Source organism: Crocodylus siamensis, chromosome 5, assembly GCF_052110815.1.
Source record: "Crocodylus siamensis isolate JL-2025a chromosome 5, ASM5211081v1, whole genome shotgun sequence".
In the NCBI taxonomy this organism is placed as follows: domain Eukaryota; kingdom Metazoa; phylum Chordata; order Crocodylia; family Crocodylidae; genus Crocodylus; species Crocodylus siamensis.
This window is the reverse complement of record NC_143399.1, coordinates 65,913,285-66,201,642: the sequence shown is the minus strand read 5'-3', so window position 1 is coordinate 66,201,642 and position 288,358 is coordinate 65,913,285. Positions and strand designations below refer to the sequence as shown.

General features: G+C 41.3%; 1 protein-coding gene across 2 annotated transcripts; it reads right to left on the bottom strand.

Moving 5' to 3' along the window:
• Positions 1 to 106,441: 106,441 nt before the first annotated feature.
• Positions 106,442 to 233,296, bottom strand: NR5A2 (nuclear receptor subfamily 5 group A member 2). Of its 2 annotated transcripts, none has more exons than XM_090049100.1 (8): positions 233,090 to 233,296; positions 221,722 to 221,853; positions 219,674 to 219,792; positions 218,233 to 218,374; positions 214,820 to 215,466; positions 164,400 to 164,519; positions 147,169 to 147,316; positions 106,442 to 109,632 (listed from the first exon to the last, which is right to left on the bottom strand). In XM_090049100.1, the coding sequence occupies exons 1-8, from the start codon at positions 233,151 to 233,153 to the stop codon at positions 109,385 to 109,387; spliced, it is 1,620 nt and encodes a 539-aa protein (XP_089905226.1). In that variant the 5' UTR covers positions 233,154 to 233,296; the 3' UTR covers positions 106,442 to 109,384. The 2 variants fall into 2 exon arrangements, with proteins under 2 accessions (XP_089905226.1, XP_089905227.1); XM_090049101.1 differs by lacking the exon at positions 233,090 to 233,296 and adding an exon at positions 221,934 to 222,064.
• Between the last annotated feature and the right edge of the window lie 55,062 nt (positions 233,297 to 288,358).

Here is a 288,358-nt window from a genome sequence, read left to right as displayed (position 1 = left end):
GAGTAAGAGAGAATGATAAAACTTGGGTGCATCGTACGGAGTGAGATAGTTGCATTGTTTCTCCACTGTCTTGTCCACCTCCCTTGATTGTACAGAGGCCCCTCTTATAGGAGCTGTGCTGCTATCTGGAGGAAGGGAGCTGGAACAGTGCATTGTAAAGCCAGGGTCACTTTTTGGCTGTTTGTAATCTGCTGGTTCACTTCCCAATATATCTTTGATTATGCTGTGTATCCCAAGTCACCTTCCACCTGGCTCTAATATAGGGATTCTCAACCAGGCTGCCCACATGATCCTTTTAATGGTGCTGTAGTATGCTGCACAATATTAGCAGTGTTAGGGATACAAATGCCTACACCTAATTTACAAGATAAACCTAGAGATTTCAAATAGGAATCTATAGTGACAACAATATTCTGACCTCTTGTACTCCTTTTCTTTTTTTGAGTTCTTTGCATCAGAAGAATTGGTCTGTTTTTCTGTAGTCAAAAAATGAGTAAAAGCTAAGAGCTGGTATTTTCCAAGGGGTGCCTTGAGCATAAAAAGCTTGAGAGCAATTGGGTTAATAAGAGAGCTCTTTATTTTGGCCTCATTTATCATTTGGCAACGGTTACAAAGCAGGTCACAAAGTGCTCATTATTATGCTAAGATGCTATTTCACTGTTGTCTCCTTTCGCTAATTCTCTGCTTGACTAGATGTATGCTTGCAACAAGATTGTAAGGTCTTTGGGGCAAAGCCTGTTTTATTAAGAAATACTTATATAATGCCTAGCAGAGTAGGGCTCAAGACTCATAATGGAACTAATAGGCATTATTGTAATAATACTTAACGATAATATTAATCACCTCATCACGTGACAGGTGAGATTTCATTAACTTTACTAGTGACAAGGATTGGGCCTAGAATTCTATGTGGTGAAGCTCAAGGAGGTTTCAGAGCCCCGTGTCTCTTTCCAAAGGGCTTTTCTGTCTAGTTGGTTCTCTACCAAAAAAGGGAGAATTTACACATGATGGAGTACAAGTGTATAAGATTTTAGGCACCCACATCCCACTGAAAGTTATTGGGGCTTTTATTCCTAAGGCTCTTGGACTTGTTTTGAAATTTTTCTCCACTGTGAATATTTCCTTCACTAGTTTTGTATCAGATTTCCAGATTGCAAATAAGGGAAAGGTCTTGAGATTTTCCAGAAGAGCTAGCAGTATCTGAGACTCACAAGTGGAGGATACAGTGGAAATCAAGCTGTGTGAAACCTAAGCTTGAGCAAAATTGTTAGGAGGGAATAAATAGAATGGGAGCACCAGGAGGAAGAAAAGTAAAGGAAGATTATAATATAGGATATTGAGTCTTTCAATTCCATTGTACTAGGTCCCTGTTTGAAAAAAGTATGTGATATGAGTCCAGTTTTCAATTAGTCCAGATCACAGAAGCCAGGACAGTTGTCATAGGCATTGCCTAGCCTTAACAGAAAAAGACTGAATGGACTTGAAAGTTGGGGCACTGGTATTTGTAGCCCAGGGCAGATGTGAATAAGAGAAATCATAGCTTACTAGTAATTCAAAAGACTTTATAGCCATGCCTTAAAATCTGTCCTCTTAAATTATGTACTTAACTGGTTCAGGCAGCATTAACAAGTAGCACAAAACATTATTGATTTATTGAAATATTATTTATAATAATTTTATATTCGCTAGTGTCTGAAGGCTCCAGTCAAGGTTGTTGTGCTTGTGCTAGCAAGATATGACTACATTTCCAATGTTTGTTATTTCAGTAGGGAAAAATGTTTGTCTCTTGTCTGTACTATTTATATACATGAACAAAAGGTGGCAGCACTGTCTCCACCATCACTGTCCTATCTGTTTATATTCACTTTTCCACATGGATAAAAAAAAAAAGTTACTTTGGATAAAATATAAGTAACAATGAATTTTATTCCATATAGCGTGGAACATAGTTGTGTTTTTAATTAGCTAAACATAGTTGGATTAATTATGCAAATAAGGCATGGATCATAGCAGAGATTTTGACTCTGTTGCACACACAATCCAGGTGCAAAACTCCATTAACTGGCTGGATGACTGAATGTTTGGTAGTATAAATTTGAGTCTTTTTCCACCAGATCTATGAATTTCAGCTCATCAAAAAAGTTTAAGTCGGGTATTAACCCAGAATTATGTTCTGACAGAGAAGTAGCATTGTTCCTCTTACCCAGAGACCCAGGGAAGACTCAACAGAATTATTTGTTGGCTGTCTGCCATTCTTTGGAGGTTTTGATTAATAACTGAAATAAAAAAGATCTAACAGTGGTGGCTTGTCTTTAGTTATTTTGATAATTATTTTTTATAAGTAAGACGCGTTTGAGAAACATTTTGAACAGGTCAGATTGCTTTTTATTGAAGTGGCCTTTTAAATAGTTCTTACTATTATTTTTATCATCACAGTGAAATAAACCAGAATATACCCTGATACTTGTGTAGTAGCAGGGTTTCCATGGGATATATATGTGTGTGCATTTTTTCCAGCTTCATTGCATTTGTTTGAAGGCTGAAGATCTTTTCCTGTTTAACACTCTCCTTTCTCTTCTGTACTGTGGGAACTGCAGTAAGAAACATTGACATGATTCCACTCAAAGGCCACATCCTCACACTTCTCAATTTTACTTAGGCAATGGATAACATAATAAACCCGTAACAAAAATCTGTTTTGCTCCAGACTTTGCACTAGAATTCAGCTGCAAGTGTTATTGTAGAGAGAAATTTGTTAGCAAGCTGGACAGCTTCTCTAAACAGCTTCTCTGGCTTTCTAATAAAAACAAATGTTAAACGGTTTTAACAGCTCTTTTGTTTCCTGAAAGTCCATGATAAAGGGACAGTATACTTGGCATTGGGAATTTTAGAGCATTCACGTACAACTTGAAGCATTCTCTCCTACCAGGACTGAATGAACTGTACCTTTTTAGTCCCCTCTTCTACCAGGACTGAATGAACTGTACCTTTTTAGTCCCTAGTGACATGGAGAGGGAGATCATGATGATGGATGAACTTGAGTATCCCAAATGGCATGCAGAACACTACTGCAGGGCTGCTACCTTGTTCACTTATAAAGTACTATAGGTTTGTTATTAATTCAGGTTACATCACTGTCATATACTATATAGTGTTTCTCTCACAGATCTGACGTAATACCATGGGATGTTTCAAGAAGTTGCTCTCTTATATCTCCTCCCACCTCGTAAGAAAGGTGGTGCTTAGAGGTGATGACAAAAGGCATCTCTGACCAGTACTGGATATGTTTGCACAGCTCTGTGTATGCTTCTGTAAATGCACAAAGCAGCAATTGTGTGTCAGCTCTAAACCAAAGTTTACAATATTTTTTGAAGACTCTGTTAGTTCCTGTCAATGTTATCCTAGAAATGGCAACTGCAGTACAGCATGCAGAGAAGTTAGTTTATAGATCTGGTGGTGCTTGCCAAGATGACTGTATCCCAGAAGTGGTGATATCCTGGAGGAGAGGAATCAAAGGGGGGGAAGGGGAGGGTTTTTGAATGATTAAAGAGCTTCGATATTGCATTGCTTCATCATTGCCAGGATTATAAGACTTACAGTGAGGTTGTGGAACTGCTTGCTGTTGAATGCCACCAGTAAACAGTCAGGAAAGCATATATTTATTAAAATACAAATATACATAGAAAACTTGATCTAGAGGAATACATCTCTACCCAGACTTGCCAAACTCAGAGAGATTTCCTCAGAATGAATTTTAAAGCTTTTAAAAAACTTTTCTTAGGAATAATTCTGCAATGTGCTTTCATTACACATTTCTCAGTTATTTTTTAAGGCGTTTCCTAAAATTGTTACAGGTTTGATTGTATTTTTGTATTATTTCAGTAAGAGGGATACTGAATAAGGTACTAGAATTCTGTGTGTGTACAATAGCTCATGACCAGGCCAATATAAGGTCTCAGTCATCATAGAATTTGAGCATGTAACAGTCATGAATGGGTAATATCTTCATGGCAACTTTGAAGCTGAGAAGCATTCTCCCTGTTTTGTATAAAGAGAATCAAGATGTAGGGCAGGTAGGTTACTGACTTCCAGGTTGACATGCAGTGCTTGTAGTTGAATCTGGAATTAAACCTGGGTTTCCTGAGGCTAGGAACTGACATTGCATTTTGTTCTTGGACAAGCTGTGCTCACATTTACTGGGATTGGCATGTGCCCATATCATCCTTTAATCAGGGTTTAGTGAGTAACTGAAAGCAGTGGTGTTTTTCTGCTATAACTGTTCAGACACACTTTGTGATGTCCCAGGATAATCTGTTAGTATTTTTTTATCCCGTGTACCTTTTTAGAATTTATCCTGGGACAATGTATGTTGATATCTGAATGATTGCACTTTGTCCAGGGATAAAATTAATTTATCCCAGGACAAATTAACATATGTTTGTAGTCTGATTTTGTCCAGTGTTCAGTAGCCCAATGCTCCTATCTCCTTATGGTTCAGAGAAAAGGCCACCAATGTGCGTCCTCAGTATTTGTATGTAAAATTTGGGACACTTGTAACTTCAGTAAGGGTCCATGTAGAAAAGTATTTGTATGCAGCTAACCCAATTTGTGGATCCAAATGAACAGTTGCTATGTGTGGGTACATTTTAAAGTCTTTAAGGAATTTGACTTTAATCTCTTGAATATGACAAGTCGGCTGATGCGCAACATAGAATTGGTTTTGGGACCCAGTAGCTATGACACTACTTGCTCAGTTGATGAAAATGCCTGTGTTGCAGGTAGGTATTATAGGGCTTTGGACTTTATTTGCTTAGTGGTTTACCCCCTGGTGACATCAGAGAGAGATCTTAAGACGAGCATTACCCGCATGACTGGTTGGTTGTTCCCTCTTGCTTGCAATGTCTTGATGGTCTTCTTGGGAGACCGTTTCTGCAGGTATCTTGTGGGATCTCACTCATTTGGATTCTTTGTGGGGCTTCAACCTCCCCTTTACCCCACCCTTACTGCATCCAGGACCAGAACTGGTGTCTTTGTCTTGGAGCTCACTTTGCTGGAGTGATATGTTCTCACCCAAGCTGTCTGGTTACTGGTATGTGCTGCTTCCCAGTTGTAGGTTTGTCCTCTGCCATTCTTTGGCATGGACTAATGTCCATGTGACTGACTTTGTCATGGATTCATGCTAGGCGGTTCTTTCAATAATAACTTATGAATTAACTTAAAATGCAGCTGACCAGCTTCTGCTGATATATACTTGTGGCTATCAGTTCTTGCCACACTTCTGAATGGGAGTTCTCCTTAGCACTTCGCTGTGCCCTTCTGTCCCAATTGGGTACTCTCCAGGTACCTGCCCAACTAGCTGCTGCTCCTGGTCTTGATGCTGCCTGTGAGAGAGTTTTTCCTAATATCCACCCTAACCTTCCCTTGCTGCATCTTGAGACCATTGTTCCTTGTTCTGTCACCTGCCACCATTGAGAACAGTTTAGCTCTGTCCTTTTTGGAACCACCCTTCAAGTAGTTAAGGCTGCTCTCAAATCTCCCTCAGTCTTTTCTTCTGTAGACTAAATAAGGCCAGGTTCCTCAGGTAATCGCGTCAGTCAGATATGACTTGCCCTTGGTTGAATCCATGTTGACTCTTCCTGATCACTTTCTTCTCCTTCAAGTGCTTAGAAATAGATTTGTTGAGGACCTGCTTCCTGATTTTTCTGTCTGACTGAGGTGAGGTTGACTTGTCTGTAGTTCTCTGGATCTATAGCAGATACCCACCATGACATCACCCTCTTTGCTCTAACTTTAACCCAGAGACTTTCTACAGACCTATCTCCAGTTTTATACTGGAGCTCTGAGCAATCACAGAGCTTTTTTACATTTGGTGCAACTCTACCTCTTCTCTCTTGCCTGTCCTTCCTGAACAGTTTGTACCCATCCATGACAGTCAGTTTTGCAGCTAATCATTGCCAGAGCAGGCTACATCTGAAACTGTTTATTTTCTCATACTTACCCATATGCTTTTGGTATGGTGCAATGTAGTCGCACATGGCACTTTGTCTTCCTTTGGGCAATGGTGTGATGGCCTGTGGTTTTACTGTAATACTTCTGAGTTAGATGTATTCATTTTATTATACAGTATTGTTGAATGTCTTGGTTTCCCTAACTGGCTTATGTGGGGGAAAGAAGGAATTAATTGTGTGCTAAGTCTCTCTCTAGGAGCTGAGGCAGAAGGGAAGGCATGGATAACCTTTTAGGGGTTGGTCAGGGACCAAAAGCATGGCTTGGCATCCAAAGAGCTCACCTGATGTAGGACCTACACCTAAGTTGGCTTCAAGAGTTATTCAAAGAGACTATACAAGGGTGGGGATCCCAAGCAAGTGCTCCCCTGGGAAATCCTTGAAAGATTACTATGATGCTTGGACATGGTTTTATATAGAACCACCATTCTAAAGTTTGGAGATTTTTACAGTATTTTACTAGTCTGTTTTCAACTGTTTTGCTATTCAAGTTTAATTGAAACTTTCATAGTTTTTTTGAAAGAATTGTTTCCATAGATGAGCAGTCTTCTGTGTGGATTCATGCATGTATAACCTAATTATCCTAGCATTGTTTGTGCAGCAGGGAGAGAGAGAGCACAATGACATTTCTTTCATGGACACTCTTAAGGGCCTTTATTTTGAAGAGCTTTTTCCCACTGGCATACTGGTGCTACAGTGAGGTGGTGTGCCATTTTCTGGTTCTTGTTTGTGCATATTTAAAAATAATGTTTTTAAGCTTCATATTTCTGTTATAACTGTATTAATAGGTTTATTCTTCTAAGACCCGGAGATGGATGTTGTTCAAGGTCAATATATGGGCAAGTACAGGGCTTAGTAAGAGAGATGTTCTGGTCCAACCAGCTTTTTCCTGTACCTGTTGCTATATGGCAATTGTTTGCATGTCAGGGGAGGGGTCTGGGATATGACTAATGATTAAGGGAGCATCCACTATTGGTAGAAATTCCTTATAAGCTTGTTATTTCTTGTCTGTCTCCTGTGTTTGTTGTCATGGTAATTGCCTATGGCCATGTTTTAGGTTGAAAAATGGAGTTTTTGAGAGTAGTGGCTAATAGTGTCAGTGGCTTATGAGTGCATCTGAATTAGAATCCAACAGGGAATACATACGCACGTTGTTTGTACTTTTAAATATCAGATATAATTATCAGCCAAATTCTGCAGTCCTCAATCAAGCAAATCCTTTGATTTACCTTAGTGAAAGCTGTTTGGTTAAGGAATGTGGTATCTGGCCCCCCTCCTCCCACCTTCCAAGGAGACATTGTATTGCTTCTGGACCATAAGTGACATGCTTCCTGAGGCTGGGGTGGGGGGGCACAGCAACCGCCTGCAGGTGGAGATGCAGGCATTGGCGGTGAGGGCGGGCTGAGTGGGGACTGTTGCAGGTGGGCATGCCGGTGTCAGCAGCAGGAGGGGAAGTCTCCCCAGTGGCACTTCTGCGGGGTGGGGGGGGAGCACCAGCACTCTGCCTGCCCCCCTGCCCGTTGCCTAAGCCGAGAGCGCTCTCAGTGCTCTCAGGGGGTGCACGTGCACCCACTATGCATCGCCTATGTCCTGGACTTTGCTGCTGTAGCAGGTAGTAGAAAAAGAACCCTTCACAACCTGGGCCAGCTAATCAGGGCTGCCTTGTGCACTATGGCCATCTTTCACCAGGGACACTAAGGGAGCCTTCAGAGCACACTTAGATGTGTGCACAGGGCCCCCTTAGCTGCTGCACAGTGTCAGCACTGCAAGCTGTCCATCCGTCAGGGCCTCAGCATTCGAATATTTGTACATGCGACTCTGGGTAAGTGTGGTTTTTTTTCCTGTTTTTTGTTTTTGGGTTTGTTTGTTTGTTTGTTTTTACTAGGAGAACAGATGTGGGAGAATTCTCCCAGAATATTTAAATGTGTGCGTATGTAGTCTATGCAGGAACAGATATTAAGAATTTCTTTTGAGAACTTTCCCAAACTTGGCTCCTAGGTAGGTAAGTCAGAGCACCATGGTATCAAACATTTCTTCCTCCTTTTTCCCAGATTTTTTTTAATTGAGTGTTGTTTTTGCAGCTTGGGGGAAGAGAAGTGAGCTGAACTGAGGTTTTTTTTTTCATTTTACAGGGAAAGACAAAACCAAAGCTTTCTTCTGGGGAAGGAAGGAAGGAAGGGAAGGTCTTACAAGTAAAGTGCTCCTTAGGGCCACAGGCTGCCTGAATGTTCAGTACCTGGTTTTGCCACAGAATTTCTATGCGACCTTGGGCGAGTCACTAAATCTCAGTAGTGTAACTATGGAGGTATGACTGGGGCACTAGCAGACTTAGAGAGGTGTGTTCAAAAGTAACAGCTGCCATACTGCTGGCTTGGTCATCAGTGTTGCTGGCAGTTTGGCTGCAGTTGCTGCCTGATGCACTGTTGCCATCTGGGACACGGAACTGCTTAGTTATGCTTCTGCCAAATCTCGTGGTGCCTCTGGTTCCTGTCCCTAAAATAATAGTTTCCTATTTCCAATGTGGTGGTTTAAGAGTGAATCCAAAAACTACTTGGGAAGAGCTTCTACACTATAGTGATAGGAACCATATGAGTTCCTAGGTAGATTAGATGTTCAGTTTTGACCACTTATAGCTTAGTTACGTTTTATTAAAACAAGTGGAAGTAGTTTTTTTTTCTTAATGTTTGGTATGTTCTGCCTCTTTTCCTCTCAAACCAGAGCTCAAGTATAGTTAGACCAGCTAAATGCCCTTGTTGGTGTCAGGTCTACGTGTACTAGAATTGCTGGCTGTATGTGGAAAATAAAATGGATGTAGTATTTTGGGATGGAGCTTGGAAGGCCAATTGCACAGATGCAACTCGTGTGGTTCCAGTCCACATCAGAATAGCACCATTAAAAGAAACCAATGGAGAGGGAGATGGTGTGAAGCTCTGTGCTAAGTGGATTCACATTGGTACTGATAATGCTCATGCAACATTAGAAAAAATCATTTTTTTTCCAAAATGAAAAAATCAGTCATGGGCTGATTTCCACTTGCCCCCAGGTTCTGAGGCCTCCAGGATTCATGAGTCACACTTTTTGAGCTTTCCTCCATAACTATGACTTTTATTGGGACTAAAAACTGACTTCTTTTTTCCCCTACAGTTGCATATCAGCAGGAGTTGCTGCTTTAAGTAAAACATCAGGTACATTGATACTTAAAATAATGTGCTGAGAACTGGCAGCACTGGAAGGGTACAGCTGGCTGTGCTTTAAAATGCTAGTACATGCACTGACTGTAAGCAAAAGTTTAAATGTACAAAAAGAACAGATAGTTGAATTGTTACAGGTTTTAATTTCTGTGTAGCAGGAGTGTCAAACTCATATGGTGCTGAGGGACAGATGAATTGCATGGAGCTGGTCCGTGGCCTGGACTGGGTCTGCAGGCTGGCCCCACTGCGAGGTCCAGTGTGTGGGACCAGCCTAGCGCAGGCAATGAATGCAGTGCATGTCCTGGAGTGGCCTTGTGCCCTGTGTCTCACATTCAGTACGTGTGAAACTACAAGATCTCCCCCCCGCCCCCCCCCCCCCACAGCACTGTGGGCTGGTTGATAGGGTTCCATGGGTCAGATCTGGCTCATTGGCTGTATCTTTGATACCCCTTATGTACTGTTCAGACAAACAAAATATAATCCTTTTGTCTGTTTCTGCAGAGGACACTGAAATACCATACAACAGTTTAAAACTATTCTTTTCCTTCAGCATGTTTTGCCTAAGTCAGTTAAACAGACTCAAGCTGCTTGCAAACAGAGAATCAATGGCCATCAGCTACACTAGGAGATGACTTTTGGCTCTACAAAAGCATTGTGAAGTGACTGGTAGAGGGAAAGGATGAACGCTGGAAGGTGGCTTAGCATTTTATTCAAATTTAGGCAGTAGTGGCTGGCTGAGGACATGTCTCATTACAATACAAATGTGTTATACCTAGGAAGGCAGGCAGGCTTGAATTACCTAGTATCATTTTTTGTATAATTTAATTTGTTAAAAATTATGGTTGTATGGGGAGCTGTAGGATAGGAGCTGATACTTTTCACGTATGGAATGATGCAAGAAAGGGGACATGGTCTAGTTCAAAATACTGTTTTTATTAGGAAGTTCCTTATCAGTGTCTGAATGATATTTTCTCTAACATATCTAAACCATGCATGGGATTCTAGATGAAATACAAAATGACCTATTAGATTTTATAGTTAAATGCTACAGAAAATAGATTTTACAGTATTTCCATAAGGATTTAATAAATGTATGTTAACTTTTAAATATTTCATGTGATTTGGATTTTTTGCTGGAATGGTTTTTGCCCTTCTCAAAAACGTTTTTACTTTTTTTGTAAGCATTTATTAAGCAGATTTATAGATAAAAATGTGCATTGCAAGAGGAAAGTAAAGCCTTCATACTGAAAGTTTTTTGTTAGCGTCTGAGAAATGACACTTGCTGATAATGTAGAAGGACAGGCCATCCACTTCCTTCTTCCCTCTAGTACCAGGTCAAATGACAGTGACTTGCAAAATGTTTTTCTTCTGATGAGTACATTCACCTACTGTGCTTGAGGCTAGGACTGGTTCTGAATTGAGGCCAGTGGATAAGCCTATGATTTCAACAGCAAATTGGTCCATAGAAATAAATTGTATAGAGACTCTCTGATAGAATATAAATACGCCAGGATAGTTTTTCTAGACTTCGTCAGTACAACCTTTCTGGAGGCTGACATTGGCTCCAGAGATAAGAAGCTTCAAACCCTCTGGGTCAGGCTTTGGGCGGGGGGCAGGGAAGGTGAGAGAGACCTAACTGTGGGTGTTTAGTACAGGCCACTGAACCAAGGGGAGGAGCTTGATCTGGAGTTCTGTCAAGAACTGATGGAGGCAAGGGATTTGATTGTCATGGGTGACTTCAATTACCTGGACATAGATTGGGAGAAACACTTGGCTACGTCTGATTGGTCATGTAGCTTCTTAACTGTAATTGAGGAGCTCTTTCTGACCCAGGAAGTGCAAGGGCCAACCAGAGGTACTGCTCTCCTAGACTTGGTCTTGGCCAAAGGAGATGATCTGGTGTGTGGCTTGAACATTGAGGGTAGCCTGGGCGATAGTGACCATGAACTCATCAGGTTCACTGTCTGCCGCAAGGTTGACAAATCAACTAGCAGGATTGAAGTCCTGGACTTCAAAAATGCTGACTTCAACAGGGTCAGGGCATTAGTAGGGGAGCAGATGTGGGACTTGGGATGGAAGGCAAATGGGGTACATGAAGAATGGTCATTTCTCAAGGACAGGATCCTTGAAGCACAAAAGAAAACCATTCCCATGAAGATCAAAGATAGCAGAAGGGCTGGGAAGCCCTCCTGGCTCAATAGGGACATTGCGGTCTTCTTGAAAAAGAAAAAAGAGGTGTACACAGTGGAGGCTAGGGACAGCCCTCATGGAGGATTATACAACATTGGTCCACACTTGTAGGGAAATGATTAGGAAACTTAAGGCGGCGACTGAGTTAAGTTAGCCAGGGGAGTCAAGGACAATATTAAGTCCTTATTTAGGTATGTAGGGCGCAGAAGGAAAACAAATGGAAGCATGGGGCCCCTGCTTAACACCTCAGCTGGTGATGGACACTCAGGAAAAAAGTGAACTCCTGAATGCCCACTTTGCTTTGGTATTTCACCAGACCAAGGGGAAAGACAAGCGAGATAAAGATCACAGGGGGCATGGTGGGAATAACAGCCTTCCCACTTTGAATGCTGAGCTGGTACAAAATCAAATAGAATAGCTAGACATTTATAAATCAGCAGGACTGGATGGACTTCACCTGAGAGTGCTGATGGCACTGGCTGAGGTCATTGCGGAACCCCTGGCAAAACTCTATCAGAAATAGTGGCACACAGGGGAAATCCCTGAGGATTGGAAGAGGGCCAACATTGTGCCCATCTTCAAGAAGGGGAAGAGGGAGGACCTGGGCAACTATAGGCCAAATAGGCCAATCAGCCTAACCTCCATCCCAGGAAAAACCCTGAAAAAACTCATTAAAGAATCTATGTGTGATGTGCTTATTGAGGGTAAGTTTCTGAGTGATGGCCAGCATGGCTTCATTGCAGGTAGGTCTTGTCTTACCAATCTCATCTCCTTCTATGAACAGGTCTCTCGCCAGCTGGACGTAGGTGAGAAGGTCAGCATTATTTACCTAGACTTCCAAAAGGCTTTGGATCTAGTATCCCATGATATCCTTTTGCAAAAATTGGAAGATTGTGGGCTTAGCTGCTTAGCAGGTTAGTGGGTAGAAGACTGGCTGCATGGTAGGACCCAGAGTTCTCATGAACAGATCTGTGTCATCCTGGCAAGAAGTGGACAGTGGTGTCCTCAGGGGTCCATGCTTGTACCAGTGCTTTTCACATCTTTATCAATGATTTGGATGTGGGGGTGAAAAGCTCACTGGCCAAGTTTGTGGACTACACCAAGTTATGGGGGAGTGTGGTCATGCTAGAAGATAGGTTGCAGATACAGGTGGACCCGGACAGCTGGAGAGTTGGGCGGACTGGAACCAGATGAAGTTCAACACTCAGAAGTGTAAGGTGCTCTATCTGCGGGCAAACAATCCCCAACATATCTGCAGGCTCGGTGATAACAATTTGACTATCACCATGGCCAAAAGGGACCTGGGGTAGTGATCGACCTTTGCTTGAACATGAGCTGGCAGTGCAATGTTGTGGCCAGCAGGGCAAACAACATGCTGGCATGCAAAACTAAGGAAGTGATACTCCCACTGTATTCCACACTGGTGAGACTGCAGCTGGAGTACTGCATCCAGTTCTGGGTGCTGCACTTCAAGAAGGACACAGAAAAAGTTGAGAGGGTCCAGAGAAGAGCCACCCGTATGATCACAGACTTGCAAGACAAGCCATATAAGGAGAGGCTGAGGGACTTGGGCCTCTTCAGCCTACAGAAGAGAAGTCTGAGAGGGGACTTGGCCGTGGCTTACGGCTATATCAGGGGAGTATGTCAAGAACTCGGTGAAGAGTGGTTCACCAGGGCACCCCTGGGGAAGACCAGGAGCAATGGATACAAACTCCCAGAAGGCTGCTTCAGTCTCAATTCCAGGAAAAACTCCTTTACAGCAGGGTGTCCAGACTGTGGACTACACTCCCTCCAGTGGTGGTGCAGTCATCTACCCTGGCTGGGGTCCCTTGACCCCAGTTGTCTTTTTCTGCCTAGTGCAGGGGGACTGGACCTGATAATCTGTAAGGTCACTTCCAGCCCCTTACAATCTATGAATAGCACATCTTGTAAAATGATGTCACTTGCCTTGGGACAACAGAAATATTTAGGAATCTTCCCCTGCTCCCTAGATAGAGAAAATTCACTTTTTTTTTTTATTTTGTATTTGAAGGTTTCTTTTTTTTTTATTCAGTGACTCAAACCCTACTGTTTACTTTGGTACCAGATAATCTAAAACCCAAAGAGTTTGTTCAACAAAATACAGTGCAACTAAGTTTGATAGAAAGACCCACTGGGCACGTCCCCATGACTGCACATGCGCAGGGGTGCATGTTTCCTGAGGGACATATAGCAGTGGCATATATTTTTGCTGCTGCTATTTGTCCCTGCACGCATGGTCTGGCACATGTGCCGGGGTGCATGTTTCCCGAGGGACATATAGCAGTGGCACGTATTTTTGCTGCTGCTATTTGTCCCTGCACATTTCTGCACGCATGGTCTGGCACATGGCAAAGGGACCTGAGTGGAGTAAAGGAGGCTGGGACTAGCACCTGTGCTGGCCCCAGCAGCTTTACCTGGGGTTCTGGGGGCCTCCTGGGGCAGCAGCAGTGTGGAGCTGGCTACTCGGTGCCTGGCCAGCAGCCAGAGCAGGGCTCTGGCTAGCTAGGCTTCAGTTTCTGGTGATGCATGCGTGCACTGTGCCAGTTAATTTAGTGGCTTTTTTTCCCCTTTTTTTGACACCGGGATCGCCTGGTGTCAAAAAACCTCTCTGCACTGCAATTAAGCAGTGTGGTACATGGATGCACATGTGCCATGTGTAGTTTGCAGCACCTCAAATGGCTTTGAGGTGCCACAAACCGCATATGCGTGCTCGTGGGGATTTGCCCACTGTGACAACTGGTACATTTCAAAGCAGGTTTATGATAAATAATGGAATAATGGCTTCTCAAAGTGGGAGTTACAAATACTAGGTTCAGCGCAGAGATTTGTGACCACCTTTCCTTTTTTCTAGCTAGAACTGGGGTGAAGAGAACTCTCAAAACTATGGGCAAGTGGGGTTCCTGAAACTTTTTTCCCCCTCTCTTTAATGTTAAAAATGTGAGAAACTCTCCTAAATAAATGCCAGAGTTCTCAATAATTGAAAGACTATTCTGTAGACTAGCCAACTGTTTAACACTTGAAAGCTTATTGTTATGAGACATCCTTTCTAATGACTGGAGCAATAGGATGTGACAGACATACTCTACTGCACTAACTACACATTAGTGGGTTAGCTGAAACAATGAACTTTTTTTTCCTTATTCCATCACCTTTTGTCTTTCCCCTGCTTTTCCTTTTAATTTTTAAGGCTGCACATCTATGCTACACGGGCAGGTAAAATATAAAACCCTTCACCAAATTACGAGAGTAGGTATAATAATCTTAAACATAACAAAAATACAAACTAATGTTGATTTGTAAACGCTCCCATCTATTGCTCCTACTGATGTTTAAGCATTAGCATCATTCCATGGCCTAACTCACTCCTTTTTAAACTATTCCTTTCTAAAAAAATAAAAAAGGGTCAACAGTCCCTGCATCTGCTGGATAAGAGATGCATGGTTCCAGAAGCAGAGGGCATCACTGAATAAACCCTGCAGTCATGTATATGAAGGGAGCCTTAGAGCAGGTATAAAGCACCTTTACTTGGCCTTCATGAAATCCTTGAGGAGAGAGGCAATCTGACAGGAAATGAAGTTGGCACAGATCATAGAGCATCCCCTCTTTCTATTCCCTCGGGCAAGGCATTTTCTAGGACTCCTGTCCCTAGACAATATCAGTCTATTGGGTTACTGGGGAAAAAGAAAAGGGGTGTGGATTGCCTAACCTCTTTGCCCTGTTCTAATCAGCCATTCTGCTTGTGGTCTCTTGGTCATCCTTAAGGTCAGTTGGTACAGGCCTCCTGTCTTGGAAATAAGAGTACTGCATGCATCTTTGCTCCTAAAATTTAATCAGGGACTTCTGACTTATAGTGCAACAACTTTAATGGGTCAGTGATAATGTGTGGAGACTAAATGTAGTGTCTGCTGCATTGAAGAAAATGCTATAGAATCCTTGACAGTGCTACTTGAACTGGGAATTGTAATCAAGGGCCTATAGTAGCAAGTTTCTGGATCTTGTCTTGCCTGGGAAATAGACTGAGTCTCCAGGCCCAAAGGGAACAAAATCTAGAGGAAGGGGTTCCAGATGGCTGAACACGGTTAATTTGGCTCACTTTGTTGTAATTACAGCGAGCAAATGATTGAGCTCTACTTTAATAAAAGTCTTTAGTGGCATCTTTGTGGCTATTAGAAGAAAGGCATTAAAGAAAGTATAAGGTACAGCAAGACAAAACGATCAGCATTTAGCCTGGGCGATAGTGGCGAAAGTATAAGGTACAGCAAGACAAAACGAGCAGCATTTAGCTACTCGCAGCATCCAGGAGTAATCACTTATTTTGCTATGTCTATCACTTTTACACTTATCAAGAGCTTGCAGTTTAAGTAAACTGTATTTGGTTCAAATAAATATAGTTATTTGCTGGTGGGGTGGTATTTTAAAGAATGAGGTAGAAGCGATGCACGGAAATTATTTGGAATTCAAGTGATCATTGTAGCAGGCTGATAGATTCTTTACTTTTATATGCATCACAGCTCTTATGGGCCTTGATTTTTACAACCTTACTCACATGGAATAGTATGCACGTGGATGAATAGTGCCATTGTATTTATTTACTCAAGCAATTACTATTCAGTGTTAGTAAGAGTTGCAAAATTAATCCTTAATTTTACAATAGCTAGGATATACATTAATGATCTTTGTTTTGCTTCATGCCAATAAAATGTCTGTAGAGAAATGAGTAGGCAAATTCTAATATACTCATTCTTGGCATTTTCTTTATGCTTCCATGGTACAAGAGAAAGATAGCATTTCCAGGGCATACATGCTTATCTAAGTTGTTTGATAAAAATGTATGTATTTTCTCCTTGTATGAGAGTAAAACTTCAATCTGTGTAAAGTTTGCTATATATAAAGGTTGAGAGATTAAAGATTAAAAAGAGCAATGGAAGAATCGAGCACAGATTTTCTCCATAGAAAGCAACATAGTACTAGAGTTAGCATTCAATAATATTCAAGCAATGGAAAAGCTCAGATTGCTTGCACAATCTTAACTATGTTTCCTTGAACATGTTCATTGTGAAATAGTCTTAGTTGCATAATATTTTTTAAATAATATTACAGTATACCATTTAAATCTTATCTTCCATGGTGTTTGTCACAGCTCTCAGCTGTTTCAACAGTGGATCTGACAAGCTTTATTTTCAACTCCCTTCTCTTTCTACATCTTTTAGAAGAACGACATTATAGTGAAAATCGTACGTTTCTGACAGTACTTTTCCCTTTTTTCTTTAGGGCTCAAAACATTGTGTAAAGTATATTCATTCAATACCACTGAAGTGCAATCATCTCTGGTAACCTGGATGAATACACAGTTTAGTGTGCCTACACAAAAATGAAGTTGCTTTTTGTTGTTATTTGAACCTTTGATCTCAGGAGATCTCTGCATTTCAAACCTGATATTTGCAGCATGAAAGGCACGTCTACAGTGCTATCCAGAGGTGTGAATGCAACTCATGTTCGCATATTCTAGCCAGCTGTAGTGATGACAGCCCGAGCTTCAGCAGCCAAGGGGCTTTGGGCTTATGCAGCGTACACTAAAGCTTCTACTTCTGTGGCTACATTGCTATTGGTATGGGCGTGAGGTAGATTAAAGCGATTTTTGGTATGCCTTGGATATCACAACTCTGGGTTGTGGCATAGACCTGCTTTAAGCCATTCCTGGGCTGTAGAGCATATGTAAAGAGAACAAATAGGTTTGAACTTTGAAACAATCTGTATGTGGAGAGCACTCTTCATAAAAGCTACCGGGAGGGAACAGAGCCTAGGAACAGAGGTTGCATTTGTTCCTGGATAAGTTGTGTGTTTTTTCCCAGAACAAAAGTGTCCTTGAATTAGCATATACAGAAATTGTCCTTCTACTCAGGGTTTAGTGAGTGGCTGAATGCAGTGTTACTTTTCTGCCATTGATTAAATGATGCAATCCCAGGATAATTGTACAGACCTACTTTGCAGTATTTGGAATAAACTGTCTACAGTCTGGATACTTACAGTGCCACTGTCCCTCTTTGTATTGCAGTCTATTAAAGTATTCACCAATTTGCCATGGACATAATTAATTTAAATTTATGATACGAATACAGTCTCTGCTGTCAGCTCAAGGCATCAAGAATTATAGCTGATATTTTACATCATTGTCAGCATTATCCCACCCATCCCCAGGGTGGGTAGTCAGGTTCTGGAGGGAGTATTGTTGCCCTCTACTTCTGAGGGGTGGGTAGTTGTGTCTGTAAGAATAAATACCAGTTGCTGGGTGGTGGTGGCAGCGGGGAAGCCTCAATTTTGGGTGCAGACAGAAGCAGGGGCGATGCGCAGGGGGTACACGCAGGTGCACGTGCACCCCCTGAGCATGGCGGTGCATCCCCTACCAAAAGGCTCTGCTGACACTGTCAGTGGTGCCTGTGGGCGGTTGCTGCTTGCCACCCCCTGGCAGCATCTGGCAGCTGCTGATGCTGCTGGTGGCATCTGCAGGTGGTTGCCCACCCCTGGTTGGTGCTCACAACCTCCTCCTCCCCCCCTACCACTGACAGCGCTGGCAGTGTCTGCTGGAGCTCCCCTACTTGCTGTGGCTGTGCTGCTGCCGCTGCAGTGCCCCCCCAGCTGTTGGGGGCACATGCCATTCATGGATAGAAGTGCAGCTCCCAGTTGTAGCTCAGAATGATTTCTGCAAAGTGTTCTGAGTTATAACATTACCCCAGACCAAACAAGTTCACTGTTGGTTCAAGAGGGGAGGGGAATGTAGCTGCCAACTGGGAGCCTGCAGCCAGTTTCCCAGAGCAGTGGCCAGGGCTCTCTGCCAGTGCTCTGTGGTTTCAGAACGGGATGGGGAAAGACAGCAGAGGCAGCTTGTTCTTGGGGCTCCCCACACCTGCTTTGCATATGTGCACTCCCAAAACATGTCCCACTGTTTCATCTTCCCTGCGCCTCTCCCTTGGGCACCTTGATGAGGTTGTCAAGTCCTGTATGTGTTGCACAAAATTTTTTACAACCGTCCACACTAGGTCAGCATGTTCCCCTTTAAGTTGTTTACCTGCCACTGCTCCCCACACCTTCTCCACTTGTCCTTCTGTGAAGTTTCCCATGGGCGCCATCCTGTTTCTCTCTCTTACTGCTTTAATCAATTTGTTTATAATCCTTCAGGACCTCCACTCCTGCCTTCCCTATTTTGTATCTCTTCGTGAATCCTTCCAGTCTTATGTAATGAATCGGCAGTTGCCATGCCCATGAGGTCTGATATACTCCGTTTCCTCAAAATTACAACCATGTCAAAACAGGTGATACATGCTACTTTCCCTTCTTCCTCCATTACTGCCTTGCATATCTTGCTTACATAGTTTGCAAAGATGAACAATCTCAAGTCTGGTAGCCCCTATTCCCCTATCTCTCTTGCTTTTTACAGTTTGTACAGTTCAGACCTTTCTCTTCATGCCCAAAACTTCATAGGTAGGTCATCTGCTCCTTTTAATTTCCCTCTTTTAAAGGTTTTTAAACACTCTACTTCCTTTAGGTTCATCTTTTCTTCCATTGCCTTTGCTTCCTCCTACTCTGCTTCCTCTCCTGGTTCCCACACTGAGCCCTGCACATGCCCAGGAGAGGCAGCATGTTACTTCTTCAACCCGCCTCTGCAGTGTTTGCAAAGATTGGGTGCTTTAGTGGGGCTTTTCTGGCACTTTCATCTAATAGCTGCTTGCATCGGCTTCAGCTGAAAGTGTCAAAAAGCCTTGCTTAAACACCCAATCTTTACAGAAGCTGCAGAGCCAGTTTGAAGCAATGCACTGCTGCTTCCAGTAAAGTGTGTGTGTTTTTGGTTTTTGTTCTGTTTTTTAAACATCTGCAAGCAGGAAACGGCTGTGGTGCATGGGTACTGAACACCTGCTAATTTTTTCAGTGGGTGCTTGAGCCCCGGAGCACCCGTGCAGTTGGCACCTATGCTCCAGCCACATACACTGATAGCTTTCTAAGCAGTGCATTTCTTCCCTCCTCCTCTGGCGCATATACACTGAAAATTTCTAATTCGTTTCCCCCTGACTGATAGTATTATTTATTGCAGTCTGCCACTGATAACTTGTACTTGCTTTCAGCTCTGGGTTCTTGAGTAATATTGCTACCCTTGCTGCTTTGTTCTGATTTGTCCTTGACCATCAAGATGGTGCCCATCTCCGCCTTTTCTCAAAGTGTTTATAATCACTGTCCCCTGGTATACCACATTCTTGTAGGCAGATTATGTCTGACCTTACTTGGTTCAATCTAGTCCCATCTTTTCCTTGTTAAGATACTCCTGACATTAAACAAAACTACTGTCAGTGCTATTTATGCCTATTTTAAAATGATTATGCCTGTCCCTTTAAGGTTTGTCCACACTTGCTTTGAGCTGAGTGCACCTGTCCCTTTAAGGTCCATCTGTGCTACTGCTCAGGGTGGTCAATGACTCCCCCTTCCTCGCTCACATCCCTGTAGCCTTTGCAAGCTGCTGGATTGGTTTTGCATTTAGGAAGGCTTGCGTATTCCTGCCTCCCTATCCCCTCCCTGTTTTCTGCTTTCTGGTCTCCACTATGGGCTGATGCCCAGAGGTGCTAGTGGCAAGGAACTGCTTTCTGACTCACCCCCCTCATTTTCAGGTTTCTTCTTCCTGGTCTTCAGCCCCTGCATTTTCTTTCTTTCCCTGGTTGTCTCTCTGGTTCTTTCTCTTGCTCCATCTCCACTTCTGTTGTCGTCTTTCTTCCCCACACCCACCTCTATGTCCCAACTGTTTCCCTTCCATTCCATCTTGTATCTCCTTCTATGCTGCCTCAGTCGCAGAAATGTTACCCCCTCCTTCTCTGTTCTACCCTCCTGTGGGGATTCTTCCACCATTTCTACCTCACTGTCCAATCCCTCCTTTCCTCTGCTCTCTTCCTCCAGGTTTTGCTGTTCCTCAGGGGGTCTGACTATACTTGCAAAGGCTTTGGGACATCTATGATACAAGTGTCCCTCTCCCTTACAAATAGTGCATTTCATAGATTTCATAGACATCAGGGCTGGAAGGAACCTTGGCAGATCGAGTCCAGCCCCCCACCCAAAGGGCAGGAAGTCAGCTGGGGTCATAGGATCCCAGCAAGATAGGCATCCAACTTGCTCTTGAAGGTGTTCAGTGCAAGTGCTTGAACCACCTCTGATGGCAGGCTGTTCCTGATCTTGGGGCCTCGGACAGTAAAGAAATTCTTCCTTATGTCCAGCCTGAAACGGTTTCGCAGGAGTTTGTGACCGTTCGACCTCATCATCCCTTGGGGCGCTCTGGTGAACAGACGTTCCCCCAGATCCTGGTGGTCACCCCGATAAACTTATAGGTGGCCACCAGATCACCCCTGAGCCTGTGCCTTTCCAGGCTAAAGAGCCCATGGCTCTCAGCCTGTCGTTATAAGGTCTGTTTTCCTGCCCTCTGATCATGCGCGTGACTCTTAGGGACTCCTGGCACTCTTCCCTTCATATCTGTAGCGCAGTGTGCGGGGAGGTGCCCCACCTTTCTGTATCAACTGCACTGTTTTGGTTGCCCATGGTATATTATAAAACTGCGGTGTGTCCTGATCTGGATCACTGATGGGAGGTAGAGCACTTACCTGATCTCCACTCATCTGCTTGTAGTACTACTTGTGCCCTCCAAGACCTTGTCCAGATACTATACTTGTCCCTTACTTTCTCTACTTTTGGATGTACTTTTATGTCCATCTTTCTGTCTTCTGCCTCTAGTAAATCCACGTACATTCAAACTGTAATCACTCTTTCTCTTGACTTTTACCTTGCTATGAACTTTCTCTCTCTTAATTCCTCCCCCACATGTTTCTCTGCATATTTTTTCCAGAAGTTCTCTTACCTTTCCATCTCAGTCCCCAAGTCTTTCAATATGAGAAAACAATCAGGCTGGTGAGATGCTTTGCCTGCACCTTCAAAATCTCAGAGTACCTTTTCCAGGAAATTATATCTTCTCTTTGTTGATCCCATCTGCCTCCCGTTGCTGGTTAAAGTTCCCTTTATTCACAGCCTGTATTCCTCTCTAGCTTCTCTCATTGCCTCTTCTGTGTTTTTCCACTGTGCCACTCCCAGGGAGCTGGCCTGCTATCGTGCTCCCTCTGTCCTCTGCTTCGCACTCAACTTATCTTCTCCTGCTGCTCCTGCTCTGTCTCCTGATTTTCTCTGCTCCTGTTTTCCTTCTGGCATCGTCACTCTCACTGTTGCTGCCTCTGCTGTTGCTCCCGCTGTCACCTTCTATCTTCTCCACCTTTGTCCACTCTCCATCTATCTCCAGATCTTCATTTTTGCTCTTCGGCTCTTTTTTCCCCACCTCTTGATAACTTGCCACCACTTCCATTGTTTTGAATTTCAGGTCTCCCTCCTCCACTCCTTACATCCTGATGCTTTGTTGATCCCTTTATCTGCCTTTAAGGCATAGATCAGGTTTTCAATGATGATGGAAACCTACCACAAGGCTATATTAGTTCAGTCCATCTGAATAAGATACAGTGCCCAGTGTACTTAGTCCCCCCCCAGTGCCTACTCTTTTTCAAGTCATGCTGAACCACTACATCAAATACATTTTGACTTCCTTTTCACTCCTACAGCTAAGCAGTACCTTTCTTTTCCATGTACAATGATTCCTGTGTCTTCACCAACCTTAAATGTCTGATAAACATCACCAAACTTGTGTGTAGGTGAGAGGCTTTGTCACCTCTTCTCTTGGCCTGTTGCATGTGATTAATGTGACCCTCTCCTCCATAAGGTTGAACCCAGACCAAGTTGCCCTGCACCTCATCTGCATATAAATTTTTGGAGGGTCCCAGGGTTGGTGACAAAAAACTCCTGGTTCCAGTCTTGAGTGGGGGCTAATTAGCATACAGATCCTTTGTGGAGAATATCTGGAGTATGCACACAAAGTGAGCAGTGCTGGGCTGTGGGGTCACCATGGCTTGACTCTTCTGGGGTTGAACCCAATGAACAATATAAGTCAACCCAACTTGAGGAGGCAATTGGCCAATTTTGTGGGCATGTTGTGGAGCCGACTGCTGTTTTTGAGGGCTTATAGTGGCTGAGGAGAGCTGGTAGCCCTGCCTTTGACTCTGGATTAACATGCACAGTTTAAGGTGTGCATAAGTAGGTGCAAAAGTGGTGCTCAAAAATGTGTTATAGAGCATCTGGGCTGAAACTTTCAACACTCAAGATCAGGGCCAGAGCTGGACCCACATCAGTTTTCTGCTTCCATCTGCTTGCCGTTTGCAGCTTCTGCCCTCTCCTCTCTCCTTACCCCCCTTATTGTTGCATGCAGCTCGCTTCTACGTTGTGCTCAGGGAGGGCACAGAGCCTGAGAATAGTTTGACAGTAAGGGGTGGGAGGAAGGCTGCAGAAGGAAGAAGTGGGCAGGGGTGAGTAGAGAGCAAGAGGGTTTCTGACCACCCCCCCAGCCTCTTTTTTGTTTGCTCTAGCAGTCAGAGGGAAGTAAATTCAAGATGATCTTCTGATAATTAGACTCTACACCTGGAAAATTTGTAACACATTTATAAACTTCCTATATATGGGACCTAATTATTGGGGGAAGTCTTATATTTCAGGGTCATTTTCATTTTATCTTCAAGTAAATATGGTACTTGTTTTTCTGTCTCCAAACCTATGGCCAGTTTTTATGGTGTACTTCTTTCATCTTATGTAATAAATCTTTTTGTTGTTTGTCTCCTTACTGCCTGCCTGTGGAAAGAGTGATTTCTAGGCAAGTTAAATTCTGGGCTGCCATGTCCATGGAAAGGGGGGACCCATAATTTTTCCCAACCCCAAAAATGAGGGCCACCTCTGCTGTGTCCACAAGGGAAGTGGAACTGAAATTTTTGGGCCAGGGAGTTAGCCCAGGGCAACCTTGCCTTGTTCCTTCAGTAAAGTAACAGCATAGTGGGGAGAAAATTAGGGCTTTGGGAGTCCTGTACAGGCATTTTGTGTAAAATGGGTTTAAGGAACCTTCATGGATTAGTTTCTAATTTATATAGAAACTGGAGAGTTGCGATGTATAGTGGGTGCACATGCACCCCCTGAGAGTACTGGCACACCCCCCTCCCGCAAGCACCTTCCGGGGAGTGGGAGCACCCGCAGTCACTTTTGCAAGTGGCTGCAGCCCCCCTGACTAAGGTGGCACCAGTCGCCCATGAAACTGGGTGCATCCATGTGCACCATTAGGGGCCAGCAATTTATTGCTCCCGGGAAGATCCAAGGCACGTAGTTTACATGTGCGCTCAGAGCACAGCACATTAAGCTGAGTCACAGCAGCCCTGCTGGCAGGGGCCCTGGGAGGGTGGTCAGCCTGTCAGCCCAGGGGTTCTCTGACTAGACTCAGTGTGCAGTGGAGGGGCTGGCCAGGACGTGAGGGTGCTTCAGTGCAGGGCTAGCTGCAGATAAATCCAGCAGTGAAGCACTCTTGTGCCCTAGCCATCCGGCTGAACATCTACACATGTGCTGCTGCACAAGAAACAGCTTCATGGCAGGGTAAGACAAAAAAAAAACTGCACAGCTGGACAAAACAAATAAACTCTGCAGCAGCGGAGCTCTGGGCGCACATGTAAATACAAGTCCTACCCTGCTGCGGAGTTTATTAGTTTTATGCACTTTAATAGGGGCGCATGTATAGATGCTGATCTATTTACTCAGTAGCTGATTAGTCAACTGCTCAGTAGATGTCTCCTGTAGATGTGTGCACTGACTATCTTTGTCCATTTGCCACACATCCTGTTAGTGACCTCTCAGGCTTAGCATAGGCCCTCCCTCAATTCTGTCTGGAATGGACCACTCAGAGGTATATGAGGGTGGTTAAATTTTGATCTCAGCTGTGTTCCTTCTTCTAAGTCTGTGCAAGAGCTGTGATATGACCATTTGTTCACTGGGAACTGGATTGAACTACTAACTCATTTTCACAGAGGGCACCAAAAATCAATCAGGTGGTAATGGCAGTCAGTCACTACTGATGTGGGCTGTGGAGGGGCTGGCCAGGATATAAGCCAATGTTCTAGAGGAGAAAGATATTGTAACCTATTACCAATTCCCCTGAACCATCAAGTCCCCAACTTTTCACTCATTTTTCTGCTCCTACAGCTCTCATAAGTTAATCTTTCTTCTTCTATGTCTAATGTGATCATCTTTCTTCTCCTACATATCTGCTTTTGACTTTCATGACAGTAGAGCTGACAAACATTCTCACCATGTTTCTTTCTGTTGCGATAATGTATTAGTCAACCCCCAGTGAACACTGCACTACTTATTTTTAAAAAATGGGGGTAAGGGCATCCTTACATTAACCTTTGCACCACAGAATGGATTAATAGATGTTTTTAAAACTGAGACTTCTATGAATAGGAAGGCTGCTGGGTAGGCAGGCTTTGGCAGCCTGTGTACTTTACCTGCTGTATAGAGACTGAAATAGTATTCACCTGATACAGGGTTTCCAGAAGTGTTCCTAGGTCTGGCTTGTGGAACTACTATACTAAGCTGTAGTAACCTGGAAACTTGTACTTTGTGTGTTCTACTTCCCTGACTTTATTTTTATTTTGTAAATCTATGGATTTTATGATCAATTTGGATGCTGGATTATGGAGCCTGCAGTCAGATTTGCCATTTTGGTGTGGATTGCAATAGTCCTCCAAATGTTTTGAAACGTGGCATAGTCTTTCCTTTGTAGGTGGGGATGAATCATTGCAGAGCAGTAGTGCTCAGCCTTCTTGCCCTGGTGGGCTGGATAAGTAGCATGGGAGTTGGTCTGTGAGCCGGATCCTGCACAGGGTTGGTCCACAGGTGTGATCTGGCATGCTGGCCTGGCTGCAGTCTGGCTCTGTGTTGGCCCAATTCCACATGCCAAATCTGGCTGTCACTGACCCCATATACTGGTGGAAGAGCTTGTATCATCTGGCCCATGTGTTTAGGTATTTGGCACCGGAGGAGTGGTGGCAGCATTAATTGCCATGGCTTCCAGAGCTGTGGCAATTAACATTGTTACCACTCCTCTGCTGGTAAATTTCCAGACCCATGGGATGCTCCATGCATGGGAGGTAGAGCACCAATTTTAGAGAACTGGGCTGTGCATTTATATGTGCAGTGTGCATTGTATGCAAATAAGCCACATGATGACAATTAGGGCTTGGGTCTGGAACTGGACTTGGGTGAATACTGGCATGGGATGCATGGAAATCTTGTTTGAATAAAACTTAGGAATTATTCTCTCTCTCTCTCTCTCTCTCAAAATGGGGAGATGTCATTTTATTGGTGTTTTGGATATAGTTCCAGAAGCAAGTATTTACAAGTAAAATTGATTGCAGAAAGTATTATAAATGACTCACAAATATATATATTAACTCTGGAAATGGATTTGCACAACCTTCTTAAATGCCTGATGGCTATAGGAATTACCCAGTTGTCCAGAAGAAAGAAAACATGATGAAGCTGACAAATTTATGGTAATAAGTTATTAATAACATTTACTCCAAATAGTAGCTGCAGTGGACAGCCTGGAAATAACCTGAAATGCTGAAATATGTTTTCATCACAAATCAAAATTTGCATCTGCTTTGAGAATAAAAAATTAATGCAATAAAAACTTTGTTACGGTTTGGCTAGCCTATAAGGTTTCTTTGCACTTTATTATGTGGTAGTCTGATAAACTGATTTTTATGACAGAGATACATATATGTTTACATCCTGTGTTGTTTTGACAACCCCAAAATTAGACTGACGAGAACCTACTGTTTCAGTTTAACAAAAATTGTTTTAAATAAACCAGGAGGTGTGGTTTCTCCTGTAATCCGGTGTGTATAAACATCTGACCTGCCAACAGAACAGGACAAATTTATTTTAATTTGATGTGAAATGGACTTGTGCCAGGAATCTTATTTGTAGCCCAAGAATAATTAAAAGTTCCTATTTCAATCTCATATTTTGCTTTGTGCACCTCATCTCTATAAGAAACTTGAAATCACATACTTTTTGTCTTCAAAAGCATGGAAAATTTAGTAATTATAATTAAAACAAATATACTTAATCTTCTGTTTCTACATAAGTAGCTTGTTGGGGAGTTCCTTTTAAATTACATCTGAAATATTAAAATTATTGTAAATTAGTTGGTACAGAGCAAGTATTTTTACTGTTTCCCTTATGTATTTTATTACATGTTGCATCTTTTCAGTAATAGTTTGCACTTGGTGTTAGAGTTTTAAATATTGCCCTAGAGAATTAACATTTCATTTCAGTAAACAATCCCCAGAAATAGATTTTTACTGCAAGAAGTTTGTTTTTAATAACACATGCTGGCTTTTTGGAATCAGATTCCTAAAGGAACTGTAAAATGCATGTCTTTCCAGCATCTGACTTCCCTTCTTTGTCAACTTTTTAACAGATGTGTTGAGTTTTCTGTAATTACAGGTCAGTTTCTGTAAATAAAATACGATTTTTATTTTCATTGAGCATGGAACTGTACATTGCTATTTACAGTTTTAACTCTTTGTCTTGGCACCTGTGGTCATGGACACATGTAAATACAATTATAATTGTAAGTTGTTTAAGTTGTTGAAGCTCTGCGTAAAGGTTACTGTGTGTAACATTACAGTACTGTGCCATCTGTTATCTCTAATGGGTGTGGTTAGTACTTTGGTTATGAATCTGTCTTTTGTAGTTTAAGGAAAAAGCCTTCATTTTATGTAGCTGTCTGGCTTAAAGTACTAGTTGCGTCAATATCTTGCACATCTTACTGGATTATTGACATGTAGCTGAGATGTAAGTCATGGTGCTTAATTCACATATGGAAGGCCTGCTGCTATGGAAGTGACAGTATAAAAAGGGTGTGAACACCATATGTAGAGTAATACAGGATTGCAGGCTATATATTACATTGTAGACTTGGCATGTTGAAGGCTGGAGTTTTAGGGGCAAGAACTAAAGTCCATTCAAGTCAAAGGAAAGAGATTAATTTAGCTCAATGGACTTTGAATCAAGCCACGGATGTTGAGCTATTAGAAGGTTGTGCAACATTGCTGGGGTCCTCTGGATGATTCATAAGCAAGTTATTTAAAATTTTTTAAACAGCAGCTTCTGTCATCGAACCTACATGATGCAGTTTCTGCATACAGTTTTGTCCCCAAAGTAATTTGTTTATGCCACAGAAATTATAGAGAAATAGGGCTGGAAAGGACTTCCATTGGTCATCTAGTCCAACCTCCTGCCTGAGGCAGAAACATCCCTTTCCAAACCATTCTAATCTCAGTTCTTTGTAAAATTATAGACAACCCTGACACACTACAATAACATTTAGGTTATTTAAAGAATAAAGTCCCTGAGTGTTACAACTGGTTGAAACCTGGGAATATTTAAAAAAATTGTCTCTTTATTGGCCAACTCTACTGGTATTGCCTGCATGGCAGAAATACATGGGGCCAATGTGAGAGACCGTCAGATGGAAACCTCCATCCCTTCCAAGATCACATGACCACCTTTCCCTTCTATTCATAATCATGTAATATTGCTGTGGCAAATAAAGTAACTGCTTATATGGAAAAAGAATGTTTGGAATGCATTTAATACACTTCCATCTGTCTCCTGATATGAACTATCAGCTGGGAACTGAAAGGCAATGTGCAGTCCAATCATTTAAGCACAAACTTGGTTTGCCCTCTTATCAGTCTCAACCTATGTATGATTTGGTAGGCCAACACACTCATGAACATTTTCTCCCCTTAATGTAACTTTGCATGGGATAATGCAGTAGAGATGCTATTGCTGTGTCAGTAGAAGAGGTATGATGGCATCTTACTAAGTGAAATTTCACTTATCTTTTTGTGTTCCTTGTCATTTCCCTTTACCTGTAATGAAAGAAATCTACACTCACTGTATACTTTGCCTTGGTATATATGTTGTGGGGAGAAAACTGTACCTCTTAAAGTAATACATTACTTTTGAAAAACATTTTTCTTTCCCTTCCCACAGAAACAGGTAGTTCCACAAAATAGTATAAGATTTTAAATATCTGTACAATGTGAGAGTTGCCCCAGTACTGCATTTACTTGATTATAAGACAGCCCTGATTATAAGATTACCCCCCAATAATTAGATTTTATTTATAGAACATAGATGAAGCTGTTATTTTTCCAGATGTAGAATCTAATTATTGGAGGTTTGCCTTGAATTTGTCCCCTACACCACAGCATTTGTGGCAGGTAGCCCCTTGCCCCCCCCCCAACTTCCCGTTTCCCCCGTCCTTACTGTCAGACACTGCTTTCCCTGAGCACGTGGAAGTGAGGAGCAAATTTGAAAAAACTGGCCTCGAAATAAATATACTTGTAGTAATTTCTATGGTAGTACCCATAGACTTAGTTCATCCAGAAATGATGCATTTTAACTTTTTTGAAACTGCTGAAAATTTTATCATGAGTACTCCATAAACACTTTCAAGTCGCACTTCAGCACCTACTTATGTGTAGTACACACCATGCATAATATTAGTCCAAAGCCAAAAGGCTCATGTTCTACTATATATTTCATTGGGCTGGGTCCTAGGAGAATCAACAGCATTTCAAGTCAAACTCAGAATGTGTATATATTCCAGATACCCACCCACCACAAAGGATCAAGTTAGCTAACTAGACCTCTACTCATGACTGGAACTGAGTGTGCTTGTCATGAGACCTGGAACCCTCCAGCAGTTGATATGGAGATGAGACATAGTGCAACCTGGTCCAGCTCTACCTTATGGAAGGTGGGGCCACACTAATCACATGTGGCACACTGAGAGATGGGGCAACAGAGGGATTCTGGTTAAATTGTTTGGGGACCAGTTAGTGATGTTAGTCAGGCATTTGAGGGTGGTGAAACAGGAATCATTAGAGATGGGAAAGAAAGGTGAAGCTCAGATGTGGGAGTGAAGAGGAAGTCAAAATGTATGTAATTAAGTGGCTTACCATGACTTGAAAGAATCAGTGCTGAGGGGGATTGCATTCAGTGGTCACTACCATATATCTTATTTAGATGGGTTGCACTAACTTATCGTTGTGGTATGTTCCCATTGGCATGCTTGGCACCAGGAGAGCATGTCAGAGCTTGCTCCAGCCTCTCTAAGTGCTGGCTTGGTATTGTAATATCACCAGGCTCAGTGCTTGAGGAATTGCAGCTCCCCCCCTACCCCCTTTTTAAGGGTCACACAAAAAACAAAGGTTCCCATCATCATGGAAAGCCTGATCAATGTCTTAAGGGCTGAGACAGGGACTGACAGAGCATCAGTGTGTAAGGAGTGGTGGAGGGAGAGCCGAAACTTGAAATAATAGCTGTGGTGGCAAGTAACATGAGATGGAAAAATAAATTAAGAGCAGAAAAGAAGGCTCGGAGATGGATGGAGAGTGGACAAAGGTGGAGAAGTAGGCATGAAAAAAGGTGACAGCAGGAGCAACAGCAGAGGCAGCAGTGATGGCAGTAGCAGTGGTGAAGGAGGAGATTCCAAGAGTGATAATGCCAGAGGGAAGACAGGAGCAGAGGACAGCAGGTGACAGAGTGGGGGCAGCAGGAGAAGGTACAGTGCGCGCAAGACAGAACAGTGAGAACATGACGGAATGCTGGTGCACCAGGAGTGGTGCAGCGGGAAGACAGAAAAAGCTATGGGGAATATCAGAGGAGTGGAGACTGTGGATAAAGGCAGAATTAGTGATGGGATTGGTACTGATACAATTTTTTGGAAACGGTACTGTTTGAGATACTGGAGGTAGAGCTGGAGCACTGACCAGCTTAAATGCATTTCCAAACAAAGTCTTGGCAAATCACTTCCTGGAATACAGAAGGGTCTGGACATTTTTGGAAAAAACTTGCAGAGGAATATGGGAGGGAGGAATTAAGAAGGATAAGGTTTATAGCAGGAGGGACGTCAAAGGAACAAGTGATTATAGTATGAATGTATACAGATTTACTAGAGGCCGAAGACGTAGAATGGTGGATCAAAGGCTATATTCAAGGAGTAATGTATATGGAGATAGTGTGGGACAAATATGGTATTTGGATGGGATCATAGAGAGCATTAGTAGTGTTACAAGCAAATGAGTGGAGACCAGGTGGGGTGCGGCACCTCCCATCATTAATCTAGGTGGGGGCACACTAAGAGTTTTTAATGTACCATGGGCAGCCAAAGCAGTGCAGCAAATGTGGCAAGGAGGGGCACATGGCTGCATACTGTCCCACATGGTGTGTTACAGATGTGAAGGGTAAGGGCATAGAGCAGCAAACTACCAGGAATTTATAAAATACACTGTATGTAAGAGGGAAGGACACTTCTAGGTTCCCCAAAGCTTTCAGAAATAAGGCTGACCCCCTCGCCCCCCAAAGAAACAGCAAGAATCAGAAGGGGGCAGTGGGGAAGATGTGGGAGCTGAGACAGAGAAATGGTGGAAGAGATTTCACAGGAGTGTGGGATAGAGAAAGAGGAAAGAGGGATATCTGTAACTGAGGTAGCTCAAGAAGATACAGGAGAAGAAGGGGAGAGAGGAGTGGCAGAGTGCCCAGCTATGGAGGTGTGGGAAAGAAGAATCCGAACAAGCAGAAGAAATGGAGAGGGAGCAAGTAAAAGATTCTGGAGGCAGAGAGAGAAAAGGAAGAAAACGCAGGGGAAGAAAAGTCAGGAAAAAGAAACCTGATCAAGAGGGAGGTGACTTGCAGTCAGAGCCAGAGAGCAGCTTCCTGTCATTGTCTGCCCTGGGCTCCAGCCCAGAGTGGAGAGCAGGGGATGGGAAGAAGTGGGGAGGTGAGAGCCTTTCTGAATGCAAAGGTGGTTAAGGCAGCTTGCAAAAGCAACAAGCATTATAGTGGAGGGAGGGGTGGAGTCAACCACAGCAAGCAACTGCAAAAAACCTTCCCACCAAATTGGCAGCAGATAGCAAAAGCACAGAGGGAAATATGTCTGTTCTTCTGGAACGCCAAATGATACTATTGTTTATGCATTGTAACCTGCCACTGATTATGTCTCCCACATGTTTTGCTCCTAGCTTTTGATTCTTGTTTTGTTTTCATTTTCCCCTGGCCACCAGGAGGGTCCCCAGCTCCACCTTTTCACAAAATGCTTATAATCCCTCCCCCCGGTATACCACATTCTTGAAGACATTACATCTGCCCTTATGTGTTTCAACATTGGTTTCATCCATTCTCATCTTTACACTGTTAATATATTCCTGACATTTAATAAATGCTACTATCTGTGCTACTATGCTTGTTTTGAAATGAGTGTGCTTGTCCCTTTTTAAGTTTTTTGGCAAATGCTACTGTTGGCCCTGAGCAAGACTAGCAACCTGTGCAGCTTCTCCGTACAGCCCCCAGCTGAAGCAGGGTAGGAGCAGCCTCACCAGGCCTATTGTTGTTGTTTTTCTTTAAGGAAATAGGGCCAAGATGTTCACAATTCAGGATTAGACAAAAGTCAACAAATATATTAGCCAAATATATCCTGAAATCCAAATCTTGTGATATGAGACTGATCAGTACAACAGGATAGTAACTTCAGTAGAAACTTTAGAGCACAGTGTGGCATTCAACGTTTGCGTTCATATACAGTCAAATTTTGCTTTGACTTATACTAGCTTAACTGAGATCGCAATACAATTCACTGTATATATAGAGTAACTGGTCATAGTGTTGCAAGTAGTTATGTGCATAATAGCAAAGAAAAAATACAGTTGAGTTCTGCTTTTTTATATTGATGTTTCTTTTTTTTCATCACTGAAACCAAGATACTTTACCAACCCACTTCAAACCTAGCAGCTGCTTATCCACATATTACAGTTAGAGGGCAATGTTGAGCATTCCCCCTACCTGGGTAGCTGCCTTTCCCAAAAAGTAAACACGGACACTCCACACCAGATAAATCTGCTGGTTCTGTCTACAGATGTTTCTGAAATTGTGTCTTTGTTAATCGCAGTATCAGGACTCAAACCAAAAATTCTTGTCTACCAGGCTGTTGTCATCCCTACCTTGTTGTACGCGTATGAAACTTGGACAACATATCAGAAACATCTGAAAGCTTTGGAACATTACCATCAGCAATGTCTTCAGAGAATCCTCCATGTCACTTGGAAGGATGACAGTCTCCTAGTAAGCCATCAGTGAGCCTTATTTATCTGCCTCTACACTGTGGCAAGTTTGCTTGAAATGACTGAAGCCTTGTTGTATATCACAGCATCCTTGAAGGTGATTCAGTGATCAAGTCCCCCAAGTATCACATTTCTTCAGGCTGGGCTTCAATATGTCCTTGAAACTCTTCTTTTGCTTACCACTAGAGTGTGGTGACCATTGGTAAGTTGGGAGTATAGGACCTGTTTTGTCAAGTAATGTTATAACATATGTTGTCCAGTGGAGCTAGTGCCATATAACCGTGGCTTCAATGCTGGAGATGGCTGCATAAGCATGTGGCATTCATGCTGGGTGGGGGAGCAGGTGCATGGTAGATCTTGGGTTGCTTTTAAATGTCAAAGGTGATCTACTTAAAAAGGTTGGAGACCACTGCTGTACAGCAACAGCTCTGGTTGGCAGCAAGGTTCAGGAGGCTCCCTGCAAGTGGTGATGGGGATTGTATCTGTGCCTCTGCTCAATATTTGCTGTAGCTTGTGGGGATACCTGACACTGTGCCTCTGTGGAAACAGTGGAGGCAATGGCGGCTGGCGTTGGAGACCTCCTATCAGCCTTGGCTGCCACAGGAAGCTATCAGGGAGCCCCATCAGCTGTGCTGCCTGCAACTCAGGAATGTTAAAGGACTTCTGGTGCTTCAACACCAGTAACTCATTAGAGCACCTGGAACTTTAAAGGGCTCCTGGGCAGCCTGAGACTGGCTCTGGGCAGCTTTTGGGCTCCCGAGAAGCTGGGCTCAGAAACTTGTAAGGTGGACTGCCTGTCTCACTGACAGGCTCCGCTGGGTGTTGGGAGAATTTGTACAGCAGCCCTTTGTTGCACCCCAGAGGGGTTTAATATGTGACCATCCATCGTACTTTATTTTTTGTAGCCCTACAAAAATAACATTTAGAGGCAGCCATTATGTGTTTTGTATGATGAAGTATTTTGTCAGTCTCTGTAATGATTTGATAGGGCTACTTACCAGATCAAAGGTGGCTTTCTATGTCAACATCTTTTTATATTATGGATCTTTTCAAGTGTAGATTAGGGGTGTCAAATTTATCAGAGATCATGGGTTGGATGAGTGGTGTGGGGCTGATGCATGGGCCAGGTTGGGCCCACAGACATACTACCACCCCCTGCAGGAGACATGATCCTGGAGCAACCAGAACAGATGCCTCATATGGTGCCGTCTGGATGGAGCATCAGCCAAGCTGCACACACTGGCTGTCTCAGCAACTCTAGGACTCTGTCACATGTGGCATACAGCTCTGGCCAGTCCAGGACTCATACCACATGCAGTGTGGGTCATGGATCGGCTGGGGCAGTCACTGTGTGCAGTGCAGCTGCCACTCTGGCCAGACTGCGCCATATGTGGCGCCAGTTCCGGCTGCTTCAGGATTCGTGCCGCATACAGTGAGAGTTCCAGACTGATTCGAGTGGCTGCCAGTTCAGTTATTCTGGAGGAGGCAGAAGGAGAGGAGGTCTGTGGGCCCAATCTAATCTGATCGGACCCAAGGGCATCACTGGGGGCCAGATGGTGGGACTCCATGAGTTGGCTTGGGGCAGTGGACCCATTTTTGACACCCCTGGTATAGATGGATTCTTGTACAGGAAGTCCTCGGACTTACGATGGAATTGGTTCCTGAAAACCGTGTCTTAAGTTGAAACATCATAACTTGGAACCTATTTTCCCATAGGAATAATGTTGTAAATGGGGATTGGTTCTTGAACCAAGGCCTGACACCCTGTTTTCACCAAAAATAACCCAGAATGTTGTACTCAATCAATTATAGATGACTAATATAGCTACATTAATTTATTTATATTGTAAATAGCAATCATGTTGATTTGGAAGGACTTCTTTGAGGTGACTTTGCTGGACTTTTTGAAGGGCTTTTGGTTGGACTTTTTGAAGGGTTCTTGGCTGCGGGTTTTTCTGGAGTCTCGTCTGCTTTCTTAAAGAAAGTATCCGAGGAAGTTTGGACAGATGTTCTCCAGGGAGATGGGAGACATAACGAACTTGTTCGCTGGCATGGTGTCACATCAGATCAAGCGTTGTAAAGTGTAAACTAACATCAGAAAGTCGAAACAGGGTGCCAATTTATAAATGTCATAAGTGCCATTTGTTGTAACTTGAAATGTCTTAAGTCGAGGACTGCCTGTAGCTCGTATTGTCTATAAGAGCGAAAAATTTAATTTCTAGTAAGTAAACCCTTAAAAAACCAAACCTTTCCATTTATCAGCATCTTTTATATTGTTTCAGATTAATCATTCCTTTCACATTTTTTAAAGAAGCAGATTTTGTGAAAAGAAATGTGATTGCAAATGCTTTGTTTGACTAGTTAGTATTGTTGAGCTAGAAATGCCTCAGTTCATCTACTTGGCTGCTGCTGGGGGCATGTACCATACGTTGGTTATGGCTGGAGTAGGGAAAATGCCCCATTTTAATTTCAGCTGTGATCATACAACTTCTGTTAGCCACAAAGGCCAATGAGAAATTTTATTTAAAGTATGGGATTTGAATTTTATGGCCTTTGTATTCCTCTTAAAAGGGAGCTTTAAAATGTCTCTTTTTTACAAAAGGTAGTTTGAATGTATTGGTCTTGTAATGTTAAGGGCAATTGGACACAGCTGTTATTGGTTAGGTTCATCTTCTCGAGGACACAGCACCACGTAACTATGTGGAGTAAAGAGAAATATAATTTGTAGCTGTTTGTAGTAGGTAAAATTAACTGATTAGGTCTGAAATTGTCATTTGGAGTTGTAATGTGTTTATAGTGTGGAATGTATGAAAGATGTTGTAGCTTATAAACAGAACCTGAAATGAGGAAGGAAACTCTGGAGATGGCAATAATAAAACTCAGCTGGAGGGGTGTCATGTAGAAGGCAGAAATTTGGGGCTGTAACAGACCTGTCTCAAAACTCAAATTACAGTTTTACTTTGCACCTTCTAGAGCCTCTGAAAGTTGGTCTTTTGAAAGAATAAAAAAGTGTCTAGTTCTGTTCCTTTCAATGGCCTGCCTCAGTATATTATGGCGAAGGACAAAGGACAACTTACGGGGACGAAAAAAAAAAGAATGAGCGGCTTCCAACAAACACTGGTATATTCTCTCCAGTCTGAACTTCCATAGACTTTTCCATGCTTGAATTTCTCTTTAAAACTTGTCTCTTAACTTTGCCTATTTCTCCAAGCACTTTCCTATCTCCCTCCTCTCCCTTTTGAGCCCAAACGTGCTATATACTTGACAGTCTTTAATCTGGACTTTCTTTCCTTCCCTTCTTTATCTTGTAGGGCTCTATATACTCATACTTTTCTTCCTAATTTTTCTGATTGCTCCTTCATGTTCACTTTTAGTGGCTTCTCTCCTATCTTGTCTACCAGCATTCCTCAAAATTCTTCCCATCACCCCCACTTTTCTGCATGGATGACCTCTTCTACTCAGTAAGTTTCAAATCATACTTTTGTGGTGATGACTCTGTTTCTCCTCTGAACTCTCCCTGTATTTTCACCTGCCTGCCCAGTTTCTTATCTTGGATATCTGTTTAGTAAAAAAATCAGTATCACTAGACTGGCTCTCTTGACCCCTTTCTTGTCTTTTTAAAACCATTCTGTTGTCAGATCTGGTTGACTTGTCCTCTGCATTTCCCAAAGCCACCTCTTGCTTGCCATCCCCAAGGATATAAAATGCAGATCTTATATACTAGCAAACTGCCCGTCGAGCATGATGTGGGGAAGGGGAGGCAGGCAGGGAGAGAGGCCCGTGTCACCCCCCACCCCCTGCCACCTTGGGTTGGGGTCTGGCTTTCCCCCCTTCCCCTCTGTTGCTTCAGGTCTGGGCCCACTCCCTCTTTTCCCCACCCACTGCTTTGGGCCTGGGCTCACTTCCCCCTCACCCCCCATCGTTTTGGGTGTGGACCTGTGCACCCTCCCACCTCCCAGGACCGGGGGGGAGGAGAGCTTGCATGCGGTGGCAATGAGGGGGGCCATGGCCAGCAGTGCACTGCCACCGGTAACCCCCTGCTCCCCTTACCATTCCCCTCCCTCCCCTCCCTCTTCCCTGCCATGTCCCCCTCCCTGCCAGTTGTTGTTGGGGGCCTGCTCCTCATTCCCGGCTGTCATGGTGGCACTCTGCTGTGTCGGGGGGCGAGGCCAGCACTGCACTGCCAACACTCAGTACTGCCACTGCCTCCAAGGAGCAGGGCCGGGGGGGAGAGGGGGCAAGGCCTCACCCCTGCTCCAGCCTCTCAGTCCCTGCTGTCATGGTGGCACTCTGCCATGTGTCTCTGTGCAGAGCACTCTGATTGGCTGCAAAGACCAATGCGAATAAAGTTACAGACAGAAAGACAGACTAAGGTTTTTATAATATTAGAACTGTTCAAGCGGATAGGTTAACAAGGCATACCTTGTTAACCTGTTGGCTTGAATAATACATCTTTTTCCTCTCTAGCCTTCTTACTTCTCTTTCCATCACTTAAGTGAAGAAATAATGCTGGTCATACAGTGCTCTCCTTTTCATCTCTGGCTCAGGACACATTGCTTCTACTTATTGCTTTCTTTTCTTTTTTTTTTACTTCCTTCATCAATTACATGACTTTCTTTTGTCATCTTGTCCAGTGTTATGCATGAGTGTGCTTTTGCCCACCATCCCCCTTTTAGTTCTTCTGTAACTTTTTTCTGTTTCTTTTTTCCCACTTCTTGATTCTTGTTCAGCCCAGCCTATATGCCTACCACATGGAGGCTTAGACAAAGGATCCAGATAGTATTCTTATGATATACATGCAATTTAGATCAACACAGGGTGTTATGGATAGATGATAGAATTCAGGAATAGGATGCAATTACACTCATTTAAATCCATTGATTATCGTTGGGAAATGACGAAATAAAAAATAAAAATGAATAATACTTTCATAGTTAAGAGTCTTGTAAACTCTAGCATGTATTTTAATATTATTCTAGAGGCATATATCCGTGTTTATATAAAATCTCAAATTTTATATATGAATAAATGGTTAATGCTGAGATTACTTAATAAGCTTGCTGGAGGTCTTCAGTGCTGGGGTTTATTCTCAATGATTTAAAATGCATTTCATGTTGATTTTCCAAGATTTAAAGGGATTTATACTCTTCGCCTTGAAATAAGACTCTTTAGTTCTTGAGCTCTGTACTTGGCATCTCTCTTTATCCATTATAATGTTGCCTATCCAGAAGGCATGCAAATGAAAGAGAAAAACCTACCTTGGGTCTGAATATTTCCGTGGCATGTTGGCAATATCTGGTTGCTAGTAAATTTAAAAAGAGGATTGTTTTATAGTTGTTGTTTTTTTTTTTGTTTAATATTAAAACCTTTTCCTTACTATCATGTGTTGCCTTTGACCTGTGGGGCCTGGGCTTCCCCGAGTATTTACCTTGATCCTCTAAGACACGAGGAAACTGTAAACTGCTTTGTTCACACTAGGATTTTGTCACTTGTTAGTTAACAAGTGACAACTAACAAAACACAGATGACAAAATACCTTTTCTTTTTCCCAATGCGGATACCTTTCATGTAGGGTAGGATCTTAATTTAATTTAAGGGAAAATCCAAAATATTGTAAGAGTTACAATAAATGATAAAGCTCTGAAATTGGGCCATATATGAGGGCCCCCATTTCAGATCAAATATTTTCCTGCATGTTATTTAGCAAGTAGCAAGAATGCATAGAAGACAATTAATAAAAAAGTAGAACAGATTTGCAGTTCCCAGTCATTCTTTACCTGATGGAATTTCTTCTTATGCTCTGATATTTTTCATGTATCCATTTTACAACTTGTCATTATCACACTGTTGAAATGTATTGTAAACTTGTGTGTGAAACCTTACTTAAAGGTATGAATTAATCTAGCATGATAGTGGTGAGAGGCAATGTATGGTGGGTAATACACAAATTCAGGCAAAAAAAAAGAAAATAAATGAAAAACACTTAAATATCACCCCCTTATTCAGATGAGGTCAAGATGAGTTTTTTTTCATAGTTGGAATGGGGGGAAATGCCCTGTCTTAGATTTGCATACAAAGTGTGTGTGTGTGTGTGTGTGTTTGTGTTTGTGGCAGGGGTGGGGGGAAGTTAGCTCTGACTCTATCCCTGAACCCTGGTTGGGGCCAGAGTCAGACTTACAGCAGCCTCCTGCCCCCCACTATGCTTGGCCTCTGAAACTTCTGTTTCCCTTGTCCCCTTCATCACTGTACTATCATGTGCAGCTCAGCTCTGGCTTGGGCTGGGTTCCCTTCTAGGCATGGAGCACGTGGAAACTGTTCCCTAAGCAGCAGTGCCAATGCTGCGGCATGGCCCATCAAGAGCTGAGCTTTCACATGCTGGGCTCCAGGGAACAGAGCCTGAACAGCATCTGACAGTGAGTGGCAGCAGGGAGACAAGTCAGGGACTGTCAGGAGCAGTGGGGTGAAGGGGCAGAGATTGTGGGGAGAGAGGGGAAGAGGCTGTGGGGAGCTGAGGGTGGAGAGGTGCCAAGGGTTGGGTGGGGAGGAGAAAGAAGTGAGCGAGGCAGAGGGCAAAGGGGCCACCTGATCCTTCCAGCCAGGCAGTCCTCCAGCCACTATTTTTCCTGTTGTAGCAGTAGGAGAGGGACATATTTAAGGCAACCCTCCAATAATTAGATTCCGTATCTGGAAAATTATAACATTTATACATTTTTCATATATAGTTTCTAATTTCTGGGGATTCATCTTAAATTCAGGGTCATCTTAGATTCAAATAAGGATGGTATTTGAAAGAATACACAGTCCTTTGTAGCTATAAGCATCTAGAGTCACATCCAGTAGAAAAGGGGTTCTCAAAAGTGTCCTCACTCTCACTGTAGAATGTTTCAGAAACCTAGAGAGATAACAGAGGAGCATCAGTTATCCAAGCACAGAGGAGATGTTTTAGAAAAAAGACTTACCTATGCTTCCTGGACATGTGTGAGTCTGAAAAATTGGACAACTAGATTTAATATCATATCCAAGAAGGTTTGGGAGTTCCACAGAACGTTTCAATGGAAGAGATGAGCCATGCTTTGTTTATGCTCCTCTGAGCTTATTGAGGTTGTTCCAGAATAGTGGAAATTGCCCCATAATGTTTGAGATTCAAAATTATTTGTGCGTTTTCTTTGTGCCACAGGAAATGTTGGCCATAAATCACTGAGGTCACTGACTGTTGGCTGATTGCAGGTGGAGTCCATCTTGGCAAACTGTCTTCAGCTGAACCAAATTAATTACATGTCTACATTACATACCTTTTCCAGCATAGCTGTGTCATTATATGTAGGAGGTTATACAGGGAAGCAGTACTTTTATTGGTAAATTTGGTTACACTTTTGGTGTTGTTTCACTATTCCATTACGAAGTACAGCTTTATCCATACTAAAGGCCTATGGCTAGATTGTATATCAATATTCCTATCCTGGTAGACTGCTGTAGCCTGAGATAAAGCCAGAACACATGACAAAAATCTACAAGCTTATATTGGGACCATCTCCAGCTGGTTAGACCCCAGACAAAACCAACCTTCAACAGCTTCCAGGGGAGAAAATCCATGATAGATCTAATTAATTGCTTATTGCAGATGCAATACATTATTGCATTGAATAACTGCAGCTGAGCCCAGACCAACTCTATCAACCAGGACTAAACTTGAACTACTTTTAGGATAATGTAAGAGTGTGAGCTACCACTGAGCAAGCGGAAGCAAATGAGAACTACCTAGAATTAATCCATCCCCATTAATGGTATTGCAGTCAAACTAGATAAATGAGCTCAGGTTAGTGGCCAGTGGTACTCTTTTACCTAGCTATTGGTGGAAGTTCGTTTTGGCTTGTGAAAAGAAGGTAAGGGAGGTTTTAGCTTGAACGAGAAGAGATTTAGTGACTGGCTAACCTGTGTCTCTCTTGATTATTCTCTGAATAAAAATCTTTTTTCTGTAAGCCTCTTTTGCCTTTCTTCTCCGCAAGAGACAGGAGAATGTCTAGTCATTCATCAGATGTAGTACATCAAACCTGTTAGAAACAAACTCCTTAAAAATATATAATTGTTAAAGCTGAAATTTGAAAAAAGAATGTTCAGGAGGGATTTTGGGTACCTAGTTCTTATTAAAAAAATAAATTAAAAAAATCCGGGTTTTGTTTGATTAAAAAAAAAAAAAAAAGTTTTAACCTAAAATTTGATGTCCAGAACATGTCCTGGGTTTTCTTTTCTGTTTATCTGTGTAATGGAGACCTAACAAAGGCGCACTCACCATCTTTCCTGTTATGTCTTTAGGGAAGTGAGGAACTTAGCCTCAAGATCATATAATTCAAAGTAAAGCCCTGGTGACTCCTGGTTCTCACCCACTCTTTGAAGTAGCCATCTGCCGAATCTGTGGATCAGTTTCTTTCTGCCCTCTAGATGAGTTGCCTCCTACTGATTGAAAGAGGGGCAACTGAGGGATCATTGTAATACAGTACCACATCTAGCTCCTGAAAGCATTCCATGGTGTTGACACAACAGGTGACTGATTACTATGGAAGTAAACAAAAAACAAATTAAAGCGAATTCAAACAGCCTAAATTTTGTGGATGCTTCAGATTTTGAGGCTTTGAGCCTGTAGTAGAATTGGGGACTGCTTCCAAAATTCATAGCTAAAGTCAGATTTGGATCTAAAGTTCATGAGTGTTTAGACTTGAGGAGTTGATTTGCTGCCAACCCCAGAAGCCAAATTAATGAATAGACATTACTCTTTTTCATCCTAACAATGGTGCGGTCACACGACCTACTGTTAGGCTGTAATTCTAGCTGGAGTTGGTGAGGGGATGGGTGTTTTCAGAGGTGGAGCCTCAGAGAGCAGCCATATCATCCGTCTGATTTGTCACTTAGGAATTACAGAGGTTTTTAGTCAACAGTAATGTTGTTGATTTAACATTTGCAGTACTCTGGAAATGTGCAGCCACTTCTGGGTGGGAGCCGTTGGCTTGCACTGGTGCAGCTTGCATGGCATATGACCTGTGCAGCATACAGCCCTTGACTACTTTAGAGTTGGACAGCCCTGTACTAGGAGACTAGTATTCATGCCACATAGTAAAAATCTCAGCAGCGCCTTTGGTTCATCCCTCACCAGTAGTTTCTGCAGGTCAAGGAATGGTTGAAGAATGTGAATAAAATTTATAGGGAACTGGTAGTCATCGAGTACCAGAATATTAGAATTAAGGGGCACCCACTTGAGAAGGTTCAAAACAAAAAAGAAGAGGTACTTTGTTTTGCACCATGTAGTTAACTTGTGGATCTTGTTGCCACACAAGGTTGCAGAGGCAGACAGTATAACCAGTTTCAAAAAAGGGTTAGATAAATTAATGCAGGACAGGTCCATTAATAGCTGTTAAATATAACAGCCAGAGATGCATCCTCTGACATCCCTAAACCAATGAGTGCGGATGCCAGAGATGGTATGGCAGGGGACAGATCATTCTAGATGTGCCCCTTTCATATATTCTCCTTCAAAGTGTCTACTCCTGCCACTCTAGACTATTGGGTTAGATGTACCATTGGTCTGATACATTACTGCATTTCTTATGCTCTAATGTAATGGATCTCAAGTGCTGCGAGAGCTGTGATGCAGGGTAGAGTCCTGCATCAGGTTGGGTACCTGTGGGTGACCTGCAAAGTGAGTCGGGCTTGCGTGGAAATGTGAACTACTTCACATTTTACAGTTCAAGTGAGGGTCTGAAAAAAAAATTGGGTTAGATTTGGGTCGGAATGTAAGCCTCACCACTGACTGCTGACAGATGTGAAAAAAACCCATCCATGCTTTACTGGAAGAATCAGTGTGAATGAAATCAAACAAAGGAAGAATGGCTGCAAAGCAGATCAAACAAAAGCTAGGTCAGGGTGTGTATCAGGTTGTGAAAAACAGAAAATGAACATGTAGCTGTATTCGTAATCTGCAAAACCTGTAAACATGTTTTTGTGCATGACAGCCACAAAACTGGTACGTTAGCTCTGTAAAAGCACACATGTAGCCCTTTCAGGTGGCAGCACGAAAGGAATTGACTAGTATTTTCAGTTTAAAAGTGAGTTAAAAATGCCCAGCAAAGAAGACTGCTATTTAATGACAAAATTGGCAGTGAAGTGTGTTTGTAAAGATGTAAGCTCTTTTGAATCTGTTTGTGGAGGAGGATTTTGTGATTTGGCACAAGGCCTGATTGACATTTGTGCTCATGTGGGGCGTATAGATGCAACCACTGCCTGCTCCAATTACTGTTTCTTGAAACGCAAGTATATATGTGGAAGAAATTTACCATACTATTTTCCCTGAACTGAAAGGGGGGACCATCATGCTGGATATATGGACCAATGATTATTGCAAAATTTTAACCTTTGTGTGACTGCATTACATCAATGATTAGTGGATGCTGAAGGGAAAAGTTTTGTGTACAGCTGAATGGGGTACTTCATTATGAAAAACTTCAGAGAACATTAAGCCAGCTATCATACAGGCACTACAGAAGTTTAATTTGGATGACCTCTTTTCAAAGCTTGTTTACACGACAGATCGTGGGGCTAACGTTGCAGCACTGAGAGCTGTTACGCATCTGAACTGCAGTGCACATCTGCTAATTACTGTGTTGTGCACATTCAGTAGAAATGCAAGCCATCGCCCAGGACGTTGACAGCCTTGTTGATGCTACAAAGACTTTAGTGACTTTCTTCAAACAGTCCAAGTTACAGAATTGGCTCCTGAAGACATTGAAAGCATCTGTTGAAACATGTTAGGACAGTTTTTTTTGTTATGTTGGAATCAGTCCATTCCCAATATGAAAAAATCCGCATGGTACTAGTGGAGAGGGGCAAAGAGCATTGCCTCAATGATTTGAGTTTAGATCATTTTGGAAGTTTAGTTTCATTTCTCCAACATTTCAGGGAAGCAACACTAGCCCTGGAAGCTTCCAAAATTCTGGCGTTGCATCTCACTGTTGTCTGGCTCAAGCGGGTAAAACACCACCTTTATCCTTTTTGAAATGACAACTTGACCTTCTTTTCACTGAAAAGTAAATGCCACCTCATTCTGCTGAAAAAAGTTAGAATGTAATTGCTATCAAGCATTCAGTGCATTAAATTCTCTTAATCTCTCTTAATTAAAAATTAACTGATTGCAGTAAAAATTTATAATGTTCAAATAATTCATTCACATGCTGCTTACAGACGTAAAAAAAAATCCCAAACGGCGCTTTACTTTGAACTTGGTGCACTCCCCTGCTGAGCCCAACACATGCCGAGAAGAGGCAGCACATCAGTTTGACCCAGCTTGCCCAATATCTATAGCTTGGGCACTTTAGCAGGGCTTTTTGGTGCTTTTATCTAATAGCTGATTCAATCTAATAGCTGCTTAGATAAAAGCACCAAAAAGCCCTGCTAAAGTGCCTGATCTATACAGATGCTGCAGAACTAGGTCGAAGAACTGCTACTTCTGGGAAAGCATCATTTTGGGGTTTTTTTCTTCCCACGTCTGTCAGCAGTGTTTAACTTGAACAGAGATCAGATCGGGTTTGCCTAAAACGGGTCAGGTCGGTCCGTGGGTAAGAACTTGTTGCTAATATGGGTTGAGGGTTTGGGTCAGGTTGTATAATATTGGGTATGGGCCAGAAGTAGGCCTTTAAAATCAGACCCGTGCAGGACTCTAATGCAGGGCTGTGGCACGTGCATGCTTCTGCATTAGGGAGTGCTGGCTTAGGCTGCAGCTTTTCCTGGTTCAGCTTCCCCTGGACGACTCCTGGAAATAAGTGCGCAGGACAGTTCCACCTGCCCCATGTGCCTCTGCTTCTGTAAGATGCTGTGCAGGGTCAGACTGGGAAGGGCTGGAGCATGCAGTCCTTCTCCTGTCTCCCCTAGAGTTATCAGGGAGCTTTAATACAGGAGGTGTGTGCACAGATACCACAACCCTTCCCACTCTGGCTGTGCAGCAGGTACACAGGGCAATTTTACCTAGAAGCAGAAGCACACAGTTGAGAAGCTGTAAAGTAAGCTGAACACAATGGTTCTCCACCAGGGGTGCTACTGCATTCAGGCAAGTTGTGGAGGAGTGCCCTGACTTGGAAAAGGTTGAGAACCATGGTTCTAATGATTAGACTGGGAAGAAGGCACTTTGTCTTGGGTAGTTCTGGATGGGAAAGCCCCACTGGCAATAGTGTAGGTAGAATCTAAAGTGTAGGGAGGATCAGAATTTTTTGTCATTATCTTGTCAACCCACTGGCAGGAGGAATTCAGAGTTCTGCTCATAACCTGCTTTGTGAATCAGTAGAGCAATATCAGGCACACAATCTGTCAAGCCTGAATCTTACTTGAACCATTAAATTAGTTCTAAAATCAGTTTGGACCATAATCCCTTTCTTTTAGAAGCCTTGCTATACATAGTGTCTGAAATTGACAGCTAATTGTCCCTTTCTTGTGAAAAGCCGTCTGACATGTTATACATTGCTACCTCTTGTGCTGTTTACTACAGAAACAGACTGGCCCATGTGGGCCTTTTAACCTGACCTTTGCAAAGAGCTTTAATGCATGGGACTCGCTCCCAGCTGCTGTGTATTGCAGCTGGGATACATGGCAGCATTGCATTTTTCATGCAAAGAAAACAGCGATTTGTTTCAAGAAAACCACAATATAGGAGAATAAAGGCAAAATCCACATGAGAAGGCACCCAGTCTGTGTATTTTCTGGTACGGGCCTCAGCAAATCTGAGAAAAAATGGCACATGATGCACAAGGAGAATGCTTGGGAAGTGGAAATTACATTGGAGAGAAAACAAAGCTATCACCAGATCAAAGCTATATATAGTGTATCATCAATCTCAGCTCATCTCTCCCCACACTTAAAAAGCAACCAAGTCTATCCTCACACAGTACTTTTAATATGTCTCTTTTTACCCCTATATTTACTATCTTTTTCACTCGTTTCTTTCCATTCCTGTTGAGTTGGATCTTCATTTGAATCTTAAGACTTGTATTTATTTAAAATATGTTTTTACTTGTTTAGTGTTTGTGGCAAAGGGAGAGCTTTAATAGTTGCCAAATTTAGGAATGTTCAGGGGTCTTTTTCAGATAAATGTACCTTAGTCAACATAGTTGACCCTGAAAATCTCACTTTTCTATCTTCTATTTTTTTTTTTTTTTTTTGCGGCTTCTCCTTTAAGAAATATCTTTAATAGATTTCATAGATATTAAAGGCTGGAAGGGACCTCATGAGATCATTAGGTCCAGCCCTTCCACCACAGGTGGGAAGTCAGCTGGGATCAAGTGACCCCAGCAGGAAATAAATCCACTTGTTTTTTGAAGGAGTCCAGAGTAGGTCTTGCGGGGAGGTGTAGTTATGCTGCCCAGTTACTACTTAGCATGTGTCTATGATTGCTGGTGAATAACTGGTTCACTGATGAGTCTTCCAGTAGGTCAAGGATCACGACTGTCAGTATAATAGTTAACAAATATACTGAAAGAATTTCAACACATCATTTTAATAAAGAAGAGATGCAATATATTATTCAGCTGAGCATCAATAACATGTATGACCTAAAGGTTGGATTTTTCTCACCTTTTTTATCTTTGCAGAAAAGTACTTTAATTGACTCTCATGTTAGATGTACAGGAATATTATGAATTGATTTAGGAACTACCTGCCCAGAATTATCCAGATGCTAATCCATTTCCCTATCCTAAATCCATCTGTGTTTATTTCTTTTATCAATTTTATCATGTTTACAAAACAAACAAGGGCCTGAAAACTGCTTTCCTATGTACTTTCCACTTGGTATTCATATTGATGTGTTGTTTTAAAATGGAAGTAGTGATTCCAAAGTATCAAGACATTTCTCCAATAGCTTGAAAGTGAAATAGATTTTGTGGCCTTGGTAGTTTATATCTATATTCAAAGCCAGGAGTGTTGTTAGTAGAGGCAGCAGTAGACACTATTGCACTCCTTAGAATCAGTGCACAGGCTGGTGTCCCTGTCACTGGCTAGCCCCTGCATCCACATTTTCTGATGGCTGAAGGTGTCAGTCCACAGACATCAAAGTTGGCTGGAAAAATCTCTCTGATGTTCCTACATTGTGGACAATATTGATTTATACTCAAACTTTTTAATGTCACAATTTGGGTATCTGCTGAAAAGAGATAAATGTTAAGATTGAAGTTAAGGCTGATAAATCAATGTTAATCAAACAAAATTACAAAAGAAACTATTCTGTTTGGTTTATGCTCTGGATTATCTGATGAACTGAGTCAAATGTCCAGCAAGTCTTTCTAATGATATTGTATCTCAAAATCCATGATTTTTTCAAGTACTTGAAACATCAAAGATGATTTTACTGGAGGTTAAGATACAGTAGAATAATGTTTTTAAATACTTATGTATAGCTCTTATTATATGACTGGGTCGCAGAGCACTCAGGTGCCCTGCTCCTTGTAAAGAGCAGTGAGTAAAGAAGCACAGGTGCAGGTTGCTAGGGCAACTGCAGGGAGTCAGCTGACCAGAAGGGGGCAGGGCCTAGCATATATCAACCCCAGGGCTGAGGCCAGCCAGTCAGTTCCCTGCTGGCAGCGAAAGCGGAAGGAGCTCTGCCTGAGTGAGGAAAAGGAAGGGGCCTGAATGACTGGACAAGGCGATACCAGTGAGAGATGGAGAAACCCTGGAGTGGCTCGAAGGTTGTTATAGCAGATGGCTTAGGTTTATGTTGTAGCCAAGGGGCTTAAGTTTTGTATTTACTGTTTACGACCGGTGGTTTGGGAGAGGCTATTAGGGGTTGGAGGAGGCCTCATAGGGGACCCATGGTAGCATGGGGACCCTGGTGCCAGAGGGGGTGCAGCATTTTGGGGGTGCAGAGTCAGAGGCCAGGTAAGGCCAAGGCCGCCTGAGTCTTGCAGGGGTTTGGGATACCGAGGAGGAGAGTTGGGGCCAGGCATGGCTACGGCCACCTGAGCGTGAGAAGCCCCAGAGCAAGGGGGCAGTGAAGTGACGAGTGCTTGTGGGGCATGGAGGGAGATGGGGGCCATGGCTAAGACTGAACAACGTCTGGTACATCTGTGAGGCTTGGGGAGTGATACAGGGGTGGTTGGAGCCACACATAGCCCATAAGGCCGGGGTGCACAGAAACCCCATTATGAGAACCAGACAGTGATTGCAGGAGAACCATAGCCAAGAGGACGAAAGGCAGCTTCCCTTTAATTTATATATAAGACCAAGACGTGGCTGGTGAGATTCAGGGGTGGTTTGAAGCGAACTTGGCACAGTAAGGGGGCGCTAGGGGAGATTACGGCCACCCTTAGGACCCTGCTTCATGACATACTGTAAACAGCATGTATAGCAACATTAGTCATAAATATCACATAGCGTTTTTCTCCCATGTCAACTGAGTTGTCCATGAAACATAGCAACTAGGTGAATAGATAATGAAAATGATACATAAAAACAAGGGATATGTTTTAAAAAACATTGGAAAATGTATTTCATTTGCTTAAAACTATTAAGTTAAATGAAAGGAGTCTCAAAATCTCTTTAAATTTGCAGAATAAATTATGTGCATGTGAGATAACAAATAGCTGATTTTTAAAATAAATTATTTTGCTATTCACCTCTGAACTTAGATTTAAGCTGTGTGTCCTATGGTGCATTGTGGCAAACTTGCGCTCTTTTTGAAAGACAATTCACTCTGATATTTACCCAGCTGTGTTGCCTGAAAGCTTGCTAAGAAGAATTTTTCCAACTATTTGGGTTGGTCTAATAAAAGATACCAGATTTACCCAAAGAACCTTGTCTGTCATTTGTTTCTAGAATTTTTCAGTCTGACTCTTTTGACTCTGAGTGTTACTCTGGCTCCAGTAAGTAATGCCGGTAGCACAGGTAGATGGATCTGACAGGGCTGAGAACTAACAGCGTGTCAGACGCTTTTCTCCAATGAAGGCTATAGATCAGAGCTAGGAATCTGCTGGAGCCGAAGAGGGTGACAGGGGAATAACATCCCTTTCTCTTCCATCGACAGGGGTAATAACTCCTGGCTCTCTAGGGACAGATTGTAAAAGCCAATAGCCAGAAGCTGTGAAGCAGGGAGGGTAGAAGAATTGAAAATTAAAGAGGGAGTGAAAATTTTGTGTAAGGCTTTAGTGAGATGTTGGAATAAACCATCAAATGTCATTTTTTTTAATTGCATTATTGTTGATATAAAGCATTTGTGAAATTTTAATTTTTATCACTTTATAAAGTGAAAATATTAGTAAAAGTTGGAGTTAAAATGATTAACAGATACTGTACATGCATTTATATGTGTCTGGTTTTCATATATTCTATACTGACTGTTGTTTGTTGAAATAATGTCAGAGAAAATGTTTCACTAATAGCTCTTTTTATCATTTTGGGGACCCTTCATCTTAAAAGTTCTCCAATATTGTTACAGTATGAACATTTTTTAGCATGTTTATGCTATACACTGCATAGATAAATCATGTAATAAATTAAAATTACTATATGACATGCATAGATCAATATTTCTGTATACAAAATTTCACATTTCCAAACTTATAACAAAGGCAACTTATTTATAGGGTGTCATTGCTTCAGAAGTAGTTAAATAGGCCTTACATTTTTGTATCCAAGGGGGCACTTTAACTTGTATTAAATTCCAATGCCTAATTTTATGATACTTGCATTTTACAGTTACATTTCATTCACGTTTTCAGGTAGCAGCTTCTGTTGAGAGTTGTTTACAACAAATCTGTAAGCAAGCAGAAGCAAAATAAAAAAAATCTAAAAATGGTGAGTTATATAAAGAAAGGCTTTTAAGAAATGTGTGTCCTTAAGCGCTATCTTTATATGAGATGTACTTGTTTAGTTTTTAAACTGTGACTGGTGTTTAGTTAAATCTTTTACAGACTCAGTTCACTGAAGGTGACAGAAGTACTCACTTGAGCTCAATGAAAAGTAGACATGACAGTAAATTTTTCAGTCGGAGACAGGAGATCTTGTTATAGGAGTCAGTATGGGGGTCAGGGCAGAGCCTGTTGATGATTGAGGAAAAGAGAAGTAAATTCATTCTGCTTCAGGCACTTTGTCAAGTGCCAGTAGCTTACCATTGAGAACTAGTCACCCGTTCTAGTCTTATGGCCCTAGAGGTCACTCATTTGATATAAATCATAGCACTGCATAGGCTCAGCAACCTATTGCCATTCTAGATGAAATAAAAAAGAGGAATGCTTCATTCTGAATTGAAATGACTGTGAATATCCCACCACATGTTGCTGTTTAATGCAATATGTGGTTAGATATTGATCTCCAAAATCAAGTCATTAAAATGTGCAGTTTTTGTTTATTGGAATGAAGCAATTAAATGGTTCAGTTATGCCAGACCTTACCTTTTCTGATGAAAACTATTGATTTCTTGCCACAGCTTTATAAGCGACAATGTTTTTGATTACTCTTGACAAACCTCCTTGGAGTGTTAATTAAAATTGTACCAGATGAGCAGGTGTGGGAGATCATTAGATCGCCCGGATCACACACTACACTTCATATTCTGCAGTCTTGCATAATGAATAGGGCACAAGAGGGGAAAAACAATATCTTCATCAGCAGAATTAGCATCTTCTCTTTTTTTTTTTTAAACTAGGTGACATTACATTTTACAGTACATATATTTATCAGCTATTCAATAACTTATACTACTGTGTTTAATTAAGTTTGCTTTTTCTGTCAAAATACTCTTTTTTGTTGTTGTTGCAAAAAACCAACCACTTTCATTTTTAAAGTAAAAATGTTTTGTAAGATTACATTATGACATAAATGTAAGGGAACTAAGGACTTAAGCTGTTTACAAGAGAATGCAGATAAACTCATGCAAACAGCATTCTTTAAAGATGCTTTTTGTATGTTTCCAAGATTAAGAAATATTTTAATATATTTTCCCCATATTTTTATTTTCCTTAACAACAATATAAATACAGTGCAAGAGAGATCAATTTTGTTGGTTTGAAAGACTAAATCATTTAATGAGATATATTAATTTACTATAGATATTTTTTCTTGTAGAATATTAATCAGTCAATAATATTAAAAATCTCCTATATTATACACTAAGGCTGTTGGACTGTACTGTTTCAGCACATGGCTTTGTGTAACCGAAAGTAATGATCTAAGGCAGGGTGCTGCTGATTTTGAAGTTCGCTGTGATAGGCAGTTCTGCATAGAACATGCATAGAAAACAAATTAATTCTGGGTAAGAAAGAGAATTAAAAAGAAATAAAGCTGTAATACAATTAAAAATGGAATACATGATTAAGACAATGTGGAAAAAATCTGTTCACAAAGTATCTGGGTTGTAAGTAAATAGAAACCTTCAGTATCCATTAATGTAATTTGTGAGCACTGGTCAACAGAAACTAAAGCAGGCACTGTGATGTGCTGCAGCTCAGCACAAGTCACAGTGGAACAGATAGGGACTCAACTGTTTAATTTTTTTTAAATATGCCCTTTTATATTGCAAATAGCACAAAAAAGAAGGTGAATGAGCATTTGAAATGTGTTGAATGTGTCATACCTGTCTGAGCAGAGAGCTATTAGTTTTGGTGTACCAATGAACTGCTGTTTTTCTTTGGCTTCAGTTTACCCATCTGGAAATTTAGTATAAGATTTTCAGAATTGGTGTGGGATTTATTAGTGTGTGTAGAGCTCTTTGAGAACATAGGATGAAAAATATTGCATAAATTGAAATGATTACTAGATTTACTTTATTCTATCCATCTTTCTGTTATGCCTCACAGAAACCATGAAGAAGGGATAGAGAAGGTTTGAAGTTTAATTGCTTTAACTGCAGGTTTAACATGTCTAACTTTTTTTACTCAACCTAAATACAGTAAAGGGGTAGAAGAGAATGTTTATAAATACATTGCTGTTCTTCCAATCCTGATGACTTCTCACATGAGTAACCCCATTGATTTCAATGGGTCTGCTCACTTGAGTAAGGTTAAGCCACATTTCATCTTTGGTTTGGTCTTGGCTCCAACTGCATCGTAACTCCAACGTATACTGGCAGAGACTCTTATGCAGTTTTAACAGTATGTTTGAGTGTGTGAGTACTTAGCATTTTTATTTGTGCTTTAGGGCTAGGGAGAGAAATTACCCACAAACCGGGATAAGTTATTGGAAACCAATCTAAACCTATAACAGAACAGAAATTCAGTGAACACAGATTGGTTTCAAAATGGTCGAACCCAGTCTAAGATAGACCAGTAGTGGCCTTGGGGGAGGGCAAATTGGGTGACTGCCTGGGGCCCTGCCCTTTATAAAAATTAAAATTAATTACAATGAAGATTTGTATTATCAATACTGTATTAAGATATTTTCATTGCAGTTTCATGGATAGGGCAAGTGAAATTGAAAATGTCCGACTTGCTTATAGATCATCAAAATTAAGCCTCTAAGGGGCCCCAAATGTTTCTCTTTCCCAGGGCCCCAACAAACCTAAGGCCATCACTGGATAGACCTGGATGAACACAGTATCAGATTAAATGAGTCTGATCAGTACCAGATTGAATCAGTTGGCCAGTGGGGCAAATAATAACTCTGGCATGCATTAACTGATGCATTTCCAGCAAACCCAGGGAGGTAATTCTTCCTCTCCTACTCGGCACTGGTGAGACTGCAGCTGGAGTACAGTGTCCAGTTCTGGGCACCACACTTTAACAAGGATGCGGACAAGCTTGAGAGAGTCCAAAGAAGAGCCACCGCCCGTATGATCAGAGTCTTACACGGCAAGCCATATGAAGAAAGGCTGAGTGATCTGGGACTCTTCAGCCTGAAGAAAAGAAGGCTGAGAGGGGACCTGGTAGCAGCTTATTGCTATACTAGGGGAGTACATTAACGGCTTGATGAACAACTGTTCACCAGACCAGAGCACCCAATGTGAAAACTAGGAGCAATGGCCACAAACTCCTGGAAGACCGATTGAGGCTCAACATTAGGAAAAACTTCTTCACAGTCAGGGTGTCCAGACTGTGGAATAAGCTCCCTCCAGATGTGGTGCAGTCACCTATCCTGGAAATCTTCAAGAGGAAACTAGACAGTCACCTTGTTGGGGTCACTTGACCCCCAGTTATCTTTCCTGCTTGGTGCAGGGGGCTGGGGATCTTCTGAGGTCCCTTCCAATCTTACAATCCAGAAGTCACTTTAAGTTAGACCAGTCTATTGAAATTCTGTCCCAGATCCCCTCCTGACACAAGTTACCTCTCAGTCCCCCAGTATCCCAGAATGCTATGAGGCCCCCCTGCTAGCCCCTCTCACAGAGCAGCCCTCAGGAACATGGCTTACACTCTGCTGTTCCGGCCCAGTGCTGTGTCTGCCCACGTGGAGAGAGCTACACACTTCAGGGGGTTTACCCTGCCTTGGTCTGGGGTCCCCTAAGCCCTGGTCTGCCCTGCAGTGGGAGCAGAGGGGGATTTCCCTCCACCCTCTCCCCTGTGTGGTCAGGCCACAGGTATGGGGGGGGAGCAGCACACACAGCCAGGTATCAACCCACATGGGGGGAACCCCATGCTTCAACACACATGGGGGGGAACCCTGGCGTTCCCTGAGCCCTGGTCTGCGTGGGGCAGTGGGTGGAGGGAAATCCTTCTCCTCCTCCTCTGGCAGGGCAGACCAGGGCTCAGGAGATCTTGGGCCAGGGTGGGGGAATCCCTGAAGCATAGGGCTTCCCTCATATGGGCATACACCCAGCTGTAGGTGCTGGCACCTGGATGGGGTTCCTCTTTCTCCCTGCGGGGGAACAGCAGGGGGTCTGGGGGTGTATGCTGGGCAGTCAGTCAGGGACGATCCCCAATTGGCTGGGCTTAACAATAGCCAGCAAGCTGGGAGGTGTGGTCTACTGCCTTCCACCTTCTGGCTTGGCCAGTACAGTCATCTGGCTGCCTTTCCCAACTGAAAAGTCAACGTGAGTTCAGTTTGTTATCAGTCCAGTCTATGGAGCTTAGAAAAACCTGCAAAGATTGAATTGATTCCATAGGCTGTGGAATGGGGTGGGCCCAGGCCATGGCCTGACCAACTTTTAGCACGTTGATTTATACAACCCACAAATGTGCAATTGTCATTCTGGTTAAAACTGTATTGCTATTTTTTTTAGCTGTATAACTAACTAAATTAACGTGCTAAAAGTTGGTTCAACCATGGCCCGGGTGGCCCACCCCATTCTGTGGCCTATGATTGATTCCACCTTAGGCTTTTTGACTGTCCAGACTTAGCCTATGAGCCTGCTTTCAGAATATGCTGAGCACCGTCAGCCTCCAATGATTCCATTGGGAACTGAGGTTAGTAGGATCTAGAGTCTATATTTTTGAAGTTCTGTACAAACTTGGTGTGTCTACATGAGCTGCTTTATTGTGCATTAGGAAAGTGTCACTGTTTACGCATGCCCACCATTTACTGTGCAGTAAATTAGTCTGCCTGTAAATACAGGTAGTAAACTAACTCCGCAGTAGATACTATACAGTAATACTTGTGTAGATGATGATCGGGATCAAAACTGCTCCTGGTTAACCTAGGCAGCAGTGTACCACAGAGGACAAGGAGCTTTCTGTCCCCAGTCCTGGTGCTGCTCAGCTCCCTGGCTCCCCCCAGGAGCCGATAAGTGCCAGGACTAGGGAGGTCCCTGCCCCCTGTCCCAGCTCCTGGCACAGATCTGGCAGTTCTAGAAGGTGAGCAGAGGCTTCCAGCCCCTACCTTTCCTCTGGAGCAGTTGTGTGCAGTGTGGGTTGCAGCAGGGCCAGATGTTAATGTATAGGCAAACTAGGCACATGCCTAGAGCCCTAAGTGAAGAAGGGGCCCAGTTTTGCTTATTTTACATCTTATAATTGTTGAATGAAAAAAATATACAGTATTAAGTAGGGACCCATAAGTTTGTTTGCCTAGGGACCACTAAAGGGTTAATCCAGCCCTGGGTGGGGTCTGGGAACCCAACCCCTGCCTGTCCCCTGGAACAGCAGAGCTGGCTACTCTGGGGAGCGGGAGAACTAGGAATCCTGCCCCTGCCTGTTCCCCAGAGCAGCTCCACGTGTAGTTGGCTGCTCTGGGGAGTGGGTGGGGGGGCTGCAGTAATGTCAGCTCTCATGAAAAAATCAGGAAGCTCCTGATTTCCAAGTCAAATGAATTCTAACTCATGATCTCCTGACAGAGATCAAATCTCAGTATTTTTTTTCTTTTGGAGCGTGTAGAGAACACCAAGCTGTGTGGAGGGAAGTGGGGTGGGGGAGAGGAAAGGGGGACCAGGTTGGTGCCCTCACGGTAAGGGAGGGAGTGGGGCAGGGGCTGGGGTGAGTGGGGCTCCGGGGCTGGGGCAAGGTATGCAATAGAGCTGTGTGTGTGTGTGTGTATCTGTCCCTCCCAAGCCACAGCCCCCCACACCTTCACAACCCTTCCCACACACGCTTCAAAAATAACCTCTCATGATTTACATTCCATGTCTCTTGATTTTTTTTTTTAAGAGTTTGTCTCATGATTTTTGGCTCAGTGGGGTTGGCCATACTGGGGCTGGGTCCTTCCAATCCCCCAGAGCAGCTCTGCACTGTGCAGAGCTGCTCTGGGGGACAGGCGGGGGCCAAGCAGGAGGCTTCCTGGCAGCTGCCCCACACCTGGAACAGCTCCCAGTGAGCTGCCTGTTGTGCAGCAAAGCCCTACCCAGCAGGGGGCTTGCTGGCATCTGTGTGTCCTGATTTGTGTGTCCTGCAAATCTACTCCCAGCAGGAGCACATGTAGCTGTGCTCCCAGTAAGGCTTACTGTGCAGTATTTTACCATGCGCTAAGACTACTGAGAATAAATAGCACGTGTAGATGCATCCACTGCCTCTAATTAAACCAACACACTTACTTCTCAGTGACTTCACGAGGACAGGAACAAGTCAAGAAATCCTCACTCCTTTAAGTTGGTTTGAAAGTTGGCTCACATTTAATTTGAGAGACATATTTTCTCGGGGAAAGAGGTAGTTTATTGATATGCTTCTATCTGTAGCCTTTGGGAACTTGAGATTTTTGTTTTTAGAGTCATTTCTTTCCACCTAGCCCTTTTTGCACTTGAGGTAAGAGGATCTAGGTTGCCCATTTAAATCCATGTGTGTAAAGACTCGGGTCTTGATTATTTGCTTAATAGCACGAAGTACACAAAATGAGCTTGTCCTCAGGATGGCTTTGTGTGGGCAAATGTTGAAATGACTGAAAGCCTCTATCATAGTTGGTACCAACTGGTGCCCTTTATAGTTGTCTCAGTAGAGAAGACAGCAACCAAAGGGGCATGAAAACTGACTTGTCTTTACTTGGCTATTTCAGGGTTGAGATGTAGGGGACAGAGACTGTGGGGGGTAAGCCTCCATCTTGGGCTGTAGTTGTCCGGTGGAATATCTTATCACTGGAATAGTTTATAAATGGGCCATTGTGCTTGTTAAAACCTTAAGTGGTCTAGGGATATAATTAAAGGAGGGGAAAAGGGATAGCACCCATTATAAGTATCTGGCTTTTTCCCCCATCTCACATAGTTCCTGGTTAGTTCTGATTTGAACTTGTATCGAAGGATGGAAACCACTACATGACTAAGACCCCACATTAACACCAGCCCTGTCACACAATTTTTAAAATAAAAATATCCCATTTATCCACTCTTTTATGTAGCAAAATCCAGAGTAACTTCATTAAGTTGTCCAGCTTTGATTTAACATGTAGTGGAGGTAATGGTAAAATAATTCCTAGCTGGTGTTGAACAAGGTTTTAAGCTGGTTAATAAGGCTGATAATTTTTATGCAACAATTTTTCATGTAGGTATTTGGATATTTAACAACTGATGCCTAAAAGATGTATTTAATTGGCTATCATTTGAAGTCTTGTCTAACAGTACAACTTTAGCTTTATGCAGTTCCTTTCATTCTAGGATCTCAAAGCATTTCAGAAAAACTAATTAAGCTTCAAATGATTTACAGTTCTGAAAGGTAGATTTGAATTCCTTAAGAGATGCATACCCTACCATCTAAAATGCAATGCAGATACAATGTAGTGCTTAATATATGCAGGGAGAAAAATCTCTGTATGTCTTTAAATGTTAATTTTGAATTTTTCTTTCAGAACAATAACATCATCATGTTTATTGGTAACTTTTTTTTCTTTTGTTACATTCTAAAGGCTTGTTTGTTAGGCACATTGCATGTTAAATGAGTGAAACCTGGAATCTCTGAGGACCGGTGGTTTTCTTTATTCTTTGCTCCATATTGAAAATCATTCCTGTCAGCTGATGCTCTCCAAGCTGCCTGGAAGAACTTTGGCATAGTTTTCCTAACCTTTCAAACAGTAAAAGCAAAACTCTCCTTTGATAAAAAAGCCGGAGGACTTTGGCACGGAGCCATTAAGGATGCAGGCGACTGTGCTGCGATCTGACAGCATATTCCACAAAACACTGAAAAGTTCCCTTAAGGGTCCCTGGAGTGGATCGCGGCACTTTGCTTGTATTTAACATATATCAACTGTCACCCGACGGCAGTCAGTGTTGAACTGAACACAATGGAACATCCAGATGGTCTAAACAAAGCGAACAAATGTTCACTGCTATTAAAAGCTGTTTACATCAACTTCCAGTATTTCATGTACTGAAGTTTATATTGTGTCACTACTGAGGTGCTTAGCTCTACCCTCAGCTCATATCAAGCATTTATAAATTCTTGCTGCTTTGTGTTTAAATAGTATTTTAAACACCTTAAACGTATCAAAAAATAGGATATTGGTCACTGTATGTTAATTGTGTGCTTTTAATATATTTGAATTGATTATCCCTTTTAAATTCCATTTTCTGTTCCTCCAGTGCAACTTTTACAATGCCTCCTATCCTATATATATGCTTCTGGTTTGCACAACACCATGCTTTCTTCTCTGACTAGGGTATATAATGGATAGCTCATTAATTGCCTATCTGCTTTTGCACACAGTGCCAGGCATTCTCATTGGCTGTTTGATGGGGATGTTTGTGCAGTGGATAGTTTTTGTTCCCGAACAGACTCCAAGATATCTACTGCTGTCTTATTAGTGATTAAGATGCATGAGTGACAAATGGACATTTTACATCTCCTTCCTCTGACCCTTGTTCCTGGTATCCACTTTGCAAATTTCCAAGTTTCTGTGTTCTGCTCGTTAAATACATTCATTAGGGAGAAACATGCCTAACTCATTCTATTGTTTTCAAGATGAAATTCTTGGGACGGAGTGGGGGCGGAGGAAGACTCTTTAAAAAGTATCTTACATTCTGCTAATTACATAATATGCCTTGATGCAGTGGGAAAAAATGAATGAAGTAGTGAATACTCACTACGTAGTCTGATTTTTTTTTTTTTTTTAATTATTATTTCTTTGAAACTTTGACATATATGAGCACAAAGATGGAAACAGATGAAAATATAATTTTGCAGAATTTCCTAATCAACTCTAATTTTTCTCTATTTTGCTGTAAAGGTGAAGCAAAATCTTTTAATAATATATACAAAAGTATGTTAAAAGTCTTGTGTTGTCAAGAGAATTAGACAGTCAATTCTTTGGTCAGGGACCATCTTTTTGCTATGCATTCAAATGGTATTGTAGTGCAATAATTTTTTGGTTCATAGCTGTAGTTCTTAGACACCATTAGGGTCTAATTTTTGAACATGTATTTTCTTTGTGATGTCAGTAAAATCATTGTATCACCCAATTCAGAATATGCCTTTTAGCTTCTTGATTTAGGTGTTAGTGAATGTCATCCTGGTTTCACAGGTAAGCAGAACCCTGTAATCACATTTCTCCTATGAAAAAAATCCTATATAATTTTATAGGGATTCAATCAATAGGGTTTTGCAGCATCTAAATAGAAGCTGTGGAAATGGTCTAAAATCCTATATAGAATTTAATCGTTCTAAACTGTTTTTACCACACATTAGAATTTTGTAGCAAGATTATACTTTTCAATTAAATTCATGATCCAAATTTGTAGAAGTTATCACTTCCTATTAAATTAACAAGATTTTAATTTTTTTTTTCTTGTTTACCTTGTTTTTAAACATAAGAATGAGTAGTCCAAGCTGTCTCTGGCTTGAATGTTCTGAGTTTAATAGTTGCTGTAGGAATATCTTTGTTTTATGATGAAATGCATGATTTTTGCAATTTTTCTTCTTTAGAGTAAGTTGTGACTTGCTATACAGTGTATTAAAACCATTTTAAAGTTAAAATATATTTTAACACCTATTTTCATTATTAATTGTGGTGGCCAGTGCTGGTGATGATTTGTATATCCCTTTTGGCAAGTGTTATTGATAGGTGTTGGTCTAGGTCCAAGCCCCTTCTCAAAGCAGGATCATGATTCATTACTATCCACACCACGCCATAGAAGTGCTTGTCTTCCTGTTCCTAAAACTACACAAGCAACCCTATTGCACAGCCACAAGGCGCATTGCCCAGGAACACAGAGTACCCTAACCAACTACAGGTAAAGCAGGGGGATGAGTGCCATCAATATCTTGCCACTGCAAAGTTTCTTAAAATATACTTGAGGGATCCTAGGAAGAGGTACATGTCCCCTCCAGAGGAAGGCGCCTGCCTCCTCCCCAAGCTGTACCGATCTGACTGTGGTGTAAAAGTCTTTTCTGATTCCCAGTGTGGCAATCTGGCTGACCCTGAGTAGAGGGACAAGGCCCTCTTACCAGGAATCTCTGGGGTTTAGTCTCAAAAGGAGCACTGACACCCCGGTCAATATCCCCATCTTTAGCTGCAGCCAACACCCGGTGCTTCTGAGAATGTTGGAACCCCCCTGACGCATGTAGCAACAGGAGGGGAAAATATTTCTTCCCAGCCCCATGTGGCAACCAACAAAGCCCAGAAGCATGGGAAGAACTAAACACCCTCTACACTGCTCTGCAACCTGGGTACAGCAAGCATAACTCCACACATCACATCCGCTAACTGGAGCCAGAACTACCACTTTACATATCTGCTTTGTACTCTGCTAAGTAGTTCCTATGGCTCCCAGGCATTTTCTGTGGATTAGGTAGGGGGTAATGCCCTGTGCATCTGTATTATGAAAAACCTCTCATTCACTTCCTTCTCCTGGGCAACTCTGCCAGTTCTCCACCCCTGAAAGCACTCTGGCACAGAGCACTTCACTGCACAGGGCTCCTCTTTTACAATGGTTCTGGGACATGGGAGCAGAATTTGCACCACATTCTGCAATGCTTATTTTCTTCCTTAGAATGGGCATAAGTGTCTTGGAAGCATCATTAATACATAGAAAAAGAAACAAGGCCAACTCCTGTTGTCTTTGAAACCAGTGGGGCAGGATTAGGCTTTTAAGTCTCTGTGTGGAAAGCCAACTTATATCCTACATGGTGTTGGAACTTTGCAATACAGGACTCATTATTTCTATGGCTAAGTACAGTCAAAAAGCCTAAGGTGGAATCAGTTCAGTTTTCACAGGTTTTTCTAAGCTGTGTAGATTGAACCAGTAACAAACTGACCTGACATTAAGCTTTCACTTGGGAAACGGTGGAGGGATGCTAGAGCACACCTCCCAGCCTGCCCTTGCATGTGGTGAGAGAGCCCACCTTCTGGTGCTGGTCCCCAGAACTGGGTATCTGACCGAGGGGGGAGTGCCACGCCTCTTCCCCAGGCTGGTCTGGGATATCCACAGCTCTGATCTGACTAAATATGGGGGAGGGAAGGGAAGGAAAGGGTAATTCCCTCTCTGCAAGGCCAGGCCAGTGCAAGTCGCTGACATGCAGGGGACAGAGGAAAAGGAGTCCCTCCTCCTGGAGTGGCCACTGAGCCTGTCATCTGCCCACATGGGGGGAACCCCATGCCAGGGATCCCCCTCTTGGCTGAGCTAGGCTGGCTCCATAGCAAGAAGGATCAAGCTCTGCTGCCTAGCACAAGCCCCCAGCGCTGCCCAACACCTCTTTGCAGCTGCTGCTAATGCTGGGCTCTGGCAGGATGTGCCGGGTGATCTAAGGGGCTTGTGCCAGGTGAAGGGGTTCCATCCTTTCCTCTATGGAGCGCTCCCATCCCCACTGCCCAGTTTATACATCACTTGTGTCCCTAGATTGTATGACAAAGTGATTTATGGATGACCATTCCACTCTGCTGATGTTATCACAGAGACTGTATGACAAGTATGCGTGGAAAAAAAAATAGTTTAAAAGTGTGGCATTATTATTTTAACATTTTCATTAACTTAATTGAGTGGGTTTTTTTTTTTTTTGCTTTTTTTTTTTTTTTAGGCTTTCAGAATAACAGAGGAAGAAATATTTCTGTTATATAAGGGGGCTTAGAGGTGTCAGGATATAGACCTGTTACAAAACCTTAGTTTTCGTGTTTGACAGAGGTCAAGCATCGTGCCCGCTTTAGATGAGCCTTTTGGAGCCAGATTGTCAATCCAAATGCAAGCTGCTCCATTTCCTGTTTATGCCTGTGCAGAATTACACATCCTGACTCGCTTGCCTTCAGCTGCAGGTTTTTCCGCCCTCCCTAGGAGATTTCTTCCTTAAAATGGCTCATTATTTATCATGTAAGCAAGCCATAGGAATTTTGTTAATTCCTGTTTTACTTTACACATGCAAAATGCTATCATTAGCTAAAGGAAGATAATGTTAAGGTAGTAACTGTTACTGATACTACTAATTAAGTGACCTTTGTAAAACAAAACCTGATCAGAGAGCCCATGAAATGAAGAGAATTGATGCCAAGTTTACTGCATCACAGAGGCCTGGCCTATTGTATATCTGACCTGAGGTTATCAGCAATTAAAACCTGGTCTACCAACTTAAAAATAAGCTTTAGGGAAGTATTTTGTTCATTACAGTTTAAGAATTTTTTCTACATAATCTATTGTAAAGGTCAATTGAAATTGTTCTCATTACAAAAGGAAAGTTTCAGTGCAAATGGTTATTGTGGTATATTTATTTAGAGGCAGAATGTATATATTGTAGGTGAGATGTCTTGATATTTTTCTGTTCTTTACCAATACCTTTTTTGGTCATTTTATATTTTAGTGCTTCAGTTTCAATAATTAGCAAACTGAAAAGTATCTTGCATTTGGGAACTTATCTAACTTTATTCCAGTCATGCAGTTGGTCCAATAAAAGATATCACCTCCCCCCAAAAAAATTCTTGAAAAATGAACAAACTGGAGAGAGTCCATTATGACTTCTCCCTTCCCTCTTTCCTCTACAAATGAGATCATAGTGAAAATTCAGAAACTTCCATTTCACCATTGTAAACCTTTCAATTTGTGTGAACTCTGTGACACCAGTCACTATGTGACTTTCCTTCAGAGCCAGTATTTTACTAAGTGAACAGGCTTCTCTTGTATGCAGAAAATAGCTTCTATTAATTTTACAGTTAACATCTTAAAGGTATGCTTATTTAATAAGGCTAAGTACAGTCAAAAATCCTGAGGCTGAATTGATTCAGTCTTTGCAGTTTAGTCTAAGCTGTTTAGACTGAATCGATCAGCAAGTGATCATACGTTCTCGTTTGATTCTGGAAAATGCAGCCATATGCCTACAGTGGCTTAGGCCAGAAGCTGGCGGGAGGTGAGGGGCGCTAGAGCATGACTCCCTGCTTTGCTGAAGCAGACAACTTGGGTCAAGGCTAGCCTGCTCACCCTGCAATGAGGGGCTTACACGGAGGTGCAAAGCATTCTGGGATGTTGGGGGGACTATGAGTTAACTTGAATATGGAGGGGATCTGGGACAGAAGTTCAATTAACTGATTTAAACTAAATCAGTTCAGTCTGATACTACATCCATCCAGGTTTACCTTAAACTGGTTTTGCCCATTTTGAAAGCAGTTCATGTACACTGCACTTCTGCTGTGTTACAGGTTTGAGTCAAATTATGATTACTTATACAGATTTATGTGGACCTTCTGTCCCTAGCCTAAGGGTGATTACTAGCTAAGGGTTGTTTCTGAGCAAAGTTGCATGATGTCTCTTAAAGGTGATGAGCTAAATAAAAACCTTTTTCATGAATTATATAATCAAGTTAATTTTTTTAGGACATGGTTCACTGATTTCTAAAAGACCACAAGATTAAAGCTGGAAGAATTTTATTAAACCAATGGTAGCTTGCATATACTATAACTGATAGATAATATGAGCTCAGTAACTATGTAATGAAAAGTCAGGGTGTCTTGTATCAGCATGATTTACAAAGTGGAACACATTCTGGGTTTTTTCCAGTGAAGTTGACAGAATTAAGAGATTAATCATGTTAAATCAGTGGTAGCAAGTTACACATCAGAAATGAATCAAAAGTAATGTTTATACCAGTGCAAGATCTGACTTAGATCAAAATATAAAACTGCAAAATTCAAATTAAGATTCTGTTTTGTCAATTATTTAACTTTTAGCAAGTGAATTAATCCATCATATTTAATGGAACTAATTATCTATGTATTTATGGCCTTTACTGCCGTTATAGCTAAACATCTGACAATCACTAATTGTTGTTATCCTCACAGCAACATCCACATGAAGTAGGGGAAGTACTTTTATCCTCATTTTACAGACTGGGAACTAGCAAACAAATGCAAATGTAGTGACTTGCCCAAAGTCACAAAACGGACTGTATCTGAGACAGAACCTGAGCCCCAATCCAGTGTCATATCCAGGAAACCATCCTTCCTACTGTGGCATCAGTGTTTGCAGTTTGACACGAATGTTCTGAATTTCTTGTCCTGATTCATACCTGTGAAATAAATCCCCCACCCCACAAGTCAGCTTTGGAAAACTCATTACAGAAAATATCATTCACAAGCACAGCTGAATGAATTCCTGCATACCCAAGGGATGATTATTTTTAATGATGTTGTAAGGCAAAGGGTTGAAAACTTGACTTCAATTTGCTTTAAAATGCAATCAAGTTTATTCACCCATTCGTTTCAAAGCCAAATGGGTGTTCATGGACCATGTGCTTAGTTTTTTCCATCCCAGTCCCTGTTTTTTGAGAATTTTATTTAATAACCACTGAGAGGAGTATTTGTCTCTTGAGCCAGAGGTGAGTATTATTTAGCTGTTGTTGTCTTCTATTTTTAATTTCATTTATTGTCTGCCCCTGAGACCATAGAAGTACCTGATTTAAAAAGCAGAAAGTAGCATTTTAAACTTATTCCCTCAATATTCCTTTTAAGAAGTAGAACCTCATTCAAACCCTGTACAGTGCTGAGTTAACTGTAGAACAGCTAACCAGCCATTGCCCTTGAGGATCATCATATAGTGAGCTGTATTGGCCCACATGTTTTGTCTATTAGGCCAAAAGTATATCCCATTTAGGGCTTTTCCCTATAGTAATCAAGGTTAAAGACAGAGCAAGACAGAATTCCCTTCAGAGGATGCATCAACAAAATGAACTAAGCAGTGGTTGAAGCTAACCCAAAGGGCAAGTTCCTTTCTACAATATAATTTGATCAGGAGTTGACTTTTGTCAGTGCAGCCACCCACAATGGATAGTTGTTGAAAAACATCATTAATTTTTTAAAAATTGAGTTTTTTTATTGTGGTATTTCAGTTTGCCAAAACATCTGTTTCTCCCCCATGTAAAGCTCCTACAGTTCAAATCCTTAGATGGTGTACATTGGGAGAGTTATACTGATTTACTTCATCTGAGGATCTAGCCCAGTTTGTGTACTTATTTTGAAATTCACTTGGAGTATTTAATAGCTTATTCCTGGCAGACAGGCCAGGAAGCAGAAAATAGAGCAACAGATTAGGTAGGGAGCAGGAAGCGGTGCAGCAGATTGGGCAGGGCACAGGTATTAGAGCAGCTCTCAAGGAGGGTGCAGGGCTGATTTGTAGCATGTCTGCCAAAAAGGTTGGTCCTTATTGTTCTAATATAAGGATTTTGTTTGCTAATCACACTCTTTCCAGGTGTTTCAATTAATATAACTAACAGTAATTTGTGCCTGATTCCTTATTTATTCATTTTTGGATGAAAGATTTGTGGCTAGCTGTTTTTAAGAGGTCCAGATATTTTCCTTTAAAAATATTATTGATTTTGCCTTGTTTATTATCATATCCACTCTTTCTACAACAAAGGCTTACTTTGCTATGCCTTGGTACAACCGACTGGAATGAGAACAAACTGCTAGATTTGGCAAGCTGGTGAGCATGGAGAGATTAGAGCTTGTTAGCTTCAAGGGGATCCTTGGAAATGCTCTTGCATTGGTGGTGAGTGTTACATTATGTGTGTAGCTTGGTGGCTATACAAAAAACTAGAACTCTTGGTTCCAAAATAATACCTTTCATTAGACCAACTGGAAAATGGCAAGAAAACTGTCCTTTTCTGCAAGCTTTCAGGATCAAAGTCCCTTTCGTCAGGCTCTGGGAAAAGTGTAGACGGTACAAGATGGTAAAAAGTCCGCATAGGCAGGAAATAAGCTTGGTGGCTATGTTTTATAATTTTACTTTCTTACAGTATATAGAACATGGGGAGAGAGAGACCATTCATGATTATTTTCCATAGTGTGCTTAAGGCTTTGTTTAAAAAAAACACAAAACATTCTTCATATTCAAGCTCTGATACAAAATACCCCTTATCAAGAGCAGGTTTTGATGAGACACTCCAGACCTTCCAGAGTTATGATCTGTCGTCTTAATGATTTGGGCTAGGTATAGACAGTGAAAAAGCCAGAGGCTGAATTGATTCAGTCTTTGCAGGTTAGTTTAAAATGCACAGATTAAATTGAAAAAAAAGTGAACAGACATTTACCTTTGATTCAGGCAATGCAGCCACATGCCTGCAGTGGCTCAGGCCTGAAGCTGGGGGTGCTAGAGCATGGGTCTCTGGCTGTGTATTCACTTCCTCTTCCTGCTGTCCCTACAGTGTCTGGGATTTGCAGTCCAGAATTATAGCAGCAGGACACTGCAGGGTTTGTCATCACTTTCTCTCCCTGTTTCCAGGTGCCTCTGGGATTTATAGTCCACAGTTGCAGCCAGCAGTAAGTTTGAGAAGGGGAAAGGGTGTTTAACCTCCCTACCTGCCCCAGCTCCCAGCTGGAGTTTGCCTGGGGGGACAGTGCCCCCACTGTAGACTGGGCTTTATCCCTAGACGGGCTTGCCTCCCCCACTCCCTTGTCAGCAAGTCCTCACTGCCATGGGTGACTGATGCCTTCTGAGTCAGGGGGTACTCTTGCCCCCCAGCAGCCAGTCAGAGAATGGGGGGGAGGCGTGGGGTGGGAGGTCCCACTGTGGCCAGCTGCACTGACCGGGGGGTGGGGGTAAGCTTCCTCCTATAGCATGCCCTGACCCAGAAGCAGCATTCCCTCTAAGCTGGCTCTAAGTGGGAACGCTGTGCGGAAGTGTCAGTGGTGCACCCAAGGAGGGCCAGGGACATGTCTGGAAGTGTCAGCAACACTTCCTGGTGCTCCCACTCCTGGGCTGGCACTCTTGTGGGGAGCACCAACACTCCTGCCTGCACCCTGCTGCCTAAGCAGGGAATGCTGGCTGTGAGGGATTGTACCAGTGCTCTCAGGGGGTGCATGTGCTCCCACATGCACCTCCTATGTGTCACCACTGCTCCAGCTTGTAAGCAGAAGGGCTCAGTCCAGCCCAGGCCAGGCCAGGGCTGGAAAACATGCTGGGATGCTGAGGGACTGTGATTTTTAACTTGAACCGGGAATGGGTTTGAAACAGAATTTTCATAAACCAGTTTGACTCAAATCAGTTCAGTCTGATACTACATTCAGCCAGGTTTATCTTAAACCAGTTTGGGCCTTTTTAAAACTGGTTTATGTGCACTGAACTTCTATTCTGTCACAAGTTTAAACCAGTTTCTGATCACTTAAACTTGTTTATGTATAACTTCTGTCCCTAGCCCTGAAGGCTAAATTTGTTGCCTTTCCTTTTACTTTGGCTTCATTCAACCAATACTCTTTTCCTTTCCATACTATGTAATAATGTACTTTGCGGTTACTGCAAAAAGTACCTTTTGTCTCCCCTGACCAGTTGGAAGCCATGGGGATGACAATACCATTCATCCATGGAAACTAAAAAAACAAACACATGAAAACACAAACCAAAAGGTAAGAAAAATAAATATAGAACAAACATGAACCAGTATCCCTCCATATATTTCTGCTGTATCCTTCAGTGATTGTTGAAAATGTAACAATTTACACTAGTGGAACCTCCCTGTTGAGGTGACTTCTACATAAGAGTGTATTGTTCTCGTTCATTTCAATGTCCGCTATTACACATTTCTGTTACATTAAGGCTATACTGCCAGTGCTCCTAGTACTTTTTATGTGTTTCCAAAATGGTATAATGCAGTTGTAGTAACTGCCTACAGAACGATGGATTACAGAAAACTGTGAAGAGATCAGCAGTCAAGGCTTGCCCTTGTGCCCCTGATAATTTTACAAAAAATGATATTTTGTTGTCATTTTTGTTTCTACGAAGTACTGGCGACTTGTATAAGCTGCCATGTCAAGTTGCCTGAGTTCATATGCAAGAGAATACAGATATGTTACTACCTGTCTTCTCTGCAAAGCCAACCAAGTTCCTCTTCCTTTCATTTCAAATCCCCTCCCTCAGTTGCCAAGCTTATTCTATGCTCATTTACTCCAGTCCTCCACCCCAACTGGATAGAAAATAGACATTAATGTAGTTCAGGCCAATGATGTGTATCTCTCTATTGTGTCAGCCACATGGTAACAGTTTTGACTTTAAAGGATTGTTGTAACCATTTGATACTTCGTATTACTCACATGCAGGCTATATTGTAGCTTATGTTATTAAAAATTCACTATTTCTTTTAAAAAGTATGATTCCACATTCTTGTGCCTCTCTCCAGGCAATGATAATGAAGTTTAGTAGAATTAACATAACCTACAAATTTATCCTTGAATTACCCTGTAGAAAATACACTTTGTTTTTTGCAAGGTTACCAATTATATAAAATCCTTGTCCTCATAAAGACATTGAATTCAAATTTTCTGTCTTGCTTTTTCCCAAACTTGAATTTCTTTATTCCATTTTATTAAATTCTTCGTTTAATTTCACAGGTATCATAGGCATGTAGTTACAATCAGAGACTTTTATCAGTTCTAACATCTTCACTTTACACTTTGGGATAAATAGACTTCTCCATTTACTACTGACATGTGTGTGAAGAACAGCCCATAACATGATTGAACTCCATTGATTTTTCATAAAAATTTAATAAGATGATACAGGTCAAAAGCTTTGCAAAATTTGCAATAAATTTTTGTGGTGATCTGAACAAGACTTGGGAAGGTTGACATAAGAGGAGAGTAACATACAAGTTATTATATTGAGGATAATGAGGACCTGTTAAACTTTTTGGTTAATTTTATATACTGTGTGCCTTCTGCTGCTAAAAACGATATGAAGTTCATACTATTGTTTTGCATGCCTTATTCTAATAGGGGATTTCTGCAGATATATAACAGTTATTTTCAGTTTATTTTTCTCTTACCTCTTTTTCTGGAGTTCTGGGTAATGACTTCAGTTTCTGAGTCCTTCTCAAGGTATTTAGAAATGAACTGTAAAGATGACCAAGACCTATATACTTATCCAAACCACCTCAGGTTCCATATGAACTACAACATTTAACTGTGTTATTGACAAGGGCAAGGGTATAAAACTGTGGGCCAGATGAGTAAGGAGCATCGAGCCAGTCCAGCTCACAAACCAGTCTCACATCCTGAATCCAGCCCAGAGGGCTGGTCTTGGGGAGCATTACATTCAGTGCACACCCTGGACTGGCCACATGTGCTGCTTGCAGCGCATGCATCCGCTCCAGCCCCCTATATCACATGCAGCATATGCCAGCCCTAGCCCCATGTGTGGCGTGCAGCATATGGGACTGGTTTGGTGTGCGCACTACGCACAGTACATGGGGTCAGTCTAAGGCATACACTGTGTGTGCTGCCTATGCTGGACCAGTCCTGTGCACTGGCTCTAGCATGCAGGGCTGGTCTATGGGCCTGATTTAGTTTAGCCCCAGCCCCAGCATTCCAGAATGGTTCAGTACAGGGGCTGTGTGCAGTGCATGCTCCAGACTAGGTTCACGCTATGTGCAGCTTGTGCCAGATGTGCTCTATCTGCGGGTTTGGGACCAGTGTGTGCTGCGTATGGTGTGCCAGCCAGACTCACAGATAGCACTGTTGGCCAGAGGGTAGGGCTCTGTGGGCCAGCTCTAACCAGCAGCCAAGAGGTTGTACTTAGTAGGCTGATGAAGTGCAGTTCTCTGAAAAGTAGTTTGTAAACTCCCTTTTTGGATCAGGCCTGAAAGATTGGAGATGGGTATTGTTGTCTTTGATAGATTTTCAGTGTGCATTCATTCTGGTGTGCAGTTGTTGTTTGGTGTCTCCTACGTATTTTCCATCAGGGCACCAAGTGGGAAACTACACCTCCAAGTGCCCTGATAGAGATATGTATTATATTGTGAAGATATCTCCATACTGGAGATATTGTTGTCAGGTTTTGCATGTCTTGTCATGGCATGGCCTGGATCCATTTGGTGTGTTTTGGTGATGAGGTTAGCGAGGTTCAGTGTTTGTTTGAATTTACAAACTGCTTTTCACAGACAAGCCTATGAACTGCACTTCATCAACCTCCGAGGTACAGAAACTCGTGGACTCAATATAGACAGTGGAATTCTGACACGCTACAACCTGCCGGACATCTGACTCCCCAGGTACCTCTCCAATTTTACCTGTGTTGCTACATTCCCCTTCCCCACCATGCCCCAGCCTCTCCCTCACCCCCTGACACCCTCCATTTCCATTTTTACTGACTGGCTTTCTTTCCTGCATTGCATGCCAGCCTCTGAGTTCTTTACTATTCCTTCCGTCCATGAACAGCACACACACCAACTGCTGGTGCTTCCTCAGCCTGATAAAGGGTTTTTCAGCCCAAAAGCTTGCTAAGATATATTTCTCCAACTATTCAGTTAGTCTACTAAAATATACCAGATTGACCCAAAGAACCTTGTCTGCCAGTGTCATGTCCTTAGACCAACACCCCTAGCACCTGTCCCCATTCAGCTGACTGGAAGGAGGCAGGGTGGGGGACATCTAAGCCCCAGGGCTGGGGCTGGCAGGGAGAGTTCTCTGGCAGCTGGTGGAGAAGAAGCTCCTGCAGGAAAGGAAAGAAAGGCTCTAGTTCTTGACAGTCTGGCTGCCTGAGATGCTAGTGCTACTGTGCTGCTTACTTACCTGTTGTTATTTAAAGTGATGGACTGGACTGAGGCTGTAGGGGGGGAGGAAACCTCATTGCGATACGATACTGTGTTGTGTAGAGGCCCCAGCACCAGTGAGGGTGAGCCTTAACACACACACAAAGTCACACATGTCACAAGTGTTGCTTATCAGCAGCTTGAGGTGCAGTTTCCCAGAAACCTATGCACCTATCTCAATGAAACTTGACAGGCTTTGTGGCCTCTGCAGGGGCTACCATCGCTGCTGTTTTCATTTGAGTAAGGCAAGAAAGAACAGTTATAGGCAGTTTCATGATTCCCCATTATAGCATATGGTCAAAACGCGTCGAAACAGTTCATTGAAAAGAAATACTGTCCCTTCAAAATGGCCAAATGGGAGTCAAAACAAAATGGTGCTGTTTCACACAGCCCTAGCAGACCTTCCTTATTTTTCTTTTTATAGATAGAATTGAGAGAGCGATTTTTTTCCCCCCCCCCACCCCCTTCTTTTGCTTAGTACTTGTAGCTTTTCAGGCTTTCCTCAGCAATCCTTGTTAAACCCCATAAACACGGAATAGCTGTTTCTGAATAGATGGAGTCACAGGCCAAGGAGTCAGGACATCTGGATTTAGCTCTTGACACTGTTTGACACATAGTGAGATACTGGGAAATCACTTAACCTCTCTCTTCCTTGACTAAACACTTTGTAAAAAAATCACTGTCTTGTCAGATCCATTATGACCATCCAGCTTGCTCCAAAACACCAAAAACATCCAAAAGCAATGTGAAGGGAGTTGGGGGGGAGGAAGGGGAAGGCCAGGGGGTTTCTGGCAGAGGGGATTGCCCCCCCTGCCTGGCAACACCCCATGAGTGGGGGCTTTTTTTTAAAGAGCTGGTAGCTGGGGTGTGCAGGGCAGCCACGAGGGGACTGGAACAGTGGTTGGGGGTTGGAGATGCTCAGGGTGGGGCTGGGGGAGCAGGCAGGGGATGAGACCTGGCAAGGGTCCCCCCATTGTCCCCTCCCTGCTCCTCCAGCCTCCCCTCCCCTAACCCCAACTTACCAACTCAGAGTCTGGGTCCAGCTCCCTGCTGCAGTGGGCGGGGACTGCCTGAATTATTGAAGCTGTCCGAATCTTTTCCGAATCCATTAGGGGAGTTTCGAATTGATTCAAACCTTTTAATTGGTTCCCTGATTTGATTCGGATTTGGAGATTTGGCCACCAAATTGGGCTGAATCTCCTCTGAATTGAATCAGTGCCCAAAGCTTTGCACAGCCCTACTAGCTTATGGCCAATTTCCCCTGCAGAAAGACCTGCAACTTCTGTGGATGGGTCTTTGGCTCAAGGATTGGACTCTTAAGTCACCTCTAGACCCATCACTGAGTTGCGGTAGAAATCATCTTCAAATCAAGGGATTGCTGACAACAATGAGAAAAGGGGTAAGCATAATGCTCCCACATATGTGAAGACTTCCACTGATTTGAATAGGCTTTGCCATATGCTCAGTCTGAGGTGACCCAGACCTTTCATTGATGTTGTATTGGGGTTGTGCTCCTCTGAGTCTGCAAATGTTGATATGGGTGAGTGGTTTTATGCAAACCCTAGTCCTTTTGAATCGATGTTTTCATACTATATGCAGAATTTTCTTTTAAAGTCACATTAACAACATTTATTGGAACTAGTGCCAACTTTTGGGCATAGTTATTACAACCTACTATTATTATTTTTCCTGTTATTATCATTACTACTGCTACTACTAAGCAAACCTTCATAGTGAACCAAGCACTGAAAATTGAGTACAGTGTCTCCTTCCTAGCCCAGCAGTGTGAGAAAAAGAGAATAAGCCTAAATCTGTTTAAGAGCAGAAGAAGCCTCTTAAAAATTCTTTATGGTGCTAATAAAGTTCCCTGGCTGATTCAGTGTTAGCTGCTGACATCAGAGACATCAGAATGCTCCTCAGTGCACTGAGGTGGTCCATAGAGGTCATGAGTAAGAGTTACTCATTTTCTAGAATGGGAAAGCATTTTCAAAGGTTCCTGTTTGTCATTATCTTCATATCTCTCCCTATGCATGTACATGATGATCCATGTGGTGCAGGCTGCTTCCATTGTTCCCAGTGAAATCCCCTGGTTCACTGTGTCACCTTGACTAAGTAACTCAGTTTCTGTGTGTTTTGTGTCCTCTGAAAGTAGGGATAGTGACATGTCTCCACTTTAGTCAAGAACTTTGGAATCTAGAGGTGAATGATATACAAGGACAGACTGAAAGAACTAGACAGGAGGCAGGGTAGATTAGAAGTGTTTAGTTGGGAGAAGAGAAGACTGAGGGGGGATTTGATAGAGTCTTCAAATGAGCCTTCAAAGAAGGGCCTATCCTCCACAGTGGACACAAACTAGGAGCAATGGCTTCAAACTTCAGGAGAGAAAATTTAGGTTGGAGATTAAAGAGGTATGAAAAGAATCAGAGCATGAATCTCCTCTGACAATATGAGGGTGGTCAAGTATTGAATGAAGCTATCTAGAGAAATTGTAGAATTTCTATTCCTGGAAATTTTCAAGAGTAGGTTATACAGACACTTGGGTGGTATAGCAAAAGGCTGATCCTGCCTTGGGCAGGGTGCTGGAAGACCTCGTGAGAACTTTTCCAAACCTACTTCCTTATGATCCTATGTCATACAAGCGCTGAGAACTGTCATTCCTTCAGTCTTGCTGCAGAGTAGCTGTTCTTTATGCAAATAAATCTGTTTTTAACTGGACCATTTCATATATTTTCAAAATGGGGCTTGCAGCTGGCTTGTTCTGCTACATTTTCAAATGGAGGGCCTGATTTATTGTCTCCTGGTTGGGTTATAGGAGATGTGCTTATGATTTCTTCTAGTAAAATGCATAATTTCCAAAATCATCTGTTTATCTACTTCCTGTGCTCTTCCTATGATTCCAAGGAATTCAGCGTCACAGGAAAATACAAGATGGTCTCTGGAAAGGCAATAGAAAAATAATTAAATGAAGAAGGGGGGAAAATAAGCCAGAACCTACATTTGCCAGCCTATTAGTAGCATGAACTATGTAGCTTTGTCAAGGTGTACAGTGGATATTGTTCTTAAGAATATGGTTGTTAATGTGTCATGATACAGGACAAACAGTTGGAGATGTCAGTGTAAGAAACCTTACAATGAGGATACAAGAATAACAGATTGGCATTCACAAAATGGTATGAATCTCTTTGGCTATTTACTTTTCATGTCTCTTTAAGCTAAAGCTCAGGACTCATTTAGATGTACTCCTGGAAAGCATAATCTTTCCTTTCCTTCCCTCCCCTTTCCTATAGAAATAAGAAGTAGGTCACTTCTGTAGCAACTTTTTAGGGGTTTGAGATACTGAAGAGCTTTGTGCATCCTGGCTGCTCTGCCTGGGCTGGGAAAATTTCTCTGGCAGTAGATCAAAGGGAAGCTGAACTATGCCCCTTCCTCCCATTCCCACTTCTGCATTTCCCCTTTTACATTTTTTGGCAATCACAAAAAGAGACAAGAGGCAGTTGCCAGCTCCCCACTCCCTTCTTTCCTAACTCTTCCAAGGGGCTAGCTGGCACAGAACACATGCTTGCTTCATGGTAAGAGGGACACTGGCATGTATAACCTTTTGGAGTTATAAAAAAATGTTTTGACTGATGAAACAACCAAGATGTTTCAGGTGTCTGGAAATAAGTTGCTGGGATGTTGTGACGTAAGAGAAACTGAGACAGTTCTGCTAGACCTAGAACATGTCATCTTATCCAGAAGCAGCCACAACTGTGCTAGTAGAAGCAGGTTTAACAAGAAAAGGTCAGACACTCCCAAATCACTGGACCTCTTGAAAGAAACCGGATCCTCCTACTTTGGGGCCTTCACAGCAAGGTGAAGGCAGCTTCATCCCTCCCACCTCTGAGTAACCTGGTGTCCTGTACCAGCTGACAGACCAGTTGGACTAATGATAGCCATTATGGTCTAGACTGCTATTTGAACCAACACTTGAAGCAGAAACCAGGAAAATACCGTCAGCCCCAGAGGCTTGTGAAATTTTGCGAGTAATAATTTTGTTTTGAGCCTCTGTATCTGCTTTCCTTCAGTATTCTTCTCTGCTGTCCCTTTGTTTCCATCTCTCCTCTTGTCTCTTCTCTCTCTCATTTTTCCCCTGGAGTGGTATCTCTCTTGCATCTTTTATTTCAGCTTCACTTATCCATCCATTTACAATAGACCAAAGAGTTATTTGTTAGTACTGACTTGTATACAAGTGGATATAAGCTGTAATCAAAAGTGTTCACCACTAGCAGAATTGGGCCATTCCTCTTAGCTTTTGTAGTCTTAGCTGCTCATTTTGTAGTACCAACTGCTAGAATTACAATCATGCATCAAAGAGTCTGTCTGAGATCACAGGGAATTTTAGGATACTGAAAATGAGTGGGTACCAGAGGAAGCGCTGGGTCTTTGCAGTAACCCGTGTGCTCCATGAAGTGACCTGTAAACAAAAGGAAGTTACAAGGGCAGCAGGAAGGAAAGCCAATGAGAGAGTGGAGCTAGTAGGGAAACAACTTTGCCTAGAAATACAGACAATATTTTTTTGAGTCATAAAAATGCTATGTGTAAAGTACGCAAGTGTGTGATCTTGGAAACCCTGCACTGATGCATGTCGGCAACTTTATCAAATGTTTTCAGTATTTTCAGCAATGGGATAAACTCACTTGACAGCCTAATCCTTAAATGGCCTGGTCCAATTCTCTTTTATTGACGCATTCTGGAATGTTGCTCCTGACTTCAGTTGTACACAAAGGGTACTGGCAAAATTCACTTTTTCTTTTCTTTTTTTAAAACTTCATAATATTAACAAATCCAACCCATAAAGTAACAGATTTAAATTAACATTGAAAAGCATATCCAGTTTCCCGAAATATATGCACACAGACGGACATAAATCTTCCATGAATAGTGCTGCCACAATCCAAAACAATATCCACAGAAGTTCTGTGTTCCCTTCCTCTCCTCCCCTCAGCCAGTATTTCTTCATCTCTATATGGTAATTCCCACCTCTGTTTCCCTATGACTGCAGAATACCAATAAATCTCATTATTTTCTTTTCATTTCTTTTAGTTTTTAAAGTTATTCTAAATTTATTCTGAAGTGTTCATTCATGGTATTTGCACGTCAATATTCAAAAAAGTTTCTCATATGTTTTCGTTAACAGATGTAAGCTTCTTTTTTAGCAAATTCCAAAAAATTCCACCAGATTTCCAAGTAAGCATCTTTTGCTTTTTCTCTTGTAGAACACTGACTTGATAGGGCAACTTTTCCATTACTAAAATGTCCCAGACTTCTTGAAACCAGTTAGTGATTCTAAGGGTGTCACTTCTCTTCCGGGCTTTTGCAACAGTAATTCTTGCAGCTAGCAGAAGTGTTCAATTTCTTATGACACCCATACGCTGCAGAGTTCTAAGGAAGGTTCAATAAGAACATGAAGGGGTTGTCTGATAGTTGACATCCTGTTATTTCTTTCAGTACATCGCCAACCTTCTTCCAAAGCAGTTTAATTCTGGGACATGTCCACCACAAGAATCCCTCCAACATTTGCCTGTTCCATAAATGGATTTAATTTTAAGGGAGTGAGATGCCATTGATACAGGAAATGAAGATAATTTTCTTTTATTACTGTGCAGATGGACATGTGAGAACCATTATTTCAGATGGAATCCCATTTTTCACTCATTTCTGATCCAGTGTTATTAACCCACTGTCAGGCTCTGGCCTTGAACCCAGGGCCTCGGCCTGCTCAGCATAGCCGCTCCTGGACTGCCGCTACCTTGGCTGAGTACCTAGGTGGATGCAGGTAATTGGAGCCTTCTTCCAAGACCTCACCACCCACCCACTCTTTGCCATGGAGTGGCTGGCCAGGGTCAGCTGTCCCTTCACCCCTTCCTATAAGAAACCCTGTCTTGGAGGAAGAAGTTTCTGGACAACTGGTTCAGTCTTGTACTCAGGCTGCTTTGCTCTTAGATTATGCCTCTCCTGGCTTTCTGATAGGTTGTCTGGCTACCTGACTTGGCTTGCCCACAGACCCTGAGTTTGGCACGAGCCTTTTGCTCCCTAACTGGGCTCCTGGTTTGAGCCCTCAGATACCTGGCCTGCCCTTCTGACTGTCGACTCTGCCCAACACTGATTTAGCTCCAGAGATTGATCTCTTGGCTTCTGGCTTCCTGGCTCCCCTATAGTCATGCTCTACATATTCCTTCTGCTCCCAGTTACTTCTCCAGATCCTGGGTAACTCCCAGACCTGGATACCCCATGACCTGGTGTGACACTCACCTTGTATGAACAGGTTTTTCTTCTATATGACTTTTGCTTTATATAACACAGACAATAGGCCTGTATATTTAATAGGTGTGACCAATATTTTCTCAAATTCTGTCATAACTCTACTAAGCAGAGTTACCTTTCTTTAAGAATGCATTGGAAAGTGTTTTAATTGCAGTTATTGGAAATGGGATTTTAATGTCATCTATAGTATGTTGTATTTCTTCACAAGATCTAAATATATATATTTTTGAATAATTGCCCTCGGTGTTATGATAGACAACAAAATGTACGTGAGCCACCAATGTGATGCTGCAAGTCCCTTCCAGCCCCTAACAACTATGAAACTATATGATGATAATGTTTCCAGTTATTAGAGCTTTCTAATAAATTATTAGGATGGAATTCAGTAGTATTACATATAGGTGGTAGGGTGATGGTTATGAGCTTAATTTCTTAGATGTGTTATCTCAAGTTTTCATTTCTGTCATCATAAAGGGGTGATCATATAGACTTTAGCCTGGAAGGCTTCTTTAGCCGTAGTAGTATGTTAAGATTCACTGCTGGATGGTATATTTGCTCTATATCTACCCAGCACTTACTGTGAATTGGTGTTTTCCAATACAACAGATGTCTAAGTTGGTTGGCTTGGTAATAATATTTAATGTTTGGAAGCATCAGTACCCCCACCCACTTTCACTAAGGTCTTTGCAGGATGGAACATTTAAATCTAGGTTCCTAATTTTCCCAAATAAATTTATTTATCATAATCTGCCATTCAGCTAAGATTTGTTGGCAATATAATAGAGTTTAGAACAGAAACTCAATTTGAGCTAAAATACTTGTTTTGACTGATGTGCTTTTATCTAACCATGACATTTCATATTTTGACCAATTTTCTAAGTCTACTTTGATTGTTTCAATCAAAGGAATATAATTAAAACTGTACAAGTCTTGCTATTTTTTTTAGTAATATTCATACTTAAGTATTTTAATAAAGGAGTTACCCATTTATATCTATAGCATTTTTTTTAATCTCTTTGTGTGTCTGGTTCTACACTAATGTTTGGAGTTCTGTTTTTTTTCCCCATAGTTAATTTTAAATCCTGAAACGTTGCCATATTTTATTTCTTTTTCAATGCCAGAAGAGGAAATGAATGAAGAACATGGGTTTGAGGGAAAGCATGTGAAGCTGAAAGCTTTGCATGTGTTAGTATTGTTTTATTTAATGGCCTCAGCACCTGTCCAGTTCTATTCTTGAAATGACACTAATTTATTGTTTTTTATCGGTAAATGAAAATAATGAATCATTTGTAATTGAATAATAAGAGGAAGGATTTACAGTGTGGTAACAGAAACAATTTTGGATTAAACTTTAAAACTTTCACCACTCATTTGAAGACTTGTCCAAAGTAAAAACCAAGTTGTTTTCATTAAGCTAGTTTCTATTGCCCTCTTTTTTTTCCCCCCACAAGGCTTCTTAACCTAGGGCATAGGTCCTAGGCTCAGGTGAAGCAAAAGCTTCTTCCCCTATTCACTCCTTGCACTTCAAGTCCTCTATACCCAAGGGCAGATCCAGAAGAAGGGTGGTGGTGTGGTCCTGCCCCTCTCTTGGACCATATTATAGGAGCAGCAGCTGGGGTCATTTTAAAAATCCCTGAATCGGGTAAGAATTTCTGCCCCCACTCCATGTTCAGTGGAATGACCCCTCTCCTCCTTTCCTCTCCTGTTTTCCCCCTTCCCTGCCTGCTGCCCTTGGCTGTCTTCAGTCACTCCAGCTCCAGCCCAGCTGCACTGGGAGCTGGGCTCAGCCCAGGACACCTGCAGTGCAAATGATAGCTGGCTTCCTTTTCCCTGCCCGGTCCTGCTGGGTGTCCCCTGCAAGGATGGGGGCAGCCTCAGAGAGGGAGAAGCCACCCATTGCTGCTGTCACTGCTGCCATTGTCTCTGACGGAGCAGCTCTGAAGCTCCTGCCATGCCTGGGGCAGTTGGGGACCATGGTGGGTGAGGGGGGAGAATTGAAGGGGATGTGCCACTGAGAATGGAGGCAAAGGGAGCGGGTCCCTCTGAGGGTGGAATTCTTACCTGCTGCAGGGACTTAAAGTTCCCAGGTATTGCTCCAGTGGTGTATGTGGTATGCCTGTCCTGGTGTGTGTGTGGGCTAATGACAAAGGGGGTGGGCGGAGGTGGGAACAGGTATGCAGTCTACCCCACAGTAGCTGTTCCCATAGTGCTCCCCTTCACCAAATCCTGGATCTGCCCCTGTCCACACCTTTTGTTTTTTTCTGTTACAAGTGCCCTTATGCCCCTTCCATGCTGCCCTCTCCTATGTTGTAGGTGGATTATAATGTCTGTGATGGTTCAAATACAAGAGGAGGGAAAAATATTTTTAATATGCTTGTTTGTCTCTGAAAACAGGCCAGCAAGCAGGCAAGCATCAGTAGCTTCCCATGCCTTGTTTGAGTAGGACACATCATAGACATAATTCATTGCTAGTCATATATACAAATATTTCTTTTTCTACTTTATAGCTTCCACTGTTCCTAATACTAATGAAGTGGGAGCAGGGAAGAATCATGAGTTTGAGATTTTCCTATCTACTTGGTTCTGGCTTCTGCTTCTGTGTAATGATTTTCTTATGAGATTTTTAGGAATATACTCACTGTTAAAACAGGGCTGCCCAACTTTTGGGCAGCTGGAGGCTGCATGCCCCACAGGTTGCAGATCCCCAGGCTGCATGCTACATAGGCCACATGCCATGGAGGCCATTCTCTTCTGAGGTCCCTCCCCTTGTGTAGCCCATCTGTGCAGCCTGAGCAGCTGACCTCTGCTCCCAGATACACATTGCTTCTTCCCTCATGGCTACATGCAGAGCATGGCCAGCACAGACCCCTCCCTAGCAATCCTGCCTCTGCTGTTCCTCCCTGCCCCTTTTGAACAGGGCAGGAAGCAGAAGCCAGAAGAGAGGGGGGAGCCCAGGGTTCCTGTCCCCTATAGCAGCCAGAGCAATAATAGAAGCAAGGGCCAAGCAGGAGGAGCCAATGACATGGCTCGGAGCACTCCCAGCCGGGTCATGAGGCGCTACAGGGATTTGGGAGCAGGGCTAAAGGGTCTGGGGGCACAGGTCGTGTTTTCTTCGATCCTCCCAGTCTCGGGCTGCGGGCTGAGGAGGGAGAGGAGAATCCAGGTAGTTAACAAAAGACTGCAGTGCTGGTGTCATCAGGAAGGCTTCCATGACTACAGTCTGCTCTTTGGGGGAAGAGGCAGCGAGCTGCTGGGACGGGACGGCCTCCATCTCTCTCCACTGGAGAGAAGGCCCTTCTTAGCCAGACTGGCTGACCTGCTTCACTGGGCTTTAAACTAAGCCCACTGGGGGACGGGGGGACAACCGCCACTGCTGGCCAGCTGAGCAACCCTTGCAAAGCTAGCAGGCAAAGGCTCTTAAGGGAGCCCACCCATGCCTCAGCCCTGGAACAACCAGTGGGCAAGGCAAGGGCCCCCAAGGGGACACTTGCCTGCCTGTACACAAATGCTAGGAGCTTGGGGAATAAACAGGAGGAACTTGTCCTCCTGCTTAGTGCAAAAAATTATGATATCATAAAGATAATGGAGACCTGGTGGGACTCCGCCCATGACTGGACCACGGGTATAAATGGCTATACCTTGTACAGGAGAGATCGAGTAGACAAAAGGGGCGGGGGTGTTGAGGAGAGCTACGTGTCCCTGCAAGTCTACATTGGCGACCAGGCTGGATGGCTGGAGACCCTGTGGGTTAAAATCCATGGGGAACATGGCACAGGGGACACAATGGTGGAAGTCTATTACATACCTCCCACCCAAAATCAAGAGCTTGACCAGGAGTTCGCCAGGGAATTGGCTGAGGTCGCATGCTCCAGGTCCATGGTTATCATGGGAGACTTCAACTACCCAGACATCTCATGGGAAGAGTGCTTGGCTAAATCCGAGCTGTTGCAAAGCTTCCTCTCCTGTGTGGATGACCTCTATCTGACATGAGGTCTACGGGCCAATGAGAGGTAAATAGCTGCTTGACCTGGTACTGGCAACCGGGGATGACCTAATGATCGAAGGGAAGCTGGGTGACAGTGACCACGAGCTGATCACCTTCACCATCTGCCATAAAGCTGGCAAATCAGTCAGCAATACAGAAGTCCTTGACTTCAGGAAGGCTGACTTTGACAAGCTCAGGAAGCTTATCAGTGAGGCTGTAAGGGACCATGGCCCCAAGAGGAGGGGAGCTCAGGAAGAGTGGTTGCTTCTCAAGGGAACGATCCTTGGTGCACAAGCTAATGCTATTCAATCTTGAAGGAAAGGCAGTAAAAGGGTACAGCAGCCACCTTGGCTCTCCAGGGCACGAGCAGACCTCCTGTGGCAAAAAAGAAAGGCCTACAAAGGGTGGAGGATGGGATCCACCTCCAAGGAGAAATATTCCACACTGGTCTGGTCCTGCAGGGAGCAAACCAGGAAAGCAAAGGCTGCGACGGAACTCCAACTACAAATATCAAAGACGATAAAAAGTCCTTTTTTAGACATCTGGGGAGCCAGAGGAAAAGCAAGGGCAACGTTGGACCCCTGCTAAACCAGATGGGACAACTGACAACCGACGCCCAGGAAAAAGCCAACCTATTAAATGGGTACTTTGCGTTGGTCTTTCATCAGTCCCATGGGACGCCCCTGCCCACTACGGGACAGGGGGGCCTGGGTGAGGGAGTTTCCCTGCCCTCCATCAATGCTGACCTCATGAAGGAACACCTTGAGAGGCTGGACACCATCAAGTCAGTTGGCCCTGACAATCTACACCCCAGAGTACTCAAGGACCTAGCTAGCATCATAGTCCAGCCTCTGGCATGGATCTTTGAAAACTCCTGGTGCTCTGGAGTAGTGCCTGAAGACTGGAAGAAGGCCAATGTGGTGCCTATCTTCAAGAAAGGGAGGAAAGTGGATCCGGGAAACTACATGCCCATCAGCCTGACCTCTATCCCAGGGAAGGTCTTGGAAAAGATTATCAAAGAAGCCATTCTCAACAGACTGGATGATGGCAACTTCCTGAGGGATAGCCAGCACAGGTTTGTTGTGGGTAGGTCTTGCTTGACCAATCTTATCTCCTTTTATGACCAGGTGACCTATCACTTGGACAAGGGAGAAGAGATTGATATCATATATCTTGACTTCAAAAAAGCCTTTGATCACCTCTTGGCGAAACTGGCCAACTGTGGCTTCGAATCCACCATGATCAGCTGGCTGCGGAATTGTTTCTGTGGTTGGACCCGGAGGGTGTTGGTTGACGGAAGTCAATAGTCATGGTGCCCTGTGACCAGTGGGGTCCCCCAAAGCTCTGTCCTTGGACCTATCTTGTTCAGCATCTTCCTTAATGAGGTGGACATCGGAGTCAGAAGCCAAGTTCACTGATGATACCAAACTCTGGGGTAAAGCATCCACCTCTGAGGACAGGACGGTGATCCAGGCTGACCTTGACAGGCTCAAGAAACAGGTGAATGAGAACCTGATGATGTTCAACACCAAAAAAGGCAAGGATCTTCACCTTGGGGGGAAAAACCTGCAGCATCCTTATAGGCTCGGCAGTGCTACGCTGGCTAGCACTATGGATGAAAGGGACTTGGGGGTCATGACTGATCACAAGGTGAACATGAGCCTTCAATGTGATGCTGTGACCAGTAAAGCAAACAAAACACTGGCTTGCATCCATAGATACTTCTCAAGCATATCCTGGGTCATCATTCTCCTGTTGTATTTGGCCTTGGTGAGGCTGCAGCTGGAGTACTGCGTCCAGTTTTGTGCTCCTCAATTCAAAAAGGATGTGGAGAAGCTTGAGAGAGTGCAGAGAAGAGCCACGCGCATGATCAGAGGTTAGGAAAACAGACATTATGATGACAGGTTGAGAACTATGGGACTCTTTAACCTGGAAAAGCACAGGCTCAGGGGTGATCTGATGGCCACCTATAAGTTTACCAGGGGTGCTCATCAGGATCTGGGGGGATGATTGTTCACCAGAGTGCCCCAAGGGATGACAAGGTTGAACAGTTATAAACTTCAGCAAGACCATTTCAGGCTGGACATAAGGAAGAATTTCTTCACTGTCCGAGTCCCCAAGGTCTGGAATAGCCTGCCACCAGAGGTGGTTCATGCACCTACACTGAACGCCTTCAAGAGAAATTTGGATGCTTATCTTGCTGGGATCCTATGACCCCAGCTGACTTCCTGCCCTTTGGGCTGAGGGCTGGACTCAATGATCTTCTCAGGTCCCTTCCAGCCCTTATGTCTATGAAATCTATTTATACAACCATTAACTGTGTTGCCACATGAACCCTGACAATCTGCATTACAGCCTATATCACTAAGGCTGTAAGGTGCTATAGTATTTAACTAGCCAAATCAAATATCTGAAAAGACCTCATATAGATGAAACAAAAGTGGTTAACTATAGAAGAAAAAGAAGTGACACACAAGGTATCACTTTGGCTTGAGAGTGTTCTTGTTGTAGTTGGCTCAATATAGGCGAGATCTGTAAATCTGTTACTACTAATGTAACATATATTTCACTGGTATGGGCTATATCCTATATTTGTGCCATGAGGATGAATTAGGTAACTAATGCTTTTCCATTACATTGCAAGCATAACAGAGGAACTAGTGGATTGTGTAGTGTTTGAACAGGAATTACAAATTTAGTGGTTCCACACACCTTCTACTATTTTTTTTAATGTGTTGTAAACAGGGGCACAAACAAACATTTTTAAACAGTCATATTTTTAGCACCAACTTTCCTTCCTATTCAGAAAAAAAATTAGAGGAAAGAATTTTTAGGGAACCATCCTTTTTTTATTGGTCCTTTTCTCATTTTTTCAAATTTGGTCTTACTGCTTTTATGCTTTGATGCATTTTCAGGTGAAGGATCTATGTCACTCATGGAGAGACTGGAGTGCTGATTACTTGCTCCATTCTTCCTCTATATCTCCTAGGGGCTAGGGTAGAGATGGCTGAACTGGAACACAATCCCAAATCGCAATCTTCCCCCTGGTTTTTTCCTGCTGCAACAATTCATTGTCTCAAACAACAGGCTAGACTGTAATATGATAACCTCTCCTGGAATTAGCATGAAATAAAATGAAGTATTTTACAACAAAATATGCTCTATAAACTTGTAAAAGTATCACTGACTGGAATAATAAAGTATGACATCAAAGCATAGAATTTATGCAAGATATCACAACTGGTTCTTTAGCAGCTGGTGTTTTCTTTGCTAATTTACTTGGTAAAGAAATTTCTTTTTCTGAGGGGTATATTTAGCAGAGAAATGTGAAGGGGATTCTTGGGAATGTCCACATTTATCAAGAGGCACTTGCAAGTTTTGGTCCCCAGAGAACACTTATTTTAATTCTCAAACTTAAAAAAAAAATCATATAATGTAAATAAGTTGAAAAAATACAAAACTTATCTTGGTCTTTCTAGCTGTTGCTATGTTTTTGAGTAATGCATTGTCTAAGCTATGGCAGTCCTATGATGTATTAAATTAATATATCATAAGAATGCCATAGCTTTGATGATGTATTAATGTAATACATCGTTAAGGTGCCATTGCTTTTATGATATATTACCAACTGGTTGGGTCAACACACAGAAATCCATGTGTAGGGTGCAGGAAAACTGCAACTGTTTCTATGTCCTGAAAAACAATAAAATGTATCCAAAATATTTTCTACATAAGAGCAGTTTAGTTGGGTTTGGAGCCATATGGGTTTTGCAGAAATGACTGAATTGATTGGGGATGTGAGACCTACATCTACATTCTGTTCTGGGTATAAAATTTGTTTGAAATGTATGTGAGAGAAAGAAGGAAACAACCTAATCCTACTCTCATTTAAGCCAGCGGCAAAATTGGGCAGACAGGTTTATAATATCTATGAACCAACCTGAGCTTCTTTTCAGAACTAATATGAATAAGTAAGGCCCTTTCTTTTGTTTCCTTTTTGTTTTGAAAGGCCACATTTTCAAGCCTACTGTATACTATGTGCACAATTCCCATTGACATCAGTGGAAGCTGTGTGTGTTTGGGAGTCTTGTTTTAAAGCATCTACAATTACTAGTTTCAGCTGGATACAAAAGTGAAAATTCTCTTCTGTAAGACTGGTTATTGCTGTATATATTGATCATGACTGAAATTGGCAAGTAGTGAAGTCTTGCAGAAAAGTCTGATCTTACAAAATTTCCAGACCAAATTGCATCCAAGGTACCTGAACTAAACTGCTGATGTTTTGAGGTTCTCCCCAAGTTTGAAGTTGTTTTTTTTTTTTTTTAAAGTATGTATTGGTTACCAAATTTGACCATAAAATGTATTAGATGATGAAATAAAATCTCACTCTAGTTAACAAAAAAAATTTATTTTTTGCCCAACACAATATTTGTTCTTATAACATTTGCTTTGTTTGGGATCCTTCTGTTTGTTGATAATTGTTGTTGATAAAAATATTTTATGACGTGTTGGATTTGTCAGCTCGTTATTACTTATTTTCTAACTTTTAAATTCTTATCCTTTGAAGGTAAGAACCCATGTTAGAAGTCACAGAATTGATTCCCCAAGTTCATTCATTACTAATATATGAGGCTCATTTGTTCCTCTAGTACATTAAAAAATGGGAAGACAGGCACAAGATACTGTTCCTTGTAAGGCCAATTGAACCAGGCTGTTAAGAAACCCTGGAGGGAATAAGAAATATCATATCATTTACTCTATTATTATCATCTTTGCACTGAAGGACTTATGTACCTAGTAGAAAGAAAATCCTTTGTCATATCCTATTTTGTGTTACCCTCCCCACTAGGTGGCATTAGTAATCCTTCCTTTTTTATGTTCTTGTGACAAGATATAAGCACTTTTACTGTGGCTTCGAATTTACAATCTCGGTGCTGTTAACCATGTACCTTAGCATCCATGCCACCCAGCCCCCATATTAATAATGTAAGTCATGAGTATGTATGTGTATTATGATATATTGCCCCTCTTTAATTTCTTCTTCTCCCCGCCCATCAACTAACTTGATAGAATTAAGACCTTCACAAATTTATAGATACCTATGTAATTCTGGGGCACAGTCATTCAGTGCTTTACAATAACTATAGAAATGGAGTCTGGGTTTTGGTTGTAGCCACGTTGGTTTAAGGACATAGGCAGGCGAGGTTCTTTGGGTAGATGTGATATCTTTTATTAAACCAACTGAGTAGTTGGAAAAAAAGGTTTTTGCAAGCTTTTGGGCACAATCACTCTTCTTCAGGCATAGGGAGTCTCTGGTGTTCTGCGACTCCAAGGAATGAGAGAAGCTAAAAGTGTGACGGGATGTTAGTAAGAATGTAAATAGGTGGAAATTAGAAAACGAAAGGTAGAGCAGGGAAGGGAAGGAGCAAAATGAGGGGGGAAAAAGCCAAAGGTGAGTAAGGGAGACTCTACAGTAATAGATTTTCAAGGTCTCAGTACTCTTACTACTTGGCAGCAGAATCCTGGTCTTTGAGCTAAAGGGGTAACAATAGACCACAGTATGAACGTGATCCGGCAATGCGATGCTGTAGCCAGTAGGGCAAATAATACTCTGGCATGCATTAACTGATGCATCTTCAAAAAAACCAAGGAGGTGATTCTTCTACTCTACTCAGCAGTGGGTACTGCAGCAGGAGTATTGCATCCAGTTCTGGGCCCCACACTTTAGTGAGGACGTGGACAAGCTTGAGAGAGTCCAAAGAAGAGCCACCTGTACGATCAGTCTTAAAAGGTAAGCCATATGAGGAAAGGCTAAGGGACTCTGGGACTCTTCAGCCTGAGGAAAAGGTGGCTGAGAGGGGACCTGGTAGCAGCTTACCACTACACTAGGGGAGTAAATCAAGGGCTTGGTGAGCAACTGTTCACCAGGGCACCCGTACGGAAAACCAGAAGTAATAGCCACAAACTCCTGGAAGACCAATTCAGGCTCAGCGTTAGGAAAAACTTCTTCACAGTCAGGGTGTCCGGACTGTGGAATAAGCTCCCTCCAGAGGCGGTGCAATTGCTTATCCTGGAAATCTTCAAGAGGAGACTTAGACAGTCACCTTGCTGGTGGCCACCTGACTCCCAGTTATCTTCCCTGCTTAGTGCAGGGGGCTGGACCCAATGATGTGCCGAAGTCCCTTCCGGCCTTCCAATCTATAAATCTATGTGCTGGAGTGTGCATATAAAATCAAACTTGTTATATGAGACAGCTGCATCAAAAGTGCCATTGCCCTGGAAGTATCTTGCATATGGCCTAGATTTTCATAAATTAGAGAAGGAATAGTAGTAAGTAACCTATCATATACTAATTTAATCCTTCAAACACAGAAATTACCAACTTCTTGTTGTAAGATCATGGATAATATAATCAAAATCACTTCCCGTACTAAGAAATTTTGTAATTAGAATTACTTTTGGAGGACATTTCATCAGAATGCAGTGTGGTATGTGCATAGGTTACATTTTTTCCAAGTGAAAAGAAATGAGCAGTATCTTACAGAATCTTGTTTCCATGGATGCTGTGGCTTGGAAAATCATAGCGGTATCCTTATCAGTGTTGGTTTTAACCATGGCCACTTGTAACACTTTTTCTTTTATAAAATTATGACCAAGCAAAGCTTATGGCTGGATCAGTGGCTGGTTCATTACAACTCTAGGTGGCTGCCTCCATCCTGGGGTGAGGGTAAGCTGAGGGTAGAGATTAGAGACCTGGAAAACTGACAAGACGGAGCTTTGTAGAATAAATGTCAAGGTGGGGTGAGGAGTTAGCTGACAGCATTAGACAATACCAAGAGAGACTTGGAGAAAGATGCAATAAGGGTAAAAAGCTTTTATGATGGGAGGAAAAGAGAACAGAGACTTGTAATCAGTAGAATGCACAGACACATGTCCACTCTCTAGGTTGGGAACTAAGGCAGGCCCTGCCACTACTTGGAGATCTATCCCTGGAAATATAGGTGATGTTATCTGAAGCACTGGTAATTTGTGCAGTAGCAGTAATAGGATCTAATACAGTAGAATTCCATTTTGTTGCACTCCCCTTCCTCTTGCCCCTCTGTCTCCTGCAGGGAGGACTGGTTGTAATGGTTGGCACAGCAGTGGTCAAGCAGCTGAAGGACTTCAGTGTGTAGAGGGAATTCCCTACTGGCTATATGCAGCAAAGCTATTTTGTTCCACTTGTGGTTTTATAGTGTCAAGTGACTAGAGCTGACTAGAGAATCTAGTCCTTGTTTATATTTTTTATTTTATTAAAAGTTTATGTATTCCATCTAACCTCACTTATCAAAATGTTATGGACTATGCAAAATAAATGTGAACCATCAAGCTGAAGACCTATCAAAGGATTTTTCATGGAAGAGCAGCTACGTTTTGTGGTTTTGTTATGGATTGTACAGGTTTTTGGATAACCGAGGTTTGAATACTTAAGTTCCAATTATAGTAAAATGAAGTTTTAAACTGCTTCTAAAAATTCTTGTAGCTATTTCTGTCCAAAGACCTCTGGATGCTACTCTTGTGTATTTGTAGAAGTTTTAATTTTACTGCTGTTTTCCCGTAGGAACCTAGGTTGGGGGTAGGGAATTTTAATAAATTTCCTTGCCTCATCCTGGTGAGATGTCTGATTATTGATGTCTGAGACACGCAGTGAATCCTGAGCATAAAGTAGCCATTGCTGCCCATTGACTGACACACTGAGACCAAAGTGCACATCTCCAAAGTTAAAAGTTGGGGTTGGTACAGCTGATGAGTTAAAGCTCTCTGCATCACAATGGAACTGCATTTATATTCTGGATTGGCACAGAAGGGGGACTTGCAACACACCGTCATCAGTGATGCATACTTCCTCTGCTGGAAGGTACCTTGTCCTTGAACTGAGGTCTACTATGGTTCAAATCCCAGATGAGTGCTATATGCATGGACAGATGCATGGTGAACTGAACCACCCGTGCACTGCACCATGACTTAGTCAAGGAACCTTGACACTCATGTTACAATTTTTACCACCTTCAGAAAGATATTTCTGAACACACATAAATGCACAAGTGTTAACTGTGGGGCTTAAGGATTGCCTAGATTTTCCTGAAAATCTTGCTTGCTGTTGCCCTGACCATGCAAAAGCTTCCATGCCAAGGCAGTCTGATTGATGTCTTGCACTATTTGGACCAAATCAGTTGACCACTATTATACAATACTCATGTTTGATTTCCTTTCCTTGCACATTTAGGAATGGAAAATTTAGCCATATTTCCTACTATCAAGAAATAAAACTAAGCCCTTTTCACGGAGCAATAATTAGATTTGGTGGAATTTTGAAATACAAGGAAAACTATTGCCTGTGTGGGGGATAGAGGTGAAAGCTGTTTTTGTTTTCTTAGGTCATGTTTTCCTTATTGATATGGAAGTATAAACAAAATAAAAATCCTCTCTGCCAATAGTCTTTTCTTATGTGATAGTTCATGAGAGCTTTGCTGGTTTTGACAGCAACTCACAGAGGGCGGCTGTGTAACAAGTGGTAGCTGTGATAGGTCACAGACTGTTTGACAGTTTGGCACATTTTGTGACAAGAAGCAGTTTTCAGACCTAACAGATGCTACTTCACCATTCTCTTTGATCACTACATGCCTGCTTAGGAGGTATTGCTGCTGTAAGTGTGTCATTTTCATTTCAGAGCTTGACTACTTCTGATATCAAGTGACTGCCGCTGGGACTGAGACTGCAAGTCTGCATTACAGGGGAACTTGGTGTCTCCTTGGGGTATAAACTAGACATAATAAAAATTTCCTTCTACCAACTGATCCTATTTCTTCTGAGAGATTTGTGTGGAAAAGAGATTTAAAAAGCCATTCAGATTTGGTGATGGGCTAGGATGAGAGTACTAGCTCCCACACTTTTCTAAATATAATACATGGTTTTTTCCCCCTCTAAACTGTCATGAATTGCATTATTTATAGAATTTACATATCATAAATAGCAAATAATATGTTTATGAAAAAATGACTTGTTCTTTTAAAGCACTGTCCCCTATCTTACAGTAGTAGATGTGTCTTTGAGTGGGAAGCCACTCATAGCTTCCCATTAGCAGCAATTATTTTAATGGCAGTTTAGTGAAGTAACACTGGACTACGGGTAAATGGGTTGTGAGAAAAGTCTTTTGCATTTTGTGACTGTTTTCCACCTTTTCAAATAATGAGAAATTTTGATGTAGGGGCATGTGTAGAAATTTAGGCAACAAACCATGAACAATCACAGTGAGTCTAGATAAATTGGCAATGCTGTCCAAAATGAACAGAAGCACAGGGGTTTGATGCTACTGCCCACTCTTACATGCCTACTCTATCTTTTGAAAGCCACATTATTTAATACTGTGCTAGCAGTTGGGGGCCTCAGTCATGCCAGGGCTCTGTTAAAGTAGGCATAAGTATTCACCGTTTCATTCACAATGAACAAATTTCTGTACAGTACTCTTGCCATTCTTTTTTCACTGTCCTGGCCCAAAGAGAATAATGTTCTGTACCTCAGCAGCCTGTGGTTATTGAAAATGTACACTACTGTATTTGAAATTAGGCATTGCTTCTCCATCATTAGTTTCTTTTTCTGCAAGGTTAGTCTGATCTTGCCCTAAGCTTCAGAGTCCACCATCCCCAAGAGTGCTGCTTTGTTCCTACTAAAAGATCACCTGCTGTTACAAAAATACTTCTGAGATTTAAGAGCTTTACTCCCTTTAATGCTTTACTTCACTGCCTTCCTTATCATCTGGATCAGAATTCCATCTCCTTTATACCAATGTGTTTGAAATGCCAAATGCCTTATATTTTAGACAGATTCTTACAAATTCCCTTCCTGAATCCTTCTGAGCTTAAGCTGTGCCTTGGAGCACTAGTGTATTTTTCTTGATTCCCCAAAAGCCCCCAGATAACCATTATTGAGAAAGTACAGAAGGAAGGAGTGGGTAGTTTCGACCTCTAGTTAAATTGAACTAGGAAGTCCAGTACTGCAGGTACGTGATTTTAGTACCTTTGTCTTTTCAGTGTAGGCTTCTTTCTATCAAAGGAAGAAATAATGTACCAACTGGATGATTTTTTTTCAAGCTTCTCTGTCTTCTCTCAGCTTCAAGCTGGATTTAGTTACAGTTTTGTTGAACATACTTGCTCTTCTGTTGTAAAACAATATATGCTTGGTTTCTGTGTATATTTTCACAGACTTTTAATGTTTCTAAACAGCCAACTAATCCTGCCTAAAAGTTTCTTGTATGGTGCGACTCCTTGCTGTTCCAAGCCTCTGGATTACATCACAGCCTCATTGTTAGCTGGTAACTGTTCCAAGTGTGCTTTAAGTGAAAGAAGAAAAGTTGCGGGCTTTTTCAAATACTGCAAATGCTGGTTTCATTTGGAAAGGAGAGTACTGTGGGAGATGAGGAAGTAGGACGAACAGTTCCTCCTGAACAGAAGAAAAAACATACCCTATTAGCTATTCTGTGTGCCTGTGCCTTTTGGGGTAGTTCATACAATAATGCAATACTTAACAAATAGTTGTGTTGCATGGTGACAGAAGCAGTGGTGTAATGGCTTGTTCATTGTCTATCTTGTACCAAGTCCTTTGCTCTTGATGTGTTCCCCTGTCTCGCGTCAGAAATATGATATACCAAGCATAAATAACAAGCCAAAATTGTATTGCTTAGGTTAAAGTTTACTCTCATGATGGGCTTTAGATTTGCTGTGTACATGGTATAAGGAATGGTTGCTTAGAAGGACAGTGGGAAATCTGGGAGTACAGATCCCTGGTCACTTACATTTGGGATATAGAATCTAATTTTGGGGAAAAATTAATATGCGACTAATATGGATTTGTCCAGCTTTATAGCCACCTCTCAGAGTTGTAGTGGGATAGTTTTTGAAAATAAATTACCACAATAGCAGAGGTTAGTCGTATAGTTTTATTTTAGTGAATTCAGTGATGACAACAGTGCTTATTGAGTTTCTTTGTTACTGGTCTAAATATTACAGTATCTTGTATGGTGGCACTATGTACTCAAGTGTTAGAAGTTATTATATGTATTACTTACTATCCCTCTTTAAAAAGAGAGGCTGATCTTGAAAATCAAAATAGCTCATTTTTTATCTATTAGCTTCACAAGGAGTTCCTTATGACTACATCCACCGACCCAATGAGCCAAGCACCTCCATCAAATGTTTCACTTAATGGAGTCTTTTATTACAGTTCAGCAACCCAGTAGACTACATATTTGCGTGGTGTGCAAACTGCCTCTAAGCTCAGTAGTAAAACTTTGTGCACATCGACTACTGCAAAATATTCTCTTGTGACTGAGCAGTCATTTCTTTTACTGCAGCTCAGAAGGTATTTGGTAGCAGCAGGACAAATCAGGAAAAACAGCTTATCTTTAATAGTAAGAGACCACTTTATAAGATATAAAGATTACAGCACAAAAAATAAAAATAAAAATCCTTATCTTTTTGTCTGAGGCCTGGAGTCTGATTCTCTACTTGCATTGTTGAAAATCAGGAGTAGCCAAATGGTGATAGAGCAATGTAAAACTGGCGTATAGGAAGGGATAATCTGACTTTGGGTTTTTGGTGCAAATTGTTGAAATTCTCCACCGCAGCATAAAAGCGTACATTTTTTCAGGTGGAAGCTGTCAGGAAAACATCTCTTCAATTGTCAGATCTAAAGGCTCCTTCTCCTACGTGCTAATCACAAGATTTATTTAAGGTTTGTCCAGAATTAAATTTAAAAAACAATTAGGGAATTCCCCTGATTGGAGATAGAAGAAAGGAATGAAGGCATATCAAATAAATAGTGATTTAATATTCAATATACTGTGCCTTCATGAAGGGACATGCACCCACAAAGTCATTATTCTTGTGACTGTAACCAGCAAATACATGATGAGATCAGATTGGTGAAAGCTAACTGGTGAACTTTTATATTCGAAGAGGTTAATACTTTAAACACTCGGTTTTGGCTGTAATTTTTAAAATCTCTTCCTAAAATATGTATCTCCACTTTCCAATGCAGTACTGTCATGAATTGATTATCTTGTGGAATAGTGGACCTAAGTGGGAGTGACCATGAAGTAAATAAGCCATGCTATGCAAATGAGTGGTATGCAAATCAGTTGTCTGTTTATGTAGGACAGTGAATTCCCCAATACTCTGCCAATGAAACCTTTTTAAGATTTTCTGTCTTACACAAATTTGAATGAATTATTGTAGTTTGATTTAGGCAATGAAGCAATCAGATCATTTGATAGATCTGTGTGTAAAATCATCAGTTTTTGGTTAATCTGGACAGCAGGTCTTGGTTTTTTAAAAGTTCATGCAGCAAAGGAGAAATGAAAGATGTTAATCAGCACTATATCACTGGTATTCTCACTGGCATATTCATTGGAAGGATTGCTTTGAGACCATGTCAGGCCCAGAACAACTTGTGTGCATTGTGTAGCTTTCATGTTGCAATAATATTTAAGTCAGACATGGGTAAAAAGCTGAAGCCAAATTCTCTTGTCTCTGTCTAGGGTCTGATTTTTGCTGCTGGGAGAGGACCCTATATAATTTTAATATTGTCTTAATAAAAGCCACGTGTCAGTATTTGAAAAATATCTGAAAACTGCTTAGGCCACAGTTTATGCTGTGGGTGGAAAGTATGAATAGCTTGTTTCAAAAGCTTATGGGCAAGAACAGTTACTCTGTTGGGAAAAGCAGCTAGTGCACAGTGGGTACTGCCTTAACATATGTAACACTTCTATTGCAGAAGGCAGTAATGCCTGAGAGGCACAACATGGTGCTAAGAGTACTGAAAGCTACTCATTGGGCATTCTGGAAAGCAAGGAAAGAGGTAGGGAAGATAAGGATACCTTTCTTTGTGGGATAAAAAGCCGATATCCAGTTGATGTCTTTTATATTCCAGACAAAATTATTTAAAAGAAACTAAATGTAAATTTTTGGTTGTTTTGGGGTCATTGTGCTTGGTTCTTTTCCTTTCTTTTTTTCTTTTCTTTCTTTTCTTTTTTTTTTTTTTGTTCAATAGAATTCAGAAGAGAATGAATGGATCCATAAATCACTGTCCAAACTCTGAATTTTGTTAGTGACAATGCTTAGTGCCCCAGACATTGGAGATAATGATGTTTATTCAGCACTGTTCTCAGAAACATTAGACCTCTAAAGAAGGCAGCTGTCCCTGCATGAGGCGAAAGCAGGTTGCTGGAGGTGCAGAGGCTAGTGCCAGGGAAAGGCGGTGGGGGGGCAGAGTTCTGCTCTTCCTTCTGTCTGTCCCCTCCGGGCACCGGTCTGTGCCTTGAGGGTTGAGCGCAGCCCCGTGGGCATTCCTCTGGGGCCTTGAACTGGAGCCACCATTCCCTGAAGCCCAGGAGCACAAGAGCCAGGCTGAAAAACTGCTGCCCTACATCTACCTGTCCATGGCAGACCATGCCACTCAGAACATGGTGGGTGGCCTGCTCAGGAGCTGTCATGGGGTGGGGACTGCCCTTTCAGCTCAGCTCCTTCCCCTGTTCTTCCCATGCTCCCACATCTCTTGGGAGGGGCCATGGGGAGTGCTGCCAGGATGCTGGAGCAGGCACAGGCATGTAGAGGAGCCAGCACTTACTGCCTCTTACAGGGGCTAGGTGCTGAGACACCTTTCTGTGGAGCTTGTGGCATTGCAGGATGCCACAAGACCTGGTTGAGAATCACTGCTTTGTGGGTCTATTGGAGAACTAAACTGCTAAATAGATGCATGGAGAAAGGACAAAGAGCCTCTGCATGGCTCAAGAATTTTCCATTAGGCTTTGTAACACAAGGGCAGTCCTAGCTTCCCAAAATGATCAATTTTCAAAGTAGAGTGGTTTGTAAAACTTAGTATTTATTTGTTTCAAAGATTTCATAGGCATTAGGGCTGGAAGGGACCTCAGAAGATCATTGGTTCCAGGGGCAGGATGTCAGCTAGGGTCAAAAGATCCTAGCAAGATAAGCATCAAAACGGTTCTTAAGAGTCCAGAATAGGTGCTTGCACCAGCTCTGGGTGGGAGTCTATTCCAGGCCTTGGGGACTCGGACAGTAAAGAAGTTTTTCCTGATGTCCAGCTTACAATGGTCTTGGAGGAGTTTGTGATAGTTGGACTTTACCATCCCTTGGCGCTCTGGTGAACAAGCATTCCCCCAGATCCTGATGCACACCCCTTATGCACTTAGGCTGCCACCAGGTCACCCCTGAGCCTGCACTTTTCCAGGTTGAGTCCCATGGCTCACAGCCTCTCATCATAAAGCCTGTTCTCCTGCCCTCTGATCATGTGCGTGGCTCTCCACTATTTAGCATTTGGTCTTCTGTAAACAAAATCATTGGGCATGCTGCTGATTGGCTGAGAGGCACACACTGGCAAAAATAAAAAGAGAACAGAAATAACACTGCTTGCTATGGGATGCTGCTGGGCATTTAGCAGGTCACAGAAAAACACAGATTTTTGTGTTTTTTAAATAGAAAATTTCTGCTTTTTTCCCTGCAGAAAGCTAGGATCCCTGGTTATAACCTACAGGTTCTTTCTTTAGTAGTTTCTGAAGCACTGCTTGGCTTCACATATTCTCTTTTTCCACCAAAACCATTGGTCTAAACTAAGGGTGCTCAACTGCCAGCTAGCAGAGGCCAGATACTGTTGTCTGGCCCATGGGTCCAAAAATTTGGCAGCAGGGGAACAATGCTACCACTCCCCTGCTACTTAGTTTCGAGACCCATGGGGAGACCGGTTGGTCTAATAGTATGGCCTTGCATGCTAGATTAGGCATGCAGGACTGCACAGGGCCCCAGGGCCTGATCTCCACATGGGGCCCAATCCTGGTGCACAGGGTTGGATGGGGGACCACAGGGCTCAATCCTGACACAAGACCTGTAGCAGGACCATGCCCTGGGGCAATCATGACACCCCCTGCTGGATATGTGGTTCCTACCTCCCTACTGTATCTCCTCAGAGGACCCTCCCTTTTCCTCACATGCTGTGCCTTGGCAGTACTATTCTGATGTTAAGAAAAGCTGCCCCAGGGTTCCAAAGTGAGCCCTGTTACTTTTCTGGCTGATATCTCTTGTACCTGACTGGCCCCAGTCTTGCCCCTTGGGTGCTATGTTATAGCCCTTTGGCCCTATCAGTGCCTTGGGGCACCAGTTATCTTAGCAGGTATATTTGTGGCCTCCTTCTGCCTCTATAGCCATGCCCATGCCTCATGGATGTCTGCAGATTTTCTCATACTGGTTTGTATGGGCTCCAGCCCTCTTGGGATTGGCTCACTGATTACTCTAGCTGCAGACTCCTACACCTGGGCCCACTTGCACTGGCCTGGCTTCTCAGTCCCAGCCTTGCCCTGTGCTTGTGCCCTCTGGGCCCCTGGACCTTGCCTTGTGTGCTCAGGGCCAGTCCTTGGGGTCCCTGACCCCAGGCTGGGCTGCCTTCACTGCCCCAGTCCTCAGACCTCTGGTTCCTGACCCAAGCTAGGCTGTATGATGCCGAGTGTCCTACTAGGGCTCCATACCTCCCCGACAGCCACAATCCAATCCTCCAGCATCAAGCTCAAAACAGTGATGTAAAAATCACGGTTCGTTTCTTTGGAGGCTCAATGAATATCAATGATCCTGAGGCACACATTGTTGGTGATACAAAAGGTATATATTTGCAAATAGGGTCAGAGAGAGAGACAAAAGATCAAACGCTCTGCCCGCAGGAACAATCATTAGCAGGCTTTTATCTCCTCTCTTCTGGCACGTGTACAGAAGCAGGAACTCTTACAACTCATTTCCGGTTCATACAAACATGCATGTGAATACGTCAGATCATACATCCCATGTGTATTATAATTAACTACTTAAGTATGCGGGGCGGATAGGCTTAATATGTATTAGCTTATTGCGCGTGCTCAAAAGGGACCCAAGGTTATGAAGGGTTTAAATTCAAGGCTAAGATGGCAATTACTCTTATCTAACCTAAAAAAATGTGGGAGCCATGAAAGGAAGTGTGATTTAGTGTAACAAAGAGATAGTAAATTTGCAGAACAAAGAGAGAGTGATACCTTAGTACAAAGAGCCCTTGGTAGTTTTCCCTTCAATTTCCAACCCCCCTTCCCTCTCCCATTAAGGAGACAAGGAGGGCTAGCAGCTGTGTTTTTCTAAATCTGCTATTGATAATGTATTTTTAATAATATTTCTAACAACAGAGTGTAAACACAAGCAAGCTGCTTCAAAACAAACTCTCCCATGCTCAGGCTTAATGTGGCCTACAGGCCAGGCCCCCCTTGGAGCCCTTTCATCCCAGCCCCCTGGGGTGGCTTGGGTGCCTGCCTGCAGAGCTGGCCTTGGGGAAAATGGTGCCCTGGGTGAACTTGTATTTTGGTTCCCCCCGCTCCCCACACACGCACAGAAGTCAGTGGCATTGCTGCAGGCAGGGGTATGGGGTGCAGTCTGACAGGGAGGCAGAGTGGCATGGTGTGCTAGGCAGGCAGGCAAGCACCACTGCTGCCTTACAGAAGCAAGTGCCACCCCACTTGCACATGCCTGGCCCAGCTCCTCCTAAGCAGCAGCTGGAAGCAGGGAGCAGGCTGGGCTAGGCGCTGCTCTTCCTGCCTGAAGCAGGGATTGGGTGGAGTGGGGCAGAGACAGAGCACTGCTGTGTGTGATGCCCCCCTGGTCACGGCACCCTGGGCAGCTGCCCATGTCACCCAACCATAAGGCTGGCACTGCCTGCCTGCCTGTCTTGTCTCCAGCGGCCCTTTTGTCCTGGGAGCTCTTCTCCCTGCATGTGGAGGAGCAGACTATTCACTCATGTGAAACCCTGGGTTTATGTGCCCTGAAGCCCACCACATCCTGCCATGGGGCTCCCCAGCCACATTCAGGGGTTTCCACTTGAGGCTGATGGCCTTGCCTTTCTCTGCTGTGGAAGCTGCAGGTGCTTGCTGCAGCAGCCAGCAGCTCTCCTCTTCAACTGACAGGGGCTTTGGCCCCTATTGCAGGACCCAATCCATCCTGCAGACTGGCCCTGTGCCAGGATAGATTTGCCCTGTGAGACAAAAGATTGAGCACCACAGGTCTAAATGCATCTGTGTAAGTGATTCTAGGACCAAATTCTGACCTGGGATTCATGTGTGTGCTTAATTGTTGAGGTCCTCTTTAAGAAAAGGTACGGTAGGATAGCACGTTAGAGATTTAACCGATTCAGAGAGGCTTGAGCTTTTGGAGGCCGAACCTATTTTGTCAGGTTTATGGACCAGTTAGTTAAAATACCACCCTACCTACCTTCTACCTGACTTCAAACTAACATGGCTAATCGCCACTTTTTTTGCTCCCTGAAAATTTTATTTGTACTGCAAGCAATTACCATATTTTCCACATATCACACAGCTCTAAATAAAACATGTATCTTGTTTTTGGAAGGTAGAATGTAGAAAATAAAAGCTTTTTTCTAGACTCATGGCTGATTGTGTGACTTTGACTAAGTCCTGGGAATACAGTGTGTCCCAGAAGCGTGGCATCTAGGAGGCAGTCTGGATGACGCAGCAGGAACTTCCTGGTATGGTAGGACATCAATGAGGCTAGGGTCCAGGCTTTTAAAAGAGCATCAGCATGAATGCTTTTCAGAACAGGTCCTAACATCAGCTGTTCACACTGAGATCCATTTCTTGAACTAATGGTGTGGATGCATGAACTGCTTTCTATGAAGTAAACTGATTTTCTAGTAAAAATGGAGTAGATGCTCAATGCACAGCCTTATATTAATATAAGTCATTCCATTTTGGGTAAAGTTCGCCCTTAGAGCGTGAGAAGTAACTTTATAGCAACATAAGTTACGCTGGTGTATGGGTCATGTGTCTGCTCCCAAAGTTTATTTCAATCCCATCAAAGTAAACTCCCATCTAGGGCACTTTTACACATGCTCCGGGGATGGGGAAGGGGTCCTTTAGAGCATCTCAGAGAGTTGCTTTAATTGAAGCATCTCATACATCAGCATCTCTGCGCTTCAAAATGGTGGTGGGAGCTCTTGAAGAAAAGCTCATATGACAAGCTTTAGTTAAAGTGCCCCCGCCACTATTTTGAAGTGCAGGAATGCTGATGCACAAGATGTGGGAGGCTGCTGGAACTTGATTAATTGAATCTGCTCTGACACACCATAATCAGTAATTATAACATGTTGCAGCAACCTCCCAGCAGGCCTGTAGACACCTCTAGTGGCCAGGGGCTATAATAGCACCACTGCCGGCAGTTCACTTGGGAGAACTGGTTGTATGTGCACTCCTTATTATAGGCAGCTTGTCTAACATCTCTTCCTGCTATAAAGATGGTCACATAAAAAATATCACACTCCTAAAAACAAAACAAAACAAAATAAAAAAACCTTTGCTTCTCCCTTATGACAGAGTAAAATCAGAGGTAAATTACAGCATAGTAGAGAGGTAGTTAGCTGTGTTAGATGGAAGGCAGGACACTGTGCCACCATACGGTGTCTTTACACATGCTCCAGGGCTGGGGGAAGGTGCTTTAATTAGAGTGGGTCTTGAGAGCTGCTCTAATTAAAGTCCAGTATTTCCTGTATTCAGTGTCCTGCACTTCAAAATTGCGGTGGTGGCACTTTAACGAAAGCTCATTAACTAAAGTGCCTCTGCTGCCATTTTGAAGTGTGGGGATGCTAAATGCATGCAACACCGATGCAATAGCATGCTCCAGCAGACCCGATTAATTGAGTCTGCTCCAACACGTGTCAGAACAGGCATCGGGCACATGTATAGGTACCTGTGTAGACTAATTAGAATGAGAGTTAGTCTATAAGGTGTACACTGGCCTGCTTTCTAATCCATAGTAATTTACTGTGCATCTTAAAGGTCTTGTATTTAATTCTTCAACCTGGTCTGCCCAGAAAAAGCTGTTGCTTTTTTTTCTTTAGACATGTTTTAGTCATTGTGCTGCTTACAAACATGCCAGCACATTATTTTGAATCCTTGACATTATTTTTAGACATGGATAATTTTCATGAAAACCTTACCTCCTTTTGGTGCATTTGATTTTGTGAGTTTTATATACAATAAAAAAAAAAAGGGAAATAGAAAGACACTGAGATTAGTTAGAGATCTGAAATGCGGGGAAGATTGAAGAGAGAGAAGCAGTTGAAATGGCAGGTAGAGACAGAAACAGAGTACGTTTCTGTCAGAATGACTTTATTCGGAGTAGGAGAGAGGGCTTGAGTGAATTGTTGAAACTGGAGTGAAATACACGGGCAGATTACAGACCTGTGATCTCATGCTGGCTAGGGGAAATGATACGAGGACACAGTGAAGGCATACCTCGAGAAACCAGATGCTGATCGAGTTGGCTGCCAGCAGACTTCAATGGTACTGCAACCTCAACCTCAACCTCAACCAAGTGGCACCTTATTTCAAGGCAAAGCATCTTATCAAAGATAAGAGATAAGAACAGAGGAGAAAAAGGAGAAGAATCTTCCCTGGAGAAAGACCTGCAAATTCTGCAAATGGGTCTGTGGCTCTAGGATTGGACTCTTAAGTCATCTTGGGGCCCATCAATGAGTTATGGCAGAGTTCATCCTCAAATTGAGGGATTATTGACAACGATGAGATGGGCAGAGATGACTAACAAAACCGGATGTTTGAAAGAAAGAAAGAAACAAATAGAAAACCCCAAAGCAAAAGTAAGCAGAATGAAATTACCCGCCCTCCCCACCCAAGCCAAGAATAGGGAAAATTGTTAGCTAACAACAGTTAAAAACCGGATGTAAATCTAATGCTGCAGACTTTTGTAGAACCTCATTGCTGCAGGGGGCCATCACCAGCTCTCCGTACCAGATGAGTTTCTCCCATTAGGCTATGATTCAGCAAAGCATTTAGCCCATGCATGACCTACCTATTAATATGAGGTGTAGTAAACCATAAATCTTTGGAGGGCCAAAGCCTCAAATGTTGTAAATTTACCCCAACAAAGGCCCCGACCCAGGTTGCCTGAAGCAAACAAGATAGTAACGGGCTAACTGGTGATTAAGTGAAAATGTACTTTTAGTGAAGGTTTCTGGCATAAACTTTTTTCCTAAAGAAAAAAACAGTCCTTTTACCATGTGCATCATCAATAGTCTTTAAGATAGTCACGGTGTATAGTTTTAAATAAAAAACATAATCTAATTTAATTATTGGCTTCAGTTTTCACAGCATGATCTTAGTGAATTGATTGAACGTATATAATAAATTACACTTTTTTTTTTGTATTTTTAAATTTATATAAGCCATGTAAAAGAAAACCACATGCATTAAAAGTAAATCACAAATAATATCACTTAATGTGGCAACTTGCTAAAATACACACACAATAATTTATTCAGGTCTTGTTAACACTTCGAAGCAATGGTAATAATCTAGCATATTTTATTTAGTTTTATTTCTTATAGATTAAAAGTGAATCAAAATTAAATATTTATGAGGCATAAACAGTGTTATTTTTTTCTGCATGTGTGCTGTCCTTTCACTGTACTGTATTTTATTTTAAATTCTTTCTGTCTTGCTTTGTTATTCCATTCCCTCTGTGTTACAGTGTATAGGCAGATTTCACAATATTATATGCATGTTTTTAATAGTCCTATAGGGTTTGTTTTTTTTTAGCTCATTACAGTAAAATAATTTGATGCTATGGAAAAGACAGTGCACCAGACTCATGTATCATGTGATGGACATAGACAAGAATCATGCTATTCAGCATCATGGTACTGGCAAATGATGATCAGTGGGTGTCTAGATGAGATGCTTTACTGAGCAGTAGTGTAGTTTACGGTGCAGTAAGCATGTGCATCTATATGTGTACGCATTTACTGGGCAGTAAACCTTGCTAATCATGAATAAATTTGCTACCTGCAAATGCAAGTAGCAAATTTACTTGCAATTACTAACTGTGCAGTAGTATTCATGTAGACTCCTGACCAGGAGCAAATCTGCTCCTGGCACCAGGGGGCAGGAGATTGCTCTTTGCCCCTAGGAACTGTCTGTTCCTGGGGTGGGCTCTGCCACTGGAGCCTGGCTGGGGACTATGTCCCCCTGCCCCGGCAGCAGGGAGCTCCAAGCCCCCTATTCCAAGATTGCGATCAGGGAGTAGAGGCTGGGAGATCCTTTCCTCCCAGTGCTAGATCTGCAGTTGCAGAGCTGGTGCTGGGAGATCCTCACCTCCCAGTGCCAGCTCCATGGTCACTGGCAGTGGGTTGGCAGTGGGATCTCCCTGCTGGTGGGGGCTGGGGAGCCTGTTCCCACCCAGCTCTGTGATGACAGAGCTGAGCAGGGAACAGGCTCCTCAGCCTCTGCCCCATGATCATAGAGCGGAGGCTGGGAACTGTCTTGGTCAGGGGCAGGTCCCAGTCTCGTGCCTTAATTGGGTGATCGAGGCACAGGGTTTGATAAGCACTGCAGAGGAGGAGCAGGTTCCAGCTCTCTGTCCCAATCTGCTACTGGGGCAGCTAGCAGTGAGCTAGCAGCTAGCTGCCCCTCTGGATCAGGGCAGGGAGCTGTGACCTGCTCCTCCCCTGCAGCTCTTTCCAAGTCCTCTGCCCCTGATTGGGGAGCTGGGGCTAGGAGCTCCTTGCTGGCTGGGCAGGGGGACATTGTCCCAGCCCCAGCCAGGGGACAGCTGTCTCCTGGCCTTGTGTTCCCTGCCAGCCCCTGGGCTCTGGTGATGGCAGGAGCCCATTACAGGGCTCCAGGCAGTGCAAACAGTTTGCTGCCATTAGCAGTAAATCTCCTGCTTCCTTGCACATGCAGACACCTGCCCAGGAGCATTTACTAGCAAATAGTTTACTCGTGAGTAAACTGCTCCTGGATCTAATGCATGTGTAGACACACCTAGTGTCTCTAAAGGAACAAATACACTATGTTTGGTTGTTTTTATTGTTATCTGTAACTCTTTAAACTAAGGAAGCAAGAACTGACAGATTTCTAAATCCTGAACTATTTTGGGTCCATGACACAAATATTTTAGCATCAAGTCTGAGTTCCTTTGCTCATGAGAACCAGTGTTACTTTTGCTGTGTTTATCAGCTGCTCCATTGTAGTCTTATTACAGTTCTTAATCTTAATTGAATTTCATATCATGTTTGGAAGACTATTTTTCTGTGGTGCTTGAAAGCAAGGAAGCTGACATCATGATGGAAAGTAAATCAGAGAGTGAATGGAAACCTCGAGCATTTCATTTTGCATACCTTAAAACAAAGGAAATTCTGTAACCACATTTTGCTTCTCATGGAGTCAAAGCCTAAAGGATTGATAGATCTGAGCCCAGTGACAGTGAAGTTCTACCCTAGAACACGTTTATATTAAAAGTGAGCATCTATCCTACCATGATCCACTAGCAAAAAACCTAGCCAAATTTAAACCAATATATTAAGTGCATTTTAAAGACACTTGAAGAAAACTACAAGGGGATTTTGTAAAGAAAGTAAATATGCAGTAGCTATTTACTTGCAGATTGACTTCAAAATTATCTGGAGTCTGCTGGAACTCTGGACTGAAAAACTTTGTAAGATTTTTGTACTGGGCTTAATTGCATTCTACCTGACAACTGTAAATGTGAATACCCCACGTTTTGCATTGCTGGCAACTAAGTCAAGGAAACAGGCATTTTACTAGTACAGCTGGTTCCTCCCTTCTGCTAAATCTCTTTCCTTCATGAAGATTGATGCTGAATGACTTCTATCAAGGTTGCTATATTTCTGAAGACTACACCAAAGGACAATCAGAGAACACCAATTAACTCTTCAGAGACCTGACCTTATTGCATTGTATGCAGAAAAGAAAGTGGGTGAACAAAAAATTTCCATTCTATTAATTTTAGAAACATTAAAGGCAAGATGGTCAATCTGGAAATGTTAAACAAATAGTAAGAGAAAAAATAGCATGTAACAATATTGTGTTCCATAGCAGAAAATTTCAGAGTACTTTACTAATGTATAGGAAGGGTGAGTATGGACCCTTGGCAGAACTACAGGGTCTGCCAATATATTCTACTGCCTCTTCTTAATTGAGTCTACTTAGAGTGTGGCCTGGGTGCAGAGGCTGGTGCTTGGATTTCCTGTAGGAAAATAATATTGATTGAATCATCCCTAGAGAGATGCTGATGTATTATGTCTCAATGCTAGCAACATATTAAATATAATTATTGTTACCTAATGGACCATACCTGTTATCAAAAGAGAGGCCATCCTTTCTGGAAAAAAGATGAAACACTCTGTCTTTAAAATAGCCATTCCAAAAACAGAAGGTGATAAGTTAGCAGTCAGGGTTTCTAATTATGCACGCATATGTCACAGATACAAGGGCTTCTAAACAAAGGATAGTAAAGTAAACTCTGGTTAATTCGCCGTTCCTAGGGGTTGCAAATAATGCTGAACTATCCAGTAGTAACCAATTAGCAGGTGTTGGCAATTGGCAGGGGAAGCTGATGAAGAACTGGAACAATTCCAATTAAACAATAGGGGCAAGTTATCCTATAGGCAAATTAAACCTCTTCGCTATTGCAATTGAAGCTTGAGAGAATTTATATACACATGTGAGGCCAGGATCTTTTTTTTTAATTTAAGCTAATTGAATATTTTTGGTGGAACTGATGCATGACATAAGAATGCCCACCTGTGGCATGCAGAACATATGCAGGTGTTTACATGTATGTGTTCAGTGAATCTCATTAAGCAATTTGTATCACATGTCCTGTAGTTTCTTCTGAGCCTATCTCATAATTTCAATTTAATCTCTCCGGTGCAGTGTTATTGTTTGCGATATTATTATCACCAATGTTATGGATTGATACCATCCCAGCAAATGTTCTGAAGCAAGTTACTGCATGATTGACATTAGCTGTGCAGGAAAGTTCTTGTTCTTTTTCTTTCAAGGCTTTGCTTCAGGATACTACACTCAAATACCTAATATAAAGGTTATGTTCTCAACTGCCTTTGTATGGTGGCAGTAGCAGAACATCCTGCACCTGAAATTAGGAATTGTTTTCCTGCATTAGAGTGTGAATTTCCTGCTCATAAAAGAAAGCAAAGGGGGAACAGATAAATAAGGGCAAGACCTGTGCAGCATTTGCTAAATTGGTCTGCTAGTTTACTTCACTCTGTGTCTTAACACTGTGCAAAATGGTGTAGATCTTTGACTGTTCTGGCGCAGGGACAGTTCCCCCTAATTCTCTTGTTCATAAGGAGCTAGCATACAATTGCCCCTTTGCTTTACCTTGTGCCAGCATTGACCCCTTCTGTATACGTATTTGTGCGAAGTCCCGTTGAAGCTGACAGCCTATTACTATCTTGTTTGCTTCAGGCAATCTGGGTCAGGGCCTTAGCTCGGGTAAATTAGCATAGCTATTGTTTACACCACTTGAAGTTTTGGCCCTCCAAAGTTTTATTGTTTACTGTACCTCCTTATATTAATGGGAATTTGATATATATTTAAATAAACTTCCTTGTACCCAACTTATACAGAGATGCCAGAGTGCTGGTTTGGCATAGAGGTGTCCTTGATTTTTCTGACATCCCCTTCTATGGGGTACCACTACAAATTTATTATAATACTGTGTTCTTTATATTAATAGTGTAATTTTGTTGTGCCGCACCATAATCACTGTTGTATTAACACTTCATGTTACCTGCTTTGATACTGGTCTTTACTAGCCACACATTTCCTATGAAAAATAGTCCACAATTATATAAACTTGCACAGAGCAAATGCTGTTGCGGGAGTAAAAATATTGCTGGAATTTCTGTGTCATGAGTCTAAAACGCAAGCATCCAGTTAAAAATTAAAGAAAACGGCTGTATAGTATTCCAGGAAATTGTCAAGACCACTAAATATTGTACAGTTTTGACCTATGTTACATTGAACTCACTCTTTCTATGTTTCCAATAAATACTTACATCAGATTGCTCCAGAACCAATGTCAAACTTCGTTAAAAACAAAATCCCCTTGTAGTTTAAGTATGTACCACAGATACTAAATATATCTCTAAAATGTACACTGCTGTTAGGAAGCTTTTCTTATATGATGCCGATGTGCCAAACTTGAAATAATCTGTGGGCCTTATCCCAAACTTTTCCCTTGTAATTACATGAAATAAAAATACATTCATAGTTCTCCAACATCTAAGCTAATTTTATTTTTGTGTATTACTAGTGTAATAAAACAGGTTCCTTCTATAGACCTGATCTTCTTGCACATTTGAAATTGTAACACTGCCTTCAGTTGGAGCAGGAATGCAGTGTTTAGGAGAACACTGAAGACAGATCAGGAGTTAGGGAAAAGTGAACTTGGTTTTAGAATACTAGGATACTAATGAAAAGCTGTATAGCCCTGCTTATTTTGGAGATAGCAAGCAGAGGAACAAGGGGCCAACCATAGAAAAATAATTTTTCTAGTAGCAGCAGCATCCATCTCTTTGGCAGTCATCTCTGGAAATTGCGTTGGAAGCTCTATATTTGCCTCTGGTCCCCAGTGTCATGTATTTACAATGCTGAGAGGTTATTCTGAACTTTTATCTTCCTGCACTGTTACCTGATTTGCTTTGGTCTTGTCATTTTCTCCCCAAGACCCTTGCCATTTACCCTTTTGCAGATAACTTTCAAAATTAAATTGCTATTAGAAAACTGTGTGCTGTTTAAGAGTAATCATAAAAATATTTCTCTATAAACTACTGTGCAACTGTATGATTAGAGAGTCCAGTCTGTCTAGCCATGTGTATTGCACTCAGTCTACTAAAGTAGCCAAACTTCCTCACCTTCCTAGCCACAAATCAGTTTTGACCTGACCAAGAGCTGTGGGATACAGAAGCATTCAAGATGTGTGCGCCCCAGAGTAAATAGTTTGTGCACTGTGAACAGCTTAAACAATTATCATTTGATGACAGCTTCAAATAAATAATAAATTGGAACTGTATAAAGTAAAAACATACAAAATAAGAAATACACAGAAAAATAAAAACACTTCCCCCCACTATTATTCTTTCTTCTGCCGTTATTTTAAGCCACTGGGAGCTATTGTTTGGCCACCCATGTTCTGTACTGTGCTCATTGTCCTACCTGGGATCCTAAAGGTAAGGTTGTACACATCTAAATTTACATTCCTGTCTGTACTAGATTTTCTTTGGTGATATCATTTTCTGTGTTTTCTACTGCTGCCTCCTTTAGTAATGTTTTCTGCTTCAGGATGTTTCTAATGCAGTGAAATTATCATAAAAACAAGTTTAAAATAATCAGGATGGGCATATCAATATTTATTGAAATACTGAAAAAAAAAATCCATTGGTGATGAGAAGCTCCTGGAAAGAACTGACATTGACAATATGTATTTCACTGATACAGTAAGAGAACTTCAACTTCAACAAGTAACTAACTGCACATTCTAAAAGTTGCATGGATTCAAATCCAAGGCAGCTGCAGAACATCTGTAATACAAATATTCAAACATTACAGATTGTCTGTTTACAAACACAGAACTATAATAAACCAGCCAAAACTAAAGCCTTTGTAATTTAGTCTGCATTTACTAATATGTCCTGTAATCAATAAGGCAGTCATCAGTAAACGTCTAGTTACAAAGTGGTTAACAATTAACCTTCAAGAGCATTTTGTTTGCAAATTTTGGGCAATCTGGAGGGATTCTTGGAACCACAGATTCTGGCTAATATACTCTATCTTGAAACTCTTTCTGTTAAATTATATGCAAAATTTTCCTTTTCTTTTACATCCTTGTATTAGTAATCTTGTCCTTTATATTGATTATAGTGCTTTGTATAGAGTTAGCAACACATTTTTATTTATATTTTTAAAATTTTTAATATTCAGTGAGGTTCACCATCATGTTTCAATAAAAACTGAATGTACAGAATGCAAAACTTGAAATGTAAAAAAAAAAAAATCACTATACCTATGTTGTACATATGTGACTACAGAACTTCACAACCACCTTCAAATGCCACTTGCATCTTTTTTATTTTTGCTGTTTTTTTTCAAGTGATGTGTCCTTTCCTATTGAGTGCATATGGTATTTGAATAAACTACTTTCAGATTACATTTGGTCAGTATGACAGAGTGAGCAGTGTTCTGTGATGTGAGACAGAAATCTAGGTTTGTACCCTACACATGGACAGACCAGTAGAACTGATTAATACAGATGATTAAAATGATCTGTTTTGTACTATTACATATGGAATAACTGATGTCTTTGGTATAAAATGTACAATGCTTGGAAAAGAATTGAAGATAAGAATGCACCTTTTAAAATTCACATGAAACAGAAGAAGCTACAACTCACATAATTTACAATAGATTTAAATAAACTACATTTAGGATTATGAAGATTTACAGACATTTAATCAAGTGAATGATTTTAATTTGTCAAGACCCTTGTATGTCCCTGAACTATGTTCCACTAACTTGAAGACATGCTACAGTAAACACATATATTTGGCTTCTTTATTCTGGCTATATTTTATATAAAGATGAAACTAAAGAACAATAAATTAGCATCATAATTGTCTACAGTGAAAACTATGATATACAATATAAATAAACTATTCAAAAGCCAGCAATCTTCATGAAAAAAATTAAGGGATTAAGAGTTTATACAGTTTCTACAAGTGATTGTGCAGCCAATAATCTCAAAAATTAAAGTTGAAATGAAATTCCCCTTTTGATTTTAGTGTCTCACGACATACAGTAATTAAATACTGGTAAAGTAATTACCAATCTGAAAGCAACATTAAGGAAATCACTGCTTTGCAATTTTATCACAGTTTTCCCCCACAGGACCTAAAGAATGTAAACACTATGCTTTTTTTAAATGTAAAGTATTAACACTTTATTTAAACATATGTTGATCCACACCTGCACAGTTACCTTTTAAGATAATGAGATAAGGCAAGACTTTCATAACTGTGGCACTACATGTTATAATACTGATATCTTCATTTGAATAGAGATGTACTTATTTGTCCTTCTCCAATATTTGTTCTGCAGCAGACTTTGGTCTACATAGACATGGCAGTATCACTCTTCTTTCCTCATGTAAAGGATTTTAATTACCTAACTTTTATTTTTTTTAAGTTGTGTTAACTTGAGGACCTGTGTCTCAAATTTACTTTCTTTATTTTACTGGTAATTATCAAGATAATTTCTTAATGAGCTTCTTGTTTTTGTCAGCTGATACATTGTTACGCTTCTTTTTTGCATAGCTAAATACACTTCCGTTGTTGGCTTACATTATTTAGAAATGTCATAATTAGAAGTCCCAGAAAAGATTGTTTTTAAAGAAGCTATCTTCAAACATGATGGCTAAAAGACTGATTATCTTCAACAAGCTTACTTGCTAGAAAACCTAAGAAATTCCTATGCCAGAACCATGTTTTAGCTACTGCACTAGAAACATGATTGAACTGGCTAATTTGCTTTGGAGCTGCTATTTTTGATGTTTTGTAGCCATCCCATATAATAGTAGCAGAAGAGGGATACTGCCTGATTTAACAACATGAACACATGACAAAACAAACCTCAGAACATATTAAGAATGTCAAGCTAACTTATTAACAGACTTCATATTAGCTATTTGCAGGCCTGAGACACACACATTCAAAACCAGGCTTTTATGATTTGGTGGAGCTACTATGGTGTGTGGCCTACTCCAGATCTTTATTACAGATTGTTGAATAGATGCCACTTCATTTATCACAGAAGAAGTAGGCATTGGGTCCTTGGAAGGATGAAAGATGTTCGAGATGCTGTCTTGCATCCTTTAGAATTCTTTTAGAAGTCCTGCTATACAATGAAGGAATTCAGTGCACTCAAATTCCCCACTATATTAGCTTAATAACACAGATCAGTTTGTTCCTAAATTTCTTCATATTGGTGATCAGGAAAGTTAAATATACAAGACTTGTTCTGTCCTTTTTCATGTTGACATTGGTGATAGTATCCACTTGTAAGCTCATTTCACTCTGGTACAAAGTCCTATACAGATTCCTTTGGGGATATGTAGCATTTGATTCACAGTTTGCAATACAAATACCCTGATACATCACTTATTTACTATTAAGTATTTGATTATTATACCATTTTGCAAAGTCTTAAAACCAAGTTTTTAATTAGCATTGCTTGGAGCAGTTCAGAGTATTTTTTTTTCTTGAAAGCAGAAGCTCTAATGGATATAATTTATGCTCTCTTTGCATGCAGCATTTCAATGAGGAGGTTATTACATGGCACATCCCCATTCAGGTGTTTGTAGTAGAGGTATTCTTCAGCCTGCATACTGATGGCACGGATTTCTGGTAGCCGCAGGAGAAGCTGCCCAAATTTGTCTGTTTGCTGTGGGTAGTTGCACATTGTATAGTCCAGCAGAGCAGCATTCACTTGTTCCTGAACCCCTTCCACCAGCTGGAAGTTCTCAAGATTTTTGACATCTAGATTAAAAAAAAGAAAAATTAAATGCATTTTAATTCTTATTTACCAATGCAGTGTTTCACTTAATGGACGCATTTTTCTCCTGACAAAAGCATACTTTCTATGCTGTTGAATATTCAGCAAACCCTTTTGCCCCGGTTTCCTGGGAAAATGATTGCAAAAGAGCTTTAGCAGTGTGTCTGAAATTCTTCATATACCTCAAATCAATTAGGCTCCAATGGAGTTTGAGCAAGGTCAACCCTCTTCATATCTCACAAAAGGAAAGGTTGAAGATTCCTAAAGTAGAGGACCATAATGTACTGCCAGAAAATGAGCCCCCAGAGGCAGACCTATCTTTAACCTAGTATATTACGCAATTCATATAATTCTGTATTAATTTTTCTGACCCAAGGTGAAATCTGTGTCCAGGGTATGATGTAGTTAATTCTAATAAAAAGTGACAGGGTTCTTGTTTCTGTTTGACATTTTCTAAATGATTTTGAAAGCCTTTGACTTGTCTAGTCTATGCTAATGAACCATCTGGTACACTCCAGTGACTGCAAAAATAATCTTCCCTACTAGAAATTCTCTAAAATATATATTTCAGTGACTAATGATCTTTATAAAATGAAACCCTTGTCCTTTGGGCAGAATAAAAGATAAGGATGGTGGCCTTTAACCTGAATATGGCTTTTGACTTCTGAGACATTGGTTTTCTTTGCTACTGGACAACCGTGCCATTCATATTGGTAAGGTGGACACTGGTAGTTTGTTCACTGTAACTGTATTTGATTATTTACATCAATTCTATAGCATTAAAGAGCTCTCTAGAAATACATAAGTAGACGATAAATGATGATGTATTAATTTTTAAAAACTATTTTACTTCCATAAAATGTATTTTGATGGCATCTTTCTTTGATATATCTGAAGGTTGTTCAGTCTTAAATATGTAATCCTTACCTTTACCAGTAACAAAAGTGTGAATTAGAGTTCTGTCCAGTGCAAAAGTTCAAACTGGTAAAGAAAGGTACAATTGTACAGAGAACCCATTTTGCTTGATATTTGTTCATGTAACATCATATCAATGAATGATAGCACAAAACAAAAAAGTGTTAATTAAGATTAAATTAAGGGTGGATGATCACCTATAGTTTCTTCAGCACAGTATGCAGGGAATTTGGTGAATTCCCACCTGTGGAATATCTGGATCACATTGTTGGAAGGAGGAGAATGGAATTTTCCACTCTGAAGAATGGGAATGAGTATGCCTCTTGCTAACTTATCCATAGTCTTAGATACATATGGAAATTGGGCCATCTGCCAGTGACCAGCCCTGGTTGCACCTGTTCCTGAAAGTGCTTTTGATAGAGCAAATCTGCATTTCTGCACCCAGCCATAATCAATCTTGCCATATGCAGGACAACTATGGGAATAGTTGAAGAAGAACGGAATTCTGCCCATCTAGTTGGGCAAAAGGGTCTGAGGCACTCGTAAGCTTCTTCAGACTCCTAAGTCTGCAGCAGACTTAGGCCTAATGTAATATTCATAACTACGTCTTTGATATATTTTGTCCTGTAGGCAATTCTGCTGTGCATGCCTGTTTCATCCTCTCTCTGCCTGAATTTAGGAGTAGCCTATACTTCTGCATTTAACTCCTTAAGTCCTCAAACTGGCCTTGGGGAAATCACCTGGCTCTTTTTCTGTGCCCAAGACCTGAGGCACCAGGAGCATAGCCTCTTCTTGAATTACTGGTTGGCCTTAAAGCTACTGGCCAATATATAAGATTGTGTCAGATAACCAAAGTGAAGCCTTTGAACTTTGTTTTACTCAGAGATAGAAGCTCAAGAAACTAGACTTCAAAGCTAGCTTTCCAAGTTAGCAAACCCTTCCATTATACAAAGTTTTCTGGTATCTTCAGATAACCAGGTCTTCATTGTTGGTTTAAACATACTTCTGGGAGGTTGTAAAGAAAATGAATGGTATGAAGTATCAGAGTTGTTTAAAATGGGTTACTTTCCAATGATAAATGCAACCCTTGAATCACTGTTGTGATGTAAAGCATTCCCAGACAAGAGAAATAAAACTTTAAATATATATATTAGTATGGAGTGGGCACATCTATATGTACAATTAATTTATAGCAATAAACTCGAGCACATATGACGCTGGAGTTTGTTGCTTTTGGGTGCACCGTTTGAACATGTGCCTGGAACCACAGCACGTGGAGCTGGATCGGAGCATTCATAGGCTGGCAGGGCCCTGCAGAGTCAACCTGCCAGCCTGGGGCTTCTCCAGTCCTGTTCAACGTGCTGCGGAGGGGCTGGCTGGGGTACAAGGGTGCTCCGGAACAGGGCTTGCTGGCAGGCAGTCCCTGCACTAAAGCACCCTTGTGCCCCAGCCAACTGGGTCAGTGCCTACATGTGTGTTGCTGCACACAAAAAAACTCTGCAACACCATACGATTTATATTTACAAATACTAACCTGCTGCAAAGTTTATTAGCTTCCTGCAGCCTAATAGGGCTGCATGTAGATGCTGAGACATTTATTGCGGAGCAAAATAGACAACTCCACAGTAAACATCTCGTGTAGATGTGCCCACTGTGGAGAATTTTACTATGAATTAAACAGCAAGATAGTTGAAAACCTTTTACAAAATTCTTTTAAAAGAGTGGCTGGTTTGAGATGCTATGGATCTTAACCAAAACCCATTGAAGTTAGTATTGACTTCAGTGGGTTTTTGATCAGGCTGAGATTTTAAGTTAAATGAATGTAATAGCTTGAAATAAAAGACTAATTCTAACTTTTGCTCTGTGTTTCTAGACACTACTACATACAGTTTCAAGGGGAGCATCACAAACACTTCATATTTCCCCATAGAGCCTAGGAAAAACTAATATCTGACACTATATATTTTGTATGTTTTTTTAAAGATATGGAGGCAAACTGTGTGCTCTACAGAGATATATTCTGCCCTCAGATGTGCCTTTATTATATTTAAATCAGCTGGGCCACATTTTCCTCACTCCTCTCCCTTTCCTTTCCCTGCCTTCCCCCAATTTATACTTGTGTATGATGTTCATTACAACTGTGGAACTGTGCAAGTTCAGCTGTTTGATCTACTTCCAGGGAGGGTGCCTAGGTGTGAGATGAAATCTCTCCCTTGGTGATCTTATCTCAGTGAGCAGTCCTTTAAACACTCAAGACAGTGGCAAGCACTATAGTAATGCACATAAACAACAGCAATGAATGTTAAACGTTAAATGAATGTTACATTTCAATGCCAACTTTGTATCTGTGATGCCACATCATATCCAAGCTGTGGGCCTTGATGTACAATATATTTACACTGGTGTAATTTACATCACTTTTGTACAGCCAGTGTAGACTGTGCTGGGAACTGAATAAACAGACAACCAATAACCAAGGGTATCTATTGCAATAGATGATGTTACAGCTGGGAGTGTAGGTAATAGCTTATCTGCATAAAGTGAATGGGTGCTCCAGCACTGCTATTTACACATGCTGCTTACATCTGTGAAACTTACACTAGTGTAGTTTTACTTGTGATTTTTGCCTGGATTCAAGTAAGTTAGACTGGTATATAATTATCTGTCACATGTTTGTTTCCTTTTATATTCATGTAACTGTGTGTGTCATCTGCCTAAGCCATGAGAATACGTTTCTTAATACTGGTCAAGATGGGTTCCTGATAACTGTAGTGAGGATCGTATGTTTGCAGACAGACTCTGATATACAAAATGAATTGAAATACTGTGAATGTTGCTATTCTGAATCAAATTACTCATAGCTCCAAATTATTATGATTTGGACCGTGATTCCCCAGTTCTCTTGTGTGCAGAATTCCCAGGTACTGCAATCAGAAGTGTGTGGATGGACGGATTGCTGGGTGAGTAGTCTTGAGTGAGGATATTCTTCATTCATAAAGTATTGGCAGTATTTGTGGTCTTGGTGTGTGCCCCTGAGCAAAACTCCCTGGGCTCAGATACACAGATAATAAATTATGTAGCAAAGCAAATTCAGAAAAACTAGGCAGATAATTATAAGGCTCCAAGTTTTATTGGCAATGTGTGATTTGGGCTATTTGGGATGCTGAATGCTCTCATTTGGTACAACATTTACTTTTGTCTAAAATATGATATTACTTAAAGGTAGTTACAATAACAGTGCAACGTTCTTTTTTAAGAAGCAGTCAAGGACATCAAAGGGCTTTGGCCAGAAGGCCATCTCTGCCAAGGATGAGTAATAGTGAAAGGGAAACACAAAATGCATTAGACATTATAATATATGGTAGGGCTAAAAATGTAGAGCTACAAAGTAATTTTAAACTATTCAATCGTACTAAGATTTGCAAGCTGAAGCAAAAGAGACTATGGCACTTGTATATTACTGATTCTTGATACTGATGCATTCGTGATAGTTATACATGTATTCAAGTTATATTCTATGATGATTATTTATTTATTTTATTTCAGCTTTTAATTTTATCCTTTATTACTGTTTGTGGTTGTACCTCTGGATAAAATAAACTGATTCAGTTATCAAAATAATTAATTTTTTGATTAAAGACTGCATGAAAATAATTGCTTATGTAGATGAAACATCAGTAACTGCTGGTATAACTCCAGAGAAGTCAGTGGTATACACTGGGATGAAATCTACGTGGTACATATAATAATACAGTCTTTCATGCCTTTTATTAATATTATTTAACTCCTTCTGCTTTTTGCACTTTACATGTCAATTTTTGTAGCTCTTAGTGACAAATTAAAGTACATGTGTTTAAGATTAGTGTAAGAAATCTGCTTCCAAGATTTAAAGATTTGTAAAATTAAATGAGCAGGAATAACCCCCTTCTCACCCACACACCCTTTAAATTTTAGCAGCCAGAGAAAGCATTTTGTATTGCTACAGTAAGTACCAGTCTCTTATCTCTTCTACTTTATTCACTCAGGGACTAATTACCAACTTTTTACATGAAACAGCCTTACTGTGAGCTCACAGTGGGGCACACATCTTTTTCCATCCTTACTGGAGAGTAAACCCTTAGGTCTTCTGGAATATATTATATGATTTACAAGAACTAGCAATAGCTTTTCTGTCAAACATAGAATTTGTGTTCTCTATAGTTTACTTGTAAAAATGAAGCCAACAATTTATTATAGTAGTGCTGCTATCTGCTCTACAGTCAAAGTAAAGGTCTGTTACTATTCCCAGAAAAACCCCAATTTACTGGAGTTTATAACTTTGCTATAAAACTGTGCTCTAAGCTGAAAATGTCAATGCAAGATTCAGCGTGAAGAGAATGCTTTTGCATATCCTCCTAAAAATGGGTCTGGCCTTTAGAGGGGAAAAATCAGAAATATTTAGGTTTCAGAGAGCTTTTCTCTCCCTCATATTCAAAACATGAAATACTGAAATTTGGCTCTGTATTAATCTATAGAGAGCTCTCATTGCTTTGGGAATTTTTAAAAGGAAAATGAAAGAGAATGAGAGATTTAACTTTGAAAAATCATAGCTGTACAGGAGCTGTGTAAATACTTTTCAAAGAAAATTAATTTATTTTTATTGCATATTTGTTTTTGATAGTCCTATCAAGATCACATGAACTGATGAACAGGCATATTTACAAAACTCCTCATTCCTCCTGTCTGGCCTTTTGACCAAAGCTTTTGACTATGGTATCAGTAGATATCACTACAAGAATTAAAACCATCACATGCTACTCTGAGACAGACCTGAGAATTAAACCTCTAAATTATTGGAAAAGTTAATTCACCTTTAGAAGAGCGAAACTTCCACCTTTCACAAAACATGCAGTAGCCTAATACTTAAGACAAAGAACCGTTTCTGACAGCACCTGAGTCATACTAATATTCTGGATCTATTCTACTAAGGCTTTAAATCAGATGTAGACCAAAAATGGTTTTGGTTACCCTGGTGGATTGTCTTCGTTAGGCAGGGGCAGAGGACAGACATTCATACTCTCAGGGCACGTCTACACATCGCCCTAAGGCAATGTTGCTATGGCGCCATCCTTTAGTACTTCGTTTTAGAAGTACTAAAGCATGACACAGTACAGGTGGTTACTGCGCTGTGCATGCAGTGCACGGGTAGATTTTTCTGTTATGTCACCGTCATGGCGCATTATACCCGGGGAGTGTGCCACTACAGAGATGTAGCAGGTGATTACATGAAGATGCACATGATCGCTACATTGCTGTAGTGTGTTGTACGGCAAAGTAGCGCATTGCTACGTAGCTGTAGGCAGATGTGTAGATGTGCCCACACTGACATATATACATCGTTTTATTCCCTGCTGTCTATTAGCTTCTGTTGATCCATTTAAGAGACACTGTACTGAGATGGCTGTGGTCCTATTTTTTTGACCAAAAGTGGGCCGAAGCTCAAACTCAGCAAGACAGAAGAGTTATTCCCTTTGCAGAACTGGCTAGCATCATATTGTCATTCATGCTAGACAGAGTCAGCCTGCAGACTGTCAAAATGGCCAGATCTCAACCTCCTTGTAAACTCCTTGTTGATCCTAGACACACATATCATTATAGCTATGAGGAACACAGTTTTCATCTATGAGGCTGGTTAGGGGACTGCAGTCTTTTTTGAGGGAGAGGGACATAATCATGGTAACCTATGCTTCTTCAACCTTCAAGTACCATTATTGCAGACCTCCCATACCTGATAATGAGAAGTAATGTTAAAAGTGGGAGAAAAATGGAGCAAATGGAGAGAGGAATTTTTTACTTTTTACTTTTTTTTCAGAAATGAATTTCTATAGAAACTGCTTGACTAGATCTAATGAATATACAAGCCTTGAATAATTACCAGTTTGTGCAGAATGCTTAGCATCCTACCTATAGTGGAACATTAGGAGATAAGAACTCATTGCCTGTCTGGTCACTTCTCTAGCTATAAGCAGAGAGTTTTCACCAGTTAAGTTTTCAACTGGGGCTTTCTATGACGCTGATCATTTATTCAATCACTACATCCCTCCTGCCTCCAAGTGCTCATATTCTAAAAAAATTTAAGATAATTTTCAGAAGATTTCAAAGGCATAGGAATACGCATGTTTGAGATGAGAACCTGTAATAATTGGTTCTTTTTTTAAAATGTTCCAAAGGTTTCCATTGTTTCTTTGTCTCCTTTCTTTTAGCCTCTCAAACTCACAGGAAGCGGCACAATTTGAAATAAAGACTTTAACACTGACTCCCTCTAGAAGCAGTTTTCAGGACAAGAGTAAATGATTTATAAATTGCCAATATTTGAGAGTCTCCCACAATTCTCCTCTATTTACAGAGGCAAAAGCTGTTTAGTATAACACAATTGCCTTCAAGATAGATGAATACTATTTTATATCTGAGCTCGTATAGTGGAGCAAAAACCTGTCAATATAGACAGTTCCGTAGCAGCAAAACTCCCACTTAATTCAACTGAAACAGAATCAGGCCCAATAGCATTTGCCTGACATTCGTGGGAAATTATTATTACATGGGCATACCATATTTTAATAATTTAACAATTGTTTCACAAGCTTACCAGATAATGCTGTAGGAAAAAATGTTAAAAATATAACTGGGAACCAGCCTTCTTTCAAAGTACGATGATTTCCTGATCTCTAGAATATTGCTAGAGACTGCTATATCTCTAGATCAGTGGTTCTCAACCTTTTTGGACTCAAGGCACTCTTCACTGCACGCAAGACACCTTTCATTGGACTCCATAACTTTTGTGAACTGAGTCGCACACAATTAAAAAAAATTGAATTAATATATTACAGTGCAGAAAGTATGGGCAATGGGGGTGGGGATTCATCCAGGCAGAAGCAAGCCTGAGCCTTCTGCTCATCTGCTTAATTTATCTGTTTATCTCTTTATACTTTATGGCACCCTTCAAAGAGTCTGGTGACACCCCCAGCACCCCGCCACCCTGGTTGAGATCACTGCTCCAGGTATAGCTACAGACTGCTATTTTTAGGACCCAACATAGCAGTATATTTTCAATCTTGGACTGTTTGGACCACAAGGTAATGTCCATGTTCTGCTGAATTTAGAATTAAGTGATAGGTATGTTATTTTGGAATGCTTGATTAAACTTTTCTACTGTGACACCTCAGTGCTTTTCATTCATGATAAATAACAGGTTAGACAATGGTACACATTTTTTTCAATCCAGTATTCAATCCAGTTCATTAGGTTGGAGATTTTGGGATTGTATATCCAACCCACATTTCAGTCCCTCCATCAGAGATGGATCTTCCACTTCTTTCATATGTATGGAGCAGATCTATTGAGTAAGAATGCATTATTTTACAGCTTTTTTTTGCAAGGGAAGATTCTTGAAAGTAAGTAAATAATTATTATGAAATGTAAATAAAATGTTTTCATTTGAGTTGTGAGTTGGTTTGAAACAAATGAAATATCCATCTATAACAGACTGAAATGTGGCTTACTAAATGTTTATATATTCAAGTCCTAGTTGGTTACTTTTATTATTAAAATACCAGCTTTTCACTTGCATTAGATTTGCAGAGAAAATGAAGCTGGAGGAAGTGAGCTGGATTCTTGTGCAATTTCAGAATTATTTTCTAAATTCCTATTGCTTTTTCTTGTGCCACAAGATGAAGGGGGCTAATTTACCTATAGAACAGGGGTGTCAGGCTCATGGTCTGTGGGCAGGATCTGGCCTGCACAATTGCTCCATCCAGCCTGTCAGTTTACCAGACACTGGAAGTTGGGAGCATATGTTGGCAGAGGCAGCAGAGCATGTCGTGGCAGCATCAGCAACAGTGATAGTTATAGAGCATGTGGTGGTAGCAATGGTGGTGGCAACAGAGCACATGGTGGCAGTGGTGGCATCTTCAGTGGTGGTGGCAGCAGCAGAGCATGCAGTGGCAGCTCCAGCACCCATCACATCCTCCTATGATGAACCCAGATCTGGAGCTGCTAGTGTGGTACAGGGAATGACGCAGTTCCAGCTCCAGGTGCAGCACAGGGCATGCACCAGGGGCTGGAGGCACCACTACATGGCACCACTGCATGGTTGTCGCTACCATCACATACTCCATTTCTGCTACTGCCATGTAATCTGCTGCCTTTGCTGCCAAGTTCTCCACTGCTGCTGTGACTATTTTGTTGTGCCCCGGGCTGGTTCTAGTCTGAAAGAACCCTGTGATATGAACTTGGCCCAGGGCAAAGGGTGAGTTTTGACACCCCTATTCTGGAATAAATATGACTACAGGAAATATTTAGTTATTACTTACATAATTATTACTAGAGGCTATACTTTCTATTACAGCCTGACCTCCATGTCCCAGGTTGGTTTTACAGGGCTGTTAGAAGAAAGGAAAACAAAAATACACCAGAAACGTACTTTTAGAACTTTTAAATGGAGCACCTTTGCATTGAAATAATTGAAATACAATAAAAATAGAGCTTCATAAAGGGCATATTCACTAATCCTTTTTTAAAAGTAAAGCTATGCCTAGGTTCCAAGCCAAAGCAAGCTGAAGTAAATGGAAAGTCAGCCACTGATATTAACAGTCTGTATTTAAGTATGAATAAATTAAGTCCATTTACCATCTATAGTAAAAAGTTATGGGAAACTACAATAGTATGGCTAGCATTGTATACAAACTTATTTTGTAGCCAAGTTAAGTGCTTTGGGCCATATTATGGGAGTACATATCCCAGGTGTACTGGGAGGTGAGTATCCAGGTGAGTACCCTAACCACTAGGTACCAGAGTTATGCTCCATCTTGTTTTCTAGAACAGGGGTTTTCAACATTTTTTAACAAGGGTACTCTTTCTGCCTCAAAGTAGCAGTTCATGTACCCCTTTATATATATATATATATATATATATTTGTTTTTAAGGGGTGGGGAGGAAGCAGATCAAGGCCCCCACAGTGAGGGAAGGAGTGAGGCTGGGGATGGGGCTGAGGCTGGGGCAGGGCCTGCACAGCCAGGGTGAAGTGCGGGACGGAGCCGACAGAGCAACTTGTGTGGGGGTATGCGGAGGGGTAGTGGCTCCCACTGCCGCATGCACCCCGGTGGAGGCCCAGGGGGCACATGACCCCCAGTTCTGTGGGTGGGGAAGAGGCAGCTGCTGCTGCAGGCTGGACTTTTGCACCACAATGCCACTGCCCAAGAGCTGCATGCCTGCTGCCACCAGGCAGGCAGGGGACAGACAGACAGACACAGGCACACATACACACACACACCCCTGCAGCATGTAAGAGTGTGTGTGTGTCTGCATATGTGTATGTTTCTGTCCCCTGCCTGTCCATCATGTGGCTCTTGGGGAAGCTGGGGAAGGGGTGGGGGAGAGGGAAAGGGGTGGGGCCGGCGAGATTCAAACCCCCACAATAAAGGGGGGAGTGGGGCAGGGGCAGGAGTGAATGAGGCCCAGGCTGGGCCATGGGACAATTGGAACCTGGCAGTGTGTCCAGTGGCATGGGGGATTGTGGGGGCTCCTACCATTGCATGCACCATGGGGGAGCTAAGGGGGGACATGTGTCCCCTGATCTGTGCATGGGGCGAGGGCAGGCTGGGCTCTGCTCTCTGTGCCTCACTGCTGCAGCTTTGAGAGTGACTTGAAGCCAGGTGCATCTTGCTGCTGGGTGGCTCACGGCTGGGCTATTGCCTGCCCAACAACAGGATGCACTTGGCCATTGCGCTGCTCTCAAAGCAAGCAGTGGCAGTGAAGTGCAGAGGGTCTCAATTGCAGGGGGTGGGGTGTTTCTGTGCCCACTTCCAGGAGCAGGTTGTCGGGGGGTGAGGACAGAGACACTCCTCTGCAGGCTGCATAGGTGCCACCCGGCTGACCGGGCATGTGGGAGAGTCTCGCATGCGGTGGCCACCGCTGCCACCACTGCCACCTACCACCCCATGCTGCCGCTGCTGCTGCCACCCACTGCCCTGTGCCACCACTGCCACTGCTGTGCCTCACTATCCCATGGTCAGTTGTGTGGAGCCACATGTGTAACCAGCTGTGGGAAAGTGGCGTGGGGCTGTAGTGGTAGTGGCGGCTGCTGCATGCATCCTCCCCCTGCCCCCATCTGTATTGTGGTAGGCGGCACCTATGTGGCCCGCAAAGGGGTACTGCTGACCTCGCCCCCCACCTCCTGGCTCTGCTCTTGGGAGCAGGCACAGAAACGCACTCTCCCCCACCATTCAGACCCTCTGTTTCGAGAGCAGCAGTGCCCATCCCCTTTCCCCAGGTAAGAGGCAAAGTGTAGGAACGTGGTGGGGGAGATGCTGCTGCTGCACCCAAGGTGCACTCCATCCTTGCCCGCTGCACATACGTCCATGACCTTTCTAAGTACCCCTAGGGGTATGCGAACCCCCAGTTGACAACCCCTGTACCAGAAAATACTGGAACATATGTGCAGCAGGGAGTCTGACAGAACACGGATTAGAACCCATTTTACTATCCACTGTATTAATAATATTGTAACGATTAATATAGTATCAATGCTATATTAATATAATATATTACTATTATAATATTAATATATAATTAATTGTTATTAATATTGGAAAGCAGTATCTATCTTTCCTGGAAATATTTAGCTTAGCAAGTAGAACAAATGTTTGATTGTTAAGCGAAATAATGCTTTAATTTGCCTAATAACCAGTGGTATAACTAGGGTGGGGGCAACAAGAGCAACCATCTTGTGCACCAACAGGAGTGGGAAGGGGAAAAAAGGGGTTTTTGCTGCAGCTGTGTGATTGTGATTGCTGCCTCTGTTTATGGTAGCTGCCTTGGTAGGCCAGTTATATTCCTATGCTGCACCCGATAGCTGTCACTGCGGTAGCAAGCTGCCAAATATTTCTGTGTTTACAGATCCGTCCTGACCTCTTCAGCTTGTAACCACTAGCAAGTATTTTAGAAGAAAAGGATCACATGTAAAAAAAAAATGGTATTTTTAATGAAAAGCTAACAAAGTAAGAACAGGTGGCACTTTTCTAAGCTCAAATTGCACCTGCAACTCATCCTTGAAGTATAATTCATAAAATTCTTCCCTCACATCCTCAGCGATCTAGAGTTGTTGACTGAAATAGCGGTCATTCCAGGGAAGTGATCTGTCAACATGTAATGTCTGTAATATGTAGATTATGAATAATTTAAATAAGTGTAATTATTTATTAAATTCCTAGAGATGGTGCATATGTGGACATCTCTTAAAAGAGCTGATGTTATAAACTGAGGTAAATAAGATGTTATGAAGTATTTTGCTAGTGATGAAACAAACTCTAATAAAATGTGGAGAGGAGAAGGAAGTACACAATAGGTGACTGGGAAGATATTGAATATTTGGAACAAAGAAAGAGGAGAAGGAAGGGAAGTTGTAATATTAACTGCTTCTCCCATACTAATTATATACTGATTAAAATCAGAATAATGGACCAGGTAAATTGCAGACATAGTTTCACTCAAAGTCAATGGAATGACTCCAGAGATGAATATGACCTAATAAGAAACAATACAAATATTTTCTGAGAAAATAGCCTATAGACATTTCTGAAACCCTCTTGAGTAGCAGGCTGTATTTTTTATAAAGCCCATCTGTCTCTACAGAATATCAAAAATGCATGATCATAAAAAGCAGTGTTCCTGAGGGGAAAATCTCTCTATGCTAACCTTGTAAGTCACTTTACAAAACATTTTAAGTCCTAAGTTTGCATTTGATTTTCATTCAGGAACTTTTGTGGTTTTTGCAAAGTTTTCTTATTCTATTAGAATAAGATATGAGGTTCAGTTTGTTCAGGTGGCAAGTCCAGACTATGAATAAACCAGCGTTATCATATGAAAGAGAATTAAACAGGCAGATCCAAGTGGGGATATATTAAGCTAAATTTAAGCTCCAGTTGTTGAATTTAGCCTATACTAGATGTCTGGTTTGCCTCAGGATAAATTCAGCTTTCCAGCTAATCGAATGAGGAAAACTGCCTCAGGTATGATAAAATTTACAAGAGAGCTCAGTCGAACAGTTCTTGTTATAAATACTAGCTTAAAGGCATTCTTTTGGTCTTTGGGATGAGGACTGTATTTGCATTTAATTATTATATGGAAAACTTTTATGAACTTTGTTAAAATATTAGATCAGCTGATTATATTATTACTGTGGTCTACAGATAAGAGCAGAACTGCAGTGCATGCTACTTTTGTATTACTCTGTCAATTTTGTTTGGCTACACAACACTTTTTGGATTTGAAGAAACTGAGTCCTCACAAGAGCAGGAGATTCTACAACTAATTTTCTTTGAAAGGAGAAAATACTGTTTAGGCAGAGATGCTTTAGTTAATCTCAGAGATCCAATGCAGTGTCATGGTTTTCTGACAACATAATAGACACTTATGTAGAATTTTAAGAATGGCTTTTTGTGTTAAATTGGGAAACAAGCTAGTATCATGAGCCACTAATTATGTTCTTTTTTCAATATCATAATATGCGATTAAAGCTAAGTGCAGACATTTGGGGAGGCTAGTTCTCATTAAAAATAGCCACCTGATCTAAAGTAAGTCAGGATGGGTGGGGCTAGTGGAGGGCTGGGGGAGGGGAGGTGGGGGGAAGGCAGCATCTGCAGGGGGATCGGGGGTCAGGCAGGATACACAGGAGGGTTGGGGGGTGGGGCAGCCAGCATCCACAGGAGCAATTGTGGGGGTCGGGGGCAGGCATCCCCCACCAATACTTAGTGGTTCAGCTTTCAGCAGCAGTGAATGCTGATAAATCCAGGCCCTGGAGTGGCTTGCAAGATGGGTGAGCTGGCTGGTGCGTGGGAGTGGTGGCAAGGGGCCAGGGGGCTAAAAATTGCCTGGTGTTGGCAGGGAGGGGGCAGGTCTGAAAAATTCAGCCCTAAGGGCTAGGGCTGGTGGCTGGGCTTTCCCAGGTCTGGGGCTGCCCAGGTAATTGTACAGAAGTTCCGTGCACCAGTCTAACCTAGAATGATTACATCTGAGTGTACATTGATCCTGGTCTTAGATGGGGTTTGGCCATTTTTAGATTGGTCTGTATGCATGGAACTTCTATACATTTATGAGTTTAGATCGGGGTGGGCAAAATGCGACCTGTGGGCCAGATGTGGTCCATCAGGTCATTCTATCCAGCCCGTGGGGCCCCTAAAAATTTTTGAAAATTAATATTTATCTGCCCCTGGCTGCCTGTCATGCAGCCCTCAATGGCTTGCCAAAACTCAGTAAGCGGCCCTTCACCCAAAATAATTGCTCACCCCTGGTTTAGATTGATTTCTGGTCACTAAGAATGGGTCTAAGTCTAAGGTCTGCTCCAGGAGCAAACTAAGTTAGATTGGGTGACCATTTTTAATCTAATCTAACCTCTCCCAGCCCCCCAAATGTCTGTACTTAGGTTAACCTTCAGAGTGTTTGCACTGAGGTAAAGCTGAGCAGAACTGTGTCTTCTTTTCCACTAAGTTATTCCAGTGGAAGTGGATTCTGTTCTAGATGATACAAAAGAGATGGAAGTAAGCGAGTGTTAGGGATTGAAGTGGAAATTGCTAGAGTAAAATGAAGATTTCCTTGCCTACTTGCAATGAAATTGTGAAATGCAGCAATTAAAAAATATAGAGAGAACATTTTACTTCTAATAATTTTCACCTGTAGTTACTAGTAACATGTATTCTTGTCATCTGGAACTCTATGCCTGTTTAGTTTTAAGTGCTAACCATAGCAACTGCAGGAAAATATTCAGTAAGATGTAGTAACATACAGCCTGTGTTCTTAATGAAACACAGTTATACAGAGTTTGTACTCTGAAGCTTTGCACATTCTGTAGTGATGTGTGGAGAAAAGCATGCTTTCCATTTATCAAATTACATTAACCAACTACCTTCCTTTTAAAGTAGGTATTCATTTAACATTTTGACTCTTTCTGTAAGAGTTGCTGATCCTGATCCACCAAAACATTTAAGTACATGGTTAACTTTAAATATGTGAACATGTATTGAGTGCTTTACTATACCTGCACCAGAATGCTCAGCCTCTTATAGGATTCAGTTTTCCTGAAGCATTGTAAGAGAATACCCTCATTATATGAAAAGTACAGTGTAGATGCTCATGTTCATAACTGACTTTCTCAGGCTTCCTTCTATGAAACTGAAAATCAGTGGAAATTTTGCCATCAATTTCAAAGGGGAGAACATTAAGCTCTAAAATTTACACATGGAAAGATTACAAAACGGGGGGGTGAAGTGAAGTAAAACAATACAAGGGCAAGTTATTCTGGATAAAACAAGATGTCAGACTCATTTCCTAATGAGGTCATTAAAACCGTGTTCTTATCAATACTTTTTTGACATCATTTAAATTAATAATTCATCCACATGCTTAAGGATATGTATTTTGTACATGAAGGACAGTAAATCCATAGTGTGATTTTTGTCTTATGCACTCCAAAGCATATGACCAAAGAAGGAATCTGTCACTTATGATAGGAGCCACTGTAGCTCTTCCCTTTGGGTTTATTATAGGACTACAGTGAGATGCATTAAGAACAGAAAGAGAACCTTACTCATTTCCATGCTTTCAGTGCTAACAGTAGGGAAATGTAATTCATAATATTTATGTTACTGTATATAACAATTACTGAAATGAGAATAAAGATTTGAATAATGGCTATAGTTCTATAACTTACTGTGGTATTGTATCATATAACTATTATAGCAATAACATTAGACTGTTTTAAAATCTCGTATTAATGAGACATTTAAACTTTACTAATATTAAATATGAGAAACAGTTTTTATTTTTAGCATTTATATTATGCACAGGAAAACTTTATTAAGTACACAACATGGCTCTAAGACTGGTAATAAAATATGGGGCCTTCAGCTCAAAACATTGGTCCAAATCCATCTAAATTAGTCGTTTGATGGTGGCTCCTGTGAAATGAGTTGGTGGGCTTCCTTCCATTCCACTGGCAATGCATGTCACAGAATCTGTCATCATGAGTGGGCGTAAGACTCTGTTTCTGTATAGACTGCTTTTGGTGCCCTTGGTATAGGAGCCAGAGCATGAATAGGTACTGAGACACAGAACTGTTCTTTCACCTCTAGAGGTAATCCCCTAGGTCCCAACTGACCACTGATATTTCCTATTTTGTGGATAAAGAGACATCTTCACTGTCTTATCCAATCAACCTGATATTTTTCAGATGCTCTAAAAATAGTTAAACCTAGTAATTTACTGCTGTCATCTTTCATATCATATTTCTCTTTACATAACCTATTGGACTGAAAAATGTAAACAGCATTATTCTACCAAGGCTTCTTGTCTGATCTTGAATGGAGATGTGCTCTGGCAAATTTCTGCTGGGGTTTTCACAATAGCAGAGGCACTTTGCAGGTGCAACCACGTGCATACACATTTAACAATATCTAACAGTTGTAAACACACATCAGGATTTATACTCAGGATTTACAGTTTAAATAGATGAGACAGACAAGCTGGAAAAGGAAAGTGGAAAACTGCGGCATAGTGATATTAAGTGACTTGCCCAAGATAACACAGGAAGTCTATGACAGCCAGGAGTTAAGAAACCAGACCTTGTGATGCAAGAGCCTTACATAAAATACAGTCCCTGCTTTCTAAATATTGTATTTAACCTACATTTCTGTTTTACACAGACAGCTTGATGGATGGATCTGGTGTACAGAGCCATTTTATCCAGCCAGTGGAGCTGAAAGACATTCTATGGCATTTTAGGGTCAGGGCACTTTGGCGGCATTTCTGCATCAGGGTCTTTTGTGTTTTTTTGGTGGCTGGTGGACTTCCCACGTGGAAGCCAGTTGGTGGGGAGAAATGGCAGTGGCAGACTAGAGGGAAAGTGGGCACGGGGAGGAGCAGGAAATGTGGCTGCGCTGGTGGTGATGGCAGGGGCCAGGTTAGAAGCAGCCATGCTCAGAGCTAAGCTCTGTGAAAGTGGCCCCTGCCAAAATATTGCTGACTCATGGTTTGGACCGTTCAAATAGAGTAGCAGAACAGCACATTTAAAAAGTTTTCATTCACATAATTCATCACGGATGGGAGAACTGAATTTTTGTTCACCCCTTAAGTCAGACTGGAACCTTTGCTCGGCTGTAGATAAGTTGTGCCCATAAATGGTCAGATTCTGCAAGTTACTGAGTTCCCTCAATTCTTGATAAAATCAGTGTGAATTAACATTGCTAAACACTTGAGAATCTGGTCCTTCATCTACTGTACCATCTTCTTTTTGAATGCTTCAACTTTTACTGCTGTTTCTACTTTCCTGTATTTTGAAATGAATCTTTGGTAGGTTCTGGTGAGCTCCATTAGTGCAAATGCACTGCTTGGTACAGGCATGGGCAAAATGCAGCCCGTGTTAAAATGGCCACCCAATCTGAGTTTGCTTAGGTATGGACCTGCATTAGTTAGATGGATCTAAATGTGAATTTTTAAAAAGTTCAGGATGGTTAGACTGGTCTAACGATGGCTGACCCAATCTAAATTAACCCTAACTTGGATGTGCACTAAGGGCACAAACAGAAATGCAAGTGCATCTCCCTGCTGTAACTGAGAATCTTTGCAGGAAGCATTCTGAGTTACAATGATCCCCCACACCAAACAGAAGTTCACAGTTGGTTCTAGGGGGAGGGGAATCTAATGGTGGCTGTGAGCTTGCACCCAGTTTCACCCAGCAACAGCCCCTGCTCTCTCCCAGTCTGTCCCTGTTTCAGAATGGGAGGGGAAAAGGGAGCAGAGGGAGCTTGTTTTACGGATTCCCCAGCCAGCATGGGAGGGTTGAGTGGGTGAATTAGAGCCTCTCCCAATACACCTGCACCACCCTCCAGTGGGGGCTGAAATCCACCCAGACTGAACTCCCTCTGTTCCCTCCCCCCCCACCCCCCATTCTGAAAACACAGACAAGCTGGACGGCACCGAGGACAGAAGTTACAGAAGATGCTATGTTTTGAAATGACTTCATCTGAACCCTCATACAATGAGGGTTCAGCTTTTCACCCAATCAGTCGTTTCTTAAGCAGTCTGCAGCCAATCTGCGCTTGTGTTTGGTCATGGCTATAGACCACTTTCTGTGGCCAGATCAGGTGAAAATAATTACTTCTGTCTGCACCCTCAATTTGGATTGGGCTGACCATTTTTTAGACTGACCTAACAGTCACAAAGTTCTGTACAATTCTCAGTGCAGCCCCACAGCTGGGAAAGCCCAGTCGTCAGCTCCAGTCCTCGGGCTGAGCTTTTCCTACTCCTACCCCTGCACTGGGCTATCTTTAGGTGCCCCGGCACCCGAAACCTGCCATCCTACAAGTCTCTCCCTGTGCTGCTTTTACCAGTACTCACCACTAAGTAAACTGGGGTGGTGGGATGGTAAGGTGGGTTGGGGGGGTTGGTTTGTTGTGGGGGGGGGGTTGTTGAGGATACCACCTGCCCCCAATCTTTCTTGTGGACCCCTCCTGTCCCCCAATCCTCTCCCACAGACCACACTTTGACCCCCCAAACCTCCCTGCTAGCCTGCCTCTCCCCCATCCTGATTTACTTTAGATTGGATTACCATTTTTATCTCAATCTAACCTCCCATAAGCTCCCCAAATGTCTGTATTCAACCTTCATGGGACATAATTCATAGGGGAAGCATATGCACAATCATACTTCTGTTACAAAAGCTAAAATAAACTTCACACTTTCAAGTTCAAAGGGATTCAAGGTAGCAAACAGCAGATTCCCCAGTTATACACTGTCATAATTTAGAAATGTCTGAGCACCTGCTAACATTTCTGTTACATACTTGAGCTAGAAATTGGTAGTGAATTGCTGTTGAATTCTAAAGGCTCTCCTCATATTCCAGGCTATCAACTCATATATTTTCTTGTGTTTCTTTGCATTCTTGATTTACATTCACTGCTTAGAAATTAATATGTTCTCAAAAGCAAATAACTGTATTTAAGCTTAAAGTCATACTACTTTTTTCCCAGCATGTGCTTCAAAAGGCAACTCATCCTTTTGCATATTCCTAGTAGTATAATTATATCTCAAAGTCTTTGGTAATGTTATACTAAACTTTTTTGCTAGTTGCTGTTTATCTGGGTGGTTACTGCACAGTGGACCTTTCTGGTTATGAACTAGAGCATTGCACATTAATGTAACTGTTACTGGTTCTGTCCAGCTGAAGCTAATGGCATTATTGCAGAAGGTAGCACACAGTGTTTTCATCTGGCTACTCATTTCTTAGATCAACTTTTGGGGTTAGAAAAATACAGACCCCAAAGCAGAAAAGACAAATTAATCTTGGCATCTGCCCTGCAGAAGAATCACCAGCTGGAGTAAATTGACATAGGATTCAGATGTGTCAAAATTCCTAGATATTTGATGTTTCAAATTCAGACATCCTTCATTTAGACTGAAACAACAGACATTTATTGTGTACCTTACTCTTGGTGACTATTTAACAGCAAGGTGCTCTCACAGCATGGTACTCTTTACTTTATGTGCACAGTAATGAAAGTTCACTATTGATTTTTCTGTAGCTGCTTGTAACTATTATAGTTGATACATCAATAGAAAAGGAAAGCACAATGTTTCATAGGAGGCAGAAAATCAGAGAATACATGATGCTGTGACAGTAAATCATGGCATAATCTCAGGAATTGATAGATGGTTACTGCTAACTTGAAACCCATGGCTTTCTCTGAAAAGACTAGCCCATAATCGCCCAATATGTTCTAACAGACTGACTGCCCGTAATAGTGCTAAAGGACACAACACGATGTTTCATCTTCAAAGTAATGGTTTCCACAAGCCTGGTTGTTTTGTTGTACCAGAATCTGTTTCACCTCATTGCAGCGAGAAAGAGAGAATGGTTTGAATGAGTAGGATTAGGATTTGAAGTTTTGTCAAAGATTATTTCCAGGAAAGAGCACAGGCAGGTAAGTAATAAACAGATCAAATGAAAAGAAGATGTGCTGTTAATTGTTCACCTGCAGAAGTTTGCAGCTAGCAGTTGAGGAAACACCAAGGAACTGGTTATAGTTGAAGCCCAAATCTCGGAGCTGTTTTGTTAGAAAAGGCAAATACCCAGGAAACAGGTTTACCATGCTCATTTCCAGTTCTGCAATGTTCTGAATGGGTGCCTGAAATCATGTGAATAGCTGGTAGTTCTCTTAAGTGTCAGAATGTTTTCAGGGCACAAAACATGTCTAAATGTTACACTACTCCTAATAAGGTTGTCACCTGGAATGTCCTCAGTTGTTTTGTTCCCTTTTTACCCTTTGCCTCAGCTCTGCTTGTTTTACTTGTGGTTTTATTAACCATGAGGGTTCAGCTCCCTATTAACTTTTTGAATGCTAGCCTCCTTAGGAAAAATGGGACAGTATAGAGGGGAGTGGGGGAAACAAAACAGGCAACATACAGGACTATATGGAGTTTTGGATTGTTTATACCTCTCCTATGGCTGTTACAGTAGCCATTTACCAGCAGGAATACCTTGCACCGGCATTCTTATTTAAAGAGTTTGGGGTATAATTCTTGTCCTTTTCAAACCTCCAAAAGATGACAGGCAGTTTTCCCTTCCAAAACTGGCAGTCTTCCAGAAGAAATGGACATACAGAAAGGGAATAGATGACTTCAGAATTACCACCTGCCTGTCTTGGCTCGCTGCTGAACCTGGACAGGAACGGCCCTTTGAGAGAAAGTCTAACTGCAGTCATTTATTCTGTTTTGGGCCATGGGGTTTTTGGAGAGGAATTATCAGGAGGAAACTTGACAGTCCTGCCCCAAGCAAGTCCTAGAGCTCCCAGTAAAAATTTCATTGGGTGAATGGTAGGGGACTGTTGCGGTGTCACTTCCCCCCTCCTTACCTATTCATGCTATACTGGGGGAGTATACTAGGATCTGGGTTTCCAAGTGGCCCCAAAACCAGCTTTATTCAGATGATGATGCTAAAATTAGCATAATTCTTGAATATTTATATAAACAATTTAAGAATTTGATCCTGTCTAGTGGGATTGGATGACAAGCAAATTCTGTACAAGCCAGGCTTTGGCAAACTGTACAAGCTAATCTGAGGGTTTACCAAGCTGGAACATACTGCTTACACTCTGCCCCTCACAGTACAATTGTGTAAGCCCTGTGCAAACACAGCGAAAGATATGGGCCTTTACCCTGCAAGTCCATATCAATAAAACTTCTAGCCTAAAGTTTGTCTGTTTCCACTCATTGTCTTTCTCTGTTTATGTATTTATTTCCTTTCCATCTTCTATTTTTCTTTTATCTCTTTTCCATGTATTCTCTTTCTTTTCTGTTTCACCTACGTCTTTTCCAGCTTCTTTCCTTCATCCCTCCTTTTCTTCTCTCTATGTTCCCTTGACCCCTTCCCCCCCCCCAACACCACTGATGTCCCTACTTTTCATCTGCTACATTTTCATCATTCCTTCTCTGTTTTTCCTTTCCCTGAAATTCCTGTTTTTGGTCTCCTTCACTTCTCTTGCTTCCCTTTTCCTTTCCTTCTACTTATATTCATCCCTAATCCTCCCACTCTTAATTTTCCCTCTCTCTCAGATCTGTTAGTTACCTTCCTTCTTTCTTCACTAGAATGCTATATACCATATTTACTCAAGTATAGGATGAGTCCTAAACATAAGATGCCCCCCTCCCCAATAATTATGGAAAATATATACATTTGTTATAAAGTTCTAGGTATAAAATTGAAGTATGGGAGGTTTGTCTTGAATCCCTGTACCCCACACTGCTACAGCAGGGAATGCACTGGCTGGGGAGGAGGGGTGGGAGGGGAAGTGGCCCCCTTGCCCTCTGCCCCACCCACTTCTTCCTCCTGCAGCCTTTCTGCCCCCCCCCCACCTATATCCCTCATCCCCAGCTCCCCACAGCCTCTGCCCCTCCCCTGGCTCCTGCCTGTCTCTGCCTCTCCTCCCCTATTCCTCCAGCCTCTGCCCCTTCTCCCCTGTCATTACTGTCAGACACTGCTCAGACTGCTCCAGCCCAGAACATAGCCTGTGGAAGCCCAGCCCTTGCCTAGCCATCAGCAATGTTTGCACTGATGACTGCAACACAGTAGTATTGGCGTTGTTGATTGGCCAGACAGGGGAAAGAGTTTCCATATGCTCTGCACCTGACAAGTCGGGAGGGAAGGTGGGGGGGGGAGGGGCAGGAGGCTGCTGTGGGTCTGACTTTGGCCCCTGCCTGGACTCCTCCCTCTGCTTCATGTGCAATTATAAGATGAGTGGCTTTCCCCCCATGCTGATTGGGAGAAAATTCTCATCCCGTATTTCAGTAAATAGAGTAAGCTGCTGCTAATTGTACATTCTACCCTGTGCACAGTTCATTTCCTTTCTTTCTTGAACCTTTTTCAGGTCTCTTCCTTCACTCCTTTCAGGTCACCTATTTCAGGTCTCCTTTAACGTCTTCTGCTCAGTCTCTCTGTTACAACATGAGATGTTAGCATTCACATTGATCATCAGTGGGGTGCAAGAAGATGGTGCTTAAAAATGGCTTATATCACTAAAATGCAACTCTACATTGGTTTTTAGCACTTCCTCAGCTCAGTGAGACAAGGGACATCTGAAGGGGATTTTTGACATTCTCTGCAGCGTGGATAATGGTCAAGTTTATATTACTTTGCACATAAGAAGCCCCAGTTACTAGGTGTTGGATCACCTTGGCAGCCATGGCTCTGATTCCAGCATGGTCCAGGCTTTACTTATGGTAGATTATTCCACATTTCATATGAGATTATGCAGATTATCTCATAGATATTTGCAGAATTTAGTGTATCCACCTATGATTGATCACAAATTAGTATTTGTAAATAAACCAGCAGCCAGAGCATCTCCCAGGAAGACTGAGCCTCTGTGTCTGCTGGCGCATGCTCCTGTGGTGTGCGCCACACCACTTTTTTTTGCTACCAGGATTTCCTGGTAGCAAATTTTTCCCCCATGCTGCAAATTTGCAGTGTGTGGCATGTTTTAATGTGCAGGTGTGTGGTTTGTGGTGCTGCAAAGAGGTTTGCAGTGCCACAAACTGCATGTGCCTGCATGGTTGGATCTGGCCTTGTAGTTTTTAGCCTAGGTGTTGTCAAGCACCTTTCCAAGACTGGAAATGTCTAAATATTAAGTTGACTGGCATTCTAAAAAGGCAAGAGAGAGATAATAATGGGAAAGAGATTATATTTTATTTGCAGAAGATACTGATTGGCTTGTGAAATCTCCATCATCTGGACATAAAGGAAGTAATATAAAATACAAATATTGCTGGATACCCATGTTTCTAGTTACTTACAAAATTATATCTAAATGTGTGACCTAATTTTATTTTAAACATCTAATCCTTTTGTTATTTGAAAATCTTTTAAAATACACATATGAAGAATTGGCTAAGGAAATGGCATGTTTATTGTTTCATCAAAAACTTTTTGCCCTCAAGGTTTTCAGCTGCCAAAGCAAATGGTATACATGAAGCTCTACTAACAGTCCAGGGCTAAGATCACATCTGATGTAATTCCACTGAATGCAGAGGACTTCTATTAGAAATGAATTCATTGTACCTCATCAAATAAAATCAACACAAATGCATACTGACTTATTTAAAATCTCTACATGATTTTGATTTAGTTTATTTGTTAGAACACAAGAAACCATAAAACAGGAGGCAATCTTCAGAATTCTTTTGAGGACTTTTTTATTTGTGACTCTAAAATGCAGGGCTGGGGTGAATTACAAACGACTGAAAAACAAAAGAGACAGTATGCCTCCTAATCATTTATCATAATTTATTAATCTCTTCCTTTCACAAATATTGTTCCACTAAAATATTAATAATATAGTTTTGTAAGAGATATTAATAAGAAACAGATTTGGACTCATTCAGTAAAAGCAAGTAAGAGACAGTTGTTCTTCTTTTCTATTTCTTTTCAGTTGATTATATTGTGTTTGGAAACTAGCATCGAAGACTGGATTAAAAAAACCTGTCAGCTTGTCAAATAAGTATTTTTCAGGAAGGAAAAAGTAATTTATTACAATTCTCACTCCATACATCATCATTTAGCATCCACAACAACTTCTGGAATCAGGACTCATTTTCAATTATTTGGCTTTTTTTGCTAGTTATGATAGATGATGTAAAAGGAAGATGACTTGATTTTTTCCTTAAAATGGATTTATAAAACTCAAGTGTAGCAAAAGAGAAAGATTTTTTTATACAGAAATCCACATGTGTAGGATGCCAAAGCTCAGGTATAAACAATGATCTTTTAAAGGGTGCATTTTCAGAGGAGAATGCCCTGTTTTATGTTCTGATTCAAAGTGGAAGGGGACCCCATCAAAAATGCATGTAGCTAATTGCCAAAGGAAAACACCTTCAACCCCAACCTGAATTAAAAACTTTTAATCTGATATTTTTATATTTTTAACTGTGGCTATTCGTTATTTTAAATGATGCTATTAGTTTTATTCATTTATTTATGGTAACATATTCAATTATATAGTGGCTTTCATCCAAGCATCTCACTGTTGCTCAAGAAAGTGGGAATTGTTATTTTAGAGATATGGTAACTGAGGACTAATGTGAGACATATCTGAAGTCATGGGGCAATGATAAAGTCAGGAACAGAAATAAACCCTTGTTTTAACAGACTGGAGAATAATGCTTCCTTCAAAAGACAAACTACCTCATAACATTGAGTTAATCCTAAATGTGTTTTGGTCCAGTGTAAACTGGATGAGAGAGAGAGAGACAAAGTATAAGCAAAAGTAATGAGTAAAACATCTATTCCTAAATCAGCAACACAGAAGGGTAGTTAAGCAGCTTGAGATGGAAACAAACACCTGATTGCCCTGAAGACTCCTAAGTGCTTTAAACAGTCTCCCTGTCTCCACTTTTTAAGTGTCAGGCAGTCACTTATGGTGTGTAGCCTGATGTAGTGCAATAGTAAGTAGCTACACAAGACATTGAAAATGTACACCCATATGCAAACGTACTGTAGAAAAGCAAAAATTAAAACTGTGCTAGGCCTGTTCAGCAAATATCTGGAACATTGTGGAATTTGAGGATGCATGATTATGTTAAATCACATAATACAACCTGTCTACAAAGTGTTGTAAACTATTGCCATTCAGTCTGCAATCTTACAGACACGCAGTCCCACTGATTTCAGTAGGATTACATGCAGTAATAAGTACCTACAAGTACCAAAGGCTTTCATTATACCACATTTCAATTACCGCAGTTATCTTTTTCTCTGTTTTTGACAAATGATGTTTTTGCCACATTGATATCTATTTAGAATGCTGCTCCAAAGAAAATTTTTCTTTGCTTTCAACTTTCCCAGTTGCTTTGACTGTGCAGTGGGTTAGCTCTTCTCTCCCGCATCGAGCATAGACTGTTTGTCTTCTCTTCCAAGGCTCTTCACTGCCTATATCTACTAGCTTATCAGTTTTCATTCAATATCTAGAGGCCATCTCCTTCCTTTGCTTGCCCCATGATACCAGCCTGCATAGCTCACATGCTAAATTTTCAAACAAGCACCTTTGTGCTTTCTCCCATGCTAATCCTCATTCTTGGGAGAAGTTCCCTGTAAGCATCTGCAAGACCTCTTCATTGCTCTTCAAATCCCTTGTTAAAACTCTCCTTTGCAACAACGACTACAGAAAAACAGTCAGGCTGCTTGTGTGCAGAGAGTGTTGCCAAATGTCTTGGCCAGTTTTGTTTCTTTTGTACTCCTTGCCCTGTATCCATCTGCTGTCTCTTGTCTTATATTTATACTGAATTCTTGGGGTAGGGACCATTTTTTTTTTGTTCTGTGTTAATGCACCACCTAACATACTGGGTTCCTTGTCTGACCAGGGCTTCTACTTGACACATGAATTGCAATTGCAATTAGTAATTGTAATTAGCTAATCACTATAAAAGCCACTCTATTCTGAGCAACTAGCTTGATATGGTAAATGGTGTCTCCTTACTAGTGCAAGTCACTCTCACTTTACATTCCCTGATTTTTATTACCACCCTATCTGCAGAATTGTTCATTTCTAAAGTCACCTATGCTAAGTACTGACAGTTGAGAAGAAAATGCTATCAATGCTGCAAGAGTCAAACAAGATAAATATTTAAGCAGAAACAATTATTTGGAAAAATATTCTTAAATAAATGGAGTTATTTTTTATCTATTTCAGTCAGCTGTAATCTAATAATAAACCATATACCATATTCACTCCTTTCCTTGTTATAAATATATATAAATATATATTGATTAAGTTTAAACTCTGAACTTCAGAATGAGTTATATCTGGTCATTGCTAAACTGCTTTGTTCACTAGGAAAAAAAACCCAACACCTATTATACTGCATTTAATTAAGACAAGCATCAGCTTTATGTACCATTATTTGCTTCTGCCAAGTCTCTATGGTATAAATATTGAACAGTCACATCTCCTGAATGCTAATCAATCTTTTCTGAATTCCAAATGATTACATAAATTTTAGGAAATGTTTTTCTGCCAGAATTATCCTCAGATGCATACATTAGTTATATATTAGGATCAAGATATGTGCATCCATTTGACAAGTATACAGAAGGTTATTTTTCTAAATTAGAATATCATATGTGGAAAGTTAGAAGCTGTGGCTGAATGCTAATAACACTGAGAACCCCAGGATATTCCTCTTGCTTATCTGAGTTCACTAGGTACAATTTTACTAATGCACTTGGGTAACAATATGTGATGAATTTATTACAAAGACTAAATCCTCAGTATATTAGACCAGTTATAAAGAGGCATTTACAAACTGTCAAAGATAAAACAATTAATGAACAGGGACCATGTTGCTCATTCTATTTAAAATTACTTTACAATCTAAGAACTTTCTGTTGCTTTCAGTAAGAAAGAAGCACATTTGCAGCTATGAATTTTGCCTTTTGATGTATGTGTACAAGTGATTCTTATTGAACTTCATTAGAGACTGGCATTGGTTTTGAAGGGCAGAGTTTATCCCACAGTACAATTAATTTTAACCACGTAGCATCTGATTTTGGACAAATGTTCCTGTGTAAATGCAAAGTACTGATATTATCACTGGTGAACCTCTAAGCTCTCTAACATAAAAAGCTATTGTTCCCATTTTACAGAAGACAATCTAGATGCAGAGACAGTATATGTAACTTGCATGCATCTACTGAAAATGTAACTTCTGGAAGTAAGTCTTTTTGCCCTAAGCTTCTTTGTACTATTTTAAGTTCCCATTTTTAAAGCTTTTTTTAGGGGATTGTCCTTTTAACAGATGAAGTAGCAGTTTCTACCAGGAAGTGCAAATGGTTTTATGTAATACATGCAGAATAATCTCTGAGAAGGCTGCAATAAGGATCTGCTTGTTGGCAGCTATTAGGTACAGATTAGTTTCTGTCTAATTCCATGATTTTGTTTTCTGTTCCCTCCTCAAACACCCTTTTCCTGAATGAGTCATATGACTCGATTACTACTTGTTTCATTCTCCCAATGGCCAAGCCCATGTATCCTTAGGCCTTGTTACCCTACTACAGACCAGTTCACATTTTTCCTTTACAAACTACTTGTAAGTATACTACTTCCAACTGATGCTCTTAAACTGTGTTTCCCCCTTCAGCCCAGAAGGGCTAATTAACTATATAATGTCAAACAACCCTTAATAACAGTAATACAAGTGACTGTATATGAACCATACTGCTTAGCACAGTTCACTGGTGCATTCTCTGCTATCTTTTGTCAATTTGTCTTTAGAGCACAGGTCCTTTCTTTTCATTAAGATCTCCTAGCAGTTGATGCTACATAAATAAATAATAGTTATGATTAATAAAAATAGTTTCCCAGCTCCCAACACCATAGATACCTAAGCTTTTGAAACTAAAGAAAAAGTGTTATTACACCTGGTGTTTCCAAAAAATGTTGGAGCACAATAATGGTATCTTGCACACTCCATCTGGACTCTAATACTACAGAGAATCCACAGACAGACATAAGAGATAGCTAACATACTTCCCTCTAGCAGAAACAAGGTACATCTCTTATGGACAATGTAACATCCAGGCTGGGTGAGTCACAGTCATCTCTCCATGTAACACTGTGTCCTGTTTGAAAACTAAGGCTTTCTTTGCTTTGCTTAAGTAAGACCCCATTGTTTGCCATACATAATGATTAAACGTTTACCATTTCTACAACTCCCTGTTGTCTCATGTTAAGTGAGATGTGAGATCAATAGTTGCTCTGCAATTATTTGCCCATTGATAAAGCCTTCATTTCTTAAATGAAGTACATTTATCTGTGTCCTGACAGTGATAAGAGAACAGTACCAGTCAGTTGCTGCCTATTCTCGCATTAAGCTCCACAGACAGACAAGTGGCTGGACATGGGGCAAATGATGTCTAACTTTCTTCCTATTGGCATTTTACTTTACAAACTGGTCTGATGGAAGCTTTGACAAATCATCTTTGCTGAGTTCTAATAATGAAAGCTAACAGGACAAATGGGAAGTTTTGGTACAGGGAAAACCATAGCTAGATTTTAGCTTCAATGATGGGACTGTAAAAATCCTGGACATAAAAAAATAAAGAGTTGTATTGCACCTGAAAACTGGAGATAATAGAAACCCAGTGAGAATCTTACTTACCCATTAAAAAGACCATCTTAAATTAGTCATTTAGCTAATACAAACTGAAAAATTAATTGGAACACTTCTTTTGCAGGAAGACAAGTTAAAGGATAAAATCTTGGTCCTACTGACATCAGTGGTAAAACCCCTTACTTCAATAGGCCCAAGAATAGGGGAGTGATTTTTACCTATTTCTGTTTTAGCAATAAACACCAAGATAGCCATGTTGTTTTATCCATGAGCAGAGAGGCAATTAGCCATGTTAGACTGAAGTAAGGAAGAAAGCAGTGCAGAGATACGCTTCTAGACTAACTAAATCAGAGATGCATAAGCTTTCATGAGCCCAAGCTCTCTCTCTCACATAAGTTGCTGAATGGCTTCAACAGCCTTTCATTTGCTTTACCAATAGGATTCCCAAGGATGGAGGACAGCTGGTGGAACCATGTAACAAGTAATGATTATTTAAGAAATTCATCATGTGAGATTCAGGTACTGGCAGTCCTTATTTCAGTTAGTGGTAAGTTGCTTAAACTCAACAGAGGCTGCCTGAAATGTTTTTAGTGAACTGCAGATGATCTTTGTTAACAATCTGATAGCAAGAAAGAATTAAGTCCTAGGCTCACTTAGATACTCTCTGGGAGGATAGAGATCATCTTTTTGAGAGCCACAAACCTTCTGCCTCTGAAATAACTGGATCCGAGTTAGCTGTTCTTATCTAAAGAACAGGGCAATGTCTTTATCACAGCATGTGTGTGAAGTCTTGCTTTGCTAGGCTTCAAGAATAAAACTTGGAAATAGATTGATTGAGGTGAAGATCCAAGACAATTTTTGAAGGACCTTGGGGTGAGGCTTAAAGAATGACTTTGCCCTCATGAAATACAGTGTATAGGGGTGGCTGTAAGGGTTTGGATTTCTCTCATTCTCTTAGCTGAAATAATACCCATTAGAAAAATAAGTTTTAATTGACAGGTGCTAAGGAAGGAAGGAAGATCCAGGGAACTACAGGCCAATCAGTTTGACCTCAATCCCTGGAAAGATCTTGGAAAAAGTGATCAAAGAATCCATCAATAACAGGCAACAGAAGGCAACATTCTGAGAGATAGGCACCATGGCTTTGTTGAGGGTAGGTCTTGCCTGACTAACCTAATTTCCTTCTATGGCCAGGTGATGCATCAAGGGACAAGGGAGAAGAGGTTGTTATATATTTGGATTTCAAAAAGCCTTTGACTTGGTCTCCCGTGATGTCCTGATGGTAAAATTGGGGAACTGTGGCCTTAACAACCTTGTGGTCCAATGGCTGGGGAACTGGCTCCCTGGTCAGGCCCAGAGAGTGATAGTCACTGGAACCAAGTCAACATGGTGCATGGTGACCAGTAGTGTCCCTCAGGGTTCAGTACTCAGACCAGTACTCTTCAATATATTCATTAATGATCTGGATTTGGGTATCAGAATCAAACTGGCTAAGTTCACAGATGATACCAAATTATGGGGAAGTGCAGTCATGCTAGAGGATAGGCTGGCCATTCAGGCTGACATGGACTGGCTCGCATGGTGGGCAGATCAACATTTGATGACATTCAACACAGAGAAATGCAAGGTGCTCCAACTTGGGAGAAAAAACCCACATCATACTTATAGGCTCACTAGCACCACAACTGAAAGAGACTTGGGGGTCATGACTGACAACAAGATGAACATGAGCCACCAATGCAATGCTGCAGCTGGCAAAGCAAATAAAGCTCTGGCTTGCATCTACTGATGCATCTCAAACAAGACCCAAGAAGTCATCCTCCCACTCTACTCAGCTTTGGTGAGGCCACAGCTAGAGCACTGCATCCAGTTCTGGGCTCCATGCTTTAGAAAAGATGTGGAGAAGCTTGAAAGAGTCCAGAGGAGAGCCATGTGCATGATCAGAGGTCAAGAGAACAGGTCTTATGAGGAGAGGCTGAGAGGCATTGGACTCCTCAGCCTGGAGAAAAGAAGGCTCGGGGGGACTTGGTGGCAGTCTACAGGTATCTAAGGGGTGTGCACTAGGACCTGGGAGGGCAAGGGGTTGGACCCAAAGATTTAGCAAGGTCCCTTCCAGCCCTAATGTTTATATGCAACCTATGAAATCTATGGGAAAAACACAGCAGGTTGCCATAGATTCAAAGCTGGGTCTCTTCTTAATTTACTGAGGATGAAGTTGTGGTATCACAAGAAGGCTCCCTCACAGATGGAAAGGCATAAGTGAGGCCCTCTAAAAGTCTTGACTTTTTGGAATGGGATATTGAACTGGAGGATAATTAGTGGAGAAAACTGCTAAAGGTATCCTGACAGAGCTGATGGAGAGTTGGAGGTTATCTTGCAGATCAAGAAGGTGGACGGCTACAATGGTGCGGTGATAGCTCGAAGATAGGTTGTCTCTTTACAGAATGGAGAAGATGTACCCCTTGTCTCATCAGTTGAAACAATGAATGGCAATGGTGTTTTTCTCATCACTTGAATAATATTCATGAAGGGTACCTTTGGGAGAAGCTGAGGGTTAAGTCTGCGATATAGATGGCTGCTTCTATGTGGCCTGTAATTGTGAGGCATGTCCTTACTGGTGTTCTGGGTTATGTCTAGAGCTCTAATGTGGTTTAAAATCTTTGTTAAGGTCATTTGTTAACCTGACATCTAAAACTGCCCTTAATGCTGTGGTCTGGATGAATATCAGGGTAGATTTCTTATTACTGATGTTTAGCCCCAAGGATGAAATTGAGGGATAATTGATAATAGTCAGTGACCTATTTTGGGGAGATCTCCCAAATCATACAATTGTCCAGATGAGAGAGAGCCTGAATTCTTTGGAACTATGGCTAAAACTTTAGAAGCTATTTGGACAGGAAGGCCTAATGAGTTTCTGTTGGTAGTGAGACTCTTACCATGAACCTCAAGTATGGTAAGGGGTAGAACAGATACAGATCTTAAAGGTCAAGAGTCACAAAACCAGCCTATAAGACCTAGGGAAGATACTAAGGAAACTAGGCTGACTATGCATAATTTGAAATGACAAATAAACACAAAGGAATCAGTGCTCACCCTGGTGAAAGCAGAGACACTGTTAGCTTAAAGATCATATCTTTGGGGCCCTCCAGTAGAGAAGACTTAAAGGTAGCTAACAAACCACGATGTCTATCAGTAATGTTAGGCTATGACCAGTTCCTTGTGGCCAGATGGTGAATGCTAAAGGTTTAACTATTGAAAAGTAAACTAAGCACAATGCCAGCTTGGAACTGGAAGCTATGTAGTCCATGTGGGTTGAAAATAACTTGTCAGTGCTGGTCTGCCCTTTGGTGCCAAGGTATTTGGTGATCTGCCTTGGTGTCAAGGCATTTACAGAGCACCCTGGGCTCATGGCCTCATCACCTATCCTTAGTTACACTACTGCTGTAATAGGACACTTCTGTGATTCTTGGTGGATGAGGCCTGAGGAGAAATGTTGCATTTCACTTGGGATCGATAAAGGCAACCTGTCCCTGGATCTTCTGTTATAGCAACATCTTTTCTCCTTTCTTATCACTTACTGGGTGCATCTACACATGCAATTAATGCCCCACAATAAACTCCAGAGCTGTTTTGAGCTAGGGGAAACTGCCCTGGGTACAGGGTCTAGACATGTGCCCGGGACAGCAGCAATTGGAGCTGGAGTGGAGCAGGTCCACTGCTGGCTGAGCTGACCAAGAACAAGTTATGCCCATGGACAGTGTCTACATGTATGTTTCAGCACAGTAAATTATTCTCCTGTAAAACAGAACTGTACCCAACATACTATTTTGTGTTGGAGTTAATTAATTGACTGCACCCTAATACTGGCGCATGTGTAGATGGTGAGGAATGGGGTCTGTACCGGGAGGAGGAAGAGGAGTGGAAAGTTTAGCCATAGCTAGCAGACTTGTTTCAGGCTTCTCTGAGGTGGAGGTGAAGGGACTAGGATACATAAGTATTTCCAAAAGGGACAACTTAGGTTCTGCCTCCATGTTCTTAAGATTCTTTTTAAAGAAACAGTAACCTAAAGAGCAACTTTCTTACATGCCTCTCGCCCAGGAAAAGAAGGTATTGTTTAGGTCTTCTTTGTATATAATGGAGTCAAATGGCAGGACATTCTTGAAGTCTAGCGGTGTTAATTTTGTTGTCATGATGATGTACTGTACATCATGAATTACACCTTATAGAGGGGAATACAAGTTATCTAATTGTAAATATGGCACTTTCTGGATTCATTTTTTCATAGCCACAAGAAAAAAAAAGTTAATTCCTACTACTGAATGCTGGAAAAACTATATCTATATCAGGCAAGGGTCACATATACTTCAGTGGTCTGTCTTATATCTGTGGACTGTCAGAAGGAACAGAGTGGCAAATGAGACTCTCTCCACTCCTTATGCTTTGTCTACACTGGGCATGTCTACATGTTCATATTAATGTGCAGCAATGAACTCTGGCACATACTGTGACAGAGTTTATTACTCCTGGGTACTGCATTTACATGTGTGCCTGGGACTGCAGAACATTGAGCTGTGTCAGAACGGCCCTGGCTGGCAGAGGGTCTGGGGGGAGGTGGGGGAAAGGGAGAGCCTGCCAGCCTGGGGCTGCTCCGGCTTGGCTCAATGTACTGTAGAGGGGCTGGCTGGAGCACAAGGTGCTCTAGTGAGGGGCTGGCTGGCAAGCAGCCCCTGTGCTGAAGTACCCTCATGCCCCAGCCAGCTGGGTTAGTGTCTACATGTGAGTTGCTACACATGAAAAAAATTCTGCAGCAGGATAGTACTTGTATTTACAGTACTAACCTGCTGCATGCAGTGTTTATTAGTTTTCTGTGGCCTAATAGAACCTCACGTATAGATGCTGAGATGTTTACTGTGGAGTTAATTAGGCAACTCTGCAGTAAACATCAAGCATATATGTGCCCACTGGCTACAAGGGAATATAAGTACAACGTCGCCACAACAGACATTGATATTCAAAAACATCTGAACTTGCACATATGGGTACATATGTACCTATGGTGGAATCTGTGTAGACAGCTTTGGGAAATAGACCTAAGGGTCAATGTAAAACACCCCAACCTAAGCTTTTACATACTTTTATTTATCTTTAGAATTAGTTCAAAGCATTTTGCTGTTACAAGTCTTTTGGTGTGCTTTACTAATTGATAACTAATAATTTACTATTTGAATTTCAGTCTAGACTGCACACACCAAATTTGATTTAACTTTCATTTGAAATAGAATTGCATATACTCTAGGGTCTTATGATATTTTTAGTAATGTTTATTATATATTTTATCATGTGATTCTATTCATTTACTTTGCTAATCATGTATGGAGTGCCTATGTTCTGAATTCTGTTTTACCGACAAAAATGAGCTATAGGCTTTGTACTGAAGTGAGTTGCAATCTTATGAAAAGAAGACACTATTCATTAGAAATGGATGACATATCTTAAGGATACAGAAATACTCATAATTGTGGAGTTATAAAAAATACAAAATTAACTATGAGGATTATTAACTATGAGCTACCATTGAAAGGCTTTCTGAAAGAAATTTATTTTCAGTGGGGATTTAAATGAATATAATGAGAGCATGAAGATCTAATTGGTTTGATTAATATTAACGCCATTCACATGCTTAGAATTGGAGAAAGAAAAATGTATTTTGGGAGTCCTTTCTATTATAGTAAAACACATATGTGCTTATTATAGAAAGGCCATTCAAAAGAGGTCATCTGTCATTTAGTTACCAAAATAAGTAACTAAAACCTTCTTTTTAAAAACTTCTTTTGAAGATCTGGCTAACAGTCTGCTCATGCTAAAATAAATGACAACTCTTCCACTTACTTCAGCAGGACGAGGGTTTGGTTCATAATGTCATTAGAATTTAAGCAGCACCGACTGATTAAACATTTCATAAGTGATGATACATACCTGATATCACTTATTGCATCAGAGAAGCCCATACATGGAATTAATTTTCCTTAAAATAAATATTTCTATTTTACTATTGTTTTCCCACTCCATTAAAAGACTACAGTCCTCTTTTTTTATTTTTCCCCTTCCTTAAGACCTGGCTGTATCTGCCTATGCTGAATGAGTTGCAAAACTTGTAAAGGCGCTGATAAAAAAAAATGCTCACTGAAAACCAGATTATTTTAAAGATACTAAAATGCCTAGAGATGAAGTTAACCACTTGGTGGTATTATCATAAGCACCTAACTCCCATTGATTTAATTATGGATTCGGCACTTGGGTGGCTTTTAGCAATACCACTAGGTACCTACCTGCAATTTAAGCACTCCTGTACCTTTAGAAATCTGACCCTTAAACACAAACTTTAAGTGTGCCACTAATCTCATTACTGCCAGCAGGACTATTCATAGATTGGAAATTAAACCTATAGTTAAGCTTTTAGGGCATCTATGCTTATAACTTCAGTTGTCTCCCAATTCCCTTTAGAATATCAACCTTAGTTGCACATGTAGGAATGTAACTTTCTATGAAAATTATTAATATTTTTCTATTTTATTCTCTGTAGGCTAACATGTAACCTAAAATCATACAATATGTAATAGCACTTTTAAACATGACTATAAGCTAGGGTTGAATTTGGCCTTGTGAGTTAATCAGCTTCAGCAGTACTATACCAGTCTATGGTACAACATTTTTGTGCACTGATTTACAACTTCTTTAATTTCAGTGGAATTGGTCCTAGTTTACACTAATGTAAACAAGAGGAGGAGCTGGATTCTTCGAGGTGTCAGATGCTGCTCAGTGGTGTTGTGAATCCTCAGCTCATTTTGAAGCCAGGCTCAGTAGCTTGCACAGAGATGACCTGAGTAGAGTGCAGGGCCTGGGGCAAAGCAGCCTGTGTGAGGCCTCCCTCCCCATCCCCTGGCACACTTACGCCAGGGACTGAAAGCCCCAGCACACTGGATGCAGTGGGAGCAGTGGTGGCCAGAACTTGCTGCTGGAACAGGGAACCTACTGGGTGGGTGGGCCAAATGTCAAATGCAGCAGCTGTGTCCACTTTGCCCAGCTCTGTGGGGCCCCCCAAAGTGTAGGGCCCTGGGTGGTTACCCCGATTCTCCCCCCACAGGGATGACTATGACCTTGAATAATCAGGGCAACAGTAAGCATATAAAAAGAATAATTCCTAAACGTACTTGAAGAGATGATTGAAGTGATGACATGAGAAGACTTCTTAAACATGAGCATTTGCCAAATATAATTCAGTTATTCAACTAATTTAGAATACTACTGAATGAGGTGAATCTCTCTAAATACTGTCTCAGCAAAAAGCAATGTCATCTTAGACATCTTTGACACTGTGTAATAACTTCAAAACATACTGTACTGGAGTTAAAGAAATGGATTGCTTGATGTCTGCCAAGCTAATTCATAAGATAATTGTTAATTCTGCCAAGAAAGGTCTTCTTTTCCTTCTCTGAACTTGATTAGTGGGAAGAAACCATTTCCCAAATATGAATGATATGTTGTGGTTAGCAAATAAATTGCACATCATCCATTCTTGCAATTTAAAATGTACACACCTTTCCTACAGTTACTGCTGTTGTCTTGTTTGTATTTAGAAAAAAAATCTAGTTATCTTACTTATCTACACATTCTGCATGCCATAAACCACTGAAAATACTCTTTAAGGTGCTTATATTTAAAACACTTTGATTTTCAATAAGTATTGTGTGTTAACTTCAAGAAGCATATGAAGTGTTAAAAGTTATTGTGAAAGTAAGGATAAAAGTCTACTATTTGCGCTGAAGACCAATCATTCATTCTTGAAATTGATTTATAATTTTAATATAATTATTCACTGGTAGAATTTTATGTTGGTAGAATATTCTTTATTTACATAAGCTTTTGTAACTGAAAATCAAAGAAAAGTGTGTTAGTAAATTTCATCATTGCTGGTATTTGTTCCTTTGTTATATTTGTCTCAGGTCTGCATTGGCTACACAAAGAAAATGCCCTTTGAAATAAATGGGAGTTTTGACTATGGAGGGATTGCTGGATTTGGCCTTATTTATATTTTTAAAGTCTCCTCCTTCAGCTCTCTGCCAATAATAAATTTTCTACGTAAAAGTTTATTTAAGTCAGCATTATGAAGTCAACAAAATGCAAACCTAAAATAGAAGTCAGGCAGAAAAAATAGTTCTAGTGAAGTCAATAAGAATCCATCTCGCTAATCCCTTTTTTATTCCAGGCAATGGTAATTTTTCTTGACTGATTCATTGAGAGCACTGATTTAACTAATTTGTCTTGAATAGGTATCTTTCCTATTCTAAGTCCTTTCTACTTGTACAAAACAGTTTTTAAAGGCCATTTCCTAGATAGATCTTTCATAAAACTACAGTCATTCATTTGCACTGTAATAGTGCATTTCACTGTGCTTTTTAAAACTATTAGTTACATTGTTGATTTATATGTTGCAAAAGTGACAGGATATGCTAACAAGACTGTTTATACTTGCTATCTACACTCATCTAAAACATGCCTATTTCACCATCCTTTTCTTTTGTAACCATTTCCTGAAATTTAGTAGAGGAATAAACCTTTGCCCCTAGATTTCTGTAAGAAATAAAAAAGCACATATAGAAAACATAATGCTCTATTAGATTTTATGGGTTTCAGGAGTCATGTCTATAGAAACCTATTTTCATCTTGCATACAGTCTATAGCATTTCCTAAAGGTGATAATTCTATAATAATCCCCGGATAACTGCCAACCGTATACATCTATTTCAGAGTCTTATTTTGTTTTTCATTGGAAAAAATCACAAAGCCTAAGATTTTCAACATATGTAAAAACAATTAAAATATCAAAATTAAATGATGCATAAATAAAGGGATTTACCTACCTAAACTAAAGAGCACCAAGAACTTGAGACACACAAACTCTCGTAGATCAAACTGAAGGGAACGAAGCTTTGCTACTAGTTCCTGTGCATGGCTCATAAGGTTGTTGAGGGTGGCTCCTGCTTGAGATGCTATTACAGAATAATCCACCTGTAAAAAGAGTATCACATTTCTCTCTGTTTATCATATTCACATTTGCGTCCACGTAGAAATTTTCAAGTCATCTTATGCAACTGAGAGATCCCATGAAGAAAACATTTCCTATTAAATGTAACTGTGGAACCAAATCAGGAAGATTTTATTTAGAAGCATAAATTTTAGCACATCATTGTACCTTCACAGTTTTTTTCTTCTAAAGCATGTAACTTATGGCATGTAACATCATCTTTGAATACTGTGTTCTTTAAATTAAAATTATCGGACAAAATATTTTATTCAGCTCCTTCTTACTGAGCTAATCTCACCCATCTGTTTGCTGTATCTGTCTTTTGTTTCTCCCTCTCATTTCAATCGCAAAATTTTTTAGGAGTGAAGACTCCATTTTCCCTATGTGTATATACAGTGCTCGATTCCTGAAAGGGACTTCTTGGTGCTGTAGTAATATGGATTCTTGTTGTTTACTGTTTTCAGTAGCAAACACTGTGGCTAAGTACATGCCACATGCCTGCAATGGCTCAAGCCAGGAGCAGGGGACAGTAGTGCATGTTTCCCTGCTTGGCTGTAGCAGACAGCTTGGGCCAGGGCTAGCCCACCCATCCTGTGAGGGGGTGGAGTGGTTGCAGGGGAGTTGCAAAGCATCCTGGAATGCCAGGGGACCATGAGTGAACTTGAATCTGGAGGAGATATGGGACAGAAGTTCAATAAACCAATTTAAACTAAATTAGTTAAGTTTGATACTACATCCATCCAGGTTTATCATAAACCAGTTTTGGCCATTTTGAAAGCAGTTTATGTGAACTGAACTTCTGTTGTGTTACAGATTTGAACCAGTTTCCAATGTGTGTAATTTCTGTAACTAGCTTTTGAAACTATGCACGAGTAGTATTATAGGATGAAACTGCACACTCAGTTTAGGAGGTATTTCCATGTACTCAATTTGGAGTGAAATTCCCCCAGAAGTCATGTGTAAGACCTTCTTTACTGTGGAAACCTTGGGCATATCTACACCATGGCTTTACCTATGGGTGAGGGGCTGCAAGCAGGTTCTGCCTACCCTCTCCCATTGATGCACTTCAAACTGGAAAATGTGCTGAGGAGGCTGTTTTGAAGTCATCTGTAGTGACTGGTCTTAAGCATGTCAAAGACGCTGCCATGTGAGGTATAGATATGCCACCTTGGTAGTCTTGTTTAGAGGATTTTGGTAGATTGCAAGAGGCCTGGTCTAAGTTTATTTTCCCAGAAAGAAGCAGTCATATTCAAGGGTAGTAGTCCAATATGCTGGAATTTGTACAAATGGTCCATGAACTGAAGGCACACCTGTAGTTCCAGAGAAGTCTCTGGCGGTGAGGTGGTTCTTTTTCTATCCCTACACAAAATCCATTGGAGTCCTATTGACTTCGGTGAATTCCAGTCGGCTTGATTCTTCTCATAGGAATAAAGCAGGAATGAGGTCAGTCTTATTCAGAGCACAGAAGTGAATGATACAACTTTCTTAAAAACTCTTGTTTGGCTCAGAATTTAAAAAGAATAATTACAGGACTGAGAACCTGCCTGATTTCATATGAAGAAATAAGAGTTAAAAGGGTTAAAAGGAACCTTTATTACACACATGGTTATATATCCTTTTCCTTTATAATGCTTGGTGTTTATATGTTATTTATCATAACCAAAACTTTGAATATGCATTACATTTATTAAATGAAGTCAACTGTGCATGAAAAATTAAGATGTTTGGATGAATGTCAAGAATACTACTGTTGTGATTCAGTGAAGCTCTTCACTTCATGCTTAACGCCATTGCACTCTATGGAATATGTATGTCTTCTGAGATGTATTACTGTTTTGTTTTTTACACCTAGAGAAACTGAGGCACTGAATTTAAATGTCTTGTTCAATGCCATAAAATGAGACAGTGACAGAAATAGGATTTAGATCTCAGGAGTCCCAGGATCTCAGCCTCCAAGTTAAGCTTTCCCTAATAAACTACTTTTTCTTTAGCCATTAATATAAATTGTAAGGCATTGTGATGATAACATAGTCAAATGACATCTATCCGAAGAATCATTTAGAAATAATGACATATCAGCTACTTCCTTCTGTGAAACAGTTCACAGCAAAATCATTGCATTTGTAACTTAATTCCTCTTTTATAATTGAACTGCTTTGTTAGGGAAATATGTCCCTCAATGAGGTACCAATTTTAAATGCTTTGTGAGGAAAATCTGATCTTCACCTCATAATAATAAGTTAAGATGTTTGGATGGATGTCAAGAACATCACTGGCCTTGCTGCAGCGATTATGCCATAATGGGAAAACCCAATAGGTGTCTGTATCTCCCACCATCCCTCTACTGGAGAGCTCTCAGGCAACCCGCTACTCTTTCAGGTGCATTTAATATTTGCAGCAACAGCAAATTTGTCTGGGAGGCAAGTCCTCATCTGCCACTCACCAAGAACAGACTGTATTAAATTTTTATATTTATTGACATTTCATTACCATAATTGACTGCAGTTGGTTCTCTAGTAGAAGGCACAGGGCTGCCTCCTAAGCAGGAGAATTGGTCCCTTGAGTAGTATTTGCAATTAAAAACAAGGCAGAATGGATTTTTTTTATTGTGTAAATATGATGAGTTGAATTTTCAGCTTTAACTAGAGAATACTGGGTGTACAGAAGCCTTTTTCAAGAGTGAGCAAAATTATGAGTCGGTGGAAAGACGACCCCCAAAGGTGTCAATCAGTTTATATAAAGTCAACTATGCATGAAAAAGCCTCAGTTAATGTCTATTCTGAGAAAGTGTTTGCATTAAGCAGTGTGATGTTGTTCTGCCTGCTTTGTCCATGTGCTGATACTAGCTCACAGAATTTAATACCTTCCTTTTTCATGTCCTTGTGACAAGGTATTTAGTAAAATTCACAGATTCATTGGAATCTGACAGGGCCATGCCTTGAGAGCTTCTGCTATGTCCACAAACTTGTGACTTCTGGATTGTTAACTGTGGGCTTCAGTGCCCGTGCCACCAGCCCCCAATTTAATACCAAAGCTGTAATAGCACCTTTACCTTCCATGTCATAACACGGGATTAAAAGGATAAATAATATGTAACCAGAAATGCAGATAAGCTGTAAATTCATGCTGAAGAGCACAACTTAATAGGCCATTAATTACTTACTGTACTATTAATTTTGGTTAATTAAGCCCAAACCCTGATGAAACCAAGTGAGGATTTTTGCCTCAAGAATGATTACTTTATATTGTACAATAGATTTTAGTACAGTAAAAGATGGCTTGATGATCAAACTTTTCAAAACTAGGTTCTTAAAGTTAAGCTCCTAAATCCATATGTAGATAGTTATGGGTGGCATTTTCAAGTACTCTGACTAAAGAGTGTGTTGACTGCTTATGAAAACTGTGAATACTTGGCTAGTATCTGACAAGTAGCAAAAACACATATAAAAAGTCAGATATCAAGTAATCGCTGGCAATCAAGAAAGATGCAGCCAAATCCTGAAGTCCTTGCTCACATTAAGTTCTCATTGACATTAAGGAAAGTTTGGAAGAACTAAGGGCAAACTTTGTTTAAAACGCAGAACTCTATCCTGAACTATTTGAACTCTGAGGCACTCTCTTGCCTTTTAAGGCAGGAGATGAGTACTACTGAGTTAACTGGGTGAATCAGCCCAGAGGAAGCCACTGCAGTGTAGCTCTTTCTGTATACCCAGTTACAAAACCTACAGTGTAAAGTTCCATCATTTCTCGACCCCAAACATAATTCGTTGTTAAGCTTAAATTGTATTTAACATGTGGGAGGACACAAAAGGTGCAGTGGGGAAGGTGTACATAGAAAGGTGGGGGAAGTTTAAGTTGAGAAGTGGTCATGTTTGCTAAGGATGAATGGTTGTGTTGGAGGAACCGATCATAGTTAATTGATTTGCATAATCATTTTTCTGTCCTTTCACAATGACTAAGGCTCTCATTTATCAAGTACTGACTGTACCATTGAATTACATTCTCTTCAGTCCCAGGAACTGCATAACTGAGAAATAAAGCTCCAGTTCTGTTAATAAGCATGCAGTGAATGAGTACACTGATTGGCTGAAGCAATTCTGTTTCAAGTTACTGACATTTAATTCATAGCCCATGTGGTAAATTAGACTCCTATTTGTATTTTGGGTGAAATGGGCAAGAAATTCCTTCCTCTGAAGCAAGCAATACCATGTGGTAAGCAGAAAGAAAAGGAATTTTTTCTTTCACAAGTATTGTTTGCTTAAGTATGAGACTTTCTATGTTCTGTTGAACTTTTATGGACATTGAACTTTTTGTACTATTTCTAACTCATTTCAGTCTTCCCATATATAACTTGTATTGAAGTTTCTATTGCATTGCTAAGGAAATATAGAAAAGCACTTTAAAAGCTACTTTTGTTGTTTCTAAATTGAGATGGGCTCAGCGTGGGCAGAGAGAGCAGGTATAGTTAAGTCTGGTTTAGCTATATTAATTAAAATTGTGATGACTTAAACAGTATAAGATGTCTGTCATTTTAACATGATACACAATAATAAAAGATAATGAATTAAGTTGCCAGTGTACCTTTCCCCTAGGATGATGTTATTGTTTCCTAATTAGCTATACTATGCAAATAGTGAAACTGATAACACTTCAAAGTACAGTATTTACTTTGTCTAACTTATGTTTAAAGATCAGTAGTACATTAAGATAGGAATGAATTGCAGTTTCCTGTACTAGGATATACAGTTTATTGTGACTGTTTGATTTTACATTATAGAACCTATTATTGGAAAGTAATCTCAAGATGCTGTATAGACGCTAGTTTTAATTATTAATATATAATTTCTATAGTGGTAGTTCCTCAAATTAATAGTACTATAAATATGTTAAGGTAACCTGCAAGTTCTGACTAACACACAATATCAGCACAAATGATGCTTAAAATGGCCACTTTATCCTTAACTTGCCTTGGACCATTTTATACCTTCAGACTCCATTTTGAGACCTTTTTAAAATCAGTGTAGGAAGAGGATGAATGGTCCTCTTGGAGTATAACCTATGCTTTTAACTGGAGATAGCCAGGAATCAAAATCCTGAGTTAGAATAGCCACAAACTTTAGTCAAGTTTAGGTCTGTGACAGAATCTTTTCTGAATATTTAGACGAGATGCTAATTCACTATGGCAGTGCTAAAAAACTATTTTTCCACTAGTAGTATGTAGGGAGGGGGCCATCCTTTTAACTCCAAGGATTCAATATTTTTCCTGTCACTACCCTTTTTCTTATATTGTTATAAATCTCCATCCACAATGGAGTGATAGAGGGAGGCAGGTGAGGTGTGTCATTCTTTGGACCTTATTAGTAGCACTACTTCAGTGGGCTCAAATATTTTCTAGTGTGTGATGCAATTTTCTCTCCATCCAGCAGCAGAGGATACTGCCTCTGAGATATTCCTACCATATGCTAATCTAAGATCTTGGAACCTGATATGTGACCTCTACTGGCATCATTCTTGTGGCGGCCTTGTCATGAAGATACCAAACTGCTTGTCCATTAGCACCTTTGAGATGCTACTAGTTTTACCCCGGTGAAGGAAATCCTGCCAAAAAGTTGTGGAACTGAAATCTGCTCCATGATGGGATAGACCGGGCTCTTTAACTCTGGTTGGCAGCCAGTCTAGGAGTGAAACCCTGATAGATGGGCAAGTGGAAGATCTTTGCTCCTGCAGCTCCTGAAGTCAAGCTGGTTCCAAATGTACTGGCACCTGCCTTTCCTTTGGATTAAACAAGCAAGGCTGAGAGGGGGACACTGTATGTGGGAAGCTCAGTGTCCCTGTATACAGTGCCCAGGCTTTTGCCCCCTGCATGAGTCACTCCAGCTTCGCTTTATTTTCAAGCGAGGACTACATTCCACAAGCTGATGTCTAAATGTGCCTTAGGGTTAGCACTGTGTTTGCACAGGAATTCATGGAAGGGCCTATCTTTTCTGTGATGACCTGCATCCTTATGTTCTGAGTTTTATATTTAAACTTGATATCTTCATGCTAAGTTGGTCAGGTACTGAAATGTATAAATCTGTAAAGCCATCACTTGCTAGAAGGAGCAAACACTGTCTCATCATAACAGACAAAAGGTTATTAAAATCAAACCTAATCTTGGTTTGAATGCATAGGGTAATATTCTGTTTTGCCTCCTTCCTGTTTGTCTAACATTGCTAGATTAGGTTAGAAATGTGCAAGCATGAATACAAGATACCTCCAAACTGAACGATAAAGCAATGGTTGCTTAGCATTGTTTGTATTCATCTTGAGCCAAATTTTCTCATCTTTTTGCTGGTAAGGATAAGACGAAAGGAACTGGATCCTTTATACCAGTTAATACCAAATATTCTCTATGCTATTGCCATTTTAAAATATACTCATGCATCATAACCTGCATTGACTGCAATGTGTTCTTGTCATAAAGTTAATAGGAAAGCAAAGGAAAAATATCATTTTGTTGCTTGCAAGTATTATTGGAGCATGTTGGTCAATGACAATACAACCTTATGCAAAACATAACCATTATTACCATTGCCTGCTTTACGTATAAATTATGACAATAGTAGGGGTGTGTGAAATGGGCCCTATTCGATTCAGATTTGGCCTGAATTGGGGACAGCGATTCAATTTATTGATTCACATCACTGTCCCTGATTCGATTCAGCCAAATCTGAATCTGAAGATTCGATGCTGAGATTCGGCCATAGACACAGCTTTCAATGTTTTTCTTAAATACCTCAAGGTCAAGGTACCAGGCATGACTCATGAACACTGCAATGCCTGGGCGAATGGAGTATCGCACTGGAGTGCGGGGGCAGGGAGCCCATGTGCTCAGTGGCAAACTCAGAAGTGCTTTGAGGGGCCCCCCACACCTCCTTGGCTCAGCAATTGGCTATGGGGGGACCCCAGGTGTCCCCCTATATCCAGGACGTACCAGTTGCTGAGCCAGGAGGGCATGGGGGGAGCTCCCACGTGTTCTCTGGCAGACCTGTAGCAAAACCCCAAGTTTTTCTTTTTTAATACATATATATATACACACACACGATAGATATGCATTCCCTTCCCTTCCCCAATTTTTTCTGGCTTTTCTTTCTCTCTCTATTCCCTAGAGACAAGTGTAAGCGAGCTCAGATTTAGGATAAGTTTTAACTTTTTTATTTTGGTAGCAAGTTTTTGGTTTTGTATATCCACTGTTTTATATTGTATTATTATTAGGTGTGTATTGATTTTTACTGTTGTATATTGTATTATTATCATTTTCATATTGATTTTTATTGTTTCATATGGATATTGTGTGGTTTAGGCCTGTGTTTGTAAGTGAACCAAAGTAATGTCAAGTTTCCATCTTGTGTCCTCTGCCCCGGCATCCCCTGTGTTGCAACTGTATGAGTCACGTACCCCTCCCATTTAAATTGGTTCCCAGATGAATGAGAGTGATTAGGAATGATTGAAATACAATGGTAGCAAGTGTCTACTGAATGGTCTGTAATGACTGGGCCATCACCTCGCAGTGATTCATCCAGGAACCACAGACCTCACCCAGGAGCAGAGACAAGAACCCAGCATTTCAAAGACAAAAGACCCTGCAGAACCAGCAACTCTACCATTGTACCCCACCATTACAGACACCTGAAATTGCACATCCTTGCATGAAGCACACATGCTCAGTACGCTAGGGGCTGACCCTTGTCTGGGCATGCCTCCTGTCACTATGGTCACACAAGGTCTGCCTCTATAAAAAGGGGCAGTGAAGACAGAGCCAGTGGGACGCCCTCTCCATCTGGACCAGCACCATGTCACACCACCTATCTACCCAGAGGCCCTGCTGGTGACCCCCCCTGGACAACATCTACTGGCCAAGAACCCCTTTCCAGCCTGAATAGGTATCTATCACCCCCCACCTCCTCTTCAACCAAGGACTTAGACTCTGCTTCTCTTCCCTACCTGGACTCCAACCCTTCCACTGAGTTTCTTTCTCCAGCTGCCATTGTGAGTGTGTGTGTGGGTGTGTGTATGTGTGAGTGTGTGAACCAATAACTTCATGGGGCTGTGTAGTGTGTTGTCTGTGTAATTAAACTGTAATTTGGACCCCTAAGTTGGATTTTGCTTTACTAAGGTTTGGCCCTGCTCCAGTCTCTGCTTCTTGTCCTTCTAACTTCTGTCTCATTTCTCCCTCTCCCGCTTCTGGCTCACTGCCACCTCCAACACCTGCCTTCAACTCCTCTCTGCCTCCAAAGCCTTTGTTTCTTTGCCACTGTCTTATCCCTACTGCCTTTTCCTTTTCCTTTTCCCCTAAGGAACCAGGTTTCTGCCTCAGTTTCTTTCCTGGCTGTCTCCTCCTTGTCACCACTTATCTGCTCCCCTCCCCTCATATCTCAGCAGTCTGCCTCAGTTTCCAGCTGCAGTCTACCTGAAGTAAACCCAAGTCTCAGTTCCTCAGCCAGCTTCTCTGTAGTCCACCGGTTCTAATCCTGGTTCTGGCAACTTTCATTCCCTACACTTTAACTCTCTCTCTCTCTCCCTCACCTTAACCTTCCCCCAAGTATCCCAGGTACTCCAAGCATACCATCCAAGTTAGGAAGTTACCTGTGTGTATGTGTAGGTGGGTTGTATGTGTGTGAACTGCTGAGTGTGTATATATATATGGCATTGTGTGCATGATATACGAATTAGTGATCTGTGTCTAACTGTGGGGTGTATAGTCTATGTGCTTGAATTGGTGATAGGTATGCATGTGCCTAGGCTGGTTTGGATGCATCTGTGCCTGAGCTGGTAGTGTGTGTGTGTATGCACCTAATTGATTTGTGTGTTTGTATATGTGCAATTGTGTCACACTCTCCTGTCTAACAGTGCAATATTGAGATCCTGAGAGTTGGCTTGACCCCACAGGGCAACAGACCCAGAAGTGAACCAGAAGTGCTTATGGTCCACTTCCAGGTTTCCTGTTGTGTGTGCTGTGGAGCCCACCACACTCCTGTGGGGACATTCCATGTGCCCCACCATCATAGCGTTCACAAGTCACCTGCTACCTAGAAGTATGTATAAAGAACATTTAAAGCTGTGTCTATGTCCAAATCACTGAATCTTTCTGAATCTCTCCAAATCGATTTGGAGGGTTCTGATTTGATTTGGAGAGATTAAAAGGTCCTCTGATTTGACTTGGATTTGGAGATTCAACCACTGAATTAGGCTGAATCTCTGCTGAATCAAATCAGGGACTGAAGCTTCGTATAGCCCTAGACAATAGCTATTGTGTTAGGTTCCATCATTGAATATTGGCTGCAAATTCTATTTCTCTAATAAAGTAGTGGGTGACATTCATTAGATGGCCAAAATCAGACCTATATATCAACTAGTTCTCATTTAAGGCCTAATTTTTTTTGATAATGTGGACTAATCCAAAAAAAATCCCACATCTATATTGCACAGTAATGGGACATATGGTGTTAGTTCAAAAGTTCTGCCTTAAGCACATGAAATGTATTAATTTAGAAACTGCACTGCAAGCGCAAATGGGAATCCTTAACATAAGGTAAAGAGTAATATATTTCAGATATATAGCACAGATACCATGGTAGCAGCATAAAGAAAAGAAAACAAAGCTGCAAATTCAAAAACAACACTGAAGAACACAGGAGAATTGAAAAGGATCTGCAAAGTCTTCCACCTAGAGGTAAGATTAAACCACAGAATTCAAACCTACATTGAAATTCAGATTTAAATTTGCTCCAGAACTTGTGGACATTTATAGATTTGGGTTTTTAATTATAGCCCGTCTCTGTATCTACCTTTTGCATTACAAACTTAGTTGGAAACGTGCAACCATGTGGTGTGTTTTAAACAATTATTGACAGTCAATAGGGTGAAAATATAACCTCAAATAACCCTGAGCTTTAGGTAAATATTTGGGCTGGTTATTGTATCTGCATTGCTCTGACCATACTAAGTAGAGAGAATTTTGCAGCAAGAATGAACCAAATGTGGATAAGAGCAAAATGAATGACTTGCATATGGGCAGCCTGGACTGTATGTCAAGTGGTATGTGTTGACTACTGCAGCAAAATGCAAGAACAATGGTATTCTGCACCAGTCTGTAATGTGCCAGTCTTTTTGAGTCCTGGATACAGGAAAGATGGCAGCATACTGTTAGTGTAGAAAATACAGCAAAGTGCTGCTTTTAATCTTGGAGAAATTAAAGTTTCTCTAACTAGGAGGAATTGTTGCCATCATATACCACATAGTTAGCTTGTGAAATATGGCATTCAGAACCAATTTGGTTATGATTTACAATTAACTATTACAAAGCAAATCATTCTTTGGTTGTTTTCTACTATGAAATTTGGAGAAGTATAAAATGTACGTGTGCTACTTTATTTCCTTTTGAAATGGTAATTACTATTGCTGAGGGGCCTCACTTAGTGCAGAAAATGAAATGTGTAGCACAGGGAGGAACTAATTTCTGAAGAACTGCTGAAGAGTTGTAATGATTTGAAAAACTGCTTTCTGCAAATAAGTGCACAAAAGAGCTTCATTTTTGAAATTCCAGCCAAATAAATGAAAATAAAACAAAACAAAGTATTTGTGTGTAAGGCCCAGCGTTCAATTCTTTGTTGCTGATTGCACTTTTTCTCCTCAGGGCCTAAAAAATGGCTGAAGAGAGGCACAGCTCCATGAAGTATGGCAACCCAATGGGAACACCTAGAGTTATTGTATTTGATTCAATACTGTTGGGAGTTACAGAGGTTGCTTCCTGCTCCTCACCCATTTTGGCTTGCTGCATGGAATTGGGTGCCGTTTTGAGTCTTGTTCACACTATTTCTCCGCTGACCTTTGCAGGAGAGAACAGTGGGCTGAGTATGACTAGTTCTTGAGCAGGGATTCAAGGAGGAAGGCCATGGGTTCCATCAGGTTTGTTACCTCGTAATTGAGCCCTTCATTTCTACAAAATAATATAGGACTTGGATTATCAAAGACTGGGCTTGAATTTAAAATGTGTGACATCCAGAAACAAACCCTTCTCTTGAAGGTTTTGCTGTAATCTTGTTTGTAGTAATATCAATAACAGCAAGGTTGTTAATAAATAAATAACTTAAATAGCTCTTTTCGATCATAAAATGCAAGGGGTTTTCCAAACATAAAATAAAGATCCTGTGATGTAGGCTTTGTATTGTAGTTTTATAGTGGCAGAGTGGTACCATATGGCATGTGTAGATGAAACGAGAGGTGTGCATGACATTTTAAAGTGGCTTAAATGCTTTTGCACTGCTTTAATGGTATTGGTGTTTGCATGCCTCAGCGGTGTACTGTGCATTTATTCCAGCAACTGTAGGAAATTCAGCGGCATAATGAGCCTTAAATGACGTGAGGCACAGCAAACAAAAACTCATTTGAGGAGTTTTGGTTTGCTGCCCCTACAGCCACAGAGAGAAGCGCCAGGCTCCATGCAACTCCACTGCTCTGCTGAAAGCCCTGCGGGCAGCCTGGCAGCAGCGCGGGAAGGCAGGCTGTGCCCAAGAAAAGTGGTGAGCCTGTTCTTTTTTTTCCCTCCCTGGAGCCTACCTGCCTGCCTGAGCTGTGCAGGGGCCCATGCTTCCCTCCATGTCTGCAGTGCCCCCCAGGCCTGCTCGAGCCCAGTGCCTGCGGGTGTGTGCCGCCTGTGGGGGCTGCAGCTGCCATGGAGTAAAGCACCCCCACCTCCAGCCTAGGGACCATTCTGCCTGCCGGCATCTCCCAGGGACCCTCCCCTCCTTGCCGGGGAAGCAGGTAAGTCAGTGGGGATTGTGTATGACATGGGGGTTTAATCAGCCCTAAATTGAAGTGGTGTTTTTTAAAACCCACCACTTCAATTTAGGGCCCCTGTTTTGTCTACACATGGCCATAGAGTGTACTAGGGAAGCAAACAGTAAGTTTCATAGATTTCATAGACATTCGGGCTGGAAGGGACCTTGGAAGATCATCAAGTCCAGCCCCCTGCCCAAAGGGCAGGAAGTCAGCTGGAGTCATAGGATCCCAGCAAGATAAGTATCCAATTTACTCTTGAAGGTGTTCAATGTAGGTGCTTGAACCACCTCCGATGGCAGGCTGTTCCAGACCTTGGGGGCTCGGACAGTAAAGAAATTCTTCCTTGTGTCCAGCCTGAAACGGTCTTGCAGGAGTTTGTGACCGTTCGACCTCGTCATCCCTTGGGGCGGTCTGGTGAATAAACGTTCCCCCAGATCCTGGTGGTCACCCCTGATAAACTTATAGGTGGCCATCAGATCACCCCTGAGCCTGCGCTTTTCCAGGCTAAAGAGCCCCATGGCTCTCAGCCTGTTGTCATAAGGTCTGTTTTCCTGACTTCTGATCATGCGCGTGGCTCTCCTCTGGACTCTCTCAAGCTTCTCCGCATCCTTCTGGAATTGTGGAGCCCAAAACTGGATGCAGTACTCCAGCTGCGGCCTCACCAAGGCTGAGTACAGGGGGAGAAGGACATCCTGGGATTTGCTTGAGAAGCATCTATGGATGCAAGACAGCATTTTGGTCGCTTTACTAGCCGCAGCATCGCATTGCAGACTTATGTTCATCTTGTGGTCAATGATGACCCCCAAGTCTCTTCCTTCCTTAGTGCTAGCCAGCGTAGCACTGCCGAGCCTATAAGGATGCTGCAGGTTTTTTTTCCCCACGGTGGAGAACCTTGCATTTTTCGGTGTTGAACACCATCAGGTTCTCATCTGCCCATCTGCTGAGCCTGTCCAGGTCAGCCTGGATCACCCGCCTGTCTTCTCGTGTGGATGCTTTACCCCAAAGTTTGGTGTCATCGGCGAACTTGGCCAGTCCACTCCTGACTCCAGTGTCCACATCAAGTTCAAAGCGTGCTGCATGAAAGCAGAGGTGAAAGTATTTTGATCAATAATAGGGATGTCAAACTCCTTTGGGACTCAGGTTGGATCCAGACTGCAGGGGTCCTCATGGACCAAATTCAGACCCAGATCCATCTCCAGTGGCAAGGTAAGCGGTAGCAATGTAATTGCTATACGTTCCGGAGAGCCAGGATCAAAGCACTTATTGCTTACCCTTCTGCCACTAGCATATATTCACAACAGGACTTCACACACCACCATTGCAGTGGGCTGCACCACCATTTGCCCTGCCCCTGATTTTTCTGTCCCCTTCAGGAGCCGTGTGGGCTGACTTATATTGTTCCCTCGGCTGGACACTGGGTTCCTTACAAGCATTGCAGGATTGTTAGTGTCAATGTAGACAAGCAGTCTCTCAACTTCTGGTTTCTCAGTCAATCTTTTCCCTGAAGTTAGCCATGATTTCAATTTTTCTGTTTTAGAAAGCCAATAGGCTACTTTATTGTTGCCTGGATTCAAACCTGTGATTCTAACAAGTCTATATATTTTAAACCTGATGCTTAAGTTAATCCATCAGCTTCTCTGTAAAACAGTTCCTTTAATGAGTAACTTTTACTCCTGATTTTCAATTAAACAGATGGTGTTTTAAATTAAAGGCTCTCAAATCACAAATGGCAAATTACTCATATACTGGAGTAGTTTTGGTATTTCCTTAATTATTTCAAGATTACAAGGCTGATGCTCTAGAGCAGGGGTGAGTGGTGCCTCCTGAGTCTCAGGGGGCACAATTGCAGACCAGAAACTACAGACTGGAAGCCGTTGGCCTGGCAAACTGTGGACCACTGGCCAGAACACAGGTAAAGCTACCTCCACCCCCTCGGCAGGGGAGGTGGGCCCAAACCGCGGCTGCTGAGGGCCCTGAAGGAGAAGCCATGGCCTTTCCAGAGCCTGGCTCTGTGGGGCCGCAGTTTGCCATCCTGAGCAGTGCCAAATCTTGGGGGGCCATGTGGCCTGTCCTGTGCTTCCCCTACCAGTCGCCTGTGTTCCAGAGAGCAGTCAAATTCATCCCCAGTGGAAGCAGGCATAGCCAGTGGAGTTGCAATTAGTTCCATCAGAATTGAAATTGATTCCATGTTGCTAGTGATTCAAGTCAGATGTGAATGCGTGACTAGAACCCACTAATTATGCTGCACAGTGGGGGTGGGGAGGGGGAGGCAGGTTTTATACTCATTACTACCTTATGACCTGCACCCTTAAATGGCTGTTGACTTTAATAGCATATTTGATTCCACTGCTGTGGGTGCATCTACACATGCAATTAATGTGAAGCAAGAAACTCCAAAGTGTTTTGCTTTTGGAGTTTATTGCTCCCAGGTGTGCCATTTGAATGTGCACCTAGGACCACAGCCTGTTGAATCAGGTCAGAGAAGCCTTACTGCCAAGGGACCCAGGGGGTCAGCCGGCCAGCCTGGGGCTGTTCCCTGCTGGCTCAACATGCTGTGCAGAGGCTGCCAGGGGCACAACAGTGCTCTGGTATGGGGCTAGCTGGCAGACAGCCCTCATACGGAAGCACCCTTGTGCCCCAGCCAACCACATCAGTATCTACATGTGCTTTGCTGTGGAGCAAGCAAAAAAACTATGTTGCTGTGGAGTTAATTAGTTTACTCCAGCCTACTTGTCCTGCATGTGTAGATGCCAGTATGTTTACTGAAGAGCTAATTAGTCAACTGCAGTAAACGTTTCATGGAGACACACCCTGTGTGTCTCTATTTGCAAATAAAAATCCATATGAGATGTAGTGGAGATTAAGCCAATAGTGCAATGCAGTCAGTGCAGTGACCAATGCCTCCATAGGGAAGTCATTCAATTTTGTGTTTTCTTTCTGTTATTGGTGTGTGGGATTCTCTATTCTCTGAAAATTTTACGTTCGAGGAAGAGTGCACAATGGATGAGGCAAAACTCTTTGCAGAGGACTCTTTGAGAGCTTTAACCAACTTCAGAATGAATAATGCTATCAGAGGCATACATGAAATTTGGGTCTGAAAGGAGGACATATTAGACCAGCTTGACAGTGCTGGGGCAAAAATGGATGCAATCAGTCCAATTTAGTCATATTTTGATTTAGTTTGAGACTATAATTCTGTCTGGAAATATAAAATTTCCAAACACAGCTGATGATTTGTAAGCTATGCTTTTAATATATAGCCTTCTGCCCGTTATTGTCTTTCAGTGATGGAATGCTCTGCTTTGTCTTTGAGCACATGCACATCTATTTTTTCAAGTAAAGGATAAAAGCAGCTAATGCAGTAAGAAATTATTATAGTGCAAAATGGATGCACTGGGAGGGACTGAGGGACAGATTTTGAAGTTTTTTAGGTGCCTACCTCCTACAGAAATCAATGCATAGATGTTGATGCTAAACTATAATTAGTTGCCTAAATAATTTTTAAAAAGCTGGCCTGCAGTTAATCAGAAAACGAATTTGGCAGTATTTTACTACAATCCCCAGGAACAGAAGACTGTTAGTATGCCCACAGTAATGCTTAGCATTTTTTGTTCAGAAAGGGCTTTATAAAGATTAATCATCTCAACATCCCCTGTATGTTAGACAAGTCAGTATAATCATCCCTATTTGGTAAACAGGGAAACACTCTTCTTTGAACTTAATATGTTCATAGAATAGAGAAGCCCACATAGCAAGAACAAAAGAAAACACAACATTTAATGTCTTTTCCTTTGAGTGAGCCACTGTACATTGCACTCATGGCCTACTCTCCAGTATACCCCACATAGATTTTAAAATTAAGAAATAGAAATGCACAGCATCTGAATCAGATATGCTATTAAACATTAACAGCCATTTGAGGGTGCTGGTCATAAAGCAGTAATGAGTCCTTTTACTAATAACAATATAAAACCCACTAATTTCACTTCAACTGGGCTACTGGGAGCACAGTTTTGGCTCATTAGGGTAAGTGATTTGCCTAAGACTTCAGGAGGAGGCGGTTTCACAGCCAGAGTTAGAATCTGGAGATTTGTGTGAGCTCAGTCATACTCCCAAACCTCTAAACAATGTCGTCTTCTTTGGACAAATCTTCTGTTCACAAACCTAAACGATTGTCCTTCTGACTTTCTGATACTTAGAACAGTTCTTCTGTGCATAGGGAAATAGCTGCATTCTTAAAATTATGACTAAGTCTCTAAGCAAATTCCATACAGCATACAGACAAGCATGATGTATCTCTGTAGTTAGAAAAAGGAGCTGTTTCCCATGTGCATATAAATCTAGGCAGTTTTGTTTGCAGCTACTTTAATGCCAGTGGACCATCATTTGTTTTCACTTTGAATCAGGAATAAAATGTACAGACCCAGTCTATCTCTCATTGATACAGTGCATTTTTTTCCATTAAGGTTTGAATAAGGTTTCCAGGAATGAGGTTCTCATTTTTGTTGTCAAGCCCATTGTGCTTTTGGAAACTATACATGATACAAAGCTCCCTATTTTATTTGGATTTTTTCATAGTTTCCTTAATTTCATAAATTGGCCACATATTTACTCTTACATTTCAGACAACCTGGACTTCTGATGCCTGGCAACACACTACCATTTGGAGGTTATTCAGCAATATTACAGTACACAATACTTGCTTCCGAGTCAGTGTTTAATTCCTGTCTCATGGATTTGTGTGCATTCCTCTTTATTCCCTCTTTCCTGTACTCTTTTACACACCCACACATATCTCTAAGGCACAAGAAAGGTTTGAGGTAATACCTGCAGGGTACCAATGTTTCTGAATTGGCTGGTGATTATTTTGACTAAACCACGGTTCTCAAGGGAAAATAAACTGTAATTGCTTAGACCTAAAGCATGGGGTATTTTTGTCAGAAACCATTTTAGCCCTAAGGAAATATAAGTTCTGCACACTCACTTCTCATCTACTATCTTTCAATCACAGTAGTATACAAGTATATTGGAAAAGCAAAGTGCTTATGATTATATCTGCTTTTATAAGTTTAACTGTAATCATCAGACTAGAAACAGAGCGCACAAGTCATTTTATCTACATTATTTGTAGCCAATCTCTCTCTCTCAGAGCATATGAGTGCTTCTGACCTAGTTAAACCCCTGCTATTTTGAAAATGATTAATAAAAAACCCCCACATCCATACTTCTTTGAGTCTGCACACTCACTTGTTGCCCGGTAACCAGAAGGATAGAGCCTTCTTTCCCATGTACCACTTGCCGATAAATGTGATCTAGTATTAAGAGTTCACTCCAGCAATTCTGAAGCAACTTCATTTGGTCATCAACCTGTAAAACAAACATAAACATTGTTAACATTACTTTGGTAGTAATTCTTACTTCATTCTGATTGCAGAGGCTGCTGATGGCAAATTGGGTAGAATTTAACCTACTTCAGTTGTCTGGTTACTTTAGTTTAATTTAGTTAATTTAGTTTAGTTAATTTAACCTACTTTAGTTGTCACAGATATGCAGATTTAATGTTATCAGGACTGAAGTGATATCAATAATTATTGGTGTTAGAACACCAATCTTAACTGAATATATAGCTCCTTGTCAATAGATGACATAATCTATGGTCAAGTAAAATATTTACAACTAATTAACTGTCAAAAATGTGATCCATGGCATTGTTGTAAGGAGTACTGACAACAGCGTATGTGGTGGAACATCAAGTGACCAAGGTACTTATTAGTAGGTGCTTATATCAGAAGAATAGGAGTAATTTACAAAGCAGTTCCTTTGTAAACTGCTTTGAAATCTACGAAAAAGAGCTCTCTTTAAGCATCAAGTATTTTTATATGTTTATTAAATTATTAGAGTGACATTCTTTCAAACTTAAACTATAGCTGTGAACCACAAATACTGAGTAACTGAGATTAAGAGATGTTCTTCAGGAAGCAATTAAAAAAAGAGATGGTCCAACAGCGAAATCTTATTTATGTACAAAACAGGCAAAGACTATGCCACTTCTCCATATTCCTGCCACTAAGCCTCACCTTTGAAAAGTACTATGGAAATGGAAGAAAAATATCAAAAGTACAAATGCTTTGACAAGCCCAAGTCAAGGATTAGCCCCTTTATAAGCAAAAAGCTGAGGAATAATAAAATATGTTATGACATAAGAATGAGAAAATGGTGGAGAAAAAGGAAGGATAGCTCCTTTCCTATAAATTAGAAGTAAAATGAAGCAGGGTGGTCACAGGTGGCATGTTCAGGAAAGAAAATTATGAGTATAGGCAGTGATCACAGAAGGTGTATCAGTAAGGAATTACTGCATTTGACAGTAGCAGAAATGTACCTGATATTAGTACTAAATGGGTGCATCTACACATGTGCTCTACTGCAAAGTAGACTAATTAGCTTTGCATTAAAGTGTAACAGTCTACATGTGTGCTGGTATTAGGGCACAGTAAACTAATTCACTGCACTGTAGCATAGTACTGTTGGGCACAGTACTGTCTTGTGGCAGAGTGCTTTATTGCTCCAAAACACGTGTGTAGATGGATGACTGGGGGCTGCAGTTGTGTCCAGTCAACCTACGCAGCAGGGGGCCAGACCTCTACCTGCCACCTAATCACACTGCCAAACATGCAGAGCCATCTCATACCCCAGCCAGCCCCTCTGCCACCCAATGCTACCATCTGGGCAAGGGACAGACATTACACACAAACTGGTTTAAGTGATCAGAAACTGGTTTAAACCTGTAACAGAACACATGTTCAGTGCATAAAAACCAGTTTGAAAATGGCTGAAACTGGTTTGAGATAAACCTGGTTGAACGCAGTCAGACTTAACTGATTTGTCTCAAACCAGCTTATGCAATGTCTGTCCTAGACCCCTTGCTGGTTTAAGATAAATTAGAGTCCCCCAGCATCCTGGTATGCTCTCTGGGCTGGGCAGGGCTCTCTGCTCCACAGCATGGCTGGTTCCTCCCCTCCACTCCCTGGCTGGACCGCAGCATAGACTTACAGGCACAGCAGGGTCTGCTGACTTCCCTGTGCCTCCCTCTTCTCCTCCTCTCACCACTCGCTGCTTAAGCAGAGATCCCTTCCTCCTCCCTGCTACAGCAGGGCCTGTAGCCAGCATGTGGTATGCTAGCTAAGGGCCTAGAGGTGTCTGTGTGTGTGTGTGTCTCTCTCCAGTTTCACTGGGGTAGGCAGACAGAACAATGACCGTTTAGGGCTTCTGGAGCTAATCAACAGGTCTGCTGGTAAGCTGTTTAAGAAGTTTGAAGTAGTGTGGATTGAGGCTGTTGTTTTGTGAATCAGGTGATAAAGACTGTTATCAGCATAAGTGGAACAGAATCTGGCCTGTCACATGGAAATATGAGAGCTAATCTGTGCAACAAGGATTACAAATTTTAGAAAACATGTTAATATAGGACAATTTCAAATATAATTTGCAGTTTGCACAAGACTGTCTCTAACATTGCTTACAACCTAATGAAACAAGCTTTGAGGCATGAGTTTAAATATATAATACGATACACTGCGTATTCAGATGTAACCCGGGCAGTACTCCAAGAGGTACCCCCTCTCCAACTGAAGGGATCAAAGCAGGTGCACAAGTGCTGTGGGAGGTGTAGGGACTCTCTTCCCCCTATAGAGCAGAGCCAGACTGCCAATGGGGACTTAACCATATACCTTTTAATACTGGGAACATAACAGGCATAAATCAGAGGGTATAGTGGACACTACAATGCCCCAAGGGGGCAGGATTCAACAAAGGTTAGACACTTACAGTCATTGACAAAAAACAGGGTTAACAAAATATAAAACACGAACAGCAGAACAAACAATTTGGGTTGGTGAAATATAAAAAAGGCGCAAAATGTCAAATGACAAGGAAATATAGGGCCTTGGTACCTGGAGGGGAAGAAAACACAATGGCCCCTTCCCACTGCAAGAGAATTCACTCCAAGCAACCCCAGCTGGGACTTGAACCCAGATATCACATGTGGTAGGCAGGAACACTGCCACACAGCCACTACTAGTAGCGCTAGTCCACCCTGCTAGAGGTCTTGACCTTCCTGGAGCTCCGGCCTCACATCAAGCTGCCTGGCCTCTGACTGGAGGAGCTGGAAGCAGAGCTGGAAACCTCTCGGGTCACTGCTCAGATCCTGGCTGGAGCAGAGGAGCCTCTCCTGCTGGCTGCAGCCTCCCCTCGGGAATCCTGGAGCCTATTGGGGAGCCTCTCCTACCGGCCGTGCTGCTGAGGGTCCCAACTGCTGCCTGCAGAGTCCTGCTCTTTCAGGCTGTCCTGGGGCACTGCTCCTGCCCTGCTGGCTCAGCTCTGTGAAGCTCCTTCCTTATTGTCCCTCACTGGTCTCTCCCCTGAGTCAGCCCACACTGCCCGCTTTTATCCCCCTCCAGGTGACCCAAGGGGCCAGTTGGGACACGGGGGGAGGGGGGAGAAGGGGGGTGAGTCTCTGGGGCCTGATTGGTGCGGAAAGGGAATCCCAAGTCTTCCAATCATCTTTTAACCCTTCAAAACCCCTGGGCCAAATCACTACCAGATTGGTGAGGAAAGGGTATCCCAAGTCCTCCAATCATCTTTTGCCCTTTCAAAACCCTTGGGCTAGGTCACTGCCAGCTAGTCCATCACACAGATAAGAAGCCAGACACTTGACTACAGTATTATGCCATGGCAAACAGAATATATTGCCAAAAACCATCTGTCTCAACCACAGGCAGCAACTTTTGAAAATAAGCTGCATTTTGCATTTCTGGGTTTTGAAGGACGCAGCAGCAGCTAACATATAATCAAAGCTTACCTCCCAAGTTTTTATCTTATCATTAGAAAGCTGGTGCTGTTAGAGCAGTATGAGATGGCAAATTCACAAAAATTCATGTTTCGCACATAGGCTGTTCCTGCTGTTGTACAAGAATCATAAAAAAGTAGGAACAGTGAACATCTGCCAGTGGCTTACAAAACCTGTACCTATTTTAGTTTAATCAGCAAGAGCCCATAAAATGAATAGAGGAAAAGCAAAGTGCAGATGTACAAATTAATGTCAGCTTGAGAGAATTAGTTGATGCATCTGCTTTTGACATTCCAGAAAAACCGGTTCAGCAGGAGAATGCTGTACACTTTTGCACTGTAAAATACAGAGTTTAATTTAAAAGTGGTAGTGCTCTACTGTAAAGTTGGGGAAGTTATCATCTATGGAATACTCCTGTAAGGTTTTGTAAAATAGGAAAAGGTACTTGATACCACTATGCTATTGTACTGAATAAGTGAAATAGATTGAACTAGCATGGGGAAACATGGTAGAATATAATGACTAATGAATGAAACATGTAATCTTAGAAATGAGGTGCTGGTTTACAAAGGCAAAAATACATTGCATTGTTAATCTGCAAGGACTTTACTGCCTCCATGGGTATGTTAATAGGCAAGTTATGTGAACATACCACCCAGCATAACCAAAATCAGCCTCAGGCTGAAGCAAGGTCTTGCACCGTTCCTTGATGGCTAACAGGCTCAGATTTGGTGGCCCATTTAAGGGGAGTGAATTGCTATGGTGACAGCTCTTTATTGAAGTCCTGTTGATTTCAGTCTTGTGGATCCAAAACAAAAGCAGGCTGGCCAGTTTCAACAGTGAGATTGAGCTAAAAGAAAAGAGCTCACCTGTCAAAAAACTAAACCCCAGACTGTTTTGAACTTTATATATGAATGTCCCTAACATCTTGGGACGCATATAGTCATTCACTATACTTGGTCTATGTTCATGTGGCTTACTTTAAGCCACCTGAATTTAGGGTGTGCAGCCATTTGCTGGTTGTGGGATCTGTGCGAGAAAACTGGAGTAAGTAACTTGGGGTGGGAGCAGGGGCAGGTGGGACTGGGCAGGGCTAGCAGAACCCTGGGAGGGTGTGGGAAAGGGTTGGCGGATCCAGAGGAGGGATTGGCAGAGGTGAGGGGGGGTGGTCTAAGGGATTGTGGGACTAAAAAGTGCACAATCAGGATTGGTGAAGGGTGGGAAGAGTGCAGCACTGGGCCTGAGGGCAGCAGCTGAGCTTTCCTATCCTTGGGGCTGTGCTGCAAACACATACAGGCATCTGCAAGATTGGGTTAATAATCCTTTTGTGGATTGTGTTAACCCAATCTCAATCTAAGTTAGTGCACTAACTCAGTTGAACTAATTTAAGATTGGGCATGCCATTTTTTTGGATGATTTAAGCCCTCTGCCCACCTGTACAATTGGGCATTTAGATCAACCTAATCCTGGTTAGGTCAATCTAATTGTAACACCTATATGCACCCTTGAATATAAATAACACTAGAAAGGGAATTAGAAACAAATGCAGGGATTTATATTATTGGAAAGATTATATTAAGTAATGAGCACAGAGGATACTTCTATTAGTATTAGTTAGTTGTTTGTTGGATTTATATGCCATCTGTCCCAACAAAAGCTCATGGAGGCTTATAATAGAATACAAAATAACTTATACATTGCATTTATTTACAGGGTGGCTAAAAATCAATGATTTAAAAAAAAAAGTGGATGTTTTAATTTAAAACATACTTTTTATTTAAATGTATTTTTTGATTTTTTTTAAGATGCTCTTTAATAATAAACATATATATATATTTAATTTAAGATATTTTAAAACTCAAAGATATAATCAAGGAATAGGGATTATAATGTCTAATTATATGCTATTTGAGACAACATATTGATGTAACTTTTTCAGAAGTTTTATATAAATAGGTCACAACAGGCCATGGGGCCCTAACTTATGGTGTTCCCAGAGGATCCTGTATAGGTTAGTAAAGATTGAAGAAAACCACTATGCCCAATGGAACTCAGTGCTCAGTCTAGAAGATCCCATTAAGCATCTCTGTGATGCTTAGTTTCAGTTCTTAAACTATGGATTGTGTCTCCAGAGATCATAGGCAGACAAGGTTGTTTGGGTAGATATCTCTTTTATTAGACCACCTAAGTAGTTGGAAAAATTGTTCTTTGCAAGCTTTAGGGCACAAACACCCTTCTTCAGGCATAAGAAGAGGGTTTTTTGTCCCCAGAGATAACATCCTTGTTAATAGCAGTATATGGAGATGAGAGATAACAGACCTAATTACCCACCTTAAGCCCTATTGGCTCTCTGCAAGTTTGTGTACACACAGTCAAGCCTTTACCATTCTCTAAAAGTACAAAGTTTCAAGAATTTAAATGAATAAAGGATATCAAACAACAGAAATGCACTTTTTGTAGAAAAAAATGATTAAAACGAGGCTTCCTGACCAGTGATATGAATCATGACTTAAATGGATCTGATTTAAATTGAACTGACCCTGTTTATTTATACAAAAAACCACGTGCTCTTTGGCCCATACTCTGGGTATATTTGTATAAATAAAAACTTAACATCAAACTCCCAAACAACTGATTGCAGCATGGACATGGCCCAAATTTGCACCTGCTTCCTCCCATGATATAGCATTGACATGAGTATAACGTAACCAAAGCAATACCTAAGCGATTTATTAACAAGATATCGTATTCATTTGACAGCTATTTAGCCGCAAGCAAAAGCCTGAGTGAATATTGTGCCTTGATAGTTAAATTTAGTCCCTGTCTAGACAATGGAATTCACTGAGAATTTTCACTATAGAAATAGTGAAGACTTGGGACGGTGCTTGGCTCACATAAAGCTGGAAGCTGTGCCCAGTACAAAAGCTATTGAAATGACATGAAACTTACACCCAAACAAAGCCATTAGGAGGAAGAATTAAAGAAGAATAAGTGGGAGGAGATGAGCTAAGAGAAGACACAGGAGAAGGTGCATTGAAACCCTGAAGATGAGGATGATGAACTGGGACTTAATGGCAGATTTGAAGAATTCAAAGTGAATGCATGTACATGTGTGTGTATGAGAGTGTTTCTGGAGTGGCTAATGAGCAAGATGGGCTTATTTTATGCTTGGAATAGACTGGTGTAGAGAAAGTCACCATAAACAGGATGAAAAGGGCCCGAAGTATGAGCAGTGCAATGCTTTATCCTGGTAAGGGAGTGGACACCCAGAGGTTAGTACAGAGACTACGACTCCATCCTTCCCATGAGGTAAGTTCACATGTTAGTTTAGGTGGGGAAGGAAAACACAGACTACTGTTTGCCCCCAAACCTAGGTGCAAGGCGAAGATAGAACTCCTCGGCAAACTCCTTGAGCTCTAAACGACTAACTGGGCGTTAGCCATGGAAACAGTTAAAAAAAGGAGAGGAGGAGACTCAAGGATTCAAGCTTCATTACATACCAGCATCACTTCACCTCTGCCAGTGCATTCACTTCAGAAGTTCAATTTAGAAAGAGAGAGGTAGAGAATGATAGAACTGGGAGCCAGCCAGGACCTCATGCTCCATGATGCTTTGACAATGTGATGTATTTCCTTCAAAATAATTATTGCCCAGCAGAAAACATCACCCATTGTACTGCCTGCCTGCTGCTTCTCTGATGGGGGGCATCCTTATTTAACAACAAAATATTAGCATTATATAGAAATCTGGTCACATGGGATGCTAAAAAAAAATTTGTAGCTATCTTCACTATGCAGTCATGTTGCCATTTATTTGTATCATGAGACTTCCATTGATCGGTGTGGGCTGATGGAAGAATGCACCTCTATATTTGCTGGTAATTAGTTGAGTGCGTTTCTTTCCAGTGTTAGCTCAGAATGTGTCTTTAGTGAGCTTAAGATTGTTAAGTACCCAGACACAAGTCTGATTACAGGACTCTTTAGTTCTATGCCTGAGTTCTTCCACTGACTAATGTGGGTAACCTGGAGCAAATTATTTAGGCTCTACATTAACTTTAAATTAAAAAAGGATAATCATTCTTAGAAAATAGGCAAGCAGGATTAAATGTATTCACCTATAACTTTTTTCTACATTTTTTAAATGTAGCAATATCATATGGATATGTGGGTGAGTGGATCACAAGCCCCAGCCAGGTCCTAAAAAGGGGGAAAAGGGGAATCTGAATGGATTGGGGAGCACCCCACTCTTCCATCCCCCAATCCATTGGCACTTTCTGACTTCAGCCCATCACAACCAGCAGCAGTGGGGTAGAAATATGTATCAGTGAATACAAGGCTCTCAGGGCAATGTAGTTCTGTACAGTGGCAGCAGTTTCCTGTCACTCCATTTTTACCACTGAAATCAGGAGTTCTTTTGCCCACTTCACATGGGCACCTGCAGCAAATAAATGAGTTAACATCTCCCCTCAGCAGCAGTGAACTTAAGCCGCTACTCCTGCATGCTGCATGCTTCTTGCATGCTGACCACTGCTCAAAGCTCATGCTCCTTACTGAGAAAGTTCAGGGGGAAGGAGAAGGGAGGACTGCCCCAGGTGCAGTCCTGGCTGGTTATGCCTGTCATGCAGTATAATATATATGAAATAGTACACTGCAGGATATTTATGTGTGTGTAGTCCTTGCAATCCTGAACACTGTGACAACACAGTACTTCTTAGAATTAAATCTATCTGAAGCCTCCTGCTCAGGTGGGCCAAATTCTTTCCCAAAGGACTCCACTGTGGTCCAGTATCAGCCCCTTTTTAACACTGCAATATATAATAATTTCTATCGGTTCTAGTTAAAGGAAGGAGTTATCTCAGAAATGTTGGTTACACATCTGAAAAACTATTTGTGGTAGTGTTGTAGATGGGGAAGCTAGCAAAATACAAGAGTAGTATTGTTGGAGAATATATGCTTCCCACACCACTGAATGTTAATCATTATACATTTTTGTTTCCTCTGAAGAATATTGAAGCTGGCAAGCAGTAAAATGAAGAAAAATGTGTATGTTTTGTGGAAATGCACCTTAATCTTATCAAAACTGCACTGTATCCTTCTTTGTAAAAAATAATTTCACAATACTTATCCTATTGCAATCAACAACTGCAGATTTGTTTCAGTTCTCCTCTTCAAATAGTGTTTGCAACCTGGAACTCGATGAATTACCTGTTAGGAGTTTTGTGGGAATTAACCATTTGTATGTATTGCTTAGTGTTCAATATTTTACTTATAATTATTGTTGAAGGGTTTGCCAAAGACTACAGTCCCCCTTTATCCATTCTACCTCTCCTTTCTTGACAATTGTGAGTATCTTTTTTGCATGCAAACATCAATTGCTTTTTTGAATTTGCATCAATCAGCAATATATCTTTGTGTTCTTCTGGTAGTAAAAATTCAAGAGGGTATCTAATGATTTAAAATTAAAATCTAATGAGTGAAATTGACATGATAAAAATGCTGTAAGTGTTGGATGCAGCTGAATTGTTTTTACTTATGCTTCTAAAAGTCAAAGCCGATGTAGAAGTAGTTTGAATGATTCACATCACAATGCCACTTTTTAATTCTACGGCCATTGAGTAGCCATTTCCTAGTGAATCTGAAGTGATTAAACATCTGTTTGAACCGTTCAGCCTGAAGCATAGAAGTTTAAGAAATGATTTAACTTTTTTTTCAAGAATGGTCTGGAGATCCCTCAAAAGTCATTGCATATATATAGCCCAAATAGTTATTACATTTTCTTATGTGATCATGAAGCAGATCACCCCAAATCAAAGTTTTATAAGACAAGTGCACACTAAGGGCCAATTTCTTCCCTTGAATGCAAGGATGGTTTCCAAATTGTTACAGAGGTGGGGAAAGATTTGGCATATCCAGATGGGTCATAGATAACAATGGGAATTTTTTTTTATGCAAAAGCTGACTTAAGAGTGTAGGGGGTAGCAATCAATGTAGTTTAAAAAAGAAAATGAATATAACTTTAGGCATCAGTGAAGGCTATCATCCAGGTTTATGATTATCTGTAACCTCAGTCATAAAATGCTACAAAGTCCAAGAAAAAATGATTGAATATTAACTATGATTGTTTCAGCTTTCTATCTGGTATTGTACTATGATGTTACATTCTAATGGAATTTCCCCTTCTAAAACAAGGAAGAGGATCTAAGTTTACAAAATAGTACTTTGAGCCACTGCCTGTTGTAGTAGTTCAAACTAATGCCAAGTGGGTATAAAACCCATTTTGAATTGATAGAAGTTTATATCCACTTTGCACTAATGCAGTTGCACTTGTTGAATCAGGCCTTGGATAATGTCAAACATGGATATCTTAGTGTACTTTGGTGGTAACTGGTAAACTAGCCAACTGTCCATCATAACATGATTTAACAAGAAATGAAGAATAAAAATATGTATGCATGTACCACTTACTGCTCCTTGATGGCATATGAAAGTGGCTTTAGAAAGATATTTTACTTTTTTTTAAAATAACATTTGGAATATCAAGCTGTGACTCCCTCTTGTCAGTCTGTTCAGGACTTTAATAGGGACATTACTGCTCAAGGATTAAACCAGTTCATGGAAGAAGGAAGCGTGAGGTAATGTTCTAGTCAGAGGCTAAATGATCTTTGCTTAAGAGTGAGGTGTGATGCTTTTTGTTTAGCTAGGCTTGATCAAACTGCTTCACCCACCCCAACCCATGGCCTATAGACCATATAGACCAGACCTTATGACACTCCCATGGCAAAGCAATGCTGTAGCCCTTAAGCATTCAATTAACCATTTGATAAATTCAGATATAGTGGACGCCTAGCTGCAGCAGCAGTTGGTAAAGAGTTAAAAAATCTTACCACAAAAACATTTTCCCCTTAGAAACATTTTAACCATTGTTGGTAGATAACATTCCCTGTAACAGTAACAGCCACTTATGAGCGCATAACATCAGGGTACTTATGTGCTGCTACAGACAATCGCTGACTGCATCTTCCATTTTTGCCACTATTGTTACATGTAGGAAAAAGAATATGCAGAATAAAAGACCTGCAGCTGCAATGTTCTGGTTACTGTGTCATAGTTTCCTGTTGTGAATTTGTGGGCATTTTATAGAGCTATGTTTAAAGACCAAATAGTTCATTAACAGTCTTGGTATGGGCGGGGTGGAGGGTTGAGTTTCTGTACTCTGATCTTGGCAAGGTTGGAGAAACCAGGCTAAGGAATACACAAGGGGAGAGCAGTAACATCTTCTCTTCTATGTCTGACAGCTGTACATAAAGCCACTGAGAAGTATGGATCAGGTGGGAGGGGGAAGGGGGCGTGGCAGTGGCCATGTCTAAACTGTGTGTTAGTTGCCCAAGTCAGCAAAACACGGCCAGAAAAAAAAGCAGCGTGAACCTCCTTCCCCTGCTTCTGGGGTTATACAGCACAAAGATGTATGTGTGGGGCCTCATAAAGCCAAAGGGGACCCATAGAGAGCAGCAAATGGAAGCTGTACTGCAAAGAGGGATTTTTTCTTATCCATGGAAGCGGGTGGGGGAAGCATAAGATCTTCCAAACCTCCACAGTCAGGAGAATATAGTTCCATGGAAGAGGCAAAGAAAAGCTCTCAACATTTCACACAAGTGACTTGAAAGTTAAAATAGGTCATACTGGCATGTTTGTACTGTATCAAACACAACACACAAAAAATACTAGAACTGGCTTTTCTGAAAAAACACCTTTGTCTCTCTGTATACAGTGTTAGATTATACATAGATTAGGTGTTATCTTGTAGTCAGCATTATTTTTGATGAATTATAGATGTGTATTCCTAAGGTTCTTTTTTGCTTTGTTTTGCCTTGTTTTTTTTTTAACTAAAAAAGGAGCCCTTTTGAGTTTTAATTGAAAATTCTGCTTATGATGCAGTGGCTCTTCCCTATCAACGTGGATGAAAAAGTAACAGTGGAGAAACACTGCGCTTCCCAGTACATCATTTACTGCGAAACAGAAGAAACATTCTTTTGGACTTGGGCATTAGAACCCAGTCTATTACTCTTGCATCTAATCCTTTTTCATGGGAGTGACTACATTACAGTGCAGAAGGTAAAAAACTATGCAGAATTGGGTCCATAATTAAATTAAAAAACCCTGTTAAAGCTATGTATTCCTGCTTGTGCCTCTAACATGCCAAATGCAAAACTACAAATGGACCCGATTCTGCTCTCACTTACACTAGTCAACTCCATTGTTTTTAATATAAATGAAATCAGAATGGGGCCCATTGAATTAAATGCTTCTGGGACTGAACTAGCGTATGGAATGGACACTGGTGTGCTCCTGGGAATCAAACCAGGATAAATCCCAGTGAATTTTAAAGCATCGATGGAAAGATTAGTCTGAATACATTGAATCAGCAATTATGCAATATGCTATGACAGCCTTTGATTAAGGTCACTATTGACTTCTTTTGTCACAAGTATTTTAGCATTATGCAAAAATAGTAATATTTAATATTTATCTCCTGCTTAGTGATTTATTGGATAAATTATTCTGTCATTCTTTTCATACCTAACTTGTTTTTCTAGCTGGTCCTTATTGTAATAGTTTGTATGTAAAGTTTATCACCTGTATTATCTCTCATTTGTGAACTTTATTAAAAACCAGGAACATAAAAATCCAACAGAATCAATACAGCACATAGAGCTGCACTGTTAATAGTGTGAAAGATTAAAGCTGAGGTCCTAGTAAGAACCAAATTTATTTTTCACAATAAGAAATATTCCATTAACACTCAGTCAACTAAAATAATATGGAAAATACATGTATAACTTGTGGTTCAACAGAGATGTGCTAATTTTAGAAAGAATCTTTATCAAGGCAAGAGATGACCAGAATAATCTCTCTACACACTTAGGGTTCTGTACTTTCAAGTGCTGTATGCCCTGTAGTGCTGATTTTTGCATGCATTAACACGAGAGATGCTTAAATTGGCTCTCATTTAAATTATGCTATGCGGGTATTCTCTTGTCTAATACACTCTACATCTCTTCTTTTCCATTACTGTTACTCAAGGGAGTATGGATAATGGAAAAGAATTGGGAACAAGAAAAAGAAGGAATAATATAGCTCCTTTAAATAAATTACATCTATAATATTTTCCAAGAACTGGTTTGTACAGAAGGTGCTATATTCTGTTTTCAGCTACATCAGTGTTAGTCTGCAAATTACTTCATTGACTTCATCTGTAAATATGACTCCGGAATTACTCTGACATTACGGTAGTATATGTGGGCTTTAAATCTTTTCCTGGGTATTAAACTATAGATGGCTAAACCTATATACCAGGTAGAATACAGAAAGAACATAAGATGTTGGATGCCCCATACCATCTCTAATAAACACCAATATCTTAAATTGGAACAGAGTTATTATGCTGAATGGCATAAAGGTTTGGGGTATTTTTGTAATTATATGTACTATGCCTACAGTAATGTCTAATTTCTCAGTAGTGTATAATACAATATTTAAAATGTAGATTCCCATAAAGATCCATTAGTGCTATAACCATACTGTTTATTTGCTTAATTATAATCAATATATTATATAGGAAGCATTATGTCTGACAGTGGGCACGTCTACATGAGATGTTTACTGTGAAGCTGCCTAATTAGCTTTGCAGTAAAGACTCAAAGTCTACACGTGAGGCCGTATTAGGCCATAGGAAAATAATTAACTCTGCTGCAGGTTAGTACTTGTGAATACAAGTACTAGCTTATGTTCTTTAGTGTGCAGCAATGCACATGCAGAGGCTGATAGGTCTGGCTGAGGCATGAGGGTGCTTCAGTGTAGGGGCTGCCTGCCTGCTACCCCACACTGGAGCACCCTTATACCTTGGCCAGACCCTCCACAACACGTTGAATCCATGTCAGAGCAGCCCCGGGCTGGCAGGCTGATACCTTGGGTCCCTGCTGTGGTGCCAGGTGCGCATTCAAACACAACACCCAGGAGCAATAAACTCTGGTGTGATATGTACAGGAGTTTATTGCTCCATGCTAGTAGCAGGTATAGATGCACCCGCTCTGATCAATTTTATATTTAAAGAGAAGGTCTGCACTCTTTGTATGTAGATCTATTTTTTTCCCAGAATGAAAATGTATTTTAGTCATAGTATCCAAATTGCCCCGCCCCAACTCCTTTGACATACATATGATCATGTAATATTTTTTTCCCTGTGCTCATATATGGGTGGTTCTAAAATGTTAGGGCCCGCTGGCAGCTACAGAAATAGAAAACAGGAGAACTGCTATCTGTATTATGCTGTTAGTCATCCAGGCTGAGGGTGCAATAGATCATTGCACTTTTCATGCAAATTCTATTGCTGTGTACTTTACAAAGTTAAACAGACCAGTTACAGAAAAAGAACTGTAGCAAAGGGAGAGGGAAACTGAGAGAAGAAGATGTATTGTTAATTGAGATGTGAAAGGAGACAATTTGTTAATGAAGTAAAAATACACAAGAAGGCTGTTTCAGTTGCCAGGAGCTGCAAGGGAGATGGGTCCCATCCTAACTGCATCTATACTTCATGGTGAGATACAGTAGAGGCCAATACTTGGTCAGGGCAGTGGAGAGAGGCTGCTAGAGTTGAAGAAGATGAAGAGAGGGAAACAGTAATGGCTGATGAATTAGGAAATAATGGTACTAATGCGATTTACAGAATAGGTTGAATTGAGGCAGTTACATACATAAGCAATGCTGGAGAGATGGTCAGAGGAGCAAAAATATAAATGGTTTGGAATAAGGTAGCTTCAGACTCAGGAATGGTATTGGGGTGTATTAATGGCAATGAAGAATTTAGAACTAAGGATGCTTCTGTTGCCCCAGGTGTCTGACACAACTGGATAAAAGCAGGTGAGTCAAAAGCTTATGTGATCAAAATGAACAGATGAGGAGACTGAGAAAAATGTGTATCAATGAACTGGTATATGTAGGTATTATCTATATGAACACAGAATGCTAGGCTACAGCAGAGACAAGGTACAGATAAATAAAACAGAAGATCAACAAATGTACTGTGTGTACAGAGGACTCTTGATACTGAGAAAAGTCATCATGAGAGACATGGAAAGAGTAATCACTAATCACTTATCTCGTAAGGTGCCCTGTAGCACCACAATGCACCCCACAAAACCTGGAACACCAACACCAGAAGTAGTAGCCTTTGCAGAATATTGGGAACAGACCATAAAGAAAAGTTGGACTAGAGACATGACGACAAAGAATAAGTATCAGTTAAACAAGAACAGACTGAAGATATTATGCTTTGGACCTATGGAAGAGGAAGTTCTAGAAGAGGAAGGGATCCCTGGTATGAAAGGCTTCACCAAGCTCAGTGAGAATGAGGAGTCAGGAGAAACCACCACAAGCCAAAAGAAAGTGTTTTTTAGTTTTGGAGGAGTTTTCTTTATTATAGAAAGAAAAAGTCATAGATAGGAGGGTGGGATTTTTAGGAAGCTGCCAAAAATAATAATCCTGTACAGTCCATAGCTCTTAGAGTGATTTGCATGTACTGGGACTGAAATGACTATAAAAAGTAGATCAGGATCATCATTCCAAATGTATAGGCTGGAAAGTGATTTACTTCAAGTCACTTACCAGGCTAATGGCAGAGCTGGGAATAGAATTCAGGTCAGTTGGGTTTCAGCCCACTAACCCAACCATCAGGCTATACTGCAGAACAGATTTAGGGAGAAATAACGGCATGGAAGTGGGAATGAGGTTTGTCTGCAACAGACAAGAGCAAAGAGCAGACACTTGAGCCAGTATTTGTAATAACAACAAAATTGTCAATCATCTAATACTTTCTGTCTGTCTTTGGTATTCATAAGGCATCCATCAGCTTGCTATTTACATGCCTGCAATTTTAGAATCTCTCCATCTTCAGAAAGAAGTAAATAAAAAAATAGTTAATTCTCACAATGGCCTGAGAAGTAGATACATATTATTATCCTCAGATGAAGGAGCTGAGGAACAGAGGGCTAGAGTCTAGTTTTCAATAAGTGGATTTCATGTGGTTTTAGACTAATATAAATGAGAGTACCTTTTAGTCTGATTTTCTCAAAACCACATAACAAAAGAATGGCAGTGATAAAATTAGAAAGGTCATCTAATGAGACTGACAGATTTTGGGCAGAAAATTGAGAAAAAATATATAGCATTATTTTTCTGTGAGACATCAAGTAAGCTGGGGTTCTTATTTATAATAAGGAATGATTTAACAGGAGACAGTTCTTAAAAGCACAGGAGGGGATACCATTATTTAAGTCTCTGGGGCAAACAGGGCAGGAGAAGTAAGGACTGATGATTTTTTGTCCTGTAGGACAATGGTCTCCAAACTTTTTTGATCGTGCACCCTTATCAGTAAAAAGTTTTTGAGCATGCACCCCCAATATATGTATATTTATATAAACAGAAGTTCTAATATTTTCTTCCTGCACCCCAATGGATTGTCTTGCACACCCCCTGGGGTGCGCGCACACCACTTTGGAGACCACTGCTCTAGGAAATGCCGTACATGGTTTAGTGGTATATCCCCAGCTGCTGTCATTTGACTAAATTCTTTCAACTTACAATGTCTATAAGTAAAATAATTCTTTTTTTTTTGGTGCTCCTCCCCAGTTGTAACTGAGCAAACAGATCTGTGCTTTTAAAAGTAGGTGACACTGGCTGAGACAAGGAACAGGTTCAAGGAATAGACATGTGAACGTTAAAATGTTGTTCCCATTTTCACTTTATATGATATTGTTTCATTTACTCTTCCTGCTTCCTGTATTCTAATTTGGAAATCTCCCAAGTATAATTAAAATAAGACTGCTACTATTCTACTCACATTTTATGCAGATTTTAAAGCCAGAGTAAAGAGAAATACTGGTATTTCTAGTATTATATTTGCTTCAGAAACAATTTAATGACAAGAAAAAAAAATCTCTTTTAGCTAGTATTCTGGTTGCTTGTTATTAAATACTGGTAAGGGGATTTACTACTGTACAAGGCACAATATGAAGAGGGACTTTACAACCAAAAGTGACTATGGAACTCTGAATTAGTCTCTGGCTTGCTCCATTGTCATAGCCTTATGGGGGACATCTCTAAATGTTTCTGGCTAAGTGTAGACGTTCAAAGGAGATTAGGGGGAGGTTAAATTGGGTTCAAAATGGCCATGCTATATAACTTAGTTAATCCTGGTGTGGACCTTACACCCCAAACCTGTCTCAGTGATAGGAAATCAATCTAAACCTATGCAGAAGTTCCACACTCACAGACCAGTCTAAAAAATTGCAAAACCTGGTCTAAGATAGACCTGGATCAATGTAGTATCAGACTAACTTGATCTAGGTTAGACCAGGGTAGGGAACTTCAGTACAGTTACCTGTACAGCCCCAGGGCTGAGGAAGTCCAGCTGCTGGCCCCAGGCCCAGGGTTGTGCTTTTCATACCTCTTGCCCCAACCCAGCACTGAGCTATTTTTAGCACCCTGGTGCCTTCCCCCTTGTGGACCAGCTACCCCATGCAAACTCCCATCCTTCATGCTCTTCTGGGTGCCACTGGATTTGTCAGTGTTCACCACTGCTGAGAGCTGAGCAAGTAAGTCTTGGTGTCAGGAGGGCTGGAGGGCTGGGGTGTAGGTTCGCTGGGGAGGGGCGGGGCAGGGAAGGAGGTCAGGGGGCTAAAAGTAGTTCCCCCCAAGCACCCCCCCTGTGGACCCCACAAGCCCCCTGATCCTGCCAAACCCTCCTGGATGCCACCTACATCTCAGATCTCATCAATTGCTACCATAGACACTGCCTGCCCCTCCATCCCCCGCAACCCCTGATCTCCCCCAAGCCTGCTTGTCCCCCCAACACCCCTGCTAGCTCCCCCTATCCTGACTTATCTTAGATCAGGTGGCCAATCTAACCTCCCCCCTAACACCACCACAAATGTCTGCATTTAGCCTCTTAGTTCCTAAACGGCATTATGCAAGAGTAGGTTCATCCTTAGTCTAATTTAAAGAAGCTGTGCCCCCATGTAACTGGGTTTCATCAACTTATTTCTGGTTGTCAGCCAAGGGATGAAGAAAAAAGCTAAGCTCCTTGAGGATAATCTTGCTTTCACTTATTGACAGTATTACGCAAAGTAATTTGTCAGAGATACTAGATGTTTCAAGAACTCAGTTATTACCTATTATTTATTCAGTGGACAATAATATGAACTGAGGCCCCTTCCAGTCTTATGTTCCTATTAGCTTGTGAAAGGAAATGTGGGAAATTCAATTTTCACAAAACATATGTTTAGGATCTAGTAATTCATAATAAAGCTAAGAAGCCTGTATGCTAATTACTTTGTTGTAATTAATCTGATTATCAAATTTCACTATGACTACAATGTGGCATTCAAATGTAAGAGCAGTTGATGATCTAATTTTAACAACTTTTCATGAGGCGCAACAGTTTTTCAATGAAAGTGAATGGGTTTGTACTAGCAAGGATCAATTGCCTAGCTAAGGTAGGGTTAGATCAAAAAACTTTCAAATGCAAGACATTCTTCACTGGGCCTGGTAGTAGGAATGTTTGGGTATGAAGCATAGGCTGAACCGATTTAGAAATATGAATTAAGATGAGAACACACATCTAGGGCAAGATATGGATTCTATTTTTGACTCTGTCACTAACTTGCTTTATGAGTTCAGAGAAGTTTTTGTGCCTCTGTTTCCCATCCTGTGTTTCATCTATTGTGTCTATATAGACTGTAAACTTTGCAAGGCATGATTGCCTCTCACTGGGCACATCTACACATGCATTAATGTGGCTTTGCTACTGCACATTAAGTTTAGTACCTCTAATATAAGTAGCAAAAGCACATGGTCTTTTTGTGATGTTTAACACACATTAGACTAATTCTATTGTGCATTAGCATGGCTGTTGCCATGATGTGCTAATGCACAGTAGAATTAGTCTACTGTGCATTAAGTGTCTTGTTTAGATGGACTCACTGTATGTTAATACAGTATTTAAAATATGTAGCCTGTGCTTCAATTGATTTTTTTTTATATGCTGCTATGAATACAGTAATAGTAAAGGGTTGCCTCACTATGTGGAACATTCATGGACACTTTTCTGTAAATAGAAAAAATATCTACCTTTCACCATACAAAGAACGTACAATGAAATAATACAACAAGATATTGTTAGCAATTCTCTATCTGTTTATTACATGCATGAATATCTTAGCAATAAAATATGAATGATTAGCTCCATATTTTTATAAGGTTGCATGCCTTTGTGTCCTGCCATTCTACATATCTGAAATTGGATTGATAATATGTTATAGTAAATACTTAATAAATAAACTAGAGTTTGATCAGAACATTCAGGTTGGGACAAAACTTCTTGACTTCAACGGACAGAACTGCAGAATTATATATCTAGTTTGCGTGACTTGATAATTATAAGATCTTTACAATAATTTCTACATTATAAACTAGTTCAGCTTTGGCCAACTTCTAAATTTGGCTTCTGGCAACAGCTTTTTTTCCTGTCATCTCTTGTATGAAATTACAAAGCATTACAAAGCAATCTACTGCAGCAAATATAGGCGTTTTGCAAACATATGACTAGCTGATGAATTAGATTGAATCTGAAATCCTGAAATTACTTTTTTTTTTAACTTAGAAATTTTATGCTTTTTGCCATTTTTTTTCATGGAAATCCTCTCTCTTTAAAGTGTATAGCTTACATAAAGATCACTTAAAAGCTTGATCTTTACCTACAATATTACCATTCCCCCAGTATACACAGTTCAAATGTGATTAATTTATATATACCTTCAGTATCCTTTCATGATATAAGGGGGATGGGCTACATGATCCATTAAGTCCATTCCCACTGTCGTATCTATTATGATTACTGTGTACTGGAAAAACAGCATCTTAACATCACTTACATGTGGTTGTTTAATGTGGTCATGCTTATAGCATTCAGGTTAGTCAAGCTTACTTTGTAATGCCCTTTTTGTAAAAGGTTCACTGTAGTAATAGTACGCATCAAAACAGAGAAAAAATATGTGATGTTTTGTGCTGAATAATTGATAAAACAATTATATGACCCTTATTCCCTGCGAGACATGCACATAATGAGCCACCCAAATGAAGTAGTGAAAACAACCACTTCTCCTGTCATGGGTGGTGCCCCTGATAGAATCCTCAGGGTCAGAAACATATCAATCTCTTTTCACACATGAGCTAATCAATTCAAGTAGGGAAGTGCCAATGAGCTATTAGATCAATATGGTGAAGTATGGAGATTGATCTTATCCCAGAGTGACTGCATTAACAGACGCGTCAGTCTGACCTCTGCCCTATGGTGCAAATTATACAGTACCACAAGCCTGATATCTGAATGAAGACCTCAGGTCATTGCTTTTAATAACTCTGCTTTACTGCAGAGAAATGAATGTAAAGCTGGAAAGGGTTGACTAATGAAAATACAGTGTTCTTCCCCCCCTGCCTCGCTTTGGAATTTGTATAGAAATGATACCAGCCTTGCACAACTGTCATGAAAATTTACCATCTTAGACAGAAATCTACTCATCTTCCCTTTACCATAATCAATTAAGATAATGGAGAAAGGTCAACTAATAATATTGTGTCAAAAATAGAAGGAAGAAAAAAAAGCTATCCACGAGTGGAACGTTTGCAAAGCAGTTTCTTTTATTTAACCTAAGCAGCAAAATGAACAGCAATACTTAAATCCTGGAGTTCATGTTTAGTGCATTTTCTTTAAGATCAAGTTGGCTCGAGTGCCAGTGTTGTTAAAATTGCCTTTGAGATTCCAAGGTATTGTAATTATCGTCTGACAAATACAACCTTCACAATATTCCTTGTTAAATCTCAGCCAAATCCTGAGGCTCTCACTTGGTTCTCTCTCAACCTAAATGCTAGTGACTTCAATAGAGATTTGTCTGAGTAAGGACTGAGCTGAAAGTGATAAGTTCATCAAGATTTGGCCTTTCATTGGCATGGCACTTTCAAAAGTAGGTTTAAAGGGATTCTTGGAGGCAGACACTCCCATGAAATTTCTGGTTCAAATAAATGGACTCCAAGGCCACATCCAGATGAGTGTGGACCTGTCTGTAGCACCACACACCACACATACAGGTATTCCCCACACTGCTGCCTTGCAGCACAGGGGTATAAATGACCACAGGAGATCCTGGGATCAAAAAACCTCATGCCTAAAAAAAGTGGGGTGGCACACGTGGCTCATGCTTTGGCTGTCAGCCAGGCTCCCAGCTGCAGGAATGCCATAGTTGCAACCCCACAGGATCTATGGTAAGGCTGCTGGAGCCATCACAGTTGTTGGCCCCAGCCTCCCCTACCCCATCAGGGTAACCTGCTGCATGCCAGAGGGCATGTGGCACAGACATGCCCCAGGGACAAGTAGCAGCAGCACAAAGTGGACGTGGCCCAAAAGTATGAGGTGCCATTGGCTTTCAAGTTCTATATGAAAAAGTGGGTTGATAATATTTACGACTGGTGCATGCATGTTTCATCTGCTAGTTCCTGGTCCCTTAACCAATCAACATTCATAACTGCCATTAGCTTCAGTAGGAGTTCTACACATGAAATGATGGCAGCAATTAATATAATTTATATAGGATGTCTCAGCAACAACGTCAGGTTTTATTTTTTTAAATATTGAGCATCCATTTAATACATGTCCAAAAATACATATTTGTCCCCAAGACCTGATGTTTGTTAATTATTATTAATATTTTAAACCCTTTATAATGTCATAGCAATATAATATTTATGGATAAAACACATTTTAATACTGCATTTTTATTATACCAAACATTTTTATTGTTCAGTGTATAATTGAATCAATGAATTAGAAGAAGGTTACTAAAAAGAATTAATGCATTTTTAATGAAACTGAATGATATAACTTCTTTTATTCACCAGGAATAATGGCAGATCTGTCAGATTTGTACAGATAAGAGCTTTGTGAGTTTATCTGAAAGCCTACTTAATGGCTCTCATTTAACTGTATCCTAGAAAAAAACAGACTTAGAGATCCTATTCACCTTAAAAATTCATTGTTTGATTATATGTTTTCTAATCCTCCTTTTAATCAGTTTTCTGATCAGTTCACTTGTCTAACTGTGAAAACATAGACATGTTTAATAAATATATTTATTCATGTTCATAATACGCTATTTTAAAATGATTCCACTTCAAAATCTAAATGGAAGAACTAAGCTAGTCATATAGTATCACTGGAAATGTTTTTTGAACTCTCAGGTTAATAGATGAGAGAAATGGTGAGAACTTTGTGTGGTAATATGAGCCCAAGGACATATTAATGTTTGCACACCTCTAATCCTTAATTATCCCAATAGAATAAATTATAAATGCTTTCCAGGTAACTACTGCTGCTTTTAAAATAATATCTTATTAAAATATTCTACAGTAAGGTAACATTATGTTTAAGGGTTTAAAACACACAGAAATAAGAAAATAGCCACAGTAAATATAGCACTAATCCTTTATAGACACAACCTTTATTCCAACATGGTCCTTCATTTTCTATAATATTTAGGAATAAATGTTGCCACTAATTGAATTAATAAGATACAAAAATACCATGAAGTATGGACTCTCCCTACATTCTTAGCAGGAAATTTCTTTTCTACATCAGAAGGTACACAATTCAATTTAAGAGAAATAATAAAAAAAGTTTTATTCATCAGCTTTTCTTATTTTTGTATAGGCCATGTGATATCTATTCTTCTACATACATGTACATGGATACATTGCAGACATAATGTAGGGATACATAGTATACACACAGTGCTGTGATATGGCTGGCTTAAAATGTTTGTGGAGTGAATGTATGCAACTATATCCTTCATAGTGGTGAAGCCTTGATTAAATACATCTAGCCATCTAATTTTTTTGATAATTATATTGTAGTTTTTATAGTAGACAAAATATTAGAAATGGTTTAGATTGGAAAGTGTTTAAACATGTGAACTATGCTATTTTTGTATACTTCCACCACCTGTAAAGCCATGTGTTTGAGTCCTGAGGGGTCCAACATTAGGGGCCAGTGTACTTCAATTACTTATAGTTAAGAATCTTTATGAATAGGGCTGCCTTTTAACTGGGCTAGAGAAAGAAATGTATAGCTTACAGATACCTCAAATACATTTTCTATAAATCATAATGTCCTTTCAAGATCCAGTATCTATATGCTAGAAGTGGCAGAAGCAAATGTTACCTCCTAGTGGGAATGAGGGTTTTGTCTACTCATTTGTGGGGCAAAACCCCAATGGTTTATCAAATATTGCACTTCAATATTTATTACTGATTTAGGACTGATTTTTTTTTTCATCCTAGACCACCAAACAATTTTGCACAGCAAATTAATGTTAGGGACAAAATAAAGAATAATTTTTGCAAGCAAGGGGTTTTTTATTTAATAAAAGCAGCTGTTTGAAAGCTGCTCAGAGGTTTGGAATGGGAGATGGTGAAGATGGATTGCTGGGCAGAGTTCAGGTGAGTCAATCAAAGTACATGATAATATAATTCTGAAAGTTTTATCACAATGTTCCATAATTTATAACTTGGTTATCATTACCCACCTAGGTGATACCAACAGATCTGTCTATTTGCTGATAATTTGTATTGCTGTTAGCAAAATCTATTACCCACATCTATGTATCTAAATGACTCTTATTATCCAAGTACAAACAAATATTTGTATAATTTTATAACCAGTGAAACATATCACTTTTTTTTACATTTGTGTAATTCAGGATTAGCAGAATGACATTTTATAAAACTTTCTAGAAGTCCATCCCTATAGTCAGAGAACAACCATAGACGCTTTCAGCCCAAAAGGATCATGGTGGGAAAGTTACAATAAACTGAAAATACATGTCCAGGATGCAAACAGTATCTTCGTCTCCACAGAATAAATAATAAATGCCTTCCAGGTAACTGCTGCAGCTTTTTTGATAACATATCTATTAATAAATTAAAAATGTTTGTAGACTGGCAGAAAGTGTTTTGTGGACTTACACTGGAAAACCAACAACTAATTATGAAAGCCTGAGTTGACTAATTAATTATTCAGATGCACATTAGGTGCCTATTTTACACATAAATACAGGAATTATATTTCCCTTAAGTAACTTACTAAAATAACAAACCCAAAACATGCAATTTTGAAATAGAAATAAATGGCATTACTATCTACTCCTTATACATGTGAAACCCATATTGTATTATTAAAGCAATACAGAATCAGGCTATTAAGTATTTTGACTCTAAGCAATACAGAAATAGTTGCATTTGTCAGGTTGTATGTGCTATGCATACAATATAGATTTAGCTAGTCCTTGTTGACGGGGTTTCAGATTTATTTCATGTTTAGAAGTCTGGGAAGAGAGAAAGTATCACTGAGTTGATATTTGCAATGTATTGTTTGCATCTGTTGCACACAGTGTTATCTTGTAAGTTAATAAAACTACAATTTGTAGTCTATAGAAGAAGAGAGTCTTTTAAAGGAGCACATCTGAGATACTGAACTATATTTCAATAAGATCTACATTTGCTCTTTTAATTCTCTGATTCCTGCATGTAAAGATTCTGAGAATGCTAATATTACTGAATGGATTCACTGGCAGTTTGTATAATTTGTTATGAAATAAGCATAATAAGCTAATTCATAGCAGCCCTTTGTATTTAGAAAAGATCAGCTTCTTAAATAGATTGCTGCAATAGGGAAAACAGAAATAGATGTGACCAGACACCTGCTGACAAACAGTGACAAATTCCACTGACACTGCAGTGACCCCCAGTTAGTCAAGATTTAATTAAGGGGTATAATTAAGTCAGTGGAACAGAACACTAATGAGTGGGTTTTTTTATACGGGTAATTACACAGAAGAATACAAAGTAAGACGAAGCCCTAAATATATCATTAAAATGAACAGTATAGAATGACAAAGAGAGTGTTAAGTATGCCTTTTTCTTTGGCTGGAAGAATGCAAGTTGAAACAACTCAGTTCCAGAAAAGCATTTGCACTCATGGTAGCAAATGCCATGGGCCCAATTTTGCAAATATTTAAGTGTGTCAGTAACTTGAACTCAGTGACAGAATGTATATGAATAGAGTTGCATGTGTGCGTGTGTGTATGTGTGTGTGCGCACATGCGCTTGTGTGTTCGTTCAACAGGATCATGCCTGTCATTGTATTTGCAGATTTGTATCACGAAGAGATTGTTTTTATTTTTTTGAACAAATGACATTGCTACTGCAATTTTCTTTCCAGTTTTAGTAACAAAAGAACAACTGAATAAAAGGAAGGTGAACCTCACAGTGAATGCCTACAAATATCTGAATCCTAGGTACAATATCTTTATGTTCAAAACAACTCAGGGATCCAGAAGAATCCTCTGTCTGATCTATTTTTTTGGAACTTTGGAATTCCTCATTCAGTTAATGAAATATTTTAAATATTTTGTCTGTTGCAGGAGAGGCAAAGACAAAAGGGATAAATACAAAATTTTTTAAATTAACTTAAATGACAAACAGTTTCAACGTGGATGAAAGATACCCCCATGAATAATGATGATGATCGTAAAAACAACTTTCCTATGTTCTCTCAGATTTAAAAGAATGCCTGTGTAGTTTGGGACCAGCCCTTTGCCAGGATTATTCTATCTGCTCCCAGCTGGTAGCTTGTAGTTCATGACAGCCTTTTATCCATTATCAAAGCAACAAGTGGAAAAGCAGATCCTCCTGACTGCTAACACTCTCTGTTCAGTTCTCTCTGTAGAATTTCTGATTCTAAATCTTCCCTTTTAACAAGTCCTCAGATTTCCTTCCTACTGCTGCTGTAGGTACTAACCATGTCTCTGAAGTCTTTAGCTTGCTTGTCTAACCTAGACTCTGCAGGTTTCTAAAGGAAAAGAGAATAATTGCTTTACAACTGTACCTTATCTACAGAGACTGACTGAAATACAAAACTGATCCTGATCCTCTTCCTATTTAAATCAATGGGGGTTTTTGCCATTGATTTCATGAGAGTAGAATCAGATCTTAAGTATATACATAACGTAGTAATACTCTCTTCAAATTAATTTTAGCCTCATGTGAATCTAGGTTTAGATTTACCTAACAAACAAATTATGAAATCAAATAATTATTTCTATAAATGCAATACAAAATCTCTAAAGTAGCAAAACCAAGACAAACAAGATTTTGACTTGTTATAAGTCAAGTGTTTTCCCTTTTTACCACAATACTTATCGCAAGTTTGTAAAGAATAGAAATATGATGGATTTTAAAATAGTTCTTGTGCACTATTTTTTATATAAAATCTATCCTCTAAGGTAGAGTCTATTTGCAAAGAATTTTAAATGAGTGTTTTATGCAGCAAAAATATATATCTCAGATTCCTTAATTCAATTCATGCTGTTAAAGTACAACAATAAATCTTCTCAGAAGTATAATCTTAAAATACTTACCAAGAAAGAGAGATACAAAACAGTTTATATTTAAACATTCTAAAAATCAAAGTAAAAATGTTTTAACGATCTGATAACTGGCCAAAGACACTGCATAAAATATGTTACAGCTTCTAATGTTTTTATGGACTATTTTTTTAAAAACAAATTGTTGCATAATTTATTATGATCGTGCAGCCAAAGAAAAGCCCATGAGAATTTTGGTTGTGTGATAAAACAGGATCAGTCCCTTGGCTGAATTGAGGCCTTTATCATGTGGCACTTAAGCACTGTTTAAGTGCTTTATTGAATCAGGGCCTAAATGAACATGTTTATTAATATTCAGTGCTGGAGCCTGATCCTGCAGCCACTAATTGCTAGTTGTAGACTTACCACTGAGCGGTCACATTACAGTCAGTAGGATTATGCTTGGTTTTAAATGCTAAATCCAGTAGTAAATTTGTGCATGATCAGAACCTATGTACTTAATCCTGGTGACTGATCTCAGTATGAGATTACTCTCATACATGAAAGAAGGATTGGGTCCTGGCTGTTCATTTTAACTAAGGTATATTCAAAAAGGATTCACTGTTACAGAATAGTGAGTACCTCTTGGTTTAAGTGTGCTGCCGTTCCCATTAGGCATTCAGCATGGTGCTAGAGAAGGCTCTATTAAAGTAACCTTTAAATATGGATTGGGTGATTTATTTTCCCCGTTTCCAAATATTAAAGTATATTTCAAAATTATTGGTAAAATTGAAATCCTACAGAAAAAACAACAGGGGACTATAAAAAGTTCTCTCAATTGTTATTTCACCATCTGCATCTTTATAGAGGCACGTGCCAATATACAAATATTGGGTTAGAGGATCTGAGCTCATCTTAGGAATCTGACATGCACATGCATAATTGATTCCTGACATCTTTCTTTTTTTTTTTTTTCCGCAAGGCCACCCTTATCAAGTTATGTATGAATGAACAGAAGTGTCTTTCATCCCCCCACTTGCCTCATGGTTCAAAAGGAACTACTAAAATAGCAGCAACAAAAATTCAACAGCCTGCCAAAAGGGCCTGCACACGTCCCATCCTTAAAGGCATGTGAAAGGTTGGAGAGCTCAGCAAAATTTTTATGTACGGGAGCAGGCCCAAGGAAAACTCACACGCCATAACCAATTGTGGACAGAGGATCATCTATCAGCAGACAAATGCAGGAACTCCAGAATGTCTCTCCTCAAATGAAATAATATATCTTTGAAAGCCAATGCCCGTTTTAGGCCTGAGGCCCATATATCAAGCCTGAGAGGCTTGTGGATACGCTCCAGGGCCATTAACCTTCCACCTGTTTCCCCTTGTCCTTCAGGATGAGACCCTGCCCTTGATTTTACTCCCTTCCCTGTTCATCTTCCGACAGAGTGTAAATGTAAAGCAGAGGGCCTGTGAAATAATTCAAAGGCAATGGACCAGGGACATGGTTACAAATCTCTGCCACTGGCACTGTGACTTATGCAGGCAGTTTGTCACACATGAGCCAGGTGACCTCTGTGACATAACAGAGAAAAATATCGCTCGAGATCAAAAGATGAGATTCAAAGCACTCTAACTAACTTTGGTTTACAAAAATGATATTATACAGCATCCAAAGATTTAATCTTTTCCAAATACTGTTTGTCCTAGTTAATAAAAGGTAAGTCAGTTTCTTTCTAATTTAAGTAATCTCTCTTTCTGTTCATCTCTGAAATTTGCCCTGAAACATAAACATTGAAATTTGTTTCCTGTATAACTTCCTCTTTTTTCACACTGAAATGTTAATTGTCAGGATAGGGCTATAAACCTACTTAATAGAAGATTAACTCATTCACATAAAAAACATTAAAACAAAGTAACAGCTACTTTTACAAAGAAAAGATTTTAAAAATCTCGTCATGTATGAAATACTAAGTTATAGTCAAACTTTAGATAACCATATTCTATACACAGCAATACAGTTCAAAGTTTTAGAAGTCCTGAAGTGTTTATTACAATTCAATTTATCTGATAGCCAAAGTGAGGTCAGTATTAATATTGAAAACGGCTTACTGCACCAAGACAACATAGCATAGATGTAAATCCATATTTTACAGAGCCCCAGGAAACAGTCATTTGAAACAAACCCTAATTAGAATGAATTTCTAGCTTGAGTCATTATTCAATTCATATAACTATACATGAAGTTTCCCAGCTGTTTTGTACATTCTGGGCTGCTTCTCCTTCTTCTCTGTTGGGTGCAGCTGAAAGAACAAGACCTAATACAGTCCTTCCCCTCTACTCTCCTTAACCTAATGACATGTCTGGTATGGACATTTAATTTTGTCTATTTCATAAATTAAAACTCTGTCTGTAGAATCCAAGGCATGATGATGAAGTGAGAAATGTAACTGCAGCTAGATCCATCTAAATCCCTGTTCTAATGCAGACATAAGTCTCATCCTGAGTCACTTTTGGCACTTGCCAACACCTACGTGATGAAAACCTCAATGAAATCCATGTACAAACGAAGGCACACATTCAAAAATGCACTGCTTGTAAGCACAGTGTGTGTTATCTGGTTACCTAATTATTTTTTTAAAATTTTTTTCACATGAATTTGAAAGTCAGAAATAGAGTTTAAGCTCTTAAAGGAAATCCATTTGAAGAAATAATGCCCATCATTAAAAATATTCCTGAACATTACCTTTAAAACTATAAACATTGCTGGACCATGTGGGAATCCTGAAGCTGAATGTTGTGGTAGTTTGAAAAATGTGAAGTTGAAAATCAGTTCATGTTTTGCATTGACAAAAGTATTTCTTACATATGGTACTAAACTGAACTGTCAGGACACTCGAAGCAGTAAAACCAAAATCACTTTTACAGAAATCTGGCCAAGTATTACTATATGCCATTATAAAAATAAATCAGTATTTTCGTTTTATAGCATTAAAATTGTTTTACTCCTGTTAGAACCCTATTATTACACATCATTCTTCTTTTTCTTTATTTTCACATCTGAAGCATGGGGTATTGAATCTACAAAAATCAACTACTTGTTACCATATGGAGTTCTGACTCTGACTTCAGTAGGCTCAGAATCATATTCTTAGATGTTTAATTTTTAAACATATCTTGAATGTTATATAATAGGATTCTGATGTAAAGATACAGTAAGAATGCCCCTCAGTTATGACAATCACATCTTTGACATTCATTAGGGCACTTATTGTAAAGAAATTGTTTTCATAGATACAGTCACATGGTAGGTTTGATTTCAAGTAGCTTTTCTGCATCCAATCCACTGTTAAATACGTTTGATGCATCTCTGAAAAATTAATATTTAATTCAAAAAGCACCTAGACTAATCCATTGTCTCTCAGAGTAAGTATTATCTAGTGCATTTGCTTTTGTAATATTCATGAAATTTTCAAATCAAGGCTAGGTATTGTATGCAAGTCTTAAAAGAGAATTTTTCTAGGTTGTTTGAATGCCTCAAGAATCCTAAAATAATTGCCAAGAAATACAGAAGCCATTAAAAAACCTCCAAAATGTTTATCATAAGAGAATGATAATTCATAATCTTCACAAAGGAAGGCTGTGTGCTGAGTCTATAAAAATAGATAGTTACTGAGGTTGGTGTAAGCGGGCACAGCACAAATAACCAAAATATCCATTTACACCACAGCAAATTTGATTCTGTGTGTTTAACATTTTCATAATAAGACTACTAATATCTCTGGGGGAAAATGCTTTAAATATAGTTGGGTAAAGTATTACATAGATACTAAGAGGACTGATTCACTGTTTTGGTTTTTCAGTCTTGTAAAACATAATAAAACAAGGCGAGTATAGCATCTAGCAAATGAAAAATAATTATTTTGGACATGAATCACTCCTTACATTTTTTTCCACCCACAAACAATTTCAGTTGGGAAAAGTGCCACATAGTATCGACAGTGACAACAAATTGTATTGTGCAGTGAACATCTGTTTCCGACTCCCACACTGATATTGCAGGTTGGGTACTTATGAGTGAGTTAGTCTTCAGAAGCTCCCCAACCACAAAGGAACTGGAAATTACTGGTATACTCAGCTTTTATTATTGGAACACAGGAAAACTTTATCATCATGCTGGGAAATTCTGTATCTTTTGAAATATTGGAACTAGGGTTATGTTAGCACATAAAGCCATGTGGAATACTACTTCTGAAGAGAAAGAAAAATGTCTCTTTTTCAGTATGTCCTTGGGTACATGTGAGCATGCAAGCTTGAGATCAAAATCCCTAAGTAGAACAATATTTTTGTTCTCAAGATGTAAGCTACAGTGATATAAGCTTTTTTTGGTTGTTTTTTTAAAAAGCAAAACAGGAAACATTGCAAACTCAAAGCACAACTCTGTCAGTCAGTTTTGAGTTGAGAAGAATCTTACTATGCAGAGTCCTAGTGGCATTCACTGCGAAGCAGACTATTATGCAAGATGCGTAAGTGTGGTAGAAGCTGACCCTAAAGAAGGTAGAACTTTGGCCTGTTCAAGAGAGAACTGATCTTTTTTAAATAAATATGTGATAAGCATAGGGTGCCAAGATTCTGTTTGAATAAGATAATTAGAAAGGCTATATAAATATATTTGGGTTTTTTAAATACAAACTAATACTAAATCATCTTTTTTACGATGGAGATGATTTTGTAAGAATACCGGGTTTAAATTTTTCTGAACTGCTGTAGCACAGTTCCTTATCTGGTCATTTAAACTTTTTTTTTTTTAAAGCAGATCAAATTCACTTTGTCAAGGGTAGTCCACAAAGGAATAAAGATGATGATCCTGAAAGAAAATTAAATTCATGCTTCTTTGGCAATGTTGCTATACCTGAACTGTAAATACTCCAGCTAGCACCAGCATAAACTATTAAGAACTGTCCTTCTTTACAGAGAGGGAAATAATGGCAGTCAAGTAGGCAAATGTCTCTTCTTCAGTATACACTATGAACATAGGTGACTGGTAGGGGGTACATGGGGGTGCACATGCCCCCTCTGATGGCTGACACCGATGCGGTCGGCAGGGCTGGTGCCCCCCCTGACAGGGCCACTGCCATTGGTGGCTTCTGCAGGTGCTCCCCTAGATCCAGGAGGCTCCAGTCACTCATGACTGTTAATCTTGATAGCTTATTCTCCATTAATCCTATCTTAGAATCTCCCATTATCTTCACAGGGAGTTACCAATATGACTGAGTGATCAAATAAATGTCTTCTGTAATGGAAATGAAAAATACAGACTATGCAATATTACAAATACAGTTAATCACTAGGGCTGTCAATTAATCATGATTAATGCACATGATTAATGCATTAATCGTTGTTCAAGTTATTTTTTTTTAATGTGTTAATTGTGCCTGGGCTCCACTCTGCTGCCATCACTGCCACCTCTGGACTTCCCTGCAGGGCAGCAGTGGCAGCACAGGGGACTGCAGGGCAGTCCAGGAGTGGGGTCTGGGGGACTGCAGTGGAGGGGGAGGGGCACACACAGCTACAGACCCAGAAATGCAGCCACTGCCTGCAAGAACACAGCCCAGTGCAGCATGTGGAGCAGCACCCACTAGGCAAGTCAGTAAAGGGGAAGGAATGTGGGGAAAGAAGGGGTATAGCAGGGCAGATTGAGGCCCCCATAGTGAGGGAGGGCATGGGGCAGAGGTAGGGATAGGGGCTGGGAAGAATAGGGCCCCAGGGCTGAGGCAGATCATGGGATGAAGCCGTGGGTGGCTCGTTCAGGGGCATGGCGGGGCTCCTGCTACTGTGTGCACCCCAACAGAGTCATGGGGGGCATGTGCCCCTTGGATCTGTGCATGGAGCAGAGGCAGTCTGTGCTGTGGACTGGGCTCTGTACCCCACTGCCTTTGACCCAGAAGCCTTGCAATATCATGCTGTGCCTCCTGCTGCTGGGTGGGCAGGGGACATGGCACAGCTAGCGCACAGCTCCTGAGGCAAAGGCAGTGGGGCACAGAGCACCAGCCTGTAGTGGCAGCCCACCTCCACCCTGCACAAACCTTGGGAGCATGTTCCCGCTATGCCTCCCCTGGGTGCACACAGCAGTGGAAGCCCCCCCCACACCCTCAGATAAGATGCCCACATCTCCAACTCATGACCCACCCTGGCTGCAGGGCCCCATTCATCATAGTCCCTGCCCCTGCCTCTACCTCATTCCCTTCCTCACTGTGGGGGGCCTCGATCTGCACCCCCTGCCCATTCCCTCCCCCATGCCCCTTCCTCCCTACAGACTTACCTGCTGGGCGGTGTCTGTGTGTGGGTGTGTGTCTGCCTCTCACTCAAAAGCCACAGCCTTCCAGCCCTGCTGCTGCCTCTCACTCCTGTTCCCCAGTACCCCACATCTTGCTAGGGCATGCAGAAACACCTCTCTGCAGGCTCCAAACCCGTCCCACACACACCCATAGCCCCCCACACCCTAAACCTACCCCCAACCATAAAAAGCACCTGCATAATTTTCCATAACTTTTGAGGTTTTTTGCACATAATTTTGAGTTTTTAGATGTGCAATTAAAATTATGATTAGTTGCAACTAATTTTTAAAATCATGCTGCTAATTGTGATCAAATTTTAAGTCATTTGACAACTTTAACAATCACATAAAGCTTCACTAGGAGGTCTAGAGTTTCCAATGAGCATAATCATGAATGACATGTGCCCCTGGGCATGGTGGCAGCAGCAGTGTAACGGTGGTGGCTGGAGTATGGCAGTGGTAAGTGGGGGAGCTCCTGCAGATGCGGTCAATGTTGTTGGGGGTGCGGGATGGTGAGTGCCAACTAGGGTTCAACAACCACCCATTGGTGGCTGCCAGCAGCATTGCTGACAGTGATGGCAGCACTGCCAACAGTGTCTGCTGCGTCTTTTTGTAGGAGGTGCACCACCACACTCGGGGGGTCCACATGCACCCACGTGTACCCCCTGCGTGTCAGCCCTGAGCATAATTCCATGCAAGGCTTATTGTTACTCTCAGCAACAAGAGCTACCATTGGAAAAAAACCCTGCAAAACTAATATTGTGTAAATTAAGTTCAGTGTACTTATTCTTGCTTTTCATTATAATTTGTATTTAGAGATAAATGTCATATGTGCTAGGTGTTGTAGAAACATATAACAAAAAGTTAGTCTCTCTGTGGTCACATCCTGCATCAATGTTAGATAACTCTAGTAATAAAAAGTTTTGGTAGAACAGGTATCATTCACGTTAAAAAGTAACACCAAAATATTTTAGACCTTAACAAAGTAGCTTGATGATGATTTTTATGAGCGGCTGTACTACTACATTTATATTAATTAAATAAAACATATGAACCCAAAGAATCTCTTTTGTGAGCAGATCTTTTCCTATCTCACCTTTCTAGCATTCCCTGGAACCCTTGGCTTCACAGGTACTTTTGGGGGGGAAGGGACCCAAGAACCAGACTACTCCCCAAGACATTTTCTGTTAAACCCACTTGATTTCTTTGGTTGAAACCTGAGCCAGTCAATATAGTTTAGATTACTGACTTCTTTCTGGCTGTGACTGAATTCTAGCAACAACCATGTAGGCAACAGAAAAGGACACCATTGTTCATGGAGAAGATCCCCTTCCTACATATCCCTGGCTTCTCAAGATTTGGGGGGGCCTCACCTCATCACCGCAAAATTGCTTCCTCTTGAGAAAAAATTCAGAGGTATCTCTTCTGGCTGCTGCTATAGGTTTCTCTGAGAGATAGGCAGTAAGGCCCATAGACATCAAGGGTTAATATTGTTATCTCTCTGGTAACAATTATGGTATATATTGTGGGTGAATCTACACATGCATTCAAGCAGTTTTTATGTCAGCTTCTATACATGTACATTACAGCACAGTAATGCTGTGTGTGGACTGACTTCGGAGTAAAGTTAGTCTCAAGTCAGTCCATACACAGTGTAACTGCGCAGTAACGCATATACACGTGCATTACTGTGCAGTAACTACTCATACGTAAGTCGCCATAGTTACTGCTCAGTAACCTAAATTCCTGAGCAGTAAGTGTGCATATGTAGATGTACCCATTGTTATCAAAAGACAGGGTTATGAAAGGAAAAAGAGGGTGAATGTGGAGGAACTTGGTAACTGGGTGAAGAGCATCTTAGCAAATGAAAAAGTAAAACACTAACTAGTTAACTTACCAAGGGACCCCTTGAGCAGTGAGTCTCAACCAGGGTTTCATGGCACTCTGGGGTGTCCTGAGAACTTTCCAAGGATGCCCTGAGGTGTCATGCAATGTTAGCACTATTAGGTATACAAATGTGATTCACAAAATAAACCCCGAGATTTCAAAGGGGAATCCATAGTGAAGAATTGCTCTCTTATTTTTCTGTAGTAAAAAACCAAGAGAAAACTAAGAGCTGTCATATTCTAAAAGTTGGCATTTTCTTAGGGGTACCTGGAGTTGCAGGAGGGGTGCACTTCCTTGTGTAGGCTGCCAGAATGGCAGGAAGATGGAGGGGAGAGTAGGCACTTGGGTGCTTCTACTCCTTTCGTACAACACTCAGGTAGGCAGTATTGGGGAATGAGTAGAGCGCTGACTCTATTTTCTCCATTTCAGGCAAGTATAGCTGAGCCAGCTGAAAGGGGTAAATACTAAACTGTTGAACAAGGGCTATAGCAATTTACTTTTGCACTGGAACAAGGTGAGAGCCAGGGAATAAACTATTACCAACGAGCTACAACTCACTATATTACCCATTACTCAGGGCAGATAGTATGATTTCAATATGACCATAGGGATTCACTGATAAATGCAAAAATCAGATGAGATGTATAGGCCCTGGTGATTGTACCAACAGAATGAAGATCTTATTCTCTGTCACATCCAGTGTCATTTAAGCAGGAAGATACTTCCTGTATATTACAAACTCCCCAGTAAAATCATTTCTTTGGCAAACAGACAACATGGAAATGTCCTTTTAAAATCAGTTAATACCAACAGAACTCATGAGCTAGCTAGAACCATTTCCTATGCTATGGAAAGAACACTTGAATAAGGTTAACCAAGACATTTCACCCTCCCCTCCCCCGATCATATCTATTTCTGGACGTCTTCTTTTGTTCACCCTTTGCTAATTATAGTGGCCCTGCCTAGGTGATATTTATAGTCTTAAAAGACTTGCCTGACTTTCAGAACACTTTATTCATGTATATTTCCTGTGTTTATTGTTGTCTTAACTCATTTTTTAATTAAATTTGCTTGATCCAAGATTGTATTTAGCAACAAATTTTCAAAGTTCTGTAACTTTTCTTTCAACAAATGCAAAGCTTTATTTAGATGTAAACATAACGGATTTCTATTTCTGTACTAGTGAAGACAGATTTTAGTATTTTTCCAAATACAGGAGTGTGGAGAACTACAGGAATTCCCAAAATTAGCTAAAAGAAATAATCCCTGTTTCAAGAACATGTTTATTCATTTTATTATCTTACTTTACTAGATTACTTTAACTTTTCTTGTGTATAATTGCTGGTTTAAGTATTGATGCCTTGTCAAGACAGAAACATTCAAAATTATCCCATCTGGTTAGCTTTACCAGCTGTATATCAATCAATCACCCCACTATGTCACAAATCATTATAATATCTAATAAAAGTAGAAACATTAAGAGGCAGGGAGCAGCATGTAAAAATTTACAATCATTTCTTTCTTTCTCTTTTTTTCTAAAAAAGAATTTAAGTCTACTCATATCAGTTGGATTAGGGGACAGTCTGTAGAAAAATGAGAAAATTATCCCTCTTTAACAGGGACTGTTTCTCAGTTGTCAGCATTCATTCAGATCCAACCCTGGCTGAAAAGAAAAGGGACTTTCTTTCCACATTTCCACACCTCTGCCAAGTATAAATCTGAGCAGGTCAAGTTATCCTACTTAACTACCTGCTGGTTTCATGGGCTATGCCTAAAATGGCTGCTCTGTTTTTCAAGATCAGGCTCAAGAAAGTCTACCTAAACCACTTCCTAATTCATGTCCATGTCATACTCTCTTCTTTATTATGTGTCGAAATGAAAAGAAGGCAGGGGGAAGGGATGGAGTGAAATATAGGCTTGTACATGGAGTGCAATATATGCTTGTAGAAGGGCCAGTACAGGCCTTATGCACCATGTTAGCCTCACTTAAGCCCACTTTTATGCATACAACATGCGCAGGCCTTGTTCTGGCATCTTATACAGGAGAGAAGTTAATAGAAAAGAAGAGTTTAATTTCTTCACAGAATAAATTTGTGCAGAATAGATACTGTCTCCCAGGTCTACACTTGTATCATCTATGTACCTATTATGCTCTCCTTTGAATGTTTTGCATTGCACAGGATCAACACTGTAAGACAAATCTAGGTGAACTGGAACTAAACTTGCTGACGGTTGGATCTGAAATTCGGATCTATTAGGTACAGCCTCCATGAAGCAAGTTGGTTTTTTAAAGCAAGTAGTTGACTTCTATTTTCTCTGTTTCAAGATGAAATAACTTCAACAACTAGGCCACAATCCTGTACACCCTTGCTTAGCCAAAATTCCTATTGATATTAATTGAAGTGTTGATTGAATGAGTCATGCGTGTCTATTTTCTGCATTTTACACAGGCAATACAATCCTGTTGCCAAGTTAAATTGACAGAGTAGCACATCAAGAAGCTATAAAATACTAAAATGAAGATAGTCTGAGACCATGTTTAAGTAATACTAATCATATTTACATAAGTACAAAAGTTCTACATGCATGTTATGATGTGGTAAAACCATCGTTAAGCAAATTGTACCACAATGTAGCAATAATTGAGACAGGCAGTTAATCAGAACATTCATTGTCTAAGATGCATTTTTAGCAAACGTACCATATTTACTTGAATCCATGACAAGTTTTTTACCACATTCAATGTGGGGGGAAAGCCCCTTGTCTTTGATTTGAGTACAAATGGATTGGGCGGAGGAGTGGGGGTGGGGGGGGGAGGAGGCTGGCTATGGCTGTGGCTGTGGCTCCAGCCCTGACTCGCTGCACCCACTGCAGTGTCTGCCTCCCATCAGCTCTGCCTCACACTCCCCCCACCCCTGCCTACCCCCCGTATCATCTCTGCTCCCTCCCTCCTCCCACCCTCTTCTTTGCTACTATTGCCTATGCTGAGTTCTGGCTTTGAGTCCGGGTCTAGGGCCAGGTCCAGGTCTCGCCCTGTTCTGGCTGGGCTACAGATCACATGCGGGCCCCAGTTTACCTGGAGTTGCAGCAGCTGGAGCTGCTGCCTCTGTAACAACTGCTTCCTGGCTCTGTGGGGGTTAAAATCAGCATCTGATTTGTGTCTTGGGCCAAGGCTGGACCCCAAGTTGTGACTCGGGGTAAGCTGCAGCAGAAATTGGGGGGATGGGAGGTGAGAAGCGGTGGGAGGGAACAGGCATTGTGGAAGAGGGGGCAAGCATAAGGGGTACACACAACAGGTGGCAGGAAGTTGGGGAGGCAGGCACCAGGGTGCACAGGCACTGCAGGAGGGCAGGTGCAGGGGTAGAGGGGCACAGTCACAGTAGTGGTGGGAGCAAATGATGGGCAGGACAAACGGTAGTGGAAAACGTGTGGGGAGGAAAGGAGTGAGGTTAGGCTGCTTGATTCACCCACTGCCTGCCCCCTGCTGCTGCTTTCCCTGTCACAGTGGTGGTGGTAGTGGGGGAAAATGCACAAATTTATATTTTCCATGTGTAGAAATCTAATTATTGGAGGGCCATTTTAAATTCGAAACATCTTGGATTGGGGTATTTGGCTCTTAAACATCTGATGGTGATAGGTTTTGAAGAAAGCAAAGTGATTGCAGTCATTTCACTCTTCAGTTTCCAATACAGAATTTGTGTGACTCTTGAAGCTAATAGGATGGTGGACTTTGGACGCTGTTACTGTGTTAAGCACCACTCTCTTAAACTTAGCTGACTGTGTTAATAAAGTTAAAGATAAATATCTGTCTTCTGCTTTGGACAACATGTATACTGTTACTTGCATTTATATATGCTCATCATTGAATATTTGTCAGTCCTTTGCCTTACATAACGAAAGTACAATAGATTCTATGACCAAATGATAACCTGATGTGGGAAACAAGTTTTGCTTCTGAGAAAACTTCAGGTAGAATAGCTGACCTGGAAAATATTTAGGCAACTGAATTCAGTATGTAGCCTATGCCACTATGACCCACTTGAGTTTTTGAGTAAGAGTGGCAATGATTTGAATGCCCTAGATTGATATAATGGAGCAATTTCTAATGAAATAAATGTTAAAAATAATTTTAAAACATTTAAGGATAGACCTTCAGTTGGTGTAAAATAGCATAGCTCTATCAAAGTCCATGGATCGATAACTGCCTTACACTAGTTAAGAGATTGAGAAACGCAGCAGTACTCATTCCAGATTATTAAGAAATACAGTCTACTTCTTTACCTAGCATCTTCTTTCTGTCTGTGGGTCTTAAAGTAAAAATGGAAAAGAAGTAGTGAAAGTCATCTATTCCACTTTTCCACATAGGTTGGATAGCTTTCTGTAACATACAGCTATATATTTTGTTCTATCCCATTTTAAAGAACTCAACCAATGAGAACTTCACAACTTCATTTGGGAAAATCTTGCATGGTATGCCATCAGTAGGAAGCTTTTCTTGAGAGTTGGTCTAAATTTCTATCTTCCCATCACTTTTTAAGCCTTATTGCATACATATGTACTTCCCGATATTGTTGTCAAACTTTCTAAAAACCAGTAGTGTCCTTATTCCCTACTTGACTGCAGCTCCTCATTATGGGTCCAAGCACCCCCCCCCGCACTCCCTTAAGTCAGGTAAACACTGCAGACTTTAGCCAGTCCCAGGCTATTGAAGGTTAGGAGAGAAAGGAAAGCAAAAAGAATTTAAAATGCCTCTGAGGTAGGTTACACACCCTCTGGAAACTGCAAAGCATGGACATAAAAACACCTTGCCAGTCATCCACTACAAACCATGCTGGGCTGCGTGCTAACTCCTGATGTTGAAGTTGTAGCACTTCACATACAGTTGTGAATCAGGTCACAGTTAAGTGACATTTGGGAATGGAAAAATCTAGAACTCTTGGTTCAGAGATGATACCTTGTATTAGACCGACTAAGAAATCATAAAAAAACCTGTCTTTTTCTGCAAGCCCAAACGTTTGAGCTTGAAAGCTTGCAGAAAAAGACATTCTTTTTGCAATTTCTTAGTTGGTCTACTAAAAGATATCATCTCTGAACCGAGAGTTCTAGACTTTTGCCTTTCTTTTGGTTTCTGACCAACATGGCTACCAAATACATCCCTGAAACATGGAAGATGCCAAACTTTAGCTGATTTTGGATTTTAAACTTCATTGCTGAACAACAAGAAAGATTTTTACACCTCCCTGTTTGCCATCTGAAACCACCAGGGAAGGCAGCCTGCCTGATCTGCACAACAAAGAGCACTTGACAGACTCCCTCAGGAACCCAGAGGGACAGACCTCCATTTCCAGCTTCCTCTGTGCAAAAATGAAGTTTATTTCCTACCTATGGGGACTTTTTACCATCTTTAATTGAGCCTGATGAAGGAGGTGTTAACCTGAAAGCTTGCAGAAAAAGACATTTTTTTGTGATTTCTTAGTTAGTCTAATAAAAGGTGTCATCTCTGAACAAAGAGTTCTAGTTTTTTGCATTTCTTTTTGTCTCAGACCAACATGGCTACTGCCAAATACATCCCTGAAATTTGGGAATGGTTCGTTTGGGAATGGTCCATTCATATGGGCACACTCTGTCCCATAACAAATATGAAACAATTCCCAATCAGTGATATTTTGGAACAGTTCACTTGTTACATGTGTTCACCCCCCAGTTCGGACATCTTCCAACCTACATGCTTTGGAACCTCGGCCAGCTGGAGGATTCTGAGTCTAATAGTTGGTACAGATTTTCAAGTTTATTCTGGACCTCTAGATCATTCCTGTACTCACTAATAGGTATGGGAGGACAGATTTTTAAAGATGGTTAAGACCGCAGATAGCTAGCTACTTAATGGAATTTAAAAAAATGTCTTATTAGGTTAGGTGAAATCAACAAAAATTAGGTACGTAACCAGCTTAGGTGCTTTTGAAAAATTACCAGGCAGCTTTCTGCCTCTGTAAACATCTAAATAACTTTGAAAACCGAACAGAGTGTTCTCTGCTTACATTCTGACTATGATCTAGTTCTGCAATCTTTATTTGGATAGACTTCAATATGATTTTTGCCTGAACAAAGCCTGGAGTATCAGGTCGCTAAAGAACTGCATTTTTTTATTCTATCCTGGACCAAAATGGTACACAAATAGTTAGCATCTCTCAAAGAATGTTTCAAAAGTCAGTGCTAAGCACTGGACTTGAACTTTTTGTTTTTCATCTAAGTTTTGAAAGGGAAAGTTAAATGAATGAAGTTCTGTATTTCCATTTCATATAATGTTTGCTAATTATGGCAGATTAGCTTCAGAGTGTGCTCACTGATTTATCACATAGTTGGTGGCTAATCAACATTATCAACTGATCGTGATACATGACTTATGCAAAATCACTGAGTAGAGTGTCTACTCTAGTGGAAAAATTTCCACCTCAGATGGATTCCAGCAGGTACTGTCCTTGTTGGATGTTTTGGCACAACATAAGAGCATAAGATACAGAAATGAAGGGACCTCTCCTGGATGATCCGATTCAGTCCCCTGTTATTGGAGGCAACCATATCATGTATATTTGTTTATAAGCTAATTTCTCAAACTCCATCTTAAAGGTCTTGAAATTAATGAGCATTGAAATTCAGTCTTCTTCTCATCCAGCGAAGGAGAACTCATAGGTCAGGACTGAATAGCTGAATATTTAAAAAGGATGCCAGAATGACAGCTCCAGATACTAAAATCCTGTGTTTAGCCTTAGAATAGGTATGCTAGAGACTATGGCAAAGTAAGCATCCTGACATTGTGCTGACCTGGAAGACTCAACTCTAGATGGTTTGTGAAGTTCCATCTCCATCAATTCTTGGCCTTTTTTTATGTGGCTTTCCCTTTCTAATACTGATTTTATTATTCTCTTCTAAGTCTTTTCAGATGCATATATATGAAAAACAAATATTTATAACAACAAATCTCTATAGATCTCTCTGTCTCTCTCTCTCTATATATTTCTATATAAATTTATAATAGAGAGAGCTATATAGAGAAATATATATCAAGAGAGATAAATGTATGTGTAATTTTTTATATAAATAAATAAATATATGTATATACAGAGAGAGATATCTATAGATATTTGTTGTTATAAACATTTGTTCTTCATGGTCAAAGAATACTTAGTCTTTGTCAGATTAAAGATTTCTCAATGAGGAATTCATCTGCTTGTATAAAGATTAATATTTTATTCCCAATATTTTTTCTTCACATTTGAACAACTTACTAAGGATGGAGGAAACACTTTTTTCCTATCAGCAATCAACACATATATTTCTTGTCTAAGCTTTAGCAGAAATCCACAAATACATATGATAGTATGTTAACTAGCTAATATGGTCATTGATACTAAGGGCAGTACTACCCTCAATGTTTTTAGCAGCAGAGCTGTTTTTTCTTTATTTGCTTTGGAAGGTCCCTGATTGAAAGAACACTGCAGAAGATTCCTTTCATCAACTGTTAGTTACATTTCCTGAGTTGATAAATGTACATTGCAAGGAAAATGTAAAACACATCAGACTACCAATTGCATTTGATTAGTTAGTCTAAATAATGTAATAACCTTTCATCTCCCAAAGGAAAACTTTTAAAAGAGTTCCACTGTTAATATCTTCCTGCAAAAACAAATATTGATTTCCTATTCTATATCATAATCTTACAAGAGCCAAATTAATATTTCCTGGGCTTCTGTAATTTTACTCTCTTTTTCTAGGAGTTTTGATTTGTCATATTTTGGTTTATTTGCATGGAAGTAGACACTTGGAATTAGAAGGTGATGTGTATGGTATTGTTGGTAATGCTTTTAAATAGAAGACTGGACTTCAGGAATCTTGACCCTTGTTCACATTCCACTGTCTATCACCATAGGAAACCATTACTTGTTGCTAATGGAGTTGTGCTGGTGGTGAATATGGAACACGTTTGTTTAAATAGCTTTTGCCCCACTGCCATCTATTCCCACAAACAGTACAACTAAATGTGATAACGTTCACATCAGAAGAAACAGTGTAAACATTGCCTATTAAAGGTAAGTTGTCAAACCATTGTTTCTTAGGAAATCTTAAATCTTCAAAGAAATACGATTTCAGATAACTGGATAAATTCAGTCCTGGTGCAAATGTAAACAGCTCTATTGCCTTGTATGAAATTGCATTCTCTTATTACAACATACAAGATTCCGGCTCAGGATTGATGCATCTGAACAGCAATACTCTCTGAATCAATCTGCAAACCCAGGGACAAAACTGTATTTGCTTAGAGGAACTGACTGAAAGAATAGCTTATTAAGGGTAACCACTTGGGAATCTCTTTCCTCTCAGCTGCCATGGTGGGAGTGAGTTTTGTGCTCATGAATTTGTCCTCCCAATTTGTTTTAAACAGCATATGTTCCAGATATTGAATCCAGCTTTAAATTATGTGTTTACCCTACCAGCATCTCATTCCCTCACTCTTATTATCTTAACTTCACAACCTTATCAAATTGTCACCAATACAACTAAAATGGCCATTTTAGAGAATACAGTGAGGAAAGGTTCTTGGTGGAACTGGAAACTTAACACTGCTGCGAAAGAACGCAGCATAAATACCTCTTGTTTTGGCTCCCATCTCCTTAAGGAGCAAATACATGATTTTTCTCCATCTATTTAAAGCATCATAAAACAGAAGAAAATGGATCACTCCTTGAAGCTGTTAGTGACAACAGCATCATCCTAGACAAGGGCAGGGGATTATGATTCAATAGTTCCCCCAAAATTAAATGGTAACTCTAGCCAAACTGATGCTGCAACATATTTCATAGCTTTTCCAAATGGTTAATCCTCTTAACATGACATCTTCCCAAAATCTTTTATTAAATGGATTTTGGACTCAGATAGCACTTTGACCTTACATTAATTTTCTAAAATAATTGAATAAATCATGGTAAAGCCTTTATTTGTTCTACAGACACTGTCTGCAGAGCTGATGGCTACTGGCTCATGGAAGTGCTGTTGTCTTCCTGATCTGTGAAGCAGCTGAGACTATTCCCTATTATGAAGTACAGAATACTTTAGACTTGGTACAGGTGGTGGATTCTTCCATGACTGACTGGATAATAGTTTAACTGGAGAAAATGGGGGCCTCTGGAAAATTCTATATTTTTTGTTGACCCAAGCAACCTTTGGGTTTTAGAATCTCCTATAATATTTTCTTTTTTAGCTTTGCACAAAATGTTTTTTCCTGGCAAGGATAGCCTGCTATACATCTAGGATCTTGGCTCCTGAGAACTTTCATACCCCAGGATACCATAGATGTAACCTTCCTATTATATTTACTGTACCCACAATCACTTCACAACAGCAAAAGGAAGGTTTCTATATGATTAGTTGTGACACCAATATATTGGGTGGCCTTTTCTGTGTTCTCACTTTATCTTCATTTAGTACAAGATTTATAGAAATATTTCCTAAACACAAAAAGGTAGCATATTATTTCAAGAACATAAGTTCTTACAAGATATCTTGGATTCTGATGGAAAACACATTGAAATATTAGCCAAATGTTAAAATCAAAGTCAATAGACTCCAGTTGGCAACTTAGGGGTATAGGCTGTGTGTAGATGAAATGTAGGGCGTGAGTGTATGGCACTTTAAAGCAGGCTAAATGCTTTTGCACACTTTAACTGTGTTGGTGTTTGCATGCCTCAGTGGTGTATTCTGGATTAATTCCAGCCTCTGTAGGAAATTCGGCAGTGTAATGCACCTTAAATGACTTGGCATGCAGCGAACTAAAACTCCTCCAAGTAGTTTTAGTATGCTGCTCCTACAGCTGTGGAGCAGCTCCATGGAGCTCTGCGGCTGTGTAGGAAGCCTGTGCAGGCAGCCTGGCAGCAGCCAAGGAAGACAGGCTCTGCCCAAGAAAAGCAGCTAGCCTTATTTCCTGCCCCCACCTGAAGCCTGCCTGCCTGAGCTGCCCTGGGCCCGGTGCTTCCCGAGACCGCCCGAGCCGAGCCTGCTGCCACAGGGGAAAGCACCAGTCCCCCCCTGCAGACCAGAAACTGCTCCACCTGCCAGCAGCTCCCCCTCCCCTTCCTGCTGCCAGAGAGGCAGGTAAGTCGGGTGTGTGCACAACATGGGGGTTTAATTGGCCCTAAATTGAAGCAGTGTTTTTAAAAGCCCACTGTTTCAATGTTGGGCCCCCGTTTCATCTACACATGGCCATGTTCTAACATCACTGTTTTTCAAGAGTAATACCTTTAATAGTTCCATTACTTTCAAATGAATTAAATTGCTAGTCAGTCCAAAGGTGGCAGAATCTTATTCTTAAGGAGTAAGACCTAACATTGGTCTTGAAATAGTACATTTCTTGATACTGCTTCACTATCAAGTTTGAAGAGTATTTGCTACGCATCCTGCATAGGTTAGTTAAGCAGGTAAGAGTGAATGTCATTTAAAGAATCTCATGACTCCCTTCTTTATATTACTCTAGCACAAAAATGGTGATCCTAAAAAATGAATGCATACCATATTCATTCAAATACAAGACAAGGTTTTTTCCTCCAGTCAAAATGGGAAAAAAGCACTTATTTTACATTCACATATAAGGAAATCACATTAAATACACTGCATATCTTTGAACTATTACTAAAAGCAACATGTGCTCAATAATGAGTGCATCTACATGTTCGTTAATGTGCTGTAATATGGTGCAGTAAATTTAGTACCTGTAATAACAGGTACTAACTTAATGCACTGTATTTGGTGCTACTGTGCATTAGCGTAGATGAAAACCTTTTGTGTGACATTTAAAGCATATTGGACTAAAGCTACTGCGCATTAGTGTATTAGCACGGTTTTTGCCAGCTGTGCAGTAGAATTAGTTCAATGTGCATTAAGTGTCTCATGCTGACATGCCCAATAGAAACCAACCAGGAAATTGATTAAATGCAACCAATAATGAGCATAACTGTCAAGTACATGGCCCATAAGGAGCAAACTTGCTGATGGGAACCCACTTTTTAATGTGTATGGCCCTTAAAAAAGTGGACAGTTGCCTCCCTAGGAGGGTACAAGCCATGGAGGTAGTGCAATACCAGGCCAGCCTGGAGGTACTGCAGTACTGGTTGGCACTCAGGGAAGCTGGAACAAGCTCTGAAACCCTCCCCTGGTGCTAAAAATACAGATGGAAACCTTTCTCTTCGTGGTCATTAAAAGAATGGGTGGGTGTTCCCTGTGCAGGGAACTGGCACCAGGCCTGGAAGTACTGCCATAATAGACCAACACTGGGAGAGCCAGAGCCAGTTCTGATACCCTCCCCTTAGTACTAAAAATGCTGCATTTAGCTAAAAGGCTTAAATACTGATGGCAACCTGTTAAAATTTTTTTTTTTCTGTTTTTTTTACACCAGTCCTGGAAGCACTGCAATACCAGGTCAATGCATGGAGTGGATGGAGGATGCTCCTGTTCCACCACCCAATACCAAAAAGAACCTGCTCAATATAAACCTCCTATGGAAAACATATCAGAGACAATTACCCCGGGGAAGTTTGTCTACATGGGCACATTGTTCCCCTGCCAGATAAGTAGACTAATGCATTTGAGTCTAAACAAACTACATGATATTAGCCATTAAGTGCAATCTGCCTCAGCACCCACTCTTTTACAAGTCATGGTAAGCTGCTTCATTGCATAAATTTCAACTTCTTCACTCCCACAGCTGAGCTACACCTTTCTTTCTCATTTCCAATGAGTCCTGTTTCTTCACCAGCCTTACATGTCTGGCAAACATCATCAAATGGAGCCCTAAACAGTTTACCCAGAATACCTCTGTCATCCCATCTCTCAGCCTGTTGCATATGATTAGTATGCCCACACCATCCATAAAATGAAGCTGGACCAGATTGTCCTGCCTCTTATCTATGTATACATTTTGAAGTATCCCAGGACTCATGACAAGAACACTTGGTTCCAGTCATAAGTGGGAGGCTAACTAGTACATGGATCCTTTGTGTGGTGTATCTGGCATACACATAGACAGTTGGCAGTGCTGAGCTCTGGGGTCACCATGGCCTGAAATCCTGCTGACTCTGCTGGGGTCCATCCCAATGTTCTATATGGTAAATCATGATCTTTTTGACCTAGTTTGTACTACATATAAGGAGCTGCTAAAGTGGTACTTAAAAGTGTGTTTATAAAGTACCTGTGCTAAAACTTACAGCTGTTTCAAAAAAGGTAAAGTGCACCAATTCTGTGTGATCTAAGTCTTTATACTATACACAAATTGTTCCAGATGTGTCTAGTTCAAAGTCAGTTTTTTCAGATTTATTCCTCACTTCCATGTGCTCAGGGAGAGCAGGATTTGACAATAAAGAGAATGGAAGAGACTGGAGGGGTAAGAAGTTTGGAGCGAACAGAGGAAAAAGCAGCTACCTGATACCCCCTCTCTTGTTTTTCTTGCTGTAGTAGTGGAAGGGGAAACAAGTTCAAGGCAAACCTCCAATAATTATATTTTATACTTGGAAAATGATATCAAATTAATAAATTTTTTCCTATATAGCATCTAATTATTAGGGGGTTGTCTATAATCAGGGTCACCTTATATTCAAATAAATAATGGTACATGGCTTGAGAATAACTCTGGGATCTTGGAATGAAGTCCAGAATGTTTTAAAAGGGTACACATGCTATACAACTTGGTTCCTCCTGCTAGTCGGGGTTTTCTGCTCCCTACATACTAGACATTATTTTGGCATGGCATTTTGGTAAAGAAGATGACAATGAAAAACTGAACAGATGCTTCAAGAAACATATGCTTTAAAAGAAATTATGCATTTGTTGTCTTGTGAATTATTCTTTTTAAGAAGCAATCGTTTAATACAAGGGAAGAATAAAAGGAAAAGTGGAAATAATGAGAAAAATGCAACAAATTATTCTACCAATGTAGCTGAATCCACCTATGGACAGAAAAGAAGTGTCATCAAATACCGTTTTTTCCTGTCCTCTGAGTTAAGAGATTTTAAAGCTTTCTGGCTGCAAATCTCCTAGTACAGGATAAAAGAAAAAATACTCCTTTCTCATACATAAGAGAGGTAAATATGCAAGAAACAGTTTGGAACAAGTTAAATGGTGGCAGTACATGGTTACCAACATAGTGTCTTGAAACTTACACCTGTTTGTGCATGACATGATCTATACAGACAGAAACACGACACAAGTTACCATGTATCCACACATGGTCATTATTTGAGTCAATCACAAAAAGTTCTTATTCTCAATGATCTTTTAAAAAACATAACTCATATGGAATAGATCTCAAAGATTCAGATTCTAAGTTTAGAAAAGTAGAAGTTATAGGAGAAACATTTTCTCATACTTATGCATATCGATCAGCTGTTACTATTGATATGGAACAGGTTTAGCTCATTTGGAAACCTAGTCAGCTCTTTCTTCACAAGTGCTTCTCCCTACCACACTGTACTTAAGCTTCCTCAGCTATATCTACAGACTAAAACTACTTCCTACAGCATTCATATGCTGTGGAGTGTTTTCTTTCTGCACTGGCTAAAAAGAATAGATATCTCAGCCTGATGAAAGGGAACTGGGTTCTGGGAAAGATTACAAGCCCAGATAGCAAAGCAAGTTTTGCTTTAGTTCTCTTTTTCACATCTTCTCTCAGATACAAAAGGAGATACCATTGCCTTTCACTGTGGAACTGAGATTTCTATTGCTGTTATTAATATAGGACCAGAGCCAGCCAAATGCTGAGCACCATCAGATCTCATTGAAGTCACTGGAAGTGAAAAGGTGCTAAGTATCTTGTTCCATAAAATCTATCAGGGGTGGAGTGATTTCCTGTATGTACTGATGTGCTTCATTATCCTAAGATTCTCCTGGGATACTCTGTGGTTTAGTAGCTCATTGTCCAAGGGAATGATCTCTGCCAGAAGATATAAAACTGTCTGAAGTATAAGGTCCTATGACTTAAAAGGTACAAATATTAAGAGGAAATATGTCCCTTTTGAAAATAAAGTCTATTGAAAAAATCTACTTGCTGAATATACCATGTTTGTAGTGCACATACTTCTAGGGTCTGAAGAAGCTGATCATCGCTTGTACGCTTATTACAACCACTTGTAATATGTGGTTATTATAGTGATTTCAGAGGCTGGGATGAAGAAATGCTGTCTTACACTCTCCAGGCTGAGGCTGCAAGCAGTGATTATCTGTGATAACTGTCCTTGTTACAGCTGTCTGGACAGTTACAGACATATAGATTGAGTTATAGAACCCAAAAAAGATGAGTTTTAAGTGAGTATTAGTTAAACAGGTTTTCAGATTATTGTTTTATCACAAAACACACAACAAATTTAGGTGAGGTCAGGACACTCTTATTTGCTTGAAATAATACCTTATCCCATTGGTAGCCTCAGTGGTTTCAGTAGGATTACTCACAGAGTAGGGTACTCCTAAGGTGAGGGTGACTAAAAATTTATCTTATCTGTGGTTTAGGGTTTTAAATTATTTAAGAGAAAGCTTGTGGTTTATTATAAAATCTTAAATAACATGTTGGCAAAGAAATCAAATGAGATTTGATATGCATTAAAGTTCCCCACCTTTTTCTTTATTTGGGTTGAATATTTAGTGCTCCTACAAACCATCATGAATGAAGTCAGAACAAACATCTGAGGTCCAGCCCATCCATGCCCACACTTCATGTGCAGCATAAAGATGTTCTCTTAGCTTCCTCTTAATCAGCCTTCAGAGATCACTTCTTATGTGTCTGAGCACCTTTATGCTTTCAACAGCCAATGGTGTTGACTGGACGAGGACCCCGTTTGTTTTGTACTTGTGCCTTTTTTAACCAAATCCACCTTCAGTGCTCCTAATTACCAGGAGATGATTCAGTGACGCTGCAGCAACAGTTATCTGGGTGATAGGAACACCTTCACTTGGCTTTAGAAGAGCCTGCAGAGAGGCACTGGCTGTCACAACAAATGATGTTGAAGCAAGAGCATATCTTTAACTAGTAACAGGAAATGCAGTGATCAGCTCTTCAATAAGAAATGTGGAAGTGGATTCCAATACATCATCTCCTCTTTTCAGGATGGAGTAAGATTGTCTGCACAAATCTAAAGGAATTTTCTATATAGAATTATTTTAATTGACCTTTTAACATTCCAAATCTTTTGCTCTCAGCCCACATTTTGTATGCCAGACAAGTGGCACAACAGGGCCATAAAGCTGACCTAAAAAATCATCTTGGGATTTCCTCAGTAAAATGGAATTTCTGGCTGTCAGAGCCATTTGTGTGTCAGGGTATGTTGGGGTGGTTTGGCTGTTCAGTGCTCCAACAGCAGGGGTGCTTCTAAGGAGATGCGGCAGCCAATATAAAATACAGCAGTCTGTTTGTGTTCTAAGATCAGGGGACCAAAAAGCAGGCCTTAAACCTCCTTGGGTCCTGTACAATGAGGCTCCAGCCTTTAGTATTGTTCACTTATACAAAAAAATATTTCAGCAGTACTCAGTAAAGCTAGTGTCCTAGATAATGGGCTGTATATAGTATATACGCACAATTATAAAATGTAATTTTCCCCATTATTATATATGTACTTTGGAGTAACAGGATGGATTACATAAATGCTATTTAGAGTGGTATAATTTGCATGTGTAAAATTCTGCTTACAGTGCTGTGAGCAGATATATTTGGAAGAATAAATGATTTATCATCAGATGGAAAGGGAGTGATGGAGATAAAAGCGTCCTAGGTGTTACAATAATAAAAAGAAATAAAAAGAATAAATATGAAAGGTTGAGTAAAGCTCTAAGTCTTTTTATACCTCTCACAGTAAGCTAAAATAGCACAATCAGCTGAAAGTTTATTCCTATGACAATAAAGTCTAAATAACATTAAAATAAAGAAAGCAAGTGTGATACACAGTGACAAAATATAAATCATACTCTCCTACTTAAAACAGTGCATGCTTAGATCAGTGCAGCAAATGATATTTTTCTTGACTGAATGATAATATAAGTTTGTTACCTACCTTAAGTTCTCTAAAAAAGATGCTACTCCTTGCCCACTCAACAATGGAGAAGAGGGTTTGGTCAGCCATTTTACACATAAGCCCAAATGTGTTGAGCTTCTCATGTTTGCTTCTGTTGGCTTGTTCTTGCTGCAAGTATGCCATGATCTTAGCCTGGACTTGTGGCTCATCTGGCTCACATTTCAAGAGTTCCAATATCAGATGTGGAATACTTGCTGGTGAGCTTGTCTGATAACTATCCATGTATGAGTAGCCCATTATTGACTCTGGGGAGCTAGTGTACGGGTCAGGGTACTCAGACTTGATAGCACGGCTTGGAAAGTGGCCATAGGTCTGGTAACCTTGCAGGCTGCCATGAGGTGGCATTGTCATACTAATTGGAGAGGTTACAAAGGGACTTCGGTCATAGTCTGTAGGAGGCAAGGCAGCATGGTTCAGAGGTAGGCCTTTGGAGGCAGAATGGATATTCTGAATTGCAGAGGATATTGTCAGGTCGGTGGGCATTGCTTGGATCACCTGAGTCATGGCTTCCAGTTTAAGTCCATTTGCACGGATAAGAGCTTTCTTTTGCTGCTTTAGTGCCCTGTCTCTCTTGTACATTGGTCCAAACTTATTTCGACCACCACGCATTCGGTCAGCTCTCACAGCTGTTGGGGGGAAGAGAAGGCAGTGAGATAATAAATAAAGCTTTAAGGAATACCATTCTTCAGAGGAATACAAATGTTTTAAATAGTGGTAATTTAAACAGTGCTCCTTTATTTTACTTTGATCAAACAGCATTATTATTCGAGGAGGAAAAAAAAAAGTTGTTTAATGAATTTTAATTTTTTTGATTACATTTAGCCATCAGATATGTATTAATATATCTGGGCTTTTGTTTACATCACTTGAGGTATAAAGATTAGGGACAAATACTGCTGGGCTACAGGAATTTCACACCTATCAGAAGATAACATTCGATTCCTGTTGTGATCCCCTCATATATATTTTACTTCAAGCCACAATATCCTTAGGAAGCAACGGCTTTTGGCCAGAACTGGTCTGAGAAGTATCTGGAAAGCCACATTTATCCCATGATAATTATTCAGGTACTGCTTGCCACCACTACACAAAAACTGCCTGCAAGAGACTACAAAATGCTCAAAAGACATAAAAGTGAATATGATTTTTCTTGCAAAACACGAAATACTATTTCCTTTTTGTTATTTTATTCATATTGGTGCAAACATTTAAGGAACATTTCCAGTTTTCCCTGTTTCTAGAGATGTTTTCAAATGCTATAATGCACTTAAGGGAGGGCTGCCAGCAAGTTGTATACTGTGCAGAAGATCGAACTGACTCAGGAACTATTGACACTTGTTCTGGCTTGTAATATTTCTGGAATTAAAAATAATTAAAACAAATCCATTTCAACAGCTGCCTTGGGAGTCATATTGGTGGTCTCTGTCACAATAGTATCTGTCACTGTGGCATATATCTAATGGACTAGTGAGTAGTTCTCACCAAGTCCACCTTGCCCACTGGCAATTAGGTAGAAAGAGGAACCTTTGACAGCTTGGTGACATGTTGAGACTGCTGAGATTGCTGGAGGTTAAGTTCTTGAGCTTTTTATCTTAGGGATTAGTGTAACATTAAAAATTTATTATGAATCCTAGGTACACATAATACTGTACATTATCATAAAGATTTTAACAATTAATGATTGTTGGTCTACACAGTAATTTATGGACTAGACTTTAAGACCATATATCACTATCAGGGAAATACACATATAAATGTCACAGGCATTTACAATTATGAAAGCCACATTCTTCCAGTTTTTCAGGTAGAGGAAGGGAAGCTACACAGATGGCACAGAAAGAGGATATAAAGGTAAGTTTTTTAGAGGAACCTTAAAAATAGTTTTATTTTACCAAATGCTGCAGATAAAATATTTTTGCTGCTAGCATTATACCAGATGGGTAAATTGCAGGAAATCAAGAAGTCATAATAATTTTCTTGATGTAAGTAACTAACTTTGCATACATATGCACATGCTTTTATTCTCAATATAGTTGTAATGTGCTATACAACTAACTTGGTAGGTCAAATGTTGCTTGCAGATACTTCTGTGCAATCAAAATGAGTTTCATGTAATAATTTAAAAACAGGAATTAGTTGTATATGATTATCAGTAATTAAAAAGAGTTAAAGGCAGCTGCAAGTAGATATATAGTTTATTTAGCTTTAAATGTCAGTACTGACAAATGTATTTCTTAATGGCCTGTTATTTTACTATCTGCATTTAGAGGGATATACCGAAACCCATGATGTTCAATCCTGTGTTAAAACATCGGTATTAGCTACATGTTGCGGCCATGCATACTGAGCATTATACTCACTATATTGCACAACTTTGGTTCTTATTTTGAATGCATGTCTTCATTTATATTCACAGAATGCCATTATTATGGGGATGGTCAAGCCTGATCCTGAAGTTTAATTACCTCAGACAAAACCCCCATCCATTATAAATTAAAGTGTTGCATGAGAAAGGAATGTGTGTTTTTAATCCTGTGGTTCTTTGCCAGGAAAAATGTTACCGTCTATGAAATGTATATATTTGATTTTAAAAGTGTAGAATATATTGTGTTGAACCAGCAAGATTTCAGTCTCTTGAGCGTAATTTTTCATAGTATTTACGTTCTTATTTTCTATGTGTAAGTGATCATAGTGAAACAAATCTCTCATTTTCCTTCAACTTTTCAAAAACTATTTTCATGTGTATGATTATGAAAATGTGCCCATTTATATTAGCTTTAGGACATGCTTTTGGAGATTGTTTTAACAATAGTTTAGCACAATCCTGTACTGTTTTGCTGGACAGAACTCCCATTGAAGCAAATGGCAATTCTGGATGAGGAAAAACTCCTATTTCTCTCCTCATTTCATGTTTTCTTTAAAATGGATATAGCATAAATACACTTTATAAAATAAAATTATTCCTCATAACAAAGATCAGAATTAGTAACAACTACTAATGTTTCCTCTATTGAAAAAGGTGTATTTTATTTTTAGCCCAATTTATTTTTATTTGTTCCTATAAAAGCAGTGTCCAGCTTATATCATCTCTTCATCCGTGAATTTTTAAATACACAGAACTATACAAATCTGGTTAATTCAACAGCTTTCAATTTGTGTATGTTTTAACTACTTTTTAACTTATACTTGACTTTTTACCAATTATGAACAGGAAAAAACCCACCTTGATTTAAAACATACAATACCGGCATGTCATATTTTAATACCAAATATTTAAAAAATATTATGGTAAATGATGTGTATAATAATGTGTATAGAGCAAAAATGCATGCAATATTTTAATAGTTAACATACTGTATAGGTAATAGTACAAACAATACTATAATTCTTACCTTCTAACTTCATTCCAACACTTAAACATTTTTGAAATCGACAGTAAGGGCAACGCTTTCTCTGTGTTTTGTCAATCTGGCAATTCTGATTTTCTATACACGTGTACCTTTTGTTATTTTGGACTGTTCTCTTGAAGAATCCCTGTATGACAGATAAAGAAAAGTTAGCCCATTTCATTTTAACAGTAGACTTCAGCATTTTATTTTATGGAAAACATTGTCAAATATTTTTCAAACACCACTCAAGTGCTTATGAGGTTACATGGTTTATTTTAGATTTCAGCGAGATATACCCTGGAGAAAACTGCCAAGCCATTGAGGAGGTTTTCTGGTATGAGTGCTGCGTTTTTGCAGACTTACGTCAAAGCTTGGAGAGACCTGCCTGTAAACCGCTGTATTCCGAACAATGGGGACCAGAAATACTGATGCTGACCAGTATCTTTCATGCATTTTTCAGCATTTCTAAAATGACTAAAATCTGCATATCAAGTGACCCTACATGGAGTAAATGAGAATGTTGATGCAAGTATAATAGAAATACAGACTGTAACTGCTCATTGTACATAGCTATGGCGTATAACAGAGTCATAACAGATATTTGATATTCATATCTAATTACAGATTTTTACAAAAATACGATTTTCCAGGTTCATTTTACTTCTTATTCAGTGAAGTGTTTTTACAGTGCATTGATTTAAATGATCATATAGAACCTTAAGAGGTTTGTTCATGACAACCTATTCTACAGAATTTCATTATTTCTTTTACTTAAAAGGCTCCTTGTTTAACAGTAAACATCATTAGATATGAATTTAGTTTCCAATAGGCTAGATTGAAGGTGAGTACATACTTTTATATTAACACTTTATTTTATAAGATAACTTTTATTGACTACCATTGTTTGTTTCCAAGTAAATACTGAAATAGATTATTTTGTAGAAAAAATAAGCATTAAATCATGACAACAGAACTTTATATTGTTATACTGAAAGATTAACATCTTAGAACAACTATATTAGATTTTGTAAAGTTGAAATTTATTGAAGATACTACTTTTTCACTTTATCCTACAGAACAATAATACTCTGAATGTATATAAATCAACTAAAATCAATATTTAGGACAGTTAGGAATGAAAGTCCTTCTACAACTACATCACTTCACAACAACAAAATATTTAAAAGCGGCAGAGGCAGCCACACTGAAAAACAACCAGACTGGTGTTTTTTTCCATTTCTGCAAATGAAGTTTCTTTCTCTCTCTTTCTCTTTCCAAGAGGCTTCTGTATTCTGAAGAGGATTTGTTTTAATTTTGTGCATCAATCAAATCAAAAGAATCAGAAAGAAGCCAAACTATGCATCTTTTTTTTTAAACCAACATTTTTTCTTTACTTATATGAAACTATTTTGCTTCATTGTCTATTAAGTAATTTATACTAAACCTTGCAGCTTTCACAGGTGAGAAGTCCATAGTGGTACCCAGACACTTTATCACCACAAACTGGACACAGCTCTTCAAGGTCTTCATCATAAGAATAATTCACCATTTTAAACTGAGACACTGGAAAAAGCGAAAAAAAAGCATTCAGTGATCATTTACATAAATAGTTCAAATCCTTTCCCTCTCCAACTATCATATCCACTGGGATCTGGAGAAACAATTCATGAGAGAGAACCACCCTCTGCAAATTAAATAAAAACTTTTTTTAAAGAAAACCAGTTCACATTGGAACATGCAATTCTTCATTATCAGCAAAGCAACAGAGCTTCTTAACAAGTGAACATAAACATAAACATCATAGTTTTAAACTCTAAGAAACAAAGCTAGAGTTTGACAGAACTGCAGTGCTCTTGGACCAACCTACAACCTATGGAAACAAAAACTAAGTCAAGTCACTTCATTTCACCACTTATCATAAAACATGCTTTTAAAAGTCAGGATGAAAACTGTCAAGATTAAATGTTACTCATGTATTTCAATTAACTTTAACTCCACTGGTTTTCTTTGAAGTTTGGTTAGAATACCAATCTGTAAATATTTGTCTAACTTAAACTTGAAATCAACATAGCCAGCACTTTTGTGGTATGTTTAATGTAAATCACTTACAGGATGAATTTAGGATACTATCCTGATGCCCCAAACCATTCATGCTGGATTCTGATCATCACCCCACCTGTAACAATATCCTGTCTTTCCATAAGGCCCCAATTGATCAGATTGAATACGAAGTGTATTTTGAATGGATTGGTTCCCTTTCCATTGACTTTCACCTCCAAAATTGTTTTAAGTCCGCCAAAGCAGAGAGAAGCAAAGCAGAAAAGACATGCAGGGGGCTCTGGGTGTATTTTGGGTGGTAAAGCGTGGGAGCTTAATTCATTTCAGATCCTTCCCATCATGGTGAAGTTTAGGCAAAGTTAAACCCCAGCGATTCAGGTTCGTGATCCTAGGAGACACAAGCAACCGCAGTGTTTGCCGAGATCTGAAAGATGCCCAGAATGTAAACAGGAAGGTCTGGTACGTCTCAAACTCGGAGCTCCCCAAACATCCCTGTACAGCCTTAAGGAAAACTGGCAAAAAAAGAAAAAACCGCTCGGAAAACCTGCGCGCAGGAATCCAATGAAACCCCTGCCCGTGGGAGGAAAGGAGGAGTGGGGGGGAGGAGGAGGAGGAGGAGGAGCAGGAGGGGTGCGCAAGGACCTGAATGAAGACACGAAACCGGGAGAGGGAAAGGGATCCTCGAGCTGAACCCCCCCTCTTCCCTCTCCCAGTACCGAAGAGCTCAGTCAGCACTAGCTGGTGACTCCCCAAAAGAAGCCCCCGCTGCTCAGCACTGAGCCTATTCCCTTTCCTTTTCCTGACGCTGAGCCTGGCCAGGAGCGCCGCAGCGGCTGGGCGCTGGCGGCGGAGTCGGTGATGGACCCTGGGGCAGCAAAGTTAGGGTGGGTTTTTTTCCCTCTCCTTTTACTAGCATCCAGCAGCTGTCACGATATCGAATCGCCCGAGCGATTCAAAACCACAGGCGAGTCCAGCAGCGGGGGGTGTGGGGGGGAGGGAGCGGGGAAGGCGGCTGGGACGGGAGGGGAGAGCCGCGAGGTCCCGAAGCAGCGGGGAAGAGCCCGGAGCCTGCCCCGGGGTGCGGCCCTGCCCCGAGCAGCGCGGGGCCAGGTCCGGACAGGTGGGCAGAGGCTCCTTGCCCCTCTCCCCGCCCGCCCGCCCGCCCTTTGCCTGCCTCGGGCAAGCACCGGCTCCCCCATCTCCCCGCGCGGGAGGGAATAAAACTGTGGCCGGGGGGGGGGGCGGTCTCGGCGAGCGGCCGGATCCCAGCGGCCGCCGCCTCGGAGCGCGAGCCCGCGGCCCCGGGATGCGGATCCCCGCGCAGCCCCCGCGGGACCAACTTCGGGGATCGGGCCGCCTGTGCCCCGCGGCGGGGGAAGTTGAGCCAACTTGGCCCGGGGGAGGAGGAGAAGGGGGCGGCCGCGCGCCCCTTACCTTGCATGTTTTCCGGCATCTGCCCCTGTTCCCCATTCGACCGGGCGAGTCCCAGGGCTTCCGTCTCCACTTTGGGCAGCATGACCGGGCGGGCCGGGCTCGGGGCTCCGCGCGCCTCCGGGGCACCCGCACCTGGACACGGCAGCAGAGGTTTAGGTGGGGCCGGCAGCGCTGCCCCCCGCCCCCGCGCCCTCGCCCCTGCCCCCGCGCACCTGGCCCGGCGGCTCAGAGCGGCGGCCCGGCGGCCCGAGCCATGCGGGGCCGGCGGCTCCCGGAGTTGCGAAGTTGGGACCTTCCCGGCAGCCGCGTCCGCGCCCGGGCGGGGAGAAGCGGCGCTTCCCAGCCGGCTGCCGGGGCCGGGGGCGGGGGTGGGAGATAGCGAGTGTGTGAGGGCTTCGGGGGGGGGGGGCGCCCCGCCAGCCAATGAGCGCCCTCCCCAAAGCCTCCCCTGCCCCTTCCCCTGCCTCCGCCCCTGCCTCGCGGTTGGTAAAGCCTCCTCGCCTCGCGCCGCCCGCTCGGCCCCGGAGGTGCGGGGCCCTGCCCCTTCGTCGCCCGCCGCCCTCACCGCACCCTCACCGCGGGGCTCGTCTGGCTCTGACCCCCTCGAGGGCCGGCCGTGCGCGGAGCTGAGGCCTCCCGACCGGGGGGAGGGGGGGGGCTTTGCCAAGCTGCACCTGCGCCCCCGGCGTCTCCCTGCCCCCACGAAGGGTCACCTCGCTGGGGTCACTTGAGCTCTTCCTGCCAGCGCCGGGGGCTGGACCCGATGATCCACCAGGTCCCTTCTAGCCCCCTGACAAGCTATGAGTCTACAGAGCCGAGCAGGGGCTGGCTCAGCCTCAGTTTCCCACCTCCCAGCCCCGGCGAGGGCCCCAGACCCCCTTCCCGGGAGCGGGTCCCACAGCATTTCTCGGACTCCAGAAGCCGGATCCGTCCTGCCAGCTCTCCGGGGACAGGGATCGGGACATTTACTGGAGGATTTGAAAGCCGCGTGCAGTGGCAAGGCAGGGCGTAACTTCACTCCATATCTGCCGCCCGGGCCCCAGGAGTGTGGGGAGCTGCCAATGCATGACCGCCCCATTAGCCGTTCAGATGTTTTATATCTTTATAGATATTTTATTAGGTATTTATTGAGATTAGACGCGTTTTATTCCTCCCCCCCAACCTCCCGCCCCATAAAAGCAGTGGTAATAACGCACGGGTTCCTCCTTTGAAGCAAAACGGGTTGAGCACTAAAACGCACCTAACAAAGCGAGAAGGGGCTGCAGGCAGCACCCAGCTCCCCCACTGTAACGCGGTGTCGTTGCCTTCATTTATTCACCGCCCAGGTGCCGCCAGACAAAGGTCCTTCAACAGGCGACAACGGGCTCGGTGTCCAGTTCATCTGAACTTTTCCTGCGGAGCCACTCAAAACAGGATCTACACCCAAGCCCGATTCACCGCGGATCTTGGTGTGGCCGCTGCAGCAGAGGCTCCTTCCCCCTTTCTGTCTAAGCGACAGCCGGGCTGGGGCCCGGGGGGACGAGCCCCGAGTGGGTTTCAAGGGAGACCCTTGAAAGAGCCACGCTGGGAGAAAAAGTAGGAAACCCCCTGCCCATTATCAAGGCTGGTTTCTAAAGCCGTCATTTCCTAGCTCAGCAACTCTGCTGGGAGTTAAGTTTTATCTATACATCCAGCCCTGGTGCAAGGGGTGGGGTGCTTGAATCTATCCCCTGGAAGAGGTCTTCCTTCCTCCCCTTCTCTTGGGCAGGTATGAAATGAGAGCGCGCCGCTCTGGCCTTTTATACGTAGCATTTACTTTATTGAAAAAAAAACCAAAACTCCCAAACTTTGCTGTTACCAATTGGCTAAATGAGCCCAGGATTTTCAAGCCTCCTTGCCGCGGATGTGATTCTGTCCCCGGCCCGTGCTGCTGGCAGGGTGGAAGCTGAGCCGAGCCTCCGGGGGACCTGCCCAGGGGCAGGCGGCAGCTGCCCCGTCCCCGCGCGCCCCGCCAGGCGCCGGGCTGCTCCCCCGGGGAGCTCAGCCTCCCGCGCCTCCCTCCTGCGGGAGAGGGATTATTAAAACCGGAGCCTATGACAGTATTTACAGCAGACCTTGGAAAGTTAGATTAATACGTATCCACAACGGATCGTCGGTCCTGCAGCTCGCGAAGGTTTTTTTTTTTTTTCCGGAAAAGTGTAGGGTGCGCTTTTTCTGCCCTTTCTGGCGGGGAGGGGGCTGGATGGCAGGGGGCTCGGAGCAAGCCTGCCCTCATTTAGCTCAGCAGAGACCATCCGGCAGACCCGTGGCCCAGAGGGGCACCGATCCAGGAAAATCGAGCCCTTCAGGCTCGGACTTTCTCCCTCTCCCCACACCGAGACCAGTCTGTCTCTGCTCCCCAAGCCCCTGGGCTTGTCCAGGACAACCCTGGTAGAAACCCAGGCGTGGGCACTGCCCGCAGTGGGGCACGACTTGGCCCCAGCTCAGACTGCGCATCGCAGAGCTGCCCCGCGAGTTATTAACCGGCATGGAAATACTTTAGAGCAGTTATTGCACATCTCCATTTCTCCGAAGTAACGGTTTAGGGCAGTACGCATTATAAATGATACCTGGTCCCTCGTGGCTACATTTAATTTAGCTTGGACTTTTAGCTCTTGCAATTGCCTTGAGCAACCTTAATTACCCTTTCTTCTAATCTCTTCCCCGCTCCTTGCTAAGTTATCCAAACTTTTTTTATGTGAGCTCTCTCCTGAGTTTGCCTGCCTTGTTCTGACTTTGCCTGAAGGTCTTGATTGACGCGTGTAATTATAATTATAAAAGATGATGGCTTGGGGAGCCTCCAGCAGCCTTGATCAGTACAAGGAGCATGGACTGAGAATATGTGATGTTTCCCTGTTCCAATGTATGTTAATGTAAATGCACAATCTTGGCTGAGTTAAGTTCTTTTCAAGTCACGGGCTTCTTCAACCCCTCCTGGTTTCTATGTCCCGAGCTCCAGTTTCCGAGCACTTTACAGAGGCCAAAGAGTTGGATAAGTCTTAATGGGTCTCTCACCAGGCAGGGGCAAACGGTGTGCTACCTTTGCGTACAGAAAAAGTATCTTGAAGACAGCGTGATATATGTATGCCTATATGCACCCATACACCCCCACACACGCACATTATACACACTCATATATGTGTGTGTGTGTGTGTGTATGAGCCAAACGCGCGCGCGTATATATATACATACACATATACACACACACACACACACACACACACACACACGCTTCAATCAAGACACACATATATGGTGTGTATGTATGAATATATATAGAGTATATTTATACAAATATATGAGTACACACACATATATACACACAAATACACACACATATATACACAAATACACGCACATATATACATACCCACACATGCATTATTTCTATATCATATTTTATATATACATACATACACACATACATTATATATCATGTTATATATACATGCACCTACATACACATTATTTATATATCATATTATATATATACATACACACAGATATTATTTATACTATACACGCACATATTATTTGTATATTTCTCTCGGAAAGGTAAATCTGGCAGAAAGGAGCCCTTGATCAGAGCAGACATGGGGAACTTTTTGTCCCCCTCCCCAGCCCTCATACAGAGATAAATGGAAGCAGACTGTAAGTGCTGCTGGGAAGTCTAACTCCAAAGGGTGTTACAGGGACAGATTCAGGAAGGAGCGAAGTTTGCATCCTCTGCCTCGCCTCTGTTAAAGCGGCACGTTTGCAAACAGAGTCTATCAAATTATCAGATGGTGAAAAACGGAGGCTGTAGTCAGATGGGAGGGGGAAGAGCCATTATCAGCCCCGCTGTCCAGAGTCCACTTGCTGATGCATCTCCCCCGCCCCACACACACACACTCCCAAATACAACACAACAGAGGAGGCATTTTGTGTCAACTTCCCGGAGCGCGGAGTGGCGGGGAGCTCTTTGCAACAGGAGAAGTGCCCTTCCCTCCCCCAGCCCTCCTTCCCCTTTCCCCGTATTCCGGGCACATTTATTCCGGGAAATGAACCGTCCATTCGACCTCCAGCACCGCATTTTAGGAGCTGCCTTTCTCGGATATAGCTAGTACGAAGCACGCCCCTGCCAGCCCAGAGGAGGCAGAGGGGAGGAGGGCGAATCCTTGCCGAGAAAGTCCTAGTTCTTCCCTGCTTGGAAGAAGGACTTTGAGCACCCCGGGCAGGGACTCAAGTGCTTTAGGAGCCCTTAGAAAGTCAACCGCAGGGAAAAAAACAAAGCTGCCCTTTGCATCTGATGTAAATAACACAAGAGGGCGGGGGGGGGGGGGGGTCAAGCCTAAAATACTTGCTCCGGGAAAATGTACCTCAGAGGTGATCAGTCCTTTCAAAAGTCTATTACACTGGTCTATATTGAGTGCTTCGCGGACGTCTTCCCGAGATGTCGATCCTCCTACTCCAAAAGACAGGACTGTTTCGAAGCAGTCAATTATTGACTGCCCAGCTATTTTTAAAGAACAATAAAGCTTACAGCTGCACACTGGCATGGACGGATGCCTCGCACACCCCAGAGAGTGAAACTTAGCGAGGGCTTTATAGAGGGAGCTGGTTAAGTTAGCGGCCGGGGCTTTCTTTGATTGTTTTTCTTTTATTGCTAAATGAGTCATCACCGGCGAGGTGTTGTAATGACTTCACCTTGGACCTCCCAGCCCAGCCGGGTGGGGACCCCGCAAGGCTCAATCCTGCCTTCCTCGCTTCACACACCCGGTTTCAATCTGGATTCCCTGCAACCCGGTCGCTAAAAAAAATCATGGGCTTTCAAAAACACATTTCACCTTTGCACTGTTTGCCATTAACATCGACCCGCCTGCAAACCTAGAGCAGGGGCTGCGGGGGGACCGCTTCCCTTCTAGTTTGCAACGCAACTTTCTTATAGGCAATGTTTTGCTAGGCAGACCGGGAGCCTGCCGGTTTAGGCTTAGGTGGAGGGTTTAGGAAGAGAGAAAGAGAGGCTGTAACTGCAAAGCAGCCTGAGATACAGCGAAGCCAACCTTTGGTACATTTTATGATGTGAACAACACACGTGCCCAAAGGTTGCAAAAGGAATTAACTGAACCAATAGCATCAATAGCAAAGTGCAAGCTCTCCCCAGCTTTTACCCCTGTGCCATTAAGACACCTATAGAGCCGATCTCTCAATGAACTGCTGCTAGGTCTTTTTTCCCCCTTGTGATTAAGTATTTGACTTTCATCTGGAAAATATGAGCTAATACAGCAGGATTAAAATGCAGCCCGGACCTGTTGCCATTAACCATCTGAAGGGGAAAATGTCCCGGCTTTGATCATTTTTTTAATGTTTAGAAAGTTTTTAAGGTTTGCCCACTAGGCAATGAGGAGAGGGATTCAAAAGGACCCTATGCTTAAATCTCGCACGTAAAAAGAGATCGTACTCGGACGTCCCAGCTGGGTTATCCAGACGAGTAAACGCTACTCCTGTCAGGGTTTGCAAAATCGCAGCTTTTGATCTTGCCACTTTCCTTTATTATTTAAAGCGATTCTGGTTACTATGTTTGCACTTACCTTTCCTGTTGCAAACTTATTGCAGGCTAGCTGCACTGCTGCTTATTTGCTCTTCTGGTTAGGGTCTTTTGACCGCCTTGCTGCTTCCTTATCTGAGCTAGTCAGATCACTTAGTAAAAGTGAGGCTGGAGCAGACCAGAAATACAGCTCTACATTTGTGTGAATAAAACAAGGAGCCTATCAGGGCTGGACATGGCTCTGTATCCCAAGAGACACTTGATTTCGACAGTTTAGACGCAGGCTTAAAAAAAGAAGAAATTACTTTCCCCCCCCCCCAGACAACTGACCTTGATCTCAAAACAGGCACTTACATCTCCACTCCCCGTACATATCAATTGTCTAATGACGCTTGGACTACTTTTATTTAAACAAAAAAAGTTTATCTCTGTCACGATTACAGTTTGTTCCCAGATGTATATATACGCTAATATATGTGCATATGTTTGGTATATGATGCCTCCACACACGTATACGAAGCTATACAAAGTCCTAAAGTAAACCGCTTCAACAAACACTACATACACAGAAAGTTTACGTTTGAGAAATCATGGCTGAAAGATAGTTATAGATCGATCCATGCAGATTTGTGTAATGCGTACAGGTAATATATTAAGAATAGGTCTGCATTAATAATATATCCCCAGATTAATAATATATCCCTATGTTAATTAATATGCGTGTGTGTGTGTGTGTGCACTCTATGTAATTGCAGCGATTTCCCCATCCACTTTACAAAGATGATTCTTCTTTGAGAGTTGATTCCGGAGGTCCCTGCAGGGCAGGTGACTCAGGCTGTTACTTTGCTTCACCTGCCTTGTTTTACTGGTCTCACGCTCTTTGTCATGTCGTGAATTGAAGAGCTACACCAGCACACTGAGGATGTCATCTTACTATTTCCCATATAAAATTACAACAGAAAGTTACAAGTCAGTCAATCAGGATCTAACTTTCCAAAAGTTTCCTGAGGAGAGTTTCACATACTATAAATCAAGACTGGCAGTAGCAAAATCTCTCTCATAAACAAGACCTGCAGTCCTCATTCGGGCAAATTAACCTCATTAACTTGAATGGGAGTTTGCTTGAATACGACCTGCTAGGGGGAGGGGCTGGAAATCCAAGAATTTGCAGCGAGACATGCATTTACAACTGTCCACTAATGTTGAGACTCTAATCCACATTTCCTACTAAATCCCACTTCCATTATAGCTAGCAACAGTACAAAAGATACACTACATCCATATCTAACTGTGTATATACTCTTTGGAGTTTTGTTAGTCATTGCATGTTGAAGTGTATTAAACACAATTATTATAACTAATAATTATACCAGGAAATATTTCCTCCCAGACTCTACTAAGACCATTTTGGAATAATATCATGTCATATCCTGAGGATGTACATTCAGATTAGGGTGGCAGTAAATATTATACAAGCAGGGAAAATTCAGTTAGAAGCTACAACTAGATTATTGTTTCTCTTCCCATGTGACCAGTTTTTCAAGTTAATGGAACAGTTAACCTCATTAAATAATCATAGTTAAAGCTGCTAAAATTTTTATTGTGTCACTGACAACACCTAAGACAGGAGGCTAAGTAAAGAAAAAAGTCCTCCATTAAAGTGCCTTTGTATTGCTTATAAATCAGATAGGGACTATTTTAAAAGTCCACTTTAGGATTCCACAACCCCTTGAGCACTATTAAGATCTATTGAATCCTAGTTGCCAACCTTGAGATTAGTTTAGTGATCAGAAACTGGTTCAAATCTGTAACACAACAGAAGTTCAGTGTACATAAACTGGTTTTAACCATTTTGAAAGCAGTTTAAGATAAAGCTGAATGGATATAGTATCACACTTGACCAATTTAAGTTAAATCAGGTTATTGAATTTCTGTCCTAGATCCTTTGTAAATTCAAGTTACGTCACAGTCCCCCAGCATGCCTTGTACCTCACCCACCAATCCCTCTCAAAGGGTGGGTGGGCTAGCTTTTGGCCCAAGCTGTCTGCTCCAGCAGAGCCGACAGCTCTAGTGCCCCTGGCCCCCACCAGCTTCTGCAGGCATGGGACTTATTTCTGGAATAAAAAGTGAATGTCTGTTCACTTACTTATTGGTTCAATCTGTGCAACTTGGACTAACCTGCAAAAATTGAATCAATTCAGCCTCAGGCTTTTGGATTGTCTGCACTTTTTACGAAGACAGCCAACCCATAGCAGCAGTCTGCTTATATTCTCAATTATACTCACTTTTCCAGACTAGACCCAACTTTCACTGAAATCATTAAAAATTATTCTCCCATGAGCACCTGTGGGAGTAGAATCAGGCCTTTATCTTAAATGTAAATTAGTCTTAGAGTTGATCATCCATTCTAATTCCTCGTATAAACCTAGTAATTGATTGATATGAATAAATTAGACTAGTGGACCTGTTACAGTCATGTCAGAAAATGGTTGTATACATTACTTACTTTTAAATTGTTTAGAGCATGGGAGTGAATGGAAAAATATTGTGACTGTAAAAAGTGAATTCACTCAACAAGGGAAGACGAGATGCAGCTCTGGTTGTAAGGAATAATTCCTATGGAAGTCAACTGCCCTAATTCTCCTTACACACCAGTGTAAAGTAAGAGTAATTTAATTGACAGGAATGGGGTTACACTGCTGTGAAGGATAAAATAAAATCCATCTTCTTAAGTGTTGTGCTTACTATGTCAGAGGGGAAAGAGGTACTGGGAATGAGTAAGAGAAAGTTAAGTCACTCCTCTCTACTTTTATCTTTAGAATATAAGCTTGATTCTAAAAGATCAATGACACTGGTTTTCTATCAGTGTAATTTCTTTAACCTCCCAGAAGTTATTCTAGTGTAAATGAGAACAGCTGCTTTAATTTCTGTCCCATTTCCAACTAATAGCCTGCAAATTATACAGATGTATTGAATGAGTACCAAATTGGTGAAAGTTGCATTTATTTGCTGCTTGCTATTGTTTATGACCTGTTTATATCCCTGGATGACGTTCTATTTTCAATTATACTGTAATAAACTGGAGTCCCTCTCTGGCCTTTGATTGCTGTCTTCCTGACATACCGAAGTAAAAGAGAGCAGGATCTGGCGAAGGACATGAATTCCCATTGGATTTAACTCAGAAACTTCTATGGCATTTACTTTTGTGTTCTCCAGGCTGAATTTGGCTCAATATCTGTGAAGCACAAGTGTACATCATATAAACTCACATCAATACAGCTATGCTAGTTTATACCAACTCAGGATCTGGCCTGCATGTAGATAGATCTGAAGCACATGAGGCACCTTACAGCATGATTTGTATTTTTACTCTTTTGAAGAACAAGATCGAGGGGATGGAGGGTCAGTCCTTTCTATGCTAAACCAAGTCAGGAACCAAAAGTCTGTAGTGGACTAGCCCAGTTTAGCTCCTCTACAGTCTTTAGCCTCATTCAGACTGACGACTGCTAAAGTGAACTGAGAACATCTGCATTAAAATCTCCCAAATGACCGGAGATAAGTACAGCAGGTCAAGAAGTCCAATATCTGGAAGATATATGCAGTCCTTGAGCCAGAAGCAACTCTCAGTATCTCTGGAGTAACGCCCCCCAGCACAGTTTGACAACGCACAGTTTGAGAACCGATAACTCTGACTGTTAAAATGTCCAAAAGCAGACCGGGGCACAGTTAAGTCTCCCACACTGGTTTGCAGTGAAAGCGCTGGCACGAGAGAGAATGGAATCAGGTCCATTTGTTTGAATCTAGTTAAGGTAGAGAGGCTTTTTTTTTGCTGGAGACAGAGGAGCAGCTCCAAAGAGGATGGGTTAGTGGGGGTCCTGCTTGCAGTCTAAGAGATCTCGGATTTTACATAGTGATGGACGTTTTCCTATGGAAGCCTTCTGACTGTAAGGCAGGAGTCAATTTCACTAGTGCAGGCAAGTAAGCTGTCCTTGGAGAGCACAAGGACATGCTGGCCCTCATGCCCTGTTGCTCCTGGCTGATTGTATGGGGCTGAAACTGCCCAGGATCTCAGGTGCCGGGCTCTGATGAAACACAACACCTTGGTTCAGAGGGAGAGATCATTCCTTGGACCCACTAGCCACCCTTCCCAACAGGGAGGTACTAGGCCCCTCTGGGACTGTCGCTGCCTTAGGGAGAAATTGGGGCTCATTGATCACTGGTTACTGGAAAAGAGTCCTGGTCTGCGATACTCTACTGGGCTCCAGTGGAGGGAATAGCCGCAGCTCCTCCCAAGAGATACAGCTCAGGATACAGCTGCATTTTCCTGCCTATATTTCCTGAAAATTAAGATCTTTACTCCACAGCCCACCAGCCCTGTCTGCCCAAAGTTCCTCAGATCCTCTGTGGGCAAGCCATCAAAGCAAGCATGTTGCTCATGGACTGGAGGGGACCTGCCTCCCAGAAACTTTCCAGCTGAAAACCAGCTTGGAGGGATGCAGGTTTTAATTTGTGTCCCAAAAATTCAGGCTAAACCCCCACTCCTTTCAGAGCTTGCATACTTGTCTCTATAGGTGGCATGTTTAATGGTGCTGAGGAATTACCTGCCTGCTGCTCAGTCAGGGTGTTCTAAACTGGAGGTGGAGGATCTCTCTGCCAGGGTTGCCTTGTCATCTGCAGGCAACTCCTGTGCAAGAGCTGCAGCAGTCCCTTTGCAAGATAGTCAGGAACAAGCAAGAAGTAGAGAGCGCAGGGAACTGGAAGGCAACGAAGAGTCCATGGAAGAGCAGTGGGTGCACAAGGTGAGCTGGATGGCTGCTAAAGTGATATTCTTTCCCTTCCAGCCCTGGCACATGCATGTCCGCTTCTCAACACTGTGGTTCTTCTCTGCTGTCCTGAGTACATGCACCCGAGACTCCTCCACAACTTCAGGGCTCTTAATTATCTCAGCTTCACCTCAGCTCCCCCATTCTAGAATGCTAGAAAAAACAAACCCTCTATTGTAAGTGCCCATGCACTCTGTGGAAGGGGTAAGGGAGAATAACTTGATACTCAGCACTTTTAGGAAGATCAGAAATAATGTAAATAGAAATGAAAATCAGGGAGAGCATTTCAGGCAGAATCTACAAGGGGTAAAGCGCATGCCCCTAAAAACCTCAAAAAACATTCAGGTGAAACCACAACAAAACCCAGACCAGCATGCCACATTCTGCAAAACCTTTAATGCAGTAAAATAAATGCCTGCCAGCTTTTCAAGGCAGAAAGCTGGGGTTTCCAAGTTTTTACAAATTGCATAGCAATATTAAATAATGCCACTTTTTCAGGCTCCGTGAAGGCTATCTGCCCTTTTTTATAGTACCTAACTGAAGATGTATTTGACATCTCTTTTACTTGTGCAAAAACAGACAATGTGTCTAAGAGTGCATGGAGTGGACTTTACTCAAAATGAAGACACAATTCAGTTAAACCTATTTTGTACATCTGTATATATTTTATAAATCTCTGTACAATTGCACAGCTATTAGTAATTTTTATAAATAATAAACCTAACAATGTTATGCAATGCATTTTCAATTATTTTAGATTAGCATAAGGACAGATGGCATACTTGGTGAAAAGAGAGTCAGTTAAATCATTGGCTGTTTACTTAGCTTTTTAAAATGCTCTCAGTGGATTGATATTCTTGTTGATTAACTATAAACACAAATTAAAGAGTTAAGTTCTCTAATAATGATGATTTTTTAATTTGGAATAGATGATAAGGCTCCAGGTTAGTACATTTAGGCAAAATGCCTAACAGAAACCTAAGAGAGAGTGGTTACTTACCAACCGGTGTAAGTCCATGCTTTATAGATTCCTGGAAGTTGCCAGTGTGAGAACTAGAAGACATTATTAGGTACAAATCAAAAGTGCCCTTGAGTATAGGGTATGCAGCATTGGGTATGGGAAAAGGTGCGGCCTGTAAACTTCTCTGGCCTTGGGACCCAAGCTACAATAACCTTCAGTGAAAGTCAGCGTGACAAACAACAACAAAAAATTATCCAAGAATTCAGAAAGTAGAAAGCATGTCTTTCAGTGGACTCTGTACTTTTTCCAACATTAGTGACCTGCTGTAAACCATCTATCCCATTTCATGATAGTTTCTAATCAGAAGAATTGAAACTTGTGATAGGTTTGGCACGGTCACATGACTTTGTACAGGTTGATAAGAGGACCCTGTTATAATGTGACAGCAGCAGAGATAAGAACTCTTGGCAGATAATGGCAGAGAAATGATTAACTTGCAAGTGGAGAGGTGCTATGAAGCACAGAGTGTGGAAGGTTGTAAAGTTCTGAGGTCAGAAGATCATACTAAGTGGATAAAACCGTACCAATGTAAGCGTAATGACTATAAACTTAGGCTTGTGACCTGTCTTCTCGATGTCATCACCTCTTTGCACAGTGGACAACAAGCATGGCTATTTTGGTTTTTGTAAATATTCCTTAGATGGCAAAGCAAACAAACATTAATTCCTTAAACCAGGTTGTGAATTTACTTAGGATGCTACACCTAGAGTAATAGCATCAGCAAACCTACAGTGAATTTTTTTGTCAGACAAAACCATTTTATTGTACCTACTCATTAGAATGGAAACGTGTTTGGATGATAGCCATTTAGTTAAGAGCATGTGCTATTTTTCTAATAAAGTAGGGTTTTACAACATAGTTAAATACTGGTATCCTGGGATTGTAATGCTTGGCCAATATCTATGTACCCAATTAAAGCAGCTTTAATGCAAAAACTGCCCCCAGAATGTAAATAAATGGTATCACTAACATTTTGCTAAAAAGAAATATTGTCAGGCTGTCAAATAAATAAATTGTAGAACATTACAATTTATTTCAACAAAGCTGTCAGTGGGCCAAGTTCAGAAATGTGTAAATGCAAAGGAACTCAATTTTAGTAGAGTTAAGCAGCACTTTACACCCATTTCATTGATGAGAGAATTCTGCTTCTAGGGGCTGTTTCTCCTCTCACGCTAGTGAAGATCAAGAATGACTCAGCTGAAGTTAGTGGAATCATATCAGGATATTTTTTGCAAGATCAGAATCAAATCCATTGTGCCTAATTTACATTATTAATTTGATAAGTCTCCTCTCTTCCAAAACAGAGAAAATTAACTGCACTAAGCAATGAAATTTTCATCAGGCTCTAAAGCAACATACACATACTTTTACTTGTTTGGGCAGGATTCATATCATATACTACACAGACTGAGATGTTTTTCAGCCCTGTCCTTCTGCTCAGGAACGGAGCTAGAGATGAAGGGCTTTTAATTTTAAGAATGGGAGAGCAAATATGGGCAGTGGTTTTCCTTGCTGGTTTAAGATAAATCAGATTCCCCCAGCATGCTGTCTGGGCTAGGCAGGGCTCTTTGCTCCACAGCAGGGCTGGCCCCTCCCCTCTGCTGCCTGCCTGCAGCTCCACCAGGACTAGGGCGTCTCCCCCCACCCCTGCTGCCTAAGCACTCCCTGCTAAGCTGGAGTTCCCCCCTACCCTCTGCCTTGCAGAGAGGTGTCTGTGTATTAGCTAGCTGTCCACATGCTGGCTATGGTCCCTGTTAAATCAACAGGTAGAATCAGCAGGTAGGTAGTAATGTCCCTCTGTTGTTTTCTTAGTGGGGCGATAAACACTGAGTTAGGGGTGATAAACACCATGTTATCAATTCCCTGCTGGGCTAATCAGACCATTCTGCTGGGGCCTGGCCATGCCCCTTCAGCTCAGTATTATACAAGGGAAGGGAGGGCTGCTCTAGTGGCCCATGGCTTCTAGCCTGAGCCACTGCAGGCATATGCTGGCATTTTTGGGATGTCCCTCTGGTTAGAAGACTGATTTAGCTTAGCCAGGTTAGACTAACCTGCAAAGATTGAATCAATCACCTTAAGGTCTGACTTGGGAGCTAAGATACCTGATTTATAATTTGGGTTACAACACTCCGTTTTTAGCAAGTTAAATGCTACAGGTCCTGATTTTTAATATTGGAAATGAACAAATGTATATGTGCAAATATATACAAAATGCCTAATTTACCATAGTATCATATTAGTAGGATTTGTCAATCAGATATTTTTTCATACATTTAATGTGTTATGTTCATAAATATTCATTTGTGCACTCTATCACCGTAATTTTGCATGAGACAATATAAATCCATGCACATTTGTGAATCTAAAACTCCTCCTTTTCCCTTGTCACCTATTTTTGATTACCTAACAGGGATATTATGAATATTGTAATGTTTGTCAAGTGTCTTGAAAGTGAACGTACTATGTAAAAGTTTATTACTGTTATTATAGTTAAAGCCAAAATTTAGAAGTCTGATTAAGTAGATACTTTTAATAAAAATTCAGCTGAGTCTTCACAGTCACTGAAATATGCTGAAGTGACTTAATGTTTATCAAGAATTGTTAGTTCATAAAATCTGATTTGATTCAAACTATATTTTATTTTAATTCATTTGATGATCACAATGCTTTCAACTTATAAAAACCGAAAGACTGTTTTTCCATGTGAGAGACAATAAAATGAAAATGAGAAATGTTACAAATGATGTAGTTAACAACTTTTCCCTGTGTCAGCTGAGACAATGTAAGCTCTGTTGGCCCAGGTACAAGAATATCTATAAAGGAATCTGCTGTACATGGGGGAGAGACACTAAATCACAGGAATTATAAAGAAAACTATCATTTTTGGCTTCAGTGTCTGTAGCTCCTTTCCTTTTTTGCATCAATATCAAATGTCAAGGTCGTTTAAAAATGCATCTCCTTCCCTTTGTGAAACATTGTCTCCAATGATAAAAGAATCTGTGCCAGGTGCATAGGCAAACAGACTTTTAACTTTCCTTAGTACCCTGTCCAATGGGAAGGAGGAAAGTTGTATGAAAGCTCAAGGACATTCTACATCATTAAAGACAGCCAGGCTACTAAATATGTGGCAAAAAAGACTTGCACCCTAACTGTACAAAATACAGGAGAGCATGTGTAACATTAAGCATGTGAGTACTCCTACTGAAAACACATGCCTAAAATTAAGCATGTGCTTATGTACTTTGCTGAATACAGAACTTAAGTCCTACCAATGGTAAAAACACATTGGTCTTAAATGAGAGCAAAGTTCCCTTGTAGTTGTGGCACTATGCAATAATTTTCTACCTTTCTGTGTTCCATGGCTGCTTTCTTCTGACAACAGCAAGAAAAGGCTCTTGGAAGATAATACTTGTACAGTTATATTTTACACATGGTTTCCTGTCCACGGTCATGGAGGTCGTGAAGGGAGATGGGAAGGTGACAAGCAGAAACACATTTCACCCATACCTTTTCATTTATTGCAAGAGGAAAAAGTCCATGATTTCAAAACTCCCTGATTTTCAAAAGGTTGTCCAGACTGAATTTCACATAAGAAATCCTTTTTCAGCCATTCATCACAAGGCAGGGTGAAAAGGTTTTTGTTGTTTGTTTGTTTGCTTTAAATCTTGTAATTCAACACAGGCATTTTAATTGGGCCAAAGCTCAGCAGGATAGGAGAGTGCCCCTTTTCTTAAAGCATAAGAGACTGGGAAGTGGCTTGATGAGAACACACATATCTTCAGAAAACGCTCTAAAACCTGTTTCAATCTTTGGTTCTAAATTTAGTAAGAATTTACTCTTCTCTTTCAGTTTTTTAAACATTACTGTCTTTGTATCTAGAGTATTTACTCCTATGGTATGGGTAATCCAGCTGGGACCAAGGGCAAGCATTAGCTGTGTGTGAAAAGCTTCCTTCGTTTTAAAACTTTGTTTTCAGTTAATTTTTTCCAATATTCTTATTCTTCCTGAACCATTTATTTTTGAGAAAATAATTTTCAGTATATTCTTTCCTTCTTGAAACATGTTATATTATTTTTTGTGTTCAAATAAATTTCATTGGAAAATTCACATTAGGTTAATTAGTTTTATCCTGTAAAAGAAAATTATGTAGCTCTGTAGCGGAAATTAGAAAATCTAATCTACCTATTGATATTTAGGGTTTTTTGTGAGTGTTTCAGTCAAAAAATAATACTGGAATTCATGTTAAATACATTTTTATTTAATAAATGTATTTCCTTCAGCTGCTTCCAAGTTATTATGAACACCTAATATTATTTTACCATGTCATTTTAATGTTCTGAATATGTGGTATTCATGAACTGTTCAACATTCAAGTTTTACTGGTCATATAACTCTCATGCATATTTCTGTTCTCTACTTGAATTACCATAAATTATAGAATCGGGTATTTAAGGCAAATATTGACGACTACAACTTCCAAAATCATTCCATGAATATTCTGAAATAGTTGCCTAGTTCAGTAAATATTTATGCCAGCAATTCTTGCAATTTTTGCTAATACAAAAGGGATGTGAACAGGGCTGAAATAAAGTAATTGAAACATTTCTATAAAATTAACCCCCACATACAGATTTTCAGGATTTGCTCTACTCACTGCTCACAGATGAGTTTCACCTCATTGCAAAAGGCCAGTGTAAGGTCTATGAACCACATACATTTCTTTTAGGCCTTAATTTGAGTTTTTTTGTGTGATTTGATGAGGCACATGTCTGATGGCCCTTTGTAAAGGCGTGAGTTGCTGCGACTGGAAGCAAGAACTACTTTTGCAAAGGTAGCAAGTTTGGTCTTATATCTTTAAAACCCTTTTTTTTAAATTTACTGCCTGCCTTCTTTCTCTTCACCAGTCTAACTTATTGGCATACAAAGAAAAATGATATTAATGAGTTACTTAGCCTTTTGAAGCTTATCTGGGAGGCTCGTTTACTAGGAATAAAAGCATAGTATTTGACTTTGTGAGAAAACAGCAGATTTTTGTGAAACAGGCAGGAGGGAAAAGCTTCCACTTATTGCATAAATGGCAGATGCTTTGAACTCATCCATCACTGTACATAGAACTGGTGAGCTGCAAACAATTCCTTTTTATAACACTATTAATAAAAAAACCAGGACCTTATTACTCTGCAAGGAGACAGCAGAAAAAGGTCTTAAATAGATCTAGTCTGTTGTTTAACAACTTTTGAATTTGACCCCTAGGGTTCCTGACTATTTGCCACATATAAATAGTGCAGATAGTACTTACTCATATTTACCAAATCTAAGATGATTTTGGATTGAAGATGACCTCCCAATAATTAGATTCTATATGTGGAAAATTTATAAATTTATTAGAATTTTCCATATAGAAAATCTAATTACTGGCAGATTGTCTTAAATTCATCCTCTGCACTGCGACAGCAGGGTTGGAGGAATTGGCAAGGGGGCAAGTGGTGGGGAGGGGGGCAATTGGCTTGAGCCCCACCCTTTTTTCTCTACTCCCCCATCACTTGTCTCCCCCTACCTGCCCTGTAGTACCTGCACTGCTTTCTACCCTGGCCCTTTCCCTTTGCTGCCCACCTTTCCCTTTGCTTCTTCCCCCTGCAGCTTTGGCTCCCTCCAGCATCCTTTGCCACCTGCCCCCACTGTCAGTTGCAGCCCTGGCCCCACTCTAGCCTGGGGCACCTAGCAAATGATCGCTCGGGCTCCAACCTGCCTTCACAGGAGCGATTGCAATGGTGGTAGCAATAGCCTAGGCAGGAAGGGAGGTGCAAGAGGCTGCAGAGGGCAGGCTGCAGAAGCTAAAGGGGCAGGTAGGGGGAAGGTGCCCAGGTGGGGGAGAGGCTGTGGGGGACAGGAGGCTGCTGCGGATCTGACGCCGACCCACACTAGGACTAGAGCTGGAGCCACAGCAGCTGCCTGCCCTCTCCCATCCCATACGCAACTCCAAGATGACTGGCTTTCTTCCCCATGTTGAATAGAGAGAAAAAAAACACCTCATCCTGGATTTGAGTAAATATGGTACTTGCAAAGAAGAAAATTCTGGTAAGACTGACTTAAAATATCAACTCTTTAATTCAGAAGACTTAGCCCTGCAAGATACCTTGCACACTTAATGATTTAAATGGAAGCTGAAGTATCTCTACAGTTCATAGGATCAGGAACTTAAGAGCTGTGAAGCCAATGGAAATGTGGTATATTCATAGAACATAAGACTGGAGAAAGATGGGTGTTCAGAGGCTGCGTTTTGTATATAGATATAAGAATATTTTCTTACTGATGTTTGTACACTGTACTGGGGTAGAAAGGTTTCTGAAGGCCAGTGAATAATTGAGCTGTGCATTACATACATTGTAGACCAAATGACAACCTTGTATAAAGCTGGAATCAAGTTTTAAATCCCTACCACTGGGATCTGCTGAGAGGGAGATACTGCAGTTGAACAGTCAACATCTTAAGGTGTAAACACACAGTATGCCCTATTTTTAAATAGACTTTCACTGGGACAAACAATAGATTGTACAGAGAGGTGGGATCAAATCCTTTAGAAAGATTTCTGACCATTTTCTTAATAATTGTGAGAAATGTAGCACCTGGAAAGAGAGATAAGTGGATTTTGCAAAGCACAGATATAGGCCAGGTAAATATTGTTCAGTTTTATGGCACTAATAATTAAACAGCATGCTAGTCTGTCTCTTGGAAATTGAAATTTTAAGGTGGTTTTCTGTAGCTTGTTATGCTGACATCTAACATCATTTATGGTACGTAACTATTATATATCTAGTTGTGAGCTGCACAATAAAATAGTGTATATTTTGCATATATGGAATTACTATAATTTACATTGAATATGAACAATTCTATCATTGTTTTTCAAAGTCTTCAAGGTACTATCCACTTGCAAGTACTGCATATAATATTCATTCTTTATAGCCAGCACAAAGAGATTGCATATTTGGGAAATATTACATTAATCAAGAGCATAGTTTCCATAAGTGTCACATGACTAATGGATTATTATTGTGTCTTGATAATACCTGGTGTCATTTCTTCATACAAATTGTAGAAAATTCTTCATAATCTATTGTGAGAATTAGATATTATTAAGGAGAGCAAGATTTTAAAAAGTGACATGTGAGTGTGGGTGCCTCCATTTTTTGGGGCCCATCTTGAGATGCCTTTAAAGTGCCTGGTATACAGAATGTGGCTGCTCCACACTTCTTGAAAGCCTGACTTTATTAGGCATTGCTCATAGTACAGCCAACATGTGTGTACAGTGCCAAGTGGAATTATGAGATAGTCCATGACCTGTTATTACATGTAGGCAATAATAGCTGCCACACAATGACCTACCTTGCAAAATACCAGTTAGGATTGTTATTAAAAGAGTAATAATAATGTGTTTCTATTACTGAACCCTTGCTTTCCACTCCTGACTATTCTGTCTGTTCCCTATTTATGCTGTAATATCTGTTAGGTAGGATCAATTTTAAGTTTAATATTTTCATGACAGCTAGATATACCTACTATACTCTAAGTTGCAGGAAGAAAGGTAGTGACATCATGCCATACAATGAGGTTGTGGTCTTGATCCATATTCATTATACACTTCTATAATAATAAGTAATAATATGTGAAAGGCACGGATTTCTTAGGCTATTATTACTATGTGAAATCCATCTCTGATCACTTGTACAACAAAAATTAATATTATATGATTTTGAGTTGGTCTAATAAAAGATATTGGATTTACCCAAAGAACCTTGTCTGTCTGTGTCCTTAGACCAACATGGCTACAACCCACATCCCTGAGATATATTATGTGTTTATGATGCTTTAATATGTGAGAAGTTTGACACTCTCAGTCTAGTTCCTTGTAATGTATTCAAATTACACCCCCCCTAACAATTAGCAATATTGTTCATGCTGTCAGTAGGACAAATAAGAAAGGACGCTGGAGACTGAATTCTTACCTTTAGAACTGGCTATTTCACAACATTCTTGGCCTTGCTTTCCTTGTTCTGTGGATAACAGAGGGCATCTTTATTCACTGACATCACTTAAAAAACAAATTATTAATTCAACCACCAACAGAACTTCCCTGTTCCCAGACACATTATTATTTACTTTTTGCAACATCCAGCCAAAATTCTAGATCATAAAGCAAGGAGGAGGAACTTACCACGTGTCAAGTTGATCCACTGTAAGCGTTTCATGTGATTTCACTACCCACAGTAAGTGGAAGCTAAGCAGTGGTAATGTAGAACTGTTCCATTCATGGATAAATTGCCATTTCCACTTACTACGAGGACAGAATGGATAAATCATATAGTTTTTACATCTGGGATTAGCTGATATGTTCTTATGAGCTGTAAATCCCACCCAATTCTGTATAATTGTTCCATTTATCCATAACCCAAAACATTTTAGATCTTCAGTTACTGAAATCCAGCTACGCTGAAGTCAATGAAGCAAGGCTGATATATGCCAGATTAGTACCTGGCCCTAAAAACCTGTTTTTTATCAGCTCCCTCTCTCTAATTAGTTTGGGTGTTCCTCTTCCATAGCAATAGTCTTCCTTTTATACAAGGAACTCTCTTCCTTCAGTTCAGAGTGAACTGTTACTGGTTTCCACTTTCTTCAGTGGGACTCCTCTCGTGAACAGCCTACCATTCAATAAAATTATTCGTTATTCTCTTCCTCCCCCTAACCCTACTCTGACGAGTTTATTCAGATACATCTCATCTTTTTCCAGAGTGATCAATAACGATTTGTATAATGAGACACACATACTTGCTAGGACTTGTCCATGCTTTTAAGTCAGAAGGCCAAGGCTGTTCAAATTGCAGTGTCTCTTGGGGCTCTTTACCACCATTTATAACTTCTGCTTTTCTAGTTTAAGCAGTGTGAAGTCACTTTGATTCTGTGGTCCAAAAGGAAGGCAAAGAAATGGGAGAGTGATTTATTTGGTTATAACAAATGAGGAGATGAGGAAAAGAGGAACATCTTTTGTTAAGACCCTGATAATGTCCTCAGACGTATAGTGTAAAATGCATACGTTTGGAAAGGATCTCATTGACTTCAGGGAGCTTTAGATCAGGCATTATCAAGTGGCTGTTTTCCTGAGATTATTGCCCTTCTCAATGGTTTAACTACACCATGTAACGGAAGAAAATGAAAGCCCACATGTAAAAGGAAACTGCAGCATTTGGTGGTATATGCTGCATGCTGCTTAGTGATGTTTAAGGTATACTGTACTGGCTTTCTGAAGGCGTCATTGACCAGAAGCAATAAGGGAGCAAGACAAAAAGTGCTGGAGGAAATCCCTACAAGCCGCCAGACCTAGGAAGGATCTTATTTTAGGGTTTATAGCACATTATTTTATTATTTTTGAATTACCAAGTACAGCCAAACCCTATAAAGGTGATTAATCATTGCCTTCGGGTTAGTGTGCTGCCTGAAGACTCAGCCCATTCATACTGTTTGGTTACAAACCAGTTGCCTTGTTGGGTGTCTTAAGTTCTTTAACTGGTAGCTGCTGGCATGTCCTTACCCTACTGTTGATTTCAAGATCCGGCATATTAGTTGATGGGGAGTTGTGACTAAACAATGAATATTGATCTTCATTTCACGTTATCAGGCACAGCACATTCTGGTCATGTTTAGAGTGGGAGGATTTCAGAATTAACATTCCCAGTTTATTGATTTGTGAGTTTGTGACTTAACAAGTAAGAAAACCAAGTTCTTCTTCTCTTCTGGCAAATATCACATGAGTAGCTGTGTGGAAATTCTTTCATAGGATATAGAAGATATTACAAAATTTCAGGTTCTACACGACATTTTATAAGCAAGGTTGAGTTCATTTAAAAAAATATTTGGAAACTTTTGGAAGCAAGCCATTGGATCAATTCTTTACTAAGTCTTTTTCCAAGCAACAGGGAAATAACTCAAATAGTAGACTCAGATGTTCAGGTTGGAAGCAAGTGAGTAGAAATGCATATGCTACCCATACACAGGAAGTTCAGAAGAGGAGTCAGAAAGGTAATGTAGAGCAGAGATGAGAGGAGCTGGGATCTGAACCAGAGCTTAGTAAAGTCAATAGAAAGACTCCTATGGATTTCATGATAGGGAAGGTGGGAGGAGGGGAATGAAGATAAGTACTATCAGTTGGGTTGGTCAAAATTTTTTTTGCCAGAAAACATTTCTACCAGAAAGTATTGTTTTATAGGAAGTAAAATATCATTTTTAGGAATACCTTTGATGGAAAAAATGCAAAATGGAGTAGTTTGGCTTGACTTCCTCATTTTGTTTCATTTTTCTTCTTTCATTTTGTTCTGATTTTACCATTTAATTTCAGGTTTTACTTTTGATTTTTTTAACATTTACTTTTAATATTGTTTTATACTATATCTAATATATTTTATATTGTTTTGATAATTACATAAGGTGCTTTGTAAGATGATTCTACATGCCTGAAATGAAATATGTCAAGATTTCTACTCTACAATAAACAAGCAATTTAAAATTCAGTTCTTAATTCAGGATGATAGGAAATTTTGAAATATTAGAGTTTTTTGTAGATTGGAAATAGAATGAAAATTCTATTTTTTACTGGCAACAAGCTGAAAGCAGGGATTGGAAATACTAAGGATTGTTTTGATGTCAAAAGTACACTTCAATCTATTTACATTGCTTACATTTTAAAATTAATTCTGCTTCCATTGAAAGTAACAGTTGGGGTTTTTTTCTTGAGTTTTGCTACTCAAATAATATTGAGCCAGAATCTTCCTATGACTTACAAAATTTTTGCTCCAGTTGTTGACATTGTAGTGTAAAATGCTGTGAGTATTGCGTAAAATGCTGTGAGATCACTGGGGCAATTTTTTAAAATCCTCAAAAATTTGCAAAACACCATGAAATTTTGCAACAAACCCTACAATTTGGCAGACAAGAAAGGCTCTTTGAGTTTTTTCCCCACGGTACCTGAGGGATTTAATAAATGGAAGGATTAATAAACTCAATAGTTTCTAACTGAATAAGGTACACTTTGTTATTTCAAATCCAAAAATTTATATTTGTCTCTTCCTTATTCTTTTACTTTCCAATCCTATCTTCTTTCCTTGTTGATTTAGATCTCTTCCTTCTTTGCCACCTCCTTTACTGTCTTTACCTTTACTCATTTGGGTATCTTTCCATTAAGTTCAGTGGCTGTTGTATCTAGCTTTGAGATCTTTGATTGGAAGAAAGACTGCCTGGAAGACAGGTGTTAAGGATGCTTACCACTTTCCAAGATTTGACCTTTGAATTGCTTGTGGTAATCATTAGTACAAGTGTGGTGAGCAAAATTTCCCCCATAAAAGTATAGCAAGCTACAGTAATAGGGTCCAACACTGTGATGTCACTATTATGAATGCTCGTATTTTGATTCATTACATTATGACGGCTGCTCCTAATGTTTGTGACTATTCCTGCTATTTGTGCTTTGTTTCCTATTTCTTTTGACACAGCTTGCTTCATTCCCTACACAAAACTCTGATTCACAAAAGTTTTAGTAGGAAAATTGCAACCCACAATGTTTCTACCATTCCCAAATTCCTCTGGCTATATTAGATTTCCGTAAGTAGCTGTGAATAATGGAGCCTCACTTACGCATGTTTTAAAACTACCACAAGAAAAAAAAAATGTTTTAAAATGTGTTATACCCCAGGTAAGACATACACTCAACTAAACCCATTGGTTCATCTGCCATTATGAAAGCTCTGTTCTCATAAAAAATGGTTTTTTATGGCTCTGGCTGTGGGGATTTATAATAGATTCTTATGGGATTTGAGGATAATCCTTGTTCTATCGCTATAGGTTGTTTGTTGAGAGAAGTGGCAGTTCAGACAGTGTTATAAATATCTGCAACTACTACATCATACATGTGAGGTAACCAGTTGTGAAAACACATTCAACGCTTCTGGGAAGGACCTTGGGGTTATACAGTCTTCAAATGAAGGACCTTATTTTCTTCTGAGTTTCTAAAGTTTTTCTGCGCTTTCAGTATTATAAAAGTAATTTTAATCAGACTTCAACATTTGTTAATTGATCAATGCATCTACCCTAGCTATAAACAGCCTAAAAGTACCCATAGCCATATTATCTACTTATCTCAACTCCACTGGAGAGTGGGGCTGACTAGAACACATAAATTAAGAATACTAAAATAAAGTCCTCATTAATTTTGAGCCTTACGTGGAAGAGCCAAAGGGAACTCTGAGGTCTATCTGAGTTTCAGAAAAATAGGCAGTCCAGACGTGTAAGCATGTATCTTCCTCAAAGACAAGAGACCTTAGATGGTTTGATAGTGAATTATGTACTCCTTGTTTTATCTTATTTAATTTGATTACCAATGTTGAAAGATGACTGCTAGTTGATGGTACTTTGTACTACTCCTTAAGCCCCAATTGCTTTTACACCATTGTTCTGATAAGCTATTGGGAGAATTTTAAATCTCTAGGATGATATGATTCAGTCATAGAGCTAGTAAAAATACAAAAGCCCTATTGTTTTAACAGGTTGCTGAAGTGTTGTAATGGTGACTTTCCTGTTTGCAGTTATCTGAATGTTTTACCAGACAATTTAAAAACTGCATCCACAAACCAGAAACACCTTTAATATGGTGAAGAATTGGATTTTTTTTGCTTTAAAAAAGAAACAAATGTTGGGCTTCATCCTATGGAGTATGAACAGACCTTCACTGGGGCACTGCTTAATAATTTTTATGTTTCTTCACCAATGATTGATTATATCCAGGATTGCCTTCTGACTGGAAGAACTAGACAGGGGTGGATTTAGAATTTTGCAAGATGGTATGGTGGTATGATGGAAGTGGTATGATGTATGGTCAGATATAACAACACGTATTTTTCTCCAGGTAAAAAGAAAGTAGAAGCTTTACTAATATGCTAAGGGCCTTGGGCTATATTTTTAAGTTTAAGATTGGAGCAAAAACAAATATAATTTTACTGGAACGTGCATTAATTAATTCATTCATGTTCCAATAACTTCATTAGAATATATGATATGCTAGATGATATATTATGCATTGAAAAACACAACCAGGCAAAAAGAATCAAAGGATGTTGCTTCTTTAGTCCTGCAGTCATTAGAAAGAAATGTACCTGTCTTTCAGATTCATACAACAAAATGAAGTCTTTTTGAACATCATGACAGTGCATCCAATGCTTCTTTGAAAGTTTTTGCCACACCCAAGTTAATGTTCACCTGAGTTAATGTTTCCACACCTGAGCTACTGTGGTTAGTTAGAATTAAGAACAGCATGTAGAGCTATGAAGTAGGAGCTACTTTACCAGGAACAGCTTACAGAGAGCTATATGTTCAGGCAGTCAATGGTGCGATAAATCTGGGAACAAGCCACAAAATGATTACACAAATAATCATTTTGTGGCTGGTTCCCATTGTGCCTTAAATTGAACATGTTGACAGTGCACCTTGCAGGGTTCTGGCACACTCCCAGTGCTTGGAGTGCCAGTCAAAAGCCTGGTGCTTCTATCTGTAGGTGCATTGGGCACCCGGTTTGCTACTTGCTGGTACAGGGGTGAGCCTGTGATCATCATGATCATGCTTATGATCATCATCATGATCTCAGGGCCCCCCTGCACTGGCAATAGGGTGCAGCTGGGATCTGAACCCCAATCCACAATCATGCCTTCTGTGGCATGGCAGCAAGCACAATTTTTGGAATCAGGGATCAGATTCCATTGTGCCTTTAATTGAACATCTGTAAACAGCCTGACAGTAATTCCCACAAGTGCGTTTTAATAATGTCACTCCCTTGATTTTAATGGGAAAACATCACACAAATCATGCACAACAACATGATAACATAGAGTTGATCTTACATAAAACTGTTTTTTAAAAATGTTTTAATAAGCTTTGTCTATCGCTGCTTCTATTTGATTTTTCTTATGAAAGAACACAAAAGGGGGCTAATGCAACATGAATTCAATTTGCCTTTCCTTCAAAATCAGAAATCCATAGATAATCATGAGGGTATATTATACACATTGAATATCCTAGTACAACTGTCACATAATATCACACCTAGAAAAAATACTCCCGTACTTTTAAGGTGAAATCACATGGCTTTAAACTGGTTGAAGCTGCAGCTATGATCCACTGCTTTTCAGAGCCAGAGAGGTTGAGATCTCTGCATATCTCCTTTCAATCACATAAGGATGTTATGTGGTTTTGTCAGTCAATAAAGATTCTCAGCTGGTATAATAAATCAGTGGAGGTCTTTTAAAGTCAGTATTGAGCTGTGTTCATTGACATTGGCTGAAGATCTAGTCCAAAGTACATAAAATGCGTTGAGATCTTAGATAATGTGTACTATAGAAATGCAAAGTATTACTGTACAGGTGATGTAAAAAGTTATAGCACCTGTGCATTACTATGCTTTTAATCATCAGTTGCACTTTTTATCACAGATAATAGGAGATCCTACATAATGCAATTACTAAAAAGATGGCTTTTGCCACCTCCCCTCCTTCAGTTCACAATGATAAAAACAGCCTTCATGAAATTCTTTGTTCTTAATCATAAGTATATTGTTTTTGCAAGTTTGGCACAAAATGGAGAAGAGATTTTTGGGGGTGGATTTAAAATGGTGAAAATATTAAAAATATAACAGGCTATTTTGGCTCATTATGTTTTCTAATGGTTTTGTTAGAAACTGCCAGCTTTTTTTTGGTCTTGTAAAAGTAATATATTTCACTAATATTTTTCTTTTTGTGTGTGTGTGGGAGAGATATAATTGGTCTTGGAATTATTTAATGGAAACAACCATCTGTAATATGTATTAAGAACTGCTTGATGTGTAGCTTATGAATTCTGTATGGATTGGATATTGGTGACAATGGAGAGGGGAAATCACCTTAAAAAACCTTAGTTCTAGTAGTGCAGAAATCTACTTATTTCCAAAACAATATATCGGTTTGCAGGGAATGAATTAAAAAAAGACTCTGACGAACTGAGTCTAATTTTGGGCTCTGCCACAGGTTTTTATCCGAGACACTGGGAAATCACTTAATCTCTCTGTGACTCAGTTACCCCTTTGTAAAATGGCAGCACTAATATTCCCTTTTTCTTTATTGTCTATTTAGACTTTAAACTCCTTGGGACAAAGACAATACATCTTACTGTGGTTTGTACATTTTCTGTCTAAAAGGACCTCAATTTGATGGAAGACTCTAAGCACGATTGTGATACACATAATTAATAATCACAAGGATTTTCAGCTAAAGTACATGATAGGTTACTTCAGCTTTAATTCTTAGCTATCTAAGTACCGGTAGGTTGTCTGGGAATTCACTTTAGTTTGGAAATCTCTGCCAAGCTGTTTGGGAGCCAAGTCAAGAATAAAAGTGGATTTTTTTTTTTTTAGCTGGCAGAGAGTGAATAACTGGCATGGGCGATAAGTAATGTTCTGATAAGGTGGCATTTATTTTGAGAAAAGTATCTCTCAAATACTAACTTTTTGTGGAACAGAAGTCTGCTGTTTAGAATATTACTGAATAAAGTATAAAGTAATGTCTCATAAAGCATGGGCATCCTATGGTGAAAAATGTGCGTCTTCGGGCCTTATGGGAAAAATTCATCCCTCAGTGACACTACAGAAAATCCAGTAATTTCACAAACATTGCTGAGTTCTCTAGATGCTCACTGATGGAAATATACCCAGTGCCTGTGTCTTGCAGTTTGCATAGAAACACTCACTGTGCTGAAACATACCCATATTTACAAGTATGTGTCTGGATAGTGTACATTTCCCATTTTAATTTTTGAGCCATGTGTAAGAGACTCCAGGGAACAGCATGTACTGTCAGCAGAAGTTATCTTTTTGATGAATCAGGCACATTGTTTGTACCTCTGCATTTGATAGACATGTTGTAATAAGGTCTTGAACTGCTTACTGTGTCTTTATGTACCTTCCCTCTCAGCAGTTGTAACTATTGTGCTGCCTGACCTATATTAATGGCACAACAAACAGCAAGTTTAACCATTAACTTGTGAGCCCCATTTAAATGGATATTGCCAGAAGAGGAGAACTGTCGATTTTCAGGTGGTAAAGATCAGAAATGGGGCAAACCAGTGTGAAGAATTTCTGTGATTACTGAGCTCAGAGGAAGGGAGGGAAAAGGTCTTTGAAGACACAAGAATAAAACTGGGTATTATGCCTTAATATGATAGCATCACATATCACAACTTCATTAACACTATACCATTCAAAGAAGTATGTGGTACCTTACATTCTTAAATCATGTAAAAAGTATGAAGGTCCCACAGAGGATACTTAACAAGCCCAGAATATAGTGTTATAGCCAATTATTTATAATAACATTGGGTGGGTGTAGTTATATTTTACAAGCTTTTGGTTTAAATTTGCTCACATTGAAGCAAGTGGCAAAGCAATGCGTGCATGATTTGGTCCTAAAATAGCACATTGGACATTGCAGAACCTCTCAACATACATGGAAAATAATAGTGATGGACTCTACCCCATTTTAAGCATTCTGATTTGTAATCTGCACGTAAAGGATAGGGTGAATTTATCAGTAGTGGCTAGGTCCTGATCCTGCAAACATTTATACACATTGTTTATTTCTATGATCACAAGAGGAACCACTGAGCCAAGGCAAATTCATTTTCTTTACTTGAAAGGAATTTTTGTGGGAAGTTAGTTTGAAGTATTTTCCAAAGTTAGGGTTGCACTTTGCAAGAAACCGAACATGTTTTTGTTCTCAATCTCACAAGTGGCTTTTAGTTTCCATAGATCAGCTATCCCAAATTCACACTTCACTTTTTTTTCCCCATAAGCATATATATTCTCTTTAAAACATTCTAATTTGTTTGGTTATTCAAGGTATACTTGCATTTACATAAGACATTTACTGTGGAGCTGCCTAATGAGCTCTGCAGTAAAACATCACCATCTACATGTGCAGTGCTGTGAGGAGAGAGTAAACTAATTAACTCTGAGGTAGTACAGTACTTGTAAATACAAGTACAATCCTATGGTGGAGTTATTTACTCCACAGCAACCCACCTGCAGACTCTGACAGGGCTGGCTGGGGCACAAGGGTTCTTCGGGGTGGGGGCTGCCTGCTGGCTAGTCCCGCACTGAAGCACCCTTGGGCATTTTATACAGGTTTCCCTCACTTTATGTGTATTCCTGGAAAACAGTGCATAACTTGAATTTGCATAAAGGGAACGTACTTTACTATATAATAAATAGGGATACATTCCAAGACCTTGACTGTACTAACCCCTCAATCCCTTTTAGAAGACAATTTTGATACTCACCAACAGCAGAGAGTACACAGAAGCACAGGGCATTATCATAATGGGAATGGGAACTAGAGAAGAATGTGTTGCAGACGAGCACGGAGCACAGATCCACACAGAAGACTATATTTTGGTGCACATCACTCCCACAATGCACCGCATAAATCAGCTGACTGCAGGCTTCCACCACACCAATTGCATAAGAGTGAACTTACCTTGCATATAACCAATTTTTGGTATAACAAGGGTCATTGCATAAGAGCAAATTTGCACACACAGAACCCGCATAAAGCGAGGGAAACCTGTACGTACCTTCTTGTTCCGTGATGCACTGGAGATCTGCTGCTTGGAAATAGATTTGATTAATCAAGACTGCTCCACATGTGAGCTGATATGAGCTGTGCTGTGCTGCATTCAGTTGTATAAGTGGTGAAAAGCATGTCAGTGCACAGAAAATGGTGGTGGCGCACTTTTGAACTAAAACACCTATGTGTTTTAATTCAAAAGCATGCTGCCGTCATTTTTTTTCACCACTGACGCACATTTTGTTGCTTGTACAACTGTAAGCGATGCAGCGCCGGGTGCTTGCATGTGTAAAAATGCCCCTTGTGCCCTAGCCAGTCCCTCTGCAGCATGTTGAACTGGGTAGGAGCAGCCCCAGGCTGGCACATTGACCCCTGCGGCCTCCTGCTAACCAGGGCTGCTCTGTCCTGGCTCAATATGCTGTTGTCCTGGGTGCAAGTGCAACAGGTGACCCTGAGAGCAATGAACTCTGGTGTGAACTACGCTGGAGTTTATTGCTGTACATTAATAGCATGTATAGATGTGGCCCCAGTTAATCACTCTCACTCTCTCTCAATATATGTGTACTTTGGTTTACAGTTTTTCCTCCAAAATCTTAGTCCAAACAGTTCACTGTGTGATGTGATTTAAATTTTGGGTTCTGCTGTTCTGTCTATAGCTGACCAATTATGGGCATTTAAGTTTTTAAGTTTCTGGAAATGTAAGTTTTTACATGTAAGTCTTTGGAAAGACTTAGAGGTATAACTAGTAATCTCAATGCCCTGGGAACCTGGGCTAGGGTGCTGGTGCCAACTGCTGCAAAGCATAATTAGGGCAGGATGAGAGGTGTACCAGCCCCAGGTGCCAACTTAGTGGCCCCCTCCTCCACAGAAGTCTTCTGTGGCAGGGACAGCTCTGAGCAGCCCAAGCATAGGGAGCCAGGCAGGAGCAGCCCATGCCCTGTAGTATATTTGTGGGTGGAGGGGGTGAGTGAGGAGAATACAATGTGCCCCCCAGGCCTTGCTATGAGAGGTGCAGCAAGGAGGGGACAGGGGGAGTGAACAGGGCACCAAGCGTGTCCTTGGGGATTCTGCCCCAGCTGGGCTGCTGCACCAGTGTGAAGCAAGCCCTTTTCTTAGCTACAGCAGCCAAGATCATGCTCCTACATCAGGAGCTATAGCAGCTGTGGCTTGAGCACAAGAGATGAGGAGCTGGTAAGATTCTGCTCCCCCTGCCTCTGCCTTCTCCCCACCACGCTCTTCAGTAGTTAGTATAATTCATCCCCTTTGCCCACCCCTTCCCTGGGGATGAAATCTCTTGCTGTACCTTTGAAGCAGAGGACAAGGGAGTGCTGAGCACCTGAGTGGAGGTGCTGAACACTGTGGGATGCCACTGGCATCTCCTCTAAATCAGCACCTGGGGCTGGTGTCTTGCTTGACCCACCCTAGTTACACTACTGCAAAGACTTGACATAGATTTCAGTGAGTTTGAATCAGGCTTTAGAGAGGTTATTCAAGCATGAGAGAAAGAATCAAATGCCAAACATGAGCTCCTGCCAAAACCTCCCTCCACACCAGAATGGCTGTCTGACCTCATGTACTCTGGTTTTGTAAGCTGCTACCATCTCCCTCAATCTATTAGCTTCCTTTTCCCCTTTGGCATTTTGTCACTCCAGTTAAACACAAAGCCATGTATCAAGCCTTCAAAATTAAACAGAGTGCGATTCTGCAAGATCCTGTGCACTTATGTGAGGTGCTGAATGCCTTCCACTCCCACTGACACAGATGGCAAATTGAGGGATGTCACTTGTTCAGAATAGGTTCCTCAGCTCAAAGAGTGGTAGTTCATATTTGTGAATGCACAGGTCTTGGGTTCATTCCCTGCTGATGAACTGTCTAGTGGCACTGTTCATCTGTTACTATACTATGAGCTAGGATAACATTAGCCATTAGTAGTGCTGTGAGCATTATAATAATAGAATTACAGAATCATAGAAAATTAAGATTGGAAGGGGCCTCAGGAAGCCATCTAGTCCAACTCCCTACTCAAAGCAGGACCATTCCCAACTATATCATCCCAGCCAAGGGTTTGTCTAGCCAGGTTTTGAAAACCTCCAAGGATGTTTTACTACCCTCCAAGTGAGAAAGTTTTTCCTAATATCTAACCTAAACTTCCTTTGCTGTAACGTGAGACCATTGCTTCTTGTTCTGTCACCTGCTACCACTGAGAACATTCTTGCTCCATCTTCTTTGGAGCCACTTTTCAGGTATTTGAAAGCTGCTATTAAATCCCCTCTCAGTCTTCATAGAATCATAGAAGTTGGGTTGGAAGGGACCTTGTAGATCTTCAAGTCCGACCCCCTGCCTGGGCAGGAGAAAAACTGGGCTCAAATGATTCCAGCCAGGTAGGCATAAAGTCTCTTCTTAAAGACCACCAGGGTAAAAGCCAGCACCACTTCCCTCGGAAGTTGGTTCCAGCTCCTAGCTGCCCTGACTGTGAAGCAGTTCTTATGGATGTCTAATCTAAACCTACCCTCCAACAACTTGTGGCCGTTATTCCTTGTTATGCCAGGGGGCACTAGGGGAAACAAAGTCTCTCCCAAACCCTTCTGGTCCCCCAGTGAGTTTATAGATGGTCACCAGATCCCCCCTCAGCCTTCTCTTGTAAAGGCTGAACAGGTTCAGGTCCCACAATCTCTCATTGCATCCTGTTGTCCCCAGGTCATGCGGATCATGTGGGACCCTCCTCTGGACCCTTTCAATGTTGTCCACATCCCTCCTGAAATGGGGTGCACAGTACTCCAGCTGTGGCCTGACCAGTGTCGTGTAGAGGGGGAGGATTACCTCCTTGGCCCTACTTGAGATGCACCTGTGGATGCACGACAAGGTCCGGTTAGCCCGGCCAACCATGACATCACATTGTCGGCCCATGTTCATCATGGAGTCAATAAGGACCCCAAGATTCCTTTCTGCTCTGCCTCCATGCTCTCAAGAAGGGAGTTTCCCATCTTATAAGTGTGCTGCTGGTTACTACTGCCCAAGTGCAGCACCCTGCACTTGTCAGTATTGAAACGCATCCTGTTTTTGTTAGCCCACCCCTGTAACCTATCCAGATCTTGCTGCAGCCTTTCCCTCCCTACTAGCATGCTCACCTCACACCAAATTTTGGTATCATCAGCAAATTTAAACAGGTTGCATGTCACTCTGTCATCCAAATTGCTGATAAAGAAATTGAACAGCGTGGGCCCAAGGACCGAGCCCTGGGGGACTCTGTTGCCCACTTCCCCCCAGGTTGAATATGACCCACCCACCACCACCCTCTGAGTATGACCCTTCAGCCAATCTGCAATCCATCTGACCGTGTAGGCATTAATGCCACAGTCACCTAGTTTTTTAATGAGGATGGGGTGGGAGATGGTGTCAAAGGCCTTGCTGAAGTCCAGAAAGACTATGTCCATGGCCACACCTGCATCCAATGCTTTTGTGACCCGATCATAAAAGGCAATCAGGTTGGTCTGACATGACCTGCCCCTAGTGAAACCGTGCTGGTTGCCCTTGAGTATCATCCCTGAAGCCAGCCCCTCACAGATGTGCTTCTTGATGAACTTCTTAAAGAGTTTCCCTGGGATTGAGGTAAGACTGATGGGCCTATATTTCCCCAGGTCTTCTCTCCTCCCTTTTTTAAAGACAGGGACCACATTGGCTATCTTCCAATCATCTGGCACCTGGCCTGAGCACCACGAGTGCTCATAAAGCCGTGCCAAGGGCCCTGCAATAACCCCTGCTAGCTCCCTCAACACCCTGGGGTGGAGAGCATCTGGACCTGCTGATTTGAACACATCCAGCCCCTCCAGAAGCTCCCTAACCCGGTCCTCCCCAACCTGAGGTCTGGTGGCGTTTCCCTCAAGTCCATCTTGCAACATGGTGGGGAAGTCCCAGTCCCTGCACAAGAAAACGGAGGTGAAGAATTGGTTAAAGAGGTCTGCTTTCTCCTCTGGCACAACAGATTGCCCAGAGAATCTTGCAGGGGCCCCACATTTCCTGGTGCTTTCTTCATCCTCCCTATATATTTGAAAAAGGACTTTTTATTATCTTTGATCTTGGACGCTAGTCCTAGCTCTATGTCTGCCTTAGCTTTCCTGACAGCCCCCCTACAGGCCCGAGCAGAGGAGGTATACTCCTCTTTGGAGATAGCACGCCCCTTCCACCGAGTGTACACTGCTTTTTTGGTGATTAGGCATTCCCGGATGCCCTTGGTGAGCCACGGGGCTTTCGGGCACTCTTGCCCCCCTTGCTTTTTGTTGGGATGATCACCCCTTGGGCCCTGAGTATCGTCCCTTAAGGAACGACCACTCATCTTGGGCACTGAGTTCCCCTGCTCTCGAGAACCCCAGTGCCTCTCCCACTAATCTCAACTCATTGAAGTTGGACCTCTTGAAGTCTAGGGGTACCGCCTTGCTGCAGGCCCTTGACACCCTGCGCTGGATGGTGAATTCCAGCAAGCAATGATCGCTATCACCCAGGTGGTCAAGAACCTGGAGGCCCCTTACCAGGTCGTCGCCTGTGGCCAGGACCAGGTCCCACAGGGCATTTCCTCTTGTGGGACTATGCACCTCCTGAATGAGGAGGTCCTTTATCTCGGTCAGGAACCTCCTGGAACGGTCCGACCTGGCTGACTGTTCCTCCCAGCAGATGTCCGGGTAATTTAAATCACCCATGACAACTACATCCCTTGCCTTAAGTGCCTTTGCAAGCTGGCCCGAAAATTTCCAGTCCAGCTCCTCCCCTTGGTTGGGGGGTCTGTAGTAGACCCCCACCGTTAGATCCCTCTCCCCACAGCCCCCTTGTATCTTGACCCAGAGCACTTCATCTTGCCCCTCCTCTGACCCCATTCTGCTGGCAGAGGATGTGTATTGCTCCTTGACATAGAGCACCACACCCCCCTTTCCTTTCTTCTCTATCCCGCCTGTAAAGCCTATAGCCCCTAATGCTAACTGCCCAGTCGTAGGATGAATCCCACCAGATTATGTCTGGGTCTGAACTGACTATTCTGAGGGAGAGTTCCTGCTGTTTGTTCCCCATACTACGAGCATTGGTATATAGGTATTTAAGGCCTTGCCTAGCTGTGTGTGCTACCCCCCGATTTGGGAGACTGTCTGGACCCCTGTTTCTTACCTGGGCACTCCTTGCATTTGTCACCTGTCTTGCTCGGGTGGTGTCTTCTCATCTTCCTGCAGCCCCCTCCCCCAGAGAAGCTAGTTTAAAGCTCGCCGTATGAGATCAGCTAACCTGGAAGAGAAGTCTTCGCTTCTTCAGGCTAAATGAACCCAGCTCCCAGAGACTCTCCTTATAAATCACGTGCCTCAACCCCCGAACCATTTTAGTTGATCTCCACGGGACTCTCCAATTTATTTATATCCTTTTTGTAGTGGGGCACCCAAAACTGGACACAAGACTCCAGATGTGGCCTCACTAGTGCTGAATAGAGGGGACTAATCACTTCCCTCGATCTGCTGGATGTGCTGCTAGTAATGCAGTCCAGTATGCAGTTAGTCTTCTTCACAACAAGGGCACACTGTTGGATCGTGTTCATCTTATTGTCCACCTTATTGTCCCCAGGTCCTTTCCTGTAGAGTTGGTCAGTCGGTCCCCAGCCTGTACTGGTGCAAGGGGTTGTTCTGTCATAAGTGCAGGACTTTGCAATTCTTATTGAACCTCATGAGATTTCTTTTGGTCTAATCCTTCAATTTGTCAAGGTCTCCTAGACCTACCATATAGCATCTTTCCTACTCTCCCCAGCTTTGCATAATCCGCAGTCAAAAGCCTTTAAGAATTTGATTCAAAGTCATTGGGAAGACACCTATTTTAACATTAATAGGTTTTTGATAAGGCCCTAAATGAACAGTAAAATTACTTTGTCTTTCTAGAAAACTGAAAAATGCATCATTAGAAAACATTTTTTTAAAGGAACCGAGAGAGAAGAAACAAATGGGCAGACGAGAACCTCATGGTGTTTAACACCGAAAAATGCAAGGTTCTCCACCTTGGGAGGAAAAACCTGTAGCACTCTTATAGGCTCGGCAGTGCTACGTTGGTTAGCACTACAGAAGAAAAAGACTTGGGGGTCATCATTGACCACAAGATGAACATGAGCCTCCAATGCGATGCTGCGGCTAGTAAAGCGACCAAAATGCTGGCGTGCATCCATAGATGCTTCTCGAGCAAATCCCGGGACGTCATTCTCCCATTGTACTCGGCCTTGGTGAGGCCGCAGCTGGAGTACTGCATCCAGTTTTGGGCTCCACAATTCAAAAAGGATGTGGAGAAGCTTGAGAGAGTCCAGAGGAGAGCCACGCGCGTGATCAGAGGTCAGGAAAACAGATCTTACGATGACAGGCTGAGAGCCATGGGACTCTTTAGCCTGGAAAAGCGCAGGCTCAGGGGTGATCTGATGGCCACCTATAAGTTTATCAGGGGTGACCACCAGGATCTGGGGGAACATCTGTTCACCAGAGCGCCCCAAGGGATGACGAGGTCGAACGATCACAAACTCCTGCAAGACCGTTTCAGGCTGGACACAAGGAAGAATTTCTTTACTGTCCGAGCCCCCAAGGTCTGAAACAGTCTGCCAGCGGAGGTGGTTCAAGCACCTACATTGAACACCTTCAAGAGTAAATTGGATGCTTATCTTGCTGGGATCCTATGACCCCAACTGACTTCCTGCCCTTTGGGCAGGGGGCTGGACTCGATGATCTCCCGAGGTCCCTTCCAGCCCTAATGTCTATGAAATCTATGAAATGTGTCCCTCTCTTGAAGATTCATGTCACTTATGTTTTGGTCTGCTAAGGTCAATGGCAATTGACGTTTCCCTCTTCAATTCTTATTCTGTTGCAGATAACATGGCTTTCTCTTTCTTACTTTGAAGTGGATTCCTGTTTAAGATACATGAGTTTAGGCAAACCTGTGCTATCTATGATCTCAAAAGTAGTTATACTTTTGCACTTTGATCCTAAACCCTTTGCCAATGTTAATTAAACCTCACTTTGAAGCAGAAGTATTGAGCCTGATTTTCAACATTTTACATATGGCTAAACAGTCAGTGACTGACCCAAGAATGGAAGCCAGAAGTCTTGATGCCTAGGCCTCCAATCAGTAGGCAAAATTGCCTTTCTTGCTCTGCTGAAGAAGCAAAACTGTCCAAGTTCTTTCTAAATTGGAGATTAACTTAATTGTAGTGAATAGGGAATAATTGCAGGCACTAGAAAAGACTGAGGCAAATAGAAATACGATTTTTGGTCAACATAATTGTTTCTGTTTTTAGGATTTGTCATTCTTTATGCCATGCTGCATCTTTCTTTCCTTCTTTCTTTCTTTCTGATATAAAGCATTCTCAGGGGTCACACACAAACTCGTTCAGGTAAGTTGGAACAAGCCTGTGGGTTGATGCTAATATCAGTTTAAAGCTGGTTATACTGATTTCGTTCACTCCTGAAGATGTATTGGGCCATACAAAACCCATATGATTGTGATTTAAATCAAATTAAGAGCATCTGCACATAAATTTTTACTAGTTGTGTTAGATCAGGTTAAAAAATCATACCTTTATTTAAAGCAGTGTAACTCTGTGCTATGTGCAGACCAGGCCTTAATGCTTGCTTCCTCTCAGCTCTCTCTCCTCGTCTCCTATTTCAGCTCACAAAACAATTATGTTTAGAATGAGATCACAACACAGTAATCTCACCCTGAGCATTAACTTTTGTTCTAGCAGCTGTGTTGGCACCCACGCAAGGAAATTTTGCATTTTCCACTGTATCGGTAAAGTAGTATGATTTTTATTTTGCTCTGAGCCTAATGGGCACATTCCGGCTTGTAATGATGAGAGCGTCTAGCAGATGAGCTTTCGAGATACTTGCTTGCTCATGACTGGTGAACATTTCCCTATAGTTTTGTTTTTTGTGCCTTGTTTTGCTATACTGGCAAAAGTTTTCCAACCAGGCAAGTTTTTTGAGATCTATTTTTGGCATTTACTCAGGGAGTGTTCGGCATCATCTGGCAGGAAAGAGAGGGAAGACTTGCAGTTTAATGTACTTGCTTCTCTTTCCCCTGCTCTGTTGCACTGACAACTGAATGCACAGTAGATACTTGTTGCAAAGGGCCATCATTTTGCAAAAGCCTGAAAACAGAAGAAACCTGGGCACAGGTTAGGACAGGGGTGGACAAAGTCTGGCCTGTGGGATGAATCCAGCTGGCAGTGGACTCTATTTCCCAGCAGACCCTGCCCGTGTGGCGGGGGCTGGTTTCCATGGAGACCTCAGCACTAACTGTGCTGTGATAGTAGGCGCCAGGGTTTCCATAGAGACCAGCCCCAGCAACACTGGGAGGCAGCAGCAGTGCCAGCCTCTTCCTGGTGGGAGGGCTGAGGGGGGGCTGTGCTGGGGGGAGGAGTGGGGCCGGCTTAGCTGCCACCATCCGAGTGGGGTGGGCAGCAGTGGCAGCAGTGCTGCTGGGAGGGGTGGCTATGGGGGACTACTGGGAATTTTGGAGTGGCTATCCCAAACCCTCCCTAGCACTGCCCCTGTTGTCAGGGCATGCGACAGGACGGGGAGCTGTTCCTGAGACCGGCTGGGATCTTGCAGTGGTGATAGCATGATACAGATCCAGGGCAGAGCTGTCATCTGCAGGCTGCATGCTCTGGGCAGGGGTGTGCAGGCAGCAGATTGTGGCTCTGCCCTGGTTTCGGATCATGCTGTCACTGCTGCAAGGAGCCAGGGCATAGCCATGATCTGCTGTCTGCACACCCCTGCCCAGAGCATGCAGGCTGCAGATCGTGGCTCTGCCTCGGTTCTGGATCATGCGGCCACTACTGCAATATCCCAGCCCAACTCTGGAACAGCTCTGCATCCTGCTGTGTGCCCTGCCAGTGCTGCTTGGGCTAGTCTTCATGGAAACTCCAGCTATTGCAGTGTGGCTGCTGGGATCTTTATGGAAACTGGCCCAGCCACATGGGAAGGGGCTACTGGGAAATGGAGTCCGGCCACTGGCTGGATCTACCATTTTGCCCACCCCTGGGTTAGGATCTGTATAAAATGTGGGTAATCCTGGCAAAATCAAGCAAGCAGCACAATTTAACCTACACTTTACTGTGACCCATGCAATACTTGTCTGCCAACCAAAATGTTCTACAGTAAATCAACAATGACATGATGTAAGCTCAGTTATTGTGGTTTGTTATTTAAGTAACTCATACTATTGCAGGCCATAACACCTTAGCAGAATCATCCCTTATGAGGCATCATCCTTTAGCATCTTTATACTCATTTTGTGTGTTAAAAGCTTGCTGTGGGCAAGCTCAAGAGATTTTTGTCTCATATAGGGGCTGTAAACCTTATCTCAGTAAATAAAATAAAACTGGCTAATGATCACCAACCTCATTTTGTTTTTGTGCAGAGGATGGGCTTGAAAAAAACAGTAAGTTCTTTCAACAGTACTAAAAGCATCTGAGAGAAAACAATCTTCATCCCATATCAATAAAGATAAGTAACTCTCCTTAGGAAAGCTAGCCACTCCTATGTCAGTAATTCATTATAAAATGTATTAAGAGTAAATGTAGATTCTGTATTCCCTATACTTGCAGAACTCCAACAGACTACTGACTGTGCTATAACTTCTGTCATGCCTGTGTTATGACAGCAGGATTTTGTTTTTTACTAAGCAATCTCAGAAAAAGACTAATTTGTTGGTAGGACAATAGGGGAGAAATGGAAACAAGTTATGTTCATTATATGGCTCTCCTAAAATGAAGGGTTGTCAGCTGGAGGCAGCAGTTTGTGTACACAGGATTGCAGCTGGTAGGGCAATTTAAATTCCTTAAAAGCATTTTGATGATGCTTATATTTGCTGCAGACTATGAGCAGCACAGAATACAGGAGTGGGGAAATCCGTTGTGTTGTGGGGCAGCAAGAGCAATGAGCAAAGAGTCACATGTGGTTGCAACAGTGCTTGGCATTTTATTAGTAACAGCTCAGAAGTGACTCATGTAGTTAGCACTAGTGAGACTGACAGTAATGATTCTTTAAGTACCTTCCAGCACAAAATTCTTTCATTTTGGTTTGCAAGTACCTTTTTTACCCCCACGCATTTGAGTCTTTACACTGGCTCCCATAGACTTGGATCAGGAGACGTATACATATTGGCCACCAAGGCTAGGTACAGACAGCCAAAAAGCCCGAGGCTGAAGCAATTCAGTCTTTGCAGGTTAGTCTAAACTGCACAGATTAAATTGAAACAGAAATCAACAGACATTTGCCTTTGATTCAGGAAATGCAGCCACATGCCTGCACTGACTCATGCCAGAAGCCGGTGGGTGCTAGAGCACGGCTCTCTGCCTGTGTGTTCACTTCCTCTTCCAACTTACAGCAGTAGGACTCTTCAGGGTTGCTTATCACTTCCTTTTCATGCTTTCAGGTGCCTCTGGGATTTCTAGTTCACAGTCACAGCCAGCAGTAAGTTTTAGTGGGGGAAAGTGTGTTTAACTCCCCTACCTAGCCCCAGATCCCAGACTGAGTTTGCCTGGCTGGGGGGCAGTTCCCCTCCACTGTAGACTGGGTAACATCCCTGTGTGGGCTTGTCCCCCACCACCTTGGTCAGCCAGCCCTCACTGCTCCAGCTATGGCCAGCTCTGCTCTCTGGAGCAGACAGCACAGCCCAGCCCAGGGCTGGAAAGCATGGTGGGATGCTTGCAGGCTGTGATTTAACTTGAACCAGGAAGGGATCTGGGACAGAAGTTTCATAAAGCAATTTGACCCAAATTCAGTTCAGTCTGATACTACATTCAACCAGGTTTATTTTAAACAGTTTCAGCCATTTTGAAATTGGTTTATATTCATTGAGCTTCTGTTCTGTTACAGGTGTAAACCAGTTTTTGATCACTTCAACTGGTTTATATGTAACTTCTGTCCCTAGTGGAACAGAATAAAGGATCTAGAAGCAGTAATATGAAATCTCAGAATGTTTTCATTACTTCCCTAAACACTCACCATCTAGGGTCCACCTCTGTTATCCTTCAAAAATATTTAACTAAGGGAACTGGAAACCTTTCCTCCTAATGCACACATAAACCATTTTCTAAATTTACTACTGTGCTCCTGGAAGGGAACTGGAAGGGAATCTCAGAGTGCCAGCTAGATTACTAGCAACAGGCAAATGGCTCCTCTTTTGGATATATCTACACTGCAGTCCAGAAGTAGCTTGTGTAGACATATGTGCATTCTCTTTAAACTAGCTAGCTGAGGTACTAATAGCAGTGTAGCTATGGCAGCATGGAACTCGGTTTGGGCTAGTTGCCCAAGTATCTCTCCAGGGTTCCAGGCGGAAACCTGTGCTGCTAATCCTTATATTTGGTACCCAAGGTAGCAGTGTAAAGTTAGTTTGGGTATGTCTATACTCAGCTTGCACTCACACCTCTGTAAAAGATAGGTACACAAAGATGTACAGGAAGCAAAGATTCTTTATTTTTATCTGAAAAAGCAGAACATAATGTGGATGAAACACTGTAAGTCAAGAAGATGTAACATACTTAAGCTCAGCATTTTAGGTCTGAGGTTGCATAGAACTGCTACACAGAAACAGGCCATTTACCCCAACAGACTTTTTCTCAGTCTTACTTAACTGCTTGTCACTGAATCTTTTAATGCTCATTGTCTCTCACTCTCAGTATCTAGTCTTTTCTTAAGTTCAGCTATGCTATTCATTTTAATGATCTGACTGGACAGTTTATTCCAAAGGTGCACTAGCCTTTAAATGAAATATTTCAGCTTAATTTCTACCTTTTTAATATCCTCTACAGTAGTTTATATCTTTTATATCTTCTGCAGGGGAATACTTAGTTTATCAAACCTGTTCCATTAAACTGTGCTAATCAGAAGTATATAACTAAAACAAATGTGTTTAATTGCATAGGGTTATAAATATTAATTCATTTTAAGACAATAGCTTAGTAATGAATGTTTTTTTATAAGACGAAAATGCTTAACTGCTCCACCTTTGGAGATATGCATTTAATAGCAGAGATTCAACTGTTCTTTTTTTTTACAAATGGATTAAAAGGAATAAAATATCACTTTAAGTGGAGATGAAGCTGCAGTGAGGGCTCAGGTGGTGATCAGGGGAGTCACCTGACTGACAAGGGGCTGGGCTATCAGCATATAAGATCAGGACCTGAGCTGGTGTGGTACTCTTGGCCTGGGAACCACAGAGAGAGGAGCTCTGGGCTGTAGTAGGGCTCTTGGGTAACAGCTGAGCTGGGGCAGGCAGCACTGGAGGCTTGTGAATGGGACTTAGGTGTAGAGGAGGTCCCAACAGTCCTGGAGGCAGGACCAGAGGCATGAATGATGTGTGCCCCTGGAGGCTGGGGGGGCGGGGGGCGGGGCACGGCGACTGCTTGCAGGTGGTGGCGGTGGGGATGTGGCAGCAGGGAGCTCCTACAGGCAGTTGCAGTGGTATTGGCAGTAGTTGGGGGGATGGCAGTCAGTGACCACCTGCAGACGCCACTGGTGGTGTTGGTGGTGAGGGCAGGAGATAGTGAGCAGTGACTGCCTGCAGGTACCACCTACAGTGTCTATGGTGGCCAATCGCAGGGGGCGCACTGACTATCTGAGGGGGTGCATATGCACCTGCATGTACCCTTTACACATTGCTGGTGACCAGAGGCCTGGGAGCAAAGCTGGAGCCTGGAAACAGGGTTGAGGGGATCAGAGGCCTGGAAGCAGGGCAAAGAAGCCCAAAGATTGGGTCTAGGGGCCTGAAGCTTGGAGAGGGGCATAGGCAGGGCAAAGAAGCCCAGAAGTTAGGGTCAGAGGGCTGCAGCCCAGAGAAGGGAGTAGGCAGGGCAAAGGAGCCCAGAAGTTAGGGTCAAGGACCTGCAGTCCAGAGAGGGGTGTAAATAGGGTAAGGGAGCCCAGAGATTGGGGCCAGGGACCTGAAGCCCAGAAGAAGACAGAAGTAGGAGACTGATAGGGGAGGACATAGTGCTTGCAAGTAGTCTGCATAGCCAAAGTCCCCAAGTGTGGAGTACAGGAAAACATGCTACACTCAGGAGTAGCTGTAGGAGAAGTGCCTGGGTGAAGAAGCCAAGCCTGGAAGCTACGCTCAGGAGTAGCTGAGCTTGGCAAAGTGCCCAGGCAGGAAGGCCCAGTCATAGGGTCTGAGGCCATAGCTCAAGAGGGCTAATGATCAATATGATTGATAATATCTGTGAGGCATGGGCATGCTGTAAAGGATAGTCAGTGCCATGTTATAAGCCCTTAGGGTGAAGCAGAAACATCTGAATGCCCATGTGAGATTGGGGATCCCTGGGGGAGCCTTCCTTTATAAAGAGCTAAGAACAACAAGGTGTGGTAGGTGAGATGAAGGGGGACAAGCCTGAGGAGTGAGGGCCAAGCAGGGGCTGAGCAGTCACCAGGAGGAATTTGGGAACCCCTGGATCAAGCACCTTTTGTGATCACATACAGATAGAATAGAATCTTGCTGTCCTTATTAAGGCAAAAAACCACTTGACTCAATGGGAATTTTCAGTGAATAAGGATCATGGGACTGAAGTACCTCTGTATTACTGTAGGCCTTACAGCAATAGAAAATTACATTTTTAAAAATTACTTGAATCTACATTTTTACTTACCTGTGCATATTTTGATATCTGAAGACTTTTTAATTAAACACTTATTTTGCAGAGGTTTGCATTCTTATCATGCTGTCAAACAAGTATTGATACAGGTAATGAAAACACTGGCAACACTGTGAAGTTATGATAATTATCTGTGCACATCAAAAGAATAATAGAAAAAAGAAAAATATAATGAAACTGCTTTTACTTTATCTTAAATAAGGCAATCTAGTGAATAGAACAATTCCCATAGAGGCTTTGGCAGTTGTCTATAGATCCTTATCTGCCATTGATACGGCATTTATAATTATTATGTATTCATATTTAAGTAACATTTAGAAGCATGATGAAGATTCAGGGCCCTGTTTTACTAAGAATATGACACATGCACAATAAGTGACATGTTTACTTTGGAGAGCATCAGTTCTGGTTTAAATGGATAGAACAGGCATAGAGGAAAGCTAGGAAATAGTGTATTTCTCAGTTTTTCAGATGGGGAATGGAGGTACAAGAGTATCTTATCCAAGGTCAACTATGAACGTTGTAGCTGAGCTGAAAATAGGAATCTCCTTAGCTCCAACCCAAATTATTACCCATACTTAACCACTGTAGCTGCAAGATATCAATAGACCATTTCCTCCAGAAAGCAATCTTCAGAATTGTCTTTCCTAGTCAAGTTATCTTTTTGTCTTTTAAATAAAATTAATATTTAACTTCTCAGAAACCAGGTAACTATTGTAAGCAATATTTTCATAACATAACTAACCACTTAGGCTAAATACAGACAATCAAAAAACCAGAGGTTGAATTAGTATAATCTTCATGGGTTAGTCTAAAATGCCTAGACTGAACCAATAAGCAAGTGAACAGACATTCCCTTTTGATTCCTGAAATGTAGCCACATGCCTGCAGTGGCCCAAGCCAGAAGAGGGGTACTAGAGAGCACACCTCCCTGCTTGACTGGAGCAGACAGCTTGGGCCAAGGCTACTGCCCACCCTGTAAGGGGAAGTTTGTGGGGGAGGTGCAAAGCACCCTGGGATGTTGGAGGAATTATGAGTGAACTTGAATTTGATGTGGCATCTAGGACAGAAGTTTAATAAACCCATTTAACCTAAATCTGTTAAGTCTGATACTACATCCAACCAGGTTAATTTTGAACCAGTTTTGGCTATTTTGAAAGCAATTTATGGGCACTGAACTTCTGTTGTGTTTGTACCTGCTTATGCTCGCGCAGCAGGTGATTAGTTGGTTGCAATGGCTCTGTGTAAGTTTGATGATCTGACTACACTAGTGGCTTGGTACCTTAAGCATTTTCCCTAGGGGGATCTCACTCTACTTACCTGCCACATCTTAATTGAAAAGAAAAAAAGGAGGTTCAAAAAATAAGTGGTATGCCACCCTCGGTTATGCTCTCACTATGAGTAATCCTTGGGGCTCCTCCTCCCCTACACCCCATCCACTTGCCAGCTGGATCTAATCAATTGTATGGTGCATGGTGTTACAGGCAGGTTCAACCACTGTCTGTAGTATTGCTGCTCAATCAATGTGGCAAAGTTGTCATAAAAGAAGCATTATGTGGGGTCGCCTCCACCACCCTCAAGAGCTAGCTGTCCCTATAAGAACTTTCCAAGTCAATTCATAAATGTATGCTTTTAACATTAATTTTGAAGGCAAATAGCTCCCCGACTTAATTCATAAGTCATGAGGAACTTATTCCAGTCTGAAGGAAATATTCAGATTCAGCTGCTGATCTCATCTTCAACCCTAATCCCTTCAACACCAACCCTGATCAATTATAAGTGTAAGGGACAAATTTGCCCATGGTAATCTCTTTCCAGGTTTTGTCAATATTAATATCAATATGAACTGTCTTCCAATCAATCTATCTGTGTATATAAATCAAATATGTCAGCCTCTTATGATGGAACTGGGCTATTAAATTAATGTATATACAAAATACTTTTCTGGCCTCTCAGAGTATTGCAACATACGACCAGTTGCCTAAGATTTTTGCAAGGAGAGGGAAGCCAAAAGAAGAAAGAAAAAAGGAAAGGTGCAGCCCCAGTTTTTGCAGTCCTGCACTAAATAGGGTGCCTGACTCATGTGGCCCTTTATACCCTCCAGTCACCATGTGGGGTCCAACTGTCACCTGGGTCTCCCCTGCCTAAGGCTTATGAGGCTAAGAACCCCTCTGGGTTCTTTGTCTGCAGTTCTGGGTGCATTTTCTCCCTGCTCTGGGTTTGCTGGACCAGGGGAGTTGCAGGGCTTTCGGATCTGCTCCAGTTCAGCTCTCTTGCTTCCCAGCTCTGACACTCCAGTTGTGGTTTTATGATGTCACTCCCTGTGTGCACACCAACACACAGGGAGCACATACTCTTAAAACAGGGCTTCAGCTATGTATGCTGCTCTGTTTTGCAGGACCCTGCACCTCTGGGTAAGTCACACCTGCCACCAGCCCTTACTGGGCAAATTCCCCTTGTGTGTTGAGGCCCCTTAACATGGGTTTTGATCCTTTCATGGGGTAATCGACCCACTTGGCCAGTTGTGCTGTGACAGTGTTACATATTTGAACCAGTTTTTGATCACTTATACTGTTTTGTGTGTAATTTTTGCCCCTAGACTTAATTCAGTGCCAATCTTTTTGGCAGGTGTGCCACAAATTAAGTCTCAAGCCCTCCCTGGGTGCTACTCCAATCTCGTTTCTCTGCCTGATTCCCTGCTCTGCTCTTTGCTCCCTGCCATGTGCTCACTGCCCAATCTACTGCTCAGCTTTCTGCTCCTTTATCTATCTGCTGCTGTTTTGCTTGGATTCTCCCCTGTCTGCTATGAGTCATGCACAGAAGCTGCCCATGACACTTGTGTCATGCATGCCTCAGGTTGGCCACACTTAGTGGTATTTGTACCTTCTTGTGAAGCACCTGGTCCTAGCCACTATCAAAATCAGGATATTGGCCTCAATGGCCTAATAGTCAGATCCAGTGTGGCAGTTCCTTTGTTTCTATAGAACGTACAAGAACAAACAAATATAAATGCTTTAGTTGGTATGCCATGCCTTATTTTTTTATTGTGAAATGGGGAATTTAAATCCCATCAGCATGTCTCAAGCTTGTTATACAGATATTAGATATTACAAGTTGCAAAAAGATAAATTGGTCAACATACTTTGATTCTGCATTTGAATTAATAACAACCTTGTTTTTACACATAGTCAACTATTGTAAGATACTTTGGGACTTGAATCTAGTGTTTGATACTGCAGTAATCAGGGAAGAAATGAAGTACTTTTAGAACAGTAAAACCTGCTTGCCAAAACTATTGTGCCTTGTAATCATTTGCCCTAATCCCAGAAAGTTTAGGAATGAATGGATTTTCCCATTTTGGGGCATTAACATATTGGACCTTTATCACAACATGCAAGTAAAATTCTCTGAATTATTTTATCTCTGATAAATTTGGGGAATCATTCTATAAAGATCAAGCAAAGCATCAAAGGAAGACCAATTCTGTTATGTTAAATAAGTTTTTCCTTATCTCTCCTGCTGCCAAAGAAAGAGGAATATTTGTTGTTTTTACATGATCCCTGTCTTCCTATGCTGTCTTCCTATGTCAGTCTCCATATGTCCAGTAGGGCTATGTGAAACAGCACTGTTCTGTTTCACCTTCAGTTTTGCCAGTTCAAAGGAACAGCATAAAGTTTCAAATTTCATTTAGATTTGAAACAACTGTTCCATTCTATTCCATTGAAACTGAAAGGCTGTTTCGATGCTGTTTTGACATTTTGCTGGGGGTGGGAAGTCAGCCCAGCTGACTCCTCATCCCCGTTGCTAGATTGGGCAGTGGGGAGCAGAGAGTCAGCCCAGTTGGATTCACTCTCTGCCCCCGCTGTGATAGGGTGCGGGGGAGGAGAGTCAACCCAGCTGGGCTCACTCCTCCCACATGCTGTGATCAGGAACCCAGTTGGGCTGACTCTCCACCCCGCACCCGATTGCAGCGCGGAGTGGGGGAGCGATCCCAGTTCGGCTGACTCTCCACCCTGCACCTGATTGCAAGGTAAAGGGTGGGGAATGTGCCTAGCTGGGCTGACTCTCCACTTCTCCGCTGGATCTCAGTGCCTGCCTCCGTATCATAGCGCTGGGGTGGGTTCCCTTCCCCTGTGCTGTTATCGGCTTCCAGCAGTGGGAGATGGGGAGAGCCAGGGCTGTGCTCCTGACTGGTGCTGGGAGCAGAGCCCTCGTTCTCCCCTGTCTCTTGCTGCTGGCTTCAAAACTCAAAACATTTAAAAACTTTCAAAATGTTCAACTAGCCTTGTTTTGTTTCAAGGCTGTTTTGAAGCCCTTCATTTTGATTTGATCTCACTGTTTCGAGCTCAAAATTAGTCAAAACAGTGTTGAATCAAAACAACTGGTGAAATTTCACACAGTCCTAATGTCCATCTCCCTGATCAATCTTCCTAAGCCTGGATTTTCCATCACAAAGCTCCTACTACTAGTAAACTGCTTCAGTTTCTTGGCGGCATCCAGGGCTCTGAAAAACAAACTGTGTTCTTCCTTCCTATTGTGGTAACATTGTTGTAGCCATGATGGCCCTGGGGACTAGCAAAATTTGTGACGTGAGTCTATATTTTTTTTACTGGAACAACTTTTGAGTTAGACAAAATTGTGGAAACATTTTGTGTCCAATGCTTTTCTAACACCGCTCCCATATCTGCTATCACAAAGAGTGGAAAAAACTATAATTTTCCTGGAATGGAATTTGCCAGGACCCTTTCATCAGATCCATTTTAGAAATATATTGGCTCTTGCACAATTCATCCAACAGATCATAGGCTTATGGCAAGGGACACTGTCAAATTTTGAGATGATGTTGACTCTTTTGATGTCAGTACCGAATGGGGTAGTATCAGCTGCCTTGGTATTAATGCAGTACGATTCCGCCAGTTAGTATGAGTCTTTTCAATAGCCCTCAAGCTCCACTGTCAGAATCCTGAGTTCTGTTTTTTAATCTCCCTCATCGCTCTGGTAAAAGAGACTAAGTTGTTTCTCTGACTTGTCCTGGATTTGACTGAATATAATGAGAAACTAAGAGAATTCCTGGCAGGGCTGAAATCATAAGTGGTAAAGATTATTAACTGTTGAGCTTGTACCTTCTGTTATGTCACAAGATTGTTCACAGTATGTATTGTCTTAGTCACCGAGGTGTTACCTACCTGAAGTTCTAACTCTGGTTTTAGAAGGTAGGGGGCTATGAAAAATTCTGCAGGATTTGCCAGGGGTTCAAAAGACTGATGCATTTAATTTGTTTTGACTTTTTTTTGGTCTGATTTCATAGTAGAGCAACCTTACCAAGTAAACAGTCTTGCACTGGCCCTATTATTGGGCTAGTGTTTTCAGGTCTATGTTAGGGGTAATAAGAACACCTGGTCAGTGAATGTAAACATTTGCATGGAAGCCATCTTACTCTGGACACTCTCTTGAGTCTGCTGAGCATTCACAGGCTCTCACAGAGGAAGAGAACATATCACAATATGCTGTACTTTCAGCTTGAGCCTCTGCCCCTCCCAGATTTCCAGCCTAAGACTGAAATCCTACAGGAATTTAGCTACTTGGATCCTTGTCTTTGTCTCAAGTTTTAATCACTGACAACAGAAGTCTCGCTGTTTGTGTGTGCCATATTAGACTGGGCTTCTGGGGTTTTTGCATCACTCCCACAACCATTGGAAGAAGTTCTTTTCAGAGGTATGCAATGAGTTTTAAATGGTAATTTTGAGATGGTCATCATTTCACACTACCGTAAGGCCATGAGATGATTTGTACTACCTGGTCAAATATGGGACCAGTGAGATTGCCCATTGTCCTCATAGTCAATATGGCTAGGGACAGACATTCAAAAAGCCTGAGTTGATTCAATATTTGCAGGTTAGTCTAACCTGTCTAGGCTAATTCAATTTGCAGCTGCACAGACATCCCAGACATGCAGGCACAGGCTAGAAGTCGGGGAGTGCTAGAGCAGCCCTCCCCTGCTTTCAAAGTGTTGAGCTGAGGAGGTGTGGCCAGGCCCCAGCAGGATACTCTGATTAGGGAGGGGTTCCCCCACCTTCTGAGCAGCCCAGCAGGGAATTGGTAACACAGAGTTTATCCCCCCCACCTCAGTGTTTATCAACCCCGTTAAGAAAACAACAATGGGACATTACTAGCTACCTGTTGATTCTGCCTTTGTCCCATCTGCCACAGCACGGACTGTAGCCAACATGTGGTCTGTTAGCAAATGTTGAGAGGTGTCTGTGTAAGGCAGAGGAGACCCCTGCTTAGCAGGAAGTGGGGAGGTGAAGGGGGAGCAGTGGGAAGCGAGGCAGATGCCTGCAATCTCTGTTGAGCTCCAGCCAGGGAGCAGAGGGGAGGGGTCAGCTCTGCTGTGGAGCAGATAGCCCAGCCCAGAAAACATGCTGCCATGCTGGGGGAGTATGGTTTAACTTAAACTAGCAAGGTCTGGAACAGACATTGTATAAACTAGTTTAAGCCAAATCAGTTAAGTCTGATATGACATTCAACCAGGTTTATCTGAAACAGGTTTCGGCCATTTTCAAATTGGTTTAGGTGCATGGAACATCTTTTCTGTTACAGGTTTAAACCAGTTTCTGATCACTTAAACCAGGTTATGTGTTATGTCTGTCCCTAGCCTATGTGACCACTGCAACACCCTCAAAAGTATCAAAAAAGTTCTCAGATAGTCTTTCAGTCCCATCTTTGTGACCTGAATCAGAGTGAAATATCCTGGCTCCTATTAAAGATGGGGAACTCTCTTTAAAAAGCCAGGATCTTGATTAATATTAATATTAACATTTTGTTTTTACTTAGTTCTTAAATACACTGTATTTTGTATAAGTAGTATATTGCATGAATATACTGTATACATGTAAATAAATCATATTCTACTTTAGAAAGGATATGGTAAGTGTACAAGTGATTCCGCTGTTTCACATTAAAACAGGAAGACTTGTGTGGTGCATCATTCTGGCTGGGAAGTGCTCAAAGTTATTGTGACAGGATTGTATTTTGAGCAATTGTTGGTGATTTGTTTTTTAGCACACAAAGAAAGTAATAAATCTGTCACCCTGAAAAATCAGGTTGTGACCTAAAGGAAGGAGCAAATTGTGGCTTTAGGTAAAAAAGAGTGACCTGTCTATGAGGGTCATTTATCATTATAACAAAATTGCTAGTGTTCTTCTAGCTGACCAGGAAGAAAGGCTGCAGTAAGCAAAATCAAGGGATGCAAGCATCCGAATATTTTTAACTGATCAATATTTTCAGGATTTACAAGCAGCTAAAAATCTGTCAGTACTCTAAGTATAGTATCTATGTGCTCTGCAATAGGAAACAAAAGAGAACAAAATTTAATTATACAATTTAAAAATAAAATTTGTTTAGAATAAATTCCACGATTAAGAACTGAAAGTATGCCCCAGTAGCTTATGTTCATGGTGTTCAGGCTGTGCCGTAGGTATTGTCAGTTGTTATTAGAGATGGGACCAATCTGAAGCTGCTGTGACATAAAAGCACCCCTTTAATATCTCTGTAAAATATTATTATCATTATTTTCCAGAAATATATATAGCATACATATTCAGAATATTTTACTCCATGACGAACAGGCCTTATCAACACACAGTCTGGATATTCTACATCACTCATAGCTTTATTGCTTTAAAGTACTTGAATGATTCTAAACTGTTGCTGATAAAAGCTTTATATCACAGCAGCAAGGACCTAGATTATACAGACAAAACATGTACATTTACATTAAAATAAAGGAATAATAGAATGGGAGGTTTTTATATGCCCTTGATTAAGGATTAAAATGATTATGTCCTCCTAAAGGATATATTGTACAAGTTAGAAAAGTTCTAGCTCATATTGAATGGGGTACATGCTAAAGTGTGAGAGCGAAAAAAAATTAGCTATTTCCCTCCCCGCCCCTTATTTTTGTCTGGTTTCAGAATCCTCCTCTAATCAGAAATACTTTGGGTTAATTTCAGAAAATATTTTTCCTTTCCAACCACTGCTATCATAGACAAGTCTAAAGTCAATCTCTTGTAGGGCTGTGTCCATCTTGATTGCTCCTTTCAGTTGATTGCTTTAGGGCCAGAGTGTCTTCATTTGACCAGAACACTTCAATGTCAAAACCAGCACTCTTTGTTCTATCACACGAGTTTAAATGAGAGTTTACAGCTCCAGTTAGTGGCTGGCTTTATCTGTACCCATTTTTATGCTAAAGCTGGGGATTTGTAATCAAGTTGTTCTGAAGAAAGTATGGGTAATGGGACTCAACAGGTGAAAGCTGATAAAGTACTGTATGTTTCCCCTATTTGAAAGAGAATATTATAATAAAAGATATGAAGAATTTGAGGAAATAAAAATCTATAAACTCTTTTTTTAAATAATCAGAATCAATCTAATTCTATATTGTAGTTATTTTCAACCAGGGTGACATGAGATCCTTTTAAGGGTACCATGGAGTGCTGGAAATAGTGCTGATAGGTGTGCAAACATCTCCATGATTCACAAGATAAATTAGAGATTTCAAATCCAAATCCAAAATGTCAAATGCACTCTTTCGTGTTGTGGTCTTTCTGAGTTTTTTGCAACAGAAGAATTGTTCTATTATTTCTCTGTAGTAAAAAAATTAGTCAATGCTAAGAGCTAGCATTTTAGGAGAGGTACCTTGAGTTCATAAAGACTGAGAATCACTGCTATATATTTAGTATGTCCCTGATTTAGTAAATCACTTTGAGTGCTTAATTTTAATTAAATGCTTAAGCCCCACTGATTTAAGTAGGCTTGAACATGAATATGTAAACCTTTTGATAAATCTGGACACATTTTTGTTACTGGACACATTCAGTTAACATGCAGGCATTGATTTTTTTTTTTCACTGTGGAAACCTAAACCTTCTGTACACAGAAAACGGGTTCTTATAGAAGAAACCTGGTATGGAGCAGGGCCATTCTCTCCCATCTATATACTTTCCACTGCTCTAGTGTGAGGATGACTGCAGCTCTGAATGTCTAGCCATAACAGTAGAGGGAAAGACTGAACTTAGTTTTCATGACTCCCAGTTCTTTTTTTCCAATCACTACAGTCTGCAGCCTCCTTTCTCTAACATTTCCCCCCATCCTTTTGATTCAACAAAATTGGACTGGATAAACTGATATCAAAGACATTTCTCTCCAAGATATTTTACCACTTCTGGTTCTATCCTTGTTTGGAATACTATGACATCAGCCTATGACCTGGTATTTTGGCTTTCCATTTCTCATCAGAATCGGGAAGTAAAAAAAAAAATTCTTATCCAGATATTTTGATATTTAATGTGAGTTTGGATCTGAAATTTTAGGTTCCTGTGTATGTGTTATGTGCACATGCCCATGTGCAGATGTGCATTTATTTGAAACAGGTTGCCTAAAATCATGACATACATAAAACAAACCCCAAATGACATGGTGTATGTGGTTCAATTTCAGATTCACACCAAGTGAAAAGCTGATTGTGTTTTTGTCTCAGACGGAGGGCTGGCAGAGCTGAAAGTCCATGACATCACATTATTAAATAAGATCCAATTTATAACCATAAATACTACATTTTTTACATATGGGACTAGTGCACCAAAGCACAAAGGACCTGTTCCAAAGCATTGAGAAGTCAACAGAAGACTTTCCATTAACTTTATTGGGCTTTTGATTGGACTCTCAAAATACTATTTTTCAGTTTAGTAATTGCTCTACTCACTAAGAAGCAATTCTATACATCAGGCAAATCCATATTTCATGGCAAAAGTAATTTAAAGAGATTACAACTAAAGCAAGACCACTGGATGGAATTTTGTGAAACAACATTTGCTCCACAGAATATCCAAGCTCCAATCTTCTTGGTCCATTAAAATGTGCTGCTACATATTTATTTTCAAAACAAATATTATTTTTCTTTTTTATGTTGTTTTCCCTTCCTAGAATCTTAACACATCTATATGCAGCTGCATTATAATGGTTGATGCCTATAGGGAAAGTTAGAAGCTAAGTCCTACTGAACAACAGGATAATAAAAACATTTGGGAGGGACTTCAACCCTGTCAGCCTTTTTTCAGTGGTTCTACCTACATTTTTTTCAATGGATATAGGTAGACTTCAGTGAACCTCACTTGCAGTCTCTAAGCAAAATAATAGTTTTATTTTGACTGTGAGGTACTTGCATTTATATTCTTGACATTCGTACTGTATTAGGTATGTAGGTCTGATTCAAGTATCCCCTGGAGGACGAAGTTTAGAAAGTGGCCACTGACAATACAGCAGACCTAGACAACAACTGTAGAATATTTTTATACACCAGCGTTTAGGACATCTATAATTTTTTATGAGTATAAGGCTTGATTCAAAGCCTCCTTTCAGTTAACACAGTATAATGCACTTTTCCTTTTTTACCTTTTCTTTTTCTTTTTTAAAATTTTTAACACAGTATAATGTACTTCCCTGAGAATTATAGCTGAGGTTGGAGAGGCATTAAGTAAAGGATTTATGGAAGGTGAGCACATGCTGAACTTTGATGTATAATTCAGGGTCAAAATGATTTTGACCTTAAATTATAATCAAATGTGTGGATAAACCTTCTTTCCCAAATAAGTTATAAGAACTCTGTTAAACAGCAATCAAAATGCTAATCTTAAAGATACATGGGTTTTTCTTAGCCATCCTGATAAAATGTCAGGGAAGAACTGTCTATGATTTTTTCAGTTGGTACAAACACTGCTTACTGATGACTACAGGAATAACACCATTGCTTTGTGTATACATGCTAACTGAAGTCTAAAGAACATTGGTCTGTCTTGCAATATTTTCCCCATGTTTTCCTTGGGGTACAAGAAATAGGATGTTGATTATATAATTTTTTAAAACTTTCTGATTCAGGTGCATTTTCTGAAGTGCTATTAAGACAATGGTACTGGGCTTTGTCTGGTCAAGTTATTTTCATGCTATTCTTAGAAAGACATCTGCTTGCCTTGTGCATCATAGATTGGCACTTAGATGAGTTTGGGATAAGCAGATAATCAATCATATCTAGATAATAGACATTGGTGATATTGCTTTGCAAGGTTTGCCCCCTTTGATTTATGCCAGTGGACTATTTTTACGGTATCTTTAGAATATGTGTGACTGAATAATGTTTTCATGACCAAGCGACAAAGATAAAGCCATTACTTTGTTTAAAACCATTGATGAACAGTTTAATTAACTTTGTACATATTTCAGAAGTGGTAAATGTGCAACGTCTCTCAGCAAAAGAAATAGTAGGCCTGATTCTCCAATGCCTGGCAGCTGATGTAATCATTTACACCAGGTGTGAGGCATGAATGGCGTGTGCCCCCAACGGTTGGTGGGGCATGGTGGCAGCAGGAGCACAGTGGTGGTAGGTGGAGGAGCTCCCACAGACACCACTGGCACTGTCAGTGGCAGGGGGGATGGCGAGCTCTGACCGGGGGGATGGTGAGCTCTGACCAAGGGTTGGCGACCACCCACAGGTTGCAGCCACATATGCAGAAGCATGCATTTGCAGCAGCATAAATAGTAGTGGCACAAATTTGTGTTGCTACTTTGTGTTGCAGTGCACACCCCTGCACATGTGCTTTGCAATGGCAGTAATGCCAACTCTCATGAGACGAAGTTATCATGAGAGTCGTGATTTTTAAGTAAAATTAAGTCTGACTCATGATCACGAGAGAACTCTCAAACATCATGCCCTAGAGCATGTAGAGCAGCACCCAGCAGGTAAGTCTGTGGAGGGAAAGGGCAGGGGGGTAGATCGAGGCCCTCATGGTGAGGAGAGAGTGGGTCAGGGACAGGGGCTTCAGTGAATGGGGCCCCAGGCCTGCGGTGGGTTGTGTGACAGAGCTGTGGGTAGCTTGTCCAGAGGAATGGGGGAGGAGGCATGACTCCCCTTTGCTGTGTGCACCCACGGGGGAGGCATGGGGGCATGTGCCACCTGGATTTGTGTGCTGGGCAGATGTGGGCTTCCCACTGCAGGCTGGGGCTCTGTGCCCTGCTGCTTTTGTTCCAGGAGCTGCGCAATGCCATGTTGTGCCTCCTGCTGCTGGGTGGCCAGAGGATGTGCGGTGCAGCCAGTGTGCAGCTCCCAGGGCCAAGGTAGCAGGGTGCAGAGCCTGCCTCTGCCCCATGCACAAATCTGGGGGGTAAATGCCCCCATGCTTCCCCCGGGGGAATTGTGCCCCCACCATGCCTCTGGATGAACCACCTGTGGCTCTATCGTACAACCCAACCTGGCCCCAGGGCCCCATTCACCCCAACCCCTGCCCCTGCCCTACTCCTTCCTTCCCCATGGGGGCCTCAATCTGCCCCCCCCTTCCCTCTTCCCCCTGCCTCTTTCCTTTCACAGACTTACTTACTGGGCACTGTCTGGGTCTTTGCATCTGGAAAGTGTTGAACACACAACAATCCAGCAGATGTTGTCCCAATTGTAACAACTGGTAGGAATTTTTAATTTTTTTTATTCTGAAGCATTATCAATTGTATTAATATAGTTTGTGTATAAATCTCTGACTTCTTAGAAGTTAAATAAGTGACAAATGGGATTTATAAGCCAATGGTCAATATCTCTATATTGGTTTATACTTAAAAACAGCATCTCATGATTTAGATATGTATTTTGATTTCTGACATGGTGGGGCTGGCAATACTGCAGTGGGACACACTGTCCTGCTGATCCATGTCCTGGGGTGGGGGGCACAGTGAAGCACCCTGCCCCTTAGCCATCCATGGAGCAGCTGGCTGGGGCACAGTGTGCCTTGAGATGAGGGAGAAGCTACCTAGGGCTCCCTGCTCCCCTTTCTTAAGGCATGCTGTGCCCCAGCCAGTTGGGGAGCAGGCTACCTCAGCATGGGAGCTCCACAGTGTGCAGAGACAGGGGAGCAGGCAGTCCTCTGGTGTGCTTTGCATTGCTTTTTTCTTCTGCTTTTTTTTTTTTTGTTGTTACCAGGAAATCCCAGTAACAAATTTGGCCCAGCGCTGCAAATTAGCAATGCTGTGCACAGGTTAATGTGCAGTATGTGCCATTTGTGGCACTGCAGAGAGGTTTGCAGTGCCACAGATCGCATATGCCAGCCATGGTCTTTATATTGCTGCAGATACCCTTATCCATTGACACGCCATTTTACAAGTGGTTACTATGTAAACAGGGCCTGAAAATTGTACTGTGATCCATAGCAAATGCTTCTGATAATATTTAACCTTTAACATTTATAAACCTGGGAGTGGGGATTTTCAAGGCTGCCTAGGCATTAGGCATTAGACAGCTGGGCCTGACTCCCACTGACTTTCAGTGGGAACTAGGAGCCCAGCTGCCACTGTGCCTTTGAATGTGTCCTCTTGCCCCAGTTTTCAGTGATTTTAAATGTTCTGTCTTTTTTGAAGTCTGTTAGAACAAGTATGTAGCTAGCAGGCAGCCAATTTAGGGCTTCCTATAGTTTTCTAGAACCTTTTTCGTACTGGAACCCATTTGCCAAGACCGATGGCTTGTCCTGACCCACACCACCCTGGCCCTGCTGGTGCCCAACCCACAGTCCTCTTCCCCCCGCAGGCCCTCCTGGTGCCCCTCACCCTCAAGCCACAGCCCCCCACCCTCCTGCCTCCCAGAACCATGCTGGTGCCCCTCACTTCTGATCTGCAGTCCCCTGCTGCCTCTAGCCCTGCCAGAGCTGTTGCCTCCATCCTGTTTAGATTGAAGTGTGAGAAATGAGTGTGGGCCCTTACATGTATGGGCTCTGGCTCTGTGCCACTGGCCCAGGCATGTAGCTCGTTGTGAAGGACCACCCTGCCTCTTTCCCCTGATGAAGGGCCAGGCATCTTTTCCCCCTGCTCTCCCTGCCCTAGAGCAGCCCTGTGCTGGGCCACCCTCCCATGTGCACACACACACATTGCCTCCCCATCCCCCCTCTCTCCAGAGAGTCCCCTGAGCATCCGTCCCTCCTGCTCCCCATACTTACCTGTGTCCAGTGGCTGAGGCTGTTCCCACAATCTGGCCTCGCTCTATGCTGGCCATGTGTGCCTGCCCATGCAGCTGCACAAACGCCTCCTGCCTCCAGTTATTTTAGGCAGCTGGTTGCAGGCTAGAACACTGCCAGCCTGCAAGGCAAAACCCATGCTTTCATAGGTTTTTCTGCGGACCTGCTCATGACCCTTTCAAATATTCTTGCGACCCACTTTTGGGTTGCAACTCACCAGTGGAGAAATGCTGTTCTAAAACACAAGCTCACTAACAAGCCACCTTTGGAGATAGCTGACTAAACCATGAGAAAATGGAGTTTGGGACAGTCAGTGCACGTGGATCTGGGGAAGATGTAATCCAGTTTGTTTAACTCCAGTTTATATTGATGGGGTTTGGCTGTATTGATAAGATAAAAGAGAGACACTGCAAATGAAACAATAAAAGATCCTTAGTCTATAGCTTCTAATCAAAATTAAATAAAGCAGAAAATACAAATGTCATTTTGATTTTATCCTTGAGGAAAACTGCAGTATTGTATAAGGACTACATGTTCCTTGATACTATGCAGAAAAGCCATCATAATGAAAAATATTATTTAATTGTATATAAACTAATGTTTATTCTTTAATCTAAGAGTGGACAAATTATTCCAATGCCCTTCTATTGTTTAGTTGGTCACTCTGGTCCTCACAGACTGTACATGCATTGCTCGATTCAGCTGAGAAGCAGCCTTTCTAAACAAGAAAATTCTAGGAAAAAACCCAACATAATTATGATATTTTGGTAAGAGTTACTGATAACCTTCAGCTGAAAGTAAATAGGATTGCAGCATTATGGCATTTGGTTTTGTATGGTTCTTATTACAGAGGATTTGCAATACGGCCAATCTCAATATCTGGAGCTGCTGTTCCTCTCCAGGCGCTGAAGAAGGGTCTTTCAATAATACTGTGTACTGCTTTTCTTGGCAAGTTAGCAAGAGATTAGAGCTCTCTCTTCCTCCATACTGTTTCCAACTATGCTTCTGTATTAACTCTTTTGTGCCTGAAGAGCCAAGACTGATTAAAAAAAATACAGCCTGACGCTGCAAAAAATATTTTTTCTAATATTTTCATATTTTGCCCACTCCAGTTTTTATGCTAGGCAGAAGAGAGATTATGCGAAGAATAATGGAGACAATGTTGCTGGATTGTGAAAAGGTGCAATAAAGAATGTAAAACTGATAATGGCAAAGGAACAATGTACTAATATTACAAAGAATACTGCCTACATTCTTACATTCACAAGATACAGGTATCATGATTACAGAAATGGACGGGGGGAATCTTATGTGTTGCATTAGCACTAAGTATAGTAATCAACAATACATTACATGAAATTAGTGTACAAGATTCTCAAAAAACAACCCTTGATGCTTTGTGTCCCAGGGACTGGTTTACAAATGTAGACATGTCTACTGTTAAATACCTAAGTAAGAGCCATAATGATTGTACCAAGGACCAATAGTACAGCAGTGAAGACAACACATAATTACCATGGAAGCTCCATTTATAAAAATGAGGCAAATTTTTGTTGAAATGTAACATAGATTAGGTTTTATTTACATCTGGAAATTTTCTAAACCAGTTATTCTGGAACCAGCTTTGATCTCATAGTGAATCAGAGAATCAAAGGACTGGAAGGGACTTGTAAGTTCATCAAGCCCAGTTCCCTGTCATAGGCAGGAGGTTGTTGGGCTCAAATGATCTCACCAAGGTGCTTCTCCAGCCTCCTCTTGAACACCTCCAGGGATGGCGACTGCACCACCTCTGCTGGGACCATGTTCCAGATTCTAGTTACCTTTATGGAAAAGAAGTTTTTCCTTATGTCCAGAATATTTTTTTCCTCAGTTAGCTTGTGCCTCATTGTTCCTCATCTTCCCAGGAGGTGCCTTCCAGAAGAGTTAATCCCTTAAATCTTGGTGTTCACCCCTGACATACTTGTAGGCAGCTATCAAGTCACTTCTCAGTCTTCTCTTGCTCAGACTAAACAGATCCAGTCTCTCCTCATAGGGCCTATCTTTCAGGTCCTTAATCATGCAGGTGGCCCTTCTCTGCACCCTCTTGAATTTATTTGCATCCTTCCTGAAGTGCGGTGCCCAGAACTGGACAAAGTACTCCAGCTGTGGCGTCACCAATGCTGAATAGAGGAGGAGGAGCACCTCTCTGGATCTAGTGGCAATATTGTCTGATACACACCAGGGTTCTATTTGCCCTGCTGGTGAATTCATCTCACTGTTGACTCATGTTCATCTTCTGGTTGACTGTCACTCTCAGGTCCCTTTCAGATGCTGTGTTAGCCAGTGGACCACCACCCATCATATAGTTATGGTGAAGGTTCTTCCTATGCAGATGAAGGACCTGGCACTTGTCACTATTGAACCTCATCTGATCCTGTTCAGCCCATAGGATCAGCCTGTCACGGTCATCCCGGATCCTTACCCTGTCCTCTGATGTGCCTGCATTTCCTCACAGCTTGGTGTCATTTGCAAACGTAATCATTGCACTTTCCAGCGCCTCATCTAAGTCTGATAAAGATGTTAAAGAGCACAGGCCCAAGCACTGTTCCTTGGGGGACACCACTGGAGACAGCCCTCCAGGATGAGGCCATCCCATTGATTACAACTCTCTGGGATTGGCCTCTCAGTCAGTTGTCTACCCACCTGATTTAGTCCAGAAAAAGGATGTCCACATGCTGAGTTAATGCAGAATAACTAGTTTGGCAAATCCTGCAGCAAAAGCAAATTCTTTAATGACTAGCTTTAGATATGAAAAATGTGTGGCAAACCACCTGGGTGCTTCGTAACTCCTTCAAACAACAATTACCACATTACTCAAATACAAGATGAGTTTTTTTCTCCCCCAGCCAAAATGGGGGAAAAAGCCCCACATTTAACACTTGCATACAAGGAAACTGCATAAAATACAGTGTTTATTTCTGAACTGCTGCTAAAAGCAGCATGTGCTCAGCCATCGAAACCAATTATGAGTTGATTAAACGCAGCCAACACGATGAGCATGACTATTCATGGTCCATCTAGGGCAAATGTGCTGATGGGAACCTTTTCTTTATTTACAAATTTTATTAAAAACACATTAATCACCCTACACTTACAAAGCTTAACATATTGAGTATATTTGTTTTTACCAAAACTTCATATCACAAAAAACCCTATGTATTCAAAAACTTATGACTACTTATATTAAACACTTAAACAATATACATCAACTTACCAAGGCTCAGTTGTGACTTTAGCATCTAGTGATTACTAAATGCCACAATTACGGCTCCTTTCTTTCTTATCTCTCTCTCTCTTTGTATCTTCAGATCAAGTCAGTTCTTGATTTTTTTCACCACTGGGGTCTATTCTAATGAAAACTTTCTTCCCTGCCTATGTATCTTTTAGTGATTCTATCTTTATTATATTTGTTAACAATCTGGATGAACTGTCTACAGTTCTGTCTCCTCCTTCCCCTATTCTGCCACCCCTTTCTGGCATGCAATTGAAGTCCCCTTCTATTATGTTCATTCTCCCTCTGATCACATAAACTGCTTGCTTTCTTAGCAGAGCTTTCCTCCCCTCCTGCTCTGGTGGTGCATATTTTGAAGACTTCTAATTCTGCTCCCCAGACTGATAGCATTATCTGCTTCAGTCTGCCACTGATGACACCGCTTTGCTTTCACCTCTGGGTTCTTGAATAGTATTGTCATCCCAGCCACTTTGTTTTCACCACCAGGACCATATCCATCTTTTCCAAGCTACTTATAATCCCTTTCCCTTGGTATCCCACATTCTTGTAGGCAGATTATGTCTGTCCTTACTTGTTTGAACATTGGTTTGATCTGTTTCCATCGTTCCTTGTTAGTTTCCAGGAGCATTAATAGATGCCATGGGCGACTGGTGCTGCCTTAGTCAGTGGGGGGGCTCATGCCCCCCCCCCCCCCGTGACCAGCCTTGTTGCTGGCTGGGGGTCTCCCTGCAGCTGATTTCACTGCCCAGGGGTGGGGGTGGGGGTCCCTTGTGGCAGATCTCGATGCCCAGATGGAGTTCCCTCGCAGCCGATTACATGTGCACCCCTGTGCACCCGCTACGCGCCACCACTGATAGATGCTATAACCCATGCCATTATGCTTGTTTTAGAAAGACTGTGCCTGTTCCTTTAAGCTGCTCATTGTGGTAGACTCCCCCCAACCCCCTCCCACACACTCTCATGCCTGTTGCTTTTGCAAGCTGCCCAATTGTCTTTGCATTCAGGAAGGCTTACATTTTCCCATCTCCCCACCACTTCCCCCTTCCAGCTCACTGCTCCAGGCTGGAGCCCAGGACAGTTAATGGCAAGAAGCTGCTCTCTGGCTCTGATTCTGACTCCTTCCCCTCCTTTCCAGGTTTCTTCTTCCTGGTTCTTTTCTTGTGTTTTCTTCCTTTTCCCTCATTGGCTGCCAGGCTCTTCTATTTGTTCCACCTTTATTTCTTAAGTGTTTGGTTTCTTTCCCCCATCGGACCCTAACCTCCAGGTCTTGGTTCTTTCCTGCTCCCTTTCTTCTTGTGTTTCTTCTTGAGCCACCTCAGTTACAGATATTAGACTCCCCTCTTTCTCCTTTCCTTCCTCCTGCAGGATCTTGCCCACCTTTTCTACCTTACTTTCATCTTTCTTTTCTTCCCTACTGTCCTTTTTTGATTCACACTCTTCCTCAGGTGGTCTGACCTTGCTTGCGTAGGCTTTTGGACACCTGCTGAATAGATGTCCCTCCCCAAAACAGGTAGTGCATATTAGGGACTCTTGGTTCTCTGCAGATCTTTGCCCCCTTCCCTTCATATCTATAACCATTAGGGGATAATGTGCAGACAGGTATCCCTCCCTGCCACATTTGCTGAATTACTTTGGTTGCCTGTGGTATATTATAACACCATAGTGGGCTGGATTATAGATGGAAGGTGTTGCTCCCCACCTGGGCTCCACTCATCTGCTCTCAACACAACTTGTGCCCTCCATGACCCCATTCAAATACCATATTTGCCCTGCACCTTCTCTATACAAATTATTCTTTGCACATGCAATTCCATCCACCTTTCTATGTCGTATGCTCTAATAAATCCATATACATTCTTACTATAATCACTAATTCCCCTGACTTTTCCTCAGCTATAAACTTTATCCATCTTAATTCCTCCCTCCCACGTTCCTCTGCATGTTTTTCCAAAAATGTTCATGCCCTTCACTGTTCCAGTAAGTAAACTTCTGACTCTTTCTGCAATCAGGCTGGTGAGATGCACCTCCAGTATCTTAAACAGAATCTTTTCTATAAACTCATATCTGTTTATCGTCAATCCCATCTGCATCCCATCACTGGTTGATATTGCATTTATCCACAGTCCTGATCCTTCCTGACATCTCTCAGTGCATTTTCTATGTCTTCCCACTGTTCCAGTCCCAGCAGGTTGCCATTCTGTCAAGCTCCTGCTGCTTTCTGCCTCTGGTCTGATGTACCTTCTCCTACTATTCACACTCTAAACCCTATTCCCCCCTGCTCCTGTCTTCCCTCTGGCCTTATTCCTTTCCCCATGACCTTCTTTGTAGTTGCCTCTGTTGTTATTGCTACTTCCACTGTTGCTCCCATCTTCTTCATCTTTCTTCTCTGCTTCTCTACCTTTGTTCACTCTCCATTTGTCTCTAGATCTTCTTTTCTGCTTTTCATTTCACTTTCCACCTCTTGGTTACTTGTCACAACTGTCATTATTTTGAGTTTTGGGTTTTTCTTCTCTACTCCTTACACCTGGAAGCAGTATTGATCCCTATCTCTGCCCTTAAGACATTGATCAGGCTTCAGCTGATCACTTGATCTTAGCCCAAGAGGATGAGAAAATGCTGATGGGAACTTTATATAAAAAATTACAAAACAACTAAAAGAAACTACATTAACACAAAACTTGACAACCTCCCTTTCAACAATACCTTGTGCTTCTTACATTCCTTTTCACCATTAACATATTAACTTGTCACAAGACACCCCCAACCCAGGAAGAAGCAACAACTATCTCTCTGTCTCTGTGCTTTTGGAAGAAATGCCACCGTTCTTCTTTCCCCCATCTTTTCTCTGCCTTCTCCTTTCCTATCTTAGAGTCATAGAGCCATAGAGTCAATGGACCAGAAGGGACTTGTATGATCATCAAGTCCAGTCCCTTGCCATAGGCAGGAGGTTAAAGAACGTGAACTAGCTCAATGAGGTGCTTATCTAGCCTTCTCTTGAACATCTCCAAGGATGGCGACTGCACCGCCTCTCCTGGGGGTGTGTTCCAGGTTCCAGTTACCCATTTGGATAAGTTCTTCCTTATGTCCAGCCTAAAGCTTCCCTCTATTAGTTTGTGACCATTGGTCCTCATTCTCCCAAGGGGTGCCTTCCTGAAGAGTTCCTCCCTCAGATCCTGGTGTTCCCCCCTGACATATTTGTGGGCAGCTATCAAGGAACTTTGCAGCATCCTCTTACCCATACTGAACAAGCCCAGCTCACAGAGTCTCTCAGATAGATAGGACCTATCCTCCAGGTCCCTAATCATGCAGGTGACCCTTCTCTGCACCCTATCAAGTTTATCTGCATCCTTCTTCAAGTGCAGAACCCAAAACTGGGCACAGTAATCTGGTTGCAGCCCCAGCAATGCTGAGTAGAGAGGGAGAAGCACCTCCTTAGATCTGTTGGCAACACATTGGCTGATGCACGCCAGAGTTTGATTTGCCCTGGTGGCAACTGCCTCACACTGTTGGCTCATGTTCATCTTCTGGTCAATTGTGACCCCCATGTCCCATTCAGATGCCATGCTAGCCAGTGGGCTATCGCCTGTTAACCCCAGCTGCAGTACCCTGGATGGAGGAGAATGAACTCTTGAACTTATGGGTCCATTGACCTACCTAGGACTGACAAGCATGTGCAATCAGCCTGTATTATACAGGTAGAATTTGCAGGGAACATGTTTCCAATGTAAAGTGCAGCATGAAATACTTACCTGAGGTAATAACCCCCTAGATTGGTCAGTAATGTGATGGACAGATAAATGATGGAAGGGTCTGACTGATAACTTGTTCTGGCATATGACTGACAGGTGGTGTGAGGTGGACACTCTAAAACTTGCCAGGACTGTCACTTGGGGAGCTATGGAGGAAGTGATTGAGTTTGTGCGCATCGTGAGCCAGTGTGGTGGCTGGGTGCTCACCTGGGAGAGTGACTGAGTTGGTGTCGGTGTGTGTTGTGTCTGATTGGGACTGAAAGGTTGGGAGAAACTGAGTCACTTGATGGGTGTGTGGTGTGAAACCTGCTCGTATATGTGATTAGTATGAGAGTTGCTTGAGTGGACTATGTAGAATGGAGTGGGTAACTGAACTCCATCCATTCACAGAGGTATACACTCGTACACAGAGCCATCCTCTACATATTTGTACTCACCTGCCTACCTTTGGATGGTAAAGTATCACTCATCCCTTTTGAGATACTGAGTACTCAGTGAGAGTGAAGGAAAAGATAGAAATCCTTTAGGGAATAGGCACTCTGTGACAGGCTGACAGGCCATTTTGCTTGTCAGCTGCAGAGTGATCTTACCTGCCACCTCTTATGACAGGCCTGCATCGATTCTTTCTTGTATCTGTTATTGTATATTGTGTTCTCTTAACTCTCTGTTGACTGGTTCGTTGTTGTATTGTGGATTTATTATTGTTGTTTTTTTTTTTATACTTACCTTGATAATCTATTCTTGTTAACCTTTGTCTTAGTGTTAAGTTCTTATTGATAATGGTATACCTCTGGGTGGGGCCAGGCTGCAGGCCAGTGTCCAGGGGAATGAACCTTTTGTTGTCCCGAATCATATAGACATCTGATGAGGTTGAAGGCTTAACAAACCTTCATGCACGTAATAGGTGTCCTTATCAGGAGCTTGGTCTTCATACCTATCATATAGTTGTAGTGAAGGTTCTTTCTACCCAGATGAAGGACCTGGCACTTTTCCCTGTTGGATGGGTGACTGGTGCCACCTTAGTCAGGGGGGCATGTGTTCCCCCACAACCAGTCAGCGACTGGTGGGAGGGGTGCCTCTGTAGCCAATCTTACTGGCTGGTGAGCAGCTGTGCTACTCCTGAAAGCAGCCACAGCACTCCTGGAAGTGACCGCAGCACTTCCGGAAGTGGCTGCAGCCTACATGCAGTGTGCCTACTCCCTGGCTGGCACTTGCAGGGGGGCACTGGTGCTCTCACCCCCCCCCCCCCCCGGCCCATTGCCTAAGCAGTGAGTGTGGCCTGTCTGGGGGTGCACCAGCGCTCTCAGGCGGTGCATGTGCCTCCCTGGTTTTGTATGGCTCCAGTCTGGCTATCCTTTCTCTTTTACTCCCCCCTTCTCTCCCACCCCAAAGCCTCTGTACCCTCCTTATTTGTTGCCACGATGGTGGATATACCACTCCTATATAAAGGATAATTGGCAAGAGTACCATTTTCACCCCAGTCACATTACTCTTGAAAGATAGCAATTTTCCACTCCACAATCCCAAACTCTGTGTCACTCTTACTGCTAACTTCTCCCATATCATTGTCCCTTTCCCTTCAGTGTCTATTGGGATTCCCAATTTCTTGATTACACCTATCACGCGTAGACCAAACTTCTGTAAATTCTCTCAGTGCCTCACACCCTTCAATGTACTTTTCATCTTCTTTAATTTCACCTCTGGCACTTTTCTGTGCTTCAATTAATATATTGTCCTGAGCCACTATGTTTACATCATCCATGTAAAATGTACATTTAACTTCTCCTGCTCCTTATATCTTCATACCACTTATCAGCTTATCATTACAAATTCTTTGTGCCAATGGCTCCATTGTGCACAAAAAAGATAGGGGGACAGCAGACATCTGTCTTACCCCTGTTTGTATGGGGAATGCCTTGCTCATGTAACCATTTACCAGTACTCAGCTTTCTGCTTTACTGTATAGTATGCTGACCCATCCAGTCATCTTCACTGGAAACCCCATTCTCCACAATAGTTCAAACATAAAATCACATTCAAACCTATAATAAGCTTTTTCCAGGTCTAAATGCATTATTACTATGTTTATTTTCCTCTCTCGTACATCCAGTATGACATCTTTAATTACCCCCCATAGGGTCTGGGATCTCCTCTCAGGAACGGCACACTTTTGTTTTTGTATCTCATCTATTAAACAGTCACACATTCTTTTGGACAATACATTTCCCATTAATTTGTAGTCTATGTCTAAAAGGATTATTGGCCTCCAGTTGCCTAACACATTTTCCCTTCCCTTTTTGAATATGCAAATTACCACACCTTTTGCAAAACCCTCCCCTGTCTCTCCAACCTCCATTATTTCCCTATATATCTCTATTATATTTGTCCCCTGCAATTGCCAATATTTTTCATAAGATTCTTCTGGAAGTCTGTCTTTTCTTGGTGCCTTCCCCCTTTTGCAAACTTTTAAGTAGTCTTCCACCACTCTCATAGTTAATTTCCCCTATAAGTTTTGTTTCTTTCCATCCTTTATTCCTTCCTTTATCCCCTTAAGGTGCACGTTCGTTTTTCTTCTACCCACTTCTTTTTTTTCGTACAGCTCTTTATAAAACTCCACCACTGTGTTCAACACCTGTGCACTCTTCTATTCAGATTCTTTCTTCAGTTCTCACTGCTTTCAGTTCCTTCCTTCTGTTTCTCAACTTCACTGAAAAATACTTACACCATTCTTCCCCCTTCTCCACCCCATGTGCTCTGGCCATAGATATTTTCTCATCCAGTTCCCTTTTGAACCATTCTTCAGTCCATCGCTTTATGTCTTCTGAAAGCTTTATGTCTTCTA

Bases quoted from the DNA above. Each gene is read 5' to 3' on its own strand.
- NR5A2 (XM_090049100.1), bottom strand. From the start codon at position 233,153: ATGTCTTCTAGTTCTCACACTGGCAACTTCCAGGAATCTATAAAGCAT. The intron at 147,317-164,399 runs GTGAGTGTGCAG...CTCTTTTTACAG, and splicing joins TTCTGGTTACCGGGCAACAA to GTGGATTATTCTGTAATAGC. The intron at 109,633-147,168 runs GTAGGTAAATCC...TTTTTAATCTAG, and splicing joins CTTGGTGCTCTTTAGTTTAG to ATGTCAAAAATCTTGAGAAC.